Source organism: Pelodiscus sinensis, chromosome 5 (assembly GCF_052426305.1).
Source record: "Pelodiscus sinensis isolate ZL-2025 chromosome 5, ASM5242630v1, whole genome shotgun sequence".
NCBI lineage: Eukaryota > Metazoa > Chordata > Testudines > Trionychidae > Pelodiscus > Pelodiscus sinensis.
This window is the reverse complement of record NC_143056.1, coordinates 84,591,367-84,868,330: the sequence shown is the minus strand read 5'-3', so window position 1 is coordinate 84,868,330 and position 276,964 is coordinate 84,591,367.

Below are 276,964 nucleotides of genomic sequence, written 5' to 3'. Positions count from 1 at the left end.
AAAACCGCGGTAGGGGTTTAAATCCCTTCCAGGCTAAAAAAAAGAAACCGCACACAACTGGAGCCTTTAAGGCTCCGGAGCGGTTTCCAAGGGGCCTAGAAATAAGGCTGTTGATTGCAGAGTTTTGGTGTCAGAAGCCCTAAAAAGGGCTGGATCAGACCGGGTCCCAGGGAGCAAAGGATTCGATCCCAAGCGGTCGCTTAATCAGGCGATCTTCAAACAGGACCCCGGGCGGATACTACACTCGAGCTTACCTCACCTTACGGCGCACACAGACGTACTCTCCCCCTCCCAAGACATCCCCCAGCGCGGGGGAATAGAAATTTTCTAAATCCCGCCCGCTCGCTCACCGTCCGCCACCCTCTCCTCGCTCACGGCGACCGGAGCGAGACCGACCGACTCACCTACCCCGCGTGCCTCTTCCGGCCTACCCTCCCTCGCCCCAGGTGGTGGTGGGGCGCCGGGGTCCCTCTGGGCGGCGCCCAGCTCTCCTCCCTCCCTCCCTCCTGCCTTCCTCCCTTCCCGGCAGCCCCCGGGGCTCATCTGCAGACAGGCTCCGCCCCCTCTCCCCACAGTCTTTTTGTCTTTGCCTCTGCTCTTCCGAGCCCTCACTCCCGTTCCTGATTTAAAAAAAAAAAAAAAAAAAAGGAAAATGAAAATGAAAAAAAGCGGCGGCTTGCCAATGCTGCCTTTGGAAAAACCTCCCCCAGGAGACCAGGGAGAGGCAGAGCAATGCCGCAGCGAGAAAGTACGCTCCGCGTCTCCCTGGTCCGCTGGGGGTTCCCCCCAGCGGACCAGGGAGACGCGGAGTGGCTTTGCTCCCTGCAGCATTGCTCGGAGTCTCCCTGGTCTGCTGGGGGGGCAGCAGACGGGGGGGGGGGCGGCAGGGGGCCAGTAGACCAGGCAGACGCAGAGCAAATGTCCAGATCCAGATCCAGATCCAGATCCAACGGAGCAGATCCACAGCCGATAGCAGAGGATCCAGTGCAGCAAAAAGGAAAGAGCAGCTGTTGCTTTAAGGCAACAGAAGAGCCTCCGCCAATAGGCAGTCTCAAAGGACGTGCCTGGGCGGGGCCTGAACAGCTGATTGCAGATCAGCTGTAGAGCGGCGGGCAGAAAAACCGCGGTAGGGGTTTAAATCCCTTCCAGGCTAAAAAAAAGAAACCGCACACAACTGGAGCCTTTAAGGCTCCGGAGCGGTTTCCAAGGGGCCTAGAAATAAGGCTGTTGATTGCAGAGTTTTGGTGTCAGAAGCCCTAAAAAGGGCTGGATCAGACCGGGTCCCAGGGCGCAAAGGATTCGATCCCAAGCGGTCGCTTAATCAGGCGATCTTCAAACAGGACCCCGGGCGGATACTACACTCGAGCTTACCTCACCTTACGGCGCACACAGACGTACTCTCCCCCTCCCAAGACACCCCCCAGTGCGGGGGAATAGAAATTTTCTAAGTCCCGCCCGCTCGCTCACCGTCCGCCACCCTCTCCTGGCTCACGGCGACCGGAGCAAGACCGACCGACTCACCCACCCCGCGTGCCTCTTCCGGCCTACCCTCCCTCGCCCCAGGGAGGCCCAGGTGGTGGTGGGGCGCCGGGGTCCCTCGGGGCGGCGCCCAGCTCTCCTCCCTCCCTCCCTCCTGCCTTCCTCCCTTCCCGGCAGCCCCCGGGGCTCATCTGCAGACAGGCTCCGCCCCCTCTCCCCACAGTCTTTTTGTCTTTGCCTCTGCTCTTCCGAGCCCTCACTCCCGTTCCTGATTTAAAAAAAAAAAAAAAAAAAAGGAAAATGAAAATGAAAAAAAGCGGCGGCTTGCCAATGCTGCCTTTGGAAAAACCTCCCCCAGGAGACCAGGGAGAGGCAGAGCAATGCCGCAGCGAGAAAGTACGCTCCGCGTCTCCCTGGTCCGCTGGGGGTTCCCCCCAGCGGACCAGGGAGACGCGGAGTGGCTTTGCTCCCTGCAGCATTGCTCGGAGTCTCCCTGGTCTGCTGGGGGGGCAGCAGACGGGGGGGGGGCGGCAGGGGGCCAGTAGACCAGGCAGACGCAGAGCAAATGTCCAGATCCAGATCCAGATCCAGATCCAACGGAGCAGATCCACAGCCGATAGCAGAGGATCCAGTGCAGCAAAAAGGAAAGAGCAGCTGTTGCTTTAAGGCAACAGAAGAGCCTCCGCCAATAGGCAGTCTCAAAGGACGTGCCTGGGCGGGGCCTGAACAGCTGATTGCAGATCAGCTGTAGAGCGGCGGGCAGAAAAACCGCGGTAGGGGTTTAAATCCCTTCCAGGCTAAAAAAAAGAAACCGCACACAACTGGAGCCTTTAAGGCTCCGGAGCGGTTTCCAAGGGGCCTAGAAATAAGGCTGTTGATTGCAGAGTTTTGGTGTCAGAAGCCCTAAAAAGGGCTGGATCAGACCGGGTCCCAGGGAGCAAAGGATTCGATCCCAAGCGGTCGCTTAATCAGGCGATCTTCAAACAGGACCCCGGGCGGATACTACACTCGAGCTTACCTCACCTTACGGCGCACACAGACGTACTCTCCCCCTCCCAAGACATCCCCCAGCGCGGGGGAATAGAAATTTTCTAAATCCCGCCCGCTCGCTCACCGTCCGCCACCCTCTCCTCGCTCACGGCGACCGGAGCGAGACCGACCGACTCACCTACCCCGCGTGCCTCTTCCGGCCTACCCTCCCTCGCCCCAGGTGGTGGTGGGGCGCCGGGGTCCCTCTGGGCGGCGCCCAGCTCTCCTCCCTCCCTCCCTCCTGCCTTCCTCCCTTCCCGGCAGCCCCCGGGGCTCATCTGCAGACAGGCTCCGCCCCCTCTCCCCACAGTCTTTTTGTCTTTGCCTCTGCTCTTCCGAGCCCTCACTCCCGTTCCTGATTTAAAAAAAAAAAAAAAAAAAAGGAAAATGAAAATGAAAAAAAGCGGCGGCTTGCCAATGCTGCCTTTGGAAAAACCTCCCCCAGGAGACCAGGGAGAGGCAGAGCAATGCCGCAGCGAGAAAGTACGCTCCGCGTCTCCCTGGTCCGCTGGGGGTTCCCCCCAGCGGACCAGGGAGACGCGGAGTGGCTTTGCTCCCTGCAGCATTGCTCGGAGTCTCCCTGGTCTGCTGGGGGGGCAGCAGACGGGGGGGGGCGGCAGGGGGCCAGTAGACCAGGCAGACGCGGAGCAAATGTCCAGATCCAGATCCAGATCCAGATCCAACGGAGCAGATCCACAGCCGATAGCAGAGGATCCAGTGCAGCAAAAAGGAAAGAGCAGCTGTTGCTTTAAGGCAACAGAAGAGCCTCCGCCAATAGGCAGTCTCAAAGGACGTGCCTGGGCGGGGCCTGAACAGCTGATTGCAGATCAGCTGTAGAGCGGCGGGCAGAAAAACCGCGGTAGGGGTTTAAATCCCTTCCAGGCTAAAAAAAAGAAACCGCACACAACTGGAGCCTTTAAGGCTCCGGAGCGGTTTCCAAGGGGCCTAGAAATAAGGCTGTTGATTGCAGAGTTTTGGTGTCAGAAGCCCTAAAAAGGGCTGGATCAGACCGGGTCCCAGGGAGCAAAGGATTCGATCTCAAGCGGTCGCTTAATCAGGCGATCTTCAAACAGGACCCCGGGCGGATACTACACTCGAGCTTACCTCACCTTACGGCGCACACAGACGTACTCTCCCCCTCCCAAGACATCCCCCAGCGCGGGGGAATAGAAATTTTCTAAATCCCGCCCGCTCGCTCACCGTCCGCCACCCTCTCCTCGCTCACGGCGACCGGAGCGAGACCGACCGACTCACCTACCCCGCGTGCCTCTTCCGGCCTACCCTCCCTCGCCCCAGGGAGGCCCAGGTGGTGGTGGGGCGCCGGGGTCCCTCTGGGCGGCGCCCAGCTCTCCTCCCTCCCTCCCTCCTGCCTTCCTCCCTTCCCGGCAGCCCCCGGGGCTCATCTGCAGACAGGCTCCGCCCCCTCTCCCCACAGTCTTTTTGTCTTTGCCTCTGCTCTTCCGAGCCCTCACTCCCGTTCCTGATTTAAAAAAAAAAAAAAAAAAAGGAAAATGAAAATGAAAAAAAGCGGCGGCTTGCCAATGCTGCCTTTGGAAAAACCTCCCCCAGGAGACCAGGGAGAGGCAGAGCAATGCCGCAGCGAGAAAGTACGCTCCGCGTCTCCCTGGTCCGCTGGGGGTTCCCCCCAGCGGACCAGGGAGACGCGGAGTGGCTTTGCTCCCTGCAGCATTGCTCGGAGTCTCCCTGGTCTGCTGGGGGGGCAGCAGACGGGGGGGGGGGCGGCAGGGGGCCAGTAGACCAGGCAGACGCAGAGCAAATGTCCAGATCCAGATCCAGATCCAGATCCAACGGAGCAGATCCACAGCCGATAGCAGAGGATCCAGTGCAGCAAAAAGGAAAGAGCAGCTGTTGCTTTAAGGCAACAGAAGAGCCTCCTCCAATAGGCAGTCTCAAAGGACGTGCCTGGGCGGGCCTGAACAGCTGATTGCAGATCAGCTGTAGAGCGGCGGGCAGAAAAACCGCGGTAGGGGTTTAAATCCCTTCCAGGCTAAAAAAAAGAAACCGCACACAACTGGAGCCTTTAAGGCTCCGGAGCGGTTTCCAAGGGGCCTAGAAATAAGGCTGTTGATTGCAGAGTTTTGGTGTCAGAAGCCCTAAAAAGGGCTGGATCAGACCGGGTCCCAGGGAGCAAAGGATTCGATCCCAAGCGGTCGCTTAATCAGGCGATCTTCAAACAGGACCCCGGGCGGATACTACACTCGAGCTTACCTCACCTTACGGCGCACACAGACGTACTCTCCCCCTCCCAAGACATCCCCCAGCGCGGGGGAATAGAAATTTTCTAAATCCCGCCCGCTCGCTCACCGTCCGCCACCCTCTCCTCGCTCACGGCGACCGGAGCGAGACCGACCGACTCACCTACCCCGCGTGCCTCTTCCGGCCTACCCTCCCTCGCCCCAGGTGGTGGTGGGGCGCCGGGGTCCCTCTGGGCGGCGCCCAGCTCTCCTCCCTCCCTCCCTCCTGCCTTCCTCCCTTCCCGGCAGCCCCCGGGGCTCATCTGCAGACAGGCTCCGCCCCCTCTCCCCACAGTCTTTTTGTCTTTGCCTCTGCTCTTCCGAGCCCTCACTCCCGTTCCTGATTTAAAAAAAAAAAAAAAAAAAAAGGAAAATGAAAATGAAAAAAAGCGGCGGCTTGCCAATGCTGCCTTTGGAAAAACCTCCCCCAGGAGACCAGGGAGAGGCAGAGCAATGCCGCAGCGAGAAAGTACGCTCCGCGTCTCCCTGGTCCGCTGGGGGGAAGACGCGGAGTGGCTTTGCTCCCTGCAGCATTGCTCGGAGTCTCCCTGGTCTGCTGGGGGGGCAGCAGACGGGGGGGGGCGGCAGGGGGCCAGTAGACCAGGCAGACGCGGAGCAAATGTCCAGATCCAGATCCAGATCCAGATCCAACGGAGCAGATCCACAGCCGATAGCAGAGGATCCAGTGCAGCAAAAAGGAAAGAGCAGCTGTTGCTTTAAGGCAACAGAAGAGCCTCCGCCAATAGGCAGTCTCAAAGGACGTGCCTGGGCGGGGCCTGAACAGCTGATTGCAGATCAGCTGTAGAGCGGCGGGCAGAAAAACCGCGGTAGGGGTTTAAATCCCTTCCAGGCTAAAAAAAAAAAGAAACCGCACACAACTGGAGCCTTTAAGGCTCCGGAGCGGTTTCCAAGGGGCCTAGAAATAAGGCTGTTGATTGCAGAGTTTTGGTGTCAGAAGCCCTAAAAAGGGCTGGATCAGACCGGGTCCCAGGGAGCAAAGGATTCGATCTCAGGCGGTCGCTTAATCAGGCGATCTTCAAACAGGACCCCGGGCGGATACTACACTCGAGCTTACCTCACCTTACGGCGCACACAGACGTACTCTCCCCCTCCCAAGACACCCCCCAGTGCGGGGGAATAGAAATTTTCTAAGTCCCGCCCGCTCGCTCACCGTCCGCCACCCTCTCCTGGCTCACGGCGACCGGAGCAAGACCGACCGACTCACCCACCCCGCGTGCCTCTTCCGGCCTACCCTCCCTCGCCCCAGGGAGGCCCAGGTGGTGGTGGGGCGCCGGGGTCCCTCTGGGCGGCGCCCAGCTCTCCTCCCTCCCTCCCTCCTGCCTTCCTCCCTTCCCGGCAGCCCCCGGGGCTCATCTGCAGACAGGCTCCGCCCCCTCTCCCCACAGTCTTTTTGTCTTTGCCTCTGCTCTTCCGAGCCCTCACTCCCGTTCCTGATTTAAAAAAAAAAAAAAAAAAAGGAAAATGAAAATGAAAAAAAGCGGCGGCTTGCCAATGCTGCCTTTGGAAAAACCTCCCCCAGGAGACCAGGGAGAGGCAGAGCAATGCCGCAGCGAGAAAGTACGCTCCGCGTCTCCCTGGTCCGCTGGGGGTTCCCCCCAGCGGACCAGGGAGACGCGGAGTGGCTTTGCTCCCTGCAGCATTGCTCGGAGTCTCCCTGGTCTGCTGGGGGGGCAGCAGACGGGGGGGGGGCGGCAGGGGGCCAGTAGACCAGGCAGACGCAGAGCAAATGTCCAGATCCAGATCCAGATCCAGATCCAACGGAGCAGATCCACAGCCGATAGCAGAGGATCCAGTGCAGCAAAAAGGAAAGAGCAGCTGTTGCTTTAAGGCAACAGAAGAGCCTCCTCCAATAGGCAGTCTCAAAGGACGTGCCTGGGCGGGGCCTGAAGAGCTGATTGCAGATCAGCTGTAGAGCGGCGGGCAGAAAAACCGCGGTAGGGGTTTAAATCCCTTCCAGGCTAAAAAAAAGAAACCGCACACAACTGGAGCCTTTAAGGCTCCGGAGCGGTTTCCAAGGGGCCTAGAAATAAGGCTGTTGATTGCAGAGTTTTGGTGTCAGAAGCCCTAAAAAGGGCTGGATCAGACCGGGTCCCAGGGAGCAAAGGATTCGATCCCAAGCGGTCACTTAATCAGGCGATCTTCAAACAGGACCCCGGGCGGATACTACACTCGAGCTTACCTCACCTTACGGCGCACACAGACGTACTCTCCCCCTCCCAAGACATCCCCCAGCGCGGGGGAATAGAAATTTTCTAAATCCCGCCCGCTCGCTCACCGTCCGCCACCCTCTCCTCGCTCACGGCGACCGGAGCGAGACCGACCGACTCACCTACCCCGCGTGCCTCTTCCGGCCTACCCTCCCTCGCCCCAGGTGGTGGTGGGGCGCCGGGGTCCCTCTGGGCGGCGCCCAGCTCTCCTCCCTCCCTCCCTCCTGCCTTCCTCCCTTCCCGGCAGCCCCCGGGGCTCATCTGCAGACAGGCTCCGCCCCCTCTCCCCACAGTCTTTTTGTCTTTGCCTCTGCTCTTCCGAGCCCTCACTCCCGTTCCTGATTTAAAAAAAAAAAAAAAAAAAAAGGAAAATGAAAATGAAAAAAAGCGGCGGCTTGCCAATGCTGCCTTTGGAAAAACCTCCCCCAGGAGACCAGGGAGAGGCAGAGCAATGCCGCAGCGAGAAAATACGCTCCGCGTCTCCCTGGTCCGCTGGGGGTTCCCCCCAGCGGACCAGGGAGACGCGGAGTGGCTTTGCTCCCTGCAGCATTGCTCGGAGTCTCCCTGGTCTGCTGGGGGGGCAGCAGACGGGGGGGGGCGGCAGGGGGCCAGTAGACCAGGCAGACGCGGAGCAAATGTCCAGATCCAGATCCAGATCCAGATCCAACGGAGCAGATCCACAGCCGATAGCAGAGGATCCAGTGCAGCAAAAAGGAAAGAGCAGCTGTTGCTTTAAGGCAACAGAAGAGCCTCCGCCAATAGGCAGTCTCAAAGGACGTGCCTGGGCGGGGCCTGAACAGCTGATTGCAGATCAGCTGTAGAGCGGCCGGCAGAAAAACCGCGGTAGGGGTTTAAATCCCTTCCAGGCTAAAAAAAAGAAACCGCACACAACTGGAGCCTTTAAGGCTCCGGAGCGGTTTCCAAGGGGCCTAGAAATAAGGCTGTTGATTGCAGAGTTTTGGTGTCAGAAGCCCTAAAAAGGGCTGGATCAGACCGGGTCCCAGGGAGCAAAGGATTCGATCTCAGGCGGTCGCTTAATCAGGCGATCTTCAAACAGGACCCCGGGCGGATACTACACTCGAGCTTACCTCACCTTACGGCGCACACAGACGTACTCTCCCCCTCCCAAGACACCCCCCAGTGCGGGGGAATAGAAATTTTCTAAGTCCCGCCCGCTCGCTCACCGTCCGCCACCCTCTCCTGGCTCACGGCGACCGGAGCAAGACCGACCGACTCATCCACCCCGCGTGCCTCTTCCGGCCTACCCTCCCTCGCCCCAGGGAGGCCCAGGTGGTGGTGGGGCGCCGGGGTCCCTCTGGGCGGCGCCCAGCTCTCCTCCCTCCCTCCCTCCTGCCTTCCTCCCTTCCCGGCAGCCCCCGGGGCTCATCTGCAGACAGGCTCCGCCCCCTCTCCCCACAGTCTTTTTGTCTTTGCCTCTGCTCTTCCGAGCCCTCACTCCCGTTCCTGATTTAAAAAAAAAAAAAAAAAAAAGGAAAATGAAAATGAAAAAAAGCGGCGGCTTGCCAATGCTGCCTTTGGAAAAACCTCCCCCAGGAGACCAGGGAGAGGCAGAGCAATGCCGCAGCGAGAAAGTACGCTCCGCGTCTCCCTGGTCCGCTGGGGGTTCCCCCCAGCGGACCAGGGAGACGCGGAGTGGCTTTGCTCCCTGCAGCATTGCTCGGAGTCTCCCTGGTCTGCTGGGGGGGCAGCAGACGGGGGGGGGGGCGGCAGGGGGCCAGTAGACCAGGCAGACGCAGAGCAAATGTCCAGATCCAGATCCAGATCCAGATCCAACGGAGCAGATCCACAGCCGATAGCAGAGGATCCAGTGCAGCAAAAGGAAAGAGCAGCTGTTGCTTTAAGGCAACAGAAGAGCCTCCGCCAATAGGCAGTCTCAAAGGACGTGCCTGGGCGGGGCCTGAACAGCTGATTGCAGATCAGCTGTAGAGCAGCGGGCAGAAAAACCGCGGTAGGGGTTTAAATCCCTTCCAGGCTAAAAAAAAGAAACCGCACACAACTGGAGCCTTTAAGGCTCCGGAGCGGTTTCCAAGGGGCCTAGAAATAAGGCTGTTGATTGCAGAGTTTTGGTGTCAGAAGCCCTAAAAAGGGCTGGATCAGACCGGGTCCCAGGGCGCAAAGGATTCGATCCCAAGCGGTCGCTTAATCAGGCGATCTTCAAACAGGACCCCGGGCGGGCGGATACTACACTCGAGCTTACCTCACCTTACGGCGCACACAGACGTACTCTCCCCCTCCCAAGACACCCCCCAGTGCGGGGGAATAGAAATTTTCTAAGTCCCGCCCGCTCGCTCACCGTCCGCCACCCTCTCCTGGCTCACGGCGACCGGAGCAAGACCGACCGACTCACCCACCCCGCGTGCCTCTTCCGGCCTACCCTCCCTCGCCCCAGGGAGGCCCAGGTGGTGGTGGGGCGCCGGGGTCCCTCTGGGCGGCGCCCAGCTCTCCTCCCTCCCTCCCTCCTGCCTTCCTCCCTTCCCGGCAGCCCCCGGGGCTCATCTGCAGACAGGCTCCGCCCCCTCTCCCCACAGTCTTTTTGTCTTTGCCTCTGCTCTTCCGAGCCCTCACTCCCGTTCCTGATTTAAAAAAAAAAAAAAAAAAAAGGAAAATGAAAATGAAAAAAAGCGGCGGCTTGCCAATGCTGCCTTTGGAAAAACCTCCCCCAGGAGACCAGGGAGAGGCAGAGCAATGCCGCAGCGAGAAAGTACGCTCCGCGTCTCCCTGGTCCGCTGGGGGTTCCCCCCAGCGGACCAGGGAGACGCGGAGTGGCTTTGCTCCCTGCAGCATTGCTCGGAGTCTCCCTGGTCTGCTGGGGGGGCAGCAGACGGGGGGGGGGGGGGGCGGCAGGGGGCCAGTAGACCAGGCAGACGCAGAGCAAATGTCCAGATCCAGATCCAGATCCAGATCCAACGGAGCAGATCCACAGCCGATAGCAGAGGATCCAGTGCAGCAAAAAGGAAAGAGCAGCTGTTGCTTTAAGGCAACAGAAGAGCCTCCGCCAATAGGCAGTCTCAAAGGACGTGCCTGGGCGGGGCCTGAACAGCTGATTGCAGATCAGCTGTAGAGCGGCGGGCAGAAAAACCGCGGTAGGGGTTTAAATCCCTTCCAGGCTAAAAAAAAGAAACCGCACACAACTGGAGCCTTTAAGGCTCCGGAGCGGTTTCCAAGGGGCCTAGAAATAAGGCTGTTGATTGCAGAGTTTTGGTGTCAGAAGCCCTAAAAAGGGCTGGATCAGACCGGGTCCCAGGGAGCAAAGGATTCGATCCCAAGCGGTCGCTTAATCAGGCGATCTTCAAACAGGACCCCGGGCGGATACTACACTCGAGCTTACCTCACCTTACGGCGCACACAGACGTACTCTCCCCCTCCCAAGACATCCCCCAGCGCGGGGGAATAGAAATTTTCTAAATCCCGCCCACTCGCTCACCGTCCGCCACCCTCTCCTCGCTCACGGCGACCGGAGCGAGACCGACCGACTCACCTACCCCGCGTGCCTCTTCCGGCCTACCCTCCCTCGCCCCAGGTGGTGGTGGGGCGCCGGGGTCCCTCTGGGCGGCGCCCAGCTCTCCTCCCTCCCTCCCTCCTGCCTTCCTCCCTTCCCGGCAGCCCCCGGGGCTCATCTGCAGACAGGCTCCGCCCCCTCTCCCCACAGTCTTTTTGTCTTTGCCTCTGCTCTTCCGAGCCCTCACTCCCGTTCCTGATTTAAAAAAAAAAAAAAAAAAAAAGGAAAATGAAAATGAAAAAAAGCGGCGGCTTGCCAATGCTGCCTTTGGAAAAACCTCCCCCAGGAGACCAGGGAGAGGCAGAGCAATGCCGCAGCGAGAAGGTACGCTCCGCGTCTCCCTGGTCCGCTGGGGGGTTCCCCCCAGCGGACCAGGGAGACGCGGAGTGGCTTTGCTCCCTGCAGCATTGCTCGGAGTCTCCCTGGTCTGCTGGGGGGGCAGCAGACGGGGGGGGGGCGGCAGGGGGCCAGTAGACCAGGCAGACGCAGAGCAAATGTCCAGATCCAGATCCAGATCCAGATCCAACGGAGCAGATCCACAGCCGATAGCAGAGGATCCAGTGCAGCAAAAAGGAAAGAGCAGCTGTTGCTTTAAGGCAACAGAAGAGCCTCCGCCAATAGGCAGTCTCAAAGGACGTGCCTGGGCGGGCCTGAACAGCTGATTGCAGATCAGCTGTAGAGCAGCGGGCAGAAAAACCGCGGTAGGGGTTTAAATCCCTTCCAGGCTAAAAAAAAGAAACCGCACACAACTGGAGCCTTTAAGGCTCCGGAGCGGTTTCCAAGGGGCCTAGAAATAAGGCTGTTGATTGCAGAGTTTTGGTGTCAGAAGCCCTAAAAAGGGCTGGATCAGACCGGGTCCCAGGGCGCAAAGGATTCGATCCCAAGCGGTCGCTTAATCAGGCGATCTTCAAACAGGACCCCGGGCGGATACTACACTCGAGCTTACCTCACCTTACGGCGCACACAGACGTACTCTCCCCCTCCCAAGACACCCCCCAGTGCGGGGGAATAGAAATTTTCTAAGTCCCGCCCGCTCGCTCACCGTCCGCCACCCTCTCCTGGCTCACCGCGACCGGAGCAAGACCGACCGACTCACCCACCCCGCGTGCCTCTTCCGGCCTACCCTCCCTCGCCCCAGGGAGGCCCAGGTGGTGGTGGGGCGCCGGGGTCCCTCTGGGCGGCGCCCAGCTCTCCTCCCTCCCTCCCTCCTGCCTTCCTCCCTTCCCGGCAGCCCCCGGGGCTCATCTGCAGACAGGCTCCGCCCCCTCTCCCCACAGTCTTTTTGTCTTTGCCTCTGCTCTTCCGAGCCCTCACTCCCGTTCCTGATTTAAAAAAAAAAAAAAAAAAAAAGGAAAATGAAAATGAAAAAAAGCGGCGGCTTGCCAATGCTGCCTTTGGAAAAACCTCCCCCAGGAGACCAGGGAGAGGCAGAGCAATGCCGCAGCGAGAAAGTACGCTCCGCGTCTCCCTGGTCCGCTGGGGGTTCCCCCCAGCGGACCAGGGAGACGCGGAGTGGCTTTGCTCCCTGCAGCATTGCTCGGAGTCTCCCTGGTCTGCTGGGGGGGCAGCAGACGGGGGGGGGGGGGGCGGCAGGGGGCCAGTAGACCAGGCAGACGCAGAGCAAATGTCCAGATCCAGATCCAGATCCAGATCCAACGGAGCAGATCCACAGCCGATAGCAGAGGATCCAGTGCAGCAAAAAGGAAAGAGCAGCTGTTGCTTTAAGGCAACAGAAGAGCCTCCGCCAATAGGCAGTCTCAAAGGACGTGCCTGGGCGGGGCCTGAACAGCTGATTGCAGATCAGCTGTAGAGCGGCGGGCAGAAAAACCGCGGTAGGGGTTTAAATCCCTTCCAGGCTAAAAAAAAGAAACCGCACACAACTGGAGCCTTTAAGGCTCCGGAGCGGTTTCCAAGGGGCCTAGAAATAAGGCTGTTGATTGCAGAGTTTTGGTGTCAGAAGCCCTAAAAAGGGCTGGATCAGACCGGGTCCCAGGGCGCAAAGGATTCGATCCCAAGCGGTCGCTTAATCAGGCGATCTTCAAACAGGACCCCGGGCGGATACTACACTCGAGCTTACCTCACCTTACGGCGCACACAGACGTACTCTCCCCCTCCCAAGACACCCCCCAGTGCGGGGGAATAGAAATTTTCTAAGTCCCGCCCGCTCGCTCACCGTCCGCCACCCTCTCCTGGCTCACGGCGACCGGAGCAAGACCGACCGACTCACCCACCCCGCGTGCCTCTTCCGGCCTACCCTCCCTCGCCCCAGGGAGGCCCAGGTGGTGGTGGGGCGCCGGGGTCCCTCTGGGCGGCGCCCAGCTCTCCTCCCTCCCTCCCTCCTGCCTTCCTCCCTTCCCGGCAGCCCCCGGGGCTCATCTGCAGACAGGCTCCGCCCCCTCTCCCCACAGTCTTTTTGTCTTTGCCTCTGCTCTTCCGAGCCCTCACTCCCGTTCCTGATTTAAAAAAAAAAAAAAAAAAAAGGAAAATGAAAATGAAAAAAAGCGGCGGCTTGCCAATGCTGCCTTTGGAAAAACCTCCCCCAGGAGACCAGGGAGAGGCAGAGCAATGCCGCAGCGAGAAAGTACGCTCCGCGTCTCCCTGGTCCGCTGGGGGTTCCCCCCAGCGGACCAGGGAGACGCGGAGTGGCTTTGCTCCCTGCAGCATTGCTCGGAGTCTCCCTGGTCTGCTGGGGGGGCAGCAGACGGGGGGGGGGGGCGGCAGGGGGCCAGTAGACCAGGCAGACGCAGAGCAAATGTCCAGATCCAGATCCAGATCCAGATCCAACGGAGCAGATCCACAGCCGATAGCAGAGGATCCAGTGCAGCAAAAAGGAAAGAGCAGCTGTTGCTTTAAGGCAACAGAAGAGCCTCCGCCAATAGGCAGTCTCAAAGGACGTGCCTGGGCGGGGCCTGAACAGCTGATTGCAGATCAGCTGTAGAGCGGCCGGCAGAAAAACCGCGGTAGGGGTTTAAATCCCTTCCAGGCTAAAAAAAAGAAACCGCACACAACTGGAGCCTTTAAGGCTCCGGAGCGGTTTCCAAGGGGCCTAGAAATAAGGCTGTTGATTGCAGAGTTTTGGTGTCAGAAGCCCTAAAAAGGGCTGGATCAGACCGGGTCCCAGGGCGCAAAGGATTCGATCCCAAGCGGTCGCTTAATCAGGCGATCTTCAAACAGGACCCCGGGCGGATACTACACTCGAGCTTACCTCACCTTACGGCGCACACAGACGTACTCTCCCCCTCCCAAGACATCCCCCAGCGCGGGGGAATAGAAATTTTCTAAATCCCGCCCGCTCGCTCACCGTCCGCCACCCTCTCCTGGCTCACGGCGACCGGAGCGAGACCGACCGACTCACCTACCCCGCGTGCCTCTTCCGGCCTACCCTCCCTCGCCCCAGGTGGTGGTGGGGCGCCGGGGTCCCTCTGGGCGGCGCCCAGCTCTCCTCCCTCCCTCCCTCCTGCCTTCCTCCCTTCCCGGCAGCCCCCGGGGCTCATCTGCAGACAGGCTCCGCCCCCTCTCCCCACAGTCTTTTTGTCTTTGCCTCTGCTCTTCCGAGCCCTCACTCCCGTTCCTGATTTAAAAAAAAAAAAAGGAAAATGAAAATGAAAAAAAGCGGCGGCTTGCCAATGCTGCCTTTGGAAAAACCTCCCCCAGGAGACCAGGGAGAGGCAGAGCAATGCCGCAGCGAGAAAGTACGCTCCGCGTCTCCCTGGTCCGCTGGGGGTTCCCCCCAGCGGACCAGGGAGACGCGGAGTGGCTTTGCTCCCTGCAGCATTGCTCGGAGTCTCCCTGGTCTGCTGGGGGGGCAGCAGACGGGGGGGGGGGCGGCAGGGGGCCAGTAGACCAGGCAGACGCAGAGCAAATGTCCAGATCCAGATCCAACGGAGCAGATCCACAGCCGATAGCAGAGGATCCAGTGCAGCAAAAAGGAAAGAGCAGCTGTTGCTTTAAGGCAACAGAAGAGCCTCCGCCAATAGGCAGTCTCAAAGGACGTGCCTGGGCGGGGCCTGAACAGCTGATTGCAGATCAGCTGTAGAGCGGCGGGCAGAAAAACCGCGGTAGCGGTTTAAATCCCTTCCAGGCTAAAAAAAAGAAACCGCACACAACTGGAGCCTTTAAGGCTCCGGAGCGGTTTCCAAGGGGCCTAGAAATAAGGCTGTTGATTGCAGAGTTTTGGTGTCAGAAGCCCTAAAAAGGGCTGGATCAGACCGGGTCCCAGGGCGCAAAGGATTCGATCCCAAGCGGTCGCTTAATCAGGCGATCTTCAAACAGGACCCCGGGCGGATACTACACTCGAGCTTACCTCACCTTACGGCGCACACAGACGTACTCTCCCCCTCCCAAGACACCCCCCAGTGCGGGGGAATAGAAATTTTCTAAGTCCCGCCCGCTCGCTCACCGTCCGCCACCCTCTCCTGGCTCACGGCGACCGGAGCAAGACCGACCGACTCACCCACCCCGCGTGCCTCTTCCGGCCTACCCTCCCTCGCCCCAGGGAGGCCCAGGTGGTGGTGGGGCGCCGGGGTCCCTCTGGGCGGCGCCCAGCTCTCCTCCCTCCCTCCCTCCTGCCTTCCTCCCTTCCCGGCAGCCCCCGGGGCTCATCTGCAGACAGGCTCCGCCCCCTCTCCCCACAGTCTTTTTGTCTTTGCCTCTGCTCTTCCGAGCCCTCACTCCCGTTCCTGATTTAAAAAAAAAAAAAAAAAAAAGGAAAATGAAAATGAAAAAAAGCGGCGGCTTGCCAATGCTGCCTTTGGAAAAACCTCCCCCAGGAGACCAGGGAGAGGCAGAGCAATGCCGCAGCGAGAAAGTACGCTCCGCGTCTCCCTGGTCCGCTGGGGGTTCCCCCCAGCGGACCAGGGAGACGCGGAGTGGCTTTGCTCCCTGCAGCATTGCTCGGAGTCTCCCTGGTCTGCTGGGGGGGCAGCAGACGGGGGGGGGCGGCAGGGGGCCAGTAGACCAGGCAGACGCAGAGCAAATGTCCAGATCCAGATCCAACGGAGCAGATCCACAGCCGATAGCAGAGGATCCAGTGCAGCAAAAAGGAAAGAGCAGCTGTTGCTTTAAGGCAACAGAAGAGCCTCCGCCAATAGGCAGTCTCAAAGGACGTGCCTGGGCGGGGCCTGAACAGCTGATTGCAGATCAGCTGTAGAGCGGCGGGCAGAAAAACCGCGGTAGGGGTTTAAATCCCTTCCAGGCTAAAAAAAAGAAACCGCACACAACTGGAGCCTTTAAAGCTCCGGAGCGGTTTCCAAGGGGCCTAGAAATAAGGCTGTTGATTGCAGAGTTTTGGTGTCAGAAGCCCTAAAAAGGGCTGGATCAGACCGGGTCCCAGGGCGCAAAGGATTCGATCCCAAGCGGTCGCTTAATCAGGCGATCTTCAAACAGGACCCCGGGCGGATACTACACTCGAGCTTACCTCACCTTACGGCGCACACAGACGTACTCTCCCCCTCCCAAGACACCTCCCAGTGCGGGGGAATAGAAATTTTCTAAGTCCCGCCCGCTCGCTCACCGTCCGCCACCCTCTCCTGGCTCACGGCGACCGGAGCAAGACCGACCGACTCACCCACCCCGCGTGCCTCTTCCGGCCTACCCTCCCTCGCCCCAGGGAGGCCCAGGTGGTGGTGGGGCGCCGGGGTCCCTCTGGGCGGCGCCCAGCTCTCCTCCCTCCCTCCCTCCTGCCTTCCTCCCTTCCCGGCAGCCCCCGGGGCTCATCTGCAGACAGGCTCCGCCCCCTCTCCCCACAGTCTTTTTGTCTTTGCCTCTGCTCTTCCGAGCCCTCACTCCCGTTCCTGATTTAAAAAAAAAAAAAAAAAAAAAAGGGAAATGAAAATGAAAATGAAAAAAAGCGGCGGCTTGCCAATGCTGCCTTTGGAAAAACCTCCCCCAGGAGACCAGGGAGAGGCAGAGCAATGCCGCAGCGAGAAATACGCTCCGCGTCTCCCTGGTCCGCTGGGGGTTCCCCCCAGCGGACCAGGGAGACGCGGAGTGGCTTTGCTCCCTTCAGCATTGCTCGGAGTCTCCCTGGTCTGCTGGGGGGGCAGCAGACGGGGGGGGGGGGGGGCGGCAGGGGGCCAGTAGACCAGGCAGACGCAGAGCAAATGTCCAGATCCAGATCCAGATCCAGATCCAACGGAGCAGATCCACAGCCGATAGCAGAGGATCCAGTGCAGCAAAAAGGAAAGAGCAGCTGTTGCTTTAAGGCAACAGAAGAGCCTCCGCCAATAGGCAGTCTCAAAGGACGTGCCTGGGCGGGCCTGAACAGCTGATTGCAGATCAGCTGTAGAGCGGCGGGCAGAAAAACCGCGGTAGGGGTTTAAATCCCTTCCAGGCTAAAAAAAAGAAACCGCACACAACTGGAGCCTTTAAGGCTCCGGAGCGGTTTCCAAGGGGCCTAGAAATAAGGCTGTTGATTGCAGAGTTTTGGTGTCAGAAGCCCTAAAAAGGGCTGGATCAGACCGGGTCCCAGGGCGCAAAGGATTCGATCCCAAGCGGTCGCTTAATCAGGCGATCTTCAAACAGGACCCCGGGCGGATACTACACTCGAGCTTACCTCACCTTACGGCGCACACAGACGTACTCTCCCCCTCCCAAGACACCCCCCAGTGCGGGGGAATAGAAATTTTCTAAGTCCCGCCCGCTCGCTCACCGTCCGCCACCCTCTCCAGGCTCACGGCGACGGGAGCAAGACCGACCGACTCACCCACCCCGCGTGCCTCTTCCGGCCTACCCTCCCTCGCCCCAGGGAGGCCCAGATGGTGGTGGGGCGCCGGGGTCCCTCTGGGCTGCGCCCAGCTCTCCTCCCTCCCTCCCTCCTGCCTTCCTCCCTTCCCGGCAGCCCCCGGGGCTCATCTGCAGACAGGCTCCGCCCCCTCTCCCCACAGTCTTTTTGTCTTTGCCTCTGCTCTTCCGAGCCCTCACTCCCGTTCCTGATTTAAAAAAAAAAAAAGGAAAATGAAAATGAAAAAAAGCGGCGGCTTGCCAATGCTGCCTTTGGAAAAACCTCCCCCAGGAGACCAGGGAGAGGCAGAGCAATGCCGCAGCGAGAAAGTACGCTCCGCGTCTCCCTGGTCCGCTGGGGGTTCCCCCCAGCGGACCAGGGAGACGCGGAGTGGCTTTGCTCCCTGCAGCATTGCTCGGAGTCTCCCTGGTCTGCTGGGGGGGCAGCAGACGGGGGGGGGGGGGGGCGGCAGGGGGCCAGTAGACCAGGCAGACGCAGAGCAAATGTCCAGATCCAGATCCAACGGAGCAGATCCACAGCCGATAGCAGAGGATCCAGTGCAGCAAAAAGGAAAGAGCAGCTGTTGCTTTAAGGCAACAGAAGAGCCTCCGCCAATAGGCAGTCTCAAAGGACGTGCCTGGGCGGGGCCTGAACAGCTGATTGCAGATCAGCTGTAGAGCGGCGGGCAGAAAAACCGCGGTAGCGGTTTAAATCCCTTCCAGGCTAAAAAAAAGAAACCGCACACAACTGGAGCCTTTAAGGCTCCGGAGCGGTTTCCAAGGGGCCTAGAAATAAGGCTGTTGATTGCAGAGTTTTGGTGTCAGAAGCCCTAAAAAGGGCTGGATCAGACCGGGTCCCAGGGCGCAAAGGATTCGATCCCAAGCGGTCGCTTAATCAGGCGATCTTCAAACAGGACCCCGGGCGGATACTACACTCGAGCTTACCTCACCTTACGGCGCACACAGACGTACTCTCCCCCTCCCAAGACACCCCCCAGTGCGGGGGAATAGAAATTTTCTAAGTCCCGCCCGCTCGCTCACCGTCCGCCACCCTCTCCTGGCTCACGGCGACCGGAGCAAGACCGACCGACTCACCCACCCCGCGTGCCTCTTCCGGCCTACCCTCCCTCGCCCCAGGGAGGCCCAGGTGGTGGTGGGGCGCCGGGGTCCCTCTGGGCGGCGCCCAGCTCTCCTCCCTCCCTCCCTCCTGCCTTCCTCCCTTCCCGGCAGCCCCCGGGGCTCATCTGCAGACAGGCTCCGCCCCCTCTCCCCACAGTCTTTTTGTCTTTGCCTCTGCTCTTCCGAGCCCTCACTCCCGTTCCTGATTTAAAAAAAAAAAAAAAAAAAAGGAAAATGAAAATGAAAAAAAGCGGCGGCTTGCCAATGCTGCCTTTGGAAAAACCTCCCCCAGGAGACCAGGGAGAGGCAGAGCAATGCCGCAGCGAGAAAGTACGCTCCGCGTCTCCCTGGTCCGCTGGGGGTTCCCCCCAGCGGACCAGGGAGACGCGGAGTGGCTTTGCTCCCTGCAGCATTGCTCGGAGTCTCCCTGGTCTGCTGGGGGGGCAGCAGACGGGGGGGGGCGGCAGGGGGCCAGTAGACCAGGCAGACGCAGAGCAAATGTCCAGATCCAGATCCAACGGAGCAGATCCACAGCCGATAGCAGAGGATCCAGTGCAGCAAAAAGGAAAGAGCAGCTGTTGCTTTAAGGCAACAGAAGAGCCTCCGCCAATAGGCAGTCTCAAAGGACGTGCCTGGGCAGGGCCTGAACAGCTGATTGCAGATCAGCTGTAGAGCGGCGGGCAGAAAAACCGCGGTAGGGGTTTAAATCCCTTCCAGGCTAAAAAAAAGAAACCGCACACAACTGGAGCCTTTAAGGCTCCGGAGCGGTTTCCAAGGGGCCTAGAAATAAGGCTGTTGATTGCAGAGTTTTGGTGTCAGAAGCCCTAAAAAGGGCTGGATCAGACCGGGTCCCAGGGCGCAAAGGATTCGATCCCAAGCGGTCGCTTAATCAGGCGATCTTCAAACAGGACCCCGGGCGGATACTACACTCGAGCTTACCTCACCTTACGGCGCACACAGACGTACTCTCCCCCTCCCAAGACACCCCCCAGCGCGGGGGAATAGAAATTTTCTAAGTCCCGCCCGCTCGCTCACCGTCCGCCACCCTCTCCTGGCTCACGGCGACCGGAGCAAGACCGACCGACTCACCCACCCCGCGTGCCTCTTCCGGCCTACCCTCCCTCGCCCCAGGGAGGCCCAGGTGGTGGTGGGGCGCCGGGGTCCCTCTGGGCGGCGCCCAGCTCTCCTCCCTCCCTCCCTCCTGCCTTCCTCCCTTCCCGGCAGCCCCCGGGGCTCATCTGCAGACAGGCTCCGCCCCCTCTCCCCACAGTCTTTTTGTCTTTGCCTCTGCTCTTCCGAGCCCTCACTCCCGTTCCTGATTTAAAAAAAAAAAAAAAAAAAAGGAAAATGAAAATGAAAATGAAAAAAAGCGGCGGCTTGCCAATGCTGCCTTTGGAAAAACCTCCCCCAGGAGACCAGGGAGAGGCAGAGCAATGCCGCAGCGAGAAAGTACGCTCCGCGTCTCCCTGGTCCGCTGGGGGTTCCCCCCAGCGGACCAGGGAGACGCGGAGTGGCTTTGCTCCCTGCAGCATTGCTCGGAGTCTCCCTGGTCTGCTGGGGGGGCAGCAGACGGGGGGGGGGCGGCAGGGGGCCAGTAGACCAGGCAGACGCAGAGCAAATGTCCAGATCCAGATCCAGATCCAGATCCAACGGAGCAGATCCACAGCCGATAGCAGAGGATCCAGTGCAGCAAAAAGGAAAGAGCAGCTGTTGCTTTAAGGCAACAGAAGAGCCTCCGCCAATAGGCAGTCTCAAAGGACGTGCCTGGGCGGGGCCTGAACAGCTGATTGCAGATCAGCTGTAGAGCGGCGGGCAGAAAAACCGCGGTAGGGGTTTAAATCCCTTCCAGGCTAAAAAAAAGAAACCGCACACAACTGGAGCCTTTAAGGCTCCGGAGCGGTTTCCAAGGGGCCTAGAAATAAGGCTGTTGATTGCAGAGTTTTGGTGTCAGAAGCCCTAAAAAGGGCTGGATCAGACCGGGTCCCAGGGCGCAAAGGATTCGATCCCAAGCGGTCGCTTAATCAGGCGATCTTCAAACAGGACCCCGGGCGGATACTACACTCGAGCTTACCTCACCTTACGGCGCACACAGACGTACTCTCCCCCTCCCAAGACACCCCCCAGTGCGGGGGAATAGAAATTTTCTAAGTCCCGCCCGCTCGCTCACCGTCCGCCACCCTCTCCTGGCTCACGGCGACCGGAGCAAGACCGACCGACTCACCCACCCCGCGTGCCTCTTCCGGCCTACCCTCCCTCGCCCCAGGGAGGCCCAGGTGGTGGTGGGGCGCCGGGGTCCCTCTGGGCGGCGCCCAGCTCTCCTCCCTCCCTCCCTCCTGCCTTCCTCCCTTCCCGGCAGCCCCCGGGGCTCATCTGCAGACAGGCTCCGCCCCCTCTCCCCACAGTCTTTTTGTCTTTGCCTCTGCTCTTCCGAGCCCTCACTCCCGTTCCTGATTTAAAAAAAAAAAAAAAAAAGGAAAATGAAAATGAAAAAAAGCGGCGGCTTGCCAATGCTGCCTTTGGAAAAACCTCCCCCAGGAGACCAGGGAGAGGCAGAGCAATGCCGCAGCGAGAAAGTACGCTCCGCGTCTCCCTGGTCCGCTGGGGGTTCCCCCCCAGCGGACCAGGGAGACGCGGAGTGGCTTTGCTCCCTGCAGCATTGCTCGGAGTCTCCCTGGTCTGCTGGGGGGGCAGCAGACGGGGGGGGGGGGCGGCAGGGGGCCAGTAGACCAGGCAGACGCAGAGCAAATGTCCAGATCCAGATCCAGATCCAACGGAGCAGATCCACAGCCGATAGCAGAGGATCCAGTGCAGCAAAAAGGAAAGAGCAGCTGTTGCTTTAAGGCAACAGAAGAGCCTCCGCCAATAGGCAGTCTCAAAGGACGTGCCTGGGCGGGGCCTGAACAGCTGATTGCAGATCAGCTGTAGAGCGGCGGGCAGAAAAACCGCGGTAGGGGTTTAAATCCCTTCCAGGCTAAAAAAAAAGAAACCGCACACAACTGGAGCCTTTAAGGCTCCGGAGCGGTTTCCAAGGGGCCTAGAAATAAGGCTGTTGATTGCAGAGTTTTGGTGTCAGAAGCCCTAAAAAGGGCTGGATCAGACCGGGTCCCAGGGCGCAAAGGATTCGATCCCAAGCGGTCGCTTAATCAGGCGATCTTCAAACAGGACCCCGGGCGGATACTACACTCGAGCTTACCTCACCTTACGGCGCACACAGACGTACTCTCCCCCTCCCAAGACACCCCCCAGTGCGGGGGAATAGAAATTTTCTAAGTCCCGCCCGCTCGCTCACCGTCCGCCACCCTCTCCTGGCTCACGGCGACCGGAGCAAGACCGACCGACTCACCCACCCCGCGTGCCTCTTCCGGCCTACCCTCCCTCGCCCCAGGGAGGCCCAGGTGGTGGTGGGGCGCCGGGGTCCCTCTGGGCGGCGCCCAGCTCTCCTCCCTCCCTCCCTCCTGCCTTCCTCCCTTCCCGGCAGCCCCCGGGGCTCATCTGCAGACAGGCTCCGCCCCCTCTCCCCACAGTCTTTTTGTCTTTGCCTCTGCTCTTCCGAGCCCTCACTCCCGTTCCTGATTTAAAAAAAAAAAAAAAAAAAAGGAAAATGAAAATGAAAAAAAGCGGCGGCTTGCCAATGCTGCCTTTGGAAAAACCTCCCCCAGGAGACCAGGGAGAGGCAGAGCAATGCCGCAGCGAGAAAGTACGCTCCGCGTCTCCCTGGTCCGCTGGGGGTTCCCCCCAGCGGACCAGGGAGACGCGGAGTGGCTTTGCTCCCTGCAGCATTGCTCGGAGTCTCCCTGGTCTGCTGGGGGGGCAGCAGACGGGGGGGGGGGGGCGGCAGGGGGCCAGTAGACCAGGCAGACGCGGAGCAAATGTCCAGATCCAGATCCAGATCCAGATCCAACGGAGCAGATCCACAGCCGATAGCAGAGGATCCAGTGCAGCAAAAAGGAAAGAGCAGCTGTTGCTTTAAGGCAACAGAAGAGCCTCCGCCAATAGGCAGTCTCAAAGGACGTGCCTGGGCGGGGCCTGAACAGCTGATTGCAGATCAGCTGTAGAGCGGCGGGCAGAAAAACCGCGGTAGGGGTTTAAATCCCTTCCAGGCTAAAAAAAAGAAACCGCACACAACTGGAGCCTTTAAGGCTCCGGAGCGGTTTCCAAGGGGCCTAGAAATAAGGCTGTTGATTGCAGAGTTTTGGTGTCAGAAGCCCTAAAAAGGGCTGGATCAGACCGGGTCCCAGGGCGCAAAGGATTCGATCCCAAGCGGTCGCTTAATCAGGCGATCTTCAAACAGGACCCCGGGCGGATACTACACTCGAGCTTACCTCACCTTACGGCGCACACAGACGTACTCTCCCCCTCCCAAGACACCCCCCAGTGCGGGGGAATAGAAATTTTCTAAGTCCCGCCCGCTCGCTCACCGTCCGCCACCCTCTCCTGGCTCACGGCGACGGGAGCGAGACCGACCGACTCACCTACCCCGCGTGCCTCTTCCGGCCTACCCTCCCTCGCCCCAGGGAGGCCCAGGTGGTGGTGGGGCGCCGGGGTCCCTCTGGGCGGCACCCAGCTCTCCTCCCTCCCTCCCTCCTGCCTTCCTCCCTTCCCGGCAGCCCCCGGGGCTCATCTGCAGACAGGCTCCGCCCCCTCTCCCCACAGTCTTTTTGTCTTTGCCTCTGCTCTTCCGAGCCCTCACTCCCGTTCCTGATTTAAAAAAAAAAAAAAAAAAAGGAAAATGAAAATGAAAAAAAGCGGCGGCTTGCCAATGCTGCCTTTGGAAAAACCTCCCCCAGGAGACCAGGGAGAGGCAGAGCAATGCCGCAGCGAGAAAGTACGCTCCGCGTCTCCCTGGTCCGCTGGGGGTTCCCCCCAGCGGACCAGGGAGACGCGGAGTGGCTTTGCTCCCTGCAGCATTGCTCGGAGTCTCCCTGGTCTGCTGGGGGGGCAGCAGACGGGGGGGGGGCGGCAGGGGGCCAGTAGACCAGGCAGACGCAGAGCAAATGTCCAGATCCAGATCCAACGGAGCAGATCCACAGCCGATAGCAGAGGATCCAGTGCAGCAAAAGGAAAGAGCAGCTGTTGCTTTAAGGCAACAGAAGAGCCTCCGCCAATAGGCAGTCTCAAAGGACGTGCCTGGGCGGGGCCTGAACAGCTGATTGCAGATCAGCTGTAGAGCGGCGGGCAGAAAAACCGCGGTACGGGTTTAAATCCCTTCCAGGCTAAAAAAAAGAAACCGCACACAACTGGAGCCTTTAAGGCTCCGGAGCGGTTTCCAAGGGGCCTAGAAATAAGGCTGTTGATTGCAGAGTTTTGGTGTCAGAAGCCCTAAAAAGGGCTGGATCAGACCGGGTCCCAGGGCGCAAAGGATTCGATCCCAAGCGGTCGCTTAATCAGGCGATCTTCAAACAGGACCCCGGGCGGATACTACACTCGAGCTTACCTCACCTTACGGCGCACACAGACGTACTCTCCCCCTCCCAAGACATCCCCCAGCGCGGGGGAATAGAAATTTTCTAAATCCCGCCCGCTCGCTCACCGTCCGCCACCCTCTCCTCGCTCACGGCGACCGGAGCGAGACCGACCGACTCACCTACCCCGCGTGCCTCTTCCGGCCTACCCTCCCTCGCCCCAGGTGGTGGTGGGGCGCCGGGGTCCCTCTGGGCGGCGCCCAGCTCTCCTCCCTCCCTCCCTCCTGCCTTCCTCCCTTCCCGGCAGCCCCCGGGGCTCATCTGCAGACAGGCTCCGCCCCCTCTCCCCACAGTCTTTTTGTCTTTGCCTCTGCTCTTCCGAGCCCTCACTCCCGTTCCTGATTTTAAAAAAAAAAAAAAAAAAAAAAGGAAAATGAAAATGAAAAAAAGCGGCGGCTTGCCAATGCTGCCTTTGGAAAAACCTCCCCCAGGAGACCAGGGAGAGGCAGAGCAATGCCGCAGCGAGAAAGTACGCTCCGCGTCTCCCTGGTCCGCTGGGGGTTCCCCCCAGCGGACCAGGGAGACGCGGAGTGGCTTTGCTCCCTGCAGCATTGCTCGGAGTCTCCCTGGTCTGCTGGGGGGGCAGCAGACGGGGGGGGGGGCGGCAGGGGGCCAGTAGACCAGGCAGACGCGGAGCAAATGTCCAGATCCAGATCCAGATCCAGATCCAACGGAGCAGATCCACAGCCGATAGCAGAGGATCCAGTGCAGCAAAAAGGAAAGAGCAGCTGTTGCTTTAAGGCAACAGAAGAGCCTCCGCCAATAGGCAGTCTCAAAGGACGTGCCTGGGCGGGGCCTGAATAGCTGATTGCAGATCAGCTGTAGAGCGGCGGGCAGAAAAACCGCGGTAGGGGTTTAAATCTCTTCCAGGCTAAAAAAAAGAAACCGCACACAACTGGAGCCTTTAAGGCTCCGGAGCGGTTTCCAAGGGGCCTAGAAATAAGGCTGTTGATTGCAGAGTTTTGGTGTCAGAAGCCCTAAAAAGGGCTGGATCAGACCGGGTCCCAGGGCGCAAAGGATTCGATCCCAAGCGGTCGCTTAATCAGGCGATCTTCAAACAGGACCCCGGGCGGATACTACACTCGAGCTTACCTCACCTTACGGCGCACACAGACGTACTCTCCCCCTCCCAAGACACCCCCCAGTGCGGGGGAATAGAAATTTTCTAAGTCCCGCCCGCTCGCTCACCGTCCGCCACCCTCTCCTGGCTCACGGCGACCGGAGCAAGACCGACCGACTCACCCACCCCGCGTGCCTCTTCCGGCCTACCCTCCCTCGCCCCAGGGAGGCCCAGGTGGTGGTGGGGCGCCGGGGTCCCTCTGGGCGGCGCCCAGCTCTCCTCCCTCCCTCCCTCCTGCCTTCCTCCCTTCCCGGCAGCCCCCGGGGCTCATCTGCAGACAGGCTCCGCCCCCTCTCCCCACAGTCTTTTTGTCTTTGCCTCTGCTCTTCCGAGCCCTCACTCCCGTTCCTGATTTAAAAAAAAAAAAAAAAAAAAGGAAAATGAAAATGAAAATGAAAAAAAGCGGCGGCTTGCCAATGCTGCCTTTGGAAAAACCTCCCCCAGGAGACCAGGGAGAGGCAGAGCAATGCCGCAGCGAGAAAGTACGCTCCGCGTCTCCCTGGTCCGCTGGGGGTTCCCCCCAGCGGACCAGGGAGACGCGGAGTGGCTTTGCTCCCTGCAGCATTGCTCGAAGTCTCCCTGGTCTGCTGGGGGGGCAGCAGACGGGGGGGGGGCGGCAGGGGGCCAGTAGACCAGGCAGACGCGGAGCAAATGTCCAGATCCAGATCCAGATCCAACGGAGCAGATCCACAGCCGATAGCAGAGGATCCAGTGCAGCAAAAGGAAAGAGCAGCTGTTGCTTTAAGGCAACAGAAGAGCCTCCGCCAATAGGCAGTCTCAAAGGACGTGCCTGGGCGGGGCCTGAACAGCTGATTGCAGATCAGCTGTAGAGCGGCGGGCAGAAAAACCGCGGTAGGGGTTTAAATCCCTTCCAGGCTAAAAAAAAGAAACCGCACACAACTGGAGCCTTTAAGGCTCCGGAGCGGTTTCCAAGGGGCCTAGAAATAAGGCTGTTGATTGCAGAGTTTTGGTGTCAGAAGCCCTAAAAAGGGCTGGATCAGACCGGGTCCCAGGGCGCAAAGGATTCGATCCCAAGCGGTCGCTTAATCAGGCGATCTTCAAACAGGACCCCGGGCGGATACTACACTCGAGCTTACCTCACCTTACGGCGCACACAGACGTACTCTCCCCCTCCCAAGACACCCCCCAGTGCGGGGGAATAGAAATTTTCTAAGTCCCGCCCGCTCGCTCACCGTCCGCCACCCTCTCCTGGCTCACGGCGACCGGAGCAAGACCGACCGACTCACCCACCCCGCGTGCCTCTTCCGGCCTACCCTCCCTCGCCCCAGGGAGGCCCAGGTGGTGGTGGGGCGCCGGGGTCCCTCTGGGCGGCGCCCAGCTCTCCTCCCTCCCTCCCTCCTGCCTTCCTCCCTTCCCGGCAGCCCCCGGGGCTCATCTGCAGACAGGCTCCGCCCCCTCTCCCCACAGTCTTTTTGTCTTTGCCTCTGCTCTTCCGAGCCCTCACTCCCGTTCCTGATTTAAAAAAAAAAAAAAAAAAAAAGGAAAATGAAAATGAAAAAAAGCGGGGGCTTGCCAATGCTGCCTTTGGAAAAACCTCCCCCAGGAGACCAGGGAGAGGCAGAGCAATGCCGCAGCGAGAAAGTACGCTCCGCGTCTCCCTGGTCCGCTGGGGGTTCCCAGGGAGACGCGGAGTGGCTTTGCTCCCTGCAGCATTGCTCGGAGTCTCCCTGGTCTGCTGGGGGGGCAGCAGACGGGGGGGGGGCGGCAGGGGGCCAGTAGACCAGGCAGACGCAGAGCAAATGTCCAGATCCAGATCCAGATCCAGATCCAACGGAGCAGATCCACAGCCGATAGCAGAGGATCCAGTGCAGCAAAAAGGAAAGAGCAGCTGTTGCTTTAAGGCAACAGAAGAGCCTCCGCCAATAGGCAGTCTCAAAGGACGTGCCTGGGCGGGGCCTGAACAGCTGATTGCAGATCAGCTGTAGAGCGGCGGGCAGAAAAACCGCGGTAGGGGTTTAAATCCCTTCCAGGCTAAAAAAAAGAAACCGCACACAACTGGAGCCTTTAAGGCTCCGGAGCGGTTTCCAAGGGGCCTAGAAATAAGGCTGTTGATTGCAGAGTTTTGGTGTCAGAAGCCCTAAAAAGGGCTGGATCAGACCGGGTCCCAGGGCGCAAAGGATTCGATCCCAAGCGGTCGCTTAATCAGGCGATCTTCAAACAGGACCCCGGGCGGATACTACACTCGAGCTTACCTCACCTTACGGCGCACACAGACGTACTCTCCCCCTCCCAAGACACCCCCCAGTGCGGGGGAATAGAAATTTTCTAAGTCCCGCCCGCTCGCTCACCGTCCGCCACCCTCTCCTGGCTCACGGCGACCGGAGCAAGACCGACCGACTCACCCACCCCGCGTGCCTCTTCCGGCCTACCCTCCCTCGCCCCAGGGAGGCCCAGGTGGTGGTGGGGCGCCGGGGTCCCTCTGGGCGGCGCCCAGCTCTCCTCCCTCCCTCCCTCCTGCCTTCCTCCCTTCCCGGCAGCCCCCGGGGCTCATCTGCAGACAGGCTCCGCCCCCTCTCCCCACAGTCTTTTTGTCTTTGCCTCTGCTCTTCCGAGCCCTCACTCCCGTTCCTGATTTAAAAAAAAAAAAAAAAAAAAAGGAAAATGAAAATGAAAAAAAGCGGGGGCTTGCCAATGCTGCCTTTGGAAAAACCTCCCCCAGGAGACCAGGGAGAGGCAGAGCAATGCCGCAGCGAGAAAGTATGCTCCGCGTCTCCCTGGTCCGCTGGGGGTTCCCAGGGAGACGCGGAGTGGCTTTGCTCCCTGCAGCATTGCTCGGAGTCTCCCTGGTCTGCTGGGGGGGCAGCAGACGGGGGGGGGGGCGGCAGGGGGCCAGTAGACCAGGCAGACGCAGAGCAAATGTCCAGATCCAGATCCAGATCCAGATCCAACGGAGCAGATCCACAGCCGATAGCAGAGGATCCAGTGCAGCAAAAAGGAAAGAGCAGCTGTTGCTTTAAGGCAACAGAAGAGCCTCCGCCAATAGGCAGTCTCAAAGGACGTGCCTGGGCGGGGCCTGAACAGCTGATTGCAGATCAGCTGTAGAGCGGCGGGCAGAAAAACCGCGGTAGGGGTTTAAATCCCTTCCAGGCTAAAAAAAAGAAACCGCACACAACTGGAGCCTTTAAGGCTCCGGAGCGGTTTCCAAGGGGCCTAGAAATAAGGCTGTTGATTGCAGAGTTTTGGTGTCAGAAGCCCTAAAAAGGGCTGGATCAGACCGGGTCCCAGGGCGCAAAGGATTCGATCCCAAGCGGTCGCTTAATCAGGCGATCTTCAAACAGGACCCCGGGCGGATACTACACTCGAGCTTACCTCACCTTACGGCGCACACAGACGTACTCTCCCCCTCCCAAGACACCCCCCAGTGCGGGGGAATAGAAATTTTCTAAGTCCCGCCCGCTCGCTCACCGTCCGCCACCCTCTCCTGGCTCACGGCGACCGGAGCAAGACCGACCGACTCACCCACCCCGCGTGCCTCTTCCGGCCTACCCTCCCTCGCCCCAGGGAGGCCCAGGTGGTGGTGGGGCGCCGGGGTCCCTCTGGGCGGCGCCCAGCTCTCCTCCCTCCCTCCCTCCTGCCTTCCTCCCTTCCCGGCAGTCCCCGGGGCTCATCTGCAGACAGGCTCCGCCCCCTCTCCCCACAGTCTTTTTGTCTTTGCCTCTGCTCTTCCGAGCCCTCACTCCCGTTCCTGATTTTAAAAAAAAAAAGGAAAATGAAAATGAAAATGAAAAAAAGCGGCGGCTTGCCAATGCTGCCTTTGGAAAAACCTCCCCCAGGAGACCAGGGAGAGGCAGAGCAATGCCGCAGCGAGAAAGTACGCTCCGCGTCTCCCTGGTCCGCTGGGGGTTCCCCCCAGCGGACCAGGGAGACGCGGAGTGGCTTTGCTCCCTGCAGCATTGCTCGGAGTCTCCCTGGTCTGCTGGGGGGGCAGCAGACGGGGGGGGGGGGGCGGCAGGGGGCCAGTAGACCAGGCAGACGCAGAGCAAATGTCCAGATCCAGATCCAGATCCAGATCCAACGGAGCAGATCCACAGCCGATAGCAGAGGATCCAGTGCAGCAAAAAGGAAAGAGCAGCTGTTGCTTTAAGGCAACAGAAGAGCCTCCGCCAATAGGCAGTCTCAAAGGACGTGCCTGGGCGGGGCCTGAACAGCTGATTGCAGATCAGCTGTAGAGCGGCGGGCAGAAAAACCGCGGTAGGGGTTTAAATCCCTTCCAGGCTAAAAAAAAGAAACCGCACACAACTGGAGCCTTTAAGGCTCCGGAGCGGTTTCCAAGGGGCCTAGAAATAAGGCTGTTGATTGCAGAGTTTTGGTGTCAGAAGCCCTAAAAAGGGCTGGATCAGACCGGGTACCAGGGCGCAAAGGATTCGATCCCAAGCGGTCGCTTAATCAGGCGATCTTCAAACAGGACCCCGGGCGGATACTACACTCGAGCTTACCTCACCTTACGGCGCACAGAGACGTACTCTCCCCCTCCCAAGACACCCCCCAGCGCGGGGGAATAGAAATTTTCTAAGTCCCGCCCGCTCGCTCACCGTCCGCCACCCTCTCCTGGCTCACGGCGACCGGAGCAAGACCGACCGACTCACCCACCCCGCGTGCCTCTTCCGGCCTACCCTCCCTCGCCCCAGGGAGGCCCAGGTGGTGGTGGGGCGCCGGGGTCCCTCTGGGCGGCGCCCAGCTCTCCTCCCTCCCTCCCTCCTGCCTTCCTCCCTTCCCGGCAGCCCCCGGGGCTCATCTGCAGACAGGCTCCGCCCCCTCTCCCCACAGTCTTTTTGTCTTTGCCTCTGCTCTTCCGAGCCCTCACTCCCGTTCCTGATTTAAAAAAAAAAAAAAAAAAAAAAGGAAAATGAAAATGAAAATGAAAAAAAGCGGCGGCTTGCCAATGCTGCCTTTGGAAAAACCTCCCCCAGGAGACCAGGGAGAGGCAAAGCAATGCCGCAGCGAGAAAGTACGCTCCGCGTCTCCCTGGTCCGCTGGGGGTTCCCAGGGAGACGCGGAGTGGCTTTGCTCCCTGCAGCATTGCTCGGAGTCTCCCTGGTCTGCTGGGGGGGCAGCAGATGGGGGGGGGGGGCGGCAGGGGGCCAGTAGACCAGGCAGACGCAGAGCAAATGTCCAGATCCAGATCCAGATCCAGATCCAACGGAGCAGATCCACAGCCGATAGCAGAGGATCCAGTGCAGCAAAAAGGAAAGAGCAGCTGTTGCTTTAAGGCAACAGAAGAGCCTCCGCCAATAGGCAGTCTCAAAGGACGTGCCTGGGCGGGGCCTGAACAGCTGATTGCAGATCAGCTGTAGAGCGGCGGGCAGAAAAACCGCGGTAGGGGTTTAAATCCCTTCCAGGCTAAAAAAAAGAAACCGCACACAACTGGAGCCTTTAAGGCTCCGGAGCGGTTTCCAAGGGGCCTAGAAATAAGGCTGTTGATTGCAGAGTTTTGGTGTCAGAAGCCCTAAAAAGGGCTGGATCAGACCGGGTCCCAGGGCGCAAAGGATTCGAACTCAGGCGGTCGCTTAATCAGGCGATCTTCAAACAGGACCCCGGGCGGATACTACACTCGAGCTTACCTCACCTTACGGCGCACACAGACATACTCTCCCCCTCCCAAGACACCCCCCAGTGCGGGGGAATAGAAATTTTCTAAGTCCCGCCCGCTCGCTCACCGTCCGCCACCCTCTCCTGGCTCACGGCGACCGGAGCAAAACCGACCGACTCACCCACCCCGCGTGCCTCTTCCGGCCTACCCTCCCTCGCCCCAGGGAGGCCCAGGTGGTGGTGGGGCGCCGGGGTCCCTCTGGGCGGCGCCCAGCTCTCCTCCCTCCCTCCCTCCTGCCTTCCTCCCTTCCCGGCAGCCCCCGGGGCTCATCTGCAGACAGGCTCCGCCCCCTCTCCCCACAGTCTTTTTGTCTTTGCCTCTGCTCTTCCGAGCCCTCACTCCCGTTCCTGATTTAAAAAAAAAAAAAAAAAAAAAGGAAAATGAAAATGAAAAAAAGCGGCGGCTTGCCAATGCTGCCTTTGGAAAAACCTCCCCCAGGAGACCAGGGAGAGGCAGAGCAATGCCGCAGCGAGAAAGTACGCTCCGCGTCTCCCTGGTCCGCTGGGGGTTCCCCCCAGCGGACCAGGGAGACGCGGAGTGGCTTTGCTCCCTGCAGCATTGCTCGGAGTCTCCCTGGTCTGCTGGGGGGGCAGCAGACGGGGGGGGGGGCGGCAGGGGGCCAGTAGACCAGGCAGACGCAGAGCAAATGTCCAGATCCAGATCCAGATCCAGATCCAACGGAGCAGATCCACAGCCGATAGCAGAGGATCCAGTGCAGCAAAAAGGAAAGAGCAGCTGTTGCTTTAAGGCAACAGAAGAGCCTCCGCCAATAGGCAGTCTCAAAGGACGTGCCTGGGCGGGGCCTGAACAGCTGATTGCAGATCAGCTGTAGAGCGGCGGGCAGAAAAACCGCGGTAGGGGTTTAAATCCCTTCCAGGCTAAAAAAAAGAAACCGCACACAACTGGAGCCTTTAAGGCTCCGGAGCGGTTTCCAAGGGGCCTAGAAATAAGGCTGTTGATTGCAGAGTTTTGGTGTCAGAAGCCCTAAAAAGGGCTGGATCAGACCGGGTCCCAGGGCGCAAAGGATTCGATCCCAAGCGGTCGCTTAATCAGGCGATCTTCAAACAGGACCCCGGGCGGATACTACACTCGAGCTTACCTCACCTTACGGCGCACACAGACGTACTCTCCCCCTCCCAAGACACCCCCCAGTGCGGGGGAATAGAAATTTTCTAAGTCCCGCCCGCTCGCTCACCGTCCGCCACCCTCTCCTGGCTCACGGCGACCGGAGCAAGACCGACCGACTCACCCACCCCGCGTGCCTCTTCCGGCCTACCCTCCCTCGCCCCAGGGAGGCCCAGGTGGTGGTGGGGCGCCGGGGTCCCTCTGGGCGGCGCCCAGCTCTCCTCCCTCCCTCCCTCCTGCCTTCCTCCCTTCCCGGCAGCCCCCGGGGCTCATCTGCAGACAGGCTCCGCCCCCTCTCCCCACAGTCTTTTTGTCTTTGCCTCTGCTCTTCCGAGCCCTCACTCCCGTTCCTGATTTAAAAAAAAAAAAAAAAAAAAGGAAAATGAAAATGAAAAAAAGCGGCGGCTTGCCAATGCTGCCTTTGGAAAAACCTCCCCCAGGAGACCAGGGAGAGGCAGAGCAATGCCGCAGCGAGAAAGTACGCTGCGCGTCTCCCTAGTCCGCTGGGGGTTCCCCCCAGCGGACCAGGGAGACGCGGAGTGGCTTTGCTCCCTGCAGCATTGCTCGGAGTCTCCCTGGTCTGCTGGGGGGGCAGCAGACGGGGGAGGGGGGGCGGCAGGGGGCCAGTAGACCAGGCAGACGCAGAGCAAATGTCCAGATCCAGATCCAGATCCAGATCCAACGGAGCAGATCCACAGCCGATAGCAGAGGATCCAGTGCAGCAAAAAGGAAAGAGCAGCTGTTGCTTTAAGGCAACAGAAGAGCCTCCGCCAATAGGCAGTCTCAAAGGACGTGCCTGGGCGGGGCCTGAACAGCTGATTGCAGATCAGCTGTAGAGCGGCGGGCAGAAAAACCGCGGTAGGGGTTTAAATCCCTTCCAGGCTAAAAAAAAGAAACCGCACACAACTGGAGCCTTTAAGGCTCCGGAGCGGTTTCCAAGGGGCCTAGAAATAAGGCTGTTGATTGCAGAGTTTTGGTGTCAGAAGCCCTAAAAAGGGCTGGATCAGACCGGGTCCCAGGGCGCAAAGGATTCGATCCCAAGCGGTCGCTTAATCAGGCGATCTTCAAACAGGACCCCGGGCGGATACTACACTCGAGCTTACCTCACCTTACGGCGCACACAGACGTACTCTCCCCCTCCCAAGACATCCCCCAGCGCGGGGGAATAGAAATTTTCTAAATCCCGCCCGCTCGCTCACCGTCCGCCACCCTCTCCTCGCTCACGGCGACCGGAGCGAGACCGACCGACTCACCTACCCCGCGTGCCTCTTCCGGCCTACCCTCCCTCGCCCCAGGTGGTGGTGGGGCGCCGGGGTCCCTCTGGGCGGCGCCCAGCTCTCCTCCCTCCCTCCCTCCTGCCTTCCTCCCTTCCCGGCAGCCCCCGGGGCTCATCTGCAGACAGGCTCCGCCCCCTCTCCCCACAGTCTTTTTGTCTTTGCCTCTGCTCTTCCGAGCCCTCACTCCCGTTCCTGATTTAAAAAAAAAAAAAAAAAAGGAAAATGAAAATGAAAAAAAGCGGCGGCTTGCCAATGCTGCCTTTGGAAAAACCTCCCCCAGGAGACCAGGGAGAGGCAGAGCAATGCCGCAGCGAGAAAGTACGCTCCGCGTCTCCCTGGTCCGCTGGGGGTTCCCCCCAGCGGACCAGGGAGACGCGGAGTGGCTTTGCTCCCTGCAGCATTGCTCGGAGTCTCCCTGGTCTGCTGGGGGGGCAGCAGACGGGGGGGGGGGGGGCGGCAGGGGGCCAGTAGACCAGGCAGACGCAGAGCAAATGTCCAGATCCAGATCCAGATCCAGATCCAACGGAGCAGATCCACAGCCGATAGCAGAGGATCCAGTGCAGCAAAAAGGAAAGAGCAGCTGTTGCTTTAAGGCAACAGAAGAGCCTCCGCCAATAGGCAGTCTCAAAGGACGTGCCTGGGCAGGGCCTGAACAGCTGATTGCAGATCAGCTGTAGAGCGGCGGGCAGAAAAACCGCGGTAGGGGTTTAAATCCCTTCCAGGCTAAAAAAAAGAAACCGCACACAACTGGAGCCTTTAAGGCTCCGGAGCGGTTTCCAAGGGGCCTAGAAATAAGGCTGTTGATTGCAGAGTTTTGGTGTCAGAAGCCCTAAAAAGGGCTGGATCAGACCGGGTCCCAGGGCGCAAAGGATTCGATCCCAAGCGGTCGCTTAATCAGGCGATCTTCAAACAGGACCCCGGGCGGATACTACACTCGAGCTTACCTCACCTTACGGCGCACACAGACGTACTCTCCCCCTCCCAAGACACCCCCCAGTGCGGGGGAATAGAAATTTTCTAAGTCCCGCCCGCTCGCTCACCGTCCGCCACCCTCTCCTGGCTCACGGCGACCGGAGCAAGACCGACCGACTCACCCACCCCGCGTGCCTCTTCCGGCCTACCCTCCCTCGCCCCAGGGAGGCCCAGGTGGTGGTGGGGCGCCGGGGTCCCTCTGGGCGGCGCCCAGCTCTCCTCCCTCCCTCCCTCCTGCCTTCCTCCCTTCCCGGCAGCCCCCGGGGCTCATCTGCAGACAGGCTCCGCCCCCTCTCCCCACAGTCTTTTTGTCTTTGCCTCTGCTCTTCCGAGCCCTCACTCCCGTTCCTGATTTAAAAAAAAAAAAAAAAAAAAGGAAAATGAAAATGAAAATGAAAAAAAGCGGCGGCTTGCCAATGCTGCCTTTGGAAAAACCTCCCCCAGGAGACCAGGGAGAGGCAGAGCAATGCCGCAGCGAGAAAGTACGCTCCGCGTCTCCCTGGTCCGCTGGGGGTTCCCCCCAGCGGACCAGGGAGACGCGGAGTGGCTTTGCTCCCTGCAGCATTGCTCGGAGTCTCCCTGGTCTGCTGGGGGGGCAGCAGACGGGGGGGGGGGGGCGGCAGGGGGCCAGTAGACCAGGCAGACGCAGAGCAAATGTCCAGATCCAGATCCAGATCCAGATCCAACGGAGCAGATCCACAGCCGATAGCAGAGGATCCAGTGCAGCAAAAAGGAAAGAGCAGCTGTTGCTTTAAGGCAACAGAAGAGCCTCCGCCAATAGGCAGTCTCAAAGGACGTGCCTGGGCGGGGCCTGAACAGCTGATTGCAGATCAGCTGTAGAGCGGCGGGCAGAAAAACCGCGGTAGGGGTTTAAATCCCTTCCAGGCTAAAAAAAAGAAACCGCACACAACTGGAGCCTTTAAGGCTCCGGAGCGGTTTCCAAGGGGCCTAGAAATAAGGCTGTTGATTGCAGAGTTTTGGTGTCAGAAGCCCTAAAAAGGGCTGGATCAGACCGGGTCCCAGGGCGCAAAGGATTCGATCCCAAGCGGTCGCTTAATCAGGCGATCTTCAAACAGGACCCCGGGCGGATACTACACTCGAGCTTACCTCACCTTACGGCGCACACAGACGTACTCTCCCCCTCCCAAGACACCCCCCAGTGCGGGGGAATAGAAATTTTCTAAGTCCCGCCCGCTCGCTCACCGTCCGCCACCCTCTCCTGGCTCACGGCGACCGGAGCAAGACCGACCGACTCACCCACCCCGCGTGCCTCTTCCGGCCTACCCTCCCTCGCCCCAGGGAGGCCCAGGTGGTGGTGGGGCGCCGGGGTCCCTCTGGGCGGCGCCCAGCTCTCCTCCCTCCCTCCCTCCTGCCTTCCTCCCTTCCCGGCAGCCCCCGGGGCTCATCTGCAGACAGGCTCCGCCCCCTCTCCCCACAGTCTTTTTGTCTTTGCCTCTGCTCTTCCGAGCCCTCACTCCCGTTCCTGATTTAAAAAAAAAAAAAAAAAAAAAGGAAAATGAAAATGAAAAAAAGCGGCGGCTTGCCAATGCTGCCTTTGGAAAAACCTCCCCCAGGAGACCAGGGAGAGGCAGAGCAATGCCGCAGCGAGAAAGTACGCTCCGCGTCTCCCTGGTCCGCTGGGGGTTCCCCCCAGCGGACCAGGGAGACGCGGAGTGGCTTTGCTCCCTGCAGCATTGCTCGGAGTCTCCCTGGTCTGCTGGGGGGGCAGCAGACGGGGGGGGGGGGGCGGCAGGGAGCCAGTAGACCAGGCAGACGCGGAGCAAATGTCCAGATCCAGATCCAGATCCAGATCCAACGGAGCAGATCCACAGCCGATAGCAGAGGATCCAGTGCAGCAAAAAGGAAAGAGCAGCTGTTGCTTTAAGGCAACAGAAGAGCCTCCGCCAATAGGCAGTCTCAAAGGACGTGCCTGGGCGGGGCCTGAACAGCTGATTGCAGATCAGCTGTAGAGCGGCGGGCAGAAAAACCGCGGTAGGGGTTTAAATCCCTTCCAGGCTAAAAAAAAGAAACCGCACACAACTGGAGCCTTTAAGGCTCCGGAGCGGTTTCCAAGGGTCCTAGAAATAAGGCTGTTGATTGCAGAGTTTTGGTGTCAGAAGCCCTAAAAAGGGCTGGATCAGACCGGGTCCCAGGGCGCAAAGGATTCGATCCCAAGCGGTCGCTTAATCAGGCGATCTTCAAACAGGACCCCGGGCGGATACTACACTCGAGCTTACCTCACCTTACGGCGCACACAGACGTACTCTCCCCCTCCCAAGACATCCCCCAGCGCGGGGGAATAGAAATTTTCTAAATCCCGCCCGCTCGCTCACCGTCCGCCACCCTCTCCTCGCTCACGGCGACCGGAGCGAGACCGACCGACTCACCTACCCCGCGTGCCTCTTCCGGCCTACCCTCCCTCGCCCCAGGGAGGCCCAGGTGGTGGTGGGGCGCCGGGGTCCCTCTGGGCGGCGCCCAGCTCTCCTCCCTCCCTCCCTCCTGCCTTCCTCCCTTCCCGGCAGCCCCCGGGGCTCATCTGCAGACAGGCTCCGCCCCCTCTCCCCACAGTCTTTTTGTCTTTGCCTCTGCTCTTCCGAGCCCTCACTCCCGTTCCTGATTTAAAAAAAAAAAAAAAAAAAGGAAAATGAAAATGAAAAAAAGCGGCGGCTTGCCAATGCTGCCTTTGGAAAAAGCTCCCCCAGGAGACCAGGGAGAGGCAGAGCAATGCCGCAGCGAGAAAGTACGCTCCGTGTCTCCCTGGTCCGCTGGGGGTTCCCCCCAGCGGACCAGGGAGACGCGGAGTGGCTTTGCTCCCTGCAGCATTGCTCGGAGTCTCCCTGGTCTGCTGGGGGGGCAGCAGACGGGGGGGGGGGCGGCAGGGGGCCAGTAGACCAGGCAGACGCAGAGCAAATGTCCAGATCCAGATCCAGATCCAGATCCAACGGAGCAGATCCACAGCCGATAGCAGAGGATCCAGTGCAGCAAAAAGGAAAGAGCAGCTGTTGCTTTAAGGCAACAGAAGAGCCTCCGCCAATAGGCAGTCTCAAAGGACGTGCCTGGGCGGGGCCTGAACAGCTGATTGCAGATCAGCTGTAGAGCGGCGGGCAGAAAAACCGCGGTAGGGGTTTAAATCCCTTCCAGGCTAAAAAAAAGAAACCGCACACAACTGGAGCCTTTAAGGCTCCGGAGCGGTTTCCAAGGGGCCTAGAAATAAGGCTGTTGATTGCAGAGTTTTGGTGTCAGAAGCCCTAAAAAGGGCTGGATCAGACCGGGTCCCAGGGCGCAAAGGATTCGATCCCAAGCGGTCGCTTAATCAGGCGATCTTCAAACAGGACCCCGGGCGGATACTACACTCGAGCTTACCTCACCTTACGGCGCACACAGACGTACTCTCCCCCTCCCAAGACATCCCCCAGTGCGGGGGAATAGAAATTTTCTAAATCCCGCCCGCTCGCTCACCGTCCGCCACCCTCTCCTCGCTCACGGCGACCGGAGCAAGACCGACCGACTCACCCACCCCGCGTGCCTCTTCCGGCCTACCCTCCCTCGCCCCAGGGAGGCCCAGGTGGTGGTGGGGCGCCGGGGTCCCTCTGGGCGGCGCCCAGCTCTCCTCCCTCCCTCCCTCCTGCCTTCCTCCCTTCCCGGCAGCCCCCGGGGCTCATCTGCAGACAGGCTCCGCCCCCTCTCCCCACAGTCTTTTTGTCTTTGCCTCTGCTCTTCCGAGCCCTCACTCCCGTTCCTGATTTAAAAAAAAAAAAAAAAAAAGGAAAATGAAAATGAAAAAAAGCGGCGGCTTGCCAATGCTGCCTTTGGAAAAACCTCCCCCAGGAGACCAGGGAGAGGCAGAGCAATGCCGCAGCGAGAAAGTACGCTCCGCGTCTCCCTGGTCCGCTGGGGGTTCCCCCCAGCGGACCAGGGAGACGCGGAGTGGCTTTGCTCCCTGCAGCATTGCTCGGAGTCTCCCTGGTCTGCTGGGGGGGCAGCAGACGGGGGGGGGGCGGCAGGGAGCCAGTAGACCAGGCAGACGCGGAGCAAATGTCCAGATCCAGATCCAGATCCAGATCCAACGGAGCAGATCCACAGCCGATAGCAGAGGATCCAGTGCAGCAAAAGGAAAGAGCAGCTGTTGCTTTAAGGCAACAGAAGAGCCTCCGCCAATAGGCAGTCTCAAAGGACGTGCCTGGGCGGGGCCTGAACAGCTGATTGCAGATCAGCTGTAGAGCGGCGGGCAGAAAAACCGCGGTAGGGGTTTAAATCCCTTCCAGGCTAAAAAAAAGAAACCGCACACAACTGGAGCCTTTAAGGCTCCGGAGCGGTTTCCAAGGGGCCTAGAAATAAGGCTGTTGATTGCAGAGTTTTGGTGTCAGAAGCCCTAAAAAGGGCTGGATCAGACCGGGTCCCAGGGCGCAAAGGATTCGATCCCAAGCGGTCGCTTAATCAGGCGATCTTCAAACAGGACCCCGGGCGGATACTACACTCGAGCTTACCTCACCTTACGGCGCACACAGACGTACTCTCCCCCTCCCAAGACACCCCCCAGTGCGGGGGAATAGAAATTTTCTAAGTCCCGCCCGCTCGCTCACCGTCCGCCACCCTCTCCTGGCTCACGGCGACCGGAGCAAGACCGACCGACTCACCCACCCCGCGTGCCTCTTCCGGCCTACCCTCCCTCGCCCCAGGGAGGCCCAGGTGGTGGTGGGGCGCCGGGGTCCCTCTGGGCGGCGCCCAGCTCTCCTCCCCTCCCTCCCTCCTGCCTTCCTCCCTTCCCGGCAGCCCCCGGGGCTCATCTGCAGACAGGCTCCGCCCCCTCTCCCCACAGTCTTTTTGTCTTTGCCTCTGCTCTTCCGAGCCCTCACTCCCGTTCCTGATTTAAAAAAAAAAAAAAAAAGGAAAATGAAAATGAAAAAAAGCGGCGGCTTGCCAATGCTGCCTTTGGAAAAACCTCCCCCAGGAGACCAGGGAGAGGCAGAGCAATGCCGCAGCGAGAAAGTACGCTCCGCGTCTCCCTGGTCCGCTGGGGGTTCCCCCCAGCGGACCAGGGAGACGCGGAGTGGCTTTGCTCCCTGCAGCATTGCTCGGAGTCTCCCTGGTCTGCTGGGGGGGCAGCAGACGGGGGGGGGGGGCGGCAGGGGGCCAGTAGACCAGGCAGACGCAGAGCAAATGTCCAGATCCAGATCCAGATCCAGATCCAACGGAGCAGATCCACAGCCGATAGCAGAGGATCCAGTGCAGCAAAAAGGAAAGAGCAGCTGTTGCTTTAAGGCAACAGAAGAGCCTCCGCCAATAGGCAGTCTCAAAGGACGTGCCTGGGCAGGGCCTGAACAGCTGATTGCAGATCAGCTGTAGAGCGGCCGGCAGAAAAACCGCGGTAGGGGTTTAAATCCCTTCCAGGCTAAAAAAAAGAAACCGCACACAACTGGAGCCTTTAAGGCTCCGGAGCGGTTTCCAAGGGGCCTAGAAATAAGGCTGTTGATTGCAGAGTTTTGGTGTCAGAAGCCCTAAAAAGGGCTGGATCAGACCGGGTCCCAGGGAGCAAAGGATTCGATCCCAGGCGGTCGCTTAATCAGGCGATCTTCAAACAGGACCCCGGGCGGATACTACACTCGAGCTTACCTCACCTTACGGCGCACACAGACGTACTCTCCCCCTCCCAAGACATCCCCCAGCGCGGGGGAATAGAAATTTTCTAAATCCCGCCCGCTCGCTCACCGTCCGCCACCCTCTCCTCGCTCACGGCGACCGGAGCGAGACCGACCGACTCACCTACCCCGCGTGCCTCTTCCGGCCTACCCTCCCTCGCCCCAGGTGGTGGTGGGGCGCCGGGGTCCCTCTGGGCGGCGCCCAGCTCTCCTCCCTCCCTCCCTCCTGCCTTCCTCCCTTCCCGGCAGCCCCCGGGGCTCATCTGCAGACAGGCTCCGCCCCCTCTCCCCACAGTCTTTTTGTCTTTGCCTCTGCTCTTCCGAGCCCTCACTCCCGTTCCTGATTTAAAAAAAAAAAAAAAAGGAAAATGAAAATGAAAAAAAGCGGCGGCTTGCCAATGCTGCCTTTGGAAAAACCTCCCCCAGGAGACCAGGGAGAGGCAGAGCAATGCCGCAGCGAGAAAGTACGCTCCGCGTCTCCCTGGTCCGCTGGGGGTTCCCCGCAGCGGACCAGGGAGACGCGGAGTGGCTTTGCTCCCTGCAGCATTGCTCAGAGTCTCCCTGGTCTGCTGGGGGGGCAGCAGACGGGGGGGGGGGGCGGCAGGGGGCCAGTAGACCAGGCAGACGCAGAGCAAATGTCCAGATCCAGATCCAGATCCAACGGAGCAGATCCACAGCCGATAGCAGAGGATCCAGTGCAGCAAAAAGGAAAGAGCAGCTGTTGCTTTAAGGCAACAGAAGAGCCTCCGCCAATAGGCAGTCTCAAAGGACGTGCCTGGGCGGGGCCTGAACAGCTGATTGCAGATCAGCTGTAGAGCGGCCGGCAGAAAAACCGCGGTAGGGGTTTAAATCCCTTCCAGGCTAAAAAAAAGAAACCGCACACAACTGGAGCCTTTAAGGCTCCGGAGCGGTTTCCAAGGGGCCTAGAAATAAGGCTGTTGATTGCAGAGTTTTGGTGTCAGAAGCCCTAAAAAGGGCTGGATCAGACCGGGTCCCAGGGAGCAAAGGATTCGATCCCAGGCGGTCGCTTAATCAGGCGATCTTCAAACAGGACCCCGGGCGGATACTACACTCGAGCTTACCTCACCTTACGGCGCACACAGACGTACTCTCCCCCTCCCAAGACATCCCCCAGCGCGGGGGAATAGAAATTTTCTAAGTCCCGCCCGCTCGCTCACCGTCCGCCACCCTCTCCTGGCTCACGGCGACCGGAGCAAGACCGACCGACTCACCCACCCCGCGTGCCTCTTCCGGCCTACCCTCCCTCGCCCCAGGGAGGCCCAGGTGGTGGTGGGGCGCCGGGGTCCCTCTGGGCGGCGCCCAGCTCTCCTCCCTCCCTCCCTCCTGCCTTCCTCCCTTCCCGGCAGCCCCCGGGGCTCATCTGCAGACAGGCTCCGCCCCCTCTCCCCACAGTCTTTTTGTCTTTGCCTCTGCTCTTCCGAGCCCTCACTCCCGTTCCTGATTTAAAAAAAAAAAATGGAAAATGAAAAAAAACGGCGGCTTGCCAATGCTGCCTTTGGAAAAACCTCCCCCAGGAGACCAGGGAGAGGCAGAGCAATGCCGCAGCGAGAAAGTACGCTCCGCGTCTCCCTGGTCCGCTGGGGGTTCCCCCCAGCGGACCAGGGAGACGCGGAGTGGCTTTGCTCCCTGCAGCATTGCTCGGAGTCTCCCTGGTCTGCTGGGGGGGCAGCAGACGGGGGGGGGGGGCGGCAGGGGGCCAGTAGACCAGGCAGACGCAGAGCAAATGTCCAGATCCAGATCCAGATCCAGATCCAACGGAGCAGATCCACAGCCGATAGCAGAGGATCCAGTGCAGCAAAAAGGAAAGAGCAGCTGTTGCTTTAAGGCAACAGAAGAGCTTCCGCCAATAGGCAGTCTCAAAGGACGTGCCTGGGCGGGGCCTGAACAGCTGATTGCAGATCAGCTGTAGAGCGGCTGGCAGAAAAACCGCGGTAGGGGTTTAAATCCCTTCCAGGCTAAAAAAAAGAAACCGCACACAACTGGAGCCTTTAAGGCTCCGGAGCGGTTTCCAAGGGGCCTAGAAATAAGGCTGTTGATTGCAGAGTTTTGGTGTCAGAAGCCCTAAAAAGGGCTGGATCAGACCGGGTCCCAGGGAGCAAAGGATTCGATCCCAGGCGGTTGCTTAATCAGGCGATCTTCAAACAGGACCCCGGGCGGATACTACACTCGAGCTTACCTCACCTTACGGCGCACACAGACGTACTCTCCCCCTCCCAAGACACCCCCCAGCGCGGGGGAATAGAAATTTTCTAAGTCCCGCCCGCTCGCTCACCGTCCGCCACCCTCTCCTGGCTCACGGCGACCGGAGCAAGACCGACCGACTCACCCACCCCGCGTGCCTCTTCCGGCCTACCCTCCCTCGCCCCAGGGAGGCCCAGGTGGTGGTGGGGCGCCGGGGTCCCTCTGGGCGGCGCCCAGCTCTCCTCCCTCCCTCCCTCCCTCCTGCCTTCCTCCCTTCCCGGCAGCCCCCGGGGCTCATCTGCAGACAGGCTCCGCCCCCTCTCCCCACAGTCTTTTTGTCTTTGCCTCTGCTCTTCCGAGCCCTCACTCCCGTTCCTGATTTTAAAAAAAAAAAAAAAAAAGGAAAATGAAAAAAAGCGGCGGCTTGCCAATGCTGCCTTTGGAAAAACCTCCCCCAGGAGACCAGGGAGAGGCAGAGCAATGCCGCAGCGAGAAAGTACGCTCCGCGTCTCCCTGGTCCGCTGGGGGTTCCCCCCAGCGGACCAGGGAGACGCGGAGTGGCTTTGCTCCCTGCAGCATTGCTCGGAGTCTCCCTGGTCTGCTGGGGGGGCAGCAGACGGGGGGGGGGGGGCGGCAGGGGGCCAGTAGACCAGGCAGACGCAGAGCAAATGTCCAGATCCAGATCCAGATCCAGATCCAACGGAGCAGATCCACAGCCGATAGCAGAGGATCCAGTGCAGCAAAAAGGAAAGAGCAGCTGTTGCTTTAAGGCAACAGAAGAGCCTCCGCCAATAGGCAGTCTCAAAGGACGTGCCTGGGCGGGGCCTGAACAGCTGATTGCAGATCAGCTGTAGAGCGGCCGGCAGAAAAACCGCGGTAGGGGTTTAAATCCCTTCCAGGCTAAAAAAAAAGAAACCGCACACAACTGGAGCCTTTAAGGCTCCGGAGCGGTTTCCAAGGGGCCTAGAAATAAGGCTGTTGATTGCAGAGTTTTGGTGTCAGAAGCCCTAAAAAGGGCTGGATCAGACCGGGTCCCAGGGAGCAAAGGATTCGATCCCAGGCGGTCGCTTAATCAGGCGATCTTCAAACAGGACCCCGGGCGGATACTACACTCGAGCTTACCTCACCTTACGGCGCACACAGACGTACTCTCCCCCTCCCAAGACATCCCCCAGCGCGGGGGAATAGAAATTTTCTAAGTCCCGCCCGCTCGCTCACCGTCCGCCACCCTCTCCTGGCTCACGGCGACCGGAGCAAGACCGACCGACTCACCCACCCCGCGTGCCTCTTCCGGCCTACCCTCCCTCGCCCCAGGGAGGCCCAGGTGGTGGTGGGGCGCCGGGGTCCCTCTGGGCGGCGCCCAGCTCTCCTCCCTCCCTCCCTCCTGCCTTCCTCCCTTCCCGGCAGCCCCCGGGGCTCATCTGCAGACAGGCTCCGCCCCCTCTCCCCACAGTCTTTTTGTCTTTGCCTCTGCTCTTCCGAGCCCTCACTCCCGTTCCTGATTTAAAAAAAAAAAAAGGAAAATGAAAAAAAGCGGCGGCTTGCCAATGCTGCCTTTGGAAAAACCTCCCCCAGGAGACCAGGGAGAGGCAGAGCAATGCCGCAGCGAGAAAGTACGCTCCGCGTCTCCCTGGTCCGCTGGGGGTTCCCCCCAGCGGACCAGGGAGACGCGGAGTGGCTTTGCTCCCTGCAGCATTGCTCGGAGTCTCCCTGGTCTGCTGGGGGGGGCAGCAGACGGGGGGGGGGGGGGGCGGCAGGGGGCCAGTAGACCAGGCAGACGCAGAGCAAATGTCCAGATCCAGATCCAGATCCAGATCCAACGGAGCAGATCCACAGCCGATAGCAGAGGATCCAGTGCAGCAAAAAGGAAAGAGCAGCTGTTGCTTTAAGGCAACAGAAGAGCCTCCGCCAATAGGCAGTCTCAAAGGACGTGCCTGGGCGGGGCCTGAACAGCTGATTGCAGATCAGCTGTAGAGCGGCCGGCCGGCAGAAAAACCGCGGTAGGGGTTTAAATCCCTTCCAGGCTAAAAAAAAGAAACCGCACACAACTGGAGCCTTTAAGGCTCCGGAGCGGTTTCCAAGGGGCCTAGAAATAAGGCTGTTGATTGCAGAGTTTTGGTGTCAGAAGCCCTAAAAAGGGCTGGATCAGACCGGGTCCCAGGGAGCAAAGGATTCGATCCCAGGCGGTTGCTTAATCAGGCGATCTTCAAACAGGACCCCGGGCGGATACTACACTCGAGCTTACCTCACCTTACGGCGCACACAGACGTACTCTCCCCCTCCCAAGACACCCCCCAGCGCGGGCGAATAGAAATTTTCTAAGTCCCGCCCGCTCGCTCACCGTCCGCCACCCTCTCCTGGCTCACGGCGACCGGAGCAAGACCGACCGACTCACCCACCCCGCGTGCCTCTTCCGGCCTACCCTCCCTCGCCCCAGGGAGGCCCAGGTGGTGGTGGGGCGCCGGGGTCCCTCTGGGCGGCGCCCAGCTCTCCTCCCTCCCTCCCTCCTGCCTTCCTCCCTTCCCGGCAGCCCCCGGGGCTCATCTGCAGACAGGCTCCGCCCCCTCTCCCCACAGTCTTTTTGTCTTTGCCTCTGCTCTTCCGAGCCCTCACTCCCGTTCCTGATTTAAAAAAAAAAAAAAAAAAAAAAAAAAGGAAAATGAAAATGAAAATGAAAAAAAGCGGCGGCTTGCCAATGCTGCCTTTGGAAAAACCTCCCCCAGGAGACCAGGGAGAGGCAGAGCAATGCCGCAGCGAGAAAGTACGCTCCGCGTCTCCCTGGTCCGCTGGGGGTTCCCCCCAGCGGACCAGGGAGACGCGGAGTGGCTTTGCTCCCTGCAGCATTGCTCGGAGTCTCCCTGGTCTGCTGGGGGGGCAGCAGACGGGGGGGGGGGGGGCGGCAGGGGGCCAGTAGACCAGGCAGACGCAGAGCAAATGTCCAGATCCAGATCCAGATCCAGATCCAACGGAGCAGATCCACAGCCGATAGCAGAGGATCCAGTGCAGCAAAAAGGAAAGAGCAGCTGTTGCTTTAAGGCAACAGAAGAGCCTCCGCCAATAGGCAGTCTCAAAGGACGTGCCTGGGCGGGGCCTGAACAGCTGATTGCAGATCAGCTGTAGAGCGGCCGGCCGGCAGAAAAACCGCGGTAGGGGTTTAAATCCCTTCCAGGCTAAAAAAAAGAAACCGCACACAACTGGAGCCTTTAAGGCTCCGGAGCGGTTTCCAAGGGGCCTAGAAATAAGGCTGTTGATTGCAGAGTTTTGGTGTCAGAAGCCCTAAAAAGGGCTGGATCAGACCGGGTCCCAGGGAGCAAAGGATTCGATCCCAGGCGGTTGCTTAATCAGGCGATCTTCAAACAGGACCCCGGGCGGATACTACACTCGAGCTTACCTCACCTTACGGCGCACACAGACGTACTCTCCCCCTCCCAAGACACCCCCCAGCGCGGGCGAATAGAAATTTTCTAAGTCCCGCCCGCTCGCTCACCGTCCGCCACCCTCTCCTGGCTCACGGCGACCGGAGCAAGACCGACCGACTCACCCACCCCGCGTGCCTCTTCCGGCCTACCCTCCCTCGCCCCAGGGAGGCCCAGGTGGTGGTGGGGCGCCGGGGTCCCTCTGGGCGGCGCCCAGCTCTCCTCCCTCCCTCCCTCCTGCCTTCCTCCCTTCCCGGCAGCCCCCGGGGCTCATCTGCAGACAGGCTCCGCCCCCTCTCCCCACAGTCTTTTTGTCTTTGCCTCTGCTCTTCCGAGCCCTCACTCCCGTTCCTGATTTAAAAAAAAAAAAAAAAAAAAGGAAAATGAAAATGAAAAAGAGCGGCGGCTTGCCAATGCTGCCTTTGGAAAAACCTCCCCCAGGAGACCAGGGAGAGGCAGAGCAATGCCGCAGCGAGAAAGTACGCTCCGCGTCTCCCTGGTCCGCTGGGGGTTCCCCCCAGCGGACCAGGGAGACGCGGAGTGGCTTTGCTCCCTGCAGCATTGCTCGGAGTCTCCCTGGTCTGCTGGGGGGGCAGCAGACGGGGGGGGGGCGGCAGGGGGCCAGTAGACCAGGCAGACGCAGAGCAAATGTCCAGATCCAGATCCAGATCCAGATCCAACGGAGCAGATCCACAGCCGATAGCAGAGGATCCAGTGCAGCAAAAAGGAAAGAGCAGCTGTTGCTTTAAGGCAACAGAAGAGCCTCCGCCAATAGGCAGTCTCAAAGGACGTGCCTGGGCGGGGCCTGAACAGCTGATTGCAGATCAGCTGTAGAGCGGCCGGCCGGCAGAAAAACCGCGGTAGGGGTTTAAATCCCTTCCAGGCTAAAAAAAAGAAACCGCACACAACTGGAGCCTTTAAGGCTCCGGAGCGGTTTCCAAGGGGCCTAGAAATAAGGCTGTTGATTGCAGAGTTTTGGTGTCAGAAGCCCTAAAAAGGGCTGGATCAGACCGGGTCCCAGGGAGCAAAGGATTCGATCCCAGGCGGTTGCTTAATCAGGCGATCTTCAAACAGGACCCCGGGCGGATACTACACTCGAGCTTACCTCACCTTACGGCGCACACAGACGTACTCTCCCCCTCCCAAGACACCCCCCAGCGCGGGGGAATAGAAATTTTCTAAGTCCCGCCCGCTCGCTCACCGTCCGCCACCCTCTCCTGGCTCACGGCGACCGGAGCAAGACCGACCGACTCACCCACCCCGCGTGCCTCTTCCGGCCTACCCTCCCTCGCCCCAGGGAGGCCCAGGTGGTGGTGGGGCGCCGGGGTCCCTCTGGGCGGCGCCCAGCTCTCCTCCCTCCCTCCCTCCTGCCTTCCTCCCTTCCCGGCAGCCCCCAGGGCTCATCTGCAGACAGGCTCCGCCCCCTCTCCCCACAGTCTTTTTGTCTTTGCCTCTGCTCTTCCGAGCCCTCACTCCCGTTCCTGATTTAAAAAAAAAAAAAAAAAAAAAAAAAAGGAAAATGAAAATGAAAAAAAGCGGCGGCTTGCCAATGCTGCCTTTGGAAAAACCTCCCCCAGGAGACCAGGGAGAGGCAGAGCAATGCCGCAGCGAGAAAGTACGCTCCGCGTCTCCCTGGTCCGCTGGGGGTTCCCCCCAGCGGACCAGGGAGACGCGGAGTGGCTTTGCTCCCTGCAGCATTGCTCGGAGTCTCCCTGGTCTGCTGGGGGGGCAGCAGACGGGGGGGGGGGCGGCAGGGGGCCAGTAGACCAGGCAGACGCAGAGCAAATGTCCAGATCCAGATCCAGATCCAGATCCAACGGAGCAGATCCACAGCCGATAGCAGAGGATCCAGTGCAGCAAAAAGGAAAGAGCAGCTGTTGCTTTAAGGCAACAGAAGAGCCTCCGCCAATAGGCAGTCTCAAAGGACGTGCCTGGGCGGGGCCTGAACAGCTGATTGCAGATCAGCTGTAGAGCGGCCGGCAGAAAAACCGCGGTAGGGGTTTAAATCCCTTCCAGGCTAAAAAAAAGAAACCGCACACAACTGGAGCCTTTAAGGCTCCGGAGCGGTTTCCAAGGGGCCTAGAAATAAGGCTGTTGATTGCAGAGTTTTGGTGTCAGAAGCCCTAAAAAGGGCTGGATCAGACCGGGTCCCAGGGAGCAAAGGATTCGATCCCAGGCGGTTGCTTAATCAGGCGATCTTCAAACAGGACCCCGGGCGGATACTACACTCGAGCTTACCTCACCTTACGGCGCACACAGACGTACTCTCCCCCTCCCAAGACACCCCCCAGCGCGGGGGAATAGAAATTTTCTAAGTCCCGCCCGCTCGCTCACCGTCCGCCACCCTCTCCTGGCTCACGGCGACCGGAGCAAGACCGACCGACTCACCCACCCCGCGTGCCTCTTCCGGCCTACCCTCCCTCGCCCCAGGGAGGCCCAGGTGGTGGTGGGGCGCCGGGGTCCCTCTGGGCGGCGCCCAGCTCTCCTCCCTCCCTCCCTCCTGCCTTCCTCCCTTCCCGGCAGCCCCCGGGGCTCATCTGCAGACAGGCTCCGCCCCCTCTCCCCACAGTCTTTTTGTCTTTGCCTCTGCTCTTCCGAGCCCTCACTCCCGTTCCTGATTTTAAAAAAAAAAAAAAAAAAGGAAAATGAAAAAAAGCGGCGGCTTGCCAATGCTGCCTTTGGAAAAACCTCCCCCAGGAGACCAGGGAGAGGCAGAGCAATGCCGCAGCGAGAAAGTACGCTCCGCGTCTCCCTGGTCCGCTGGGGGTTCCCCCCAGCGGACCAGGGAGACGCGGAGTGGCTTTGCTCCCTGCAGCATTGCTCGGAGTCTCCCTGGTCTGCTGGGGGGGGCAGCAGACGGGGGGGGGGGGGGCGGCAGGGGGCCAGTAGACCAGGCAGACGCAGAGCAAATGTCCAGATCCAGATCCAGATCCAGATCCAACGGAGCAGATCCACAGCCGATAGCAGAGGATCCAGTGCAGCAAAAAGGAAAGAGCAGCTGTTGCTTTAAGGCAACAGAAGAGCCTCCGCCAATAGGCAGTCTCAAAGGACGTGCCTGGGCGGGGCCTGAACAGCTGATTGCAGATCAGCTGTAGAGCGGCCGGCCGGCAGAAAAACCGCGGTAGGGGTTTAAATCCCTTCCAGGCTAAAAAAAAGAAACCGCACACAACTGGAGCCTTTAAGGCTCCGGAGCGGTTTCCAAGGGGCCTAGAAATAAGGCTGTTGATTGCAGAGTTTTGGTGTCAGAAGCCCTAAAAAGGGCTGGATCAGACCGGGTCCCAGGGAGCAAAGGATTCGATCCCAGGCGGTTGCTTAATCAGGCGATCTTCAAACAGGACCCCGGGCGGATACTACACTCGAGCTTACCTCACCTTACGGCGCACACAGACGTACTCTCCCCCTCCCAAGACACCCCCCAGCGCGGGCGAATAGAAATTTTCTAAGTCCCGCCCGCTCGCTCACCGTCCGCCACCCTCTCCTGGCTCACGGCGACCGGAGCAAGACCGACCGACTCACCCACCCCGCGTGCCTCTTCCGGCCTACCCTCCCTCGCCCCAGGGAGGCCCAGGTGGTGGTGGGGCGCCGGGGTCCCTCTGGGCGGCGCCCAGCTCTCCTCCCTCCCTCCCTCCTGCCTTCCTCCCTTCCCGGCAGCCCCCGGGGCTCATCTGCAGACAGGCTCCGCCCCCTCTCCCCACAGTCTTTTTGTCTTTGCCTCTGCTCTTCCGAGCCCTCACTCCCGTTCCTGATTTAAAAAAAAAAAAAAAAAAAAAAAAAGGAAAATGAAAATGAAAATGAAAAAAAGCGGCGGCTTGCCAATGCTGCCTTTGGAAAAACCTCCCCCAGGAGACCAGGGAGAGGCAGAGCAATGCCGCAGCGAGAAAGTACGCTCCGCGTCTCCCTGGTCCGCTGGGGGTTCCCCCCAGCGGACCAGGGAGACGCGGAGTGGCTTTGCTCCCTGCAGCATTGCTCGGAGTCTCCCTGGTCTGCTGGGGGGGCAGCAGACGGGGGGGGGGGGGGCGGCAGGGGGCCAGTAGACCAGGCAGACGCAGAGCAAATGTCCAGATCCAGATCCAGATCCAGATCCAACGGAGCAGATCCACAGCCGATAGCAGAGGATCCAGTGCAGCAAAAGGAAAGAGCAGCTGTTGCTTTAAGGCAACAGAAGAGCCTCCGCCAATAGGCAGTCTCAAAGGACGTGCCTGGGCGGGGCCTGAACAGCTGATTGCAGATCAGCTGTAGAGCGGCCGGCCGGCAGAAAAACCGCGGTAGGGGTTTAAATCCCTTCCAGGCTAAAAAAAAGAAACCGCACACAACTGGAGCCTTTAAGGCTCCGGAGCGGTTTCCAAGGGGCCTAGAAATAAGGCTGTTGATTGCAGAGTTTTGGTGTCAGAAGCCCTAAAAAGGGCTGGATCAGACCGGGTCCCAGGGAGCAAAGGATTCGATCCCAGGCGGTTGCTTAATCAGGCGATCTTCAAACAGGACCCCGGGCGGATACTACACTCGAGCTTACCTCACCTTACGGCGCACACAGACGTACTCTCCCCCTCCCAAGACACCCCCCAGCGCGGGCGAATAGAAATTTTCTAAGTCCCGCCCGCTCGCTCACCGTCCGCCACCCTCTCCTGGCTCACGGCGACCGGAGCAAGACCGACCGACTCACCCACCCCGCGTGCCTCTTCCGGCCTACCCTCCCTCGCCCCAGGGAGGCCCAGGTGGTGGTGGGGCGCCGGGGTCCCTCTGGGCGGCGCCCAGCTCTCCTCCCTCCCTCCCTCCTGCCTTCCTCCCTTCCCGGCAGCCCCCGGGGCTCATCTGCAGACAGGCTCCGCCCCCTCTCCCCACAGTCTTTTTGTCTTTGCCTCTGCTCTTCCGAGCCCTCACTCCCGTTCCTGATTTAAAAAAAAAAAAAAAAAAAAAAAAAAGGAAAATGAAAATGAAAAAAAGCGGCGGCTTGCCAATGCTGCCTTTGGAAAAACCTCCCCCAGGAGACCAGGGAGAGGCAGAGCAATGCCGCAGCGAGAAAGTACGCTCCGCGTCTCCCTGGTCCGCTGGGGGTTCCCCCCAGCGGACCAGGGAGACGCGGAGTGGCTTTGCTCCCTGCAGCATTGCTCGGAGTCTCCCTGGTCTGCTGGGGGGGCAGCAGACGGGGGGGGGGGCGGCAGGGGGCCAGTAGACCAGGCAGACGCAGAGCAAATGTCCAGATCCAGATCCAGATCCAGATCCAACGGAGCAGATCCACAGCCGATAGCAGAGGATCCAGTGCAGCAAAAAGGAAAGAGCAGCTGTTGCTTTAAGGCAACAGAAGAGCCTCCGCCAATAGGCAGTCTCAAAGGACGTGCCTGGGCGGGGCCTGAACAGCTGATTGCAGATCAGCTGTAGAGCGGCCGGCAGAAAAACCGCGGTAGGGGTTTAAATCCCTTCCAGGCTAAAAAAAAGAAACCGCACACAACTGGAGCCTTTAAGGCTCCGGAGCGGTTTCCAAGGGGCCTAGAAATAAGGCTGTTGATTGCAGAGTTTTGGTGTCAGAAGCCCTAAAAAGGGCTGGATCAGACCGGGTCCCAGGGAGCAAAGGATTCGATCCCAGGCGGTTGCTTAATCAGGCGATCTTCAAACAGGACCCCGGGCGGATACTACACTCGAGCTTACCTCACCTTACGGCGCACACAGACGTACTCTCCCCCTCCCAAGACACCCCCCAGCGCGGGGGAATAGAAATTTTCTAAGTCCCGCCCGCTCGCTCACCGTCCGCCACCCTCTCCTGGCTCACGGCGACCGGAGCAAGACCGACCGACTCACCCACCCCGCGTGCCTCTTCCGGCCTACCCTCTCTCGCCCCAGGGAGGCCCAGGTGGTGGTGGGGCGCCGGGGTCCCTCTGGGCGGCGCCCAGCTCTCCTCCCTCCCTCCCTCCTGCCTTCCTCCCTTCCCGGCAGCCCCCGGGGCTCATCTGCAGACAGGCTCCGCCCCCTCTCCCCACAGTCTTTTTGTCTTTGCCTCTGCTCTTCCGAGCCCTCACTCCCGTTCCTGATTTTAAAAAAAAAAAAAAAAAAGGAAAATGAAAAAAAGCGGCGGCTTGCCAATGCTGCCTTTGGAAAAACCTCCCCCAGGAGACCAGGGAGAGGCAGAGCAATGCCGCAGCGAGAAAGTACGCTCCGCGTCTCCCTGGTCCGCTGGGGGTTCCCCCCAGCGGACCAGGGAGACGCGGAGTGGCTTTGCTCCCTGCAGCATTGCTCGGAGTCTCCCTGGTCTGCTGGGGGGGGCAGCAGACGGGGGGGGGGGGCGGCAGGGGGCCAGTAGACCAGGCAGACGCAGAGCAAATGTCCAGATCCAGATCCAGATCCAGATCCAACGGAGCAGATCCACAGCCGATAGCAGAGGATCCAGTGCAGCAAAAGGAAAGAGCAGCTGTTGCTTTAAGGCAACAGAAGAGCCTCCGCCAATAGGCAGTCTCAAAGGACGTGCCTGGGCGGGGCCTGAACAGCTGATTGCAGATCAGCTGTAGAGCGGCCGGCAGAAAAACCGCGGTAGGGGTTTAAATCCCTTCCAGGCAAAAAAAAAGAACCCGCACCCAACTGGAGCCTTTAAGGCTCCGGAGCGGTTTCCAAGGGGCCTAGAAATAAGGCTGTTGATTGCAGAGTTTTGGTGTCAGAAGCCCTAAAAAGGGCTGGATCAGACCGGGTCCCAGGGAGCAAAGGATTCGATCCCAGGCGGTCGCTTAATCAGGCGATCTTCAAACAGGACCCCGGGCGGATACTACACTCGAGCTTACCTCACCTTACGGTGCACACAGACGTACTCTCCCCCTCCCAAGACATCCCCCAGCGCTGGGGAATAGAAATTTTCTAAGTCCCGCCCGCTCGCTCACCGTCCGCCACCCTCTCCTGGCTCACGGCGACCGGAGCAAGACCGACCGACTCACCCACCCCGCGTGCCTCTTCCGGCCTACCCTCCCTCGCCCCAGGGAGGCCCAGGTGGTGGTGGGGCGCCGGGGTCCCTCTGGGCGGCGCCCAGCTCTCCTCCCTCCCTCCCTCCTGCCTTCCTCCCTTCCCGGCAGCCCCCGGGGCTCATCTGCAGACAGGCTCCGCCCCCTCTCCCCACAGTCTTTTTGTCTTTGCCTCTGCTCTTCCGAGCCCTCACTCCCGTTCCTGATTTAAAAAAAAAAAAAAAAAAGGAAAATGAAAAAAAGCGGCGGCTTGCCAATGCTGCCTTTGGAAAAACCTCCCCCAGGAGACCAGGGAGAGGCAGAGCAATGCCGCAGCGAGAAAGTACGCTCCGCGTCTCCCTGGTCCGCTGGGGGTTCCCCCCAGCGGACCAGGGAGACGCGGAGTGGCTTTGCTCCCTGCAGCATTGCTCGGAGTCTCCCTGGTCTGCTGGGGGGGCAGCAGACGGGGGGGGGGGGCGGCAGGGGGCCAGTAGACCGGGCAGACGCAGAGCAAATGTCCAGATCCAGATCCAGATCCAGATCCAACGGAGCAGATCCACAGCCGATAGCAGAGGATCCAGTGCAGCAAAAAGGAAAGAGCAGCTGTTGCTTTAAGGCAACAGAAGAGCCTCCGCCAATAGGCAGTCTCAAAGGACGTGCCTGGGCGGGGCCTGAACAGCTGATTGCAGATCAGCTGTAGAGCGGCCGGCAGAAAAACCGCGGTAGGGGTTTAAATCCCTTCCAGGCAAAAAAAAAGAAACCGCACCCAACTGGAGCCTTTAAGGCTCCGGAGCGGTTTCCAAGGGGCCTAGAAATAAGGCTGTTGATTGCAGAGTTTTGGTGTCAGAAGCCCTAAAAAGGGCTGGATCAGACCGGGTCCCAGGGAGCAAAGGATTCGATCCCAGGCGGTCGCTTAATCAGGCGATCTTCAAACAGGACCCCGGGCGGATACTACACTCGAGCTTACCTCACCTTACGGTGCACACAGACGTACTCTCCCCCTCCCAAGACAGCCCCCAGCGCTGGGGAATAGAAATTTTCTAAGTCCCGCCCGCTCGCTCACCGTCCGCCACCCTCTCCTGGCTCACGGCGACCGGAGCAAGACCGACCGACTCACCCACCCCGCGTGCCTCTTCCGGCCTACCCTCCCTCGCCCCAGGGAGGCCCAGGTGGTGGTGGGGCGCCGGGGTCCCTCTGGGCGGCGCCCAGCTCTCCTCCCTCCCTCCCTCCTGCCTTCCTCCCTTCCCGGCAGCCCCCGGGGCTCATCTGCAGACAGGCTCCGCCCCCTCTCCCCACAGTCTTTTTGTCTTTGCCTCTGCTCTTCCGAGCCCTCACTCTCGTTCCTGATTTAAAAAAAAAAAAAAAAAGGAAAATGAAAAAAAGCGGCGGCTTGCCAATGCTGCCTTTGGAAAAACCTCCCCCAGGAGACCAGGGAGAGGCAGAGCAATGCCGCAGCGAGAAAGTACGCTCCGCATCTCCCTGGCTTTGCTCCCTGCAGCATTGCTCGGAGTCTCCCTGGTCTGCTGGGGGGGGCAGCAGACGGGGGGGGGGGGGCGGCAGGGGGCCAGTAGACCAGGCAGACGCAGAGCAAATGTCCAGATCCAGATCCAGATCCAGATCCAACGGAGCAGATCCACAGCCGATAGCAGAGGATCCAGTGCAGCAAAAAGGAAAGAGCAGCTGTTGCTTTAAGGCAACAGAAGAGCCTCCGCCAATAGGCAGTCTCAAAGGACGTGCCTGGGCGGGGCCTGAACAGCTGATTGCAGATCAGCTGTAGAGCGGCCGGCCGGCAGAAAAACCGCGGTAGGGGTTTAAATCCCTTCCAGGCTAAAAAAAAGAAACCGCACACAACTGGAGCCTTTAAGGCTCCGGAGCGGTTTCCAAGGGGCCTAGAAATAAGGCTGTTGATTGCAGAGTTTTGGTGTCAGAAGCCCTAAAAAGGGCTGGATCAGACCGGGTCCCAGGGAGCAAAGGATTCGATCCCAGGCGGTTGCTTAATCAGGCGATCTTCAAACAGGACCCCGGGCGGATACTACACTCGAGCTTACCTCACCTTACGGCGCACACAGACGTACTCTCCCCCTCCCAAGACACCCCCCAGTGCGGGGGAATAGAAATTTTCTAAGTCCCGCCCGCTCGCTCACCGTCCGCCACCCTCTCCTGGCTCACGGCGACCGGAGCAAGACCGACCGACTCACCCACCCCGCGTGCCTCTTCCGGCCTACCCTCCCTCGCCCCAGGGAGGCCCAGGTGGTGGTGGGGCGCCGGGGTCCCTCTGGGCGGCGCCCAGCTCTCCTCCCTCCCTCCCTCCTGCCTTCCTCCCTTCCCGGCAGCCCCCGGGGCTCATCTGCAGACAGGCTCCGCCCCCTCTCCCCACAGTCTTTTTGTCTTTGCCTCTGCTCTTCCGAGCCCTCACTCCCGTTCCTGATTTAAAAAAAAAAAAAAAAATGGAAAATGAAAAAAAGCGGCGGCTTGCCAATGCTGCCTTTGGAAAAACCTCCCCCAGGAGACCAGGGAGAGGCAGAGCAATGCCGCAGCGAGAAAGTACGCTCCGCGTCTCCCTGGTCCGCTGGGGGTTCCCCCCAGCGGACCAGGGAGACGCGGAGTGGCTTTGCTCCCTGCAGCATTGCTCGGAGTCTCCCTGGTCTGCTGGGGGGGCAGCAGACGGGGGGGGGGCCGGCAGGGGGCCAGTAGACCAGGCAGACGCAGAGCAAATGTCCAGATCCAGATCCAGATCCAGATCCAACGGAGCAGATCCACAGCCGATAGCAGAGGATCCAGTGCAGCAAAAAGGAAAGAGCAGCTGTTGCTTTAAGGCAACAGAAGAGCCTCCGCCAATAGGCAGTCTCAAAGGACGTGCCTGGGCGGGGCCTGAACAGCTGATTGCAGATCAGCTGTAGAGCGGCCGGCCGGCAGAAAAACCGCGGTAGGGGTTTAAATCCCTTCCAGGCTAAAAAAAAGAAACCGCACACAACTGGAGCCTTTAAGGCTCCGGAGCGGTTTCCAAGGGGCCTAGAAATAAGGCTGTTGATTGCAGAGTTTTGGTGTCAGAAGCCCTAAAAAGGGCTGGATCAGACCGGGTCCCAGGGAGCAAAGGATTCGATCCCAGGCGGTTGCTTAATCAGGCGATCTTCAAACAGGACCCCGGGCGGATACTACACTCGAGCTTACCTCACCTTACGGCGCACACAGACGTACTCTCCCCCTCCCAAGACACCCCCCAGCGCGGGGGAATAGAAATTTTCTAAGTCCCGCCCGCTCGCTCACCGTCCGCCACCCTCTCCTGGCTCACGGCGACCGGAGCAAGACCGACCGACTCACCCACCCCGCGTGCCTCTTCCGGCCTACCCTCCCTCGCCCCAGGGAGGCCCAGGTGGTGGTGGGGCGCCGGGGTCCCTCTGGGCGGCGCCCAGCTCTCCTCCCTCCCTCCCTCCTGCCTTCCTCCCTTCCCGGCAGCCCCCGGGGCTCATCTGCAGACAGGCTCCGCCCCCTCTCCCCACAGTCTTTTTGTCTTTGCCTCTGCTCTTCCGAGCCCTCACTCCCGTTCCTGATTTAAAAAAAAAAAAAAAAATGGAAAATGAAAAAAAGCGGCGGCTTGCCAATGCTGCCTTTGGAAAAACCTCCCCCAGGAGACCAGGGAGAGGCAGAGCAATGCCGCAGCGAGAAAGTACGCTCCGCGTCTCCCTGGTCCGCTGGGGGTTCCCCCCAGCGGACCAGGGAGACGCGGAGTGGCTTTGCTCCCTGCAGCATTGCTCGGAGTCTCCCTGGTCTGCTGGGGGGGCAGCAGACGGGGGGGGGCGGCAGGGGGCCAGTAGACCAGGCAGACGCAGAGCAAATGTCCAGATCCAGATCCAGATCCAGATCCAACGGAGCAGATCCACAGCCGATAGCAGAGGATCCAGTGCAGCAAAAAGGAAAGAGCAGCTGTTGCTTTAAGGCAACAGAAGAGCCTCCGCCAATAGGCAGTCTCAAAGGACGTGCCTGGGCGGGGCCTGAACAGCTGATTGCAGATCAGCTGTAGAGCGGCCGGCAGAAAAACCGCGGTAGGGGTTTAAATCCCTTCCAGGCTAAAAAAAAGAAACCGCACACAACTGGAGCCTTTAAGGCTCCGGAGCGGTTTCCAAGGGGCCTAGAAATAAGGCTGTTGATTGCAGAGTTTTGGTGTCAGAAGCCCTAAAAAGGGCTGGATCAGACCGGGTCCCAGGGAGCAAAGGATTCGATCCCAGGCGGTTGCTTAATCAGGCGATCTTCAAACAGGACCCCGGGCGGATACTACACTCGAGCTTACCTCACCTTACGGCGCACACAGACGTACTCTCCCCCTCCCAAGACACCCTCCAGCGCGGGGGAATAGAAATTTTCTAAGTCCCGCCCGCTCGCTCACCGTCCGCCACCCTCTCCTGGCTCACGGCGACCGGAGCAAGACCGACCGACTCACCCACCCCGCGTGCCTCTTCCGGCCTACCCTCCCTCGCCCCAGGGAGGCCCAGGTGGTGGTGGGGCGCCGGGGTCCCTCAGGGCGGCGCCCAGCTCTCCTCCCTCCCTCCCTCCTGCCTTCCTCCCTTCCCGGCAGCCCCCGGGGCTCATCTGCAGACAGGCTCCGCCCCCTCTCCCCACAGTCTTTTTGTCTTTGCCTCTGCTCTTCCGAGCCCTCACTCCCGTTCCTGATTTAAAAAAAAAGGAAAATGAAAATGAAAAAAAGCGGCGGCTTGCCAATGCTGCCTTTGGAAAAACCTCCCCCAGGAGACCAGGGAGAGGCAGAGCAATGCCGCAGCGAGAAAGTACGCTCCGCGTCTCCCTGGTCCGCTGGGGGTTCCCCCCAGCGGACCAGGGAGACGCGGAGTGGCTTTGCTCCCTGCAGCATTGCTCGGAGTCTCCCTGGTCTGCTGGGGGGGCAGCAGACGGGGGGGGGGGGCGGCAGGGGGCCAGTAGACCAGGCAGACGCAGAGCAAATGTCCAGATCCAGATCCAGATCCAGATCCAACGGAGCAGATCCACAGCCGATAGCAGAGGATCCAGTGCAGCAAAAAGGAAAGAGCAGCTGTTGCTTTAAGGCAACAGAAGAGCCTCCGCCAATAGGCAGTCTCAAAGGACGTGCCTGGGCGGGGCCTGAACAGCTGATTGCAGATCAGCTGTAGAGCGGCCGGCAGAAAAACCGCGGTAGGGGTTTAAATCCCTTCCAGGCTAAAAAAAAGAAACCGCACACAACTGGAGCCTTTAAGGCTCCGGAGCGGTTTCCAAGGGGCCTAGAAATAAGGCTGTTGATTGCAGAGTTTTGGTGTCAGAAGCCCTAAAAAGGGCTGGATCAGACCGGGTCCCAGGGAGCAAAGGATTCGATCCCAGGCGGTTGCTTAATCAGGCGATCTTCAAACAGGACCCCGGGCGGATACTACACTCGAGCTTACCTCACCTTACGGCGCACACAGACGTACTCTCCCCCTCCCAAGACACCCCCCAGCGCGGGGGAATAGAAATTTTCTAAGTCCCGCCCGCTCGCTCACCGTCCGCCACCCTCTCCTGGCTCACGGCGACCGGAGCAAGACCGACCGACTCACCCACCCCGCGTGCCTCTTCCGGCCTACCCTCCCTCGCCCCAGGGAGGCCCAGGTGGTGGTGGGGCGCCGGGGTCCCTCTGGGCGGCGCCCAGCTCTCCTCCCTCCCTCCCTCCTGCCTTCCTCCCTTCCCGGCAGCCCCCGGGGCTCATCTGCAGACAGGCTCCGCCCCCTCTCCCCACAGTCTTTTTGTCTTTGCCTCTGCTCTTCCGAGCCCTCACTCCCGTTCCTGATTTAAAAAAAAAGGAAAATGAAAATGAAAAAAAGCGGCGGCTTGCCAATGCTGCCTTTGGAAAAACCTCCCCCAGGAGACCAGGGAGAGGCAGAGCAATGCCGCAGCGAGAAAGTACGCTCCGCGTCTCCCTGGTCCGCTGGGGGTTCCCCCCAGCGGACCAGGGAGACGCGGAGTGGCTTTGCTCCCTGCAGCATTGCTCGGAGTCTCCCTGGTCTGCTGGGGGGGCAGCAGACGGGGGGGGGAGGCGCCAGGGGGCCAGTAGACCAGGCAGACGCAGAGCAAATGTCCAGATCCAGATCCAGATCCAGATCCAACGGAGCAGATCCACAGCCGATAGCAGAGGATCCAGTGCAGCAAAAAGGAAAGAGCAGCTGTTGCTTTAAGGCAACAGAAGAGCCTCCGCCAATAGGCAGTCTCAAAGGACGTGCCTGGGCGGGGCCTGAACAGCTGATTGCAGATCAGCTGTAGAGCGGCCGGCAGAAAAACCGCGGTAGGGGTTTAAATCCCTTCCAGGCTAAAAAAAAGAAACCGCACCCAACTGGAGCCTTTAAGGCTCCGGAGCGGTTTCCAAGGGGCCTAGAAATAAGGCTGTTGATTGCAGAGTTTTGGTGTCAGAAGCCCTAAAAAGGGCTGGATCAGACCGGGTCCCAGGGAGCAAAGGATTCGATCCCAGGCGGTTGCTTAATCAGGCGATCTTCAAACAGGACCCCGGGCGGATACTACACTCGAGCTTACCTCACCTTACGGCGCACACAGACGTACTCTCCCCCTCCCAAGACACCCTCCAGCGCGGGGGAATAGAAATTTTCTAAGTCCCGCCCGCTCGCTCACCGTCCGCCACCCTCTCCTGGCTCACGGCGACCGGAGCAAGACCGACCGACTCACCCACCCCGCGTGCCTCTTCCGGCCTACCCTCCCTCGCCCCAGGGAGGCCCAGGTGGTGGTGGGGCGCCGGGGTCCCTCTGGGCGGCGCCCAGCTCTCCTCCCTCCCTCCCTCCTGCCTTCCTCCCTTCCCGGCAGCCCCCGGGGCTCATCTGCAGACAGGCTCCGCCCCCTCTCCCCACAGTCTTTTTGTCTTTGCCTCTGCTCTTCCGAGCCCTCACTCCCGTTCCTGATTTAAAAAAAAATGAAAATGAAAATGAAAAAAAGCGGCGGCTTGCCAATGCTGCCTTTGGAAAAACCTCCCCCAGGAGACCAGGGAGAGGCAGAGCAATGCCGCAGCGAGAAAGTACGCTCCGCGTCTCCCTGGTCCGCTGGGGGTTCCCCAGCGGACCAGGGAGACGCGGAGTGGCTTTGCTCCCTGCAGCATTGCTCGGAGTCTCCCTGGTCTGCTGGGGGGGCAGCAGACGGGGGGGGGGCGGCAGGGGGCCAGTAGACCAGGCAGACGCAGAGCAAATGTCCAGATCCAGATCCAGATCCAGATCCAACGGAGCAGATCCACAGCCGATAGCAGAGGATCCAGTGCAGCAAAAAGGAAAGAGCAGCTGTTGCTTTAAGGCAACAGAAGAGCCTCCGCCAATAGGCAGTCTCAAAGGACGTGCCTGGGCGGGGCCTGAACAGCTGATTGCAGATCAGCTGTAGAGCGGCCGGCAGAAAAACCGCGGTAGGGGTTTAAATCCCTTCCAGGCTAAAAAAAAGAAACCGCACACAACTGGAGCCTTTAAGGCTCCGGAGCGGTTTCCAAGGGGCCTAGAAATAAGGCTGTTGATTGCAGAGTTTTGGTGTCAGAAGCCCTAAAAAGGGCTGGATCAGACCGGGTCCCAGGGAGCAAAGGATTCGATCCCAGGCGGTTGCTTAATCAGGCGATCTTCAAACAGGACCCCGGGCGGATACTACACTCGAGCTTACCTCACCTTACGGCGCACACAGACGTACTCTCCCCCTCCCAAGACACCCCCCAGCGCGGGGGAATAGAAATTTTCTAAGTCCCGCCCGCTCGCTCACCGTCCGCCACCCTCTCCTGGCTCACGGCGACCGGAGCAAGACCGACCGACTCACCCACCCCGTGTGCCTCTTCCGGCCTACCCTCCCTCGCCCCAGGGAGGCCCAGGTGGTGGTGGGGCGCCGGGGTCCCTCTGGGCGGCGCCCAGCTCTCCTCCCTCCCTCCCTCCTGCCTTCCTCCCTTCCCGGCAGCCCCCGGGGCTCATCTGCAGACAGGCTCCGCCCCCTCTCCCCACAGTCTTTTTGTCTTTGCCTCTGCTCTTCCGAGCCCTCACTCCCGTTCCTGATTTTAAAAAAAAGGAAAATGAAAATGAAAAAAAGCGGCGGCTTGCCAATGCTGCCTTTGGAAAAACCTCCCCCAGGAGACCAGGGAGAGGCAGAGCAATGCCGCAGCGAGAAAGTACGCTCCGCGTCTCCCTGGTCCGCTGGGGGTTCCCCCCAGCGGACCAGGGAGACGCGGAGTGGCTTTGCTCCCTGCAGCATTGCTCGGAGTCTCCCTGGTCTGCTGGGGGGGCAGGAGACGGGGGGGGGCGGCAGGGGGCCAGTAGACCAGGCAGACGCAGAGCAAATGTCCAGATCCAGATCCAGATCCAGATCCAACGGAGCAGATCCACAGCCGATAGCAGAGGATCCAGTGCAGCAAAAAGGAAAGAGCAGCTGTTGCTTTAAGGCAACAGAAGAGCCTCCGCCAATAGGCAGTCTCAAAGGACGTGCCTGGGCGGGGCCTGAACAGCTGATTGCAGATCAGCTGTAGAGCGGCCGGCAGAAAAACCGCGGTAGGGGTTTAAATCCCTTCCAGGCTAAAAAAAAGAAACCGCACACAACTGGAGCCTTTAAGGCTCCGGAGCGGTTTCCAAGGGGCCTAGAAATAAGGCTGTTGATTGCAGAGTTTTGGTGTCAGAAGCCCTAAAAAGGGCTGGATCAGACCGGGTCCCAGGGAGCAAAGGATTCGATCCCAGGCGGTTGCTTAATCAGGCGATCTTCAAACAGGACCCCGGGCGGATACTACACTCGAGCTTACCTCACCTTACGGCGCACACAGACGTACTCTCCCCCTCCCAAGACACCCCCCAGTGCGGGGGAATAGAAATTTTCTAAGTCCCGCCCGCTCGCTCACCGTCCGCCACCCTCTCCTGGCTCACGGCGACCGGAGCAAGACCGACCGACTCACCCACCCCGCGTGCCTCTTCCGGCCTACCCTCCCTCGCCCCAGGGAGGCCCAGGTGGTGGTGGGGCGCCGGGGTCCCTCTGGGCGGCGCCCAGCTCTCCTCCCTCCCTCCCTCCTGCCTTCCTCCCTTCCCGGCAGCCCCCGGGGCTCATCTGCAGACAGGCTCCGCCCCCTCTCCCCACAGTCTTTTTGTCTTTGCCTCTGCTCTTCCGAGCCCTCACTCCCGTTCCTGATTTAAAAAAAAAGGAAAATGAAAATGAAAAAAAGCGGCGGCTTGCCAATGCTGCCTTTGGAAAAACCTCCCCCAGGAGACCAGGGAGAGGCAGAGCAATGCCGCAGCGAGAAAGTACGCTCCGCGTCTCCCTGGTCCGCTGGGGGTTCCCCCCAGCGGACCAGGGAGACGCGGAGTGGCTTTGCTCCCTGCAGCATTGCTCGGAGTCTCCCTGGTCTGCTGGGGGGGCAGCAGACGGGGGAGGGGGGGCGGCAGGGGGCCAGTAGACCAGGCAGACGCAGAGCAAATGTCCAGATCCAGATCCAGATCCAACGGAGCAGATCCACAGCCGATAGCAGAGGATCCAGTGCAGCAAAAAGGAAAGAGCAGCTGTTGCTTTAAGGCAACAGAAGAGCCTCCGCCAATAGGCAGTCTCAAAGGACGTGCCTGGGCGGGGCCTGAACAGCTGATTGCAGATCAGCTGTAGAGCGGCCGGCAGAAAAACCGCGGTAGGGGTTTAAATCCCTTCCAGGCTAAAAAAAAGAAACCGCACACAACTGGAGCCTTTAAGGCTCCGGAGCGGTTTCCAAGGGGCCTAGAAATAAGGCTGTTGATTGCAGAGTTTTGGTGTCAGAAGCCCTAAAAAGGGCTGGATCAGACCGGGTCCCAGGGAGCAAAGGATTCGATCCCAGGCGGTTGCTTAATCAGGCGATCTTCAAACAGGACCCCGGGCGGATACTACACTCGAGCTTACCTCACCTTACGGCGCACACAGACGTACTCTCCCCCTCCCAAGACACCCCCCAGCGCGGGGGAATAGAAATTTTCTAAGTCCCGGCCTCTCGCTCACCGTCCGCCACCCTCTCCTGGCTCACGGCGACCGGAGCAAGACCGACCGACTCACCCACCCCGCGTGCCTCTTCCGGCCTACCCTCCCTCGCCCCAGGGAGGCCCAGGTGGTGGTGGGGCGCCGGGGTCCCTCTGGGCGGCGCCCAGCTCTCCTCCCTCCCTCCCTCCTGCCTTCCTCCCTTCCCGGCAGCCCCCGGGGCTCATCTGCAGACAGGCTCCGCCCCCTCTCCCCACAGTCTTTTTGTCTTTGCCTCTGCTCTTCCGAGCCCTCACTCCCGTTCCTGATTTAAAAAAAAAGGAAAATGAAAATGAAAAAAAGCGGCGGCTTGCCAATGCTGCCTTTGGAAAAACCTCCCCCAGGAGACCAGGGAGAGGCAGAGCAATGCCGCAGCGAGAAAGTACGCTCCGCGTCTCCCTGGTCCGCTGGGGGTTCCCCCCAGCGGACCAGGGAGACGCGGAGTGGCTTTGCTCCCTGCAGCATTGCTCGGAGTCTCCCTGGTCTGCTGGGGGGGCAGCAGACGGGGGGGGGGGGGGCGGCAGGGGGCCAGTAGACCAGGCAGACGCAGAGCAAATGTCCAGATCCAGATCCAGATCCAGATCCAACGGAGCAGATCCACAGCCGATAGCAGAGGATCCAGTGCAGCAAAAGGAAAGAGCAGCTGTTGCTTTAAGGCAACAGAAGAGCCTCCGCCAATAGGCAGTCTCAAAGGACGTGCCTGGGCGGGGCCTGAACAGCTGATTGCAGATCAGCTGTAGAGCGGCCGGCAGAAAAACCGCGGTAGGGGTTTAAATCCCTTCCAGGCTAAAAAAAAGAAACCGCACACAACTGGAGCCTTTAAGGCTCCGGAGCGGTTTCCAAGGGGCCTAGAAATAAGGCTGTTGATTGCAGAGTTTTGGTGTCAGAAGCCCTAAAAAGGGCTGGATCAGACCGGGTCCCAGGGAGCAAAGGATTCGATCCCAGGCGGTTGCTTAATCAGGCGATCTTCAAACAGGACCCCGGGCGGATACTACACTCGAGCTTACCTCACCTTACGGCGCACACAGACGTACTCTCCCCCTCCCAAGACACCCCCCAGTGCGGGGGAATAGAAATTTTCTAAGTCCCGCCCGCTCGCTCACCGTCCGCCACCCTCTCCTGGCTCACGGCGACCGGAGCAAGACCGACCGACTCACCCACCCCGCGTGCCTCTTCCGGCCTACCCTCCCTCGCCCCAGGGAGGCCCAGGTGGTGGTGGGGCGCCGGGGTCCCTCTGGGCGGCGCCCAGCTCTCCTCCCTCCCTCCCTCCTGCCTTCCTCCCTTCCCGGCAGCCCCCGGGGCTCATCTGCAGACAGGCTCCGCCCCCTCTCCCCACAGTCTTTTTGTCTTTGCCTCTGCTCTTCCGAGCCCTCACTCCCGTTCCTGATTTTAAAAAAAAGGAAAATGAAAATGAAGAAAAGCGGCGGCTTGCCAATGCTGCCTTTGGAAAAACCTCCCCCAGGAGACCAGGGAGAGGCAGAGCAATGCCGCAGCGAGAAAGTACGCTCCGCGTCTCCCTGGTCCGCTGGGGGTTCCCCCCAGTGGACCAGGGAGACGCGGAGTGGCTTTGCTCCCTGCAGCATTGCTCGGAGTCTCCCTGGTCTGCTGGGGGGGCAGCAGACGGGGGGGGGGGGGGCGGCAGGGGGCCAGTAGACCAGGCAGATGCAGAGCAAATGTCCAGATCCAGATCCAGATCCAGATCCAACGGAGCAGATCCACAGCCGATAGCAGAGGATCCAGTGCAGCAAAAAGGAAAGAGCAGCTGTTGCTTTAAGGCAACAGAAGAGCCTCCGCCAATAGGCAGTCTCAAAGGACGTGCCTGGGCGGGGCCTGAACAGCTGATTGCAGATCAGCTGTAGAGCGGCCGGCAGAAAAACCGCGGTAGGGGTTTAAATCCCTTCCAGGCTAAAAAAAAGAAACCGCACACAACTGGAGCCTTTAAGGCTCCGGAGCGGTTTCCAAGGGGCCTAGAAATAAGGCTGTTGATTGCAGAGTTTTGGTGTCAGAAGCCCTAAAAAGGGCTGGATCAGACCGGGTCCCAGGGAGCAAAGGATTCGATCCCAGGCGGTTGCTTAATCAGGCGATCTTCAAACAGGACCCCGGGCGGATACTACACTCGAGCTTACCTCACCTTACGGCGCACACAGACGTACTCTCCCCCTCCCAAGACACCCCCCAGCGCGGGGGAATAGAAATTTTCTAAGTCCCGCCCGCTCGCTCACCGTCCGCCACCCTCTCCTGGCTCACGGCGACCGGAGCAAGACCGACCGACTCACCCACCCCGCGTGCCTCTTCCGGCCTACCCTCCCTCGCCCCAGGGAGGCCCAGGTGGTGGTGGGGCGCCGGGGTCCCTCTGGGCGGCGCCCAGCTCTCCTCCCTCCCTCCCTCCTGCCTTCCTCCCTTCCCGGCAGCCCCCGGGGCTCATCTGCAGACAGGCTCCGCCCCCTCTCCCCACAGTCTTTTTGTCTTTGCCTCTGCTCTTCCGAGCCCTCACTCCCGTTCCTGATTTAAAAAAAAAGGAAAATGAAAATGAAAAAAAGCGGCGGCTTGCCAATGCTGCCTTTGGAAAAACCTCCCCCAGGAGACCAGGGAGAGGCAGAGCAATGCCGCAGCGAGAAAGTACGCTCCGCGTCTCCCTGGTCCGCTGGGGGTTCCCCCCAGCGGACCAGGGAGACGCGGAGTGGCTTTGCTCCCTGCAGCATTGCTCGGAGTCTCCCTGGTCTGCTGGGGGGGCAGCAGACGGGGGGGGGGGGGCGGCAGGGGGCCAGTAGACCAGGCAGACGCAGAGCAAATGTCCAGATCCAGATCCAGATCCAGATCCAACGGAGCAGATCCACAGCCGATAGCAGAGGATCCAGTGCAGCAAAAAGGAAAGAGCAGCTGTTGCTTTAAGGCAACAGAAGAGCCTCCGCCAATAGGCAGTCTCAAAGGACGTGCCTGGGCGGGGCCTGAACAGCTGATTGCAGATCAGCTGTAGAGCGGCCGGCAGAAAAACCGCGGTAGGGGTTTAAATCCCTTCCAGGCTAAAAAAAAGAAACCGCACACAACTGGAGCCTTTAAGGCTCCGGAGCGGTTTCCAAGGGGCCTAGAAATAAGGCTGTTGATTGCAGAGTTTTGGTGTCAGAAGCCCTAAAAAGGGCTGGATCAGACCGGGTCCCAGGGAGCAAAGGATTCGATCCCAGGCGGTTGCTTAATCAGGCGATCTTCAAACAGGACCCCGGGCGGATACTACACTCGAGCTTACCTCACCTTACGGCGCACACAGACGTACTCTCCCCCTCCCAAGACACCCCCCAGTGCGGGGGAATAGAAATTTTCTAAGTCCCGCCCGCTCGCTCACCGTCCGCCACCCTCTCCTGGCTCACGGCGACCGGAGCAAGACCGACCGACTCACCCACCCCGCGTGCCTCTTCCGGCCTACCCTCCCTCGCCCCAGGGAGGCCCAGGTGGTGGTGGGGCGCCGGGGTCCCTCTGGGCGGCGCCCAGCTCTCCTCCCTCCCTCCCTCCTGCCTTCCTCCCTTCCCGGCAGCCCCCGGGGCTCATCTGCAGACAGGCTCCGCCCCCTCTCCCCACAGTCTTTTTGTCTTTGCCTCTGCTCTTCCGAGCCCTCACTCCCGTTCCTGATTTTAAAAAAAAGGAAAATGAAAATGAAGAAAAGCGGCGGCTTGCCAATGCTGCCTTTGGAAAAACCTCCCCCAGGAGACCAGGGAGAGGCAGAGCAATGCCGCAGCGAGAAAGTACGCTCCGCGTCTCCCTGGTCCGCTGGGGGTTCCCCCCAGCGGACCAGGGAGACGCGGAGTGGCTTTGCTCCCTGCAGCATTGCTCGGAGTCTCCCTGGTCTGCTGGGGGGGCAGGAGATGGGGGGGGCGGCAGGGGGCCAGTAGACCAGGCAGACGCAGAGCAAATGTCCAGATCCAGATCCAGATCCAACGGAGCAGATCCACAGCCGATAGCAGAGGATCCAGTGCAGCAAAAAGGAAAGAGCAGCTGTTGCTTTAAGGCAACAGAAGAGCCTCCGCCAATAGGCAGTCTCAAAGGACGTGCCTGGGCGGGGCCTGAACAGCTGATTGCAGATCAGCTGTAGAGCGGCCGGCAGAAAAACCGCGGTAGGGGTTTAAATCCCTTCCAGGCTAAAAAAAAGAAACCGCACACAACTGGAGCCTTTAAGGCTCCGGAGCGGTTTCCAAGGGGCCTAGAAATAAGGCTGTTGATTGCAGAGTTTTGGTGTCAGAAGCCCTAAAAAGGGCTGGATCAGACCGGGTCCCAGGGAGCAAAGGATTCGATCCCAGGCGGTTGCTTAATCAGGCGATCTTCAAACAGGACCCCGGGCGGATACTACACTCGAGCTTACCTCACCTTACGGCGCACACAGACGTACTCTCCCCCTCCCAAGACACCCCCCAGCGCGGGGGAATAGAAATTTTCTAAGTCCCGCCCGCTCGCTCACCGTCCGCCACCCTCTCCTGGCTCACGGCGACCGGAGCAAGACCGACCGACTCACCCACCCCGCGTGCCTCTTCCGGCCTACCCTCCCTCGCCCCAGGGAGGCCCAGGTGGTGGTGGGGCGCCGGGGTCCCTCTGGGCGGCGCCCAGCTCTCCTCCCTCCCTCCCTCCTGCCTTCCTCCCTTCCCGGCAGCCCCCGGGGCTCATCTGCAGACAGGCTCCGCCCCCTCTCCCCACAGTCTTTTTGTCTTTGCCTCTGCTCTTCCGAGCCCTCACTCCCGTTCCTGATTTAAAAAAAAAAAAAAAAAAAAAAAAGGAAAATGAAAATGAAAAAAAGCGGCGGCTTGCCAATGCTGCCTTTGGAAAAACCTCCCCCAGGAGACCAGGGAGAGGCAGAGCAATGCCGCAGCGAGAAAGTACGCTCCGCGTCTCCCTGGTCCGCTGGGGGTTCCCCCCAGTGGACCAGGGAGACGCGGAGTGGCTTTGCTCCCTGCAGCATTGCTCGGAGTCTCCCTGGTCTGCTGGGGGGGCAGCAGACGGGGGGGGGGGGGCGGCAGGGGGCCAGTAGACCAGGCAGACGCAGAGCAAATGTCCAGATCCAGATCCAGATCCAGATCCAACGGAGCAGATCCACAGCCGATAGCAGAGGATCCAGTGCAGCAAAAAGGAAAGAGCAGCTGTTGCTTTAAGGCAACAGAAGAGCCTCCGCCAATAGGCAGTCTCAAAGGACGTGCCTGGGCGGGGCCTGAACAGCTGATTGCAGATCAGCTGTAGAGCGGCCGGCAGAAAAACCGCGGTAGGGGTTTAAATCCCTTCCAGGCTAAAAAAAAGAAACCGCACACAACTGGAGCCTTTAAGGCTCCGGAGCGGTTTCCAAGGGGCCTAGAAATAAGGCTGTTGATTGCAGAGTTTTGGTGTCAGAAGCCCTAAAAAGGGCTGGATCAGACCGGGTCCCAGGGAGCAAAGGATTCGATCCCAGGCGGTCGCTTAATCAGGCGATCTTCAAACAGGACCCCGGGCGGATACTACACTCGAGCTTACCTCACCTTACGGCGCACACAGACGTACTCTCCCCCTCCCAAGACACCCCCCAGCGCGGGGGAATAGAAATTTTCTAAGTCCCGCCCGCTCGCTCACCGTCCGCCACCCTCTCCTGGCTCACGGCGACCGGAGCAAGACCGACCGACTCACCCACCCCGCGTGCCTCTTCCGGCCTACCCTCCCTCGCCCCAGGGAGGCCCAGGTGGTGGTGGGGCGCCGGGGTCCCTCTGGGCGGCGCCCAGCTCTCCTCCCTCCCTCCCTCCTGCCTTCCTCCCTTCCCGGCAGCCCCCGGGGCTCATCTGCAGACAGGCTCCGCCCCCTCTCCCCACAGTCTTTTTGTCTTTGCCTCTGCTCTTCCGAGCCCTCACTCCCGTTCCTGATTTAAAAAAAAAAAAAAAAAAAAAAGGAAAATGAAAATGAAAAAAAGCGGCGGCTTGCCAATGCTGCCTTTGGAAAAACCTCCCCCAGGAGACCAGGGAGAGGCAGAGCAATGCCGCAGCGAGAAAGTACGCTCCGCGTCTCCCTGGTCCGCTGGGGGTTCCCCCCAGCGGACCAGGGAGACGCGGAGTGGCTTTGCTCCCTGCAGCATTGCTCGGAGTCTCCCTGGTCTGCTGGGGGGGCAGGAGACGGGGGGGGCGGCAGGGGGCCAGTAGACCAGGCAGACGCAGAGCAAATGTCCAGATCCAGATCCAGATCCAACGGAGCAGATCCACAGCCGATAGCAGAGGATCCAGTGCAGCAAAAAGGAAAGAGCAGCTGTTGCTTTAAGGCAACAGAAGAGCCTCCGCCAATAGGCAGTCTCAAAGGACGTGCCTGGGCGGGGCCTGAACAGCTGATTGCAGATCAGCTGTAGAGCGGCCGGCAGAAAAACCGCGGTAGGGGTTTAAATCCCTTCCAGGCTAAAAAAAAGAAACCGCACACAACTGGAGCCTTTAAGGCTCCGGAGCGGTTTCCAAGGGGCCTAGAAATAAGGCTGTTGATTGCAGAGTTTTGGTGTCAGAAGCCCTAAAAAGGGCTGGATCAGACCGGGTCCCAGGGAGCAAAGGATTCGATCCCAGGCGGTTGCTTAATCAGGCGATCTTCAAACAGGACCCCGGGCGGATACTACACTCGAGCTTACCTCACCTTACGGCGCACACAGACGTACTCTCCCCCTCCCAAGACACCCCCCAGTGCGGGGGAATAGAAATTTTCTAAGTCCCGCCCGCTCGCTCACCGTCCGCCACCCTCTCCTGGCTCACGGCGACCGGAGCAAGACCGACCGACTCACCCACCCCGCGTGCCTCTTCCGGCCTACCCTCCCTCGCCCCAGGGAGGCCCAGGTGGTGGTGGGGCGCCGGGGTCCCTCTGGGCGGCGCCCAGCTCTCCTCCCTCCCTCCCTCCTGCCTTCCTCCCTTCCCGGCAGCCCCCGGGGCTCATCTGCAGACAGGCTCCGCCCCCTCTCCCCACAGTCTTTTTGTCTTTGCCTCTGCTCTTCCGAGCCCTCACTCCCGTTCCTGATTTAAAAAAAAAGGAAAATGAAAATGAAGAAAAGCGGCGGCTTGCCAATGCTGCCTTTGGAAAAACCTCCCCCAGGAGACCAGGGAGAGGCAGAGCAATGCCGCAGCGAGAAAGTACGCTCCGCGTCTCCCTGGTCCGCTGGGGGTTCCCCCCAGCGGACCAGGGAGACGCGGAGTGGCTTTGCTCCCTGCAGCATTGCTCGGAGTCTCCCTGGTCTGCTGGGGGGGCAGCAGACGGGGGGGGGGGGGGCGGCAGGGGGCCAGTAGACCAGGCAGACGCAGAGCAAATGTCCAGATCCAGATCCAGATCCAGATCCAACGGAGCAGATCCACAGCCGATAGCAGAGGATCCAGTGCAGCAAAAGGAAAGAGCAGCTGTTGCTTTAAGGCAACAGAAGAGCCTCCGCCAATAGGCAGTCTCAAAGGACGTGCCTGGGCGGGGCCTGAACAGCTGATTGCAGATCAGCTGTAGAGCGGCCGGCAGAAAAACCGCGGTAGGGGTTTAAATCCCTTCCAGGCTAAAAAAAAGAAACCGCACCCAACTGGAGCCTTTAAGGCTCCGGAGCGGTTTCCAAGGGGCCTAGAAATAAGGCTGTTGATTGCAGAGTTTTGGTGTCAGAAGCCCTAAAAAGGGCTGGATCAGACCGGGTCCCAGGGAGCAAAGGATTCGATCCCAGGCGGTCGCTTAATCAGGCGATCTTCAAACAGGACCCCGGGCGGATACTACACTCGAGCTTACCTCACCTTACGGCGCACACAGACGTACTCTCCCCCTCCCAAGACACCCCCCAGCGCGGGGGAATAGAAATTTTCTAAGTCCCGCCCGCTCGCTCACCGTCCGCCACCCTCTCCTGGCTCACGGCGACCGGAGCAAGACCGACCGACTCACCCACCCCGCGTGCCTCTTCCGGCCTACCCTCCCTCGCCCCAGGGAGGCCCAGGTGGTGGTGGGGCGCCGGGGTCCCTCTGGGCGGCGCCCAGCTCTCCTCCCTCCCTCCCTCCTGCCTTCCTCCCTTCCCGGCAGCCCCCGGGGCTCATCTGCAGACAGGCTCCGCCCCCTCTCCCCACAGTCTTTTTGTCTTTGCCTCTGCTCTTCCGAGCCCTCACTCCCGTTCCTGATTTAAAAAAAAAAAAAAAAAAAAAAAAGGAAAATGAAAATGAAAAAAAGCGGCGGCTTGCCAATGCTGCCTTTGGAAAATCCTCCCCCAGGAGACCAGGGAGAGGCAGAGCAATGCCGCAGCGAGAAAGTACGCTCCGCGTCTCCCTGGTCCGCTGGGGGTTCCCCCCAGTGGACCAGGGAGACGCGGAGTGGCTTTGCTCCCTGCAGCATTGCTCGGAGTCTCCCTGGTCTGCTGGGGGGGCAGCAGACGGGGGGGGGGGGGCGGCAGGGGGCCAGTAGACCAGGCAGACGCAGAGCAAATGTCCAGATCCAGATCCAGATCCAGATCCAACGGAGCAGATCCACAGCCGATAGCAGAGGATCCAGTGCAGCAAAAAGGAAAGAGCAGCTGTTGCTTTAAGGCAACAGAAGAGCCTCCGCCAATAGGCAGTCTCAAAGGACGTGCCTGGGCGGGGCCTGAACAGCTGATTGCAGATCAGCTGTAGAGCGGCCGGCAGAAAAACCGCGGTAGGGGTTTAAATCCCTTCCAGGCTAAAAAAAAGAAACCGCACACAACTGGAGCCTTTAAGGCTCCGGAGCGGTTTCCAAGGGGCCTAGAAATAAGGCTGTTGATTGCAGAGTTTTGGTGTCAGAAGCCCTAAAAAGGGCTGGATCAGACCGGGTCCCAGGGAGCAAAGGATTCGATCCCAGGCGGTCGCTTAATCAGGCGATCTTCAAACAGGACCCCGGGCGGATACTACACTCGAGCTTACCTCACCTTACGGCGCACACAGACGTACTCTCCCCCTCCCAAGACACCCCCCAGCGCGGGGGAATAGAAATTTTCTAAGTCCCGCCCGCTCGCTCACCGTCCGCCACCCTCTCCTGGCTCACGGCGACCGGAGCAAGACCGACCGACTCACCCACCCCGCGTGCCTCTTCCGGCCTACCCTCCCTCGCCCCAGGGAGGCCCAGGTGGTGGTGGGGCGCCGGGGTCCCTCTGGGCGGCGCCCAGCTCTCCTCCCTCCCTCCCTCCTGCCTTCCTCCCTTCCCGGCAGCCCCCGGGGCTCATCTGCAGACAGGCTCCGCCCCCTCTCCCCACAGTCTTTTTGTCTTTGCCTCTGCTCTTCCGAGCCCTCACTCCCGTTCCTGATTTAAAAAAAAAAAAAAAAAAAAAAAGGAAAATGAAAATGAAAAAAAGCGGCGGCTTGCCAATGCTGCCTTTGGAAAAACCTCCCCCAGGAGACCAGGGAGAGGCAGAGCAATGCCGCAGCGAGAAAGTACGCTCCGCGTCTCCCTGGTCCGCTGGGGGTTCCCCCCAGCGGACCAGGGAGACGCGGAGTGGCTTTGCTCCCTGCAGCATTGCTCGGAGTCTCCCTGGTCTGCTGGGGGGGCAGCAGACGGGGGGGGGGGCGGCAGGGGGCCAGTAGACCAGGCAGACGCAGAGCAAATGTCCAGATCCAGATCCAGATCCAGATCCAACGGAGCAGATCCACAGCCGATAGCAGAGGATCCAGTGCAGCAAAAGGAAAGAGCAGCTGTTGCTTTAAGGCAACAGAAGAGCCTCCGCCAATAGGCAGTCTCAAAGGACGTGCCTGGGCGGGGCCTGAACAGCTGATTGCAGATCAGCTGTAGAGCGGCCGGCAGAAAAACCGCGGTAGGGGTTTAAATCCCTTCCAGGCTAAAAAAAAGAAACCGCACACAACTGGAGCCTTTAAGGCTCCGGAGCGGTTTCCAAGGGGCCTAGAAATAAGGCTGTTGATTGCAGAGTTTTGGTGTCAGAAGCCCTAAAAAGGGCTGGATCAGACCGGGTCCCAGGGAGCAAAGGATTCGATCCCAGGCGGTTGCTTAATCAGGCGATCTTCAAACAGGACCCCGGGCGGATACTACACTCGAGCTTACCTCACCTTACGGCGCACACAGACGTACTCTCCCCCTCCCAAGACATCCCCCAGCGCGGGGGAATAGAAATTTTCTAAGTCCCGCCCGCTCGCTCACCGTCCGCCACCCTCTCCTGGCTCACGGCGACCGGAGCAAGACCGACCGACTCACCCACCCCGCGTGCCTCTTCCGGCCTACCCTCCCTCGCCCCAGGGAGGCCCAGGTGGTGGTGGGGCGCCGGGGTCCCTCTGGGCGGCGCCCAGCTCTCCTCCCTCCCTCCCTCCTGCCTTCCTCCCTTCCCGGCAGCCCCCGGGGCTCATCTGCAGACAGGCTCCGCCCCCTCTCCCCACAGTCTTTTTGTCTTTGCCTCTGCTCTTCCGAGCCTTCACTCCCGTTCCTGATTTAAAAAAAAAAAAAAAAAAAAAAGGAAAATGAAAATGAAAAAAAGCGGCGGCTTGCCAATGCTGCCTTTGGAAAAACCTCCCCCAGGAGACCAGGGAGAGGCAGAGCAATGCCGCAGCGAGAAAGTACGCTCCGCGTCTCCCTGGTCCGCTGGGGGTTCCCCCCAGCGGACCAGGGAGACGCGGAGTGGCTTTGCTCCCTGCAGCATTGCTCGGAGTCTCCCTGGTCTGCTGGGGGGGCAGCAGACGGGGGGGGGGGGGGCGGCAGGGGGCCAGTAGACCAGGCAGACGCAGAGCAAATGTCCAGATCCAGATCCAGATCCAGATCCAACGGAGCAGATCCACAGCCGATAGCAGAGGATCCAGTGCAGCAAAAAGGAAAGAGCAGCTGTTGCTTTAAGGCAACAGAAGAGCCTCCGCCAATAGGCAGTCTCAAAGGACGTGCCTGGGCGGGGCCTGAAGAGCTGATTGCAGATCAGCTGTAGAGCGGCCGGCAGAAAAACCGCGGTAGGGGTTTAAATCCCTTCCAGGCTAAAAAAAAGAAACCGCACACAACTGGAGCCTTTAAGGCTCCGGAGCGGTTTCCAAGGGGCCTAGAAATAAGGCTGTTGATTGCAGAGTTTTGGTGTCAGAAGCCCTAAAAAGGGCTGGATCAGACCGGGTCCCAGGGAGCAAAGGATTCGATCCCAGGCGGTTGCTTAATCAGGCGATCTTCAAACAGGACCCCGGGTGGATACTACACTCGAGCTTACCTCACCTTACGGCGCACACAGACGTACTCTCCCCCTCCCAAGACACCCCCCAGTGCGGGGGAATAGAAATTTTCTAAGTCCCGCCCGCTCGCTCACCGTCCGCCACCCTCTCCTGGCTCACGGCGACCGGAGCAAGACCGACCGACTCACCCACCCCGCGTGCCTCTTCCGGCCTACCCTCCCTCGCCCCAGGGAGGCCCAGGTGGTGGTGGGGCGCCGGGGTCCCTCTGGGCGGCGCCCAGCTCTCCTCCCTCCCTCCCTCCTGCCTTCCTCCCTTCCCGGCAGCCCCCGGGGCTCATCTGCAGACAGGCTCCGCCCCCTCTCCCCACAGTCTTTTTGTCTTTGCCTCTGCTCTTCCGAGCCCTCACTCCCGTTCCTGATTTAAAAAAAAAGGAAAATGAAAATGAAGAAAAGCGGCGGCTTGCCAATGCTGCCTTTGGAAAAACCTCCCCCAGGAGACCAGGGAGAGGCAGAGCAATGCCGCAGCGAGAAAGTACGCTCCGCGTCTCCCTGGTCCGCTGGGGGTTCCCCCCAGCGGACCAGGGAGACGCGGAGTGGCTTTGCTCCCTGCAGCATTGCTCGGAGTCTCCCTGGTCTGCTGGGGGGGCAGCAGACGGGGGGGGGGGGGGGCGGCAGGGGGCCAGTAGACCAGGCAGACGCAGAGCAAATGTCCAGATCCAGATCCAGATCCAGATCCAACGGAGCAGATCCACAGCCGATAGCAGAGGATCCAGTGCAGCAAAAAGGAAAGAGCAGCTGTTGCTTTAAGGCAACAGAAGAGCCTCCGCCAATAGGCAGTCTCAAAGGACGTGCCTGGGCGGGGCCTGAACAGCTGATTGCAGATCAGCTGTAGAGCGGCCGGCAGAAAAACCGCGGTAGGGGTTTAAATCCCTTCCAGGCTAAAAAAAAGAAACCGCACACAACTGGAGCCTTTAAGGCTCCGGAGCGGTTTCCAAGGGGCCTAGAAATAAGGCTGTTGATTGCAGAGTTTTGGTGTCAGAAGCCCTAAAAAGGGCTGGATCAGACCGGGTCCCAGGGAGCAAAGGATTCGATCCCAGGCGGTTGCTTAATCAGGCGATCTTCAAACAGGACCCCGGGCGGATACTACACTCGAGCTTACCTCACCTTACGGCGCACACAGACGTACTCTCCCCCTCCCAAGACACCCCCCAGCGCGGGGGAATAGAAATTTTCTAAGTCCCGCCCGCTCGCTCACCGTCCGCCACCCTCTCCTGGCTCACGGCGACCGGAGCAAGACCGACCGACTCACCCACCCCGCGTGCCTCTTCCGGCCTACCCTCCCTCGCCCCAGGGAGGCCCAGGTGGTGGTGGGGCGCCGGGGTCCCTCTGGGCGGCGCCCAGCTCTCCTCCCTCCCTCCCTCCTGCCTTCCTCCCTTCCCGGCAGCCCCCGGGGCTCATCTGCAGACAGGCTCCGCCCCCTCTCCCCACAGTCTTTTTGTCTTTGCCTCTGCTCTTCCGAGCCTTCACTCCCGTTCCTGATTTAAAAAAAAAAAAAAAAAAAAAAGGAAAATGAAAATGAAAAAAAGCGGCGGCTTGCCAATGCTGCCTTTGGAAAAACCTCCCCCAGGAGACCAGGGAGAGGCAGAGCAATGCCGCAGCGAGAAAGTACGCTCCGCGTCTCCCTGGTCCGCTGGGGGTTCCCCCCAGCGGACCAGGGAGACGCGGAGTGGCTTTGCTCCCTGCAGCATTGCTCGGAGTCTCCCTGGTCTGCTGGGGGGGCAGCAGACGGGGGGGGGGGGGCGGCAGGGGGCCAGTAGACCAGGCAGACGCAGAGCAAATGTCCAGATCCAGATCCAGATCCAGATCCAACGGAGCAGATCCACAGCCGATAGCAGAGGATCCAGTGCAGCAAAAAGGAAAGAGCAGCTGTTGCTTTAAGGCAACAGAAGAGCCTCCGCCAATAGGCAGTCTCAAAGGACGTGCCTGGGCGGGGCCTGAAGAGCTGATTGCAGATCAGCTGTAGAGCGGCCGGCAGAAAAACCGCGGTAGGGGTTTAAATCCCTTCCAGGCTAAAAAAAAGAAACCGCACACAACTGGAGCCTTTAAGGCTCCGGAGCGGTTTCCAAGGGGCCTAGAAATAAGGCTGTTGATTGCAGAGTTTTGGTGTCAGAAGCCCTAAAAAGGGCTGGATCAGACCGGGTCCCAGGGAGCAAAGGATTCGATCCCAGGCGGTTGCTTAATCAGGCGATCTTCAAACAGGACCCCGGGCGGATACTACACTCGAGCTTACCTCACCTTACGGCGCACACAGACGTACTCTCCCCCTCCCAAGACACCCCCCAGCGCGGGGGAATAGAAATTTTCTAAGTCCCGCCCGCTCGCTCACCGTCCGCCACCCTCTCCTGGCTCACGGCGACCGGAGCAAGACCGACCGACTCACCCACCCCGCGTGCCTCTTCCGGCCTACCCTCCCTCGCCCCAGGGAGGCCCAGGTGGTGGTGGGGCGCCGGGGTCCCTCTGGGCGGCGCCCAGCTCTCCTCCCTCCCTCCCTCCTGCCTTCCTCCCTTCCCGGCAGCCCCCGGGGCTCATCTGCAGACAGGCTCCGCCCCCTCTCCCCACAGTCTTTTTGTCTTTGCCTCTGCTCTTCCGAGCCCTCACTCCCGTTCCTGATTTAAAAAAAAAAAAAAAAAAAAAAAGGAAAATGAAAATGAAAAAAAGCGGCGGCTTGCCAATGCTGCCTTTGGAAAAACCTCCCCCAGGAGACCAGGGAGAGGCAGAGCAATGCCGCAGCGAGAAAGTACGCTCCGCGTCTCCCTGGTCCGCTGGGGGTTCCCCCCAGCGGACCAGGGAGACGCGGAGTGGCTTTGCTCCCTGCAGCATTGCTCGGAGTCTCCCTGGTCTGCTGGGGGGGCAGCAGACGGGGGGGGGGGGCGGCAGGGGGCCAGTAGACCAGGCAGATGCAGAGCAAATGTCCAGATCCAGATCCAGATCCAGATCCAACGGAGCAGATCCACAGCCGATAGCAGAGGATCCAGTGCAGCAAAAAGGAAAGAGCAGCTGTTGCTTTAAGGCAACAGAAGAGCCTCCGCCAATAGGCAGTCTCAAAGGACGTGCCTGGGCGGGGCCTGAACAGCTGATTGCAGATCAGCTGTAGAGCGGCCGGCAGAAAAACCGCGGTAGGGGTTTAAATCCCTTCCAGGCTAAAAAAAAGAAACCGCACACAACTGGAGCCTTTAAGGCTCCGGAGCGGTTTCCAAGGGGCCTAGAAATAAGGCTGTTGATTGCAGAGTTTTGGTGTCAGAAGCCCTAAAAAGGGCTGGATCAGACCGGGTCCCAGGGAGCAAAGGATTCGATCCCAGGCGGTTGCTTAATCAGGCGATCTTCAAACAGGACCCCGGGCGGATACTACACTCGAGCTTACCTCACCTTACGGCGCACACAGACGTACTCTCCCCCTCCCAAGACACCCCCCAGTGCGGGGGAATAGAAATTTTCTAAGTCCCGCCCGCTCGCTCACCGTCCGCCACCCTCTCCTGGCTCACGGCGACCGGAGCAAGACCGACCGACTCACCCACCCCGCGTGCCTCTTCCGGCCTACCCTCCCTCGCCCCAGGGAGGCCCAGGTGGTGGTGGGGCGCCGGGGTCCCTCTGGGCGGCGCCCAGCTCTCCTCCCTCCCTCCCTCCTGCCTTCCTCCCTTCCCGGCAGCCCCCGGGGCTCATCTGCAGACAGGCTCCGCCCCCTCTCCCCACAGTCTTTTTGTCTTTGCCTCTGCTCTTCCGAGCCCTCACTCCCGTTCCTGATTTAAAAAAAAGGAAAATGAAAATGAAGAAAAGCGGCGGCTTGCCAATGCTGCCTTTGGAAAAACCTCCCCCAGGAGACCAGGGAGAGGCAGAGCAATGCCGCAGCGAGAAAGTACGCTCCGCGTCTCCCTGGTCCGCTGGGGGTTCCCCCCAGCGGACCAGGGAGACGCGGAGTGGCTTTGCTCCCTGCAGCATTGCTCGGAGTCTCCCTGGTCTGCTGGGGGGGCAGCAGACGGGGGGGGGGGGGCGGCAGGGGGCCAGTAGACCAGGCAGACGCAGAGCAAATGTCCAGATCCAGATCCAGATCCAGATCCAACGGAGCAGATCCACAGCCGATAGCAGAGGATCCAGTGCAGCAAAAAGGAAAGAGCAGCTGTTGCTTTAAGGCAACAGAAGAGCCTCCGCCAATAGGCAGTCTCAAAGGACGTGCCTGGGCGGGGCCTGAACAGCTGATTGCAGATCAGCTGTAGAGCGGCCGGCAGAAAAACCGCGGTAGGGGTTTAAATCCCTTCCAGGCTAAAAAAAAGAAACCGCACACAACTGGAGCCTTTAAGGCTCCGGAGCGGTTTCCAAGGGGCCTAGAAATAAGGCTGTTGATTGCAGAGTTTTGGTGTCAGAAGCCCTAAAAAGGGCTGGATCAGACCGGGTCCCAGGGAGCAAAGGATTCGATCCCAGGCGGTTGCTTAATCAGGCGATCTTCAAACAGGACCCCGGGCGGATACTACACTCGAGCTTACCTCACCTTACGGCGCACACAGACGTACTCTCCCCCTCCCAAGACACCCCCCAGCGCGGGGGAATAGAAATTTTCTAAGTCCCGCCCGCTCGCTCACCGTCCGCCACCCTCTCCTGGCTCACGGCGACCGGAGCAAGACCGACCGACTCACCCACCCCGCGTGCCTCTTCCGGCCTACCCTCCCTCGCCCCAGGGAGGCCCAGGTGGTGGTGGGGCGCCGGGGTCCCTCTGGGCGGCGCCCAGCTCTCCTCCCTCCCTCCCTCCTGCCTTCCTCCCTTCCCGGCAGCCCCCGGGGCTCATCTGCAGACAGGCTCCGCCCCCTCTCCCCACAGTCTTTTTGTCTTTGCCTCTGCTCTTCCGAGCCTTCACTCCCGTTCCTGATTTAAAAAAAAAAAAAAAAAAAAAAGGAAAATGAAAATGAAAAAAAGCGGCGGCTTGCCAATGCTGCCTTTGGAAAAACCTCCCCCAGGAGACCAGGGAGAGGCAGAGCAATGCCGCAGCGAGAAAGTACGCTCCGCGTCTCCCTGGTCCGCTGGGGGTTCCCCCCAGCGGACCAGGGAGACGCGGAGTGGCTTTGCTCCCTGCAGCATTGCTCGGAGTCTCCCTGGTCTGCTGGGGGGGCAGCAGACGGGGGGGGGGGCGGCAGGGGGCCAGTAGACCAGGCAGACGCAGAGCAAATGTCCAGATCCAGATCCAGATCCAGATCCAACGGAGCAGATCCACAGCCGATAGCAGAGGATCCAGTGCAGCAAAAAGGAAAGAGCAGCTGTTGCTTTAAGGCAACAGAAGAGCCTCCGCCAATAGGCAGTCTCAAAGGACGTGCCTGGGCGGGGCCTGAAGAGCTGATTGCAGATCAGCTGTAGAGCGGCCGGCAGAAAAACCGCGGTAGGGGTTTAAATCCCTTCCAGGCTAAAAAAAAGAAACCGCACACAACTGGAGCCTTTAAGGCTCCGGAGCGGTTTCCAAGGGGCCTAGAAATAAGGCTGTTGATTGCAGAGTTTTGGTGTCAGAAGCCCTAAAAAGGGCTGGATCAGACCGGGTCCCAGGGAGCAAAGGATTCGATCCCAGGCGGTTGCTTAATCAGGCGATCTTCAAACAGGACCCCGGGCGGATACTACACTCGAGCTTACCTCACCTTACGGCGCACACAGACGTACTCTCCCCCTCCCAAGACACCCCCCAGCGCGGGGGAATAGAAATTTTCTAAGTCCCGCCCGCTCGCTCACCGTCCGCCACCCTCTCCTGGCTCACGGCGACCGGAGCAAGACCGACCGACTCACCCACCCCGCGTGCCTCTTCCGGCCTACCCTCCCTCGCCCCAGGGAGGCCCAGGTGGTGGTGGGGCGCCGGGGTCCCTCTGGGCGGCGCCCAGCTCTCCTCCCTCCCTCCCTCCTGCCTTCCTCCCTTCCCGGCAGCCCCCGGGGCTCATCTGCAGACAGGCTCCGCCCCCTCTCCCCACAGTCTTTTTGTCTTTGCCTCTGCTCTTCCGAGCCCTCACTCCCGTTCCTGATTTAAAAAAAAAAAAAAAAAAAAAAAGGAAAATGAAAATGAAAAAAAGCGGCGGCTTGCCAATGCTGCCTTTGGAAAAACCTCCCCCAGGAGACCAGGGAGAGGCAGAGCAATGCCGCAGCGAGAAAGTACGCTCCGCGTCTCCCTGGTCCGCTGGGGGTTCCCCCCAGCGGACCAGGGAGACGCGGAGTGGCTTTGCTCCCTGCAGCATTGCTCGGAGTCTCCCTGGTCTGCTGGGGGGGCAGCAGACGGGGGGGGGGGGCGGCAGGGGGCCAGTAGACCAGGCAGACGCAGAGCAAATGTCCAGATCCAGATCCAGATCCAGATCCAACGGAGCAGATCCACAGCCGATAGCAGAGGATCCAGTGCAGCAAAAAGGAAAGAGCAGCTGTTGCTTTAAGGCAACAGAAGAGCCTCCGCCAATAGGCAGTCTCAAAGGACGTGCCTGGGCGGGGCCTGAACAGCTGATTGCAGATCAGCTGTAGAGCGGCCGGCAGAAAAACCGCGGTAGGGGTTTAAATCCCTTCCAGGCTAAAAAAAAGAAACCGCACACAACTGGAGCCTTTAAGGCTCCGGAGCGGTTTCCAAGGGGCCTAGAAATAAGGCTGTTGATTGCAGAGTTTTGGTGTCAGAAGCCCTAAAAAGGGCTGGATCAGACCGGGTCCCAGGGAGCAAAGGATTCGATCCCAGGCGGTTGCTTAATCAGGCGATCTTCAAACAGGACCCCGGGCGGATACTACACTCGAGCTTACCTCACCTTACGGCGCACACAGACGTACTCTCCCCCTCCCAAGACACCCCCCAGTGCGGGGGAATAGAAATTTTCTAAGTCCCGCCCGCTCGCTCACCGTCCGCCACCCTCTCCTGGCTCACGGCGACCGGAGCAAGACCGACCGACTCACCCACCCCGCGTGCCTCTTCCGGCCTACCCTCCCTCGCCCCAGGGAGGCCCAGGTGGTGGTGGGGCGCCGGGGTCCCTCTGGGCGGCGCCCAGCTCTCCTCCCTCCCTCCCTTCCCGGCAGCCCCCGGGGCTCATCTGCAGACAGGCTCCGCCCCCTCTCCCCACAGTCTTTTTGTCTTTGCCTCTGCTCTTCCGAGCCCTCACTCCCGTTCCTGATTTAAAAAAAAAAAAAAAAAAAAAAAAAGGAAAATGAAAATGAAAATGAAAAAAAGCGGCGGCTTGCCAATGCTGCCTTTGGAAAAACCTCCCCCAGGAGACCAGGGAGAGGCAGAGCAATGCCGCAGCGAGAAAGTACGCTCCGCGTCTCCCTGGTCCGCTGGGGGTTCCCCCCAGCGGACCAGGGAGACGCGGAGTGGCTTTGCTCCCTGCAGCATTGCTCGGAGTCTCCCTGGTCTGCTGGGGGGGCAGCAGACGGGGGGGGGGGGGGGGGCGGCAGGGGGCCAGTAGACCAGGCAGACGCAGAGCAAATGTCCAGATCCAGATCCAGATCCAGATCCAACGGAGCAGATCCACAGCCGATAGCAGAGGATCCAGTGCAGCAAAAAGGAAAGAGCAGCTGTTGCTTTAAGGCAACAGAAGAGCCTCCGCCAATAGGCAGTCTCAAAGGACGTGCCTGGGCGGGGCCTGAACAGCTGATTGCAGATCAGCTGTAGAGCGGCCGGCAGAAAAACCGCGGTAGGGGTTTAAATCCCTTCCAGGCTAAAAAAAAGAAACCGCACACAACTGGAGCCTTTAAGGCTCCGGAGCGGTTTCCAAGGGGCCTAGAAATAAGGCTGTTGATTGCAGAGTTTTGGTGTCAGAAGCCCTAAAAAGGGCTGGATCAGACCGGGTCCCAGGGAGCAAAGGATTCGATCCCAGGCGGTTGCTTAATCAGGCGATCTTCAAACAGGACCCCGGGCGGATACTACACTCGAGCTTACCTCACCTTACGGCGCACACAGACGTACTCTCCCCCTCCCAAGACACCCCCCAGTGCGGGGGAATAGAAATTTTCTAAGTCCCGCCCGCTCGCTCACCGTCCGCCACCCTCTCCTGGCTCACGGCGACCGGAGCAAGACCGACCGACTCACCCACCCCGCGTGCCTCTTCCGGCCTACCCTCCCTCGCCCCAGGGAGGCCCAGGTGGTGGTGGGGCGCCGGGGTCCCTCTGGGCGGCGCCCAGCTCTCCTCCCTCCCTCCCTCCTGCCTTCCTCCCTTCCCGGCAGCCCCCGGGGCTCATCTGCAGACAGGCTCCGCCCCCTCTCCCCACAGTCTTTTTGTCTTTGCCTCTGCTCTTCCGAGCCCTCACTCCCGTTCCTGATTTAAAAAAAAAAAAAAAAAAAAAAAGGAAAATGAAAATGAAAATGAAAAAAAGCGGCGGCTTGCCAATGCTGCCTTTGGAAAAACCTCCCCCAGGAGACCAGGGAGAGGCAGAGCAATGCCGCAGCGAGAAAGTACGCTCCGCGTCTCCCTGGTCCGCTGGGGGTTCCCCCCAGCGGACCAGGGAGACGCGGAGTGGCTTTGCTCCCTGCAGCATTGCTCGGAGTCTCCCTGGTCTGCTGGGGGGGCAGCAGACGGGGGGGGGGGGCGGCAGGGGGCCAGTAGACCAGGCAGACGCAGAGCAAATGTCCAGATCCAGATCCAGATCCAGATCCAACGGAGCAGATCCACAGCCGATAGCAGAGGATCCAGTGCAGCAAAAAGGAAAGAGCAGCTGTTGCTTTAAGGCAACAGAAGAGCCTCCGCCAATAGGCAGTCTCAAAGGACGTGCCTGGGCGGGGCCTGAACAGCTGATTGCAGATCAGCTGTAGAGCGGCCGGCAGAAAAACCGCGGTAGGGGTTTAAATCCCTTCCAGGCTAAAAAAAAGAAACCGCACACAACTGGAGCCTTTAAGGCTCCGGAGCGGTTTCCAAGGGGCCTAGAAATAAGGCTGTTGATTGCAGAGTTTTGGTGTCAGAAGCCCTAAAAAGGGCTGGATCAGACCGGGTCCCAGGGAGCAAAGGATTCGATCCCAGGCGGTTGCTTAAAAAGGCGATCTTCAAACAGGACCCCGGGCGGATACTACACTCGAGCTTACCTCACCTTACGGCGCACACAGACGTACTCTCCCCCTCCCAAGACACCCCCCAGCGCGGGGGAATAGAAATTTTCTAAGTCCCGCCCGCTCGCTCACCGTCCGCCACCCTCTCCTGGCTCACGGCGACCGGAGCAAGACCGACCGACTCACCCACCCCGCGTGCCTCTTCCGGCCTACCCTCCCTCGCCCCAGGGAGGCCCAGGTGGTGGTGGGGCGCCGGGGTCCCTCTGGGCGGCGCCCAGCTCTCCTCCCTCCCTCCCTCCTGCCTTCCTCCCTTCCCGGCAGCCCCCGGGGCTCATCTGCAGACAGGCTCCGCCCCCTCTCCCCACAGTCTTTTTGTCTTTGCCTCTGCTCTTCCGAGCCTTCACTCCCGTTCCTGATTTAAAAAAAAAAAAAAAAAAAAAAAGGAAAATGAAAATGAAAAAAAGCGGCGGCTTGCCAATGCTGCCTTTGGAAAAACCTCCCCCAGGAGACCAGGGAGAGGCAGAGCAATGCCGCAGCGAGAAAGTACGCTCCGCGTCTCCCTGGTCCGCTGGGGGGGCAGCAGACGGGGGGGGGGGCGGCAGGGGGCCAGTAGACCAGGCAGACGCAGAGCAAATGTCCAGATCCAGATCCAGATCCAGATCCAACGGAGCAGATCCACAGCCGATAGCATAGGATCCAGTGCAGCAAAAAGGAAAGAGCAGCTGTTGCTTTAAGGCAACAGAAGAGCCTCCGCCAATAGGCAGTCTCAAAGGACGTGCCTGGGCGGGGCCTGAACAGCTGATTGCAGATCAGCTGTAGAGCAGCCGGCAGAAAAACCGCTGTAGGGGTTTAAATCCCTTCCAGGCTAAAAAAAAGAAACCGCACACAACTGGAGCCTTTAAGGCTCCGGAGCGGTTTCCAAGGGGCCTAGAAATAAGGCTGTTGATTGCAGAGTTTTGGTGTCAGAAGCCCTAAAAAGGGCTGGATCAGACCGGGTCCCAGGGAGCAAAGGATTCGATCCCAGGCGGTTGCTTAATCAGGCGATCTTCAAACAGGACCCCGGGCGGATACTACACTCGAGCTTACCTCACCTTACGGCGCACACAGACGTACTCTCCCCCTCCCAAGACACCCCCCAGCGCGGGGGAATAGAAATTTTCTAAGTCCCGCCCGCTCGCTCACCGTCCGCCACCCTCTCCTGGCTCACGGCGACCGGAGCAAGACCGACCGACTCACCCACCCCGCGTGCCTCTTCCGGCCTACCCTCCCTCGCCCCAGGGAGGCCCAGGTGGTGGTGGGGCGCCGGGGTCCCTCTGGGCGGCGCCCAGCTCTCCTCCCTCCCTCCCTCCTGCCTTCCTCCCTTCCCGGCAGCCCCCGGGGCTCATCTGCAGACAGGCTCCGCCCCCTCTCCCCACAGTCTTTTTGTCTTTGCCTCTGCTCTTCTGAGCCCTCACTCCCGTTCCTGATTTAAAAAAAAGGAAAATGAAAATGAAAAAAAGCGGCGGCTTGCCAATGCTGCCTTTGGAAAAACCTCCCCCAGGAGACCAGGGAGAGGCAGAGCAATGCCGCAGCGAGAAAGTACGCTCCGCGTCTCCCTGGTCCGCTGGGGGTTCCCCCCAGCGGACCAGGGAGACGCGGAGTGGCTTTGCTCCCTGCAGCATTGCTCGGAGTCTCCCTGGTCTGCTGGGGGGGCAGCAGACGGGGGGGGGGGGGCGGCAGGGGGCCAGTAGACCAGGCAGACGCAGAGCAAATGTCCAGATCCAGATCCAGATCCAGATCCAACGGAGCAGATCCACAGCCGATAGCAGAGGATCCAGTGCAGCAAAAAGGAAAGAGCAGCTGTTGCTTTAAGGCAACAGAAGAGCCTCCGCCAATAGGCAGTCTCAAAGGACGTGCCTGGGCGGGGCCTGAACAGCTGATTGCAGATCAGCTGTAGAGCGGCCGGCAGAAAAACCGCGGTAGGGGTTTAAATCCCTTCCAGGCTAAAAAAAAGAAACCGCACACAACTGGAGCCTTTAAGGCTCCGGAGCGGTTTCCAAGGGGCCTAGAAATAAGGCTGTTGATTGCAGAGTTTTGGTGTCAGAAGCCCTAAAAAGGGCTGGATCAGACCGGGTCCCAGGGAGCAAAGGATTCGATCCCAGGCGGTTGCTTAATCAGGCGATCTTCAAACAGGACCCCGGGCGGATACTACACTCGAGCTTACCTCACCTTACGGCGCACACAGACGTACTCTCCCCCTCCCAAGACACCCCCCAGCGCGGGGGAATAGAAATTTTCTAAGTCCCGCCCGCTCGCTCACCGTCCGCCACCCTCTCCTGGCTCACGGCGACCGGAGCAAGACCGACCGACTCACCCACCCCGCGTGCCTCTTCCGGCCTACCCTCCCTCGCCCCAGGGAGGCCCAGGTGGTGGTGGGGCGCCGGGGTCCCTCTGGGCGGCGCCCAGCTCTCCTCCCTCCCTCCCTCCTGCCTTCCTCCCTTCCCGGCAGCCCCCGGGGCTCATCTGCAGACAGGCTCCGCCCCCTCTCCCCACAGTCTTTTTGTCTTTGCCTCTGCTCTTCCGAGCCCTCACTCCCGTTCCTGATTTTAAAAAAAAGGAAAAGGAAAATGAAAAAAAGCGGCGGCTTGCCAATGCTGCCTTTGGAAAAACCTCCCCCAGGAGACCAGGGAGAGGCAGAGCAATGCCGCAGCGAGAAAGTACGCTCCGCGTCTCCCTGGTCCGCTGGGGGTTCCCCCCAGCGGACCAGGGAGACGCGGAGTGGCTTTGCTCCCTGCAGCATTGCTCGGAGTCTCCCTGGTCTGCTGGGGGGGCAGGAGACGGGGGGGGGGGGCGGCAGGGGGCCAGTAGACCAGGCAGACGCAGAGCAAATGTCCAGATCCAGATCCAGATCCAACGGAGCAGATCCACAGCCGATAGCAGAGGATCCAGTGCAGCAAAAAGGAAAGAGCAGCTGTTGCTTTAAGGCAACAGAAGAGCCTCCGCCAATAGGCAGTCTCAAAGGACGTGCCTGGGCGGGGCCTGAACAGCTGATTGCAGATCAGCTGTAGAGCGGCCGGCAGAAAAACCGCGGTAGGGGTTTAAATCCCTTCCAGGCTAAAAAAAAGAAACCGCACACAACTGGAGCCTTTAAGGCTCCGGAGCGGTTTCCAAGGGGCCTAGAAATAAGGCTGTTGATTGCAGAGTTTTGGTGTCAGAAGCCCTAAAAAGGGCTGGATCAGACCGGGTCCCAGGGAGCAAAGGATTCGATCCCAGGCGGTTGCTTAATCAGGCGATCTTCAAACAGGACCCCGGGCGGATACTACACTCGAGCTTACCTCACCTTACGGCGCACACAGACGTACTCTCCCCCTCCCAAGACACCCCCCAGCGCGGGGGAATAGAAATTTTCTAAGTCCCGCCCGCTCGCTCACCGTCCGCCACCCTCTCCTGGCTCACGGCGACCGGAGCAAGACCGACCGACTCACCCACCCCGCGTGCCTCTTCCGGCCTACCCTCCCTCGCCCCAGGGAGGCCCAGGTGGTGGTGGGGCGCCGGGGTCCCTCTGGGCGGCGCCCAGCTCTCCTCCCTCCCTCCCTCCTGCCTTCCTCCCTTCCCGGCAGCCCCCGGGGCTCATCTGCAGACAGGCTCCGCCCCCTCTCCCCACAGTCTTTTTGTCTTTGCCTCTGCTCTTCCGAGCCTTCACTCCCGTTCCTGATTTAAAAAAAAAAAAAAAAAAAAAAGGAAAATGAAAATGAAAAAAAGCGGCGGCTTGCCAATGCTGCCTTTGGAAAAACCTCCCCCAGGAGACCAGGGAGAGGCAGAGCAATGCCGCAGCGAGAAAGTACGCTCCGCGTCTCCCTGGTCCGCTGGGGGTTCCCCCCAGCGGACCAGGGAGACGCGGAGTGGCTTTGCTCCCTGCAGCATTGCTCGGAGTCTCCCTGGTCTGCTGGGGGGGCAGCAGACGGGGGGGGGGGGGCGGCAGGGGGCCAGTAGACCAGGCAGACGCAGAGCAAATGTCCAGATCCAGATCCAGATCCAGATCCAACGGAGCAGATCCACAGCCGATAGCAGAGGATCCAGTGCAGCAAAAAGGAAAGAGCAGCTGTTGCTTTAAGGCAACAGAAGAGCCTCCGCCAATAGGCAGTCTCAAAGGACGTGCCTGGGCGGGGCCTGAAGAGCTGATTGCAGATCAGCTGTAGAGCGGCCGGCAGAAAAACCGCGGTAGGGGTTTAAATCCCTTCCAGGCTAAAAAAAAGAAACCGCACACAACTGGAGCCTTTAAGGCTCCGGAGCGGTTTCCAAGGGGCCTAGAAATAAGGCTGTTGATTGCAGAGTTTTGGTGTCAGAAGCCCTAAAAAGGGCTGGATCAGACCGGGTCCCAGGGAGCAAAGGATTCGATCCCAGGCGGTTGCTTAATCAGGCGATCTTCAAACAGGACCCCGGGCGGATACTACACTCGAGCTTACCTCACCTTACGGCGCACACAGACGTACTCTCCCCCTCCCAAGACACCCCCCAGCGCGGGGGAATAGAAATTTTCTAAGTCCCGCCCGCTCGCTCACCGTCCGCCACCCTCTCCTGGCTCACGGCGACCGGAGCAAGACCGACCGACTCACCCACCCCGCGTGCCTCTTCCGGCCTACCCTCCCTCGCCCCAGGGAGGCCCAGGTGGTGGTGGGGCGCCGGGGTCCCTCTGGGCGGCGCCCAGCTCTCCTCCCTCCCTCCCTCCTGCCTTCCTCCCTTCCCGGCAGCCCCCGGGGCTCATCTGCAGACAGGCTCCGCCCCCTCTCCCCACAGTCTTTTTGTCTTTGCCTCTGCTCTTCCGAGCCCTCACTCCCGTTCCTGATTTAAAAAAAAAAAAAAAAAAAAAAAGGAAAATGAAAATGAAAAAAAGCGGCGGCTTGCCAATGCTGCCTTTGGAAAAACCTCCCCCAGGAGACCAGGGAGAGGCAGAGCAATGCCGCAGCGAGAAAGTACGCTCCGCGTCTCCCTGGTCCGCTGGGGGTTCCCCCCAGCGGACCAGGGAGACGCGGAGTGGCTTTGCTCCCTGCAGCATTGCTCGGAGTCTCCCTGGTCTGCTGGGGGGGCAGCAGACGGGGGGGGGGGGGGCGGCAGGGGGCCAGTAGACCAGGCAGATGCAGAGCAAATGTCCAGATCCAGATCCAGATCCAGATCCAACGGAGCAGATCCACAGCCGATAGCAGAGGATCCAGTGCAGCAAAAAGGAAAGAGCAGCTGTTGCTTTAAGGCAACAGAAGAGCCTCCGCCAATAGGCAGTCTCAAAGGACGTGCCTGGGCGGGGCCTGAACAGCTGATTGCAGATCAGCTGTAGAGCGGCCGGCAGAAAAACCGCGGTAGGGGTTTAAATCCCTTCCAGGCTAAAAAAAAGAAACCGCACACAACTGGAGCCTTTAAGGCTCCGGAGCGGTTTCCAAGGGGCCTAGAAATAAGGCTGTTGATTGCAGAGTTTTGGTGTCAGAAGCCCTAAAAAGGGCTGGATCAGACCGGGTCCCAGGGAGCAAAGGATTCGATCCCAGGCGGTTGCTTAATCAGGCGATCTTCAAACAGGACCCCGGGCGGATACTACACTCGAGCTTACCTCACCTTACGGCGCACACAGACGTACTCTCCCCCTCCCAAGACACCCCCCAGTGCGGGGGAATAGAAATTTTCTAAGTCCCGCCCGCTCGCTCACCGTCCGCCACCCTCTCCTGGCTCACGGCGACCGGAGCAAGACCGACCGACTCACCCACCCCGCGTGCCTCTTCCGGCCTACCCTCCCTCGCCCCAGGGAGGCCCAGGTGGTGGTGGGGCGCCGGGGTCCCTCTGGGCGGCGCCCAGCTCTCCTCCCTCCCTCCCTCCTGCCTTCCTCCCTTCCCGGCAGCCCCCGGGGCTCATCTGCAGACAGGCTCCGCCCCCTCTCCCCACAGTCTTTTTGTCTTTGCCTCTGCTCTTCCGAGCCCTCACTCCCGTTCCTGATTTAAAAAAAAAGGAAAATGAAAATGAAGAAAAGCGGCGGCTTGCCAATGCTGCCTTTGGAAAAACCTCCCCCAGGAGACCAGGGAGAGGCAGAGCAATGCCGCAGCGAGAAAGTACGCTCCGCGTCTCCCTGGTCCGCTGGGGGTTCCCCCCAGCGGACCAGGGAGACGCGGAGTGGCTTTGCTCCCTGCAGCATTGCTCGGAGTCTCCCTGGTCTGCTGGGGGGGCAGCAGACGGGGGGGGGGGGGCGGCAGGGGGCCAGTAGACCAGGCAGACGCAGAGCAAATGTCCAGATCCAGATCCAGATCCAGATCCAACGGAGCAGATCCACAGCCGATAGCAGAGGATCCAGTGCAGCAAAAAGGAAAGAGCAGCTGTTGCTTTAAGGCAACAGAAGAGCCTCCGCCAATAGGCAGTCTCAAAGGACGTGCCTGGGCGGGCCTGAACAGCTGATTGCAGATCAGCTGTAGAGCGGCCGGCAGAAAAACCGCGGTAGGGGTTTAAATCCCTTCCAGGCTAAAAAAAAGAAACCGCACACAACTGGAGCCTTTAAGGCTCCGGAGCGGTTTCCAAGGGGCCTAGAAATAAGGCTGTTGATTGCAGAGTTTTGGTGTCAGAAGCCCTAAAAAGGGCTGGATCAGACCGGGTCCCAGGGAGCAAAGGATTCGATCCCAGGCGGTTGCTTAATCAGGCGATCTTCAAACAGGACCCCGGGCGGATACTACACTCGAGCTTACCTCACCTTACGGCGCACACAGACGTACTCTCCCCCTCCCAAGACACCCCCCAGCGCGGGGGAATAGAAATTTTCTAAGTCCCGCCCGCTCGCTCACCGTCCGCCACCCTCTCCTGGCTCACGGCGACCGGAGCAAGACCGACCGACTCACCCACCCCGCGTGCCTCTTCCGGCCTACCCTCCCTCGCCCCAGGGAGGCCCAGGTGGTGGTGGGGCGCCGGGGTCCCTCTGGGCGGCGCCCAGCTCTCCTCCCTCCCTCCCTCCTGCCTTCCTCCCTTCCCGGCAGCCCCCGGGGCTCATCTGCAGACAGGCTCCGCCCCCTCTCCCCACAGTCTTTTTGTCTTTGCCTCTGCTCTTCCGAGCCTTCACTCCCGTTCCTGATTTAAAAAAAAAAAAAAAAAAAAAAAGGAAAATGAAAATGAAAAAAAGCGGCGGCTTGCCAATGCTGCCTTTGGAAAAACCTCCCCCAGGAGACCAGGGAGAGGCAGAGCAATGCCGCAGCGAGAAAGTACGCTCCGCGTCTCCCTGGTCCGCTGGGGGTTCCCCCCAGCGGACCAGGGAGACGCGGAGTGGCTTTGCTCCCTGCAGCATTGCTCGGAGTCTCCCTGGTCTGCTGGGGGGGCAGCAGACGGGGGGGGGGCGGCAGGGGGCCAGTAGACCAGGCAGACGCAGAGCAAATGTCCAGATCCAGATCCAGATCCAGATCCAACGGAGCAGATCCACAGCCGATAGCAGAGGATCCAGTGCAGCAAAAAGGAAAGAGCAGCTGTTGCTTTAAGGCAACAGAAGAGCCTCCGCCAATAGGCAGTCTCAAAGGACGTGCCTGGGCGGGGCCTGAAGAGCTGATTGCAGATCAGCTGTAGAGCGGCCGGCAGAAAAACCGCGGTAGGGGTTTAAATCCCTTCCAGGCTAAAAAAAAGAAACCGCACACAACTGGAGCCTTTAAGGCTCCGGAGCGGTTTCCAAGGGGCCTAGAAATAAGGCTGTTGATTGCAGAGTTTTGGTGTCAGAAGCCCTAAAAAGGGCTGGATCAGACCGGGTCCCAGGGAGCAAAGGATTCGATCCCAGGCGGTTGCTTAATCAGGCGATCTTCAAACAGGACCCCGGGCGGATACTACACTCGAGCTTACCTCACCTTACGGCGCACACAGACGTACTCTCCCCCTCCCAAGACACCCCCCAGCGCGGGGGAATAGAAATTTTCTAAGTCCCGCCCGCTCGCTCACCGTCCGCCACCCTCTCCTGGCTCACGGCGACCGGAGCAAGACCGACCGACTCACCCACCCCGCGTGCCTCTTCCGGCCTACCCTCCCTCGCCCCAGGGAGGCCCAGGTGGTGGTGGGGCGCCGGGGTCCCTCTGGGCGGCGCCCAGCTCTCCTCCCTCCCTCCCTCCTGCCTTCCTCCCTTCCCGGCAGCCCCCGGGGCTCATCTGCAGACAGGCTCCGCCCCCTCTCCCCACAGTCTTTTTGTCTTTGCCTCTGCTCTTCCGAGCCCTCACTCCCGTTCCTGATTTAAAAAAAAAAAAAAAAAAAAAAAAGGAAAATGAAAATGAAAAAAAGCGGCGGCTTGCCAATGCTGCCTTTGGAAAAACCTCCCCCAGGAGACCAGGGAGAGGCAGAGCAATGCCGCAGCGAGAAAGTACGCTCCGCGTCTCCCTGGTCCGCTGGGGGTTCCCCCCAGCGGACCAGGGAGACGCGGAGTGGCTTTGCTCCCTGCAGCATTGCTCGGAGTCTCCCTGGTCTGCTGGGGGGGCAGCAGACGGGGGGGGGGGGGCGGCAGGGGGCCAGTAGACCAGGCAGACGCAGAGCAAATGTCCAGATCCAGATCCAGATCCAGATCCAACGGAGCAGATCCACAGCCGATAGCAGAGGATCCAGTGCAGCAAAAGGAAAGAGCAGCTGTTGCTTTAAGGCAACAGAAGAGCCTCCGCCAATAGGCAGTCTCAAAGGACGTGCCTGGGCGGGGCCTGAACAGCTGATTGCAGATCAGCTGTAGAGCGGCCGGCAGAAAAACCGCGGTAGGGGTTTAAATCCCTTCCAGGCTAAAAAAAAGAAACCGCACACAACTGGAGCCTTTAAGGCTCCGGAGCGGTTTCCAAGGGGCCTAGAAATAAGGCTGTTGATTGCAGAGTTTTGGTGTCAGAAGCCCTAAAAAGGGCTGGATCAGACCGGGTCCCAGGGAGCAAAGGATTCGATCCCAGGCGGTTGCTTAATCAGGCGATCTTCAAACAGGACCCCGGGCGGATACTACACTCGAGCTTACCTCACCTTACGGCGCACACAGACGTACTCTCCCCCTCCCAAGACACCCCCCAGTGCGGGGGAATAGAAATTTTCTAAGTCCCGCCCGCTCGCTCACCGTCCGCCACCCTCTCCTGGCTCACGGCGACCGGAGCAAGACCGACCGACTCACCCACCCCGCGTGCCTCTTCCGGCCTACCCTCCCTCGCCCCAGGGAGGCCCAGGTGGTGGTGGGGCGCCGGGGTCCCTCTGGGCGGCGCCCAGCTCTCCTCCCTCCCTCCCTTCCCGGCAGCCCCCGGGGCTCATCTGCAGACAGGCTCCGCCCCCTCTCCCCACAGTCTTTTTGTCTTTGCCTCTGCTCTTCCGAGCCCTCACTCCCGTTCCTGATTTAAAAAAAAAAAAAAAAAAAAAAAAAAGGAAAATGAAAATGAAAATGAAAAAAAGCGGCGGCTTGCCAATGCTGCCTTTGGAAAAACCTCCCCCAGGAGACCAGGGAGAGGCAGAGCAATGCCGCAGCGAGAAAGTACGCTCCGCGTCTCCCTGGTCCGCTGGGGGTTCCCCCCAGCGGACCAGGGAGACGCGGAGTGGCTTTGCTCCCTGCAGCATTGCTCGGAGTCTCCCTGGTCTGCTGGGGGGGCAGCAGACGGGGGGGGGGGGGGGGCGGCAGGGGGCCAGTAGACCAGGCAGACGCAGAGCAAATGTCCAGATCCAGATCCAGATCCAGATCCAACGGAGCAGATCCACAGCCGATAGCAGAGGATCCAGTGCAGCAAAAAGGAAAGAGCAGCTGTTGCTTTAAGGCAACAGAAGAGCCTCCGCCAATAGGCAGTCTCAAAGGACGTGCCTGGGCGGGGCCTGAACAGCTGATTGCAGATCAGCTGTAGAGCGGCCGGCAGAAAAACCGCGGTAGGGGTTTAAATCCCTTCCAGGCTAAAAAAAAGAAACCGCACACAACTGGAGCCTTTAAGGCTCCGGAGCGGTTTCCAAGGGGCCTAGAAATAAGGCTGTTGATTGCAGAGTTTTGGTGTCAGAAGCCCTAAAAAGGGCTGGATCAGACCGGGTCCCAGGGAGCAAAGGATTCGATCCCAGGCGGTTGCTTAATCAGGCGATCTTCAAACAGGACCCCGGGCGGATACTACACTCGAGCTTACCTCACCTTACGGCGCACACAGACGTACTCTCCCCCTCCCAAGACACCCCCCAGTGCGGGGGAATAGAAATTTTCTAAGTCCCGCCCGCTCGCTCACCGTCCGCCACCCTCTCCTGGCTCACGGCGACCGGAGCAAGACCGACCGACTCACCCACCCCGCGTGCCTCTTCCGGCCTACCCTCCCTCGCCCCAGGGAGGCCCAGGTGGTGGTGGGGCGCCGGGGTCCCTCTGGGCGGCGCCCAGCTCTCCTCCCTCCCTCCCTCCTGCCTTCCTCCCTTCCCGGCAGCCCCCGGGGCTCATCTGCAGACAGGCTCCGCCCCCTCTCCCCACAGTCTTTTTGTCTTTGCCTCTGCTCTTCCGAGCCCTCACTCCCGTTCCTGATTTAAAAAAAAAAAAAAAAAAAAAAAGGAAAATGAAAATGAAAATGAAAAAAAGCGGCGGCTTGCCAATGCTGCCTTTGGAAAAACCTCCCCCAGGAGACCAGGGAGAGGCAGAGCAATGCCGCAGCGAGAAAGTACGCTCCGCGTCTCCCTGGTCCGCTGGGGGTTCCCCCCAGCGGACCAGGGAGACGCGGAGTGGCTTTGCTCCCTGCAGCATTGCTCGGAGTCTCCCTGGTCTGCTGGGGGGGCAGCAGACGGGGGGGGGGGGGCGGCAGGGGGCCAGTAGACCAGGCAGACGCAGAGCAAATGTCCAGATCCAGATCCAGATCCAGATCCAACGGAGCAGATCCACAGCCGATAGCAGAGGATCCAGTGCAGCAAAAAGGAAAGAGCAGCTGTTGCTTTAAGGCAACAGAAGAGCCTCCGCCAATAGGCAGTCTCAAAGGACGTGCCTGGGCGGGGCCTGAACAGCTGATTGCAGATCAGCTGTAGAGCGGCCGGCAGAAAAACCGCGGTAGGGGTTTAAATCCCTTCCAGGCTAAAAAAAAGAAACCGCACACAACTGGAGCCTTTAAGGCTCCGGAGCGGTTTCCAAGGGGCCTAGAAATAAGGCTGTTGATTGCAGAGTTTTGGTGTCAGAAGCCCTAAAAAGGGCTGGATCAGACCGGGTCCCAGGGAGCAAAGGATTCGATCCCAGGCGGTTGCTTAAAAAGGCGATCTTCAAACAGGACCCCGGGCGGATACTACACTCGAGCTTACCTCACCTTACGGCGCACACAGACGTACTCTCCCCCTCCCAAGACACCCCCCAGCGCGGGGGAATAGAAATTTTCTAAGTCCCGCCCGCTCGCTCACCGTCCGCCACCCTCTCCTGGCTCACGGCGACCGGAGCAAGACCGACCGACTCACCCACCCCGCGTGCCTCTTCCGGCCTACCCTCCCTCGCCCCAGGGAGGCCCAGGTGGTGGTGGGGCGCCGGGGTCCCTCTGGGCGGCGCCCAGCTCTCCTCCCTCCCTCCCTCCTGCCTTCCTCCCTTCCCGGCAGCCCCCGGGGCTCATCTGCAGACAGGCTCCGCCCCCTCTCCCCACAGTCTTTTTGTCTTTGCCTCTGCTCTTCCGAGCCTTCACTCCCGTTCCTGATTTAAAAAAAAAAAAAAAAAAAAAAGGAAAATGAAAATGAAAAAAAGCGGCGGCTTGCCAATGCTGCCTTTGGAAAAACCTCCCCCAGGAGACCAGGGAGAGGCAGAGCAATGCCGCAGCGAGAAAGTACGCTCCGCGTCTCCCTGGTCCGCTGGGGGGGCAGCAGACGGGGGGGGGGGGCGGCAGGGGGCCAGTAGACCAGGCAGACGCAGAGCAAATGTCCAGATCCAGATCCAGATCCAGATCCAACGGAGCAGATCCACAGCCGATAGCATAGGATCCAGTGCAGCAAAAAGGAAAGAGCAGCTGTTGCTTTAAGGCAACAGAAGAGCCTCCGCCAATAGGCAGTCTCAAAGGACGTGCCTGGGCGGGGCCTGAACAGCTGATTGCAGATCAGCTGTAGAGCAGCCGGCAGAAAAACCGCTGTAGGGGTTTAAATCCCTTCCAGGCTAAAAAAAAGAAACCGCACACAACTGGAGCCTTTAAGGCTCCGGAGCGGTTTCCAAGGGGCCTAGAAATAAGGCTGTTGATTGCAGAGTTTTGGTGTCAGAAGCCCTAAAAAGGGCTGGATCAGACCGGGTCCCAGGGAGCAAAGGATTCGATCCCAGGCGGTTGCTTAATCAGGCGATCTTCAAACAGGACCCCGGGCGGATACTACACTCGAGCTTACCTCACCTTACGGCGCACACAGACGTACTCTCCCCCTCCCAAGACACCCCCCAGCGCGGGGGAATAGAAATTTTCTAAGTCCCGCCCGCTCGCTCACCGTCCGCCACCCTCTCCTGGCTCACGGCGACCGGAGCAAGACCGACCGACTCACCCACCCCGCGTGCCTCTTCCGGCCTACCCTCCCTCGCCCCAGGGAGGCCCAGGTGGTGGTGGGGCGCCGGGGTCCCTCTGGGCGGCGCCCAGCTCTCCTCCCTCCCTCCCTCCTGCCTTCCTCCCTTCCCGGCAGCCCCCGGGGCTCATCTGCAGACAGGCTCCGCCCCCTCTCCCCACAGTCTTTTTGTCTTTGCCTCTGCTCTTCTGAGCCCTCACTCCCGTTCCTGATTTAAAAAAAAAGGAAAATGAAAATGAAAAAAAGCGGCGGCTTGCCAATGCTGCCTTTGGAAAAACCTCCCCCAGGAGACCAGGGAGAGGCAGAGCAATGCCGCAGCGAGAAAGTACGCTCCGCGTCTCCCTGGTCCGCTGGGGGTTCCCCCCAGCGGACCAGGGAGACGCGGAGTGGCTTTGCTCCCTGCAGCATTGCTCGGAGTCTCCCTGGTCTGCTGGGGGGGCAGCAGACGGGGGGGGGGGGGCGGCAGGGGGCCAGTAGACCAGGCAGACGCAGAGCAAATGTCCAGATCCAGATCCAGATCCAGATCCAACGGAGCAGATCCACAGCCGATAGCAGAGGATCCAGTGCAGCAAAAAGGAAAGAGCAGCTGTTGCTTTAAGGCAACAGAAGAGCCTCCGCCAATAGGCAGTCTCAAAGGACGTGCCTGGGCGGGGCCTGAACAGCTGATTGCAGATCAGCTGTAGAGCGGCCGGCAGAAAAACCGCGGTAGGGGTTTAAATCCCTTCCAGGCTAAAAAAAAGAAACCGCACACAACTGGAGCCTTTAAGGCTCCGGAGCGGTTTCCAAGGGGCCTAGAAATAAGGCTGTTGATTGCAGAGTTTTGGTGTCAGAAGCCCTAAAAAGGGCTGGATCAGACCGGGTCCCAGGGAGCAAAGGATTCGATCCCAGGCGGTTGCTTAATCAGGCGATCTTCAAACAGGACCCCGGGCGGATACTACACTCGAGCTTACCTCACCTTACGGCGCACACAGACGTACTCTCCCCCTCCCAAGACACCCCCCAGCGCGGGGGAATAGAAATTTTCTAAGTCCCGCCCGCTCGCTCACCGTCCGCCACCCTCTCCTGGCTCACGGCGACCGGAGCAAGACCGACCGACTCACCCACCCCGCGTGCCTCTTCCGGCCTACCCTCCCTCGCCCCAGGGAGGCCCAGGTGGTGGTGGGGCGCCGGGGTCCCTCTGGGCGGCGCCCAGCTCTCCTCCCTCCCTCCCTCCTGCCTTCCTCCCTTCCCGGCAGCCCCCGGGGCTCATCTGCAGACAGGCTCCGCCCCCTCTCCCCACAGTCTTTTTGTCTTTGCCTCTGCTCTTCCGAGCCCTCACTCCCGTTCCTGATTTTAAAAAAAAGGAAAAGGAAAATGAAAAAAAGCGGCGGCTTGCCAATGCTGCCTTTGGAAAAACCTCCCCCAGGAGACCAGGGAGAGGCAGAGCAATGCCGCAGCGAGAAAGTACGCTCCGCGTCTCCCTGGTCCGCTGGGGGTTCCCCCCAGCGGACCAGGGAGACGCGGAGTGGCTTTGCTCCCTGCAGCATTGCTCGGAGTCTCCCTGGTCTGCTGGGGGGGCAGGAGACGGGGGGGGGCGGCAGGGGGCCAGTAGACCAGGCAGACGCAGAGCAAATGTCCAGATCCAGATCCAGATCCAACGGAGCAGATCCACAGCCGATAGCAGAGGATCCAGTGCAGCAAAAAGGAAAGAGCAGCTGTTGCTTTAAGGCAACAGAAGAGCCTCCGCCAATAGGCAGTCTCAAAGGACGTGCCTGGGCGGGCCTGAACAGCTGATTGCAGATCAGCTGTAGAGCGGCCGGCAGAAAAACCGCGGTAGGGGTTTAAATCCCTTCCAGGCTAAAAAAAAGAAACCGCACACAACTGGAGCCTTTAAGGCTCCGGAGCGGTTTCCAAGGGGCCTAGAAATAAGGCTGTTGATTGCAGAGTTTTGGTGTCAGAAGCCCTAAAAAGGGCTGGATCAGACCGGGTCCCAGGGAGCAAAGGATTCGATCCCAGGCGGTTGCTTAATCAGGCGATCTTCAAACAGGACCCCGGGCGGATACTACACTCGAGCTTACCTCACCTTACGGCGCACACAGACGTACTCTCCCCCTCCCAAGACATCCCCCAGCGCGGGGGAATAGAAATTTTCTAAGTCCCGCCCGCTCGCTCACCGTCCGCCACCCTCTCCTGGCTCACGGCGACCGGAGCAAGACCGACCGACTCACCCACCCCGCGTGCCTCTTCCGGCCTACCCTCCCTCGCCCCAGGGAGGCCCAGGTGGTGGTGGGGCGCCGGGGTCCCTCTGGGCGGCGCCCAGCTCTCCTCCCTCCCTCCCTCCTGCCTTCCTCCCTTCCCGGCAGCCCCCGGGGCTCATCTGCAGACAGGCTCCGCCCCCTCTCCCCACAGTCTTTTTGTCTTTGCCTCTGCTCTTCCGAGCCTTCACTCCCGTTCCTGATTTAAAAAAAAAAAAAAAAAAAAAAGGAAAATGAAAATGAAAAAAAGCGGCGGCTTGCCAATGCTGCCTTTGGAAAAACCTCCCCCAGGAGACCAGGGAGAGGCAGAGCAATGCCGCAGCGAGAAAGTACGCTCCGCGTCTCCCTGGTCCGCTGGGGGTTCCCCCCAGCGGACCAGGGAGACGCGGAGTGGCTTTGCTCCCTGCAGCATTGCTCGGAGTCTCCCTGGTCTGCTGGGGGGGCAGCAGACGGGGGGGGGGGGCGGCAGGGGGCCAGTAGACCAGGCAGACGCAGAGCAAATGTCCAGATCCAGATCCAGATCCAGATCCAACGGAGCAGATCCACAGCCGATAGCAGAGGATCCAGTGCAGCAAAAGGAAAGAGCAGCTGTTGCTTTAAGGCAACAGAAGAGCCTCCGCCAATAGGCAGTCTCAAAGGACGTGCCTGGGCGGGGCCTGAAGAGCTGATTGCAGATCAGCTGTAGAGCGGCCGGCAGAAAAACCGCGGTAGGGGTTTAAATCCCTTCCAGGCTAAAAAAAAGAAACCGCACACAACTGGAGCCTTTAAGGCTCCGGAGCGGTTTCCAAGGGGCCTAGAAATAAGGCTGTTGATTGCAGAGTTTTGGTGTCAGAAGCCCTAAAAAGGGCTGGATCAGACCGGGTCCCAGGGAGCAAAGGATTCGATCCCAGGCGGTTGCTTAATCAGGCGATCTTCAAACAGGACCCCGGGCGGATACTACACTCGAGCTTACCTCACCTTACGGCGCACACAGACGTACTCTCCCCCTCCCAAGACACCCCCCAGCGCGGGGGAATAGAAATTTTCTAAGTCCCGCCCGCTCGCTCACCGTCCGCCACCCTCTCCTGGCTCACGGCGACCGGAGCAAGACCGACCGACTCACCCACCCCGCGTGCCTCTTCCGGCCTACCCTCCCTCGCCCCAGGGAGGCCCAGGTGGTGGTGGGGCGCCGGGGTCCCTCTGGGCGGCGCCCAGCTCTCCTCCCTCCCTCCCTCCTGCCTTCCTCCCTTCCCGGCAGCCCCCGGGGCTCATCTGCAGACAGGCTCCGCCCCCTCTCCCCACAGTCTTTTTGTCTTTGCCTCTGCTCTTCCGAGCCCTCACTCCCGTTCCTGATTTTAAAAAAAAGGAAAATGAAAATGAAAAAAAGCGGCGGCTTGCCAATGCTGCCTTTGGAAAAACCTCCCCCAGGAGACCAGGGAGAGGCAGAGCAATGCCGCAGCGAGAAAGTACGCTCCGCGTCTCCCTGGTCCGCTGGGGGTTCCCCCCAGCGGACCAGGGAGACGCGGAGTGGCTTTGCTCCCTGCAGCATTGCTCGGAGTCTCCCTGGTCTGCTGGGGGGGCAGCAGACGGGGGGGGGGGGCGGCAGGGGCCCAGTAGACCAGGCAGATGCAGAGCAAATGTCCAGATCCAGATCCAGATCCAACGGAGCAGATCCACAGCCGATAGCAGAGGATCCAGTGCAGCAAAAAGGAAAGAGCAGCTGTTGCTTTAAGGCAACAGAAGAGCCTCCGCCAATAGGCAGTCTCAAAGGACGTGCCTGGGCGGGGCCTGAACAGCTGATTGCAGATCAGCTGTAGAGCGGCCGGCAGAAAAACCGCGGTAGGGGTTTAAATCCCTTCCAGGCTAAAAAAAAGAAACCGCACACAACTGGAGCCTTTAAGGCTCCGGAGCGGTTTCCAAGGGGCCTAGAAATAAGGCTGTTGATTGCAGAGTTTTGGTGTCAGAAGCCCTAAAAAGGGCTGGATCAGACCGGGTCCCAGGGAGCAAAGGATTCGATCCCAGGCGGTTGCTTAATCAGGCGATCTTCAAACAGGACCCCGGGCGGATACTACACTCGAGCTTACCTCACCTTACGGTGCACACAGACGTACTCTCCCCCTCCCAAGACACCCCCCAGCGCGGGGGAATAGAAATTTTCTAAGTCCCGCCCGCTCGCTCACCGTCCGCCACCCTCTCCTGGCTCACGGCGACCGGAGCAAGACCGACCGACTCACCCACCCCGCGTGCCTCTTCCGGCCTACCCTCCCTCGCCCCAGGGAGGCCCAGGTGGTGGTGGGGCGCCGGGGTCCCTCTGGGCGGTGCCCAGCTCTCCTCCCTCCCTCCCTCCTGCCTTCCTCCCTTCCCGGCAGCCCCCGGGGCTCATCTGCAGACAGGCTCCGCCCCCTCTCCCCACAGTCTTTTTGTCTTTGCCTCTGCTCTTCCGAGCCCTCACTCCCGTTCCTGATTTAAAAAAAAAAAAAAAAAAAAAAAAAAAAAAAAGGAAAATGAAAATGAAAATGAAAAAAAGCGGCGGCTTGCCAATGCTGCCTTTGGAAAAACCTCCCCCAGGAGACCAGGGAGAGGCAGAGCAATGCCGCAGCGAGAAAGTACGCTCCGCGTCTCCCTGGTCCGCTGGGGGTTCCCCCCAGAGGACTAGGGAGACGCGGAGTGGCTTTGCTCCCTGCAGCATTGCTCGGAGTCTCCCTGGTCTGCTGGGGGGGCAGCAGACGGGGGGGGGGGGGGGCGGCAGGGGGCCAGTAGACCAGGCAGACGCAGAGCAAATGTCCAGATCCAGATCCAGATCCAGATCCAACGGAGCAGATCCACAGCCGATAGCAGAGGATCCAGTGCAGCAAAAAGGAAAGAGCAGCTGTTGCTTTAAGGCAACAGAAGAGCCTCCGCCAATAGGCAGTCTCAAAGGACGTGCCTGGGCGGGGCCTGAACAGCTGATTGCAGATCAGCTGTAGAGCGGCCGGCAGAAAAACCGCGGTAGGGGTTTAAATCCCTTCCAGGCTAAAAAAAAGAAACCGCACACAACTGGAGCCTTTAAGGCTCCGGAGCGGTTTCCAAGGGGCCTAGAAATAAGGCTGTTGATTGCAGAGTTTTGGTGTCAGAAGCCCTAAAAAGGGCTGGATCAGACCGGGTCCCAGGGAGCAAAGGATTCGATCCCAGGCGGTCGCTTAATCAGGCGATCTTCAAACAGGACCACGGGCGGATACTACACTCGAGCTTACCTCACCTTACGGCACACACAGACGTACTCTCCCCCTCCCAAGACACCCCCCAGCGCGGGGGAATAGAAATTTTCTAAGTCCCGCCCGCTCGCTCACCGTCCGCCACCCTCTCCTGGCTCACGGCGACCGGAGCAAGACCGACCGACTCACCCACCCCGCGTGCCTCTTCCGGCCTACCCTCCCTCGCCCCAGGGAGGCCCAGGTGGTGGTGGGGCGCCGGGGTCCCTCTGGGCGGCGCCCAGCTCTCCTCCCTCCCTCCCTCCTGCCTTCCTCCCTTCCCGGCAGCCCCCGGGGCTCATCTGCAGACAGGCTCCGCCCCCTCTCCCCACAGTCTTTTTGTCTTTGCCTCTGCTCTTCCGAGCCCTCACTCCCGTTCCTGATTTAAAAAAAAAAAAAAAAAAAAAAAAGGAAAATGAAAATGAAAATGAAAAAAAGCGGCGGCTTGCCAATGCTGCCTTTGGAAAAACCTCCCCCAGGAGACCAGGGAGAGGCAGAGCAATGCCGCAGCGAGAAAGTACGCTCCGCGTCTCCCTGGTCCGCTGGGGGTTCCCCCCAGCGGACCAGGGAGACGCGGAGTGGCTTTGCTCCCTGCAGCATTGCTCGGAGTCTCCCTGGTCTGCTGGGGGGGCAGCAGACGGGGGGGGGGGGCGGCAGGGGGCCAGTAGACCAGGCAGACGCAGAGCAAATGTCCAGATCCAGATCCAGATCCAGATCCAACGGAGCAGATCCACAGCCGATAGCAGAGGATCCAGTGCAGCAAAAAGGAAAGAGCAGCTGTTGCTTTAAGGCAACAGAAGAGCCTCCGCCAATAGGCAGTCTCAAAGGACGTGCCTGGGCGGGGCCTGAACAGCTGATTGCAGATCAGCTGTAGAGCGGCCGGCAGAAAAACCGCGGTAGGGGTTTAAATCCCTTCCAGGCTAAAAAAAAGAAACCGCACACAACTGGAGCCTTTAAGGCTCCGGAGCGGTTTCCAAGGGGCCTAGAAATAAGGCTGTTGATTGCAGAGTTTTGGTGTCAGAAGCCCTAAAAAGGGCTGGATCAGACCGGGTCCCAGGGAGCAAAGGATTCGATCCCAGGCGGTTGCTTAATCAGGCGATCTTCAAACAGGACCCCGGGCGGATACTACACTCGAGCTTACCTCACCTTACGGCGCACACAGACGTACTCTCCCCCTCCCAAGACACCCCCCAGCGCGGGGGAATAGAAATTTTCTAAGTCCCGCCCGCTCGCTCACCGTCCGCCACCCTCTCCTGGCTCACGGCGACCGGAGCAAGACCGACCGACTCACCCACCCCGCGTGCCTCTTCCGGCCTACCCTCCCTCGCCCCAGGGAGGCCCAGGTGGTGGTGGGGCGCCGGGGTCCCTCTGGGCGGCGCCCAGCTCTCCTCCCTCCCTCCCTCCTGCCTTCCTCCCTTCCCGGCAGCCCCCGGGGCTCATCTGCAGACAGGCTCCGCCCCCTCTCCCCACAGTCTTTTTGTCTTTGCCTCTGCTCTTCCGAGCCCTCACTCCCGTTCCTGATTTAAAAAAAAAAAAAAAAAAAAAAAAAAGGAAAATGAAAATGAAAAAAAGCGGCGGCTTGCCAATGCTGCCTTTGGAAAAACCTCCCCCAGGAGACCAGGGAGAGGCAGAGCAATGCCGCAGCGAGAAAGTACGCTCCGCGTCTCCCTGGTCCGCTGGGGGTTCCCCCCAGCGGACCAGGGAGACGCGGAGTGGCTTTGCTCCCTGCAGCATTGCTCGGAGTCTCCCTGGTCTGCTGGGGGGGCAGCAGACGGGGGGGGGAGGCGGCAGGGGGCCAGTAGACCAGGCAGACGCAGAGCAAATGTCCAGATCCAGATCCAGATCCAGATCCAACGGAGCAGATCCACAGCCGATAGCAGAGGATCCAGTGCAGCAAAAAGGAAAGAGCAGCTGTTGCTTTAAGGCAACAGAAGAGCCTCCGCCAATAGGCAGTCTCAAAGGACGTGCCTGGGCGGGGCCTGAACAGCTGATTGCAGATCAGCTGTAGAGCGGCCGGCAGAAAAACCGCAGTAGGGGTTTAAATCCCTTCCAGGCTAAAAAAAAGAAACCGCACACAACTGGAGCCTTTAAGGCTCCGGAGCGGTTTCCAAGGGGCCTAGAAATAAGGCTGTTGATTGCAGAGTTTTGGTGTCAGAAGCCCTAAAAAGGGCTGGATCAGACCGGGTCCCAGGGAGCAAAGGATTCGATCCCAGGCGGTTGCTTAATCAGGCGATCTTCAAACAGGACCCCGGGCGGATACTACACTCGAGCTTACCTCACCTTACGGCGCACACAGACGTACTCTCCCCCTCCCAAGACACCCCCCAGCGCGGGGGAATAGAAATTTTCTAAGTCCCGCCCGCTCGCTCACCGTCCGCCACCCTCTCCTGGCTCACGGCGACCGGAGCAAGACCGACCGACTCACCCACCCCGCGTGCCTCTTCCGGCCTACCCTCCCTCGCCCCAGGGAGGCCCAGGTGGTGGTGGGGCGCCGGGGTCCCTCTGGGCGGCGCCCAGCTCTCCTCCCTCCCTCCCTCCTGCCTTCCTCCCTTCCCGGCAGCCCCCGGGGCTCATCTGCAGACAGGCTCCGCCCCCTCTCCCCACAGTCTTTTTGTCTTTGCCTCTGCTCTTCCGAGCCCTCACTCCCGTTCCTGATTTAAAAAAAAAAAAAAAAAAAAAAAGGAAAATGAAAATGAAAATGAAAAAAAGCGGCGGCTTGCCAATGCTGCCTTTGGAAAAACCTCCCCCAGGAGACCAGGGAGAGGCAGAGCAATGCCGCAGCGAGAAAGTACGCTCCGCGTCTCCCTGGTCCGCTGGGGGTTCCCCCCAGCGGACCAGGGAGACGCGGAGTGGCTTTGCTCCCTGCAGCATTGCTCGGAGTCTCCCTGGTCTGCTGGGGGGGCAGCAGACGGGGGGGGGGGGGCGGCAGGGGGCCAGTAGACCAGGCAGACGCAGAGCAAATGTCCAGATCCAGATCCAGATCCAGATCCAACGGAGCAGATCCACAGCCGATAGCAGAGGATCCAGTGCAGCAAAAAGGAAAGAGCAGCTGTTGCTTTAAGGCAACAGAAGAGCCTCCGCCAATAGGCAGTCTCAAAGGACGTGCCTGGGCGGGGCCTGAACAGCTGATTGCAGATCAGCTGTAGAGCGGCCGGCAGAAAAACCGCGGTAGGGGTTTAAATCCCTTCCAGGCTAAAAAAAAGAAACCGCACACAACTGGAGCCTTTAAGGCTCCGGAGCGGTTTCCAAGGGGCCTAGAAATAAGGCTGTTGATTGCAGAGTTTTGGTGTCAGAAGCCCTAAAAAGGGCTGGATCAGACCGGGTCCCAGGGAGCAAAGGATTCGATCCCAGGAGGTCGCTTAATCAGGCGATCTTCAAACAGGACCCCGGGCGGATACTACACTCGAGCTTACCTCACCTTACGGCGCACACAGACGTACTCTCCCCCTTCCAAGACACCCCCCAGCGCGGGGGAATAGAAATTTTCTAAGTCCCGCCCGCTCGCTCACCGTCCGCCACCCTCTCCTGGCTCACGGCGACCGGAGCAAGACCGACCGACTCACCCACCCCGCGTGCCTCTTCCGGCCTACCCTCCCTCGCCCCAGGGAGGCCCAGGTGGTGGTGGGGCGCCGGGGTCCCTCTGGGCGGCGCCCAGCTCTCCTCCCTCCCTCCCTCCTGCCTTCCTCCCTTCCCGGCAGCCCCCGGGGCTCATCTGCAGACAGGCTCCGCCCCCTCTCCCCACAGTCTTTTTGTCTTTGCCTCTGCTCTTCCGAGCCCTCACTCCCGTTCCTGATTTAAAAAAAAAAAAAAAAAAAAAAGGAAAATGAAAATGAAAATGAAAAAAAGCGGCGGCTTGCCAATGCTGCCTTTGGAAAAACCTCCCCCAGGAGACCAGGGAGAGGCAGAGCAATGCCGCAGCGAGAAAGTACGCTCCGCGTCTCCCTGGTCCGCTGGGGGTTCCCCCCAGCGGACCAGGGAGACGCGGAGTGGCTTTGCTCCCTGCAGCATTGCTCGGAGTCTCCCTGCTCTGCTGGGGGGGCAGCAGACGGGGGGGGGGGCGGCAGGGGGCCAGTAGACCAGGCAGACGCAGAGCAAATGTCCAGATCCAGATCCAGATCCAGATCCAACGGAGCAGATCCACAGCCGATAGCAGAGGATCCAGTGCAGCAAAAAGGAAAGAGCAGCTGTTGCTTTAAGGCAACAGAAGAGCCTCCGCCAATAGGCAGTCTCAAAGGACGTGCCTGGGCGGGGCCTGAACAGCTGATTGCAGATCAGCTGTAGAGCGGCCGGCAGAAAAACCGCGGTAGGGGTTTAAATCCCTTCCAGGCTAAAAAAAAGAAACCGCACACAACTGGAGCCTTTAAGGCTCCGGAGCGGTTTCCAAGGGGCCTAGAAATAAGGCTGTTGATTGCAGAGTTTTGGTGTCAGAAGCCCTAAAAAGGGCTGGATCAGACCGGGTCCCAGGGAGCAAAGGATTCGATCCCAGGCGGTCGCTTAATCAGGCGATCTTCAAACAGGACCCCGGGCGGATACTACACTCGAGCTTACCTCACCTTACGGCGCACACAGACGTACTCTCCCCCTCCCAAGACACCCCCCAGTGCGGGGGAATAGAAATTTTCTAAGTCCCGCCCGCTCGCTCACCGTCCGCCACCCTCTCCTGGCTCACGGCGACCGGAGCAAGACCGACCGACTCACCCACCCCGCGTGCCTCTTCCGGCCTACCCTCCCTCGCCCCAGGGAGGCCCAGGTGGTGGTGGGGCGCCGGGGTCCCTCTGGGCGGCGCCCAGCTCTCCTCCCTCCCTCCCTCCTGCCTTCCTCCCTTCCCGGCAGCCCCCGGGGCTCATCTGCAGACAGGCTCCGCCCCCTCTCCCCACAGTCTTTTTGTCTTTGCCTCTGCTCTTCCGAGCCCTCACTCCCGTTCCTGATTTAAAAAAAAAAAAAAAAAAAAAAAGGAAAATGAAAATGAAAAAAAGCGGCGGCTTGCCAATGCTGCCTTTGGAAAAACCTCCCCCAGGAGACCAGGGAGAGGCAGAGCAATGCCGCAGCGAGAAAGTACGCTCCGCGTCTCCCTGGTCCGCTGGGGGTTCCCCCCAGCGGACCAGGGAGACGCGGAGTGGCTTTGCTCCCTGCAGCATTGCTCGGAGTCTCCCTGGTCTGCTGGGGGGGCAGCAGACGGGGGGGGGGGGGCGGCAGGGGGCCAGTAGACCAGGCAGACGCAGAGCAAATGTCCAGATCCAGATCCAGATCCAGATCCAACGGAGCAGATCCACAGCCGATAGCAGAGGATCCAGTGCAGCAAAAAGGAAAGAGCAGCTGTTGCTTTAAGGCAACAGAAGAGCCTCCGCCAATAGGCAGTCTCAAAGGACGTGCCTGGGCGGGGCCTGAACAGCTGATTGCAGATCAGCTGTAGAGCGGCCGGCAGAAAAACCGCGGTAGGGGTTTAAATCCCTTCCAGGCTAAAAAAAAGAAACCGCACACAACTGGAGCCTTTAAGGCTCCGGAGCGGTTTCCAAGGGGCCTAGAAATAAGGCTGTTGATTGCAGAGTTTTGGTGTCAGAAGCCCTAAAAAGGGCTGGATCAGACCGGGTCCCAGGGAGCAAAGGATTCGATCCCAGGCGGTTGCTTAATCAGGCGATCTTCAAACAGGACCCCGGGCGGATACTACACTCGAGCTTACCTCACCTTACGGCGCACACAGACGTACTCTCCCCCTCCCAAGACACCCCCCAGCGCGGGGGAATAGAAATTTTCTAAGTCCCGCCCGCTCGCTCACCGTCCGCCACCCTCTCCTGGCTCACGGCGACCGGAGCAAGACCGACCGACTCACCTACCCCGCGTGCCTCTTCCGGCCTACCCTCCCTCGCCCCAGGGAGGCCCAGGTGGTGGTGGGGCGCCGGGGTCCCTCTGGGCGGCGCCCAGCTCTCCTCCCTCCCTCCCTCCTGCCTTCCTCCCTTCCCGGCAGCCCCCGGGGCTCATCTGCAGACAGGCTCCGCCCCCTCTCCCCACAGTCTTTTTGTCTTTGCCTCTGCTCTTCCGAGCCCTCACTCCCGTTCCTGATTTAAAAAAAAAAAAAAAAAAGGAAAATGAAAATGAAAAAAAGCGGCGGCTTGCCAATGCTGCCTTTGGAAAAACCTCCCCCAGGAGACCAGGGAGAGGCAGAGCAATGCCGCAGCGAGAAAGTACGCTCCGCGTCTCCCTGGTCCGCTGGGGGTTCCCCCCAGCGGACCAGGGAGACGCGGAGTGGCTTTGCTCCCTGCAGCATTGCTCGGAGTCTCCCTGGTCTGCTGGGGGGGCAGCAGACGGGGGGGGGGGGCGGCAGGGGGCCAGTAGACCAGGCAGACGCAGAGCAAATGTCCAGATCCAGATCCAGATCCAGATCCAACGGAGCAGATCCACAGCCGATAGCAGAGGATCCAGTGCAGCAAAAAGGAAAGAGCAGCTGTTGCTTTAAGGCAACAGAAGAGCCTCCGCCAATAGGCAGTCTCAAAGGACGTGCCTGGGCGGGGCCTGAACAGCTGATTGCAGATCAGCTGTAGAGCGGCCGGCAGAAAAACCGCGGTAGGGGTTTAAATCCCTTCCAGGCTAAAAAAAAGAAACCGCACACAACTGGAGCCTTTAAGGCTCCGGAGCGGTTTCCAAGGGGCCTAGAAATAAGGCTGTTGATTGCAGAGTTTTGGTGTCAGAAGCCCTAAAAAGGGCTGGATCAGACCGGGTCCCAGGGAGCAAAGGATTCGATCCCAGGCGGTCGCTTAATCAGGCGATCTTCAAACAGGACCCCGGGCGGATACTACACTCGAGCTTACCTCACCTTACGGCGCACACAGACGTACTCTCCCCCTCCCAAGACACCCCCCAGCGCGGGGGAATAGAAATTTTCTAAGTCCCGCCCGCTCGCTCACCGTCCGCCACCCTCTCCTGGCTCACGGCGACCGGAGCAAGACCGACCGACTCACCCACCCCGCGTGCCTCTTCCGGCCTACCCTCCCTCGCCCCAGGGAGGCCCAGGTGGTGGTGGGGCGCCGGGGTCCCTCTGGGCGGCGCCCAGCTCTCCTCCCTCCCTCCCTCCTGCCTTCCTCCCTTCCCGGCAGCCCCCGGGGCTCATCTGCAGACAGGCTCCGCCCCCTCTCCCCACAGTCTTTTTGTCTTTGCCTCTGCTCTTCCGAGCCCTCACTCCCGTTCCTGATTTAAAAAAAAAAAAAAAAAAAAAAGGAAAATGAAAATGAAAAAAAGCGGCGGCTTGCCAATGCTGCCTTTGGAAAAACCTCCCCCAGGAGACCAGGGAGAGGCAGAGCAATGCCGCAGCGAGAAAGTACGCTCCGCGTCTCCCTGGTCCGCTGGGGGTTCCCCCCAGCGGACCAGGGAGACGCGGAGTGGCTTTGCTCCCTGCAGCATTGCTCGGAGTCTCCCTGGTCTGCTGGGGGGGCAGCAGACGGGGGGGGGGGGGGCGGCAGGGGGCCAGTAGACCAGGCAGACGCAGAGCAAATGTCCAGATCCAGATCCAGATCCAGATCCAACGGAGCAGATCCACAGCCGATAGCAGAGGATCCAGTGCAGCAAAAAGGAAAGAGCAGCTGTTGCTTTAAGGCAACAGAAGAGCCTCCGCCAATAGGCAGTCTCAAAGGACGTGCCTGGGCGGGCCTGAACAGCTGATTGCAGATCAGCTGTAGAGCGGCCGGCAGAAAAACCGCGGTAGGGGTTTAAATCCCTTCCAGGCTAAAAAAAAGAAACCGCACACAACTGGAGCCTTTAAGGCTCCGGAGCGGTTTCCAAGGGGCCTAGAAATAAGGCTGTTGATTGCAGAGTTTTGGTGTCAGAAGCCCTAAAAAGGGCTGGATCAGACCGGGTCCCAGGGAGCAAAGGATTCGATCCCAGGCGGTTGCTTAATCAGGCGATCTTCAAACAGGACCCCGGGCGGATACTACACTCGAGCTTACCTCACCTTACGGCGCACACAGACGTACTCTCCCCCTCCCAAGACACCCCCCAGCGCGGGGGAATAGAAATTTTCTAAGTCCCGCCCGCTCGCTCACCGTCCGCCACCCTCTCCTGGCTCACGGCGACCGGAGCAAGACCGACCGACTCACCTACCCCGCGTGCCTCTTCCGGCCTACCCTCCCTCGCCCCAGGGAGGCCCAGGTGGTGGTGGGGCGCCGGGGTCCCTCTGGGCGGCGCCCAGCTCTCCTCCCTCCCTCCCTCCTGCCTTCCTCCCTTCCCGGCAGCCCCCGGGGCTCATCTGCAGACAGGCTCCGCCCCCTCTCCCCACAGTCTTTTTGTCTTTGCCTCTGCTCTTCCGAGCCCTCACTCCCGTTCCTGATTTAAAAAAAAAAAAAAAAAAGGAAAATGAAAATGAAAAAAAGCGGCGGCTTGCCAATGCTGCCTTTGGAAAAACCTCCCCCAGGAGACCAGGGAGAGGCAGAGCAATGCCGCAGCGAGAAAGTACGCTCCGCGTCTCCCTGGTCCGCTGGGGGTTCCCCCCAGCGGACCAGGGAGACGCGGAGTGGCTTTGCTCCCTGCAGCATTGCTCGGAGTCTCCCTGGTCTGCTGGGGGGGCAGCAGACGGGGGGGGGGGGCGGCAGGGGGCCAGTAGACCAGGCAGACGCAGAGCAAATGTCCAGATCCAGATCCAGATCCAGATCCAACGGAGCAGATCCACAGCCGATAGCAGAGGATCCAGTGCAGCAAAAAGGAAAGAGCAGCTGTTGCTTTAAGGCAACAGAAGAGCCTCCGCCAATAGGCAGTCTCAAAGGACGTGCCTGGGCGGGGCCTGAACAGCTGATTGCAGATCAGCTGTAGAGCGGCCGGCAGAAAAACCGCGGTAGGGGTTTAAATCCCTTCCAGGCTAAAAAAAAGAAACCGCACACAACTGGAGCCTTTAAGGCTCCGGAGCGGTTTCCAAGGGGCCTAGAAATAAGGCTGTTGATTGCAGAGTTTTGGTGTCAGAAGCCCTAAAAAGGGCTGGATCAGACCGGGTCCCAGGGAGCAAAGGATTCGATCCCAGGCGGTCGCTTAATCAGGCGATCTTCAAACAGGACCCCGGGCGGATACTACACTCGAGCTTACCTCACCTTACGGCGCACACAGACGTACTCTCCCCCTCCCAAGACACCCCCCAGCGCGGGGGAATAGAAATTTTCTAAGTCCCGCCCGCTCGCTCACCGTCCGCCACCCTCTCCTGGCTCACGGCGACCGGAGCAAGACCGACCGACTCACCCACCCCGCGTGCCTCTTCCGGCCTACCCTCCCTCGCCCCAGGGAGGCCCAGGTGGTGGTGGGGCGCCGGGGTCCCTCTGGGCGGCGCCCAGCTCTCCTCCCTCCCTCCCTCCTGCCTTCCTCCCTTCCCGGCAGCCCCCGGGGCTCATCTGCAGACAGGCTCCGCCCCCTCTCCCCACAGTCTTTTTGTCTTTGCCTCTGCTCTTCCGAGCCCTCACTCCCGTTCCTGATTTAAAAAAAAAAAAATGGAAAATGAAAAAAAGCGGCGGCTTGCCAATGCTGCCTTTGGAAAAACCTCCCCCAGGAGACCAGGGAGAGGCAGAGCAATGCCGCAGCGAGAAAGTACGCTCCGCGTCTCCCTGGTCCGCTGGGGGTTCCCCCCAGCGGACCAGGGAGACGCGGAGTGGCTTTGCTCCCTGCAGCATTGCTCGGAGTCTCCCTGGTCTGCTGGGGGGGCAGCAGACGGGGGGGGGGGGCGGCAGGGGGCCAGTAGACCAGGCAGACGCAGAGCAAATGTCCAGATCCAGATCCAGATCCAGATCCAACGGAGCAGATCCACAGCCGATAGCAGAGGATCCAGTGCAGCAAAAAGGAAAGAGCAGCTGTTGCTTTAAGGCAACAGAAGAGCCTCCGCCAATAGGCAGTCTCAAAGGACGTGCCTGGGCGGGGCCTGAACAGCTGATTGCAGATCAGCTGTAGAGCGGCCGGCAGAAAAACCGCGGTAGGGGTTTAAATCCCTTCCAGGCTAAAAAAAAGAAACCGCACACAACTGGAGCCTTTAAGGCTCCGGAGCGGTTTCCAAGGGGCCTAGAAATAAGGCTGTTGATTGCAGAGTTTTGGTGTCAGAAGCCCTAAAAAGGGCTGGATCAGACCGGGTCCCAGGGAGCAAAGGATTCGATCCCAGGCGGTCGCTTAATCAGGCGATCTTCAAACAGGACCCCGGGCGGATACTACACTCGAGCTTACCTCACCTTACGGCGCACACAGACGTACTCTCCCCCTCCCAAGACACCCCCCAGTGCGGGGGAATAGAAATTTTCTAAGTCCCGCCCGCTCGCTCACCGTCCGCCACCCTCTCCTGGCTCACGGCGACCGGAGCAAGACCGACCGACTCACCCACCCCGCGTGCCTCTTCCGGCCTACCCTCCCTCGCCCCAGGGAGAACCAGGTGGTGGTGGGGCGCCGGGGTCCCTCTGGGCGGCGCCCAGCTCTCCTCCCTCCCTCCCTCCTGCCTTCCTCCCTTCCCGGCAGCCCCCGGGGCTCATCTGCAGACAGGCTCCGCCCCCTCTCCCCACAGTCTTTTTGTCTTTGCCTCTGCTCTTCCGAGCCCTCACTCCCGTTCCTGATTTAAAAAAAAAAAAAAAAAAAAAGGAAAATGAAAATGAAAAAAAGCGGCGGCTTGCCAATGCTGCCTTTGGAAAAACCTCCCCCAGGAGACCAGGGAGAGGCAGAGCAATGCCGCAGCGAGAAAGTACGCTCCGCGTCTCCCTGGTCCGCTGGGGGTTCCCCCCAGCGGACCAGGGAGACGCGGAGTGGCTTTGCTCCCTGCAGCATTGCTCGGAGTCTCCCTGGTCTGCTGGGGGGGCAGCAGACGGGGGGGGGGCGGCAGGGGGCCAGTAGACCAGGCAGACGCAGAGCAAATGTCCAGATCCAGATCCAGATCCAACGGAGCAGATCCACAGCCGATAGCAGAGGATCCAGTGCAGCAAAAAGGAAAGAGCAGCTGTTGCTTTAAGGCAACAGAAGAGCCTCCGCCAATAGGCAGTCTCAAAGGACGTGCCTGGGCGGGGCCTGAACAGCTGATTGCAGATCAGCTGTAGAGCGGCCGGCAGAAAAACCGCGGTAGGGGTTTAAATCCCTTCCAGGCTAAAAAAAAGAAACCGCACACAACTGGAGCCTTTAAGGCTCCGGAGCGGTTTCCAAGGGGCCTAGAAATAAGGCTGTTGATTGCAGAGTTTTGGTGTCAGAAGCCCTAAAAAGGGCTGGATCAGACCGGGTCCCAGGGAGCAAAGGATTCGATCCCAGGCGGTTGCTTAATCAGGCGATCTTCAAACAGGACCCCGGGCGGATACTACACTCGAGCTTACCTCACCTTACGGCGCACACAGACGTACTCTCCCCCTCCCAAGACACCCCCCAGCGCGGGGGAATAGAAATTTTCTAAGTCCCGCCCGCTCGCTCACCGTCCGCCACCCTCTCCTGGCTCACGGCGACCGGAGCAAGACCGACCGACTCACCCACCCCGCGTGCCTCTTCCGGCCTACCCTCCCTCGCCCCAGGGAGGCCCAGGTGGTGGTGGGGCGCCGGGGTCCCTCTGGGCGGCGCCCAGCTCTCCTCCCTCCCTCCCTCCTGCCTTCCTCCCTTCCCGGCAGCCCCCGGGGCTCATCTGCAGACAGGCTCCGCCCCCTCTCCCCACAGTCTTTTTGTCTTTGCCTCTGCTCTTCCGAGCCCTCACTCCCGTTCCTGATTTAAAAAAAAAAAAAAAAAAAAGGAAAATGAAAATGAAAAAAAGCGGCGGCTTGCCAATGCTGCCTTTGGAAAAACCTCCCCCAGGAGACCAGGGAGAGGCAGAGCAATGCCACAGCGAGAAAGTACGCTCCGCGTCTCCCTGGTCCGCTGGGGGTTCCCCCCAGCGGACCAGGGAGACGCGGAGTGGCTTTGCTCCCTGCAGCATTGCTCGGAGTCTCCCTGGTCTGCTGGGGGGGCAGCAGACGGGGGGGGGGGCGGCAGGGGGCCAGTAGACCAGGCAGACGCAGAGCAAATGTCCAGATCCAGATCCAGATCCAGATCCAACGGAGCAGATCCACAGCCGATAGCAGAGGATCCAGTGCAGCAAAAAGGAAAGAGCAGCTGTTGCTTTAAGGCAACAGAAGAGCCTCCGCCAATAGGCAGTCTCAAAGGACGTGCCTGGGCGGGGCCTGAACAGCTGATTGCAGATCAGCTGTAGAGCGGCCGGCAGAAAAACCGCGGTAGGGGTTTAAATCCCTTCCAGGCTAAAAAAAAGAAACCGCACACAACTGGAGCCTTTAAGGCTCCGGAGCGGTTTCCAAGGGGCCTAGAAATAAGGCTGTTGATTGCAGAGTTTTGGTGTCAGAAGCCCTAAAAAGGGCTGGATCAGACCGGGTCCCAGGGAGCAAAGGATTCGATCCCAGGCGGTCGCTTAATCAGGCGATCTTCAAACAGGACCCCGGGCGGATACTACACTCGAGCTTACCTCACCTTACGGCGCACACAGACGTACTCTCCCCCTCCCAAGACACCCCCCAGTGCGGGGGAATAGAAATTTTCTAAGTCCCGCCCGCTCGCTCACCGTCCGCCACCCTCTCCTGGCTCACGGCGACCGGAGCAAGACCGACCGACTCACCCACCCCGCGTGCCTCTTCCGGCCTACCCTCCCTCGCCCCAGGGAGAACCAGGTGGTGGTGGGGCGCCGGGGTCCCTCTGGGCGGCGCCCAGCTCTCCTCCCTCCCTCCCTCCTGCCTTCCTCCCTTCCCGGCAGCCCCCGGGGCTCATCTGCAGACAGGCTCCGCCCCCTCTCCCCACAGTCTTTTTGTCTTTGCCTCTGCTCTTCCGAGCCCTCACTCCCGTTCCTGATTTAAAAAAAAAAAAAAAAAAAAAAGGAAAATGAAAATGAAAAAAAGCGGCGGCTTGCCAATGCTGCCTTTGGAAAAACCTCCCCCAGGAGACCAGGGAGAGGCAGAGCAATGCCGCAGCGAGAAAGTACGCTCCGCGTCTCCCTGGTCCGCTGGGGGTTCCCCCCAGCGGACCAGGGAGACGCGGAGTGGCTTTGCTCCCTGCAGCATTGCTCGGAGTCTCCCTGGTCTGCTGGGGGGGCAGCAGACGGGGGGGGGGGGCGGCAGGGGGCCAGTAGACCAGGCAGACGCAGAGCAAATGTCCAGATCCAGATCCAGATCCAACGGAGCAGATCCACAGCCGATAGCAGAGGATCCAGTGCAGCAAAAAGGAAAGAGCAGCTGTTGCTTTAAGGCAACAGAAGAGCCTCCGCCAATAGGCAGTCTCAAAGGACGTGCCTGGGCGGGGCCTGAACAGCTGATTGCAGATCAGCTGTAGAGCGGCCGGCAGAAAAACCGCGGTAGGGGTTTAAATCCCTTCCAGGCTAAAAAAAAGAAACCGCACACAACTGGAGCCTTTAAGGCTCCGGAGCGGTTTCCAAGGGGCCTAGAAATAAGGCTGTTGATTGCAGAGTTTTGGTGTCAGAAGCCCTAAAAAGGGCTGGATCAGACCGGGTCCCAGGGAGCAAAGGATTCGATCCCAGGCGGTTGCTTAATCAGGCGATCTTCAAACAGGACCCCGGGCGGATACTACACTCGAGCTTACCTCACCTTACGGCGCACACAGACGTACTCTCCCCCTCCCAAGACACCCCCCAGCGCGGGGGAATAGAAATTTTCTAAGTCCCGCCCGCTCGCTCACCGTCCGCCACCCTCTCCTGGCTCACGGCGACCGGAGCAAGACCGACCGACTCACCCACCCCGCGTGCCTCTTCCGGCCTACCCTCCCTCGCCCCAGGGAGGCCCAGGTGGTGGTGGGGCGCCGGGGTCCCTCTGGGCGGCGCCCAGCTCTCCTCCCTCCCTCCCTCCTGCCTTCCTCCCTTCCCGGCAGCCCCCGGGGCTCATCTGCAGACAGGCTCCGCCCCCTCTCCCCACAGTCTTTTTGTCTTTGCCTCTGCTCTTCCGAGCCCTCACTCCCGTTCCTGATTTAAAAAAAAAAAAAAAAAAAGGAAAATGAAAATGAAAAAAAGCGGCGGCTTGCCAATGCTGCCTTTGGAAAAACCTCCCCCAGGAGACCAGGGAGAGGCAGAGCAATGCCGCAGCGAGAAAGTACGCTCCGCGTCTCCCTGGTCCGCTGGGGGTTCCCCCCAGCGGACCAGGGAGACGCGGAGTGGCTTTGCTCCCTGCAGCATTGCTCGGAGTCTCCCTGGTCTGCTGGGGGGGCAGCAGACGGGGGGGGGGAGGCGGCAGGGGGCCAGTAGACCAGGCAGACGCAGAGCAAATGTCCAGATCCAGATCCAGATCCAGATCCAACGGAGCAGATCCACAGCCGATAGCAGAGGATCCAGTGCAGCAAAAAGGAAAGAGCAGCTGTTGCTTTAAGGCAACAGAAGAGCCTCCGCCAATAGGCAGTCTCAAAGGACGTGCCTGGGCGGGGCCTGAACAGCTGATTGCAGATCAGCTGTAGAGCGGCCGGCAGAAAAACCGCAGTAGGGGTTTAAATCCCTTCCAGGCTAAAAAAAAGAAACCGCACACAACTGGAGCCTTTAAGGCTCCGGAGCGGTTTCCAAGGGGCCTAGAAATAAGGCTGTTGATTGCAGAGTTTTGGTGTCAGAAGCCCTAAAAAGGGCTGGATCAGACCGGGTCCCAGGGAGCAAAGGATTCGATCCCAGGCGGTTGCTTAATCAGGCGATCTTCAAACAGGACCCCGGGCGGATACTACACTCGAGCTTACCTCACCTTACGGCGCACACAGACGTACTCTCCCCCTCCCAAGACACCCCCCAGTGCGGGGGAATAGAAATTTTCTAAGTCCCGCCCGCTCGCTCACCGTCCGCCACCCTCTCCTGGCTCACGGCGACCGGAGCAAGACCGACCGACTCACCCACCCCGCGTGCCTCTTCCGGCCTACCCTCCCTCGCCCCAGGGAGGCCCAGGTGGTGGTGGGGCGCCGGGGTCCCTCTGGGCGGCGCCCAGCTCTCCTCCCTCCCTCCCTCCTGCCTTCCTCCCTTCCCGGCAGCCCCCGGGGCTCATCTGCAGACAGGCTCCGCCCCCTCTCCCCACAGTCTTTTTGTCTTTGCCTCTGCTCTTCCGAGCCCTCACTCCCGTTCCTGATTTAAAAAAAAAAAAAAAAAAGGAAAATGAAAATGAAAAAAAGCGGCGGCTTGCCAATGCTGCCTTTGGAAAAACCTCCCCCAGGAGACCAGGGAGAGGCAGAGCAATGCCGCAGCGAGAAAGTACGCTCCGCGTCTCCCTGGTCCGCTGGGGGTTCCCCCCAGCGGACCAGGGAGACGCGGAGTGGCTTTGCTCCCTGCAGCATTGCTCGGAGTCTCCCTGGTCTGCTGGGGGGGCAGCAGACGGGGGGGGGGGCGGCAGGGGGCCAGTAGACCAGGCAGACGCAGAGCAAATGTCCAGATCCAGATCCAGATCCAGATCCAACGGAGCAGATCCACAGCCGATAGCAGAGGATCCAGTGCAGCAAAAAGGAAAGAGCAGCTGTTGCTTTAAGGCAACAGAAGAGCCTCCGCCAATAGGCAGTCTCAAAGGACGTGCCTGGGCGGGGCCTGAACAGCTGATTGCAGATCAGCTGTAGAGCGGCCGGCAGAAAAACCGCGGTAGGGGTTTAAATCCCTTCCAGGCTAAAAAAAAGAAACCGCACACAACTGGAGCCTTTAAGGCTCCGGAGCGGTTTCCAAGGGGCCTAGAAATAAGGCTGTTGATTGCAGAGTTTTGGTGTCAGAAGCCCTAAAAAGGGCTGGATCAGACCGGGTCCCAGGGAGCAAAGGATTCGATCCCAGGCGGTTGCTTAATCAGGCGATCTTCAAACAGGACCCCGGGCGGATACTACACTCGAGCTTACCTCACCTTACGGCGCACACAGACGTACTCTCCCCCTCCCAAGACACCCCCCAGCGCGGGGGAATAGAAATTTTCTAAGTCCCGCCCGCTCGCTCACCGTCCGCCACCCTCTCCTGGCTCACGGCGACCGGAGCAAGACCGACCGACTCACCCACCCCGCGTGCCTCTTCCGGCCTACCCTCCCTCGCCCCAGGGAGGCCCAGGTGGTGGTGGGGCGCCGGGGTCCCTCTGGGCGGCGCCCAGCTCTCCTCCCTCCCTCCCTCCTGCCTTCCTCCCTTCCCGGCAGCCCCCGGGGCTCATCTGCAGACAGGCTCCGCCCCCTCTCCCCACAGTCTTTTTGTCTTTGCCTCTGCTCTTCCGAGCCCTCACTCCCGTTCCTGATTTTAAAAAAAAAAAAAAGGAAAATGAAAATGAAAAAAAGCGGCGGCTTGCCAATGCTGCCTTTGGAAAAACCTCCCCCAGGAGACCAGGGAGAGGCAGAGCAATGCCGCAGCGAGAAAGTACGCTCCGCGTCTCCCTGGTCCGCTGGGGGTTCCCCCCAGCGGACCAGGGAGACGCGGAGTGGCTTTGCTCCCTGCAGCATTGCTCGGAGTCTCCCTGGTCTGCTGGGGGGGCAGCAGACGGGGGAAGGGGGGGGCGGCAGGGGGCCAGTAGACCAGGCAGACGCAGAGCAAATGTCCAGATCCAGATCCAGATCCAGATCCAACGGAGCAGATCCACAGCCGATAGCAGAGGATCCAGTGCAGCAAAAAGGAAAGAGCAGCTGTTGCTTTAAGGCAACAGAAGAGCCTCCGCCAATAGGCAGTCTCAAAGGACGTGCCTGGGCGGGGCCTGAACAGCTGATTGCAGATCAGCTGTAGAGCGGCCGGCAGAAAAACCGCGGTAGGGGTTTAAATCCCTTCCAGGCTAAAAAAAAGAAACCGCACACAACTGGAGCCTTTAAGGCTCCGGAGCGGTTTCCAAGGGGCCTAGAAATAAGGCTGTTGATTGCAGAGTTTTGGTGTCAGAAGCCCTAAAAAGGGCTGGATCAGACCGGGTCCCAGGGAGCAAAGGATTCGATCCCAGGCGGTTGCTTAATCAGGCGATCTTCAAACAGGACCCCGGGCGGATACTACACTCGAGCTTACCTCACCTTACGGCGCACACAGACGTACTCTCCCCCTCCCAAGACACCCCCCAGCGCGGGGGAATAGAAATTTTCTAAGTCCCGCCCGCTCGCTCACCGTCCGCCACCCTCTCCTGGCTCACGGCGACCGGAGCAAGACCGACCGACTCACCCACCCCGCGTGCCTCTTCCGGCCTACCCTCCCTCGCCCCAGGGAGGCCCAGGTGGTGGTGGGGCGCCGGGGTCCCTCTGGGCGGCGCCCAGCTCTCCTCCCTCCCTCCCTCCTGCCTTCCTCCCTTCCCGGCAGCCCCCGGGGCTCATCTGCAGACAGGCTCCGCCCCCTCTCCCCACAGTCTTTTTGTCTTTGCCTCTGCTCTTCCGAGCCCTCACTCCCGTTCCTGATTTAAAAAAAAAAAAAAAAAAAGGAAAATGAAAAAAAGCGGCGGCTTGCCAATGCTGCCTTTGGAAAAACCTCCCCCAGGAGACCAGGGAGAGGCAGAGCAATGCCGCAGCGAGAAAGTACGCTCCGCGTCTCCCTGGTCCGCTGGGGGTTCCCCCCAGCGGACCAGGGAGACGCGGAGTGGCTTTGCTCCCTGCAGCATTGCTCGGAGTCTCCCTGGTCTGCTGGGGGGGCAGCAGACGGGGGGGGGGGCGGCAGGGGGCCAGTAGACCAGGCAGACGCAGAGCAAATGTCCAGATCCAGATCCAGATCCAGATCCAACGGAGCAGATCCACAGCCGATAGCAGAGGATCCAGTGCAGCAAAAGGAAAGAGCAGCTGTTGCTTTAAGGCAACAGAAGAGCCTCCGCCAATAGGCAGTCTCAAAGGACGTGCCTGGGCGGGGCCTGAACAGCTGATTGCAGATCAGCTGTAGAGCGGCCGGCAGAAAAACCGCGGTAGGGGTTTAAATCCCTTCCAGGCTAAAAAAAAGAAACCGCACACAACTGGAGCCTTTAAGGCTCCGGAGCGGTTTCCAAGGGGCCTAGAAATAAGGCTGTTGATTGCAGAGTTTTGGTGTCAGAAGCCCTAAAAAGGGCTGGATCAGACCGGGTCCCAGGGAGCAAAGGATTCGATCCCAGGCGGTTGCTTAATCAGGCGATCTTCAAACAGGACCCCGGGCGGATACTACACTCGAGCTTACCTCACCTTACGGCGCACACAGACGTACTCTCCCCCTCCCAAGACACCCCCCAGCGCGGGGGAATAGAAATTTTCTAAGTCCCGCCCGCTCGCTCACCGTCCGCCACCCTCTCCTGGCTCACGGCGACCGGAGCAAGACCGACCGACTCACCCACCCCGCGTGCCTCTTCTGGCCTACCCTCCCTCGCCCCAGGGAGGCCCAGGTGGTGGTGGGGCGCCGGGGTCCCTCTGGGCGGCGCCCAGCTCTCCTCCCTCCCTCCCTCCTGCCTTCCTCCCTTCCCGGCAGCCCCCGGGGCTCATCTGCAGACAGGCTCCGCCCCCTCTCCCCACAGTCTTTTTGTCTTTGCCTCTGCTCTTCCGAGCCCTCACTCCCGTTCCTGATTTAAAAAAAAAAAAAAAAAAAAAATGAAAATGAAAAAAAGCGGCGGCTTGCCAATGCTGCCTTTGGAAAAACCTCCCCCAGGAGACCAGGGAGAGGCAGAGCAATGCCGCAGCGAGAAAGTACGCTCCGCGTCTCCCTGGTCCGCTGGGGGTTCCCCCCAGCGGACCAGGGAGACGCGGAGTGGCTTTGCTCCCTGCAGCATTGCTCGGAGTCTCCCTGGTCTTCTGGGGGGGCAGCAGACGGGGGGGGGGGGCGGCAGGGGGCCAGTAGACCAGGCAGACGCAGAGCAAATGTCCAGATCCAGATCCAGATCCAGATCCAACGGAGCAGATCCACAGCCGATAGCAGAGGATCCAGTGCAGCAAAAAGGAAAGAGCAGCTGTTGCTTTAAGGCAACAGAAGAGCCTCCGCCAATAGGCAGTCTCAAAGGACGTGCCTGGGCGGGCCTGAACAGCTGATTGCAGATCAGCTGTAGAGCGGCCGGCAGAAAAACCGCGGTAGGGGTTTAAATCCCTTCCAGGCTAAAAAAAAGAAACCGCACACAACTGGAGCCTTTAAGGCTCCGGAGCGGTTTCCAAGGGGCCTAGAAATAAGGCTGTTGATTGCAGAGTTTTGGTGTCAGAAGCCCTAAAAAGGGCTGGATCAGACCGGGTCCCAGGGAGCAAAGGATTCGATCCCAGGCGGTTGCTTAATCAGGCGATCTTCAAACAGGACCCCGGGCGGATACTACACTCGAGCTTACCTCACCTTACGGCGCACACAGACGTACTCTCCCCCTCCCAAGACACCCCCCAGCGCGGGGGAATAGAAATTTTCTAAGTCCCGCCCGCTCGCTCACCGTCCGCCACCCTCTCCTGGCTCACGGCGACCGGAGCAAGACCGACCGACTCACCCACCCCGCGTGCCTCTTCCGGCCTACCCTCCCTCGCCCCAGGGAGGCCCAGGTGGTGGTGGGGCGCCGGGGTCCCTCTGGGCGGCGCCCAGCTCTCCTCCCTCCCTCCCTCCTGCCTTCCTCCCTTCCCGGCAGCCCCCGGGGCTCATCTGCAGACAGGCTCCGCCCCCTCTCCCCACAGTCTTTTTGTCTTTGCCTCTGCTCTTCCGAGCCCTCACTCCCGTTCCTGATTTAAAAAAAAAAAAAAAAAAAGGAAAATGAAAAAAAGCGGCGGCTTGCCAATGCTGCCTTTGGAAAAACCTCCCCCAGGAGACCAGGGAGAGGCAGAGCAATGCCGCAGCGAGAAAGTACGCTCCGCGTCTCCCTGGTCCGCTGGGGGGAACCCCCAGCGGACCAGGGAGACGCGGAGTGGCTTTGCTCCCTGCAGCATTGCTCGGAGTCTCCCTGGTCTGCTGGGGGGGCAGCAGACGGGGGGGGGGGCGGCAGGGGGCCAGTAGACCAGGCAGACGCAGAGCAAATGTCCAGATCCAGATCCAGATCCAGATCCAACGGAGCAGATCCACAGCCGATAGCAGAGGATCCAGTGCAGCAAAAAGGAAAGAGCAGCTGTTGCTTTAAGGCAACAGAAGAGCCTCCGCCAATAGGCAGTCTCAAAGGACGTGCCTGGGCGGGGCCTGAACAGCTGATTGCAGATCAGCTGTAGAGCGGCCGGCAGAAAAACCGCGGTAGGGGTTTAAATCCCTTCCAGGCTAAAAAAAAGAAACCGCACACAACTGGAGCCTTTAAGGCTCCGGAGCGGTTTCCAAGGGGCCTAGAAATAAGGCTGTTGATTGCAGAGTTTTGGTGTCAGAAGCCCTAAAAAGGGCTGGATCAGACCGGGTCCCAGGGAGCAAAGGATTCGATCCCAGGCGGTTGCTTAATCAGGCGATCTTCAAACAGGACCCCGGGCGGATACTACACTCGAGCTTACCTCACCTTACGGCGCACACAGACGTACTCTCCCCCTCCCAAGACACCCCCCAGCGCGGGGGAATAGAAATTTTCTAAGTCCCGCCCGCTCGCTCACCGTCCGCCACCCTCTCCTGGCTCACGGCGACCGGAGCAAGACCGACCGACTCACCCACCCCGCGTGCCTCTTCCGGCCTACCCTCCCTCGCCCCAGGGAGGCCCAGGTGGTGGTGGGGCGCCGGGGTCCCTCTGGGCGGTGCCCAGCTCTCCTCCCTCCCTCCCTCCTGCCTTCCTCCCTTCCCGGCAGCCCCCGGGGCTCATCTGCAGACAGGCTCCGCCCCCTCTCCCCACAGTCTTTTTGTCTTTGCCTCTGCTCTTCCGAGCCCTCACTCCCGTTCCTGATTTAAAAAAAAAAAAAAAAAAAAAAAGGAAAATGAAAATGAAAATGAAAAAAAGCGGCGGCTTGCCAATGCTGCCTTTGGAAAAACCTCCCCCAGGAGACCAGGGAGAGGCAGAGCAATGCCGCAGCGAGAAAGTACGCTCCGCGTCTCCCTGGTCCGCTGGGGGTTCCCCCCAGCGGACCAGGGAGACGCGGAGTGGCTTTGCTCCCTGCAGCATTGCTCGGAGTCTCCCTGGTCTGCTGGGGGGGCAGCAGACGGGGGGGGGGCGGCAGGGGGCCAGTAGACCAGGCAGACGCAGAGCAAATGTCCAGATCCAGATCCAGATCCAGATCCAACGGAGCAGATCCACAGCCGATAGCAGAGGATCCAGTGCAGCAAAAAGGAAAGAGCAGCTGTTGCTTTAAGGCAACAGAAGAGCCTCCGCCAATAGGCAGTCTCAAAGGACGTGCCTGGGTGGGGCCTGAACAGCTGATTGCAGATCAGCTGTAGAGCGGCCGGCAGAAAAACCGCGGTAGGGGTTTAAATCCCTTCCAGGCTAAAAAAAAGAAACCGCACACAACTGGAGCCTTTAAGGCTCCGGAGCGGTTTCCAAGGGGCCTAGAAATAAGGCTGTTGATTGCAGAGTTTTGGTGTCAGAAGCCCTAAAAAGGGCTGGATCAGACCGGGTCCCAGGGAGCAAAGGATTCGATCCCAGGCGGTTGCTTAATCAGGCGATCTTCAAACAGGACCCCGGGCGGATACTACACTCGAGCTTACCTCACCTTACGGCGCACACAGACGTACTCTCCCCCTCCCAAGACACCCCCCAGCGCGGGGGAATAGAAATTTTCTAAGTCCCGCCCGCTCGCTCACCGTCCGCCACCCTCTCCTGGCTCACGGCGACCGGAGCAAGACCGACCGACTCACCCACCCCGCGTGCCTCTTCCGGCCTACCCTCCCTCGCCCCAGGGAGGCCCAGGTGGTGGTGGGGCGCCGGGGTCCCTCTGGGCGGCGCCCAGCTCTCCTCCCTCCCTCCCTCCTGCCTTCCTCCCTTCCCGGCAGCCCCCGGGGCTCATCTGCAGACAGGCTCCGCCCCCTCTCCCCACAGTCTTTTTGTCTTTGCCTCTGCTCTTCCGAGCCCTCACTCCCGTTCCTGATTTAAAAAAAAAAAAAATAAAATAAAGGAAAATGAAAATGAAAAAAAGCGGCGGCTTGCCAATGCTGCCTTTGGAAAAACCTCCCCCAGGAGACCAGGGAGAGGCAGAGCAATGCCGCAGCGAGAAAGTACGCTCCGCGTCTCCCTGGTCCGCTGGGGGTTCCCCCCAGCGGACCAGGGAGACGCGGAGTGGCTTTGCTCCCTGCAGCATTGCTCGGAGTCTCCCTGGTCTGCTGGGGGGGCAGCAGACGGGGGGGGGGGGGCGGCAGGGGGCCAGTAGACCAGGCAGACGCAGAGCAAATGTCCAGATCCAGATCCAGATCCAGATCCAACGGAGCAGATCCACAGCCGATAGCAGAGGATCCAGTGCAGCAAAAAGGAAAGAGCAGCTGTTGCTTTAAGGCAACAGAAGAGCCTCCGCCAATAGGCAGTCTCAAAGGACGTGCCTGGGCGGGCCTGAACAGCTGATTGCAGATCAGCTGTAGAGCGGCCGGCAGAAAAACCGCGGTAGGGGTTTAAATCCCTTCCAGGCTAAAAAAAAGAAACCGCACACAACTGGAGCCTTTAAGGCTCCGGAGCGGTTTCCAAGGGGCCTAGAAATAAGGCTGTTGATTGCAGAGTTTTGGTGTCAGAAGCCCTAAAAAGGGCTGGATCAGACCGGGTCCCAGGGAGCAAAGGATTCGATCCCAGGCGGTTGCTTAATCAGGCGATCTTCAAACAGGACCCCGGGCGGATACTACACTCGAGCTTACCTCACCTTACGGCGCACACAGACGTACTCTCCCCCTCCCAAGACACCCCCCAGCGCGGGGGAATAGAAATTTTCTAAGTCCCGCCCGCTCGCTCACCGTCCGCCACCCTCTCCTGGCTCACGGCGACCGGAGCAAGACCGACCGACTCACCCACCCCGCGTGCCTCTTCCGGCCTACCCTCCCTCGCCCCAGGGAGGCCCAGGTGGTGGTGGGGCGCCGGGGTCCCTCTGGGCGGCGCCCAGCTCTCCTCCCTCCCTCCCTCCTGCCTTCCTCCCTTCCCGGCAGCCCCCGGGGCTCATCTGCAGACAGGCTCCGCCCCCTCTCCCCACAGTCTTTTTGTCTTTGCCTCTGCTCTTCCGAGCCCTCACTCCCGTTCCTGATTTAAAAAAAAAAAAAAAAAATAAAGGAAAATGAAAATGAAAAAAAGCGGCGGCTTGCCAATGCTGCCTTTGGAAAAACCTCCCCCAGGAGACCAGGGAGAGGCAGAGCAATGCCGCAGCGAGAAAGTACGCTCCGCGTCTCCCTGGTCCGCTGGGGGGAACCCCAGCAGACCAGGGAGACGCGGAGTGGCTTTGCTCCCTGCAGCATTGCTCGGAGTCTCCCTGGTCTGCTGGGGGGGCAGCAGACGGGGGGGGGGGGCAGCAGGGGGCCAGTAGACCAGGCAGACGCAGAGCAAATGTCCAGATCCAGATCCAGATCCAGATCCAACGGAGCAGATCCACAGCCGATAGCAGAGGATCCAGTGCAGCAAAAAGGAAAGAGCAGCTGTTGCTTTAAGGCAACAGAAGAGCCTCCGCCAATAGGCAGTCTCAAAGGACGTGCCTGGGCGGGGCCTGAACAGCTGATTGCAGATCAGCTGTAGAGCGGCCGGCAGAAAAACCGCGGTAGGGGTTTAAATCCCTTCCAGGCTAAAAAAAAGAAACCGCACACAACTGGAGCCTTTAAGGCTCCGGAGCGGTTTCCAAGGGGCCTAGAAATAAGGCTGTTGATTGCAGAGTTTTGGTGTCAGAAGCCCTAAAAAGGGCTGGATCAGACCGGGTCCCAGGGAGCAAAGGATTCGATCCCAGGCGGTTGCTTAATCAGGCGATCTTCAAACAGGACCCCGGGCGGATACTACACTCGAGCTTACCTCACCTTACGGCGCACACAGACGTACTCTCCCCCTCCCAAGACACCCCCCAGCGCGGGGGAATAGAAATTTTCTAAGTCCCGCCCGCTCGCTCACCGTCCGCCACCCTCTCCTGGCTCACGGCGACCGGAGCAAGACCGACCGACTCACCCACCCCGCGTGCCTCTTCCGGCCTACCCTCCCTCGCCCCAGGGAGGCCCAGGTGGTGGTGGGGCGCCGGGGTCCCTCTGGGCGGCGCCCAGCTCTCCTCCCTCCCTCCCTCCTGCCTTCCTCCCTTCCCGGCAGCCCCCGGGGCTCATCTGCAGACAGGCTCCGCCCCCTCTCCCCACAGTCTTTTTGTCTTTGCCTCTGCTCTTCCGAGCCCTCACTCCCGTTCCTGATTTTAAAAAAAAAAAAAAGGAAAATGAAAATGAAAAAAAGCGGCGGCTTGCCAATGCTGCCTTTGGAAAAACCTCCCCCAGGAGACCAGGGAGAGGCAGAGCAATGCCGCAGCGAGAAAGTACGCTCCGCGTCTCCCTGGTCCGCTGGGGGTTCCCCCCAGCGGACCAGGGAGACGCGGAGTGGCTTTGCTCCCTGCAGCATTGCTCGGAGTCTCCCTGGTCTGCTGGGGGGGCAGCAGACGGGGGAAGGGGGGGGCGGCAGGGGGCCAGTAGACCAGGCAGACGCAGAGCAAATGTCCAGATCCAGATCCAGATCCAGATCCAACGGAGCAGATCCACAGCCGATAGCAGAGGATCCAGTGCAGCAAAAAGGAAAGAGCAGCTGTTGCTTTAAGGCAACAGAAGAGCCTCCGCCAATAGGCAGTCTCAAAGGACGTGCCTGGGCGGGGCCTGAACAGCTGATTGCAGATCAGCTGTAGAGCGGCCGGCAGAAAAACCGCGGTAGGGGTTTAAATCCCTTCCAGGCTAAAAAAAAGAAACCGCACACAACTGGAGCCTTTAAGGCTCCGGAGCGGTTTCCAAGGGGCCTAGAAATAAGGCTGTTGATTGCAGAGTTTTGGTGTCAGAAGCCCTAAAAAGGGCTGGATCAGACCGGGTCCCAGGGAGCAAAGGATTCGATCCCAGGCGGTTGCTTAATCAGGCGATCTTCAAACAGGACCCCGGGCGGATACTACACTCGAGCTTACCTCACCTTACGGCGCACACAGACGTACTCTCCCCCTCCCAAGACACCCCCCAGCGCGGGGGAATAGAAATTTTCTAAGTCCCGCCCGCTCGCTCACCGTCCGCCACCCTCTCCTGGCTCACGGCGACCGGAGCAAGACCGACCGACTCACCCACCCCGCGTGCCTCTTCCGGCCTACCCTCCCTCGCCCCAGGGAGGCCCAGGTGGTGGTGGGGCGCCGGGGTCCCTCTGGGCGGCGCCCAGCTCTCCTCCCTCCCTCCCTCCTGCCTTCCTCCCTTCCCGGCAGCCCCCGGGGCTCATCTGCAGACAGGCTCCGCCCCCTCTCCCCACAGTCTTTTTGTCTTTGCCTCTGCTCTTCCGAGCCCTCACTCCCGTTCCTGATTTAAAAAAAAAAAAAAAAAAAGGAAAATGAAAAAAAGCGGCGGCTTGCCAATGCTGCCTTTGGAAAAACCTCCCCCAGGAGACCAGGGAGAGGCAGAGCAATGCCGCAGCGAGAAAGTACGCTCCGCGTCTCCCTGGTCCGCTGGGGGTTCCCCCCAGCGGACCAGGGAGACGCGGAGTGGCTTTGCTCCCTGCAGCATTGCTCGGAGTCTCCCTGGTCTGCTGGGGGGGCAGCAGACGGGGGGGGGGGCGGCAGGGGGCCAGTAGACCAGGCAGACGCAGAGCAAATGTCCAGATCCAGATCCAGATCCAGATCCAACGGAGCAGATCCACAGCCGATAGCAGAGGATCCAGTGCAGCAAAAAGGAAAGAGCAGCTGTTGCTTTAAGGCAACAGAAGAGCCTCCGCCAATAGGCAGTCTCAAAGGACGTGCCTGGGCGGGGCCTGAACAGCTGATTGCAGATCAGCTGTAGAGCGGCCGGCAGAAAAACCGCGGTAGGGGTTTAAATCCCTTCCAGGCTAAAAAAAAGAAACCGCACACAACTGGAGCCTTTAAGGCTCCGGAGCGGTTTCCAAGGGGCCTAGAAATAAGGCTGTTGATTGCAGAGTTTTGGTGTCAGAAGCCCTAAAAAGGGCTGGATCAGACCGGGTCCCAGGGAGCAAAGGATTCGATCCCAGGCGGTTGCTTAATCAGGCGATCTTCAAACAGGACCCCGGGCGGATACTACACTCGAGCTTACCTCACCTTACGGCGCACACAGACGTACTCTCCCCCTCCCAAGACACCCCCCAGCGCGGGGGAATAGAAATTTTCTAAGTCCCGCCCGCTCGCTCACCGTCCGCCACCCTCTCCTGGCTCACGGCGACCGGAGCAAGACCGACCGACTCACCCACCCCGCGTGCCTCTTCTGGCCTACCCTCCCTCGCCCCAGGGAGGCCCAGGTGGTGGTGGGGCGCCGGGGTCCCTCTGGGCGGCGCCCAGCTCTCCTCCCTCCCTCCCTCCTGCCTTCCTCCCTTCCCGGCAGCCCCCGGGGCTCATCTGCAGACAGGCTCCGCCCCCTCTCCCCACAGTCTTTTTGTCTTTGCCTCTGCTCTTCCGAGCCCTCACTCCCGTTCCTGATTTAAAAAAAAAAAAAAAAAAAAAATGAAAATGAAAAAAAGCGGCGGCTTGCCAATGCTGCCTTTGGAAAAACCTCCCCCAGGAGACCAGGGAGAGGCAGAGCAATGCCGCAGCGAGAAAGTACGCTCCGCGTCTCCCTGGTCCGCTGGGGGTTCCCCCCAGCGGACCAGGGAGACGCGGAGTGGCTTTGCTCCCTGCAGCATTGCTCGGAGTCTCCCTGGTCTTCTGGGGGGGCAGCAGACGGGGGGGGGGGGCGGCAGGGGGCCAGTAGACCAGGCAGACGCAGAGCAAATGTCCAGATCCAGATCCAGATCCAGATCCAACGGAGCAGATCCACAGCCGATAGCAGAGGATCCAGTGCAGCAAAAAGGAAAGAGCAGCTGTTGCTTTAAGGCAACAGAAGAGCCTCCGCCAATAGGCAGTCTCAAAGGACGTGCCTGGGCGGGGCCTGAACAGCTGATTGCAGATCAGCTGTAGAGCGGCCGGCAGAAAAACCGCGGTAGGGGTTTAAATCCCTTCCAGGCTAAAAAAAAGAAACCGCACACAACTGGAGCCTTTAAGGCTCCGGAGCGGTTTCCAAGGGGCCTAGAAATAAGGCTGTTGATTGCAGAGTTTTGGTGTCAGAAGCCCTAAAAAGGGCTGGATCAGACCGGGTCCCAGGGAGCAAAGGATTCGATCCCAGGCGGTTGCTTAATCAGGCGATCTTCAAACAGGACCCCGGGCGGATACTACACTCGAGCTTACCTCACCTTACGGCGCACACAGACGTACTCTCCCCCTCCCAAGACACCCCCCAGCGCGGGGGAATAGAAATTTTCTAAGTCCCGCCCGCTCGCTCACCGTCCGCCACCCTCTCCTGGCTCACGGCGACCGGAGCAAGACCGACCGACTCACCCACCCCGCGTGCCTCTTCCGGCCTACCCTCCCTCGCCCCAGGGAGGCCCAGGTGGTGGTGGGGCGCCGGGGTCCCTCTGGGCGGCGCCCAGCTCTCCTCCCTCCCTCCCTCCTGCCTTCCTCCCTTCCCGGCAGCCCCCGGGGCTCATCTGCAGACAGGCTCCGCCCCCTCTCCCCACAGTCTTTTTGTCTTTGCCTCTGCTCTTCCGAGCCCTCACTCCCGTTCCTGATTTAAAAAAAAAAAAAAAAAAAGGAAAATGAAAAAAAGCGGCGGCTTGCCAATGCTGCCTTTGGAAAAACCTCCCCCAGGAGACCAGGGAGAGGCAGAGCAATGCCGCAGCGAGAAAGTACGCTCCGCGTCTCCCTGGTCCGCTGGGGGGAACCCCCAGCGGACCAGGGAGACGCGGAGTGGCTTTGCTCCCTGCAGCATTGCTCGGAGTCTCCCTGGTCTGCTGGGGGGGCAGCAGACGGGGGGGGGGGCGGCAGGGGGCCAGTAGACCAGGCAGACGCAGAGCAAATGTCCAGATCCAGATCCAGATCCAGATCCAACGGAGCAGATCCACAGCCGATAGCAGAGGATCCAGTGCAGCAAAAAGGAAAGAGCAGCTGTTGCTTTAAGGCAACAGAAGAGCCTCCGCCAATAGGCAGTCTCAAAGGACGTGCCTGGGCGGGGCCTGAACAGCTGATTGCAGATCAGCTGTAGAGCGGCCGGCAGAAAAACCGCGGTAGGGGTTTAAATCCCTTCCAGGCTAAAAAAAAGAAACCGCACACAACTGGAGCCTTTAAGGCTCCGGAGCGGTTTCCAAGGGGCCTAGAAATAAGGCTGTTGATTGCAGAGTTTTGGTGTCAGAAGCCCTAAAAAGGGCTGGATCAGACCGGGTCCCAGGGAGCAAAGGATTCGATCCCAGGCGGTTGCTTAATCAGGCGATCTTCAAACAGGACCCCGGGCGGATACTACACTCGAGCTTACCTCACCTTACGGCGCACACAGACGTACTCTCCCCCTCCCAAGACACCCCCCAGCGCGGGGGAATAGAAATTTTCTAAGTCCCGCCCGCTCGCTCACCGTCCGCCACCCTCTCCTGGCTCACGGCGACCGGAGCAAGACCGACCGACTCACCCACCCCGCGTGCCTCTTCCGGCCTACCCTCCCTCGCCCCAGGGAGGCCCAGGTGGTGGTGGGGCGCCGGGGTCCCTCTGGGCGGTGCCCAGCTCTCCTCCCTCCCTCCCTCCTGCCTTCCTCCCTTCCCGGCAGCCCCCGGGGCTCATCTGCAGACAGGCTCCGCCCCCTCTCCCCACAGTCTTTTTGTCTTTGCCTCTGCTCTTCCGAGCCCTCACTCCCGTTCCTGATTTAAAAAAAAAAAAAAAAAAAAAAGGAAAATGAAAATGAAAATGAAAAAAAGCGGCGGCTTGCCAATGCTGCCTTTGGAAAAACCTCCCCCAGGAGACCAGGGAGAGGCAGAGCAATGCCGCAGCGAGAAAGTACGCTCCGCGTCTCCCTGGTCCGCTGGGGGTTCCCCCCAGCGGACCAGGGAGACGCGGAGTGGCTTTGCTCCCTGCAGCATTGCTCGGAGTCTCCCTGGTCTGCTGGGGGGGCAGCAGACGGGGGGGGGGCGGCAGGGGGCCAGTAGACCAGGCAGACGCAGAGCAAATGTCCAGATCCAGATCCAGATCCAGATCCAACGGAGCAGATCCACAGCCGATAGCAGAGGATCCAGTGCAGCAAAAAGGAAAGAGCAGCTGTTGCTTTAAGGCAACAGAAGAGCCTCCGCCAATAGGCAGTCTCAAAGGACGTGCCTGGGTGGGGCCTGAACAGCTGATTGCAGATCAGCTGTAGAGCGGCCGGCAGAAAAACCGCGGTAGGGGTTTAAATCCCTTCCAGGCTAAAAAAAAGAAACCGCACACAACTGGAGCCTTTAAGGCTCCGGAGCGGTTTCCAAGGGGCCTAGAAATAAGGCTGTTGATTGCAGAGTTTTGGTGTCAGAAGCCCTAAAAAGGGCTGGATCAGACCGGGTCCCAGGGAGCAAAGGATTCGATCCCAGGCGGTTGCTTAATCAGGCGATCTTCAAACAGGACCCCGGGCGGATACTACACTCGAGCTTACCTCACCTTACGGCGCACACAGACGTACTCTCCCCCTCCCAAGACACCCCCCAGCGCGGGGGAATAGAAATTTTCTAAGTCCCGCCCGCTCGCTCACCGTCCGCCACCCTCTCCTGGCTCACGGCGACCGGAGCAAGACCGACCGACTCACCCACCCCGCGTGCCTCTTCCGGCCTACCCTCCCTCGCCCCAGGGAGGCCCAGGTGGTGGTGGGGCGCCGGGGTCCCTCTGGGCGGCGCCCAGCTCTCCTCCCTCCCTCCCTCCTGCCTTCCTCCCTTCCCGGCAGCCCCCGGGGCTCATCTGCAGACAGGCTCCGCCCCCTCTCCCCACAGTCTTTTTGTCTTTGCCTCTGCTCTTCCGAGCCCTCACTCCCGTTCCTGATTTAAAAAAAAAAAAAATAAAATAAAGGAAAATGAAAATGAAAAAAAGCGGCGGCTTGCCAATGCTGCCTTTGGAAAAACCTCCCCCAGGAGACCAGGGAGAGGCAGAGCAATGCCGCAGCGAGAAAGTACGCTCCGCGTCTCCCTGGTCCGCTGGGGGTTCCCCCCAGCGGACCAGGGAGACGCGGAGTGGCTTTGCTCCCTGCAGCATTGCTCGGAGTCTCCCTGGTCTGCTGGGGGGGCAGCAGACGGGGGGGGGGGGGCGGCAGGGGGCCAGTAGACCAGGCAGACGCAGAGCAAATGTCCAGATCCAGATCCAGATCCAGATCCAACGGAGCAGATCCACAGCCGATAGCAGAGGATCCAGTGCAGCAAAAAGGAAAGAGCAGCTGTTGCTTTAAGGCAACAGAAGAGCCTCCGCCAATAGGCAGTCTCAAAGGACGTGCCTGGGCGGGGCCTGAACAGCTGATTGCAGATCAGCTGTAGAGCGGCCGGCAGAAAAACCGCGGTAGGGGTTTAAATCCCTTCCAGGCTAAAAAAAAGAAACCGCACACAACTGGAGCCTTTAAGGCTCCGGAGCGGTTTCCAAGGGGCCTAGAAATAAGGCTGTTGATTGCAGAGTTTTGGTGTCAGAAGCCCTAAAAAGGGCTGGATCAGACCGGGTCCCAGGGAGCAAAGGATTCGATCCCAGGCGGTTGCTTAATCAGGCGATCTTCAAACAGGACCCCGGGCGGATACTACACTCGAGCTTACCTCACCTTACGGCGCACACAGACGTACTCTCCCCCTCCCAAGACACCCCCCAGCGCGGGGGAATAGAAATTTTCTAAGTCCCGCCCGCTCGCTCACCGTCCGCCACCCTCTCCTGGCTCACGGCGACCGGAGCAAGACCGACCGACTCACCCACCCCGCGTGCCTCTTCCGGCCTACCCTCCCTCGCCCCAGGGAGGCCCAGGTGGTGGTGGGGCGCCGGGGTCCCTCTGGGCGGCGCCCAGCTCTCCTCCCTCCCTCCCTCCTGCCTTCCTCCCTTCCCGGCAGCCCCCGGGGCTCATCTGCAGACAGGCTCCGCCCCCTCTCCCCACAGTCTTTTTGTCTTTGCCTCTGCTCTTCCGAGCCCTCACTCCCGTTCCTGATTTAAAAAAAAAAAAAAAAAATAAAGGAAAATGAAAATGAAAAAAAGCGGCGGCTTGCCAATGCTGCCTTTGGAAAAACCTCCCCCAGGAGACCAGGGAGAGGCAGAGCAATGCCGCAGCGAGAAAGTACGCTCCGCGTCTCCCTGGTCCGCTGGGGGGAACCCCAGCAGACCAGGGAGACGCGGAGTGGCTTTGCTCCCTGCAGCATTGCTCGGAGTCTCCCTGGTCTGCTGGGGGGGCAGCAGACGGGGGGGGGGGGCGGCAGGGGGCCAGTAGACCAGGCAGACGCAGAGCAAATGTCCAGATCCAGATCCAGATCCAGATCCAACGGAGCAGATCCACAGCCGATAGCAGAGGATCCAGTGCAGCAAAAAGGAAAGAGCAGCTGTTGCTTTAAGGCAACAGAAGAGCCTCCGCCAATAGGCAGTCTCAAAGGACGTGCCTGGGCGGGGCCTGAACAGCTGATTGCAGATCAGCTGTAGAGCGGCCGGCAGAAAAACCGCGGTAGGGGTTTAAATCCCTTCCAGGCTAAAAAAAAGAAACCGCACACAACTGGAGCCTTTAAGGCTCCGGAGCGGTTTCCAAGGGGCCTAGAAATAAGGCTGTTGATTGCAGAGTTTTGGTGTCAGAAGCCCTAAAAAGGGCTGGATCAGACCGGGTCCCAGGGAGCAAAGGATTCGATCCCAGGCGGTTGCTTAATCAGGCGATCTTCAAACAGGACCCCGGGCGGATACTACACTCGAGCTTACCTCACCTTACGGCGCACACAGACGTACTCTCCCCCTCCCAAGACACCCCCCAGCGCGGGGGAATAGAAATTTTCTAAGTCCCGCCCGCTCGCTCACCGTCCGCCACCCTCTCCTGGCTCACGGCGACCGGAGCAAGACCGACCGACTCACCCACCCCGCGTGCCTCTTCCGGCCTACCCTCCCTCGCCCCAGGGAGGCCCAGGTGGTGGTGGGGCGCCGGGGTCCCTCTGGGCGGCGCCCAGCTCTCCTCCCTCCCTCCCTCCTGCCTTCCTCCCTTCCCGGCAGCCCCCGGGGCTCATCTGCAGACAGGCTCCGCCCCCTCTCCCCACAGTCTTTTTGTCTTTGCCTCTGCTCTTCCGAGCCCTCACTCCCGTTCCTGATTTAAAAAAAAAAAAAAAAAAAAAAAAAAAGGAAAATGAAAATGAAAAAAAGCGGCGGCTTGCCAATGCTGCCTTTGGAAAAACCTCCCCCAGGAGACCAGGGAGAGGCAGAGCAATGCCGCAGCGAGAAAGTACGCTCCGCGTCTCCCTGGTCCGCTGGGGGTTCCCAGCGGACCAGGGAGACGCGGAGTGGCTTTGCTCCCTGCAGCATTGCTCGGAGTCTCCCTGGTCTGCTGGGGGGGCAGCAGACGGGGGGGGGGGGGCGGCAGGGGGCCAGTAGACCAGGCAGACGCAGAGCAAATGTCCAGATCCAGATCCAGATCCAGATCCAACGGAGCAGATCCACAGCCGATAGCAGAGGATCCAGTGCAGCAAAAAGGAAAGAGCAGCTGTTGCTTTAAGGCAACAGAAGAGCCTCCGCCAATAGGCAGTCTCAAAGGACGTGCCTGGGCGGGGCCTGAACAGCTGATTGCAGATCAGCTGTAGAGCGGCCGGCAGAAAAACCGCGGTAGGGGTTTAAATCCCTTCCAGGCTAAAAAAAAGAAACCGCACACAACTGGAGCCTTTAAGGCTCCGGAGCGGTTTCCAAGGGGCCTAGAAATAAGGCTGTTGATTGCAGAGTTTTGGTGTCAGAAGCCCTAAAAAGGGCTGGATCAGACCGGGTCCCAGGGAGCAAAGGATTCGATCCCAGGCGGTTGCTTAATCAGGCGATCTTCAAACAGGACCCCGGGCGGATACTACACTCGAGCTTACCTCACCTTACGGCGCACACAGACGTACTCTCCCCCTCCCAAGACACCCCCCAGCGCGGGGGAATAGAAATTTTCTAAGTCCCGCCCGCTCGCTCACCGTCCGCCACCCTCTCCTGGCTCACGGCGACCGGAGCAAGACCGACCGACTCACCCACCCCGCGTGCCTCTTCCGGCCTACCCTCCCTCGCCCCAGGGAGGCCCAGGTGGTGGTGGGGCGCCGGGGTCCCTCTGGGCGGCGCCCAGCTCTCCTCCCTCCCTCCCTCCTGCCTTCCTCCCTTCCCGGCAGCCCCCGGGGCTCATCTGCAGACAGGCTCCGCCCCCTCTCCCCACAGTCTTTTTGTCTTTGCCTCTGCTCTTCCGAGCCCTCACTCCCGTTCCTGATTTAAAAAAAAAAAAAAAAAAAAAAAAAAAGGAAAATGAAAATGAAAAAAAGCGGCGGCTTGCCAATGCTGCCTTTGGAAAAACCTCCCCCAGGAGACCAGGGAGAGGCAGAGCAATGCCGCAGCGAGAAAGTACGCTCCGCGTCTCCCTGGTCCGCTGGGGGTTCCCAGCGGACCAGGGAGACGCGGAGTGGCTTTGCTCCCTGCAGCATTGCTCGGAGTCTCCCTGGTCTGCTGGGGGGGCAGCAGACGGGGGGGGGGGGCGGCAGGGGGCCAGTAGACCAGGCAGACGCAGAGCAAATGTCCAGATCCAGATCCAGATCCAGATCCAACGGAGCAGATCCACAGCCGATAGCAGAGGATCCAGTGCAGCAAAAAGGAAAGAGCAGCTGTTGCTTTAAGGCAACAGAAGAGCCTCCGCCAATAGGCAGTCTCAAAGGACGTGCCTGGGCGGGGCCTGAACAGCTGATTGCAGATCAGCTGTAGAGCGGCCGGCAGAAAAACCGCGGTAGGGGTTTAAATCCCTTCCAGGCTAAAAAAAAGAAACCGCACACAACTGGAGCCTTTAAGGCTCCGGAGCGGTTTCCAAGGGGCCTAGAAATAAGGCTGTTGATTGCAGAGTTTTGGTGTCAGAAGCCCTAAAAAGGGCTGGATCAGACCGGGTCCCAGGGAGCAAAGGATTCGATCCCAGGCGGTTGCTTAATCAGGCGATCTTCAAACAGGACCCCGGGCGGATACTACACTCGAGCTTACCTCACCTTACGGCGCACACAGACGTACTCTCCCCCTCCCAAGACACCCCCCAGCGTGGGGGAATAGAAATTTTCTAAGTCCCGCCCGCTCGCTCACCGTCCGCCACCCTCTCCTGGCTCACGGCGACCGGAGCAAGACCGACCGACTCACCCACCCCGCGTGCCTCTTCCGGCCTACCCTCCCTCGCCCCAGGGAGGCCCAGGTGGTGGTGGGGCGCCGGGGTCCCTCTGGGCGGCGCCCAGCTCTCCCCCTCCCTCCCTCCTGCCTTCCTCCCTTCCCGGCAGCCCCCGGGGCTCATCTGCAGACAGGCTCCGCCCCCTCTCCCCACAGTCTTTTTGTCTTTGCCTCTGCTCTTCCGAGCCCTCACTCCCGTTCCTGATTTAAAAAAAAAAAAAAAAAAAAAAAAAAGGAAAATGAAAATGAAAAAAAGCGGCGGCTTGCCAATGCTGCCTTTGGAAAAACCTCCCCCAGGAGACCAGGGAGAGGCAGAGCAATGCCGCAGCGAGAAAGTACGCTCCGCGTCTCCCTGGTCCGCTGGGGGTTCCCCCCAGCGGACCAGGGAGACGCGGAGTGGCTTTGCTCCCTGCAGCATTGCTCGGAGTCTCCCTGGTCTGCTGGGGGGGCAGCAGACGGGGGGGGGGGGCGGCAGGGGGCCAGTAGACCAGGCAGACGCAGAGCAAATGTCCAGATCCAGATCCAGATCCAGATCCAACGGAGCAGATCCACAGCCGATAGCAGAGGATCCAGTGCAGCAAAAAGGAAAGAGCAGCTGTTGCTTTAAGGCAACAGAAGAGCCTCCGCCAATAGGCAGTCTCAAAGGACGTGCCTGGGCGGGGCCTGAACAGCTGATTGCAGATCAGCTGTAGAGCGGCCGGCAGAAAAACCGCGGTAGGGGTTTAAATCCCTTCCAGGCTAAAAAAAAGAAACCGCACACAACTGGAGCCTTTAAGGCTCCGGAGCGGTTTCCAAGGGGCCTAGAAATAAGGCTGTTGATTGCAGAGTTTTGGTGTCAGAAGCCCTAAAAAGGGCTGGATCAGACCGGGTCCCAGGGAGCAAAGGATTCGATCCCAGGCGGTTGCTTAATCAGGCGATCTTCAAACAGGACCCCGGGCGGATACTACACTCGAGCTTACCTCACCTTACGGCGCACACAGACGTACTCTCCCCCTCCCAAGACACCCCCCAGCGCGGGGGAATAGAAATTTTCTAAGTCCCGCCCGCTCGCTCACCGTCCGCCACCCTCTCCTGGCTCACGGCGACCGGAGCAAGACCGACCGACTCACCCACCCCGCGTGCCTCTTCCGGCCTACCCTCCCTCGCCCCAGGGAGGCCCAGGTGGTGGTGGGGCGCCGGGGTCCCTCTGGGTGGCGCCCAGCTCTCCTCCCTCCCTCCCTCCTGCCTTCCTCCCTTCCCGGCAGCCCCCGGGGCTCATCTGCAGACAGGCTCCGCCCCCTCTCCCCACAGTCTTTTTGTCTTTGCCTCTGCTCTTCCGAGCCCTCACTCCCGTTCCTGATTTAAAAAAAAAAAAAAAAAAAGGAAAATGAAAATGAAAATGAAAAAAAGCGGCGGCTTGCCAATGCTGCCTTTGGAAAAACCTCCCCCAGGAGACCAGGGAGAGGCAGAGCAATGCCGCAGCGAGAAAGTACGCTCCGCGTCTCCCTGGTCCGCTGGGGGTTCCCCCCAGCGGACCAGGGAGACGCGGAGTGGCTTTGCTCCCTGCAGCATTGCTCGGAGTCTCCCTGGTCTGCTGGGGGGGCAGCAGACGGGGGGGGGGGGCAGGGGGCCAGTAGACCAGGCAGACGCAGAGCAAATGTCCAGATCCAGATCCAGATCCAGATCCAACGGAGCAGATCCACAGCCGATAGCAGAGGATCCAGTGCAGCAAAAAGGAAAGAGCAGCTGTTGCTTTAAGGCAACAGAAGAGCCTCCGCCAATAGGCAGTCTCAAAGGACGTGCCTGGGCGGGGCCTGAACAGCTGATTGCAGATCAGCTGTAGAGCGGCCGGCAGAAAAACCGCGGTAGGGGTTTAAATCCCTTCCAGGCTAAAAAAAAGAAACCGCACACAACTGGAGCCTTTAAGGCTCCGGAGCGGTTTCCAAGGGGCCTAGAAATAAGGCTGTTGATTGCAGAGTTTTGGTGTCAGAAGCCCTAAAAAGGGCTGGATCAGACCGGGTCCCAGGGAGCAAAGGATTCGATCCCAGGCGGTTGCTTAATCAGGCGATCTTCAAACAGGACCCCGGGCGGATACTACACTCGAGCTTACCTCACCTTACGGCGCACACAGACGTACTCTCCCCCTCCCAAGACACCCCCCAGCGCGGGGGAATAGAAATTTTCTAAGTCCCGCCCGCTCGCTCACCGTCCGCCACCCTCTCCTGGCTCACGGCGACCGGAGCAAGACCGACCGACTCACCCACCCCGCGTGCCTCTTCCGGCCTACCCTCCCTCGCCCCAGGGAGGCCCAGGTGGTGGTGGGGCGCCGGGGTCCCTCTGGGCGGCGCCCAGCTCTCCTCCCTCCCTCCCTCCTGCCTTCCTCCCTTCCCGGCAGCCCCCGGGGCTCATCTGCAGACAGGCTCCGCCCCCTCTCCCCACAGTCTTTTTGTCTTTGCCTCTGCTCTTCCGAGCCCTCACTCCCGTTCCTGATTTAAAAAAAAAAAAAAAAAAAAAAAAAAAAAAGGAAAATGAAAATGAAAAAAAGCGGCGGCTTGCCAATGCTGCCTTTGGAAAAACCTCCCCCAGGAGACCAGGGAGAGGCAGAGCAATGCCGCAGCGAGAAAGTACGCTCCGCGTCTCCCTGGTCCGCTGGGGGTTCCCAGCGGACCAGGGAGACGCGGAGTGGCTTTGCTCCCTGCAGCATTGCTCGGAGTCTCCCTGGTCTGCTGGGGGGGCAGCAGACGGGGGGGGGGGGGCGGCAGGGGGCCAGTAGACCAGGCAGACGCAGAGCAAATGTCCAGATCCAGATCCAGATCCAGATCCAACGGAGCAGATCCACAGCCGATAGCAGAGGATCCAGTGCAGCAAAAAGGAAAGAGCAGCTGTTGCTTTAAGGCAACAGAAGAGCCTCCGCCAATAGGCAGTCTCAAAGGACGTGCCTGGGCGGGGCCTGAACAGCTGATTGCAGATCAGCTGTAGAGCGGCCGGCAGAAAAACCGCGGTAGGGGTTTAAATCCCTTCCAGGCTAAAAAAAAGAAACCGCACACAACTGGAGCCTTTAAGGCTCCGGAGCGGTTTCCAAGGGGCCTAGAAATAAGGCTGTTGATTGCAGAGTTTTGGTGTCAGAAGCCCTAAAAAGGGCTGGATCAGACCGGGTCCCAGGGAGCAAAGGATTCGATCCCAGGCGGTCGCTTAATCAGGCGATCTTCAAACAGGACCCCGGGCGGATACTACACTCGAGCTTACCTCACCTTACGGCGCACACAGACGTACTCTCCCCCTCCCAAGACACCCCCCAGCGCGGGGGAATAGAAATTTTCTAAGTCCCGCCCGCTCGCTCACCGTCCGCCACCCTCTCCTGGCTCACGGCGACCGGAGCAAGACCGACCGACTCACCCACCCCGCGTGCCTCTTCCGGCCTACCCTCCCTCGCCCCAGGGAGGCCCAGGTGGTGGTGGGGCGCCGGGGTCCCTCTGGGCGGCGCCCAGCTCTCCTCCCTCCCTCCCTCCTGCCTTCCTCCCTTCCCGGCAGCCCCCGGGGCTCATCTGCAGACAGGCTCCGCCCCCTCTCCCCACAGTCTTTTTGTCTTTGCCTCTGCTCTTCCGAGCCCTCACTCCCGTTCCTGATTTAAAAAAAAAAAAAAAAAAAAAAAAAGGAAAATGAAAATGAAAAAAAGCGGCGGCTTGCCAATGCTGCCTTTGGAAAAACCTCCCCCAGGAGACCAGGGAGAGGCAGAGCAATGCCGCAGCGAGAAAGTACGCTCCGCGTCTCCCTGGTCCGCTGGGGGTTCCCCCCAGCGGACCAGGGAGACGCGGAGTGGCTTTGCTCCCTGCAGCATTGCTCGGAGTCTCCCTGGTCTGCTGGGGGGGCAGCAGACGGGGGGGGGGGGGGGCGGCAGGGGGCCAGTAGACCAGGCAGACGCAGAGCAAATGTCCAGATCCAGATCCAGATCCAGATCCAACGGAGCAGATCCACAGCCGATAGCAGAGGATCCAGTGCAGCAAAAAGGAAAGAGCAGCTGTTGCTTTAAGGCAACAGAAGAGCCTCCGCCAATAGGCAGTCTCAAAGGACGTGCCTGGGCGGGGCCTGAACAGCTGATTGCAGATCAGCTGTAGAGCGGCCGGCAGAAAAACCGCGGTAGGGGTTTAAATCCCTTCCAGGCTAAAAAAAAGAAACCGCACACAACTGGAGCCTTTAAGGCTCCGGAGCGGTTTCCAAGGGGCCTAGAAATAAGGCTGTTGATTGCAGAGTTTTGGTGTCAGAAGCCCTAAAAAGGGCTGGATCAGACCGGGTCCCAGGGAGCAAAGGATTCGATCCCAGGCGGTTGCTTAATCAGGCGATCTTCAAACAGGACCCCGGGCGGATACTACACTCGAGCTTACCTCACCTTACGGCGCACACAGACGTACTCTCCCCCTCCCAAGACACCCCCCAGCACGGGGGAATAGAAATTTTCTAAGTCCCGCCCGCTCGCTCACCGTCCGCCACCCTCTCCTGGGTCACGGCGACCGGAGCAAGACCGACCGACTCACCCACCCCGCGTGCCTCTTCCGGCCTACCCTCCCTCGCCCCAGGGAGGCCCAGGTGGTGGTGGGGCGCCGGGGTCCCTCTGGGCGGCGCCCAGCTCTCCTCCCTCCCTCCCTCCTGCCTTCCTCCCTTCCCGGCAGCCCCCGGGGCTCATCTGCAGACAGGCTCCGCCCCCTCTCCCCACAATCTTTTTGTCTTTGCCTCTGCTCTTCCGAGCCCTCACTCCCGTTCCAGATTTAAAAAAAAAAAAAAAAAAGGAAAATGAAAATGAAAATGAAAAAAAGCGGCGGCTTGCCAATGCTGCCTTTGGAAAAACCTCCCCCAGGAGACCAGGGAGAGGCAGAGCAATGCCGCAGCGAGAAAGTACGCTCCGCGTCTCCCTGGTCCGCTGGGGGTTCCCCCCAGCGGACCAGGGAGACGCGGAGTGGCTTTGCTCCCTGCAGCATTGCTCGGAGTCTCCCTGGTCTGCTGGGGGGGCAGCAGACGGGGGGGGGGGGGGCGGCAGGGGGCCAGTAGACCAGGCAGACGCAGAGCAAATGTCCAGATCCAGATCCAGATCCAGATCCAACGGAGCAGATCCACAGCCGATAGCAGAGGATCCAGTGCAGCAAAAAGGAAAGAGCAGCTGTTGCTTTAAGGCAACAGAAGAGCCTCCGCCAATAGGCAGTCTCAAAGGACGTGCCTGGGCGGGGCCTGAACAGCTGATTGCAGATCAGCTGTAGAGCGGCCGGCAGAAAAACCGCGGTAGGGGTTTAAATCCCTTCCAGGCTAAAAAAAAGAAACCGCACACAACTGGAGCCTTTAAGGCTCCGGAGCGGTTTCCAAGGGGCCTAGAAATAAGGCTGTTGATTGCAGAGTTTTGGTGTCAGAAGCCCTAAAAAGGGCTGGATCAGACCGGGTCCCAGGGAGCAAAGGATTCGATCCCAGGCGGTCGCTTAATCAGGCGATCTTCAAACAGGACCCCGGGCGGATACTACACTCGAGCTTACCTCACCTTACGGCGCACACAGACGTACTCTCCCCCTCCCAAGACACCCCCCAGCGCGGGGGAATAGAAATTTTCTAAGTCCCGCCCGCTCGCTCACCGTCCGCCACCCTCTCCTGGCTCACGGCGACCGGAGCAAGACCGACCGACTCACCCACCCCGCGTGCCTCTTCCGGCCTACCCTCCCTCGCCCCAGGGAGGCCCAGGTGGTGGTGGGGCGCCGGGGTCCCTCTGGGCGGCGCCCAGCTCTCCTCCCTCCCTCCCTCCTGCCTTCCTCCCTTCCCGGCAGCCCCCGGGGCTCATCTGCAGACAGGCTCCGCCCCCTCTCCCCACAGTCTTTTTGTCTTTGCCTCTGCTCTTCCGAGCCCTCACTCCCGTTCCTGATTTAAAAAAAAAAAAAAAAAAAAAAAGGAAAATGAAAATGAAAATGAAAAAAAGCGGCGGCTTGCCAATGCTGCCTTTGGAAAAACCTCCCCCAGGAGACCAGGGAGAGGCAGAGCAATGCCGCAGCGAGAAAGTACGCTCCGCGTCTCCCTGGTCCGCTGGGGGTTCCCCCCAGCGGACCAGGGAGACGCGGAGTGGCTTTGCTCCCTGCAGCATTGCTCGGAGTCTCCCTGGTCTGCTGGGGGGGCAGCAGACGGGGGGGGGGGGGCGGCAGGGGGCCAGTAGACCAGGCAGACGCAGAGCAAATGTCCAGATCCAGATCCAGATCCAGATCCAACGGAGCAGATCCACAGCCGATAGCAGAGGATCCAGTGCAGCAAAAAGGAAAGAGCAGCTGTTGCTTTAAGGCAACAGAAGAGCCTCCGCCAATAGGCAGTCTCAAAGGACGTGCCTGGGCGGGGCCTGAACAGCTGATTGCAGATCAGCTGTAGAGCGGCCGGCAGAAAAACCGCGGTAGGGGTTTAAATCCCTTCCAGGCTAAAAAAAAGAAACCGCACACAACTGGAGCCTTTAAGGCTCCGGAGCGGTTTCCAAGGGGCCTAGAAATAAGGCTGTTGATTGCAGAGTTTTGGTGTCAGAAGCCCTAAAAAGGGCTGGATCAGACCGGGTCCCAGGGAGCAAAGGATTCGATCCCAGGCGGTTGCTTAATCAGGCGATCTTCAAACAGGACCCCGGGCGGATACTACACTCGAGCTTACCTCACCTTACGGCGCACACAGACGTACTCTCCCCCTCCCAAGACACCCCCCAGCACGGGGGAATAGAAATTTTCTAAGTCCCGCCCGCTCGCTCACCGTCCGCCACCCTCTCCTGGCTCACGGCGACCGGAGCAAGACCGACCGACTCACCCACCCCGCGTGCCTCTTCCGGCCTACCCTCCCTCGCCCCAGGGAGGCCCAGGTGGTGGTGGGGCGCCGGGGTCCCTCTGGGCGGCGCCCAGCTCTCCTCCCTCCCTCCCTCCTGCCTTCCTCCCTTCCCGGCAGCCCCCGGGGCTCATCTGCAGACAGGCTCCGCCCCCTCTCCCCACAGTCTTTTTGTCTTTGCCTCTGCTCTTCCGAGCCCTCACTCCCGTTCCTGATTTAAAAAAAAAAAAAAAAAAAAAAGGAAAATGAAAATGAAAATGAAAAAAAGCGGCGGCTTGCCAATGCTGCCTTTGGAAAAACCTCCCCCAGGAGACCAGGGAGAGGCAGAGCAATGCCGCAGCGAGAAAGTCCGCTCCGCGTCTCCCTGGTCCGCTGGGGGTTCCCCCCAGCGGACCAGGGAGACGCGGAGTGGCTTTGCTCCCTGCAGCATTGCTCGGAGTCTCCCTGGTCTGCTGGGGGGGCAGCAGACGGGGGGGGGGGCGGCAGGGGGCCAGTAGACCAGGCAGACGCAGAGCAAATGTCCAGATCCAGATCCAGATCCAGATCCAACGGAGCAGATCCACAGCCGATAGCAGAGGATCCAGTGCAGCAAAAAGGAAAGAGCAGCTGTTGCTTTAAGGCAACAGAAGAGCCTCCGCCAATAGGCAGTCTCAAAGGACGTGCCTGGGCGGGGCCTGAACAGCTGATTGCAGATCAGCTGTAGAGCGGCCGGCAGAAAAACCGCGGTAGGGGTTTAAATCCCTTCCAGGCTAAAAAAAAGAAACCGCACACAACTGGAGCCTTTAAGGCTCCGGAGCGGTTTCCAAGGGGCCTAGAAATAAGGCTGTTGATTGCAGAGTTTTGGTGTCAGAAGCCCTAAAAAGGGCTGGATCAGACCGGGTCCCAGGGAGCAAAGGATTCGATCCCAGGCGGTTGCTTAATCAGGCGATCTTCAAACAGGACCCCGGGCGGATACTACACTCGAGCTTACCTCACCTTACGGCGCACACAGACGTACTCTCCCCCTCCCAAGACACCCCCCAGCGCGGGGGAATAGAAATTTTCTAAGTCCCGCCCGCTCGCTCACCGTCCGCCACCCTCTCCTGGCTCACGGCGACCGGAGCAAGACCGACCGACTCACCCACCCCGCGTGCCTCTTCCGGCCTACCCTCCCTCGCCCCAGGGAGGCCCAGGTGGTGGTGGGGCGCCGGGGTCCCTCTGGGCGGCGCCCAGCTCTCCTCCCTCCCTCCCTCCTGCCTTCCTCCCTTCCCGGCAGCCCCCGGGGCTCATCTGCAGACAGGCTCCGCCCCCTCTCCCCACAGTCTTTTTGTCTTTGCCTCTGCTCTTCCGAGCCCTCACTCCCGTTCCTGATTTAAAAAAAAAAAAAAAAAAAAAAGGAAAATGAAAATGAAAATGAAAAAAAGCGGCGGCTTGCCAATGCTGCCTTTGGAAAAACCTCCCCCAGGAGACCAGGGAGAGGCAGAGCAATGCCGCAGCGAGAAAGTACGCTCCGCGTCTCCCTGGTCCGCTGGGGGTTCCCCCCAGCGGACCAGGGAGACGCGGAGTGGCTTTGCTCCCTGCAGCATTGCTCGGAGTCTCCCTGGTCTGCTGGGGGGGCAGCAGACGGGGGGGGGGGCGGCAGGGGGCCAGTAGACCAGGCAGACGCAGAGCAAATGTCCAGATCCAGATCCAGATCCAGATCCAACGGAGCAGATCCACAGCCGATAGCAGAGGATCCAGTGCAGCAAAAAGGAAAGAGCAGCTGTTGCTTTAAGGCAACAGAAGAGCCTCCGCCAATAGGCAGTCTCAAAGGACGTGCCTGGGCGGGGCCTGAACAGCTGATTGCAGATCAGCTGTAGAGCGGCCGGCAGAAAAACCGCGGTAGGGGTTTAAATCCCTTCCAGGCTAAAAAAAAGAAACCGCACACAACTGGAGCCTTTAAGGCTCCGGAGCGGTTTCCAAGGGGCCTAGAAATAAGGCTGTTGATTGCAGAGTTTTGGTGTCAGAAGCCCTAAAAAGGGCTGGATCAGACCGGGTCCCAGGGAGCAAAGGATTCGATCCCAGGCGGTCGCTTAATCAGGCGATCTTCAAACAGGACCCCGGGCGGATACTACACTCGAGCTTACCTCACCTTACGGCGCACACAGACGTACTCTCCCCCTCCCAAGACACCCCCCAGCGCGGGGGAATAGAAATTTTCTAAGTCCCGCCCGCTCGCTCACCGTCCGCCACCCTCTCCTGGCTCACGGCGACCGGAGCAAGACCGACCGACTCACCCACCCCGCGTGCCTCTTCCGGCCTACCCTCCCTCGCCCCAGGGAGGCCCAGGTGGTGGTGGGGCGCCGGGGTCCCTCTGGGCGGCGCCCAGCTCTCCTCCCTCCCTCCCTCCTGCCTTCCTCCCTTCCCGGCAGCCCCCGGGGCTCATCTGCAGACAGGCTCCGCCCCCTCTCCCCACAGTCTTTTTGTCTTTGCCTCTGCTCTTCCGAGCCCTCACTCCCGTTCCTGATTTAAAAAAAAAAAAAAAAAAAAAAAAAGGAAAATGAAAATGAAAAAAAGCGGCGGCTTGCCAATGCTGCCTTTGGAAAAACCTCCCCCAGGAGACCAGGGAGAGGCAGAGCAATGCCGCAGCGAGAAAGTACGCTCCGCGTCTCCCTGGTCCGCTGGGGGTTCCCCCCAGCGGACCAGGGAGACGCGGAGTGGCTTTGCTCCCTGCAGCATTGCTCGGAGTCTCCCTGGTCTGCTGGGGGGGCAGCAGACGGGGGGGGGGGGGGGGGGCGGCAGGGGGCCAGTAGACCAGGCAGACGCAGAGCAAATGTCCAGATCCAGATCCAGATCCAGATCCAACGGAGCAGATCCACAGCCGATAGCAGAGGATCCAGTGCAGCAAAAGGAAAGAGCAGCTGTTGCTTTAAGGCAACAGAAGAGCCTCCGCCAATAGGCAGTCTCAAAGGACGTGCCTGGGCGGGGCCTGAACAGCTGATTGCAGATCAGCTGTAGAGCGGCCGGCAGAAAAACCGCGGTAGGGGTTTAAATCCCTTCCAGGCTAAAAAAAAGAAACCGCACACAACTGGAGCCTTTAAGGCTCCGGAGCGGTTTCCAAGGGGCCTAGAAATAAGGCTGTTGATTGCAGAGTTTTGGTGTCAGAAGCCCTAAAAAGGGCTGGATCAGACCGGGTCCCAGGGAGCAAAGGATTCGATCCCAGGCGGTCGCTTAATCAGGCGATCTTCAAACAGGACCCCGGGCGGATACTACACTCGAGCTTACCTCACCTTACGGCGCACACAGACGTACTCTCCCCCTCCCAAGACACCCCCCAGCGCGGGGGAATAGAAATTTTCTAAGTCCCGCCCACTCGCTCACCGTCCGCCACCCTCTCCTGGCTCACGGCGACCGGAGCAAGACCGACCGACTCACCCACCCCGCGTGCCTCTTCCGGCCTACCCTCCCTCGCCCCAGGGAGGCCCAGGTGGTGGTGGGGCGCCGGGGTCCCTCTGGGCGGCGCCCAGCTCTCCTCCCTCCCTCCCTCCTGCCTTCCTCCCTTCCCGGCAGCCCCCGGGGCTCATCTGCAGACAGGCTCCGCCCCCTCTCCCCACAGTCTTTTTGTCTTTGCCTCTGCTCTTCCGAGCCCTCACTCCCGTTCCTGATTTAAAAAAAAAAAAAAAAAAAAAAGGAAAATGAAAATGAAAATGAAAAAAAGCGGCGGCTTGCCAATGCTGCCTTTGGAAAAACCTCCCCCAGGAGACCAGGGAGAGGCAGAGCAATGCCGCAGCGAGAAAGTACGCTCCGCGTCTCCCTGGTCCGCTGGGGGTTCCCCCCAGCGGACCAGGGAGACGCGGAGTGGCTTTGCTCCCTGCAGCATTGCTCGGAGTCTCCCTGGTCTGCTGGGGGGGCAGCAGACGGGGGGGGGGCGGCAGGGGGCCAGTAGACCAGGCAGACGCAGAGCAAATGTCCAGATCCAGATCCAGATCCAGATCCAACGGAGCAGATCCACAGCCGATAGCAGAGGATCCAGTGCAGCAAAAAGGAAAGAGCAGCTGTTGCTTTAAGGCAACAGAAGAGCCTCCGCCAATAGGCAGTCTCAAAGGACGTGCCTGGGCGGGGCCTGAACAGCTGATTGCAGATCAGCTGTAGAGCGGCCGGCAGAAAAACCGCGGTAGGGGTTTAAATCCCTTCCAGGCTAAAAAAAAGAAACCGCACACAACTGGAGCCTTTAAGGCTCCGGAGCGGTTTCCAAGGGGCCTAGAAATAAGGCTGTTGATTGCAGAGTTTTGGTGTCAGAAGCCCTAAAAAGGGCTGGATCAGACCGGGTCCCAGGGAGCAAAGGATTCGATCCCAGGCGGTTGCTTAATCAGGCGATCTTCAAACAGGACCCCGGGCGGATACTACACTCGAGCTTACCTCACCTTACGGCGCACACAGACGTACTCTCCCCCTCCCAAGACACCCCCCAGCGCGGGGGAATAGAAATTTTCTAAGTCCCGCCCGCTCGCTCACCGTCCGCCACCCTCTCCTGGCTCACGGCGACCGGAGCAAGACCGACCGACTCACCCACCCCGCGTGCCTCTTCCGGCCTACCCTCCCTCGCCCCAGGGAGGCCCAGGTGGTGGTGGGGCGCCGGGGTCCCTCTGGGCGGCGCCCAGCTCTCCTCCCTCCCTCCCTCCTGCCTTCCTCCCTTCCCGGCAGCCCCCGGGGCTCATCTGCAGACAGGCTCCGCCCCCTCTCCCCACAGTCTTTTTGTCTTTGCCTCTGCTCTTCCGAGCCCTCACTCCCGTTCCTGATTTAAAAAAAAAAAAAAAAAAAAAAGGAAAATGAAAATGAAAATGAAAAAAAGCGGCGGCTTGCCAATGCTGCCTTTGGAAAAACCTCCCCCAGGAGACCAGGGAGAGGCAGAGCAATGCCGCAGCGAGAAAGTACGCTCCGCGTCTCCCTGGTCCGCTGGGGGTTCCCCCCAGCGGACCAGGGAGACGCGGAGTGGCTTTGCTCCCTGCAGCATTGCTCGGAGTCTCCCTGGTCTGCTGGGGGGGCAGCAGACGGGGGGGGGGCGGCAGGGGGCCAGTAGACCAGGCAGACGCAGAGCAAATGTCCAGATCCAGATCCAGATCCAGATCCAACGGAGCAGATCCACAGCCGATAGCAGAGGATCCAGTGCAGCAAAAAGGAAAGAGCAGCTGTTGCTTTAAGGCAACAGAAGAGCCTCCGCCAATAGGCAGTCTCAAAGGACGTGCCTGGGCGGGGCCTGAACAGCTGATTGCAGATCAGCTGTAGAGCGGCCGGCAGAAAAACCGCGGTAGGGGTTTAAATCCCTTCCAGGCTAAAAAAAAGAAACCGCACACAACTGGAGCCTTTAAGGCTCCGGAGCGGTTTCCAAGGGGCCTAGAAATAAGGCTGTTGATTGCAGAGTTTTGGTGTCAGAAGCCCTAAAAAGGGCTGGATCAGACCGGGTCCCAGGGAGCAAAGGATTCGATCCCAGGCGGTTGCTTAATCAGGCGATCTTCAAACAGGACCCCGGGCGGATACTACACTCGAGCTTACCTCACCTTACGGCGCACACAGACGTACTCTCCCCCTCCCAAGACACCCCCCAGCGCGGGGGAATAGAAATTTTCTAAGTCCCGCCCGCTCGCTCACCGTCCGCCACCCTCTCCTGGCTCACGGCGACCGGAGCAAGACCGACCGACTCACCCACCCCGCGTGCCTCTTCCGGCCTACCCTCCCTCGCCCCAGGGAGGCCCAGGTGGTGGTGGGGCGCCGGGGTCCCTCTGGGCGGCGCCCAGCTCTCCTCCCTCCCTCCCTCCTGCCTTCCTCCCTTCCCGGCAGCCCCCGGGGCTCATCTGCAGACAGGCTCCGCCCCCTCTCCCCACAGTCTTTTTGTCTTTGCCTCTGCTCTTCCGAGCCCTCACTCCCGTTCCTGATTTAAAAAAAAAAAAAAAAAAAAAAAAGGAAAATGAAAATGAAAAAAAGCGGCGGCTTGCCAATGCTGCCTTTGGAAAAACCTCCCCCAGGAGACCAGGGAGAGGCAGAGCAATGCCGCAGCGAGAAAGTACGCTCCGCGTCTCCCTGGTCCGCTGGGGGTTCCCCCCAGCGGACCAGGGAGACGCGGAGTGGCTTTGCTCCCTGCAGCATTGCTCGGAGTCTCCCTGGTCTGCTGGGGGGGCAGCAGACGGGGGGGGGGCGGCAGGGGGCCAGTAGACCAGGCAGACGCAGAGCAAATGTCCAGATCCAGATCCAGATCCAGATCCAACGGAGCAGATCCACAGCCGATAGCAGAGGATCCAGTGCAGCAAAAAGGAAAGAGCAGCTGTTGCTTTAAGGCAACAGAAGAGCCTCCGCCAATAGGCAGTCTCAAAGGACGTGCCTGGGCGGGGCCTGAACAGCTGATTGCAGATCAGCTGTAGAGCGGCCGGCAGAAAAACCGCGGTAGGGGTTTAAATCCCTTCCAGGCTAAAAAAAAGAAACCGCACACAACTGGAGCCTTTAAGGCTCCGGAGCGGTTTCCAAGGGGCCTAGAAATAAGGCTGTTGATTGCAGAGTTTTGGTGTCAGAAGCCCTAAAAAGGGCTGGATCAGACCGGGTCCCAGGGAGCAAAGGATTCGATCCCAGGCGGTCGCTTAATCAGGCGATCTTCAAACAGGACCCCGGGCGGATACTACACTCGAGCTTACCTCACCTTACGGCGCACACAGACGTACTCTCCCCCTCCCAAGACACCCCCCAGCGCGGGGGAATAGAAATTTTCTAAGTCCCGCCCGCTCGCTCACCGTCCGCCACCCTCTCCTGGCTCACGGCGACCGGAGCAAGACCGACCGACTCACCCACCCCGCGTGCCTCTTCCGGCCTACCCTCCCTCGCCCCAGGGAGGCCCAGGTGGTGGTGGGGCGCCGGGGTCCCTCTGGGCGGCGCCCAGCTCTCCTCCCTCCCTCCCTCCTGCCTTCCTCCCTTCCCGGCAGCCCCCGGGGCTCATCTGCAGACAGGCTCCGCCCCCTCTCCCCACAGTCTTTTTGTCTTTGCCTCTGCTCTTCCGAGCCCTCACTCCCGTTCCTGATTTAAAAAAAAAAAAAAAAAAAAAAAAAGGAAAATGAAAATGAAAAAAAGCGGCGGCTTGCCAATGCTGCCTTTGGAAAAACCTCCCCCAGGAGACCAGGGAGAGGCAGAGCAATGCCGCAGCGAGAAAGTACGCTCCGCGTCTCCCTGGTCCGCTGGGGGTTCCCCCCAGCGGACCAGGGAGACGCGGAGTGGCTTTGCTCCCTGCAGCATTGCTCGGAGTCTCCCTGGTCTGCTGGGGGGGCAGCAGACGGGGGGGGGGGGGGCGGCAGGGGGCCAGTAGACCAGGCAGACGCAGAGCAAATGTCCAGATCCAGATCCAGATCCAGATCCAACGGAGCAGATCCACAGCCGATAGCAGAGGATCCAGTGCAGCAAAAGGAAAGAGCAGCTGTTGCTTTAAGGCAACAGAAGAGCCTCCGCCAATAGGCAGTCTCAAAGGACGTGCCTGGGCGGGGCCTGAACAGCTGATTGCAGATCAGCTGTAGAGCGGCCGGCAGAAAAACCGCGGTAGGGGTTTAAATCCCTTCCAGGCTAAAAAAAAGAAACCGCACACAACTGGAGCCTTTAAGGCTCCGGAGCGGTTTCCAAGGGGCCTAGAAATAAGGCTGTTGATTGCAGAGTTTTGGTGTCAGAAGCCCTAAAAAGGGCTGGATCAGACCGGGTCCCAGGGAGCAAAGGATTCGATCCCAGGCGGTTGCTTAATCAGGCGATCTTCAAACAGGACCCCGGGCGGATACTACACTCGAGCTTACCTCACCTTACGGCGCACACAGACGTACTCTCCCCCTCCCAAGACACCCCCCAGCGCGGGGGAATAGAAATTTTCTAAGTCCCGCCCGCTCGCTCACCGTCCGCCACCCTCTCCTGGCTCACGGCGACCGGAGCAAGACCGACCGACTCACCCACCCCGCGTGCCTCTTCCGGCCTACCCTCCCTCGCCCCAGGGAGGCCCAGGTGGTGGTGGGGCGCCGGGGTCCCTCTGGGCGGCGCCCAGCTCTCCTCCCTCCCTCCCTTCTGCCTTCCTCCCTTCCCGGCAGCCCCCGGGGCTTATCTGCAGACAGGCTCCGCCCGCTCTCCCCACAGTCTTTTTGTCTTTGCCTCTGCTCTTCCGAGCCCTCACTCCCGTTCCTGATTTAAAAAAAAAAAAAAAAAAAAAAAAGGAAAATGAAAATGAAAAAGAGCGGCGGCTTGCCAATGCTGCCTTTGGAAAAACCTCCCCCAGGAGACCAGGGAGAGGCAGAGCAATGCCGCAGCGAGAAAGTACGCTCCGCGTCTCCCTGGTCCGCTGGGGGTTCCCCCCAGCGGACCAGGGAGACGCGGAGTGGCTTTGCTCCCTGCAGCATTGCTCGGAGTCTCCCTGGTCTGCTGGGGGGGCAGCAGACGGGGGGGGGGGGCGGCAGGGGGCCAGTAGACCAGGCAGACGCAGAGCAAATGTCCAGATCCAGATCCAGATCCAGATCCAACGGAGCAGATCCACAGCCGATAGCAGAGGATCCAGTGCAGCAAAAAGGAAAGAGCAGCTGTTGCTTTAAGGCAACAGAAGAGCCTCCGCCAATAGGCAGTCTCAAAGGACGTGCCTGGGCGGGGCCTGAACAGCTGATTGCAGATCAGCTGTAGAGCGGCCGGCAGAAAAACCGCGGTAGGGGTTTAAATCCCTTCCAGGCTAAAAAAAAGAAACCGCACACAACTGGAGCCTTTAAGGCTCCGGAGCGGTTTCCAAGGGGCCTAGAAATAAGGCTGTTGATTGCAGAGTTTTGGTGTCAGAAGCCCTAAAAAGGGCTGGATCAGACCGGGTCCCAGGGAGCAAAGGATTCGATCCCAGGCGGTCGCTTAATCAGGCGATCTTCAAACAGGACCCCGGGCGGATACTACACTCGAGCTTACCTCACCTTACGGCGCACACAGATGTACTCTCCCCCTCCCAAGACACCCCCCAGCGCGGGGGAATAGAAATTTTCTAAGTCCCGCCCGCTCGCTCACCGTCCGCCACCCTCTCCTGGCTCACGGCGACCGGAGCAAGACCGACCGACTCACCCACCCCGCGTGCCTCTTCCGGCCTACCCTCCCTCGCCCCAGGGAGGCCCAGGTGGTGGTGGGGCGCCGGGGTCCCTCTGGGCGGCGCCCAGCTCTCCTCCCTCCCTCCCTCCTGCCTTCCTCCCTTCCCGGCAGCCCCCGGGGCTCATCTGCAGACAGGCTCCGCCCCCTCTCCCCACAGTCTTTTTGTCTTTGCCTCTGCTCTTCCGAGCCCTCACTCCCGTTCCTGATTTAAAAAAAAAAAAAAAAAAAAAAAAAAGGAAAATGAAAATGAAAAAAAGCGGCGGCTTGCCAATGCTGCCTTTGGAAAAACCTCCCCCAGGAGACCAGGGAGAGGCAGAGCAATGCCGCAGCGAGAAAGTACGCTCCGCGTCTCCCTGGTCCGCTGGGGGTTCCCCCCAGCGGACCAGGGAGACGCGGAGTGGCTTTGCTCCCTGCAGCATTGCTCGGAGTCTCCCTGGTCTGCTGGGGGGGCAGCAGACGGGGGGGGGGGGGGCGGCAGGGGGCCAGTAGACCAGGCAGACGCAGAGCAAATGTCCAGATCCAGATCCAGATCCAGATCCAACGGAGCAGATCCACAGCCGATAGCAGAGGATCCAGTGCAGCAAAAAGGAAAGAGCAGCTGTTGCTTTAAGGCAACAGAAGAGCCTCCGCCAATAGGCAGTCTCAAAGGACGTGCCTGGGCGGGGCCTGCAGAAAAACCGCGGTAGGGGTTTAAATCCCTTCCAGGCTAAAAAAAAGAAACCGCACACAACTGGAGCCTTTAAGGCTCCGGAGCGGTTTCCAAGGGGCCTAGAAATAAGGCTGTTGATTGCAGAGTTTTGGTGTCAGAAGCCCTAAAAAGGGCTGGATCAGACCGGGTCCCAGGGAGCAAAGGATTCGATCCCAGGCGGTTGCTTAATCAGGCGATCTTCAAACAGGACCCCGGGCGGATACTACACTCGAGCTTACCTCACCTTACGGCGCACACAGACGTACTCTCCCCCTCCCAAGACACCCCCCAGCGCGGGGGAATAGAAATTTTCTAAGTCCCGCCCGCTCGCTCACCGTCCGCCACCCTCTCCTGGCTCACGGCGACCGGAGCAAGACCGACCGACTCACCCACCCCGCGTGCCTCTTCCGGCCTACCCTCCCTCGCCCCAGGGAGGCCCAGGTAGTGGTGGGGCGCCGGGGTCCCTCTGGGCGGCGCCCAGCTCTCCTCCCTCCCTCCCTCCTGCCTTCCTCCCTTCCCGGCAGCCCCCGGGGCTCATCTGCAGACAGGCTCCGCCCCCTCTCCCCACAGTCTTTTTGTCTTTGCCTCTGCTCTTCCGAGCCCTCACTCCCGTTCCTGATTTTAAAAAAAAAAAAAAAAAAGGAAAATGAAAATGAAAAAAAGCGGCGGCTTGCCAATGCTGCCTTTGGAAAAACCTCCCCCAGGAGACCAGGGAGAGGCAGAGCAATGCCGCAGCGAGAAAGTACGCTCCGCGTCTCCCTGGTCCGCTGGGGGTTCCCCCCAGCGGACCAGGGAGACGCGGAGTGGCTTTGCTCCCTGCAGCATTGCTCGGAGTCTCCCTGGTCTGCTGGGGGGGCAGCAGACGGGGGGGGGGGGGGCGGCAGGGGGCCAGTAGACCAGGCAGACGCAGAGCAAATGTCCAGATCCAGATCCAGATCCAGATCCAACGGAGCAGATCCACAGCCGATAGCAGAGGATCCAGTGCAGCAAAAAGGAAAGAGCAGCTGTTGCTTTAAGGCAACAGAAGAGCCTCCGCCAATAGGCAGTCTCAAAGGACGTGCCTGGGCGGGGCCTGAACAGCTGATTGCAGATCAGCTGTAGAGCGGCCGGCAGAAAAACCGCGGTAGGGGTTTAAATCCCTTCCAGGCTAAAAAAAAGAAACCGCACACAACTGGAGCCTTTAAGGCTCCGGAGCGGTTTCCAAGGGGCCTAGAAATAAGGCTGTTGATTGCAGAGTTTTGGTGTCAGAAGCCCTAAAAAGGGCTGGATCAGACCGGGTCCCAGGGAGCAAAGGATTCGATCCCAGGCGGTTGCTTAATCAGGCGATCTTCAAACAGGACCCCGGGCGGATACTACACTCGAGCTTACCTCACCTTACGGCGCACACAGACGTACTCTCCCCCTCCCAAGACACCCCCCAGCGCGGGGGAATAGAAATTTTCTAAGTCCCGCCCGCTCGCTCACCGTCCGCCACCCTCTCCTGGCTCACGGCGACCGGAGCAAGACCGACCGACTCACCCACCCCGCGTGCCTCTTCCGGCCTACCCTCCCTCGCCCCAGGGAGGCCCAGGTGGTGGTGGGGCGCCGGGGTCCCTCTGGGCGGCGCCCAGCTCTCCTCCCTCCCTCCCTCCTGCCTTCCTCCCTTCCCGGCAGCCCCCGGGGCTCATCTGCAGACAGGCTCCGCCCCCTCTCCCCACAGTCTTTTTGTCTTTGCCTCTGCTCTTCCGAGCCCTCACTCCCGTTCCTGATTTAAAAAAAAAAAAAAAAAAAGGAAAATGAAAATGAAAAAAAGCGGCGGCTTGCCAATGCTGCCTTTGGAAAAACCTCCCCCAGGAGACCAGGGAGAGGCAGAGCAATGCCGCAGCGAGAAAGTACGCTCCGCGTCTCCCTGGTCCGCTGGGGGTTCCCCCCAGCGGACCAGGGAGACGCGGAGTGGCTTTGCTCCCTGCAGCATTGCTCGGAGTCTCCCTGGTCTGCTGGGGGGGCAGCAGACGGGGGGGGGGGGGCGGCAGGGGGCAAGTAGACCAGGCAGACGCAGAGCAAATGTCCAGATCCAGATCCAGATCCAGATCCAGATCCAACGGAGCAGATCCACAGCCGATAGCAGAGGATCCAGTGCAGCAAAAAGGAAAGAGCAGCTGTTGCTTTAAGGCAACAGAAGAGCCTCCGCCAATAGGCAGTCTCAAAGGACGTGCCTGGGCGGGGCCTGCAGAAAAACCGCGGTAGGGGTTTAAATCCCTTCCAGGCTAAAAAAAAGAAACCGCACACAACTGGAGCCTTTAAGGCTCCGGAGCGGTTTCCAAGGGGCCTAGAAATAAGGCTGTTGATTGCAGAGTTTTGGTGTCAGAAGCCCTAAAAAGGGCTGGATCAGACCGGGTCCCAGGGAGCAAAGGATTCGATCCCAGGCGGTTGCTTAATCAGGCGATCTTCAAACAGGACCCCGGGCGGATACTACACTCGAGCTTACCTCACCTTACGGCGCACACAGACGTACTCTCCCCCTCCCAAGACACCCCCCAGCGCGGGGGAATAGAAATTTTCTAAGTCCCGCCCGCTCGCTCACCGTCCGCCACCCTCTCCTGGCTCACGGCGACCGGAGCAAGACCGACCGACTCACCCACCCCGCGTGCCTCTTCCGGCCTACCCTCCCTCGCCCCAGGGAGGCCCAGGTAGTGGTGGGGCGCCGGGGTCCCTCTGGGCGGCGCCCAGCTCTCCTCCCTCCCTCCCTCCTGCCTTCCTCCCTTCCCGGCAGCCCCCGGGGCTCATCTGCAGACAGGCTCCGCCCCCTCTCCCCACAGTCTTTTTGTCTTTGCCTCTGCTCTTCCGAGCCCTCACTCCCGTTCCTGATTTTAAAAAAAAAAAAAAAAAGGAAAATGAAAATGAAAAAAAGCGGCGGCTTGCCAATGCTGCCTTTGGAAAAACCTCCCCCAGGAGACCAGGGAGAGGCAGAGCAATGCCGCAGCGAGAAAGTACGCTCCGCGTCTCCCTGGTCCACTGGGGGTTCCCCCCAGCGGACCAGGGAGACGCGGAGTGGCTTTGCTCCCTGCAGCATTGCTCGGAGTCTCCCTGGTCTGCTGGGGGGGCAGCAGACGGGGGGGGGGGGGGCGGCAGGGGGCCAGTAGACCAGGCAGACGCAGAGCAAATGTCCAGATCCAGATCCAGATCCAGATCCAACGGAGCAGATCCACAGCCGATAGCAGAGGATCCAGTGCAGCAAAAAGGAAAGAGCAGCTGTTGCTTTAAGGCAACAGAAGAGCCTCCGCCAATAGGCAGTCTCAAAGGACGTGCCTGGGCGGGGCCTGAACAGCTGATTGCAGATCAGCTGTAGAGCGGCCGGCAGAAAAACCGCGGTAGGGGTTTAAATCCCTTCCAGGCTAAAAAAAAGAAACCGCACACAACTGGAGCCTTTAAGGCTCCGGAGCGGTTTCCAAGGGGCCTAGAAATAAGGCTGTTGATTGCAGAGTTTTGGTGTCAGAAGCCCTAAAAAGGGCTGGATCAGACCGGGTCCCAGGGAGCAAAGGATTCGATCCCAGGCGGTCGCTTAATCAGGCGATCTTCAAACAGGACCCCGGGCGGATACTACACTCGAGCTTACCTCACCTTACGGCGCACACAGACGTACTCTCCCCCTCCCAAGACACCCCCCAGCGCGGGGGAATAGAAATTTTCTAAGTCCCGCCCGCTCGCTCACCGTCCGCCACCCTCTCCTGGCTCACGGCGACCGGAGCAAGACCGACCGACTCACCCACCCCGCGTGCCTCTTCCGGCCTACCCTCCCTCGCCCCAGGGAGGCCCAGGTGGTGGTGGGGCGCCGGGGTCCCTCTGGGCGGCGCCCAGCTCTCCTCCCTCCCTCCCTCCTGCCTTCCTCCCTTCCCGGCAGCCCCCGGGGCTCATCTGCAGACAGGCTCCGCCCCCTCTCCCCACAGTCTTTTTGTCTTTGCCTCTGCTCTTCCGAGCCCTCACTCCCGTTCCTGATTTAAAAAAAAAAAAAAAAAAAAAAAAAGGAAAATGAAAATGAAAATGAAAAAAAGCGGCGGCTTGCCAATGCTGCCTTTGGAAAAACCTCCCCCAGGAGACCAGGGAGAGGCAGAGCAATGCCGCAGCGAGAAAGTACGCTCCGCGTCTCCCTGGTCCGCTGGGGGTTCCCCCCAGCGGACCAGGGAGACGCGGAGTGGCTTTGCTCCCTGCAGCATTGCTCGGAGTCTCCCTGGTCTGCTGGGGGGGCAGCAGACGGGGGGGGGGGGCGGCAGGGGGCCAGTAGACCAGGCAGACGCAGAGCAAATGTCCAGATCCAGATCCAGATCCAGATCCAACGGAGCAGATCCACAGCCGATAGCAGAGGATCCAGTGCAGCAAAAAGGAAAGAGCAGCTGTTGCTTTAAGGCAACAGAAGAGCCTCCGCCAATAGGCAGTCTCAAAGGACGTGCCTGGGCGGGGCCTGAACAGCTGATTGCAGATCAGCTGTAGAGCGGCCGGCAGAAAAACCGCGGTAGGGGTTTAAATCCCTTCCAGGCTAAAAAAAAGAAACCGCACACAACTGGAGCCTTTAAGGCTCCGGAGCGGTTTCCAAGGGGCCTAGAAATAAGGCTGTTGATTGCAGAGTTTTGGTGTCAGAAGCCCTAAAAAGGGCTGGATCAGACCGGGTCCCAGGGAGCAAAGGATTCGATCCCAGGCGGTTGCTTAATCAGGCGATCTTCAAACAGGACCCCGGGCGGATACTACACTCGAGCTTACCTCACCTTACGGCGCACACAGACGTACTCTCCCCCTCCCAAGACACCCCCCAGCGCGGGGGAATAGAAATTTTCTAAGTCCCGCCCGCTCGCTCACCGTCCGCCACCCTCTCCTGGCTCACGGCGACCGGAGCAAGACCGACCGACTCACCCACCCCGCGTGCCTCTTCCGGCCTACCCTCCCTCGCCCCAGGGAGGCCCAGGTGGTGGTGGGGCGCCGGGGTCCCTCTGGGCGGCGCCCAGCTCTCCTCCCTCCCTCCCTCCTGCCTTCCTCCCTTCCCGGCAGCCCCCGGGGCTCATCTGCAGACAGGCTCCGCCCCCTCTCCCCACAGTCTTTTTGTCTTTGCCTCTGCTCTTCCGAGCCCTCACTCCCGTTCCTGATTTAAAAAAAAAAAAAAAAAAGGAAAATGAAAATGAAAAAAAGCGGCGGCTTGCCAATGCTGCCTTTGGAAAAACCTCCCCCAGGAGACCAGGGAGAGGCAGAGCAATGCCGCAGCGAGAAAGTACGCTCCGCGTCTCCCTGGTCCGCTGGGGGTTCCCCCCAGCGGACCAGGGAGACGCGGAGTGGCTTTGCTCCCTGCAGCATTGCTCGGAGTCTCCCTGGTCTGCTGGGGGGGCAGCAGACGGGGGGGGGGGGGCGGCAGGGGGCCAGTAGACCAGGCAGACGCAGAGCAAATGTCCAGATCCAGATCCAGATCCAGATCCAACGGAGCAGATCCACAGCCGATAGCAGAGGATCCAGTGCAGCAAAAAGGAAAGAGCAGCTGTTGCTTTAAGGCAACAGAAGAGCCTCCGCCAATAGGCAGTCTCAAAGGACGTGCCTGGGCGGGGCCTGCAGAAAAACCGCGGTAGGGGTTTAAATCCCTTCCAGGCTAAAAAAAAGAAACCGCACACAACTGGAGCCTTTAAGGCTCCGGAGCGGTTTCCAAGGGGCCTAGAAATAAGGCTGTTGATTGCAGAGTTTTGGTGTCAGAAGCCCTAAAAAGGGCTGGATCAGACCGGGTCCCAGGGAGCAAAGGATTCGATCCCAGGCGGTTGCTTAATCAGGCGATCTTCAAACAGGACCCCGGGCGGATACTACACTCGAGCTTACCTCACCTTACGGCGCACACAGACGTACTCTCCCCCTCCCAAGACACCCCCCAGCGCGGGGGAATAGAAATTTTCTAAGTCCCGCCCGCTCGCTCACCGTCCGCCACCCTCTCCTGGCTCACGGCGACCGGAGCAAGACCGACCGACTCACCCACCCCGCGTGCCTCTTCCGGCCTACCCTCCCTCGCCCCAGGGAGGCCCAGGTAGTGGTGGGGCGCCGGGGTCCCTCTGGGCGGCGCCCAGCTCTCCTCCCTCCCTCCCTCCTGCCTTCCTCCCTTCCCGGCAGCCCCCGGGGCTCATCTGCAGACAGGCTCCGCCCCCTCTCCCCACAGTCTTTTTGTCTTTGCCTCTGCTCTTCCGAGCCCTCACTCCCGTTCCTGATTTAAAAAAAAAAAAAAAAAAGGAAAATGAAAATGAAAAAAAGCGGCGGCTTGCCAATGCTGCCTTTGGAAAAACCTCCCCCAGGAGACCAGGGAGAGGCAGAGCAATGCCGCAGCGAGAAAGTACGCTCCGCGTCTCCCTGGTCCGCTGGGGGTTCCCCCCAGCGGACCAGGGAGACGCGGAGTGGCTTTGCTCCCTGCAGCATTGCTCGGAGTCTCCCTGGTCTGCTGGGGGGGCAGCAGACGGGGGGGGGGCGGCTGGGGGGGCAGCAGACGGGGGGGGGCGGCAGGGGGCCAGTAGACCAGGCAGACGCAGAGCAAATGTCCAGATCCAGATCCAGATCCAGATCCAACGGAGCAGATCCACAGCCGATAGCAGAGGATCCAGTGCAGCAAAAAGGAAAGAGCAGCTGTTGCTTTAAGGCAACAGAAGAGCCTCCGCCAATAGGCAGTCTCAAAGGACGTGCCTGGGCGGGGCCTGAACAGCTGATTGCAGATCAGCTGTAGAGCGGCCAGCAGAAAAACCGCGGTAGGGGTTTAAATCCCTTCCAGGCTAAAAAAAAGAAACCGCACACAACTGGAGCCTTTAAGGCTCCGGAGCGGTTTCCAAGGGGCCTAGAAATAAGGCTGTTGATTGCAGAGTTTTGGTGTCAGAAGCCCTAAAAAGGGCTGGATCAGACCGGGTCCCAGGGAGCAAAGGATTCGATCCCAGGCGGTTGCTTAATCAGGCGATCTTCAAACAGGACCCCGGGCGGATACTACACTCGAGCTTACCTCACCTTACGGCACACACAGACGTACTCTCCCCCTCCCAAGACACCCCCCAGCGCGGGGGAATAGAAATTTTCTAAGTCCCGCCCGCTCGCTCACCGTCCGCCACCCTCTCCTGGCTCACGGCGACCGGAGCAAGACCGACCGACTCACCCACCCCGCGTGCCTCTTCCGGCCTACCCTCCCTCGCCCCAGGGAGGCCCAGGTGGTGGTGGGGCGCCGGGGTCCCTCTGGGCGGCGCCCAGCTCTCCTCCCTCCCTCCCTTCTGCCTTCCTCCCTTCCCGGCAGCCCCCGGGGCTTATCTGCAGACAGGCTCCGCCCCCTCTCCCCACAGTCTTTTTGTCTTTGCCTCTGCTCTTCCGAGCCCTCACTCCCGTTCTTGATTTAAAAAAAAAAAAAAAAAAAAAAAGGAAAATGAAAATGAAAAAGAGCGGCGGCTTGCCAATGCTGCCTTTGGAAAAACCTCCCCCAGGAGACCAGGGAGAGGCAGAGCAATGCCGCAGCGAGAAAGTGCGCTCCGCGTCTCCCTGGTCCGCTGGGGGTTCCCCCCAGCGGACCAGGGAGACGCGGAGTGGCTTTGCTCCCTGCAGCATTGCTCGGAGTCTCCCTGGTCTGCTGGGGGGGCAGCAGACGGGGGGGGGGGGGCGGCAGGGGGCCAGTAGACCAGGCAGACGCAGAGCAAATGTCCAGATCCAGATCCAGATCCAGATCCAACGGAGCAGATCCACAGCCGATAGCAGAGGATCCAGTGCAGCAAAAAGGAAAGAGCAGCTGTTGCTTTAAGGCAACAGAAGAGCCTCCGCCAATAGGCAGTCTCAAAGGACGTGCCTGGGCGGGGCCTGAACAGCTGATTGCAGATCAGCTGTAGAGCGGCCGGCAGAAAAACCGCGGTAGGGGTTTAAATCCCTTCCAGGCTAAAAAAAAGAAACCGCACACAACTGGAGCCTTTAAGGCTCCGGAGCGGTTTCCAAGGGGCCTAGAAATAAGGCTGTTGATTGCAGAGTTTTGGTGTCAGAAGCCCTAAAAAGGGCTGGATCAGACCGGGTCCCAGGGAGCAAAGGATTCGATCCCAGGCGGTTGCTTAATCAGGCGATCTTCAAACAGGACCCCGGGCGGATACTACACTCGAGCTTACCTCACCTTACGGCGCACACAGACGTACTCTCCCCCTCCCAAGACACCCCCCAGCGCGGGGGAATAGAAATTTTCTAAGTCCCGCCCGCTCGCTCACCGTCCGCCACCCTCTCCTGGCTCACGGCGACCGGAGCAAGACCGACCGACTCACCCACCCCGCGTGCCTCTTCCGGCCTACCCTCCCTCGCCCCAGGGAGGCCCAGGTGGTGGTGGGGCGCCGGGGTCCCTCTGGGCGGCGCCCAGCTCTCCTCCCTCCCTCCCTCCTGCCTTCCTCCCTTCCCGGCAGCCCCCGGGGCTCATCTGCAGACAGGCTCCGCCCCCTCTCCCCACAGTCTTTTTGTCTTTGCCTCTGCTCTTCCGAGCCCTCACTCCCGTTCCTGATTTAAAAAAAAAAAAAAAAAAAAAAGGAAAATGAAAATGAAAAAAAGCGGCGGCTTGCCAATGCTGCCTTTGGAAAAACCTCCCCCAGGAGACCAGGGAGAGGCAGAGCAATGCCGCAGCGAGAAAGTACGCTCCGCGTCTCCCTGGTCCGCTGGGGGTTCCCCCCAGCGGACCAGGGAGACGCGGAGTGGCTTTGCTCCCTGCAGCATTGCTCGGAGTCTCCCTGGTCTGCTGGGGGGGCAGCAGACGGGGGGGGGGGGGCGGCAGGGGGCCAGTAGACCAGGCAGACGCAGAGCAAATGTCCAGATCCAGATCCAGATCCAGATCCAACGGAGCAGATCCACAGCCGATAGCAGAGGATCCAGTGCAGCAAAAAGGAAAGAGCAGCTGTTGCTTTAAGGCAACAGAAGAGCCTCCGCCAATAGGCAGTCTCAAAGGACGTGCCTGGGCGGGCCTGAACAGCTGATTGCAGATCAGCTGTAGAGCGGCCGGCAGAAAAACCGCGGTAGGGGTTTAAATCCCTTCCAGGCTAAAAAAAAGAAACCGCACACAACTGGAGCCTTTAAGGCTCCGGAGCGGTTTCCAAGGGGCCTAGAAATAAGGCTGTTGATTGCAGAGTTTTGGTGTCAGAAGCCCTAAAAAGGGCTGGATCAGACCGGGTCCCAGGGAGCAAAGGATTCGATCCCAGGCGGTTGCTTAATCAGGCGATCTTCAAACAGGACCCCGGGCGGATACTACACTCGAGCTTACCTCACCTTACGGCGCACACAGACGTACTCTCCCCCTCCCAAGACACCCCCCAGCGCGGGGGAATAGAAATTTTCTAAGTCCCGCCCGCTCGCTCACCGTCCGCCACCCTCTCCTGGCTCACGGCGACCGGAGCAAGACCGACCGACTCACCCACCCCGCGTGCCTCTTCCGGCCTACCCTCCCTCGCCCCAGGGAGGCCCAGGTGGTGGTGGGGCGCCGGGGTCCCTCTGGGCGGCGCCCAGCTCTCCTCCCTCCCTCCCTCCTGCCTTCCTCCCTTCCCGGCAGCCCCCGGGGCTCATCTGCAGACAGGCTCCGCCCCCTCTCCCCACAGTCTTTTTGTCTTTGCCTCTGCTCTTCCGAGCCCTCACTCCCGTTCCTGATTTAAAAAAAAAAAAAAAAAAAAAAAGGAAAATGAAAATGAAAAAAAGCGGCGGCTTGCCAATGCTGCCTTTGGAAAAACCTCCCCCAGGAGACCAGGGAGAGGCAAAGCAATGCCGCAGCGAGAAAGTACGCTCCGCGTCTCCCTGGTCCGCTGGGGGTTCCCCCCAGCGGACCAGGGAGACGCGGAGTGGCTTTGCTCCCTGCAGCATTGCTCGGAGTCTCCCTGGTCTGCTGGGGGGGCAGCAGACGGGGGGGGGGGGGCGGCAGGGGGCCAGTAGACCAGGCAGACGCAGAGCAAATGTCCAGATCCAGATCCAGATCCAGATCCAACGGAGCAGATCCACAGCCGATAGCAGAGGATCCAGTGCAGCAAAAAGGAAAGAGCAGCTGTTGCTTTAAGGCAACAGAAGAGCCTCCGCCAATAGGCAGTCTCAAAGGACGTGCCTGGGCGGGGCCTGAACAGCTGATTGCAGATCAGCTGTAGAGCGGCCGGCAGAAAAACCGCGGTAGGGGTTTAAATCCCTTCCAGGCTAAAAAAAAGAAACCGCACACAACTGGAGCCTTTAAGGCTCCGGAGCGGTTTCCAAGGGGCCTAGAAATAAGGCTGTTGATTGCAGAGTTTTGGTGTCAGAAGCCCTAAAAAGGGCTGGATCAGACCGGGTCCCAGGGAGCAAAGGATTCGATCCCAGGCGGTTGCTTAATCAGGCGATCTTCAAACAGGACCCCGGGCGGATACTACACTCGAGCTTACCTCACCTTACGGCGCACACAGACGTACTCTCCCCCTCCCAAGACACCCCCCAGCGCGGGGGAATAGAAATTTTCTAAGTCCCGCCCGCTCGCTCACCGTCCGCCACCCTCTCCTGGCTCACGGCGACCGGAGCAAGACCGACCGACTCACCCACCCCGCGTGCCTCTTCCGGCCTACCCTCCCTCGCCCCAGGGAGGCCCAGGTGGTGGTGGGACGCCGGGGTCCCTCTGGGCGGCGCCCAGCTCTCCTCCCTCCCTCCCTCCTGCCTTCCTCCCTTCCCGGCAGCCCCCGGGGCTCATCTGCAGACAGGCTCCGCCCCCTCTCCCCACAGTCTTTTTGTCTTTGCCTCTGCTCTTCCGAGCCCTCACTCCCGTTCCTGATTTAAAAAAAAAAAAAAAAAAAAAAAGGAAAATGAAAATGAAAAAAAGCGGCGGCTTGCCAATGCTGCCTTTGGAAAAACCTCCCCCAGGAGACCAGGGAGAGGCAGAGCAATGCCGCAGCGAGAAAGTACGCTCCGCGTCTCCCTGGTCCGCTGGGGGTTCCCCCCAGCGGACCAGGGAGACGCGGAGTGGCTTTGCTCCCTGCAGCATTGCTCGGAGTCTCCCTGGTCTGCTGGGGGGGCAGCAGACGGGGGGGGGGGGGGGCGGCAGGGGGCCAGTAGACCAGGCAGACGCAGAGCAAATGTCCAGATCCAGATCCAGATCCAGATCCAACGGAGCAGATCCACAGCCGATAGCAGAGGATCCAGTGCAGCAAAAGGAAAGAGCAGCTGTTGCTTTAAGGCAACAGAAGAGCCTCCGCCAATAGGCAGTCTCAAAGGACGTGCCTGGGCGGGGCCTGAACAGCTGATTGCAGATCAGCTGTAGAGCGGCCGGCAGAAAAACCGCGGTAGGGGTTTAAATCCCTTCCAGGCTAAAAAAAAGAAACCGCACACAACTGGAGCCTTTAAGGCTCCGGAGCGGTTTCCAAGGGGCCTAGAAATAAGGCTGTTGATTGCAGAGTTTTGGTGTCAGAAGCCCTAAAAAGGGCTGGATCAGACCGGGTCCCAGGGAGCAAAGGATTCGATCCCAGGCGGTTGCTTAATCAGGCGATCTTCAAACAGGACCCCGGGCGGATACTACACTCGAGCTTACCTCACCTTACGGCGCACACAGACGTACTCTCCCCCTCCCAAGACACCCCCCAGCGCGGGGGAATAGAAATTTTCTAAGTCCCGCCCGCTCGCTCACCGTCCGCCACCCTCTCCTGGCTCACGGCGACCGGAGCAAGACCGACCGACTCACCCACCCCGCGTGCCTCTTCCGGCCTACCCTCCCTCGCCCCAGGGAGGCCCAGGTGGTGGTGGGGCGCCGGGGTCCCTCTGGGCGGCGCCCAGCTCTCCTCCCTCCCTCCCTCCTGCCTTCCTCCCTTCCCGGCAGCCCCCGGGGCTCATCTGCAGACAGGCTCCGCCCCCTCTCCCCACAGTCTTTTTGTCTTTGCCTCTGCTCTTCCGAGCCCTCACTCCCGTTCCTGATTTAAAAAAAAAAAAAAAAAAAAAAGGAAAATGAAAATGAAAAAAAGCGGCGGCTTGCCAATGCTGCCTTTGGAAAAACCTCCCCCAGGAGACCAGGGAGAGGCAGAGCAATGCCGCAGCGAGAAAGTACGCTCCGCGTCTCCCTGGTCCGCTGGGGGTTCCCCCCAGCGGACCAGGGAGACGCGGAGTGGCTTTGCTCCCTGCAGCATTGCTCGGAGTCTCCCTGGTCTGCTGGGGGGGCAGCAGACGGGGGGGGGGGCGGCAGGGGGCCAGTAGACCAGGCAGACGCAGAGCAAATGTCCAGATCCAGATCCAGATCCAGATCCAGATCCAACGGAGCAGATCCACAGCCGATAGCAGAGGATCCAGTGCAGCAAAAAGGAAAGAGCAGCTGTTGCTTTAAGGCAACAGAAGAGCCTCCGCCAATAGGCAGTCTCAAAGGACGTGCCTGGGCGGGGCCTGAACAGCTGATTGCAGATCAGCTGTAGAGCGGCCGGCAGAAAAACCGCGGTAGGGGTTTAAATCCCTTCCAGGCTAAAAAAAAGAAACCGCACACAACTGGAGCCTTTAAGGCTCCGGAGCGGTTTCCAAGGGGCCTAGAAATAAGGCTGTTGATTGCAGAGTTTTGGTGTCAGAAGCCCTAAAAAGGGCTGGATCAGACCGGGTCCCAGGGAGCAAAGGATTCGATCCCAGGCGGTTGCTTAATCAGGCGATCTTCAAACAGGACCCCGGGCGGATACTACACTCGAGCTTACCTCACCTTACGGCGCACACAGACGTACTCTCCCCCTCCCAAGACACCCCCCAGCGCGGGGGAATAGAAATTTTCTAAGTCCCGCCCGCTCGCTCACCGTCCGCCACCCTCTCCTGGCTCACGGCGACCGGAGCAAGACCGACCGACTCACCCACCCCGCGTGCCTCTTCCGGCCTACCCTCCCTCGCCCCAGGGAGGCCCAGGTGGTGGTGGGGCGCCGGGGTCCCTCTGGGCGGCGCCCAGCTCTCCTCCCTCCCTCCCTCCTGCCTTCCTCCCTTCCCGGCAGCCCCCGGGGCTCATCTGCAGACAGGCTCCGCCCCCTCTCCCCACAGTCTTTTTGTCTTTGCCTCTGCTCTTCCGAGCCCTCACTCCCGTTCCTGATTTAAAAAAAAAAAAAAAAAAAAAAGGAAAATGAAAATGAAAAAAAGCGGCGGCTTGCCAATGCTGCCTTTGGAAAAACCTCCCCCAGGAGACCAGGGAGAGGCAGAGCAATGCCGCAGCGAGAAAGTACGCTCCGCGTCTCCCTGGTCCGCTGGGGGTTCCCCCCAGCGGACCAGGGAGACGCGGAGTGGCTTTGCTCCCTGCAGCATTGCTCGGAGTCTCCCTGGTCTGCTGGGGGGGCAGCAGACGGGGGGGGGGCGGCAGGGGGCCAGTAGACCAGGCAGACGCAGAGCAAATGTCCAGATCCAGATCCAGATCCAGATCCAGATCCAACGGAGCAGATCCACAGCCGATAGCAGAGGATCCAGTGCAGCAAAAAGGAAAGAGCAGCTGTTGCTTTAAGGCAACAGAAGAGCCTCCGCCAATAGGCAGTCTCAAAGGACGTGCCTGGGCGGGGCCTGAACAGCTGATTGCAGATCAGCTGTAGAGCGGCCGGCAGAAAAACCGCGGTAGGGGTTTAAATCCCTTCCAGGCTAAAAAAAAGAAACCGCACACAACTGGAGCCTTTAAGGCTCCGGAGCGGTTTCCAAGGGGCCTAGAAATAAGGCTGTTGATTGCAGAGTTTTGGTGTCAGAAGCCCTAAAAAGGGCTGGATCAGACCGGGTCCCAGGGAGCAAAGGATTCGATCCCAGGCGGTTGCTTAATCAGGCGATCTTCAAACAGGACCCCGGGCGGATACTACACTCGAGCTTACCTCACCTTACGGCGTACACAGACGTACTCTCCCCCTCCCAAGACACCCCCCAGCGCGGGGGAATAGAAATTTTCTAAGTCCCGCCCGCTCGCTCACCGTCCGCCACCCTCTCCTGGCTCACGGCGACCGGAGCAAGACCGACCGACTCACCCACCCCGCGTGCCTCTTCCGGCCTACCCTCCCTCGCCCCAGGGAGGCCCAGGTGGTGGTGGGGCGCCGGGGTCCCTCTGGGCGGCGCCCAGCTCTCCTCCCTCCCTCCCTCCTGCCTTCCTCCCTTCCCGGCAGCCCCCGGGGCTCATCTGCAGACAGGCTCCGCCCCCTCTCCCCACAGTCTTTTTGTCTTTGCCTCTGCTCTTCCGAGCCCTCACTCCCGTTCCTGATTTAAAAAAAAAAAAAAAAAAAAAAAAAAGGAAAATGAAAATGAAAAAAAGCGGCGGCTTGCCAATGCTGCCTTTGGAAAAACCTCCCCCAGGAGACCAGGGAGAGGCAGAGCAATGCCGCAGCGAGAAAGTACGCTCCGCGTCTCCCTGGTCCGCTGGGGGTTCCCCCCAGCGGACCAGGGAGACGCGGAGTGGCTTTGCTCCCTGCAGCATTGCTCGGAGTCTCCCTGGTCTGCTGGGGGGGCAGCAGACGGGGGGGGGGGGGCGGCAGGGGGCCAGTAGACCAGGCAGACGCAGAGCAAATGTCCAGATCCAGATCCAGATCCAGATCCAACGGAGCAGATCCACAGCCGATAGCAGAGGATCCAGTGCAGCAAAAAGGAAAGAGCAGCTGTTGCTTTAAGGCAACAGAAGAGCCTCCGCCAATAGGCAGTCTCAAAGGACGTGCCTGGGCGGGCCTGAACAGCTGATTGCAGATCAGCTGTAGAGCGGCCGGCAGAAAAACCGCGGTAGGGGTTTAAATCCCTTCCAGGCTAAAAAAAAGAAACCGCACACAACTGGAGCCTTTAAGGCTCCGGAGCGGTTTCCAAGGGGCCTAGAAATAAGGCTGTTGATTGCAGAGTTTTGGTGTCAGAAGCCCTAAAAAGGGCTGGATCAGACCGGGTCCCAGGGAGCAAAGGATTCGATCCCAGGCGGTTGCTTAATCAGGCGATCTTCAAACAGGACCCCGGGCGGATACTACACTCGAGCTTACCTCACCTTACGGCGCACACAGACGTACTCTCCCCCTCCCAAGACACCCCCCAGCGCGGGGGAATAGAAATTTTCTAAGTCCCGCCCGCTCGCTCACCGTCCGCCACCCTCTCCTGGCTCACGGCGACCGGAGCAAGACCGACCGACTCACCCACCCCGCGTGCCTCTTCCGGCCTACCCTCCCTCGCCCCAGGGAGGCCCAGGTGGTGGTGGGGCGCCGGGGTCCCTCTGGGCGGCGCCCAGCTCTCCTCCCTCCCTCCCTCCTGCCTTCCTCGCTTCCCGGCAGCCCCCGGGGCTCATCTGCAGACAGGCTCCGCCCCCTCTCCCCACAGTCTTTTTGTCTTTGCCTCTGCTCTTCTGAGCCCTCACTCCCGTTCCTGATTTTAAAAAAAAAAAAAAAAGGAAAATGAAAATGAAAAAAAGCGGCGGCTTGCCAATGCTGCCTTTGGAAAAACCTCCCCCAGGAGACCAGGGAGAGGCAGAGCAATGCCGCAGCGAGAAAGTACGCTCCGCGTCTCCCTGGTCCGCTGGGGGTTCCCCCCAGCGGACCAGGGAGACGCGGAGTGGCTTTGCTCCCTGCAGCATTGCTCGGAGTCTCCCTGGTCTGCTGGGGGGGCAGCAGACGGGGGGGGGGCGGCAGGGGGCCAGTAGACCAGGCAGACGCAGAGCAAATGTCCAGATCCAGATCCAGATCCAGATCCAACGGAGCAGATCCACAGCCGATAGCAGAGGATCCAGTGCAGCAAAAAGGAAAGAGCAGCTGTTGCTTTAAGGCAACAGAAGAGCCTCCGCCAATAGGCAGTCTCAAAGGACGTGCCTGGGCGGGGCCTGAACAGCTGATTGCAGATCAGCTGTAGAGCGGCCGGCAGAAAAACCGCGGTAGGGGTTTAAATCCCTTCCAGGCTAAAAAAAAGAAACCGCACACAACTGGAGCCTTTAAGGCTCCGGAGCGGTTTCCAAGGGGCCTAGAAATAAGGCTGTTGATTGCAGAGTTTTGGTGTCAGAAGCCCTAAAAAGGGCTGGATCAGACCGGGTCCCAGGGAGCAAAGGATTCGATCCCAGGCGGTTGCTTAATCAGGCGATCTTCAAACAGGACCCCGGGCGGATACTACACTCGAGCTTACCTCACCTTACGGCGCACACAGACGTACTCTCCCCCTCCCAAGACACCCCCCAGCGCGGGGGAATAGAAATTTTCTAAGTCCCGCCCGCTCGCTCACCGTCCGCCACCCTCTCCTGGCTCACGGCGACCGGAGCAAGACCGACCGACTCACCCACCCCGCGTGCCTCTTCCGGCCTACCCTCCCTCGCCCCAGGGAGGCCCAGGTGGTGGTGGGGCGCCGGGGTCCCTCTGGGCGGCGCCCAGCTCTCCTCCCTCCCTCCCTCCTGCCTTCCTCCCTTCCCGGCAGCCCCCGGGGCTCATCTGCAGACAGGCTCCGCCCCCTCTCCCCACAGTCTTTTTGTCTTTGCCTCTGCTCTTCCGAGCCCTCACTCCCGTTCCTGATTTAAAAAAAAAAAAAAAAAAAAAGGAAAATGAAAATGAAAAAAAGCGGTGGCTTGCCAATGCTGCCTTTGGAAAAACCTCCCCCAGGAGACCAGGGAGAGGCAGAGCAATGCCGCAGCGAGAAAGTACGCTCCGCGTCTCCCTGGTCCGCTGGGGGTTCCCCCCAGCGGACCAGGGAGACGCGGAGTGGCTTTGCTCCCTGCAGCATTGCTCGGAGTCTCCCTGGTCTGCTGGGGGGGCAGCAGACGGGGGGGGGGGGCGGCAGGGGGCCAGTAGACCAGGCAGACGCAGAGCAAATGTCCAGATCCAGATCCAGATCCAGATCCAACGGAGCAGATCCACAGCCGATAGCAGAGGATCCAGTGCAGCAAAAAGGAAAGAGCAGCTGTTGCTTTAAGGCAACAGAAGAGCCTCCGCCAATAGGCAGTCTCAAAGGACGTGCCTGGGCGGGGCCTGAACAGCTGATTGCAGATCAGCTGTAGAGCGGCCGGCAGAAAAACCGCGGTAGGGGTTTAAATCCCTTCCAGGCTAAAAAAAAGAAACCGCACACAACTGGAGCCTTTAAGGCTCCGGAGCGGTTTCCAAGGGGCCTAGAAATAAGGCTGTTGATTGCAGAGTTTTGGTGTCAGAAGCCCTAAAAAGGGCTGGATCAGACCGGGTCCCAGGGAGCAAAGGATTCGATCCCAGGCGGTTGCTTAATCAGGCGATCTTCAAACAGGACCCCGGGCGGATACTACACTCGAGCTTACCTCACCTTACGGCGCACACAGACGTACTCTCCCCCTCCCAAGACACCCCCCAGCGCGGGGGGAATAGAAATTTTCTAAGTCCCGCCCGCTCGCTCACCGTCCGCCACCCTCTCCTGGCTCACGGCGACCGGAGCAAGACCGACCGACTCACCCACCCCGCGTGCCTCTTCCGGCCTACCCTCCCTCGCCCCAGGGAGGCCCAGGTGGTGGTGGGGCGCCGGGGTCCCTCTGGGCGGCGCCCAGCTCTCCTCCCTCCCTCCCTCCTGCCTTCCTCCCTTCCCGGCAGCCCCCGGGGCTCATCTGCAGACAGGCTCCGCCCCCTCTCCCCACAGTCTTTTTGTCTTTGCCTCTGCTCTTCCGAGCCCTCACTCCCGTTCCTGATTTAAAAAAAAAGGAAAATGAAAATGAAGAAAAGCGGCGGCTTGCCAATGCTGCCTTTGGAAAAACCTCCCCCAGGAGACCAGGGAGAGGCAGAGCAATGCCGCAGCGAGAAAGTACGCTCCGCGTCTCCCTGGTCCGCTGGGGGTTCCCCCCAGCGGACCAGGGAGACGCGGAGTGGCTTTGCTCCCTGCAGCATTGCTCGGAGTCTCCCTGGTCTGCTGGGGGGGCAGCAGACGGGGGGGGGGCGGCAGGGGGCCAGTAGACCAGGCAGACGCAGAGCAAATGTCCAGATCCAGATCCAGATCCAGATCCAACGGAGCAGATCCACAGCCGATAGCAGAGGATCCAGTGCAGCAAAAAGGAAAGAGCAGCTGTTGCTTTAAGGCAACAGAAGAGCCTCCGCCAATAGGCAGTCTCAAAGGACGTGCCTGGGCGGGGCCTGAACAGCTGATTGCAGATCAGCTGTAGAGCGGCCGGCAGAAAAACCGCGGTAGGGGTTTAAATCCCTTCCAGGCTAAAAAAAAGAAACCGCACACAACTGGAGCCTTTAAGGCTCCGGAGCGGTTTCCAAGGGGCCTAGAAATAAGGCTGTTGATTGCAGAGTTTTGGTGTCAGAAGCCCTAAAAAGGGCTGGATCAGACCGGGTCCCAGGGAGCAAAGGATTCGATCCCAGGCGGTTGCTTAATCAGGCGATCTTCAAACAGGACCCCGGGCGGATACTACACTCGAGCTTACCTCACCTTACGGCGCACACAGACGTACTCTCCCCCTCCCAAGACACCCCCCAGCGCGGGGGAATAGAAATTTTCTAAGTCCCGCCCGCTCGCTCACCGTCCGCCACCCTCTCCTGGCTCACGGCGACCGGAGCAAGACCGACCGACTCACCCACCCCGCGTGCCTCTTCCGGCCTACCCTCCCTCGCCCCAGGGAGGCCCAGGTGGTGGTGGGGCGCCGGGGTCCCTCTGGGCGGCGCCCAGCTCTCCTCCCTCCCTCCCTCCTGCCTTCCTCCCTTCCCGGCAGCCCCCGGGGCTCATCTGCAGACAGGCTCCGCCCCCTCTCCCCACAGTCTTTTTGTCTTTGCCTCTGCTCTTCCGAGCCCTCACTCCCGTTCCTGATTTAAAAAAAAAAAAAAAAAAAAAAAGGAAAATGAAAATGAAAAAAAAGCGGCGGCTTGCCAATGCTGCCTTTGGAAAAACCTCCCCCAGGAGACCAGGGAGAGGCAGAGCAATGCCGCAGCGAGAAAGTACGCTCCGCGTCTCCCTGGTCCGCTGGGGGTTCCCCCCAGCGGACCAGGGAGACGCGGAGTGGCTTTGCTCCCTGCAGCATTGCTCGGAGTCTCCCTGGTCTGCTGGGGGGGCAGCAGACGGGGGGGGGGCGGCAGGGGGCCAGTAGACCAGGCAGACGCAGAGCAAATGTCCAGATCCAGATCCAGATCCAGATCCAGATCCAACGGAGCAGATCCACAGCCGATAGCAGAGGATCCAGTGCAGCAAAAAGGAAAGAGCAGCTGTTGCTTTAAGGCAACAGAAGAGCCTCCGCCAATAGGCAGTCTCAAAGGACGTGCCTGGGCGGGGCCTGAACAGCTGATTGCAGATCAGCTGTAGAGCGGCCGGCAGAAAAACCGCGGTAGGGGTTTAAATCCCTTCCAGGCTAAAAAAAAGAAACCGCACACAACTGGAGCCTTTAAGGCTCCGGAGCGGTTTCCAAGGGGCCTAGAAATAAGGCTGTTGATTGCAGAGTTTTGGTGTCAGAAGCCCTAAAAAGGGCTGGATCAGACCGGGTCCCAGGGAGCAAAGGATTCGATCCCAGGCGGTTGCTTAATCAGGCGATCTTCAAACAGGACCCCGGGCGGATACTACACTCGAGCTTACCTCACCTTACGGCGCACACAGACGTACTCTCCCCCTCCCAAGACACCCCCCAGCGCGGGGGAATAGAAATTTTCTAAGTCCCGCCCGCTCGCTCACCGTCCGCCACCCTCTCCTGGCTCACGGCGACCGGAGCAAGACCGACCGACTCACCCACCCCGCGTGCCTCTTCCGGCCTACCCTCCCTCGCCCCAGGGAGGCCCAGGTGGTGGTGGGGCGCCGGGGTCCCTCTGGGCGGCGCCCAGCTCTCCTCCCTCCCTCCCTCCTGCCTTCCTCCCTTCCCGGCAGCCCCCAGGGCTCATCTGCAGACAGGCTCCGCCCCCTCTCCCCACAGTCTTTTTGTCTTTGCCTCTGCTCTTCCGAGCCCTCACTCCCGTTCCTGATTTAAAAAAAAAAAAAAAAAAAAAGGAAAATGAAAATGAAAATGAAAAAAAGCGGCGGCTTGCCAATGCTGCCTTTGGAAAAACCTCCCCCAGGAGACCAGGGAGAGGCAGAGCAATGCCGCAGCGAGAAAGTACGCTCCGCGTCTCCCTGGTCCGCTGGGGGTTCCCCCCAGCGGACCAGGGAGACGCGGAGTGGCTTTGCTCCCTGCAGCATTGCTCGGAGTCTCCCTGGTCTGCTGGGGGGGCAGCAGACGGGGGGGGGGCGGCAGGGGGCCAGTAGACCAGGCAGACGCAGAGCAAATGTCCAGATCCAGATCCAGATCCAACGGAGCAGATCCACAGCCGATAGCAGAGGATCCAGTGCAGCAAAAAGGAAAGAGCAGCTGTTGCTTTAAGGCAACAGAAGAGCCTCCGCCAATAGGCAGTCTCAAAGGACGTGCCTGGGCGGGGCCTGAACAGCTGATTGCAGATCAGCTGTAGAGCGGCCGGCAGAAAAACCGCGGTAGGGGTTTAAATCCCTTCCAGGCTAAAAAAAAGAAACCGCACACAACTGGAGCCTTTAAGGCTCCGGAGCGGTTTCCAAGGGGCCTAGAAATAAGGCTGTTGATTGCAGAGTTTTGGTGTCAGAAGCCCTAAAAAGGGCTGGATCAGACCGGGTCCCAGGGAGCAAAGGATTCGATCCCAGGCGGTTGCTTAATCAGGCGATCTTCAAACAGGACCCCGGGCGGATACTACACTCGAGCTTACCTCACCTTACGGTGCACACAGACGTACTCTCCCCCTCCCAAGACACCCCCCAGCGCGGGGGAATAGAAATTTTCTAAGTCCCGCCCGCTCGCTCACCGTCCGCCACCCTCTCCTGGCTCACGGCGACCGGAGCAAGACCGACCGACTCACCCACCCCGCGTGCCTCTTCCGGCCTACCCTCCCTCGCCCCAGGGAGGCCCAGGTGGTGGTGGGGCGCCGGGGTCCCTCTGGGCGGCGCCCAGCTCTCCTCCCTCCCTCCCTCCTGCCTTCCTCCCTTCCCGGCAGCCCCCGGGGCTCATCTGCAGACAGGCTCCGCCCCCTCTCCCCACAGTCTTTTTGTCTTTGCCTCTGCTCTTCCGAGCCCTCACTCCCGTTCCTGATTTAAAAAAAAAAAAAAAAAAAAAAAGGAAAATGAAAATGAAAAAAAGCGGCGGCTTGCCAATGCTGCCTTTGGAAAAACCTCCCCCAGGAGACCAGGGAGAGGCAGAGCAATGCCGCAGCGAGAAAGTACGCTCCGCGTCTCCCTGGTCCGCTGGGGGTTCCCCCCAGCGGACCAGGGAGACGCGGAGTGGCTTTGCTCCCTGCAGCATTGCTCGGAGTCTCCCTGGTCTGCTGGGGGGGCAGCAGACGGGGGGGGGGGGGCGGCAGGGGGCCAGTAGACCAGGCAGACGCAGAGCAAATGTCCAGATCCAGATCCAGATCCAGATCCAACGGAGCAGATCCACAGCCGATAGCAGAGGATCCAGTGCAGCAAAAAGGAAAGAGCAGCTGTTGCTTTAAGGCAACAGAAGAGCCTCCGCCAATAGGCAGTCTCAAAGGACGTGCCTGGGCGGGGCCTGAACAGCTGATTGCAGATCAGCTGTAGAGCGGCCGGCAGAAAAACCGCGGTAGGGGTTTAAATCCCTTCCAGGCTAAAAAAAAGAAACCGCACACAACTGGAGCCTTTAAGGCTCCGGAGCGGTTTCCAAGGGGCCTAGAAATAAGGCTGTTGATTGCAGAGTTTTGGTGTCAGAAGCCCTAAAAAGGGCTGGATCAGACCGGGTCCCAGGGAGCAAAGGATTCGATCCCAGGCGGTTGCTTAATCAGGCGATCTTCAAACAGGACCCCGGGCGGATACTACACTCGAGCTTACCTCACCTTACGGCGCACACAGACGTACTCTCCCCCTCCCAAGACACCCCCCAGCGCGGGGGAATAGAAATTTTCTAAGTCCCGCCCGCTCGCTCACCGTCCGCCACCCTCTCCTGGCTCACGGCGACCGGAGCAAGACCGACCGACTCACCCACCCCGCGTGCCTCTTCCGGCCTACCCTCCCTCGCCCCAGGGAGGCCCAGGTGGTGGTGGGGCGCCGGGGTCCCTCTGGGCGGCGCCCAGCTCTCCTCCCTCCCTCCCTCCTGCCTTCCTCCCTTCCCGGCAGCCCCCGGGGCTCATCTGCAGACAGGCTCCGCCCCCTCTCCCCACAGTCTTTTTGTCTTTGCCTCTGCTCTTCCGAGCCCTCACTCCCGTTCCTGATTTAAAAAAAAAAAAAAAAAAAAAAAAAGGAAAATGAAAATGAAAAAAAGCGGCGGCTTGCCAATGCTGCCTTTGGAAAAACCTCCCCCAGGAGACCAGGGAGAGGCAGAGCAATGCCGCAGCGAGAAAGTACGCTCCGCGTCTCCCTGGTCCGCTGGGGGTTCCCCCCAGCGGACCAGGGAGACGCGGAGTGGCTTTGCTCCCTGCAGCATTGCTCGGAGTCTCCCTGGTCTGCTGGGGGGGCAGCAGACGGGCGGGGGGCGGCAGGGGGCCAGTAGACCAGGCAGACGCAGAGCAAATGTCCAGATCCAGATCCAGATCCAGATCCAACGGAGCAGATCCACAGCCGATAGCAGAGGATCCAGTGCAGCAAAAAGGAAAGAGCAGCTGTTGCTTTAAGGCAACAGAAGAGCCTCCGCCAATAGGCAGTCTCAAAGGACGTGCCTGGGCGGGGCCTGAACAGCTGATTGCAGATCAGCTGTAGAGCGGCCGGCAGAAAAACCGCGGTAGGGGTTTAAATCCCTTCCAGGCTAAAAAAAAGAAACCGCACACAACTGGAGCCTTTAAGGCTCCGGAGCGGTTTCCAAGGGGCCTAGAAATAAGGCTGTTGATTGCAGAGTTTTGGTGTCAGAAGCCCTAAAAAGGGCTGGATCAGACCGGGTCCCAGGGAGCAAAGGATTCGATCCCAGGCGGTTGCTTAATCAGGCGATCTTCAAACAGGACCCCGGGCGGATACTACACTCGAGCTTACCTCACCTTACGGCGCACACAGACGTACTCTCCCCCTCCCAAGACACCCCCCAGCGCGGGGGAATAGAAATTTTCTAAGTCCCGCCCGCTCGCTCACCGTCCGCCACCCTCTCCTGGCTCACGGCGACCGGAGCAAGACCGACCGACTCACCCACCCCGCGTGCCTCTTCCGGCCTACCCTCCCTCGCCCCAGGGAGGCCCAGGTGGTGGTGGGGCGCCGGGGTCCCTCTGGGCGGCGCCCAGCTCTCCTCCCTCCCTCCCTCCTGCCTTCCTCCCTTCCCGGCAGCCCCCGGGGCTCATCTGCAGACAGGCTCCGCCCCCTCTCCCCACAGTCTTTTTGTCTTTGCCTCTGCTCTTCCGAGCCCTCACTCCCGTTCCTGATTTTAAAAAAAAAAAAAAAAAAAAAAAAAAAAAGGAAAATGAAAATGAAAAAAAGCGGCGGCTTGCCAATGCTGCCTTTGGAAAAACCTCCCCCAGGAGACCAGGGAGAGGCAGAGCAATGCCGCAGCGAGAAAGTACGCTCCGCGTCTCCCTGGTCCGCTGGGGGTTCCCCCCAGCGGACCAGGGAGACGCGGAGTGGCTTTGCTCCCTGCAGCATTGCTCGGAGTCTCCCTGGTCTGCTGGGGGGGCAGCAGACGGGGGGGGGGGCGGCAGGGGGCCAGTAGACCAGGCAGACGCAGAGCAAATGTCCAGATCCAGATCCAGATCCAGATCCAACGGAGCAGATCCACAGCCGATAGCAGAGGATCCAGTGCAGCAAAAAGGAAAGAGCAGCTGTTGCTTTAAGGCAACAGAAGAGCCTCCGCCAATAGGCAGTCTCAAAGGACGTGCCTGGGCGGGGCCTGAACAGCTGATTGCAGATCAGCTGTAGAGCGGCCGGCAGAAAAACCGCGGTAGGGGTTTAAATCCCTTCCAGGCTAAAAAAAAGAAACCGCACACAACTGGAGCCTTTAAGGCTCCGGAGCGGTTTCCAAGGGGCCTAGAAATAAGGCTGTTGATTGCAGAGTTTTGGTGTCAGAAGCCCTAAAAAGGGCTGGATCAGACCGGGTCCCAGGGAGCAAAGGATTCGATCCCAGGCGGTTGCTTAATCAGGCGATCTTCAAACAGGACCCCGGGCGGATACTACACTCGAGCTTACCTCACCTTACGGCGCACACAGACGTACTCTCCCCCTCCCAAGACACCCCCCAGCGCGGGGGAATAGAAATTTTCTAAGTCCCGCCCGCTCGCTCACCGTCCGCCACCCTCTCCTGGCTCACGGCGACCGGAGCAAGACCGACCGACTCACCCACCCCGCGTGCCTCTTCCGGCCTACCCTCCCTCGCCCCAGGGAGGCCCAGGTGGTGGTGGGGCGCCGGGGTCCCTCTGGGCGGCGCCCAGCTCTCCTCCCTCCCTCCCTCCTGCCTTCCTCCCTTCCCGGCAGCCCCCGGGGCTCATCTGCAGACAGGCTCCGCCCCCTCTCCCCACAGTCTTTTTGTCTTTGCCTCTGCTCTTCCGAGCCCTCACTCCCGTTCCTGATTTAAAAAAAAAAAAAAAAAAAAAAAAAGGAAAATGAAAATGAAAAAAAGCGGCGGCTTGCCAATGCTGCCTTTGGAAAAACCTCCCCCAGGAGACCAGGGAGAGGCAGAGCAATGCCGCAGCGAGAAAGTACGCTCCGCGTCTCCCTGGTCCGCTGGGGGTTCCCCCCAGCGGACCAGGGAGACGCGGAGTGGCTTTGCTCCCTGCAGCATTGCTCGGAGTCTCCCTGGTCTGCTGGGGGGGCAGCAGACGGGGGGGGGGGGCGGCAGGGGGCCAGTAGACCAGGCAGACGCAGAGCAAATGTCCAGATCCAGATCCAGATCCAGATCCAACGGAGCAGATCCACAGCCGATAGCAGAGGATCCAGTGCAGCAAAAAGGAAAGAGCAGCTGTTGCTTTAAGGCAACAGAAGAGCCTCCGCCAATAGGCAGTCTCAAAGGACGTGCCTGGGCGGGGCCTGAACAGCTGATTGCAGATCAGCTGTAGAGCGGCCGGCAGAAAAACCGCGGTAGGGGTTTAAATCCCTTCCAGGCTAAAAAAAAGAAACCGCACACAACTGGAGCCTTTAAGGCTCCGGAGCGGTTTCCAAGGGGCCTAGAAATAAGGCTGTTGATTGCAGAGTTTTGGTGTCAGAAGCCCTAAAAAGGGCTGGATCAGACCGGGTCCCAGGGAGCAAAGGATTCGATCCCAGGCGGTTGCTTAATCAGGCGATCTTCAAACAGGACCCCGGGCGGATACTACACTCGAGCTTACCTCACCTTACGGCGCACACAGACGTACTCTCCCCCTCCCAAGACACCCCCCAGCGCGGGGGAATAGAAATTTTCTAAGTCCCGCCCGCTCGCTCACCGTCCGCCACCCTCTCCTGGCTCACGGCGACCGGAGCAAGACCGACCGACTCACCCACCCCGCGTGCCTCTTCCGGCCTACCCTCCCTCGCCCCAGGGAGGCCCAGGTGGTGGTGGGGCGCCGGGGTCCCTCTGGGCGGCGCCCAGCTCTCCTCCCTCCCTCCCTCCTGCCTTCCTCCCTTCCCGGCAGCCCCCGGGGCTCATCTGCAGACAGGCTCCGCCCCCTCTCCCCACAGTCTTTTTGTCTTTGCCTCTGCTCTTCCGAGCCCTCACTCCCGTTCCTGATTTAAAAAAAAAAAAAAAAAAAAAAAGGAAAATGAAAATGAAAAAAAGCGGCGGCTTGCCAATGCTGCCTTTGGAAAAACCTCCCCCAGGAGACCAGGGAGAGGCAGAGCAATGCCGCAGCGAGAAAGTACGCTCCGCGTCTCCCTGGTCCGCTGGGGGTTCCCCCCAGCGGACCAGGGAGACGCGGAGTGGCTTTGCTCCCTGCAGCATTGCTCGGAGTCTCCCTGGTCTGCTGGGGGGGCAGCAGACGGGGGGGGGGGCGGCAGGGGGCCAGTAGACCAGGCAGACGCAGAGCAAATGTCCAGATCCAGATCCAGATCCAGATCCAACGGAGCAGATCCACAGCCGATAGCAGAGGATCCAGTGCAGCAAAAGGAAAGAGCAGCTGTTGCTTTAAGGCAACAGAAGAGCCTCCGCCAATAGGCAGTCTCAAAGGACGTGCCTGGGCGGGGCCTGAACAGCTGATTGCAGATCAGCTGTAGAGCGGCCGGCAGAAAAACCGCGGTAGGGGTTTAAATCCCTTCCAGGCTAAAAAAAAGAAACCGCACACAACTGGAGCCTTTAAGGCTCCGGAGCGGTTTCCAAGGGGCCTAGAAATAAGGCTGTTGATTGCAGAGTTTTGGTGTCAGAAGCCCTAAAAAGGGCTGGATCAGACCGGGTCCCAGGGAGCAAAGGATTCGATCCCAGGCGGTTGCTTAATCAGGCGATCTTCAAACAGGACCCCGGGCGGATACTACACTCGAGCTTACCTCACCTTACGGCGCACACAGACGTACTCTCCCCCTCCCAAGACACCCCCCAGCGCGGGGGAATAGAAATTTTCTAAGTCCCGCCCGCTCGCTCACCGTCCGCCACCCTCTCCTGGCTCACGGCGACCGGAGCAAGACCGACCGACTCACCCACCCCGCGTGCCTCTTCCGGCCTACCCTCCCTCGCCCCAGGGAGGCCCAGGTGGTGGTGGGGCGCCGGGGTCCCTCTGGGCGGCGCCCAGCTCTCCTCCCTCCCTCCCTCCTGCCTTCCTCCCTTCCCGGCAGCCCCCGGGGCTCATCTGCAGACAGGCTCCGCCCCCTCTCCCCACAGTCTTTTTGTCTTTGCCTCTGCTCTTCCGAGCCCTCACTCCCGTTCCTGATTTAAAAAAAAAAAAAAAAAAAAAAAAAAAGGAAAATGAAAATGAAAAAAAGCGGCGGCTTGCCAATGCTGCCTTTGGAAAAACCTCCCCCAGGAGACCAGGGAGAGGCAGAGCAATGCCGCAGCGAGAAAGTACGCTCCGCGTCTCCCTGGTCCGCTGGGGGTTCCCCCCAGCGGACCAGGGAGACGCGGAGTGGCTTTGCTCCCTGCAGCATTGCTCGGAGTCTCCCTGGTCTGCTGGGGGGGCAGCAGACGGGGGGGGGGGGGCGGCAGGAGGCCAGTAGACCAGGCAGACGCAGAGCAAATGTCCAGATCCAGATCCAGATCCAACGGAGCAGATCCACAGCCGATAGCAGAGGATCCAGTGCAGCAAAAAGGAAAGAGCAGCTGTTGCTTTAAGGCAACAGAAGAGCCTCCGCCAATAGGCAGTCTCAAAGGACGTGCCTGGGCGGGGCCTGAACAGCTGATTGCAGATCAGCTGTAGAGCGGCCGGCAGAAAAACCGCGGTAGGGGTTTAAATCCCTTCCAGGCTAAAAAAAAGAAACCGCACACAACTGGAGCCTTTAAGGCTCCGGAGCGGTTTCCAAGGGGCCTAGAAATAAGGCTGTTGATTGCAGAGTTTTGGTGTCAGAAGCCCTAAAAAGGGCTGGATCAGACCGGGTCCCAGGGAGCAAAGGATTCGATCCCAGGCGGTTGCTTAATCAGGCGATCTTCAAACAGGACCCCGGGCGGATACTACACTCGAGCTTACCTCACCTTACGGCGCACACAGACGTACTCTCCCCCTCCCAAGACACCCCCCAGCGCGGGGGAATAGAAATTTTCTAAGTCCCGCCCGCTCGCTCACCGTCCGCCACCCTCTCCTGGCTCACGGCGACCGGAGCAAGACCGACCGACTCACCCACCCCGCGTGCCTCTTCCGGCCTACCCTCCCTCGCCCCAGGGAGGCCCAGGTGGTGGTGGGGCGCCGGGGTCCCTCTGGGCGGCGCCCAGCTCTCCTCCCTCCCTCCCTCCTGCCTTCCTCCCTTCCCGGCAGCCCCCGGGGCTCATCTGCAGACAGGCTCCGCCCCCTCTCCCCACAGTCTTTTTGTCTTTGCCTCTGCTCTTCCGAGCCCTCACTCCCGTTCCTGATTTAAAAAAAAAAAAAAAAAAAAAAAGGAAAATGAAAATGAAAATGAAAAAAAGCGGCGGCTTGCCAATGCTGCCTTTGGAAAAACCTCCCCCAGGAGACCAGGGAGAGGCAGAGCAATGCCGCAGCGAGAAAGTACGCTCCGCGTCTCCCTGGTCCGCTGGGGGTTCCCCCCAGCGGACCAGGGAGACGCGGAGTGGCTTTGCTCCCTGCAGCATTGCTCGGAGTCTCCCTGGTCTGCTGGGGGGGCAGCAGACGGGGGGGGGGGGGCGGCAGGGGGCCAGTAGACCAGGCAGACGCAGAGCAAATGTCCAGATCCAGATCCAGATCCAGATCCAACGGAGCAGATCCACAGCCGATAGCAGAGGATCCAGTGCAGCAAAAAGGAAAGAGCAGCTGTTGCTTTAAGGCAACAGAAGAGCCTCCGCCAATAGGCAGTCTCAAAGGACGTGCCTGGGCGGGGCCTGAACAGCTGATTGCAGATCAGCTGTAGAGCGGCCGGCAGAAAAACCGCGGTAGGGGTTTAAATCCCTTCCAGGCTAAAAAAAAGAAACCGCACACAACTGGAGCCTTTAAGGCTCCGGAGCGGTTTCCAAGGGGCCTAGAAATAAGGCTGTTGATTGCAGAGTTTTGGTGTCAGAAGCCCTAAAAAGGGCTGGATCAGACCGGGTCCCAGGGAGCAAAGGATTCGATCCCAGGCGGTTGCTTAATCAGGCGATCTTCAAACAGGACCCCGGGCGGATACTACACTCGAGCTTACCTCACCTTACGGCGCACACAGACGTACTCTCCCCCTCCCAAGACACCCCCCAGCGCGGGGGAATAGAAATTTTCTAAGTCCCGCCCGCTCGCTCACCGTCCGCCACCCTCTCCTGGCTCACGGCGACCGGAGCAAGACCGACCGACTCACCCACCCCGCGTGCCTCTTCCGGCCTACCCTCCCTCGCCCCAGGGAGGCCCAGGTGGTGGTGGGGCGCCGGGATCCCTCTGGGCGGCGCCCAGCTCTCCTCCCTCCCTCCCTCCTGCCTTCCTCCCTTCCCGGCAGCCCCCGGGGCTCATCTGCAGACAGGCTCCGCCCCCTCTCCCCACAGTCTTTTTGTCTTTGCCTCTGCTCTTCCGAGCCCTCACTCCCGTTCCTGATTTAAAAAAAAAAAAAAAAAAAAAAAGGAAAATGAAAATGAAAAAAAGCGGCGGCTTGCCAATGCTGCCTTTGGAAAAACCTCCCCCAGGAGACCAGGGAGAGGCAGAGCAATGCCGCAGCGAGAAAGTACGCTCCGCGTCTCCCTGGTCCGCTGGGGGTTCCCCCCAGCGGACCAGGGAGACGCGGAGTGGCTTTGCTCCCTGCAGCATTGCTCGGAGTCTCCCTGGTCTGCTGGTGGGGCAGCAGACGGGGGGGGGGGGGGCGGCAGGGGGCCAGTAGACCAGGCAGACGCAGAGCAAATGTCCAGATCCAGATCCAGATCCAGATCCAACGGAGCAGATCCACAGCCGATAGCAGAGGATCCAGTGCAGCAAAAAGGAAAGAGCAGCTGTTGCTTTAAGGCAACAGAAGAGCCTCCGCCAATAGGCAGTCTCAAAGGACGTGCCTGGGCGGGGCCTGAACAGCTGATTGCAGATCAGCTGTAGAGCGGCCGGCAGAAAAACCGCGGTAGGGGTTTAAATCCCTTCCAGGCTAAAAAAAAGAAACCGCACACAACTGGAGCCTTTAAGGCTCCGGAGCGGTTTCCAAGGGGCCTAGAAATAAGGCTGTTGATTGCAGAGTTTTGGTGTCAGAAGCCCTAAAAAGGGCTGGATCAGACCGGGTCCCAGGGAGCAAAGGATTCGATCCCAGGCGGTTGCTTAATCAGGCGATCTTCAAACAGGACCCCGGGCGGATACTACACTCGAGCTTACCTCACCTTACGGCGCACACAGACGTACTCTCCCCCTCCCAAGACACCCCCCAGCGCGGGGGAATAGAAATTTTCTAAGTCCCGCCCGCTCGCTCACCGTCCGCCACCCTCTCCTGGCTCACGGCGACCGGAGCAAGACCGACCGACTCACCCACCCCGCGTGCCTCTTCCGGCCTACCCTCCCTCGCCCCAGGGAGGCCCAGGTGGTGGTGGGGCGCCGGGGTCCCTCTGGGCGGCGCCCAGCTCTCCTCCCTCCCTCCCTCCTGCCTTCCTCCCTTCCCGGCAGCCCCCGGGGCTCATCTGCAGACAGGCTCCGCCCCCTCTCCCCACAGTCTTTTTGTCTTTGCCTCTGCTCTTCCGAGCCCTCACTCCCGTTCCTGATTTAAAAAAAAAAAAAAAAGGAAAATGAAAATGAAAAAAAGCGGCGGCTTGCCAATGCTGCCTTTGGAAAAACCTCCCCCAGGAGACCAGGGAGAGGCAGAGCAATGCCGCAGCGAGAAAGTACGCTCCGCGTCTCCCTGGTCCGCTGGGGGTTCCCCCCAGCGGACCAGGGAGACGCGGAGTGGCTTTGCTCCCTGCAGCATTGCTCGGAGTCTCCCTGGTCTGCTGGGGGGGCAGCAGACGGGGGGGGGGGCGGCAGGGGGCCAGTAGACCAGGCAGACGCAGAGCAAATGTCCAGATCCAGATCCAGATCCAGATCCAACGGAGCAGATCCACAGCCGATAGCAGAGGATCCAGTGCAGCAAAAAGGAAAGAGCAGCTGTTGCTTTAAGGCAACAGAAGAGCCTCCGCCAATAGGCAGTCTCAAAGGACGTGCCTGGGCGGGGCCTGAACAGCTGATTGCAGATCAGCTGTAGAGCGGCCGGCAGAAAAACCGCGGTAGGGGTTTAAATCCCTTCCAGGCTAAAAAAAAGAAACCGCACCCAACTGGAGCCTTTAAGGCTCCGGAGCGGTTTCCAAGGGGCCTAGAAATAAGGCTGTTGATTGCAGAGTTTTGGTGTCAGAAGCCCTAAAAAGGGCTGGATCAGACCGGGTCCCAGGGAGCAAAGGATTCGATCCCAGGCGGTTGCTTAATCAGGCGATCTTCAAACAGGACCCCGGGCGGATACTACACTCGAGCTTACCTCACCTTACGGCGCACACAGACGTACTCTCCCCCTCCCAAGACACCCCCCAGCGCGGGGGAATAGAAATTTTCTAAGTCCCGCCCGCTCGCTCACCGTCCGCCACCCTCTCCTGGCTCACGGCGACCGGAGCAAGACCGACCGACTCACCCACCCCGCGTGCCTCTTCCGGCCTACCCTCCCTCGCCCCAGGGAGGCCCAGGTGGTGGTGGGGCGCCGGGATCCCTCTGGGCGGCGCCCAGCTCTCCTCCCTCCCTCCCTCCTGCCTTCCTCCCTTCCCGGCAGCCCCCGGGGCTCATCTGCAGACAGGCTCCGCCCCCTCTCCCCACAGTCTTTTTGTCTTTGCCTCTGCTCTTCCGAGCCCTCACTCCCGTTCCTGATTTAAAAAAAAAAAAAAAAAAGGAAAATGAAAATGAAAAAAAGCGGCGGCTTGCCAATGCTGCCTTTGGAAAAACCTCCCCCAGGAGACCAGGGAGAGGCAGAGCAATGCCGCAGCGAGAAAGTACGCTCCGCGTCTCCCTGGTCCGCTGGGGGGAACCCCCAGCGGACCAGGGAGACGCGGAGTGGCTTTGCTCCCTGCAGCATTGCTCGGAGTCTCCCTGGTCTGCTGGGGGGGCAGCAGACGGGGGGGGGGGCGGCAGGGGGCCAGTAGACCAGGCAGACGCAGAGCAAATGTCCAGATCCAGATCCAGATCCAGATCCAACGGAGCAGATCCACAGCCGATAGCAGAGGATCCAGTGCAGCAAAAAGGAAAGAGCAGCTGTTGCTTTAAGGCAACAGAAGAGCCTCCGCCAATAGGCAGTCTCAAAGGACGTGCCTGGGCAGGGCCTGAACAGCTGATTGCAGATCAGCTGTAGAGCGGCCGGCAGAAAAACTGCGGTAGGGGTTTAAATCCCTTCCAGGCTAAAAAAAAGAAACCGCACACAACTGGAGCCTTTAAGGCTCCGGAGCGGTTTCCAAGGGGCCTAGAAATAAGGCTGTTGATTGCAGAGTTTTGGTGTCAGAAGCCCTAAAAAGGGCTGGATCAGACCGGGTCCCAGGGAGCAAAGGATTCGATCCCAGGCAGTTGCTTAATCAGGCGATCTTCAAACAGGACCCCGGGCGGATACTACACTCGAGCTTACCTCACCTTACGGCGCACACAGACGTACTCTCCCCCTCCCAAGACACCCCCCAGCGCGGGGGAATAGAAATTTTCTAAGTCCCGCCCGCTCGCTCACCGTCCGCCACCCTCTCCTGGCTCACGGCGACCAGAGCAAGACCGACCGACTCACCCACCCCGCGTGCCTCTTCCGGCCTACCCTCCCTCGCCCCAGGGAGGCCCAGGTGGTGGTGGGGCGCCGGGGTCCCTCTGGGCGGCGCCCAGCTCTCCTCCCTCCCTCCCTCCTGCCTTCCTCCCTTCCCGGCAGCCCCCGGGGCTCATCTGCAGACAGGCTCCGCCCCCTCTCCCCACAGTCTTTTTGTCTTTGCCTCTGCTCTTCCGAGCCCTCACTCCCGTTCCTGATTTTTTAAAAAAAAAAAAAAAAGGAAAATGAAAATGAAAATGAAAAAAAGCGGCGGCTTGCCAATGCTGCCTTTGGAAAAACCTCCCCCAGGAGACCAGGGAGAGGCAGAGCAATGCCGCAGCGAGAAAGTACGCTCCGCGTCTCCCTGGTCCGCTGGGGGTTCCCCCCAGCGGACCAGGGAGACGCGGAGTGGCTTTGCTCCCTGCAGCATTGCTCGGAGTCTCCCTGGTCTGCTGGGGGGGCAGCAGACGGGGGGGGGGGGGCGGCAGGGGGCCAGTAGACCAGGCAGACGCAGAGCAAATGTCCAGATCCAGATCCAGATCCAGATCCAACGGAGCAGATCCACAGCCGATAGCAGAGGATCCAGTGCAGCAAAAAGGAAAGAGCAGCTGTTGCTTTAAGGCAACAGAAGAGCCTCCGCCAATAGGCAGTCTCAAAGGACGTGCCTGGGCAGGGCCTGAACAGCTGATTGCAGATCAGCTGTAGAGCGGCCGGCAGAAAAACCGCGGTAGGGGTTTAAATCCCTTCCAGGCTAAAAAAAAGAAACCGCACACAACTGGAGCCTTTAAGGCTCCGGAGCGGTTTCCAAGGGGCCTAGAAATAAGGCTGTTGATTGCAGAGTTTTGGTGTCAGAAGCCCTAAAAAGGGCTGGATCAGACCGGGTCCCAGGGAGCAAAGGATTCGATCCCAGGCGGTTGCTTAATCAGGCGATCTTCAAACAGGACCCCGGGCGGATACTACACTCGAGCTTACCTCACCTTACGGCGCACACAGACGTACTCTCCCCCTCCCAAGACACCCCCCAGCGCGGGGGAATAGAAATTTTCTAAGTCCCGCCCGCTCGCTCACCGTCCGCCACCCTCTCCTGGCTCACGGCGACCGGAGCAAGACCGACCGACTCACCCACCCCGCGTGCCTCTTCCGGCCTACCCTCCCTCGCCCCAGGGAGGCCCAGGTGGTGGTGGGGCGCCGGGGTCCCTCTGGGCGGCGCCCAGCTCTCCTCCCTCCCTCCCTCCTGCCTTCCTCCCTTCCCGGCAGCCCCCGGGGCTCATCTGCAGACAGGCTCCGCCCCCTCTCCCCACAGTCTTTTTGTCTTTGCCTCTGCTCTTCCGAGCCCTCACTCCCGTTCCTGATTTAAAAAAAAAAAAAAAAAAAAAAAAAAAGGAAAATGAAAATGAAAAAAAGTGGCGGCTTGCCAATGCTGCCTTTGGAAAAACCTCCCCCAGGAGACCAGGGAGAGGCAGAGCAATGCCGCAGCGAGAAAGTACGCTCCGCGTCTCCCTGGTCCGCTGGGGGGAACCCCCAGCGGACCAGGGAGACGCGGAGTGGCTTTGCTCCCTGCAGCATTGCTCGGAGTCTCCCTGGTCTGCTGGGGGGGCAGCAGACGGGGGGGGGGGCGGCAGGGGGCCAGTAGACCAGGCAGACGCAGAGCAAATGTCCAGATCCAGATCCAGATCCAGATCCAACGGAGCAGATCCACAGCCGATAGCAGAGGATCCAGTGCAGCAAAAGGAAAGAGCAGCTGTTGCTTTAAGGCAACAGAAGAGCCTCCGCCAATAGGCAGTCTCAAAGGACGTGCCTGGGCGGGGCCTGAACAGCTGATTGCAGATCAGCTGTAGAGCGGCCGGCAGAAAAACCGCGGTAGGGGTTTAAATCCCTTCCAGGCTAAAAAAAAGAAACCGCACACAACTGGAGCCTTTAAGGCTCCGGAGCGGTTTCCAAGGGGCCTAGAAATAAGGCTGTTGATTGCAGAGTTTTGGTGTCAGAAGCCCTAAAAAGGGCTGGATCAGACCGGGTCCCAGGGAGCAAAGGATTCGATCCCAGGCGGTTGCTTAATCAGGCGATCTTCAAACAGGACCCCGGGCGGATACTACACTCGAGCTTACCTCACCTTACGGCGCACACAGACGTACTCTCCCCCTCCCAAGACACCCCCCAGCGCGGGGGAATAGAAATTTCTAAGTCCCGCCCGCTCGCTCACCGTCCGCCACCCTCTCCTGGCTCACGGCGACCGGAGCAAGACCGACCGACTCACCCACCCCGCGTGCCTCTTCCGGCCTACCCTCCCTCGCCCCAGGGAGGCCCAGGTGGTGGTGGGGCGCCGGGGTCCCTCTGGGCGGCGCCCAGCTCTCCTCCCTCCCTCCCTCCTGCCTTCCTCCCTTCCCGGCAGCCCCCGGGGCTCATCTGCAGACAGGCTCCGCCCCCTCTCCCCACAGTCTTTTTGTCTTTGCCTCTGCTCTTCCGAGCCCTCACTCCCGTTCCTGATTTAAAAAAAAAAAAAAAAAAAAAAAAAAAGGAAAATGAAAATGAAAAAAAGCGGCGGCTTGCCAATGCTGCCTTTGGAAAAACCTCCCCCAGGAGACCAGGGAGAGGCAGAGCAATGCCGCAGCGAGAAAGTACGCTCCGCGTCTCCCTGGTCCGCTGGGGGTTCCCCCCAGCGGACCAGGGAGACGCGGAGTGGCTTTGCTCCCTGCAGCATTGCTCGGAGTCTCCCTGGTCTGCTGGGGGGGCAGCAGACGGGGGGGGGGGCGGCAGGGGGCCAGTAGACCAGGCAGACGCAGAGCAAATGTCCAGATCCAGATCCAGATCCAGATCCAGATCCAACGGAGCAGATCCACAGCCGATAGCAGAGGATCCAGTGCAGCAAAAAGGAAAGAGCAGCTGTTGCTTTAAGGCAACAGAAGAGCCTCCGCCAATAGGCAGTCTCAAAGGACGTGCCTGGGCAGGGCCTGAACAGCTGATTGCAGATCAGCTGTAGAGCGGCCGGCAGAAAAACCGCGGTAGGGGTTTAAATCCCTTCCAGGCTAAAAAAAAGAAACCGCACACAACTGGAGCCTTTAAGGCTCCGGAGCGGTTTCCAAGGGGCCTAGAAATAAGGCTGTTGATTGCAGAGTTTTGGTGTCAGAAGCCCTAAAAAGGGCTGGATCAGACCGGGTCCCAGGGAGCAAAGGATTCGATCCCAGGCGGTTGCTTAATCAGGCGATCTTCAAACAGGACCCCGGGCGGATACTACACTCGAGCTTACCTCACCTTACGGCGCACACAGACGTACTCTCCCCCTCCCAAGACACCCCCCAGCGCGGGGGAATAGAAATTTTCTAAGTCCCGCCCGCTCGCTCACCGTCCGCCACCCTCTCCTGGCTCACGGCGACCGGAGCAAGACCGACCGACTCACCCACCCCGCGTGCCTCTTCCGGCCTACCCTCCCTCGCCCCAGGGAGGCCCAGGTGGTGGTGGGGCGCCGGGGTCCCTCTGGGCGGCGCCCAGCTCTCCTCCCTCCCTCCCTCCTGCCTTCCTCCCTTCCCGGCAGCCCCCGGGGCTCATCTGCAGACAGGCTCCGCCCCCTCTCCCCACAGTCTTTTTGTCTTTGCCTCTGCTCTTCCGAGCCCTCACTCCCGTTCCTGATTTAAAAAAAAAAAAAAAAAAAAAAAAAAGGAAAATGAAAATGAAAAAAAGCGGCGGCTTGCCAATGCTGCCTTTGGAAAAACCTCCCCCAGGAGACCAGGGAGAGGCAGAGCAATGCCGCAGCGAGAAAGTACGCTCCGCGTCTCCCTGGTCCGCTGGGGGTTCCCCCCAGCGGACCAGGGAGACGCGGAGTGGCTTTGCTCCCTGCAGCATTGCTCGGAGTCTCCCTGGTCTGCTGGGGGGGCAGCAGACGGGGGGGGGGGGCGGCAGGGGGCCAGTAGACCAGGCAGACGCAGAGCAAATGTCCAGATCCAGATCCAGATCCAGATCCAAGGGAGCAGATCCACAGCCGATAGCAGAGGATCCAGTGCAGCAAAAAGGAAAGAGCAGCTGTTGCTTTAAGGCAACAGAAGAGCCTCCGCCAATAGGCAGTCTCAAAGGACGTGCCTGGGCGGGGCCTGAACAGCTGATTGCAGATCAGCTGTAGAGCGGCCGGCAGAAAAACCGCGGTAGGGGTTTAAATCCCTTCCAGGCTAAAAAAAAGAAACCGCACACAACTGGAGCCTTTAAGGCTCCGGAGCGGTTTCCAAGGGGCCTAGAAATAAGGCTGTTGATTGCAGAGTTTTGGTGTCAGAAGCCCTAAAAAGGGCTGGATCAGACCGGGTCCCAGGGAGCAAAGGATTCGATCCCAGGCGGTTGCTTAATCAGGCGATCTTCAAACAGGACCCCGGGCGGATACTACACTCGAGCTTACCTCACCTTACGGCGCACACAGACGTACTCTCCCCCTCCCAAGACACCCCCCAGCGCGGGGGAATAGAAATTTTCTAAGTCCCGCCCGCTCGCTCACCGTCCGCCACCCTCTCCTGGCTCACGGCGACCGGAGCAAGACCGACCGACTCACCCACCCCGCGTGCCTCTTCCGGCCTACCCTCCCTCGCCCCAGGGAGGCCCAGGTGGTGGTGGGGCGCCGGGGTCCCTCTGGGCGGCGCCTAGCTCTCCTCCCTCCCTCCCTCCTGCCTTCCTCCCTTCCCGGCAGCCCCCGGGGCTCATCTGCAGACAGGCTCCGCCCCCTCTCCCCACAGTCTTTTTGTCTTTGCCTCTGCTCTTCCGAGCCCTCACTCCCGTTCCTGATTTTAAAAAAAAAAAAAAAAAAGGAAAATGAAAATGAAAAAAAGCGGCGGCTTGCCAATGCTGCCTTTGGAAAAACCTCCCCCAGGAGACCAGGGAGAGGCAGAGCAATGCCGCAGCGAGAAAGTACGCTCCGCGTCTCCCTGGTCCGCTGGGGGTTCCCCCCAGCGGACCAGGGAGACGCGGAGTGGCTTTGCTCCCTGCAGCATTGCTCGGAGTCTCCCTGGTCTGCTGGGGGGGCAGCAGACGGGGGGGGGGGCGGCAGGGGGCCAGTAGACCAGGCAGACGCAGAGCAAATGTCCAGATCCAGATCCAGATCCAACGGAGCAGATCCACAGCCGATAGCAGAGGATCCAGTGCAGCAAAAAGGAAAGAGCAGCTGTTGCTTTAAGGCAACAGAAGAGCCTCCGCCAATAGGCAGTCTCAAAGGACGTGCCTGGGCGGGGCCTGAACAGCTGATTGCAGATCAGCTGTAGAGCGGCCGGCAGAAAAACCGCGGTAGGGGTTTAAATCCCTTCCAGGCTAAAAAAAAGAAACCGCACACAACTGGAGCCTTTAAGGCTCCGGAGCGGTTTCCAAGGGGCCTAGAAATAAGGCTGTTGATTGCAGAGTTTTGGTGTCAGAAGCCCTAAAAAGGGCTGGATCAGACCGGGTCCCAGGGAGCAAAGGATTCGATCCCAGGCGGTTGCTTAATCAGGCGATCTTCAAACAGGACCCCGGGCGGATACTACACTCGAGCTTACCTCACCTTACGGCGCACACAGACGTACTCTCCCCCTCCCAAGACACCCCCCAGCGCGGGGGAATAGAAATTTTCTAAGTCCCGCCCGCTCGCTCACCGTCCGCCACCCTCTCCTGGCTCACGGCGACCGGAGCAAGACCGACCGACTCACCCACCCCGCGTGCCTCTTCCGGCCTACCCTCCCTCGCCCCAGGGAGGCCCAGGTGGTGGTGGGGCGCCGGGGTCCCTCTGGGCGGCGCCCAGCTCTCCTCCCTCCCTCCCTCCTGCCTTCCTCCCTTCCCGGCAGCCCCCGGGGCTCATCTGCAGACAGGCTCCGCCCCCTCTCCCCACAGTCTTTTTGTCTTTGCCTCTGCTCTTCCGAGCCCTCACTCCCGTTCCTGATTTAAAAAAAAAAAAAAAAAAAAAAAAGGAAAATGAAAATGAAAAAAAGCGGCGGCTTGCCAATGCTGCCTTTGGAAAAACCTCCCCCAGGAGACCAGGGAGAGGCAGAGCAATGCCGCAGCGAGAAAGTACGCTCCGCGTCTCCCTGGTCCGCTGGGGGTTCCCCCCAGCGGACCAGGGAGACGCGGAGTGGCTTTGCTCCCTGCAGCATTGCTCGGAGTCTCCCTGGTCTGCTGGGGGGGCAGCAGACGGGGGGGGGGGGCGGCAGGGGGCCAGTAGACCAGGCAGACGCAGAGCAAATGTCCAGATCCAGATCCAGATCCAGATCCAGATCCAGATCCAACGGAGCAGATCCACAGCCGATAGCAGAGGATCCAGTGCAGCAAAAAGGAAAGAGCAGCTGTTGCTTTAAGGCAACAGAAGAGCCTCCGCCAATAGGCAGTCTCAAAGGACGTGCCTGGGCGGGGCCTGAACAGCTGATTGCAGATCAGCTGTAGAGCGGCCGGCAGAAAAACCGCGGTAGGGGTTTAAATCCCTTCCAGGCTAAAAAAAAGAAACCGCACACAACTGGAGCCTTTAAGGCTCCGGAGCGGTTTCCAAGGGGCCTAGAAATAAGGCTGTTGATTGCAGAGTTTTGGTGTCAGAAGCCCTAAAAAGGGCTGGATCAGACCGGGTCCCAGGGAGCAAAGGATTCGATCCCAGGCGGTTGCTTAATCAGGCGATCTTCAAACAGGACCCCGGGCGGATACTACACTCGAGCTTACCTCACCTTACGGCGCACACAGACGTACTCTCCCCCTCCCAAGACACCCCCCAGCGCGGGGGAATAGAAATTTTCTAAGTCCCGCCCGCTCGCTCACCGTCCGCCACCCTCTCCTGGCTCACGGCGACCGGAGCAAGACCGACCGACTCACCCACCCCGCGTGCCTCTTCCGGCCTACCCTCCCTCGCCCCAGGGAGGCCCAGGTGGTGGTGGGGCGCCGGGGTCCCTCTGGGCGGCGCCCAGCTCTCCTCCCTCCCTCCCTCCTGCCTTCCTCCCTTCCCGGCAGCCCCCGGGGCTCATCTGCAGACAGGCTCCGCCCCCTCTCCCCACAGTCTTTTTGTCTTTGCCTCTGCTCTTCCGAGCCCTCACTCCCGTTCCTGATTTAAAAAAAAAAAAAAAAAAAAAAAAGGAAAATGAAAATGAAAATGAAAAAAAGCGGCGGCTTGCCAATGCTGCCTTTGGAAAAACCTCCCCCAGGAGACCAGGGAGAGGCAGAGCAATGCCGCAGCGAGAAAGTACGCTCCGCGTCTCCCTGGTCCGCTGGGGGTTCCCCCCAGCGGACCAGGGAGACGCGGAGTGGCTTTGCTCCCTGCAGCATTGCTCGGAGTCTCCCTGGTCTGCTGGGGGGGCAGCAGACGGGGGGGGGGCGGCAGGGGGCCAGTAGACCAGGCAGACGCAGAGCAAATGTCCAGATCCAGATCCAGATCCAGATCCAACGGAGCAGATCCACAGCCGATAGCAGAGGATCCAGTGCAGCAAAAAAGGAAAGAGCAGCTGTTGCTTTAAGGCAACAGAAGAGCCTCCGCCAATAGGCAGTCTCAAAGGACGTGCCTGGGCGGGGCCTGAACAGCTGATTGCAGATCAGCTGTAGAGCGGCCGGCAGAAAAACCGCGGTAGGGGTTTAAATCCCTTCCAGGCTAAAAAAAAGAAACCGCACACAACTGGAGCCTTTAAGGCTCCGGAGCGGTTTCCAAGGGGCCTAGAAATAAGGCTGTTGATTGCAGAGTTTTGGTGTCAGAAGCCCTAAAAAGGGCTGGATCAGACCGGGTCCCAGGGAGCAAAGGATTCGATCCCAGGCGGTTGCTTAATCAGGCGATCTTCAAACAGGACCCCGGGCGGATACTACACTCGAGCTTACCTCACCTTACGGCGCACACAGACGTACTCTCCCCCTCCCAAGACACCCCCCAGCGCGGGGGAATAGAAATTTTCTAAGTCCCGCCCGCTCGCTCACCGTCCGCCACCCTCTCCTGGCTCACGGCGACCGGAGCAAGACCGACCGACTCACCCACCCCGCGTGCCTCTTCCGGCCTACCCTCCCTCGCCCCAGGGAGGCCCAGGTGGTGGTGGGGCGCCGGGGTCCCTCTGGGCGGCGCCCAGCTCTCCTCCCTCCCTCCCTCCTGCCTTCCTCCCTTCCCGGCAGCCCCCGGGGCTCATCTGCAGACAGGCTCCGCCCCCTCTCCCCACAGTCTTTTTGTCTTTGCCTCTGCTCTTCCGAGCCCTCACTCCCGTTCCTGATTTAAAAAAAAAAAAAAAAAAAAAAAGGAAAATGAAAATGAAAATGAAAAAAAGCGGCGGCTTGCCAATGCTGCCTTTGGAAAAACCTCCCCCAGGAGACCAGGGAGAGGCAGAGCAATGCCGCAGCGAGAAAGTACGCTCCGCGTCTCCCTGGTCCGCTGGGGGTTCCCCCCAGCGGACCAGGGAGACGCGGAGTGGCTTTGCTCCCTGCAGCATTGCTCGGAGTCTCCCTGGTCTGCTGGGGGGGCAGCAGACGGGGGGGGGGGGGGCGGCAGGGGGCCAGTAGACCAGGCAGACGCAGAGCAAATGTCCAGATCCAGATCCAGATCCAGATCCAACGGAGCAGATCCACAGCCGATAGCAGAGGATCCAGTGCAGCAAAAGGAAAGAGCAGCTGTTGCTTTAAGGCAACAGAAGAGCCTCCGCCAATAGGCAGTCTCAAAGGACGTGCCTGGGCAGGGCCTGAACAGCTGATTGCAGATCAGCTGTAGAGCGGCCGGCAGAAAAACCGCGGTAGGGGTTTAAATCCCTTCCAGGCTAAAAAAAAGAAACCGCACACAACTGGAGCCTTTAAGGCTCCGGAGCGGTTTCCAAGGGGCCTAGAAATAAGGCTGTTGATTGCAGAGTTTTGGTGTCAGAAGCCCTAAAAAGGGCTGGATCAGACCGGGTCCCAGGGAGCAAAGGATTCGATCCCAGGCGGTTGCTTAATCAGGCGATCTTCAAACAGGACCCCGGGCGGATACTACACTCGAGCTTACCTCACCTTACGGCGCACACAGACGTACTCTCCCCCTCCCAAGACACCCCCCAGCGCGGGGGGAATAGAAATTTTCTAAGTCCCGCCCGCTCGCTCACCGTCCGCCACCCTCTCCTGGCTCACGGCGACCGGAGCAAGACCGACCGACTCACCCACCCCGCGTGCCTCTTCCGGCCTACCCTCCCTCGCCCCAGGGAGGCCCAGGTGGTGGTGGGGCGCCGGGGTCCCTCTGGGCGGCGCCCAGCTCTCCTCCCTCCCTCCCTCCTGCCTTCCTCCCTTCCCGGCAGCCCCCGGGGCTCATCTGCAGACAGGCTCCGCCCCCTCTCCCCACAGTCTTTTTGTCTTTGCCTCTGCTCTTCCGAGCCCTCACTCCCGTTCCTTATTTAAAAAAAAAAAAAAAATGAAAATGAAAAAAAGCGGCGGCTTGCCAATGCTGCCTTTGGAAAAACCTCCCCCAGGAGACCAGGGAGAGGCAGAGCAATGCCGCAGCGAGAAAGTACGCTCCGCGTCTCCCTGGTCCGCTGGGTTCCCCCCAGCGGACCAGGGAGACGCGGAGTGGCTTTGCTCCCTGCAGCATTGCTCGGAGTCTCCCTGGTCTGCTGGGGGGGCAGCAGACGGGGGGGGGGGGCGGCAGGGGGCCAGTAGACCAGGCAGACGCAGAGCAAATGTCCAGATCCAGATCCAGATCCAGATCCAACGGAGCAGATCCACAGCCGATAGCAGAGGATCCAGTGCAGCAAAAAGGAAAGAGCAGCTGTTGCTTTAAGGCAACAGAAGAGCCTCCGCCAATAGGCAGTCTCAAAGGACGTGCCTGGGCGGGGCCTGAACAGCTGATTGCAGATCAGCTGTAGAGCGGCCGGCAGAAAAACCGTGGTAGGGGTTTAAATCCCTTCCAGGCTAAAAAAAAGAAACCGCACACAACTGGAGCCTTTAAGGCTCCGGAGCGGTTTCCAAGGGGCCTAGAAATAAGGCTGTTGATTGCAGAGTTTTGGTGTCAGAAGCCCTAAAAAGGGCTGGATCAGACCGGGTCCCAGGGAGCAAAGGATTCGATCCCAGGCGGTTGCTTAATCAGGCGATCTTCAAACAGGACCCCGGGCGGATACTACACTCGAGCTTACCTCACCTTACGGCGCACACAGACGTACTCTCCCCCTCCCAAGACACCCCCCAGCGCGGGGGAATAGAAATTTTCTAAGTCCCGCCCGCTCGCTCACCGTCCGCCACCCTCTCCTGGCTCACGGCGACCGGAGCAAGACCGACCGACTCACCCACCCCGCGTGCCTCTTCCGGCCTACCCTCCCTCGCCCCAGGGAGGCCCAGGTGGTGGTGGGGCGCCGGGGTCCCTCTGGGCGGCGCCCAGCTCTCCTCCCTCCCTCCCTCCTGCCTTCCTCCCTTCCCGGCAGCCCCCGGGGCTCATCTGCAGACAGGCTCCGCCCCCTCTCCCCACAGTCTTTTTGTCTTTGCCTCTGCTCTTCCGAGCCCTCACTCCCGTTCCTGATTTAAAAAAAAAAAAAAAAAAAAAAAAAAGGAAAATGAAAATGAAAATGAAAAAAAGCGGCGGCTTGCCAATGCTGCCTTTGGAAAAACCTCCCCCAGGAGACCAGGGAGAGGCAGAGCAATGCCGCAGCGAGAAAGTACGCTCCGCGTCTCCCTGGTCCGCTGGGGGTTCCCCCCAGCGGACCAGGGAGACGCGGAGTGGCTTTGCTCCCTGCAGCATTGCTCGGAGTCTCCCTGGTCTGCTGGGGGGGCAGCAGACGGGGGGGGGGCGGCAGGGGGCCAGTAGACCAGGCAGACGCAGAGCAAATGTCCAGATCCAGATCCAGATCCAGATCCAACGGAGCAGATCCACAGCCGATAGCAGAGGATCCAGTGCAGCAAAAAGGAAAGAGCAGCTGTTGCTTTAAGGCAACAGAAGAGCCTCCGCCAATAGGCAGTCTCAAAGGACGTGCCTGGGCAGGGCCTGAACAGCTGATTGCAGATCAGCTGTAGAGCGGACGGCAGAAAAACCGCGGTAGGGGTTTAAATCCCTTCCAGGCTAAAAAAAAGAAACCGCACACAACTGGAGCCTTTAAGGCTCCGGAGCGGTTTCCAAGGGGCCTAGAAATAAGGCTGTTGATTGCAGAGTTTTGGTGTCAGAAGCCCTAAAAAGGGCTGGATCAGACCGGGTCCCAGGGAGCAAAGGATTCGATCCCAGGCGGTTGCTTAATCAGGCGATCTTCAAACAGGACCCCGGGCGGATACTACACTCGAGCTTACCTCACCTTACGGCGCACACAGACGTACTCTCCCCCTCCCAAGACACCCCCCAGCGCGGGGGGAATAGAAATTTTCTAAGTCCCGCCCGCTCGCTCACCGTCCGCCACCCTCTCCTGGCTCACGGCGACCGGAGCAAGACCGACCGACTCACCCACCCCGCGTGCCTCTTCCGGCCTACCCTCCCTCGCCCCAGGGAGGCCCAGGTGGTGGTGGGGCGCCGGGGTCCCTCTGGGCGGCGCCCAGCTCTCCTCCCTCCCTCCCTCCTGCCTTCCTCCCTTCCCGGCAGCCCCCGGGGCTCATCTGCAGACAGGCTCCGCCCCCTCTCCCCACAGTCTTTTTGTCTTTGCCTCTGCTCTTGCGAGCCCTCACTCCCGTTCCTGATTTAAAAAAAAAAAAAAAAAAAAAAAAAGGAAAATGAAAATGAAAAAAAGCGGCGGCTTGCCAATGCTGCCTTTGGAAAAACCTCCCCCAGGAGACCAGGGAGAGGCAGAGCAATGCCGCAGCGAGAAAGTACGCTCCGCGTCTCCCTGGTCCGCTGGGGGTTCCCCCCAGCGGACCAGGGAGACGCGGAGTGGCTTTGCTCCCTGCAGCATTGCTCGGAGTCTCCCTGGTCTGCTGGGGGGGCAGCAGACGGGGGGGGGGCGGCAGGGGGCCAGTAGACCAGGCAGACGCAGAGCAAATGTCCAGATCCAGATCCAGATCCAGATCCAACGGAGCAGATCCACAGCCGATAGTAGAGGATCCAGTGCAGCAAAAAGGAAAGAGCAGCTGTTGCTTTAAGGCAACAGAAGAGCCTCCGCCAATAGGCAGTCTCAAAGGACGTGCCTGGGCGGGGCCTGAACAGCTGATTGCAGATCAGCTGTAGAGCGGACGGCAGAAAAACCGCGGTAGGGGTTTAAATCCCTTCCAGGCTAAAAAAAAGAAACCGCACACAACTGGAGCCTTTAAGGCTCCGGAGCGGTTTCCAAGGGGCCTAGAAATAAGGCTGTTGATTGCAGAGTTTTGGTGTCAGAAGCCCTAAAAAGGGCTGGATCAGACCGGGTCCCAGGGAGCAAAGGATTCGATCCCAGGCGGTTGCTTAATCAGGCGATCTTCAAACAGGACCCCGGGCGGATACTACACTCGAGCTTACCTCACCTTACGGCGCACACAGACGTACTCTCCCCCTCCCAAGACACCCCCCAGCGCGGGGGAATAGAAATTTTCTAAGTCCCGCCCGCTCGCTCACCGTCCGCCACCCTCTCCTGGCTCACGGCGACCGGAGCAAGACCGACCGACTCACCCACCCCGCGTGCCTCTTCCGGCCTACCCTCCCTCGCCCCAGGGAGGCCCAGGTGGTGGTGGGGCGCCGGGGTCCCTCTGGGCGGCGCCCAGCTCTCCTCCCTCCCTCCCTCCTGCCTTCCTCCCTTCCCGGCAGCCCCCGGGGCTCATCTGCAGACAGGCTCCGCCCCCTCTCCCCACAGTCTTTTTGTCTTTGCCTCTGCTCTTGCGAGCCCTCACTCCCGTTCCTGATTTAAAAAAAAAAAAAAAAAAAAAAAAGGAAAATGAAAATGAAAAAAAGCGGCGGCTTGCCAATGCTGCCTTTGGAAAAACCTCCCCCAGGAGACCAGGGAGAGGCAGAGCAATGCCGCAGCGAGAAAGTACGCTCCGCGTCTCCCTGGTCCGCTGGGGGTTCCCCCCAGCGGACCAGGGAGACGCGGAGTGGCTTTGCTCCCTGCAGCATTGCTCGGAGTCTCCCTGGTCTGCTGGGGGGGCAGCAGACGGGGGGGGGGGCGGCAGGGGGCCAGTAGACCAGGCAGACGCAGAGCAAATGTCCAGATCCAGATCCAGATCCAGATCCAACGGAGCAGATCCACAGCCGATAGCAGAGGATCCAGTGCAGCAAAAGGAAAGAGCAGCTGTTGCTTTAAGGCAACAGAAGAGCCTCCGCCAATAGGCAGTCTCAAAGGACGTGCCTGGGCGGGGCCTGAACAGCTGATTGCAGATCAGCTGTAGAGCGGCCGGCAGAAAAACCGCGGTAGGGGTTTAAATCCCTTCCAGGCTAAAAAAAAGAAACCGCACACAACTGGAGCCTTTAAGGCTCCGGAGCGGTTTCCAAGGGGCCTAGAAATAAGGCTGTTGATTGCAGAGTTTTGGTGTCAGAAGCCCTAAAAAGGGCTGGATCAGACCGGGTCCCAGGGAGCAAAGGATTCGATCCCAGGCGGTTGCTTAATCAGGCGATCTTCAAACAGGACCCCGGGCGGATACTACACTCGAGCTTACCTCACCTTACGGCGCACACAGACGTACTCTCCCCCTCCCAAGACACCCCCCAGCGCGGGGGAATAGAAATTTTCTAAGTCCCGCCCGCTCGCTCACCGTCCGCCACCCTCTCCTGGCTCACGGCGACCGGAGCAAGACCGACCGACTCACCCACCCCGCGTGCCTCTTCCGGCCTACCCTCCCTCGCCCCAGGGAGGCCCAGGTGGTGGTGGGGCGCCGGGGTCCCTCTGGGCGGCGCCCAGCTCTCCTCCCTCCCTCCCGCCCTCCTGCCTTCCTCCCTTCCAGGCAGCCCCCGGGGCTCATCTGCAGACAGGCTCCGCCCCCTCTCCCCACAGTCTTTTTGTCTTTGCCTCTGCTCTTGCGAGCCCTCACTCCCGTTCCTGATTTAAAAAAAAAAAAAAAAAAAAAAAAAGGAAAATGAAAATGAAAAAAAGCGGCGGCTTGCCAATGCTGCCTTTGGAAAAACCTCCCCCAGGAGACCAGGGAGAGGCAGAGCAATGCCGCAGCGAGAAAGTACGCTCCGCGTCTCCCTGGTCCGCTGGGGGTTCCCCCCAGCGGACCAGGGAGACGCGGAGTGGCTTTGCTCCCTGCAGCATTGCTCGGAGTCTCCCTGGTCTGCTGGGGGGGCAGCAGACGGGGGGGGGGGGGGCGGCAGGGGGCCAGTAGACCAGGCAGACGCAGAGCAAATGTCCAGATCCAGATCCAGATCCAGATCCAACGGATCCACAGCCGATAGCAGAGGATCCAGTGCAGCAAAAAGGAAAGAGCAGCTGTTGCTTTAAGGCAACAGAAGAGCCTCCGCCAATAGGCAGTCTCAAAGGACGTGCCTGGGCGGGGCCTGAACAGCTGATTGCAGATCAGCTGTAGAGCGGCCGGCAGAAAAACCGCGGTAGGGGTTTAAATCCCTTCCAGGCTAAAAAAAAGAAACCGCACACAACTGGAGCCTTTAAGGCTCCGGAGCGGTTTCCAAGGGGCCTAGAAATAAGGCTGTTGATTGCAGAGTTTTGGTGTCAGAAGCCCTAAAAAGGGCTGGATCAGACCGGGTCCCAGGGAGCAAAGGATTCGATCCCAGGCGGTTGCTTAATCAGGCGATCTTCAAACAGGACCCCGGGCGGATACTACACTCGAGCTTACCTCACCTTACGGCGCACACAGACGTACTCTCCCCCTCCCAAGACACCCCCCAGCGCGGGGGAATAGAAATTTTCTAAGTCCCGCCCGCTCGCTCACCGTCCGCCACCCTCTCCTGGCTCACGGCGACCGGAGCAAGACCGACCGACTCACCCACCCCGCGTGCCTCTTCCGGCCTACCCTCCCTCGCCCCAGGGAGGCCCAGGTGGTGGTGGGGCGCCGGGGTCCCTCTGGGCGGCGCCCAGCTCTCCTCCCTCCCTCCCTCCTGCCTTCCTCCCTTCCCGGCAGCCCCCGGGGCTCATCTGCAGACAGGCTCCGCCCCCTCTCCCCACAGTCTTTTTGTCTTTGCCTCTGCTCTTCCGAGCCCTCACTCCCGTTCCTGATTTTAAAAAAAAAAAAAAAAAAAAAAAAGGAAAATGAAAATGAAAAAAAGCGGCGGCTTGCCAATGCTGCCTTTGGAAAAACCTCCCCCAGGAGACCAGGGAGAGGCAGAGCAATGCCGCAGCGAGAAAGTACGCTCCGCGTCTCCCTGGTCCGCTGGGGGTTCCCCCCAGCGGACCAGGGAGACGCGGAGTGGCTTTGCTCCCTGCAGCATTGCTCGGAGTCTCCCTGGTCTGCTGGGGGGGGCAGCAGACGGGGGGGGGGGGGGGCGGCAGGGGGCCAGTAGACCAGGCAGACGCAGAGCAAATGTCCAGATCCAGATCCAGATCCAGATCCAACGGAGCAGATCCACAGCCGATAGCAGAGGATCCAGTGCAGCAAAAAGGAAAGAGCAGCTGTTGCTTTAAGGCAACAGAAGAGCCTCCGCCAATAGGCAGTCTCAAAGGACGTGCCTGGGCAGGGCCTGAACAGCTGATTGCAGATCAGCTGTAGAGCGGACGGCAGAAAAACCGCGGTAGGGGTTTAAATCCCTTCCAGGCTAAAAAAAAGAAACCGCACACAACTGGAGCCTTTAAGGCTCCGGAGCGGTTTCCAAGGGGCCTAGAAATAAGGCTGTTGATTGCAGAGTTTTGGTGTCAGAAGCCCTAAAAAGGGCTGGATCAGACCGGGTCCCAGGGAGCAAAGGATTCGATCCCAGGCGGTTGCTTAATCAGGCGATCTTCAAACAGGACCCCGGGCGGATACTACACTCGAGCTTACCTCACCTTACGGCGCACACAGACGTACTCTCCCCCTCCCAAGACACCCCCCAGCGCGGGGGAATAGAAATTTTCTAAGTCCCGCCCGCTCGCTCACCGTCCGCCACCCTCTCCTGGCTCACGGCGACCGGAGCAAGACCGACCGACTCACCCACCCCGCGTGCCTCTTCCGGCCTACCCTCCCTCGCCCCAGGGAGGCCCAGGTGGTGGTGGGGCGCCGGGGTCCCTCTGGGCGGCGCCCAGCTCTCCTCCCTCCCTCCCTCCTGCCTTCCTCCCTTCCCGGCAGCCCCCGGGGCTCATCTGCAGACAGGCTCCGCCCCCTCTCCCCACAGTCTTTTTGTCTTTGCCTCTGCTCTTCCGAGCCCTCACTCCCGTTCCTGATTTTAAAAAAAAAAAAAAAAAAAAAAAAAGGAAAATGAAAATGAAAAAAAGCGGCGGCTTGCCAATGCTGCCTTTGGAAAAACCTCCCCCAGGAGACCAGGGAGAGGCAGAGCAATGCCGCAGCGAGAAAGTACGCTCCGCGTCTCCCTGGTCCGCTGGGGGTTCCCCCCAGCGGACCAGGGAGACGCGGAGTGGCTTTGCTCCCTGCAGCATTGCTCGGAGTCTCCCTGGTCTGCTGGGGGGGGCAGCAGACGGGGGGGGGGGGCGGCAGGGGGCCAGTAGACCAGGCAGACGCAGAGCAAATGTCCAGATCCAGATCCAGATCCAGATCCAACGGAGCAGATCCACAGCCGATAGCAGAGGATCCAGTGCAGCAAAAGGAAAGAGCAGCTGTTGCTTTAAGGCAACAGAAGAGCCTCCGCCAATAGGCAGTCTCAAAGGACGTGCCTGGGCGGGGCCTGAACAGCTGATTGCAGATCAGCTGTAGAGCGGCCGGCAGAAAAACCGCGGTAGGGGTTTAAATCCCTTCCAGGCTAAAAAAAAGAAACCGCACACAACTGGAGCCTTTAAGGCTCCGGAGCGGTTTCCAAGGGGCCTAGAAATAAGGCTGTTGATTGCAGAGTTTTGGTGTCAGAAGCCCTAAAAAGGGCTGGATCAGACCGGGTCCCAGGGAGCAAAGGATTCGATCCCAGGCGGTTGCTTAATCAGGCGATCTTCAAACAGGACCCCGGGCGGATACTACACTCGAGCTTACCTCACCTTACGGCGCACACAGACGTACTCTCCCCCTCCCAAGACACCCCCCAGCGCGGGGGAATAGAAATTTTCTAAGTCCCGCCCGCTCGCTCACCGTCCGCCACCCTCTCCTGGCTCACGGCGACCGGAGCAAGACCGACCGACTCACCCACCCCGCGTGCCTCTTCCGGCCTACCCTCCCTCGCCCCAGGGAGGCCCAGGTGGTGGGGCGCCGGGGTCCCTCTGGGCGGCGCCCAGCTCTCCTCCCTCCCTCCCTCCTGCCTTCCTCCCTTCCCGGCAGCCCCCGGGGCTCATCTGCAGACAGGCTCCGCCCCCTCTCCCCACAGTCTTTTTGTCTTTGCCTCTGCTCTTCCGAGCCCTCACTCCCGTTCCTGATTTAAAAAAAAAAAAAAAAAAAAAAAAAAGGAAAATGAAAATGAAAAAAAGCGGCGGCTTGCCAATGCTGCCTTTGGAAAAACCTCCCCCAGGAGACCAGGGAGAGGCAGAGCAATGCCGCAGCGAGAAAGTACGCTCCGCGTCTCCCTGGTCCGCTGGGGGTTCCCCCCAGCGGACCAGGGAGACGCGGAGTGGCTTTGCTCCCTGCAGCATTGCTCGGAGTCTCCCTGGTCTGCTGGGGGGGCAGCAGACGGGGGGGGGGCGGCAGGGGGCCAGTAGACCAGGCAGACGCAGAGCAAATGTCCAGATCCAGATCCAGATCCAGATCCAACGGAGCAGATCCACAGCCGATAGCAGAGGATCCAGTGCAGCAAAAAGGAAAGAGCAGCTGTTGCTTTAAGGCAACAGAAGAGCCTCCGCCAATAGGCAGTCTCAAAGGACGTGCCTGGGCGGGGCCTGAACAGCTGATTGCAGATCAGCTGTAGAGCGACCGGCAGAAAAACCGCGGTAGGGGTTTAAATCCCTTCCAGGCTAAAAAAAAGAAACCGCACACAACTGGAGCCTTTAAGGCTCCGGAGCGGTTTCCAAGGGGCCTAGAAATAAGGCTGTTGATTGCAGAGTTTTGGTGTCAGAAGCCCTAAAAAGGGCTGGATCAGACCGGGTCCCAGGGAGCAAAGGATTCGATCCCAGGCGGTTGCTTAATCAGGCGATCTTCAAACAGGACCCCGGGCGGATACTACACTCGAGCTTACCTCACCTTACGGCGCACACAGACGTACTCTCCCCCTCCCAAGACACCCCCCAGCGCGGGGGAATAGAAATTTTCTAAGTCCCGCCCGCTCGCTCACCGTCCGCCACCCTCTCCTGGCTCACGGCGACCGGAGCAAGACCGACCGACTCACCCACCCCGCGTGCCTCTTCCGGCCTACCCTCCCTCGCCCCAGGGAGGCCCAGGTGGTGGTGGGGCGCCGGGGTCCCTCTGGGCGGCGCCCAGCTCTCCTCCCTCCCTCCCGCCCTCCTGCCTTCCTCCCTTCCCGGCAGCCCCCGGGGCTCATCTGCAGACAGGCTCCGCCCCCTCTCCCCACAGTCTTTTTGTCTTTGCCTCTGCTCTTCCGAGCCCTCACTCCCGTTCCTGATTTAAAAAAAAAAAAAAAAAAAAAAAAAAAAAAAATGAAAATGAAAAAAAGCGGCGGCTTGCCAATGCTGCCTTTGGAAAAACCTCCCCCAGGAGACCAGGGAGAGGCAGAGCAATGCCGCAGCGAGAAAGTACGCTCCGCGTCTCCCTGGTCCGCTGGGGGTTCCCCCCAGCGGACCAGGGAGACGCGGAGTGGCTTTGCTCCCTGCAGCATTGCTCGGAGTCTCCCTGGTCTGCTGGGGGGGCAGCAGACGGGGGGGGGGGCGGCAGGGGGCCAGTAGACCAGGCAGACGCAGAGCAAATGTCCAGATCCAGATCCAGATCCAGATCCAACGGAGCAGATCCACAGCCGATAGCAGAGGATCCAGTGCAGCAAAAAGGAAAGAGCAGCTGTTGCTTTAAGGCAACAGAAGAGCCTCCGCCAATAGGCAGTCTCAAAGGACGTGCCTGGGCGGGGCCTGAACAGCTGATTGCAGATCAGCTGTAGAGCGGCCGGCCGGCAGAAAAACCGCGGTAGGGGTTTAAATCCCTTCCAGGCTAAAAAAAAGAAACCGCACACAACTGGAGCCTTTAAGGCTCCGGAGCGGTTTCCAAGGGGCCTAGAAATAAGGCTGTTGATTGCAGAGTTTTGGTGTCAGAAGCCCTAAAAAGGGCTGGATCAGACCGGGTCCCAGGGAGCAAAGGATTCGATCCCAGGCGGTTGCTTAATCAGGCGATCTTCAAACAGGACCCCGGGCGGATACTACACTCGAGCTTACCTCACCTTACGGCGCACACAGACGTACTCTCCCCCTCCCAAGACACCCCCCAGCGCGGGCGAATAGAAATTTTCTAAGTCCCGCCCGCTCGCTCACCGTCCGCCACCCTCTCCTGGCTCACGGCGACCGGAGCAAGACCGACCGACTCACCCACCCCGCGTGCCTCTTCCGGCCTACCCTCCCTCGCCCCAGGGAGGCCCAGGTGGTGGTGGGGCGCCGGGGTCCCTCTGGGCGGCGCCCAGCTCTCCTCCCTCCCTCCCTCCTGCCTTCCTCCCTTCCCGGCAGCCCCCGGGGCTCATCTGCAGACAGGCTCCGCCCCCTCTCCCCACAGTCTTTTTGTCTTTGCCTCTGCTCTTCCGAGCCCTCACTCCCGTTCCTGATTTAAAAAAAAAAAAAAAAAAAAAAAAAAGGAAAATGAAAATGAAAAAAAGCGGCGGCTTGCCAATGCTGCCTTTGGAAAAACCTCCCCCAGGAGACCAGGGAGAGGCAGAGCAATGCCGCAGCGAGAAAGTACGCTCCGCGTCTCCCTGGTCCGCTGGGGGTTCCCCCCAGCGGACCAGGGAGACGCGGAGTGGCTTTGCTCCCTGCAGCATTGCTCGGAGTCTCCCTGGTCTGCTGGGGGGGCAGCAGACGGGGGGGGGGGGGGCGGCAGGGGGCCAGTAGACCAGGCAGACGCAGAGCAAATGTCCAGATCCAGATCCAGATCCAGATCCAACGGAGCAGATCCACAGCCGATAGCAGAGGATCCAGTGCAGCAAAAAGGAAAGAGCAGCTGTTGCTTTAAGGCAACAGAAGAGCCTCCGCCAATAGGCAGTCTCAAAGGACGTGCCTGGGCGGGGCCTGAACAGCTGATTGCAGATCAGCTGTAGAGCGGCCGGCAGAAAAACCGCGGTAGGGGTTTAAATCCCTTCCAGGCTAAAAAAAAGAAACCGCACACAACTGGAGCCTTTAAGGCTCCGGAGCGGTTTCCAAGGGGCCTAGAAATAAGGCTGTTGATTGCAGAGTTTTGGTGTCAGAAGCCCTAAAAAGGGCTGGATCAGACCGGGTCCCAGGGAGCAAAGGATTCGATCCCAGGCGGTTGCTTAATCAGGCGATCTTCAAACAGGACCCCGGGCGGATACTACACTCGAGCTTACCTCACCTTACGGCGCACACAGACGTACTCTCCCCCTCCCAAGACACCCCCCAGCGCGGGGGAATAGAAATTTTCTAAGTCCCGCCCGCTCGCTCACCGTCCGCCACCCTCTCCTGGCTCACGGCGACCGGAGCAAGACCGACCGACTCACCCACCCCGCGTGCCTCTTCCGGCCTACCCTCCCTCGCCCCAGGGAGGCCCAGGTGGTGGTGGGGCGCCGGGGTCCCTCTGGGCGGCGCCCAGCTCTCCTCCCTCCCTCCCTCCTGCCTTCCTCCCTTCCCGGCAGCCCCCGGGGCTCATCTGCAGACAGGCTCCGCCCCCTCTCCCCACAGTCTTTTTGTCTTTGCCTCTGCTCTTCCGAGCCCTCACTCCCGTTCCTGATTTTAAAAAAAAAAAAAAAAAAGGAAAATGAAAAAAAGCGGCGGCTTGCCAATGCTGCCTTTGGAAAAACCTCCCCCAGGAGACCAGGGAGAGGCAGAGCAATGCCGCAGCGAGAAAGTACGCTCCGCGTCTCCCTGGTCCGCTGGGGGTTCCCCCCAGCGGACCAGGGAGACGCGGAGTGGCTTTGCTCCCTGCAGCATTGCTCGGAGTCTCCCTGGTCTGCTGGGGGGGGCAGCAGACGGGGGGGGGGGGCGGCAGGGGGCCAGTAGACCAGGCAGACGCAGAGCAAATGTCCAGATCCAGATCCAGATCCAACGGAGCAGATCCACAGCCGATAGCAGAGGATCCAGTGCAGCAAAAAGGAAAGAGCAGCTGTTGCTTTAAGGCAACAGAAGAGCCTCCGCCAATAGGCAGTCTCAAAGGACGTGCCTGGGCGGGGCCTGAACAGCTGATTGCAGATCAGCTGTAGAGCGGCCGGCAGAAAAACCGCGGTAGGGGTTTAAATCCCTTCCAGGCTAAAAAAAAGAAACCGCACACAACTGGAGCCTTTAAGGGTCCGGAGCGGTTTCCAAGGGGCCTAGAAATAAGGCTGTTGATTGCAGAGTTTTGGTGTCAGAAGCCCTAAAAAGGGCTGGATCAGACCGGGTCCCAGGGAGCAAAGGATTCGATCCCAGGCGGTTGCTTAATCAGGCGATCTTCAAACAGGACCCCGGGCGGATACTACACTCGAGCTTACCTCACCTTACGGCGCACACAGACGTACTCTCCCCCTCCCAAGACACCCCCCAGCGCGGGGGAATAGAAATTTTCTAAGTCCCGCCCGCTCGCTCACCGTCCGCCACCCTCTCCTGGCTCACGGCGACCGGAGCAAGACCGACCGACTCACCCACCCCGCGTGCCTCTTCCGGCCTACCCTCCCTCGCCCCAGGGAGGCCCAGGTGGTGGTGGGGCGCCGGGGTCCCTCTGGGCGGCGCCCAGCTCTCCTCCCTCCCTCCCTCCTGCCTTCCTCCCTTCCCGGCAGCCCCCGGGGCTCATCTGCAGACAGGCTCCGCCCCCTCTCCCCACAGTCTTTTTGTCTTTGCCTCTGCTCTTCCGAGCCCTCACTCCCGTTCCTGATTTAAAAAAAAAAAAAAAAAAAAAAAAAAGGAAAATGAAAATGAAAAAAAGCGGCGGCTTGCCAATGCTGCCTTTGGAAAAACCTCCCCCAGGAGACCAGGGAGAGGCAGAGCAATGCCGCAGCGAGAAAGTACGCTCCGCGTCTCCCTGGTCCGCTGGGGGTTCCCCCCAGCGGACCAGGGAGACGCGGAGTGGCTTTGCTCCCTGCAGCATTGCTCGGAGTCTCCCTGGTCTGCTGGGGGGGGCAGCAGACGGGGGGGGGGGGCGGCAGGGGGCCAGTAGACCAGGCAGACGCAGAGCAAATGTCCAGATCCAGATCCAGATCCAGATCCAACGGAGCAGATCCACAGCCGATAGCAGAGGATCCAGTGCAGCAAAAAGGAAAGAGCAGCTGTTGCTTTAAGGCAACAGAAGAGCCTCCGCCAATAGGCAGTCTCAAAGGACGTGCCTGGGCAGGGCCTGAACAGCTGATTGCAGATCAGCTGTAGAGCGGCCGGCAGAAAAACCGCGGTAGGGGTTTAAATCCCTTCCAGGCAAAAAAAAAGAAACCGCACCCAACTGGAGCCTTTAAGGCTCCGGAGCGGTTTCCAAGGGGCCTAGAAATAAGGCTGTTGATTGCAGAGTTTTGGTGTCAGAAGCCCTAAAAAGGGCTGGATCAGACCGGGTCCCAGGGAGCAAAGGATTCGATCCCAGGCGGTCGCTTAATCAGGCGATCTTCAAACAGGACCCCGGGCGGATACTACACTCGAGCTTACCTCACCTTACGGTGCACACAGACGTACTCTCCCCCTCCCAAGACATCCCCCAGCGCTGGGGAATAGAAATTTTCTAAGTCCCGCCCGCTCGCTCACCGTCCGCCACCCTCTCCTGGCTCACGGCGACCGGAGCAAGACCGACCGACTCACCCACCCCGCGTGCCTCTTCCGGCCTACCCTCCCTCGCCCCAGGGAGGCCCAGGTGGTGGTGGGGCGCCGGGGTCCCTCTGGGCGGCGCCCAGCTCTCCTCCCTCCCTCCCTCCTGCCTTCCTCCCTTCCCGGCAGCCCCCGGGGCTCATCTGCAGACAGGCTCCGCCCCCTCTCCCCACAGTCTTTTTGTCTTTGCCTCTGCTCTTCCGAGCCCTCACTCCCGTTCCTGATTTAAAAAAAAAAAAAAAAAAAAAAAAAAGGAAAAGGAAAATGAAAAAAAGCGGCGGCTTGCCAATGCTGCCTTTGGAAAAACCTCCCCCAGGAGACCAGGGAGAGGCAGAGCAATGCCGCAGCGAGAAAGTACGCTCCGCGTCTCCCTGGTCCGCTGGGGGTTCCCCCCAGCGGACCAGGGAGACGCGGAGTGGCTTTGCTCCCTGCAGCATTGCTCGGAGTCTCCCTGGTCTGCTGGGGGGGGCAGCAGACGGGGGGGGGGGGCGGCAGGGGGCCAGTAGACCAGGCAGACGCAGAGCAAATGTCCAGATCCAGATCCAGATCCAGATCCAACGGAGCAGATCCACAGCCGATAGCAGAGGATCCAGTGCAGCAAAAAGGAAAGAGCAGCTGTTGCTTTAAGGCAACAGAAGAGCCTCCGCCAATAGGCAGTCTCAAAGGACGTGCCTGGGCGGGGCCTGAACAGCTGATTGCAGATCAGCTGTAGAGCGGCCGGCAGAAAAACCGCGGTAGGGGTTTAAATCCCTTCCAGGCAAAAAAAAAGAAACCGCACCCAACTGGAGCCTTTAAGGCTCCGGAGCGGTTTCCAAGGGGCCTAGAAATAAGGCTGTTGATTGCAGAGTTTTGGTGTCAGAAGCCCTAAAAAGGGCTGGATCAGACCGGGTCCCAGGGAGCAAAGGATTCGATCCCAGGCGGTCGCTTAATCAGGCGATCTTCAAACAGGACCCCGGGCGGATACTACACTCGAGCTTACCTCACCTTACGGTGCACACAGACGTACTCTCCCCCTCCCAAGACATCCCCCAGCGCTGGGGAATAGAAATTTTCTAAGTCCCGCCCGCTCGCTCACCGTCCGCCACCCTCTCCTGGCTCACGGCGACCGGAGCAAGACCGACCGACTCACCCACCCCGCGTGCCTCTTCCGGCCTACCCTCCCTCGCCCCAGGGAGGCCCAGGTGGTGGTGGGGCGCCGGGGTCCCTCTGGGCGGCGCCCAGCTCTCCTCCCTCCCTCCCTCCTGCCTTCCTCCCTTCCCGGCAGCCCCCGGGGCTCATCTGCAGACAGGCTCCGCCCCCTCTCCCCACAGTCTTTTTGTCTTTGCCTCTGCTCTTCCGAGCCCTCACTCTCGTTCCTGATTTAAAAAAAAAAAAAAAAAGGAAAATGAAAAAAAGCGGCGGCTTGCCAATGCTGCCTTTGGAAAAACCTCCCCCAGGAGACCAGGGAGAGGCAGAGCAATGCCGCAGCGAGAAAGTACGCTCCGCGTCTCCCTGGTCCGCTGGGGGTTCCCCCCAGCGGACCAGGGAGACGCGGAGTGGCTTTGCTCCCTGCAGCATTGCTCGGAGTGTCCCTGGTCTGCTGGGGGGGGCAGCAGACGGGGGGGGGGGGGGGCGGCAGGGGGCCAGTAGACCAGGCAGACGCAGAGCAAATGTCCAGATCCAGATCCAGATCCAGATCCAACGGAGCAGATCCACAGCCGATAGCAGAGGATCCAGTGCAGCAAAAAGGAAAGAGCAGCTGTTGCTTTAAGGCAACAGAAGAGCCTCCGCCAATAGGCAGTCTCAAAGGACGTGCCTGGGCGGGGCCTGAACAGCTGATTGCAGATCAGCTGTAGAGCGGCCGGCAGAAAAACCGCGGTAGGGGTTTAAATCCCTTCCAGGCTAAAAAAAAGAAACCGCACACAACTGGAGCCTTTAAGGCTCCGGAGCGGTTTCCAAGGGGCCTAGAAATAAGGCTGTTGATTGCAGAGTTTTGGTGTCAGAAGCCCTAAAAAGGGCTGGATCAGACCGGGTCCCAGGGAGCAAAGGATTCGATCCCAGGCGGTCGCTTAATCAGGCGATCTTCAAACAGGACCCCGGGCGGATACTACACTCGAGCTTACCTCACCTTACGGCGCACACAGACGTACTCTCCCCCTCCCAAGACACCCCCCAGCGCGGGGGAATAGAAATTTTCTAAGTCCCGCCCGCTCGCTCACCGTCCGCCACCCTCTCCTGGCTCACGGCGACCGGAGCAAGACCGACCGACTCACCCACCCCGCGTGCCTCTTCCGGCCTACCCTCCCTCGCCCCAGGGAGGCCCAGGTGGTGGTGGGGCGCCGGGGTCCCTCTGGGCGGCGCCCAGCTCTCCTCCCTCCCTCCCTCCTGCCTTCCTCCCTTCCCGGCAGCCCCCGGGGCTCATCTGCAGACAGGCTCCGCCCCCTCTCCCCACAGTCTTTTTGTCTTTGCCTCTGCTCTTCCGAGCCCTCACTCCCGTTCCTGATTTAAAAAAAAAAAAAAAAAAAGGAAAATGAAAAAAAGCGGCGGCTTGCCAATGCTGCCTTTGGAAAAACCTCCCCCAGGAGACCAGGGAGAGGCAGAGCAATGCCGCAGCGAGAAAGTACGCTCCGCGTCTCCCTGGTCCGCTGGGGGTTCCCCCCAGCGGACCAGGGAGACGCGGAGTGGCTTTGCTCCCTGCAGCATTGCTCGGAGTCTCCCTGGTCTGCTGGGGGGGGCAGCAGACGGGGGGGGGGGGGCGGCAGGGGGCCAGTAGACCAGGAAGACGCAGAGCAAATGTCCAGATCCAGATCCAGATCCAGATCCAACGGAGCAGATCCACAGCCGATAGCAGAGGATCCAGTGCAGCAAAAAGGAAAGAGCAGCTGTTGCTTTAAGGCAACAGAAGAGCCTCCGCCAATAGGCAGTCTCAAAGGACGTGCCTGGGCGGGGCCTGAACAGCTGATTGCAGATCAGCTGTAGAGCGGCCGGCAGAAAAACCGCGGTAGGGGTTTAAATCCCTTCCAGGCTAAAAAAAAGAAACCGCACACAACTGGAGCCTTTAAGGCTCCGGAGCGGTTTCCAAGGGGCCTAGAAATAAGGCTGTTGATTGCAGAGTTTTGGTGTCAGAAGCCCTAAAAAGGGCTGGATCAGACCGGGTCCCGGGGAGCAAAGGATTCGATCCCAGGCGGTCGCTTAATCAGGCGATCTTCAAACAGGACCCCGGGCGGATACTACACTCGAGCTTACCTCACCTTACGGCGCACACAGACGTACTCTCCCCCTCCCAAGACACCCCCCAGCGCGGGGGAATAGAAATTTTCTAAGTCCCGCCCGCTCGCTCACCGTCCGCCACCCTCTCCTGGCTCACGGCGACCGGAGCAAGACCGACCGACTCACCCACCCCGCGTGCCTCTTCCGGCCTACCCTCCCTCGCCCCAGGGAGGCCCAGGTGGTGGTGGGGCGCCGGGGTCCCTCTGGGCGGCGCCCAGCTCTCCTCCCTCCCTCCCTCCTGCCTTCCTCCCTTCCCGGCAGCCCCCGGGGCTCATCTGCAGACAGGCTCCGCCCCCTCTCCCCACAGTCTTTTTGTCTTTGCCTCTGCTCTTCCGAGCCCTCACTCCCGTTCCTGATTTAAAAAAAAAAAAAAAAAAGGAAAATGAAAAAAAGCGGCGGCTTGCCAATGCTGCCTTTGGAAAAACCTCCCCCAGGAGACCAGGGAGAGGCAGAGCAATGCCGCAGCGAGAAAGTACGCTCCGCGTCTCCCTGGTCCGCTGGGGGTTCCCCCCAGCGGACCAGGGAGACGCGGAGTGGCTTTGCTCCCTGCAGCATTGCTCAGAGTCTCCCTGGTCTGCTGGGGGGGGCAGCAGACGGGGGGGGGGGCCGGCAGGGGGCCAGTAGACCAGGAAGACGCAGAGCAAATGTCCAGATCCAGATCCAGATCCAGATCCAACGGAGCAGATCCACAGCCGATAGCAGAGGATCCAGTGCAGCAAAAAGGAAAGAGCAGCTGTTGCTTTAAGGCAACAGAAGAGCCTCCGCCAATAGGCAGTCTCAAAGGACGTGCCTGGGCGGGCCTGAACAGCTGATTGCAGATCAGCTGTAGAGCGGCCGGCAGAAAAACCCCGGTAGGGGTTTAAATCCCTTCCAGGCTAAAAAAAAAGAAACCGCACCCAACTGGAGCCTTTAAGGCTCCGGAGCGGTTTCCAAGGGGCCTAGAAATAAGGCTGTTGATTGCAGAGTTTTGGTGTCAGAAGCCCTAAAAAGGGCTGGATCAGACCGGGTCCCAGGGAGCAAAGGATTCGATCCCAGGCGGTCGCTTAATCAGGCGATCTTCAAACAGGACCCCGGGCGGATACTACACTCGAGCTTACCTCACCTTACGGCGCACACAGACGTACTCTCCCCCTCCCAAGACACCCTCCAGCGCGGGGGAATAGAAATTTTCTAAGTCCCGCCCGCTCGCTCACCGTCCGCCACCCTCTCCTGGCTCACGGCGACCGGAGCAAGACCGACCGACTCACCCACCCCGCGTGCCTCTTCCGGCCTACCCTCCCTCGCCCCAGGGAGGCCCAGGTGGTGGTGGGGCGCCGGGGTCCCTCTGGGCGGCGCCCACCTCTCCTCCCTCCCTCCCTCCTGCCTTCCTCCCTTCCCGGCAGCCCCCGGGGCTCATCTGCAGACAGGCTCCGCCCCCTCTCCCCACAGTCTTTTTGTCTTTGCCTCTGCTCTTCCGAGCCCTCACTCCCGTTCCTGATTTAAAAAAAAAATGGAAAATGAAAAAAAGCGGCGGCTTGCCAATGCTGCCTTTGGAAAAACCTCCCCCAGGAGACCAGGGAGAGGCAGAGCAATGCCGCAGCGAGAAACTACGCTCCGCGTCTCCCTGGTCCGCTGGGAACCCCCAGCGGACCAGGGAGACGCGGAGTGGCTTTGCTCCCTGCAGCATTGCTCGGAGTCTCCCTGGTCTGCTGGGGGGGGGCAGGAGGCGGCAGGGGGCCAGTAGACCAGGCAGACGCAGAGCAAATGTCCAGATCCAGATCCAGATCCAGATCCAACGGAGCAGATCCACAGCCGATAGCAGAGGATCCAGTGCAGCAAAAAGGAAAGAGCAGCTGTTGCTTTAAGGCAACAGAAGAGCCTCCGCCAATAGGCAGTCTCAAAGGACGTGCCTGGGCGGGGCCTGAACAGCTGATTGCAGATCAGCTGTAGAGCGGCCGGCAGAAAAACCGCGGTAGGGGTTTAAATCCCTTCCAGGCTAAAAAAAAGAAACCGCACACAACTGGAGCCTTTAAGGCTCCGGAGCGGTTTCCAAGGGGCCTAGAAATAAGGCTGTTGATTGCAGAGTTTTGGTGTCAGAAGCCCTAAAAAGGGCTGGATCAGACCGGGTCCCAGGGAGCAAAGGATTCGATCCCAGGCGGTCGCTTAATCAGGCGATCTTCAAACAGGACCCCGGGCGGATACTACACTCGAGCTTACCTCACCTTACGGTGCACACAGACGTACTCTCCCCCTCCCAAGACATCCCCCAGCGCGGGGGAATAGAAATTTTCTAAGTCCCGCCCGCTCGCTCACCGTCCGCCACCCTCTCCTGGCTCACGGCGACCGGAGCAAGACCGACCGACTCACCCACCCCGCGTGCCTCTTCCGGCCTACCCTCCCTCGCCCCAGGGAGGCCCAGGTGGTGGTGGGGCGCCGGGGTCCCTCTGGGCGGCGCCCAGCTCTCCTCCCTCCCTCCCTCCTGCCTTCCTCCCTTCCCGGCAGCCCCCGGGGCTCATCTGCAGACAGGCTCCGCCCCCTCTCCCCACAGTCTTTTTGTCTTTGCCTCTGCTCTTCCGAGCCCTCACTCCCGTTCCTGATTTAAAAAAAAAATGGAAAATGAAAAAAAGCGGCGGCTTGCCAATGCTGCCTTTGGAAAAACCTCCCCCAGGAGACCAGGGAGAGGCAGAGCAATGCCGCAGCGAGAAAGTATGCTCCGCGTCTCCCTGGTCCGCTGGGAACCCCCAGCGGACCAGGGAGACGCGGAGTGGCTTTGCTCCCTGCAGCATTGCTCGGAGTCTCCCTGGTCTGCTGGGGGGGGCAGCAGACGGGGGGGGGGCGGCAGGGGGCCAGTAGACCAGGCAGACGCAGAGCAAATGTCCAGATCCAGATCCAGATCCAGATCCAACGGAGCAGATCCACAGCCGATAGCAGAGGATCCAGTGCAGCAAAAAGGAAAGAGCAGCTGTTGCTTTAAGGCAACAGAAGAGCCTCCGCCAATAGGCAGTCTCAAAGGACGTGCCTGGGCGGGGCCTGAACAGCTGATTGCAGATCAGCTGTAGAGCGGCCGGCAGAAAAACCGCGGTAGGGGTTTAAATCCCTTCCAGGCTAAAAAAAAGAAACCGCACACAACTGGAGCCTTTAAGGCTCCGGAGCGGTTTCCAAGGGGCCTAGAAATAAGGCTGTTGATTGCAGAGTTTTGGTGTCAGAAGCCCTAAAAAGGGCTGGATCAGACCGGGTCCCAGGGAGCAAAGGATTCGATCCCAGGCGGTCGCTTAATCAGGCGATCTTCAAACAGGACCCCGGGCGGATACTACACTCGAGCTTACCTCACCTTACGGCGCACACAGACGTACTCTCCCTCTCCCAAGACACCCCCCAGCGCGGGGGAATAGAAATTTTCTAAGTCCCGCCCGCTCGCTCACCGTCCGCCACCCTCTCCTGGCTCACGGCGACCGGAGCAAGACCGACCGACTCACCCACCCCGCGTGCCTCTTCCGGCCTACCCTCCCTCGCCCCAGGGAGGCCCAGGTGGTGGTGGGGCGCCGGGGTCCCTCTGGGCGGCGCCCAGCTCTCCTCCCTCCCTCCCTCCTGCCTTCCTCCCTTCCCGGCAGCCCCCGGGGCTCATCTGCAGACAGGCTCCGCCCCCTCTCCCCACAGTCTTTTTGTCTTTGCCTCTGCTCTTCCGAGCCCTCACTCCCGTTCCTGATTTAAAAAAAAAGGAAAATGAAAATGAAAAAAAGCGGCGGCTTGCCAATGCTGCCTTTGGAAAAACCTCCCCCAGGAGACCAGGGAGAGGCAGAGCAATGCCGCAGCGAGAAAGTACGCTCCGCGTCTCCCTGGTCCGCTGGGGGTTCCCCCCAGCGGACCAGGGAGACGCGGAGTGGCTTTGCTCCCTGCAGCATTGCTCGGAGTCTCCCTGGTCTGCTGGGGGGGGGGCAGCAGACGGGGGGGTGGGGCGGCAGGGGGCCAGTAGACCAGGCAGACGCGGAGCAAATGTCCAGATCCAGATCCAGATCCAGATCCAACGGAGCAGATCCACAGCCGATAGCAGAGGATCCAGTGCAGCAAAAAGGAAAGAGCAGCTGTTGCTTTAAGGCAACAGAAGAGCCTCCGCCAATAGGCAGTCTCAAAGGACGTGCCTGGGCGGGGCCTGAACAGCTGATTGCAGATCAGCTGTAGAGCGGCCGGCAGAAAAACCGCGGTAGGGGTTTAAATCCCTTCCAGGCTAAAAAAAAGAAACCGCACACAACTGGAGCCTTTAAGGCTCCGGAGCGGTTTCCAAGGGGCCTAGAAATAAGGCTGTTGATTGCAGAGTTTTGGTGTCAGAAGCCCTAAAAAGGGCTGGATCAGACCGGGTCCCAGGGAGCAAAGGATTCGATCCCAGGCGGTTGCTTAATCAGGCGATCTTCAAACAGGACCCCGGGCGGATACTACACTCGAGCTTACCTCACCTTACGGCGCACACAGACGTACTCTCCCCCTCCCAAGACACCCCCCAGTGCGGGGGAATAGAAATTTTCTAAGTCCCGCCCGCTCGCTCACCGTCCGCCACCCTCTCCTGGCTCACGGCGACCGGAGCAAGACCGACCGACTCACCCACCCCGCGTGCCTCTTCCGGCCTACCCTCCCTCGCCCCAGGGAGGCCCAGGTGGTGGTGGGGCGCCGGGGTCCCTCTGGGCGGCGCCCAGCTCTCCTCCCTCCCTCCCTCCTGCCTTCCTCCCTTCCCGGCAGCCCCCGGGGCTCATCTGCAGACAGGCTCCGCCCCCTCTCCCCACAGTCTTTTTGTCTTTGCCTCTGCTCTTCCGAGCCCTCACTCCCGTTCCTGATTTTAAAAAAAAAAAAAAGGAAAATGAAAATGAAAAAAAGCGGCGGCTTGCCAATGCTGCCTTTGGAAAAACCTCCCCCAGGAGACCAGGGAGAGGCAGAGCAATGCCGCAGCGAGAAAGTACGCTCCGCGTCTCCCTGGTCCGCTGGGGGTTCCCCCCAGCGGACCAGGGAGACGCGGAGTGGCTTTGCTCCCTGCAGCATTGCTCGGAGTCTCCCTGGTCTGCTGGGGGGGCAGCAGACGGGGGAGGGGGGGCGGCAGGGGGCCAGTAGACCAGGCAGACGCAGAGCAAATGTCCAGATCCAGATCCAGATCCAGATCCAATGGAGCAGATCCACAGCCGATAGCAGAGGATCCAGTGCAGCAAAAAGGAAAGAGCAGCTGTTGCTTTAAGGCAACAGAAGAGCCTCCGCCAATAGGCAGTCTCAAAGGACGTGCCTGGGCGGGGCCTGAACAGCTGATTGCAGATCAGCTGTAGAGCGGCCGGCAGAAAAACCGCGGTAGGGGTTTAAATCCCTTCCAGGCTAAAAAAAAGAAACCGCACACAACTGGAGCCTTTAAGGCTCCGGAGCGGTTTCCAAGGGGCCTAGAAATAAGGCTGTTGATTGCAGAGTTTTGGTGTCAGAAGCCCTAAAAAGGGCTGGATCAGACCGGGTCCCAGAGAGCAAAGGATTCGATCCCAGGCGGTCGCTTAATCAGGCGATCTTCAAACAGGACCCCGGGCGGATACTACACTCGAGCTTACCTCACCTTACGGCGCACACAGACGTACTCTCCCCCTCCCAAGACACCCCCCAGTGCGGGGGAATAGAAATTTTCTAAGTCCCGCCCGCTCGCTCACCGTCCGCCACCCTCTCCTGGCTCACGGCGACCGGAGCAAGACCGACCGACTCACCCACCCCGCGTGCCTCTTCCGGCCTACCCTCCCTCGCCCCAGGGAGGCCCAGGTGGTGGTGGGGCGCCGGGGTCCCTCTGGGCGGCGCCCAGCTCTCCTCCCTCCCTCCCTCCTGCCTTCCTCCCTTCCCGGCAGCCCCCGAGGCTCATCTGCAGACAGGCTCCGCCCCCTCTCCCCACAGTCTTTTTGTCTTTGCCTCTGCTCTTCCGAGCCCTCACTCCCGTTCCTGATTTTAAAAAAAAGGAAAATGAAAATGAAAAAAAGCGGGGGCTTGCCAATGCTGCCTTTGGAAAAACCTCCCCCAGGAGACCAGGGAGAGGCAGAGCAATGCCGCAGCGAGAAAGTACGCTCCGCGTCTCCCTGGTCCGCTGGGGGTTCCCCCCAGCGGACCAGGGAGACGCGGAGTGGCTTTGCTCCCTGCAGCATTGCTCGGAGTCTCCCTGGTCTGCTGGGGGGGCAGCAGACGGGGGGGGGGCGGCAGGGGGCCAGTAGACCAGGCAGACGCAGAGCAAATGTCCAGATCCAGATCCAGATCCAGATCCAACGGAGCAGATCCACAGCCGATAGCAGAGGATCCAGTGCAGCAAAAAGGAAAGAGCAGCTGTTGCTTTAAGGCAACAGAAGAGCCTCCGCCAATAGGCAGTCTCAAAGGACGTGCCTGGGCGGGGCCTGAACAGCTGATTGCAGATCAGCTGTAGAGCGGCCGGCAGAAAAACCGCGGTAGGGGTTTAAATCCCTTCCAGGCTAAAAAAAAGAAACCGCACACAACTGGAGCCTTTAAGGCTCCGGAGCGGTTTCCAAGGGGCCTAGAAATAAGGCTGTTGATTGCAGAGTTTTGGTGTCAGAAGCCCTAAAAAGGGCTGGATCAGACCGGGTCCCAGGGAGCAAAGGATTCGATCCCAGGCGGGTGCTTAATCAGGCGATCTTCAAACAGGACCCCGGGCGCATACTACACTCGAGCTTACCTCACCTTACGGCGCACACAGACGTACTCTCCCCCTCCCAAGACACCCTCCAGCGCGGGGGAATAGAAATTTTCTAAGTCCCGCCCGCTCGCTCACCGTCCGCCACCCTCTCCTGGCTCACGGCGACCGGAGCAAGACCGACCGACTCACCCACCCCGCGTGCCTCTTCCGGCCTACCCTCCCTCGCCCCAGGGAGGCCCAGGTGGTGGTGGGGCGCCGGGTCCCTCAGGGCGGCGCCCAGCTCTCCTCCCTCCCTCCCTCCTGCCTTCCTCCCTTCCCGGCAGCCCCCGGGGCTCATCTGCAGACAGGCTCCGCCCCCTCTCCCCACAGTCTTTTTGTCTTTGCCTCTGCTCTTCCGAGCCCTCACTCCCGTTCCTGATTTAAAAAAAAAGGAAAATGAAAATGAAAAAAAGCGGCGGCTTGCCAATGCTGCCTTTGGAAAAACCTCCCCCAGGAGACCAGGGAGAGGCAGAGCAATGCCGCAGCGAGAAAGTACGCTCCGCGTCTCCCTGGTCCGCTGGGGGTTCCCCCCAGCGGACCAGGGAGACGCGGAGTGGCTTTGCTCCCTGCAGCATTGCTCGGAGTCTCCCTGGTCTGCTGGGGGGGCAGCAGACGGGGGAGGGGGGGCGGCAGGGGGCCAGTAGACCAGGCAGACGCAGAGCAAATGTCCAGATCCAGATCCAGATCCAGATCCAACGGAGCAGATCCACAGCCGATAGCAGAGGATCCAGTGCAGCAAAAAGGAAAGAGCAGCTGTTGCTTTAAGGCAACAGAAGAGCCTCCGCCAATAGGCAGTCTCAAAGGACGTGCCTGGGCGGGGCCTGAACAGCTGATTGCAGATCAGCTGTAGAGCGGCCGGCAGAAAAACAGCGGTAGGGGTTTAAATCCCTTCCAGGCTAAAAAAAAGAAACCGCACACAACTGGAGCCTTTAAGGCTCCGGAGCGGTTTCCAAGGGGCCTAGAAATAAGGCTGTTGATTGCAGAGTTTTGGTGTCAGAAGCCCTAAAAAGGGCTGGATCAGACCGGGTCCCAGGGAGCAAAGGATTCGATCCCAGGCGGTTGCTTAATCAGGCGATCTTCAAACAGGACCCCGGGCGGATACTACACTCGAGCTTACCTCACCTTACGGCGCACACAGACGTACTCTCCCCCTCCCAAGACACCCTCCAGCGCGGGGGAATAGAAATTTTCTAAGTCCCGCCCGCTCGCTCACCGTCCGCCACCCTCTCCTGGCTCACGGCGACCGGAGCAAGACCGACCGACTCACCCACCCCGCGTGCCTCTTCCGGCCTACCCTCCCTCGCCCCAGGGAGGCCCAGGTGGTGGTGGGGCGCCGGGGTCCCTCTGGGCGGCGCCCAGCTCTCCTCCCTCCCTCCCTCCTGCCTTCCTCCCTTCCCGGCAGCCCCCGGGGCTCATCTGCAGACAGGCTCCGCCCCCTCTCCCCACAGTCTTTTTGTCTTTGCCTCTGCTCTTCCGAGCCCTCACTCCCGTTCCTGATTTAAAAAAAAAGGAAAATGAAAATGAAAAAAAGCGGCGGCTTGCCAATGCTGCCTTTGGAAAAACCTCCCCCAGGAGACCAGGGAGAGGCAGAGCAATGCCGCAGCGAGAAAGTACGCTCCGCGTCTCCCTGGTCCGCTGGGGGTTCCCCCCAGCGGACCAGGGAGACGCGGAGTGGCTTTGCTCCCTGCAGCATTGCTCGGAGTCTCCCTGGTCTGCTGGGGGGGCAGCAGACGGGGGAGGGGGGGCGGCAGGGGGCCAGTAGACCAGGCAGACGCAGAGCAAATGTCCAGATCCAGATCCAGATCCAGATCCAACGGAGCAGATCCACAGCCGATAGCAGAGGATCCAGTGCAGCAAAAAGGAAAGAGCAGCTGTTGCTTTAAGGCAACAGAAGAGCCTCCGCCAATAGGCAGTCTCAAAGGACGTGCCTGGGCGGGGCCTGAACAGCTGATTGCAGATCAGCTGTAGAGCGGCCGGCAGAAAAACCGCGGTAGGGGTTTAAATCCCTTCCAGGCTAAAAAAAAGAAACCGCACACAACTGGAGCCTTTAAGGCTCCGGAGCGGTTTCCAAGGGGCCTAGAAATAAGGCTGTTGATTGCAGAGTTTTGGTGTCAGAAGCCCTAAAAAGGGCTGGATCAGACCGGGTCCCAGGGAGCAAAGGATTCGATCCCAGGCGGTTGCTTAATCAGGCGATCTTCAAACAGGACCCCGGGCGGATACTACACTCGAGCTTACCTCACCTTACGGTGCACACAGACGTACTCTCCCCCTCCCAAGACACCCTCCAGCGCGGGGGAATAGAAATTTTCTAAGTCCCGCCCGCTCGCTCACCGTCCGCCACCCTCTCCTGGCTCACGGCGACCGGAGCAAGACCGACCGACTCACCCACCCCGCGTGCCTCTTCCGGCCTACCCTCCCTCGCCCCAGGGAGGCCCAGGTGGTGGTGGGGCACCGGGGTCCCTCTGGGCGGCGCCCAGCTCTCCTCCCTCCCTCCCTCCTGCCTTCCTCCCTTCCCGGCAGCCCCCGGGGCTCATCTGCAGACAGGCTCCGCCCCCTCTCCCCACAGTCTTTTTGTCTTTGCCTCTGCTCTTCCGAGCCCTCACTCCCGTTCCTGATTTAAAAAAAAAGGAAAATGAAAATGAAAAAAAGCGGCGGCTTGCCAATGCTGCCTTTGGAAAAACCTCCCCCAGGAGACCAGGGAGAGGCAGAGCAATGCCGCAGCGAGAAAGTACGCTCCGCGTCTCCCTGGTCCGCTGGGGGTTCCCCAGCGGACCAGGGAGACGCGGAGTGGCTTTGCTCCCTGCAGCATTGCTCGGAGTCTCCCTGGTCTGCTGGGGGGGCAGCAGACGGGGGGGGGGGGGGCGGCAGGGGGCCAGTAGACCAGGCAGACGCAGAGCAAATGTCCAGATCCAGATCCAGATCCAGATCCAACGGAGCAGATCCACAGCCGATAGCAGAGGATCCAGTGCAGCAAAAAGGAAAGAGCAGCTGTTGCTTTAAGGCAACAGAAGAGCCTCCGCCAATAGGCAGTCTCAAAGGACGTGCCTGGGCGGGGCCTGAACAGCTGATTGCAGATCAGCTGTAGAGCGGCCGGCAGAAAAACCGCGGTAGGGGTTTAAATCCCTTCCAGGCTAAAAAAAAGAAACCGCACCCAACTGGAGCCTTTAAGGCTCCGGAGCGGTTTCCAAGGGGCCTAGAAATAAGGCTGTTGATTGCAGAGTTTTGGTGTCAGAAGCCCTAAAAAGGGCTGGATCAGACCGGGTCCCAGGGAGCAAAGGATTCGATCCCAGGCGGTTGCTTAATCAGGCGATCTTCAAACAGGACCCCGGGCGGATACTACACTCGAGCTTACCTCACCTTACGGCGCACACAGACGTACTCTCCCCCTCCCAAGACACCCCCCAGCGCGGGGGAATAGAAATTTTCTAAGTCCCGCCCGCTCGCTCACCGTCCGCCACCCTCTCCTGGCTCACGGCGACCGGAGCAAGACCGACCGACTCACCCACCCCGCGTGCCTCTTCCGGCCTACCCTCCCTCGCCCCAGGGAGGCCCAGGTGGTGGTGGGGCGCCGGGGTCCCTCTGGGCGGCGCCCAGCTCTCCTCCCTCCCTCCCTCCTGCCTTCCTCCCTTCCCGGCAGCCCCCGGGGCTCATCTGCAGACAGGCTCCGCCCCCTCTCCCCACAGTCTTTTTGTCTTTGCCTCTGCTCTTCCGAGCCCTCACTCCCGTTCCTGATTTAAAAAAAAAGGAAAATGAAAATGAAAAAAAGCGGCGGCTTGCCAATGCTGTCTTTGGAAAAACCTCCCCCAGGAGACCAGGGAGAGGCAGAGCAATGCCGCAGCGAGAAAGTACGCTCCGCGTCTCCCTGGTCCGCTGGGGGTTCCCCCCAGCGGACCAGGGAGACGCGGAGTGGCTTTGCTCCCTGCAGCATTGCTCGGAGTCTCCCTGGTCTGCTGGGGGGGCAGCAGACGGGGGGGGGGGCGGCAGGGGGCCAGTAGACCAGGCAGACGCAGAGCAAATGTCCAGATCCAGATCCAGATCCAACGGAGCAGATCCACAGCCGATAGCAGAGGATCCAGTGCAGCAAAAAGGAAAGAGCAGCTGTTGCTTTAAGGCAACAGAAGAGCCTCCGCCAATAGGCAGTCTCAAAGGACGTGCCTGGGCAGGGCCTGAACAGCTGATTGCAGATCAGCTGTAGAGCGGCCGGCAGAAAAACCGCGGTAGGGGTTTAAATCCCTTCCAGGCTAAAAAAAAGAAACCGCACACAACTGGAGCCTTTAAGGCTCCGGAGCGGTTTCCAAGGGGCCTAGAAATAAGGCTGTTGATTGCAGAGTTTTGGTGTCAGAAGCCCTAAAAAGGGCTGGATCAGACCGGGTCCCAGGGAGCAAAGGATTCGATCCCAGGCGGTTGCTTAATCAGGCGATCTTCAAACAGGACCCCGGGCGGATACTACACTCGAGCTTACCTCACCTTACGGCGCACACAGACGTACTCTCCCCCTCCCAAGACACCCCCCAGCGCGGGGGAATAGAAATTTTCTAAGTCCCGCCCGCTCGCTCACCGTCCGCCACCCTCTCCTGGCTCACGGCGACCGGAGCAAGACCGACCGACTCACCCACCCCGCGTGCCTCTTCCGGCCTACCCTCCCTCGCCCCAGGGAGGCCCAGGTGGTGGTGGGGCGCCGGGGTCCCTCTGGGCGGCGCCCAGCTCTCCTCCCTCCCTCCCTCCTGCCTTCCTCCCTTCCCGGCAGCCCCCGGGGCTCATCTGCAGACAGGCTCCGCCCCCTCTCCCCACAGTCTTTTTGTCTTTGCCTCTGCTCTTCCGAGCCCTCACTCCCGTTCCTGATTTAAAAAAAAAGGAAAATGAAAATGAAAAAAAGCGGCGGCTTGCCAATGCTGCCTTTGGAAAAACCTCCCCCAGGAGACCAGGGAGAGGCAGAGCAATGCCGCAGCGAGAAAGTACGCTCCGCGTCTCCCTGGTCCGCTGGGGGTTCCCCCCAGCGGACCAGGGAGACGCGGAGTGGCTTTGCTCCCTGCAGCATTGCTCGGAGTCTCCCTGGTCTGCTGGGGGGGCAGCAGACGGGGGAGGGGGGGCGGCAGGGGGCCAGTAGACCAGGCAGACGCAGAGCAAATGTCCAGATCCAGATCCAGATCCAGATCCAACGGAGCAGATCCACAGCCGATAGCAGAGGATCCAGTGCAGCAAAAAGGAAAGAGCAGCTGTTGCTTTAAGGCAACAGAAGAGCCTCCGCCAATAGGCAGTCTCAAAGGACGTGCCTGGGCGGGGCCTGAACAGCTGATTGCAGATCAGCTGTAGAGCGGCCGGCAGAAAAACCGCGGTAGGGGTTTAAATCCCTTCCAGGCTAAAAAAAAGAAACCGCACACAACTGGAGCCTTTAAGGCTCCGGAGCGGTTTCCAAGGGGCCTAGAAATAAGGCTGTTGATTGCAGAGTTTTGGTGTCAGAAGCCCTAAAAAGGGCTGGATCAGACCGGGTCCCAGGGAGCAAAGGATTCGATCCCAGGCGGTTGCTTAATCAGGCGATCTTCAAACAGGACCCCGGGCGGATACTACACTCGAGCTTACCTCACCTTACGGCGCACACAGACGTACTCTCCCCCTCCCAAGACACCCTCCAGCGCGGGGGAATAGAAATTTTCTAAGTCCCGCCCGCTCGCTCACCGTCCGCCACCCTCTCCTGGCTCACGGCGACCGGAGCAAGACCGACCGACTCACCCACCCCGCGTGCCTCTTCCGGCCTACCCTCCCTCGCCCCAGGGAGGCCCAGGTGGTGGTGGGGCACCGGGGTCCCTCTGGGCGGCGCCCAGCTCTCCTCCCTCCCTCCCTCCTGCCTTCCTCCCTTCCCGGCAGCCCCCGGGGCTCATCTGCAGACAGGCTCCGCCCCCTCTCCCCACAGTCTTTTTGTCTTTGCCTCTGCTCTTCCGAGCCCTCACTCCCGTTCCTGATTTAAAAAAAAAGGAAAATGAAAATGAAAAAAAGCGGCGGCTTGCCAATGCTGCCTTTGGAAAAACCTCCCCCAGGAGACCAGGGAGAGGCAGAGCAATGCCGCAGCGAGAAAGTACGCTCCGCGTCTCCCTGGTCCGCTGGGGGTTCCCCAGCGGACCAGGGAGACGCGGAGTGGCTTTGCTCCCTGCAGCATTGCTCGGAGTCTCCCTGGTCTGCTGGGGGGGCAGCAGACGGGGGGGGGGGGGGCGGCAGGGGGCCAGTAGACCAGGCAGACGCAGAGCAAATGTCCAGATCCAGATCCAGATCCAGATCCAACGGAGCAGATCCACAGCCGATAGCAGAGGATCCAGTGCAGCAAAAAGGAAAGAGCAGCTGTTGCTTTAAGGCAACAGAAGAGCCTCCGCCAATAGGCAGTCTCAAAGGACGTGCCTGGGCGGGGCCTGAACAGCTGATTGCAGATCAGCTGTAGAGCGGCCGGCAGAAAAACCGCGGTAGGGGTTTAAATCCCTTCCAGGCTAAAAAAAAGAAACCGCACCCAACTGGAGCCTTTAAGGCTCCGGAGCGGTTTCCAAGGGGCCTAGAAATAAGGCTGTTGATTGCAGAGTTTTGGTGTCAGAAGCCCTAAAAAGGGCTGGATCAGACCGGGTCCCAGGGAGCAAAGGATTCGATCCCAGGCGGTTGCTTAATCAGGCGATCTTCAAACAGGACCCCGGGCGGATACTACACTCGAGCTTACCTCACCTTACGGCGCACACAGACGTACTCTCCCCCTCCCAAGACACCCCCCAGCGCGGGGGAATAGAAATTTTCTAAGTCCCGCCCGCTCGCTCACCGTCCGCCACCCTCTCCTGGCTCACGGCGACCGGAGCAAGACCGACCGACTCACCCACCCCGCGTGCCTCTTCCGGCCTACCCTCCCTCGCCCCAGGGAGGCCCAGGTGGTGGTGGGGCGCCGGGGTCCCTCTGGGCGGCGCCCAGCTCTCCTCCCTCCCTCCCTCCTGCCTTCCTCCCTTCCCGGCAGCCCCCGGGGCTCATCTGCAGACAGGCTCCGCCCCCTCTCCCCACAGTCTTTTTGTCTTTGCCTCTGCTCTTCCGAGCCCTCACTCCCGTTCCTGATTTAAAAAAAAAGGAAAATGAAAATGAAAAAAAGCGGCGGCTTGCCAATGCTGTCTTTGGAAAAACCTCCCCCAGGAGACCAGGGAGAGGCAGAGCAATGCCGCAGCGAGAAAGTACGCTCCGCGTCTCCCTGGTCCGCTGGGGGTTCCCCCCAGCGGACCAGGGAGACGCGGAGTGGCTTTGCTCCCTGCAGCATTGCTCGGAGTCTCCCTGGTCTGCTGGGGGGGCAGCAGACGGGGGGGGGGGGCGCCAGGGGGCCAGTAGACCAGGCAGACGCAGAGCAAATGTCCAGATCCAGATCCAGATCCAACGGAGCAGATCCACAGCCGATAGCAGAGGATCCAGTGCAGCAAAAAGGAAAGAGCAGCTGTTGCTTTAAGGCAACAGAAGAGCCTCCGCCAATAGGCAGTCTCAAAGGACGTGCCTGGGCGGGCCTGAACAGCTGATTGCAGATCAGCTGTAGAGCGGCCGGCAGAAAAACCGCGGTAGGGGTTTAAATCCCTTCCAGGCTAAAAAAAAGAAACCGCACCCAACTGGAGCCTTTAAGGCTCCGGAGCGGTTTCCAAGGGGCCTAGAAATAAGGCTGTTGATTGCAGAGTTTTGGTGTCAGAAGCCCTAAAAAGGGCTGGATCAGACCGGGTCCCAGGGAGCAAAGGATTCGATCCCAGGCGGTTGCTTAATCAGGCGATCTTCAAACAGGACCCCGGGCGGATACTACACTCGAGCTTACCTCACCTTACGGCGCACACAGACGTACTCTCCCCCTCCCAAGACACCCTCCAGCGCGGGGGAATAGAAATTTTCTAAGTCCCGCCCGCTCGCTCACCGTCCGCCACCCTCTCCTGGCTCACGGCGACCGGAGCAAGACCGACCGACTCACCCACCCCGCGTGCCTCTTCCGGCCTACCCTCCCTCGCCCCAGGGAGGCCCAGGTGGTGGTGGGGCGCCGGGGTCCCTCTGGGCGGCGCCCAGCTCTCCTCCCTCCCTCCCTCCTGCCTTCCTCCCTTCCCGGCAGCCCCCGGGGCTCATCTGCAGACAGGCTCCGCCCCCTCTCCCCACAGTCTTTTTGTCTTTGCCTCTGCTCTTCCGAGCCCTCACTCCCGTTCCTGATTTAAAAAAAAAGGAAAATGAAAATGAAAAAAAGCGGCGGCTTGCCAATGCTGCCTTTGGAAAAACCTCCCCCAGGAGACCAGGGAGAGGCAGAGCAATGCCGCAGCGAGAAAGTACGCTCCGCGTCTCCCTGGTCCGCTGGGGGTTCCCCCCAGCGGACCAGGGAGACGCGGAGTGGCTTTGCTCCCTGCAGCATTGCTCGGAGTCTCCCTGGTCTGCTGGGGGGGCAGCAGACGGGGGAGGGGGGGCGGCAGGGGGCCAGTAGACCAGGCAGACGCAGAGCAAATGTCCAGATCCAGATCCAGATCCAGATCCAACGGAGCAGATCCACAGCCGATAGCAGAGGATCCAGTGCAGCAAAAAGGAAAGAGCAGCTGTTGCTTTAAGGCAACAGAAGAGCCTCCGCCAATAGGCAGTCTCAAAGGACGTGCCTGGGCGGGGCCTGAACAGCTGATTGCAGATCAGCTGTAGAGCGGCCGGCAGAAAAACCGCAGTAGGGGTTTAAATCCCTTCCAGGCTAAAAAAAAGAAACCGCACCCAACTGGAGCCTTTAAGGCTCCGGAGCGGTTTCCAAGGGGCCTAGAAATAAGGCTGTTGATTGCAGAGTTTTGGTGTCAGAAGCCCTAAAAAGGGCTGGATCAGACCGGGTCCCAGGGAGCAAAGGATTCGATCCCAGGCGGTTGCTTAATCAGGCGATCTTCAAACAGGACCCCGGGCGGATACTACACTCGAGCTTACCTCACCTTACGGCGCACACAGACGTACTCTCCCCCTCCCAAGACACCCCCCAGCGCGGGGGAATAGAAATTTTCTAAGTCCCGCCCGCTCGCTCACCGTCCGCCACCCTCTCCTGGCTCACGGCGACCGGAGCAAGACCGACCGACTCACCCACCCCGCGTGCCTCTTCCGGCCTACCCTCCCTCGCCCCAGGGAGGCCCAGGTGGTGGTGGGGCGCCGGGGTCCCTCTGGGCGGCGCCCAGCTCTCCTCCCTCCCTCCCTCCTGCCTTCCTCCCTTCCCGGCAGCCCCCGGGGCTCATCTGCAGACAGGCTCCGCCCCCTCTCCCCACAGTCTTTTTGTCTTTGCCTCTGCTCTTCCGAGCCCTCACTCCCGTTCCTGATTTAAAAAAAAAGGAAAATGAAAATGAAAAAAAGCGGCGGCTTGCCAATGCTGTCTTTGGAAAAACCTCCCCCAGGAGACCAGGGAGAGGCAGAGCAATGCCGCAGCGAGAAAGTACGCTCCGCGTCTCCCTGGTCCGCTGGGGGTTCCCCCCAGCGGACCAGGGAGACGCGGAGTGGCTTTGCTCCCTGCAGCATTGCTCGGAGTCTCCCTGGTCTGCTGGGGGGGCAGCAGACGGGGGGGGGGGGGGCGCCAGGGGGCCAGTAGACCAGGCAGACGCAGAGCAAATGTCCAGATCCAGATCCAGATCCAACGGAGCAGATCCACAGCCGATAGCAGAGGATCCAGTGCAGCAAAAAGGAAAGAGCAGCTGTTGCTTTAAGGCAACAGAAGAGCCTCCGCCAATAGGCAGTCTCAAAGGACGTGCCTGGGCGGGGCCTGAACAGCTGATTGCAGATCAGCTGTAGAGCGGCCGGCAGAAAAACCGCGGTAGGGGTTTAAATCCCTTCCAGGCTAAAAAAAAGAAACCGCACCCAACTGGAGCCTTTAAGGCTCCGGAGCGGTTTCCAAGGGGCCTAGAAATAAGGCTGTTGATTGCAGAGTTTTGGTGTCAGAAGCCCTAAAAAGGGCTGGATCAGACCGGGTCCCAGGGAGCAAAGGATTCGATCCCAGGCGGTTGCTTAATCAGGCGATCTTCAAACAGGACCCCGGGCGGATACTACACTCGAGCTTACCTCACCTTACGGCGCACACAGACGTACTCTCCCCCTCCCAAGACACCCTCCAGCGCGGGGGAATAGAAATTTTCTAAGTCCCGCCCGCTCGCTCACCGTCCGCCACCCTCTCCTGGCTCACGGCGACCGGAGCAAGACCGACCGACTCACCCACCCCGCGTGCCTCTTCCGGCCTACCCTCCCTCGCCCCAGGGAGGCCCAGGTGGTGGTGGGGCGCCGGGGTCCCTCTGGGCGGCGCCCAGCTCTCCTCCCTCCCTCCCTCCTGCCTTCCTCCCTTCCCGGCAGCCCCCGGGGCTCATCTGCAGACAGGCTCCGCCCCCTCTCCCCACAGTCTTTTTGTCTTTGCCTCTGCTCTTCCGAGCCCTCACTCCCGTTCCTGATTTAAAAAAAAAGGAAAATGAAAATGAAAAAAAGCGGCGGCTTGCCAATGCTGCCTTTGGAAAAACCTCCCCCAGGAGACCAGGGAGAGGCAGAGCAATGCCGCAGCGAGAAAGTACGCTCCGCGTCTCCCTGGTCCGCTGGGGGTTCCCCCCAGCGGACCAGGGAGACGCGGAGTGGCTTTGCTCCCTGCAGCATTGCTCGGAGTCTCCCTGGTCTGCTGGGGGGGCAGCAGACGGGGGAGGGGGGGCGGCAGGGGGCCAGTAGACCAGGCAGACGCAGAGCAAATGTCCAGATCCAGATCCAGATCCAGATCCAACGGAGCAGATCCACAGCCGATAGCAGAGGATCCAGTGCAGCAAAAAGGAAAGAGCAGCTGTTGCTTTAAGGCAACAGAAGAGCCTCCGCCAATAGGCAGTCTCAAAGGACGTGCCTGGGCGGGGCCTGAACAGCTGATTGCAGATCAGCTGTAGAGCGGCCGGCAGAAAAACCGCGGTAGGGGTTTAAATCCCTTCCAGGCTAAAAAAAAGAAACCGCACACAACTGGAGCCTTTAAGGCTCCGGAGCGGTTTCCAAGGGGCCTAGAAATAAGGCTGTTGATTGCAGAGTTTTGGTGTCAGAAGCCCTAAAAAGGGCTGGATCAGACCGGGTCCCAGGGAGCAAAGGATTCGATCCCAGGCGGTTGCTTAATCAGGCGATCTTCAAACAGGACCCCGGGCGGATACTACACTCGAGCTTACCTCACCTTACGGCGCACACAGACGTACTCTCCCCCTCCCAAGACACCCCCCAGCGCGGGGGGAATAGAAATTTTCTAAGTCCCGCCCGCTCGCTCACCGTCCGCCACCCTCTCCTGGCTCACGGCGACCGGAGCAAGACCGACCGACTCACCCACCCCGCGTGCCTCTTCCGGCCTACCCTCCCTCGCCCCAGGGAGGCCCAGGTGGTGGTGGGGCGCCGGGGTCCCTCTGGGCGGCGCCCAGCTCTCCTCCCTCCCTCCCTCCTGCCTTCCTCCCTTCCCGGCAGCCCCCGGGGCTCATCTGCAGACAGGCTCCGCCCCCTCTCCCCACAGTCTTTTTGTCTTTGCCTCTGCTCTTCCGAGCCCTCACTCCCGTTCCTGATTTAAAAAAAAAGGAAAATGAAAATGAAAAAAAGCGGCGGCTTGCCAATGCTGCCTTTGGAAAAACCTCCCCCAGGAGACCAGGGAGAGGCAGAGCAATGCCGCAGCGAGAAAGTACGCTCCGCGTCTCCCTGGTCCGCTGGGGGTTCCCCCCAGCGGACCAGGGAGACGCGGAGTGGCTTTGCTCCCTGCAGCATTGCTCGGAGTCTCCCTGGTCTGCTGGGGGGGCAGCAGACGGGGGGGGGGGTGGCAGGGGGCCAGTAGACCAGGCAGACGCAGAGCAAATGTCCAGATCCAGATCCAGATCCAACGGAGCAGATCCACAGCCGATAGCAGAGGATCCAGTGCAGCAAAAAGGAAAGAGCAGCTGTTGCTTTAAGGCAACAGAAGAGCCTCCGCCAATAGGCAGTCTCAAAGGACGTGCCTGGGCGGGGCCTGAACAGCTGATTGCAGATCAGCTGTAGAGCGGCCGGCAGAAAAACCGCGGTAGGGGTTTAAATCCCTTCCAGGCTAAAAAAAAGAAACCGCACCCAACTGGAGCCTTTAAGGCTCCGGAGCGGTTTCCAAGGGGCCTAGAAATAAGGCTGTTGATTGCAGAGTTTTGGTGTCAGAAGCCCTAAAAAGGGCTGGATCAGACCGGGTCCCAGGGAGCAAAGGATTCGATCCCAGGCGGTTGCTTAATCAGGCGATCTTCAAACAGGACCCCGGGCGGATACTACACTCGAGCTTACCTCACCTTACGGCGCACACAGACGTACTCTCCCCCTCCCAAGACACCCCCCAGTGCGGGGGAATAGAAATTTTCTAAGTCCCGCCCGCTCGCTCACCGTCCGCCACCCTCTCCTGGCTCACGGCGACCGGAGCAAGACCGACCGACTCACCCACCCCGCGTGCCTCTTCCGGCCTACCCTCCCTCGCCCCAGGGAGGCCCAGGTGGTGGTGGGGCGCCGGGGTCCCTCTGGGCGGCGCCCAGCTCTCCTCCCTCCCTCCCTCCTGCCTTCCTCCCTTCCCGGCAGCCCCCGGGGCTCATCTGCAGACAGGCTCCGCCCCCTCTCCCCACAGTCTTTTTGTCTTTGCCTCTGCTCTTCCGAGCCCTCACTCCCGTTCCTGATTTAAAAAAAAAGGAAAATGAAAATGAAAAAAAGCGGCGGCTTGCCAATGCTGCCTTTGGAAAAACCTCCCCCAGGAGACCAGGGAGAGGCAGAGCAATGCCGCAGCGAGAAAGTACGCTCCGCGTCTCCCTGGTCCGCTGGGGGTTCCCCCCAGCGGACCAGGGAGACGCGGAGTGGCTTTGCTCCCTGCAGCATTGCTCGGAGTCTCCCTGGTCTGCTGGGGGGGCAGCAGACGGGGGGGGGGCGGCAGGGGGCCAGTAGACCAGGCAGACGCAGAGCAAATGTCCAGATCCAGATCCAGATCCAGATCCAACGGAGCAGATCCACAGCCGATAGCAGAGGATCCAGTGCAGCAAAAGGAAAGAGCAGCTGTTGCTTTAAGGCAACAGAAGAGCCTCCGCCAATAGGCAGTCTCAAAGGACGTGCCTGGGCGGGGCCTGAACAGCTGATTGCAGATCAGCTGTAGAGCGGCCGGCAGAAAAACCGCGGTAGGGGTTTAAATCCCTTCCAGGCTAAAAAAAAGAAACCGCACACAACTGGAGCCTTTAAGGCTCCGGAGCGGTTTCCAAGGGGCCTAGAAATAAGGCTGTTGATTGCAGAGTTTTGGTGTCAGAAGCCCTAAAAAGGGCTGGATCAGACCGGGTCCCAGGGAGCAAAGGATTCGATCCCAGGCGGTTGCTTAATCAGGCGATCTTCAAACAGGACCCCGGGCGGATACTACACTCGAGCTTACCTCACCTTACGGCGCACACAGACGTACTCTCCCCCTCCCAAGACACCCCCCAGTGCGGGGGAATAGAAATTTTCTAAGTCCCGCCCGCTCGCTCACCGTCCGCCACCCTCTCCTGGCTCACGGCGACCGGAGCAAGACCGACCGACTCACCCACCCCGCGTGCCTCTTCCGGCCTACCCTCCCTCGCCCCAGGGAGGCCCAGGTGGTGGTGGGGCGCCGGGGTCCCTCTGGGCGGCGCCCAGCTCTCCTCCCTCCCTCCCTCCTGCCTTCCTCCCTTCCCGGCAGCCCCCGGGGCTCATCTGCAGACAGGCTCCGCCCCCTCTCCCCACAGTCTTTTTGTCTTTGCCTCTGCTCTTCCGAGCCCTCACTCCCGTTCCTGATTTTAAAAAAAAGGAAAATGAAAATGAAAAAAAGCGGCGGCTTGCCAATGCTGCCTTTGGAAAAACCTCCCCCAGGAGACCAGGGAGAGGCAGAGCAATGCCGCAGCGAGAAAGTACGCTCCGCGTCTCCCTGGTCCGCTGGGGGTTCCCCCCAGCGGACCAGGGAGACGCGGAGTGGCTTTGCTCCCTGCAGCATTGCTCGGAGTCTCCCTGGTCTGCTGGGGGGGCAGCAGACGGGGGGGGGGCGGCAGGGGGCCAGTAGACCAGGCAGACGCAGAGCAAATGTCCAGATCCAGATCCAGATCCAGATCCAACGGAGCAGATCCACAGCCGATAGCAGAGGATCCAGTGCAGCAAAAAGGAAAGAGCAGCTGTTGCTTTAAGGCAACAGAAGAGCCTCCGCCAATAGGCAGTCTCAAAGGACGTGCCTGGGCGGGGCCTGAACAGCTGATTGCAGATCAGCTGTAGAGCGGCCGGCAGAAAAACCGCGGTAGGGGTTTAAATCCCTTCCAGGCTAAAAAAAAGAAACCGCACACAACTGGAGCCTTTAAGGCTCCGGAGCGGTTTCCAAGGGGCCTAGAAATAAGGCTGTTGATTGCAGAGTTTTGGTGTCAGAAGCCCTAAAAAGGGCTGGATCAGACCGGGTCCCAGGGAGCAAAGGATTCGATCCCAGGCGGTTGCTTAATCAGGCGATCTTCAAACAGGACCCCGGGCGGATACTACACTCGAGCTTACCTCACCTTACGGCGCACACAGACGTACTCTCCCCCTCCCAAGACACCCCCCAGCGCGGGGGAATAGAAATTTTCTAAGTCCCGCCCGCTCGCTCACCGTCCGCCACCCTCTCCTGGCTCACGGCGACCGGAGCAAGACCGACCGACTCACCCACCCCGCGTGCCTCTTCCGGCCTACCCTCCCTCGCCCCAGGGAGGCCCAGGTGGTGGTGGGGCGCCGGGGTCCCTCTGGGCGGCGCCCAGCTCTCCTCCCTCCCTCCCTCCTGCCTTCCTCCCTTCCCGGCAGCCCCCGGGGCTCATCTGCAGACAGGCTCCGCCCCCTCTCCCCACAGTCTTTTTGTCTTTGCCTCTGCTCTTCCGAGCCCTCACTCCCGTTCCTGATTTAAAAAAAAAAAAAAAAAAAAAAAAAAGGAAAATGAAAATGAAAAAAAGCGGCGGCTTGCCAATGCTGCCTTTGGAAAAACCTCCCCCAGGAGACCAGGGAGAGGCAGAGCAATGCCGCAGCGAGAAAGTACGCTCCGCGTCTCCCTGGTCCGCTGGGGGTTCCCCCCAGTGGACCAGGGAGACGCGGAGTGGCTTTGCTCCCTGCAGCATTGCTCGGAGTCTCCCTGGTCTGCTGGGGGGGCAGCAGACGGGGGGGGGGGGGGGCGGCAGGGGGCCAGTAGACCAGGCAGACGCAGAGCAAATGTCCAGATCCAGATCCAGATCCAGATCCAGATCCAACGGAGCAGATCCACAGCCGATAGCAGAGGATCCAGTGCAGCAAAAAGGAAAGAGCAGCTGTTGCTTTAAGGCAACAGAAGAGCCTCCGCCAATAGGCAGTCTCAAAGGACGTGCCTGGGCGGGGCCTGAACAGCTGATTGCAGATCAGCTGTAGAGCGGCCGGCAGAAAAACCGCGGTAGGGGTTTAAATCCCTTCCAGGCTAAAAAAAAGAAACCGCACCCAACTGGAGCCTTTAAGGCTCCGGAGCGGTTTCCAAGGGGCCTAGAAATAAGGCTGTTGATTGCAGAGTTTTGGTGTCAGAAGCCCTAAAAAGGGCTGGATCAGACCGGGTCCCAGGGAGCAAAGGATTCGATCCCAGGCGGTTGCTTAATCAGGCGATCTTCAAACAGGACCCCGGGCGGATACTACACTCGAGCTTACCTCACCTTACGGCGCACACAGACGTACTCTCCCCCTCCCAAGACACCCCCCAGCGCGGGGGAATAGAAATTTTCTAAGTCCCGCCCGCTCGCTCACCGTCCGCCACCCTCTCCTGGCTCACGGCGACCGGAGCAAGACCGACCGACTCACCCACCCCGCGTGCCTCTTCCGGCCTACCCTCCCTCGCCCCAGGGAGGCCCAGGTGGTGGTGGGGCGCCGGGGTCCCTCTGGGCGGCGCCCAGCTCTCCTCCCTCCCTCCCTCCTGCCTTCCTCCCTTCCCGGCAGCCCCCGGGGCTCATCTGCAGACAGGCTCCGCCCCCTCTCCCCACAGTCTTTTTGTCTTTGCCTCTGCTCTTCCGAGCCCTCACTCCCGTTCCTGATTTAAAAAAAAAAAAAAAAAAAAAAAAAGGAAAATGAAAATGAAAAAAAGCGGCGGCTTGCCAATGCTGCCTTTGGAAAAACCTCCCCCAGGAGACCAGGGAGAGGCAGAGCAATGCCGCAGCGAGAAAGTACGCTCCGCGTCTCCCTGGTCCGCTGGGGGTTCCCCCCAGTGGACCAGGGAGACGCGGAGTGGCTTTGCTCCCTGCAGCATTGCTCGGAGTCTCCCTGGTCTGCTGGGGGGGCAGCAGACGGGGGGGGGGGGCGGCAGGGGGCCAGTAGACCAGGCAGACGCAGAGCAAATGTCCAGATCCAGATCCAGATCCAGATCCAACGGAGCAGATCCACAGCCGATAGCAGAGGATCCAGTGCAGCAAAAAGGAAAGAGCAGCTGTTGCTTTAAGGCAACAGAAGAGCCTCCGCCAATAGGCAGTCTCAAAGGACGTGCCTGGGCAGGGCCTGAACAGCTGATTGCAGATCAGCTGTAGAGCGGCCGGCAGAAAAACCGCGGTAGGGGTTTAAATCCCTTCCAGGCTAAAAAAAAGAAACCGCACCCAACTGGAGCCTTTAAGGCTCCGGAGCGGTTTCCAAGGGGCCTAGAAATAAGGCTGTTGATTGCAGAGTTTTGGTGTCAGAAGCCCTAAAAAGGGCTGGATCAGACCGGGTCCCAGGGAGCAAAGGATTCGATCCCAGGCGGTTGCTTAATCAGGCGATCTTCAAACAGGACCCCGGGCGGATACTACACTCGAGCTTACCTCACCTTACGGCGCACACAGACGTACTCTCCCCCTCCCAAGACACCCCCCAGCGCGGGGGAATAGAAATTTTCTAAGTCCCGCCCGCTCGCTCACCGTCCGCCACCCTCTCCTGGCTCACGGCGACCGGAGCAAGACCGACCGACTCACCCACCCCGCGTGCCTCTTCCGGCCTACCCTCCCTCGCCCCAGGGAGGCCCAGGTGGTGGTGGGGCGCCGGGGTCCCTCTGGGCGGCGCCCAGCTCTCCTCCCTCCCTCCCTCCTGCCTTCCTCCCTTCCCGGCAGCCCCCGGGGCTCATCTGCAGACAGGCTCCGCCCCCTCTCCCCACAGTCTTTTTGTCTTTGCCTCTGCTCTTCCGAGCCCTCACTCCCGTTCCTGATTTAAAAAAAAAAAAAAAAAAAAAAAGGAAAATGAAAATGAAAAAAAGCGGCGGCTTGCCAATGCTGCCTTTGGAAAAACCTCCCCCAGGAGACCAGGGAGAGGCAGAGCAATGCCGCAGCGAGAAAGTACGCTCCGCGTCTCCCTGGTCCGCTGGGGGTTCCCCCCAGCGGACCAGGGAGACGCGGAGTGGCTTTGCTCCCTGCAGCATTGCTCGGAGTCTCCCTGGTCTGCTGGGGGGGCAGCAGACGGGGGGGGGGGGCGGCAGGGGGCCAGTAGACCAGGCAGACGCAGAGCAAATGTCCAGATCCAGATCCAGATCCAGATCCAACGGAGCAGATCCACAGCCGATAGCAGAGGATCCAGTGCAGCAAAAAGGAAAAAGCAGCTGTTGCTTTAAGGCAACAGAAGAGCCTCCGCCAATAGGCAGTCTCAAAGGACGTGCCTGGGCGGGGCCTGAACAGCTGATTGCAGATCAGCTGTAGAGCGGCCGGCAGAAAAACCGCGGTAGGGGTTTAAATCCCTTCCAGGCTAAAAAAAAGAAACCGCACACAACTGGAGCCTTTAAGGCTCCGGAGCGGTTTCCAAGGGGCCTAGAAATAAGGCTGTTGATTGCAGAGTTTTGGTGTCAGAAGCCCTAAAAAGGGCTGGATCAGACCGGGTCCCAGGGAGCAAAGGATTCGATCCCAGGCGGTTGCTTAATCAGGCGATCTTCAAACAGGACCCCGGGAGGATACTACACTCGAGCTTACCTCACCTTACGGCGCACACAGACGTACTCTCCCCCTCCCAAGACATCCCCCAGCGCGGGGGAATAGAAATTTTCTAAGTCCCGCCCGCTCGCTCACCGTCCGCCACCCTCTCCTGGCTCACGGCGACCGGAGCAAGACCGACCGACTCACCCACCCCGCGTGCCTCTTCCGGCCTACCCTCCCTCGCCCCAGGGAGGCCCAGGTGGTGGTGGGGCGCCGGGGTCCCTCTGGGCGGCGCCCAGCTCTCCTCCCTCCCTCCCTCCTGCCTTCCTCCCTTCCCGGCAGCCCCCGGGGCTCATCTGCAGACAGGCTCCGCCCCCTCTCCCCACAGTCTTTTTGTCTTTGCCTCTGCTCTTCCGAGCCCTCACTCCCGTTCCTGATTTAAAAAAAAAAAAAAAAAAAAAAAGGAAAATGAAAATGAAAAAAAGCGGCGGCTTGCCAATGCTGCCTTTGGAAAAACCTCCCCCAGGAGACCAGGGAGAGGCAGAGCAATGCCGCAGCGAGAAAGTACGCTCCGCGTCTCCCTGGTCCGCTGGGGGTTCCCCCCAGCGGACCAGGGAGACGCGGAGTGGCTTTGCTCCCTGCAGCATTGCTCGGAGTCTCCCTGGTCTGCTGGGGGGGCAGCAGACGGGGGGGGGGGGGCGGCAGGGGGCCAGTAGACCAGGCAGACGCAGAGCAAATGTCCAGATCCAGATCCAGATCCAGATCCAACGGAGCAGATCCACAGCCGATAGCAGAGGATCCAGTGCAGCAAAAAGGAAAGAGCAGCTGTTGCTTTAAGGCAACAGAAGAGCCTCCGCCAATAGGCAGTCTCAAAGGACGTGCCTGGGCGGGGCCTGAACAGCTGATTGCAGATCAGCTGTAGAGCGGCCGGCAGAAAAACCGCGGTAGGGGTTTAAATCCCTTCCAGGCTAAAAAAAAGAAACCGCACCCAACTGGAGCCTTTAAGGCTCCGGAGCGGTTTCCAAGGGGCCTAGAAATAAGGCTGTTGATTGCAGAGTTTTGGTGTCAGAAGCCCTAAAAAGGGCTGGATCAGACCGGGTCCCAGGGAGCAAAGGATTCGATCCCAGGCGGTTGCTTAATCAGGCGATCTTCAAACAGGACCCCGGGCGGATACTACACTCGAGCTTACCTCACCTTACGGCGCACACAGACGTACTCTCCCCCTCCCAAGACACCCCCCAGCGCGGGGGAATAGAAATTTTCTAAGTCCCGCCCGCTCGCTCACCGTCCGCCACCCTCTCCTGGCTCACGGCGACCGGAGCAAGACCGACCGACTCACCCACCCCGCGTGCCTCTTCCGGCCTACCCTCCCTCGCCCCAGGGAGGCCCAGGTGGTGGTGGGGCGCCGGGGTCCCTCTGGGCGGCGCCCAGCTCTCCTCCCTCCCTCCCTCCTGCCTTCCTCCCTTCCCGGCAGCCCCCGGGGCTCATCTGCAGACAGGCTCCGCCCCCTCTCCCCACAGTCTTTTTGTCTTTGCCTCTGCTCTTCCGAGCCCTCACTCCCGTTCCTGATTTAAAAAAAAAAAAAAAAAAAAAAAGGAAAATGAAAAGGAAAAAAAGCGGCGGCTTGCCAATGCTGCCTTTGGAAAAACCTCCCCCAGGAGACCAGGGAGAGGCAGAGCAATGCCGCAGCGAAAAAGTACGCTCCGCGTCTCCCTGGTCCGCTGGGGGTTCCCCCCAGCGGACCAGGGAGACGCGGAGTGGCTTTGCTCCCTGCAGCATTGCTCGGAGTCTCCCTGGTCTGCTGGGGGGGCAGCAGACGGGGGGGGGGGGGGGGCGGCAGGGGGCCAGTAGACCAGGCAGACGCAGAGCAAATGTCCAGATCCAGATCCAGATCCAGATCCAACGGAGCAGATCCACAGCCGATAGCAGAGGATCCAGTGCAGCAAAAAGGAAAGAGCAGCTGTTGCTTTAAGGCAACAGAAGAGCCTCCGCCAATAGGCAGTCTCAAAGGACGTGCCTGGGCGGGGCCTGAACAGCTGATTGCAGATCAGCTGTAGAGCGGCCGGCAGAAAAACCGCGGTAGGGGTTTAAATCCCTTCCAGGCTAAAAAAAAGAAACCGCACACAACTGGAGCCTTTAAGGCTCCGGAGCGGTTTCCAAGGGGCCTAGAAATAAGGCTGTTGATTGCAGAGTTTTGGTGTCAGAAGCCCTAAAAAGGGCTGGATCAGACCGGGTCCCAGGGAGCAAAGGATTCGATCCCAGGCGGTTGCTTAATCAGGCGATCTTCAAACAGGACCCCGGGCGGACACTACACTCGAGCTTACCTCACCTTACGGCGCACACAGACGTACTCTCCCCCTCCCAAGACACCCCCCAGCGCGGGGGAATAGAAATTTTCTAAGTCCCGCCCGCTCGCTCACCGTCCGCCACCCTCTCCTGGCTCACGGCGACCGGAGCAAGACCGACCGACTCACCCACCCCGCGTGCCTCTTCCGGCCTACCCTCCCTCGCCCCAGGGAGGCCCAGGTGGTGGTGGGGCGCCGGGGTCCCTCTGGGCGGCGCCCAGCTCTCCTCCCTCCCTCCCTTCCCGGCAGCCCCCGGGGCTCATCTGCAGACAGGCTCCGCCCCCTCTCCCCACAGTCTTTTTGTCTTTGCCTCTGCTCTTCCGAGCCCTCACTCCCGTTCCTGATTTAAAAAAAAAAAAAAAAAAAAAAAAGGAAAATGAAAATGAAAAAAAGCGGCGGCTTGCCAATGCTGCCTTTGGAAAAACCTCCCCCAGGAGACCAGGGAGAGGCAGAGCAATGCCGCAGCGAGAAAGTACGCTCCGCGTCTCCCTGGTCCGCTGGGGGTTCCCCCCAGCGGACCAGGGAGACGCGGAGTGGCTTTGCTCCCTGCAGCATTGCTCGGAGTCTCCCTGGTCTGCTGGGGGGGCAGCAGACGGGGGGGGGGGGCGGCAGGGGGCCAGTAGACCAGGCAGACGCAGAGCAAATGTCCAGATCCAGATCCAGATCCAGATCCAACGGAGCAGATCCACAGCCGATAGCAGAGGATCCAGTGCAGCAAAAAGGAAAGAGCAGCTGTTGCTTTAAGGCAACAGAAGAGCCTCCGCCAATAGGCAGTCTCAAAGGACGTGCCTGGGCGGGGCCTGAACAGCTGATTGCAGATCAGCTGTAGAGCGGCCGGCAGAAAAACCGCGGTAGGGGTTTAAATCCCTTCCAGGCTAAAAAAAAGAAACCGCACACAACTGGAGCCTTTAAGGCTCCGGAGCGGTTTCCAAGGGGCCTAGAAATAAGGCTGTTGATTGCAGAGTTTTGGTGTCAGAAGCCCTAAAAAGGGCTGGATCAGACCGGGTCCCAGGGAGCAAAGGATTCGATCCCAGGCGGTTGCTTAATCAGGCGATCTTCAAACAGGACCCCGGGCGGATACTACACTCGAGCTTACCTCACCTTACGGCGCACACAGACGTACTCTCCCCCTCCCAAGACACCCCCCAGCGCGGGGGAATAGAAATTTCCTAAGTCCCGCCCGCTCGCTCACCGTCCGCCACCCTCTCCTGGCTCACGGCGACCGGAGCAAGACCGACCGACTCACCCACCCCGCGTGCCTCTTCCGGCCTACCCTCCCTCGCCCCAGGGAGGCCCAGGTGGTGGTGGGGCGCCGGGGTCCCTCTGGGCGGCGCCCAGCTCTCCTCCCTCCCTCCCTCCTGCCTTCCTCCCTTCCCGGCAGCCCCCGGGGCTCATCTGCAGACAGGCTCCGCCCCCTCTCCCCACAGTCTTTTTGTCTTTGCCTCTGCTCTTCCGAGCCCTCACTCCCGTTCCTGATTTAAAAAAAAAAAAAAAAAAAAAAAGGAAAATGAAAAGGAAAAAAAGCGGCGGCTTGCCAATGCTGCCTTTGGAAAAACCTCCCCCAGGAGACCAGGGAGAGGCAGAGCAATGCCGCAGCGAAAAAGTACGCTCCGCGTCTCCCTGGTCCGCTGGGGGTTCCCCCCAGCGGACCAGGGAGACGCGGAGTGGCTTTGCTCCCTGCAGCATTGCTCGGAGTCTCCCTGGTCTGCTGGGGGGGCAGCAGACGGGGGGGGGGGGCGCCAGGGGGCCAGTAGACCAGGCAGACGCAGAGCAAATGTCCAGATCCAGATCCAGATCCAGATCCAACGGAGCAGATCCACAGCCGATAGCAGAGGATCCAGTGCAGCAAAAAGGAAAGAGCAGCTGTTGCTTTAAGGCAACAGAAGAGCCTCCGCCAATAGGCAGTCTCAAAGGACGTGCCTGGGCGGGGCCTGAACAGCTGATTGCAGATCAGCTGTAGAGCGGCCGGCAGAAAAACCGCGGTAGGGGTTTAAATCCCTTCCAGGCTAAAAAAAAGAAACCGCACACAACTGGAGCCTTTAAGGCTCCGGAGCGGTTTCCAAGGGGCCTAGAAATAAGGCTGTTGATTGCAGAGTTTTGGTGTCAGAAGCCCTAAAAAGGGCTGGATCAGACCGGGTCCCAGGGAGCAAAGGATTCGATCCCAGGCGGTTGCTTAATCAGGCGATCTTCAAACAGGACCCCGGGCGGACACTACACTCGAGCTTACCTCACCTTACGGCGCACACAGACGTACTCTCCCCCTCCCAAGACACCCCCCAGCGCGGGGGAATAGAAATTTTCTAAGTCCCGCCCGCTCGCTCACCGTCCGCCACCCTCTCCTGGCTCACGGCGACCGGAGCAAGACCGACCGACTCACCCACCCCGCGTGCCTCTTCCGGCCTACCCTCCCTCGCCCCAGGGAGGCCCAGGTGGTGGTGGGGCGCCGGGGTCCCTCTGGGCGGCGCCCAGCTCTCCTCCCTCCCTCCCTTCCCGGCAGCCCCCGGGGCTCATCTGCAGACAGGCTCCGCCCCCTCTCCCCACAGTCTTTTTGTCTTTGCCTCTGCTCTTCCGAGCCCTCACTCCCGTTCCTGATTTAAAAAAAAAAAAAAAAAAAAAAAAGGAAAATGAAAATGAAAATGAAAAAAAGCGGCGGCTTGCCAATGCTGCCTTTGGAAAAACCTCCCCCAGGAGACCAGGGAGAGGCAGAGCAATGCCGCAGCGAGAAAGTACGCTCCGCGTCTCCCTGGTCCGCTGGGGGTTCCCCCCAGCGGACCAGGGAGACGCGGAGTGGCTTTGCTCCCTGCAGCATTGCTCGGAGTCTCCCTGGTCTGCTGGGGGGGCAGCAGACGGGGGGGGGCGGCAGGGGGCCAGTAGACCAGGCAGACGCAGAGCAAATGTCCAGATCCAGATCCAGATCCAGATCCCACGGAGCAGATCCACAGCCGATAGCAGAGGATCCAGTGCAGCAAAAAGGAAAGAGCAGCTGTTGCTTTAAGGCAACAGAAGAGCCTCCGCCAATAGGCAGTCTCAAAGGACGTGCCTGGGCGGGGCCTGAACAGCTGATTGCAGCTGTAGAGCGGCCGGCAGAAAAACCGCGGTAGGGGTTTAAATCCCTTCCAGGCTAAAAAAAAGAAACCGCACACAACTGGAGCCTTTAAGGCTCCGGAGCGGTTTCCAAGGGGCCTAGAAATAAGGCTGTTGATTGCAGAGTTTTGGTGTCAGAAGCCCTAAAAAGGGCTGGATCAGACCGGGTCCCAGGGAGCAAAGGATTCGATCCCAGGCGGTTGCTTAATCAGGCGATCTTCAAACAGGACCCCGGGCGGATACTACACTCGAGCTTACCTCACCTTACGGCGCACACAGACGTACTCTCCCCCTCCCAAGACACCCCCCAGCGCGGGGGAATAGAAATTTTCTAAGTCCCGCCCGCTCGCTCACCGTCCGCCACCCTCTCCTGGCTCACGGCGACCGGAGCAAGACCGACCGACTCACCCACCCCGCGTGCCTCTTCCGGCCTACCCTCCCTCGCCCCAGGGAGGCCCAGGTGGTGGTGGGGCGCCGGGGTCCCTCTGGGCGGCGCCCAGCTCTCCTCCCTCCCTCCCTCCTGCCTTCCTCCCTTCCCGGCAGCCCCCGGGGCTCATCTGCAGACAGGCTCCGCCCCCTCTCCCCACAGTCTTTTTGTCTTTGCCTCTGCTCTTCCGAGCCCTCACTCCCGTTCCTGATTTAAAAAAAAAAAAAAAAAAAAAAAAGGAAAATGAAAATGAAAAAAGCGGCGGCTTGCCAATGCTGCCTTTGGAAAAACCTCCCCCAGGAGACCAGGGAGAGGCAGAGCAATGCCGCAGCGAGAAAGTACGCTCCGCGTCTCCCTGGTCCGCTGGGGGTTCCCCCCAGCGGACCAGGGAGACGCGGAGTGGCTTTGCTCCCTGCAGCATTGCTCGGAGTCTCCCTGGTCTGCTGGGGGGGCAGCAGACGGGGGGGGGGCGGCAGGGGGCCAGTAGACCAGGCAGACGCAGAGCAAATGTCCAGATCCAGATCCAGATCCAGATCCCACGGAGCAGATCCACAGCCGATAGCAGAGGATCCAGTGCAGCAAAAAGGAAAGAGCAGCTGTTGCTTTAAGGCAACAGAAGAGCCTCCGCCAATAGGCAGTCTCAAAGGACGTGCCTGGGCGGGGCCTGAACAGCTGATTGCAGCTGTAGAGCGGCCGGCAGAAAAACCGCGGTAGGGGTTTAAATCCCTTCCAGGCTAAAAAAAAGAAACCGCACACAACTGGAGCCTTTAAGGCTCCGGAGCGGTTTCCAAGGGGCCTAGAAATAAGGCTGTTGATTGCAGAGTTTTGGTGTCAGAAGCCCTAAAAAGGGCTGGATCAGACCGGGTCCCAGGGAGCAAAGGATTCGATCCCAGGCGGTTGCTTAATCAGGCGATCTTCAAACAGGACCCCGGGCGGATACTACACTCGAGCTTACCTCACCTTACGGCGCACACAGACGTACTCTCCCCCTCCCAAGACACCCCCCAGCGCGGGGGAATAGAAATTTTCTAAGTCCCGCCCGCTCGCTCACCGTCCGCCACCCTCTCCTGGCTCACGGCGACCGGAGCAAGACCGACCGACTCACCCACCCTGCGTGCCTCTTCCGGCCTACCCTCCCTCGCCCCAGGGAGGCCCAGGTGGTGGTGGGGCGCCGGGGTCCCTCTGGGCGGCGCCCAGCTCTCCTCCCTCCCTCCCTCCTGCCTTCCTCCCTTCCCGGCAGCCCCCGGGGCTCATCTGCAGACAGGCTCCGCCCCCTCTCCCCACAGTCTTTTTGTCTTTGCCTCTGCTCTTCCGAGCCCTCACTCCCGTTCCTGATTTAAAAAAAAAGGAAAATGAAAATGAAAAAAAGCGGCGGCTTGCCAATGCTGCCTTTGGAAAAACCTCCCCCAGGAGACCAGGGAGAGGCAGAGCAATGCCGCAGCGAGAAAGTACGCTCCGCGTCTCCCTGGTCCGCTGGGGGTTCCCCCCAGCGGACCAGGGAGACGCGGAGTGGCTTTGCTCCCTGCAGCATTGCTCGGAGTCTCCCTGGTCTGCTGGGGGGGCAGCAGACGGGGGGGGGGGGGGCGGCAGGGGGCCAGTAGACCAGGCAGACGCAGAGCAAATGTCCAGATCCAGATCCAGATCCAGATCCAACGGAGCAGATCCACAGCCGATAGCAGAGGATCCAGTGCAGCAAAAAGGAAAGAGCAGCTGTTGCTTTAAGGCAACAGAAGAGCCTCCGCCAATAGGCAGTCTCAAAGGACGTGCCTGGGCGGGGCCTGAACAGCTGATTGCAGATCAGCTGTAGAGCGGCCGGCAGAAAAACCGCGGTAGGGGTTTAAATCCCTTCCAGGCTAAAAAAAAGAAACCGCACACAACTGGAGCCTTTAAGGCTCCGGAGCGGTTTCCAAGGGGCCTAGAAATAAGGCTGTTGATTGCAGAGTTTTGGTGTCAGAAGCCCTAAAAAGGGCTGGATCAGACCGGGTCCCAGGGAGCAAAGGATTCGATCCCAGGCGGTTGCTTAATCAGGCGATCTTCAAACAGGACCCCGGGCGGATACTACACTCGAGCTTACCTCACCTTACGGCGCACACAGACGTACTCTCCCCCTCCCAAGACACCCCCCAGTGCGGGGGAATAGAAATTTTCTAAGTCCCGCCCGCTCGCTCACCGTCCGCCACCCTCTCCTGGCTCACGGCGACCGGAGCAAGACCGACCGACTCACCCACCCCGCGTGCCTCTTCCGGCCTACCCTCCCTCGCCCCAGGGAGGCCCAGGTGGTGGTGGGGCGCCGGGGTCCCTCTGGGCGGCGCCCAGCTCTCCTCCCTCCCTCCCTCCTGCCTTCCTCCCTTCCCGGCAGCCCCCGGGGCTCATCTGCAGACAGGCTCCGCCCCCTCTCCCCACAGTCTTTTTGTCTTTGCCTCTGCTCTTCCGAGCCCTCACTCCCGTTCCTGATTTAAAAAAAAAAAAAAAAAAAAAAAGGAAAAGGAAAATGAAAAAAAGCGGCGGCTTGCCAATGCTGCCTTTGGAAAAACCTCCCCCAGGAGACCAGGGAGAGGCAGAGCAATGCCGCAGCGAGAAAGTACGCTCCGCGTCTCCCTGGTCCGCTGGGGGTTCCCCCCAGCGGACCAGGGAGACGCGGAGTGGCTTTGCTCCCTGCAGCATTGCTCGGAGTCTCCCTGGTCTGCTGGGGGGGCAGCAGACGGGGGGGGGGGGGGCGGCAGGGGGCCAGTAGACCAGGCAGACGCAGAGCAAATGTCCAGATCCAGATCCAGATCCAGATCCAACGGAGCAGATCCACAGCCGATAGCAGAGGATCCAGTGCAGCAAAAGGAAAGAGCAGCTGTTGCTTTAAGGCAACAGAAGAGCCTCCGCCAATAGGCAGTCTCAAAGGACGTGCCTGGGCGGGGCCTGAACAGCTGATTGCAGATCAGCTGTAGAGCGGCCGGCAGAAAAACCGCGGTAGGGGTTTAAATCCCTTCCAGGCTAAAAAAAAGAAACCGCACACAACTGGAGCCTTTAAGGCTCCGGAGCGGTTTCCAAGGGGCCTAGAAATAAGGCTGTTGATTGCAGAGTTTTGGTGTCAGAAGCCCTAAAAAGGGCTGGATCAGACCGGGTCCCAGGGAGCAAAGGATTCGATCCCAGGCGGTTGCTTAATCAGGCGATCTTCAAACAGGACCCCGGGCGGATACTACACTCGAGCTTACCTCACCTTACGGCGCACACAGACGTACTCTCCCCCTCCCAAGACACCCCCCAGCGCGGGGGAATAGAAATTTTCTAAGTCCCGCCCGCTCGCTCACCGTCCGCCACCCTCTCCTGGCTCACGGCGACCGGAGCAAGACCGACCGACTCACCCACCCCGCGTGCCTCTTCCGGCCTACCCTCCCTCGCCCCAGGGAGGCCCAGGTGGTGGTGGGGCGCCGGGGTCCCTCTGGGCGGCGCCCAGCTCTCCTCCCTCCCTCCCTCCTGCCTTCCTCCCTTCCCGGCAGCCCCCGGGGCTCATCTGAAGACAGGCTCCGCCCCCTCTCCCCACAGTCTTTTTGTCTTTGCCTCTGCTCTTCCGAGCCCTCACTCCCGTTCCTGATTTAAAAAAAAAAAAAAAAAAAAAAGGAAAATGAAAATGAAAAAAAGCGGCGGCTTGCCAATGCTGCCTTTGGAAAAACCTCCCCCAGGAGACCAGGGAGAGGCAGAGCAATGCCGCAGCGAGAAAGTACGCTCCGCGTCTCCCTGGTCCGCTGGGGGTTCCCCCCAGCGGACCAGGGAGACGCGGAGTGGCTTTGCTCCCTGCAGCATTGCTCGGAGTCTCCCTGGTCTGCTGGGGGGGCAGCAGACGGGGGGGGGGGGCGGCAGGGGGCCAGTAGACCAGGCAGACGCAGAGCAAATGTCCAGATCCAGATCCAGATCCAGATCCAACGGAGCAGATCCACAGCCGATAGCAGAGGATCCAGTGCAGCAAAAAGGAAAGAGCAGCTGTTGCTTTAAGGCAACAGAAGAGCCTCCGCCAATAGGCAGTCTCAAAGGACGTGCCTGGGCGGGGCCTGAACAGCTGATTGCAGATCAGCTGTAGAGCGGCCGGCAGAAAAACCGCGGTAGGGGTTTAAATCCCTTCCAGGCTAAAAAAAAGAAACCGCACACAACTGGAGCCTTTAAGGCTCCGGAGCGGTTTCCAAGGGGCCTAGAAATAAGGCTGTTGATTGCAGAGTTTTGGTGTCAGAAGCCCTAAAAAGGGCTGGATCAGACCGGGTCCCAGGGAGCAAAGGATTCGATCCCAGGCGGTTGCTTAATCAGGCGATCTTCAAACAGGACCCCGGGCGGATACTACACTCGAGCTTACCTCACCTTACGGCGCACACAGACGTACTCTCCCCCTCCCAAGACACCCCCCAGCGCGGGGGAATAGAAATTTTCTAAGTCCCGCCCGCTCGCTCACCGTCCGCCACCCTCTCCTGGCTCACGGCGACCGGAGCAAGACCGACCGACTCACCCACCCCGCGTGCCTCTTCCGGCCTACCCTCCCTCGCCCCAGGGAGGCCCAGGTGGTGGTGGGGCGCCGGGGTCCCTCTGGGCGGCGCCCAGCTCTCCTCCCTCCCTCCCTCCTGCCTTCCTCCCTTCCCGGCAGCCCCCGGGGCTCATCTGCAGACAGGCTCCGCCCCCTCTCCCCACAGTCTTTTTGTCTTTGCCTCTGCTCTTCCGAGCCCTCACTCCCGTTCCTGATTTTAAAAAAAAGGAAAAGGAAAATGAAAAAAAGCGGCGGCTTGCCAATGCTGCCTTTGGAAAAACCTCCCCCAGGAGACCAGGGAGAGGCAGAGCAATGCCGCAGCGAGAAAGTACGCTCCGCGTCTCCCTGGTCCGCTGGGGGTTCCCCCCAGCGGACCAGGGAGACGCGGAGTGGCTTTGCTCCCTGCAGCATTGCTCGGAGTCTCCCTGGTCTGCTGGGGGGGCAGCAGACGGGGGGGGGGGGGGGCGGCAGGGGGCCAGTAGACCAGGCAGACGCAGAGCAAATGTCCAGATCCAGATCCAGATCCAGATCCAGATCCAGATCCAACGGAGCAGATCCACAGCCGATAGCAGAGGATCCAGTGCAGCAAAAAGGAAAGAGCAGCTGTTGCTTTAAGGCAACAGAAGAGCCTCCGCCAATAGGCAGTCTCAAAGGACGTGCCTGGGCGGGGCCTGAACAGCTGATTGCAGATCAGCTGTAGAGCGGCCCAGAAAAACCGCGGTAGGGGTTTAAATCCCTTCCAGGCTAAAAAAAAGAAACCGCACACAACTGGAGCCTTTAAGGCTCCGGAGCGGTTTCCAAGGGGCCTAGAAATAAGGCTGTTGATTGCAGAGTTTTGGTGTCAGAAGCCCTAAAAAGGGCTGGATCAGACCGGGTCCCAGGGAGCAAAGGATTCGATCCCAGGCGGTTGCTTAATCAGGCGATCTTCAAACAGGACCCCGGGCGGATACTACACTCGAGCTTACCTCACCTTACGGCGCACACAGACGTACTCTCCCCCTCCCAAGACACCCCCCAGCGCGGGGGAATAGAAATTTTCTAAGTCCCGCCCGCTCGCTCACCGTCCGCCACCCTCTCCTGGCTCACGGCGACCGGAGCAAGACCGACCGACTCACCCACCCCGCGTGCCTCTTCCGGCCTACCCTCCCTCGCCCCAGGGAGGCCCAGGTGGTGGTGGGGCGCCGGGGTCCCTCTGGGCGGCGCCCAGCTCTCCTCCCTCCCTCCCTCCTGCCTTCCTCCCTTCCCGGCAGCCCCCGGGGCTCATCTGCAGACAGGCTCCGCCCCCTCTCCCCACAGTCTTTTTGTCTTTGCCTCTGCTCTTCCGAGCCCTCACTCCCGTTCCTGATTTAAAAAAAAAGGAAAATGAAAATGAAAAAAAGCGGCGGCTTGCCAATGCTGCCTTTGGAAAAACCTCCCCCAGGAGACCAGGGAGAGGCAGAGCAATGCCGCAGCGAGAAAGTACGCTCCGCGTCTCCCTGGTCCGCTGGGGGTTCCCCCCAGCGGACCAGGGAGACGCGGAGTGGCTTTGCTCCCTGCAGCATTGCTCGGAGTCTCCCTGGTCTGCTGGGGGGGCAGCAGACGGGGGGGGGGGGCGGCAGGGGGCCAGTAGACCAGGCAGACGCAGAGCAAATGTCCAGATCCAGATCCAGATCCAGATCCAACGGAGCAGATCCACAGCCGATAGCAGAGGATCCAGTGCAGCAAAAAGGAAAGAGCAGCTGTTGCTTTAAGGCAACAGAAGAGCCTCCGCCAATAGGCAGTCTCAAAGGACGTGCCTGGGCGGGGCCTGAACAGCTGATTGCAGATCAGCTGTAGAGCGGCCGGCAGAAAAACCGCGGTAGGGGTTTAAATCCCTTCCAGGCTAAAAAAAAGAAACCGCACACAACTGGAGCCTTTAAGGCTCCGGAGCGGTTTCCAAGGGGCCTAGAAATAAGGCTGTTGATTGCAGAGTTTTGGTGTCAGAAGCCCTAAAAAGGGCTGGATCAGACCGGGTCCCAGGGAGCAAAGGATTCGATCCCAGGCGGTTGCTTAATCAGGCGATCTTCAAACAGGACCCCGGGCGGATACTACACTCGAGCTTACCTCACCTTACGGCGCACACAGACGTACTCTCCCCCTCCCAAGACACCCCCCAGTGCGGGGGAATAGAAATTTTCTAAGTCCCGCCCGCTCGCTCACCGTCCGCCACCCTCTCCTGGCTCACGGCGACCGGAGCAAGACCGACCGACTCACCCACCCCGCGTGCCTCTTCCGGCCTACCCTCCCTCGCCCCAGGGAGGCCCAGGTGGTGGTGGGGCGCCGGGGTCCCTCTGGGCGGCGCCCAGCTCTCCTCCCTCCCTCCCTCCTGCCTTCCTCCCTTCCCGGCAGCCCCCGGGGCTCATCTGCAGACAGGCTCCGCCCCCTCTCCCCACAGTCTTTTTGTCTTTGCCTCTGCTCTTCCGAGCCCTCACTCCCGTTCCTGATTTAAAAAAAAAGGAAAATGAAAATGAAAAAAAGCGGCGGCTTGCCAATGCTGCCTTTGGAAAAACCTCCCCCAGGAGACCAGGGAGAGGCAGAGCAATGCCGCAGCGAGAAAGTACGCTCCGCGTCTCCCTGGTCCGCTGGGGGTTCCCCCCAGCGGACCAGGGAGACGCGGAGTGGCTTTGCTCCCTGCAGCATTGCTCGGAGTCTCCCTGGTCTGCTGGGGGGGCAGCAGACGGGGGGGGGGGCGGCAGGGGGCCAGTAGACCAGGCAGACGCAGAGCAAATGTCCAGATCCAGATCCAGATCCAGATCCAACGGAGCAGATCCACAGCCGATAGCAGAGGATCCAGTGCAGCAAAAAGGAAAGAGCAGCTGTTGCTTTAAGGCAACAGAAGAGCCTCCGCCAATAGGCAGTCTCAAAGGACGTGCCTGGGCGGGGCCTGAACAGCTGATTGCAGATCAGCTGTAGAGCGGCCGGCAGAAAAACCGCGGTAGGGGTTTAAATCCCTTCCAGGCTAAAAAAAAGAAACCGCACACAACTGGAGCCTTTAAGGCTCCGGAGCGGTTTCCAAGGGGCCTAGAAATAAGGCTGTTGATTGCAGAGTTTTGGTGTCAGAAGCCCTAAAAAGGGCTGGATCAGACCGGGTCCCAGGGAGCAAAGGATTCGATCCCAGGCGGTTGCTTAATCAGGCGATCTTCAAACAGAACCCCGGGCGGATACTACACTCGAGCTTACCTCACCTTACGGCGCACACAGACGTACTCTCCCCCTCCCAAGACACCCCCCAGCGCGGGGGAATAGAAATTTTCTAAGTCCCGCCCGCTCGCTCACCGTCCGCCACCCTCTCCTGGCTCACGGCGACCGGAGCAAGACCGACCGACTCACCCACCCCGCGTGCCTCTTCCGGCCTACCCTCCCTCGCCCCAGGGAGGCCCAGGTGGTGGTGGGGCGCCGGGGTCCCTCTGGGCGGCGCCCAGCTCTCCTCCCTCCCTCCCTCCTGCCTTCCTCCCTTCCCGGCAGCCCCCGGGGCTCATCTGCAGACAGGCTCCGCCCCCTCTCCCCACAGTCTTTTTGTCTTTGCCTCTGCTCTTCCGAGCCCTCACTCCCGTTCCTGATTTAAAAAAAAAAAAAAAAAAAAAAAGGAAAAGGAAAATGAAAAAAAGCGGCGGCTTGCCAATGCTGCCTTTGGAAAAACCTCCCCCAGGAGACCAGGGAGAGGCAGAGCAATGCCGCAGCGAGAAAGTACGCTCCGCGTCTCCCTGGTCCGCTGGGGGTTCCCCCCAGCGGACCAGGGAGACGCGGAGTGGCTTTGCTCCCTGCAGCATTGCTCGGAGTCTCCCTGGTCTGCTGGGGGGGCAGCAGACGGGGGGGGGGGGGCGGCAGGGGGCCAGTAGACCAGGCAGACGCAGAGCAAATGTCCAGATCCAGATCCAGATCCAGATCCAACGGAGCAGATCCACAGCCGATAGCAGAGGATCCAGTGCAGCAAAAAGGAAAGAGCAGCTGTTGCTTTAAGGCAACAGAAGAGCCTCCGCCAATAGGCAGTCTCAAAGGACGTGCCTGGGCGGGGCCTGAACAGCTGATTGCAGATCAGCTGTAGAGCGGCCGGCAGAAAAACCGCGGTAGGGGTTTAAATCCCTTCCAGGCTAAAAAAAAGAAACCGCACACAACTGGAGCCTTTAAGGCTCCGGAGCGGTTTCCAAGGGGCCTAGAAATAAGGCTGTTGATTGCAGAGTTTTGGTGTCAGAAGCCCTAAAAAGGGCTGGATCAGACCGGGTCCCAGGGAGCAAAGGATTCGATCCCAGGCGGTTGCTTAATCAGGCGATCTTCAAACAGGACCCCGGGCGGATACTACACTCGAGCTTACCTCACCTTACGGCGCACACAGACGTACTCTCCCCCTCCCAAGACACCCCCCAGCGCGGGGGAATAGAAATTTTCTAAGTCCCGCCCGCTCGCTCACCGTCCGCCACCCTCTCCTGGCTCACGGCGACCGGAGCAAGACCGACCGACTCACCCACCCCGCGTGCCTCTTCCGGCCTACCCTCCCTCGCCCCAGGGAGGCCCAGGTGGTGGTGGGGCGCCGGGGTCCCTCTGGGCGGCGCCCAGCTCTCCTCCCTCCCTCCCTCCTGCCTTCCTCCCTTCCCGGCAGCCCCCGGGGCTCATCTGAAGACAGGCTCCGCCCCCTCTCCCCACAGTCTTTTTGTCTTTGCCTCTGCTCTTCCGAGCCCTCACTCCCGTTCCTGATTTAAAAAAAAAAAAAAAAAAAAAAGGAAAATGAAAATGAAAAAAAGCGGCGGCTTGCCAATGCTGCCTTTGGAAAAACCTCCCCCAGGAGACCAGGGAGAGGCAGAGCAATGCCGCAGCGAGAAAGTACGCTCCGCGTCTCCCTGGTCCGCTGGGGGTTCCCCCCAGCGGACCAGGGAGACGCGGAGTGGCTTTGCTCCCTGCAGCATTGCTCGGAGTCTCCCTGGTCTGCTGGGGGGGCAGCAGACGGGGGGGGGGGCGGCAGGGGGCCAGTAGACCAGGCAGACGCAGAGCAAATGTCCAGATCCAGATCCAGATCCAGATCCAACGGAGCAGATCCACAGCCGATAGCAGAGGATCCAGTGCAGCAAAAAGGAAAGAGCAGCTGTTGCTTTAAGGCAACAGAAGAGCCTCCGCCAATAGGCAGTCTCAAAGGACGTGCCTGGGCGGGGCCTGAACAGCTGATTGCAGATCAGCTGTAGAGCGGCCGGCAGAAAAACCGCGGTAGGGGTTTAAATCCCTTCCAGGCTAAAAAAAAGAAACCGCACACAACTGGAGCCTTTAAGGCTCCGGAGCGGTTTCCAAGGGGCCTAGAAATAAGGCTGTTGATTGCAGAGTTTTGGTGTCAGAAGCCCTAAAAAGGGCTGGATCAGACCGGGTCCCAGGGAGCAAAGGATTCGATCCCAGGCGGTTGCTTAATCAGGCGATCTTCAAACAGGACCCCGGGCGGATACTACACTCGAGCTTACCTCACCTTACGGCGCACACAGACGTACTCTCCCCCTCCCAAGACACCCCCCAGCGCGGGGGAATAGAAATTTTCTAAGTCCCGCCCGCTCGCTCACCGTCCGCCACCCTCTCCTGGCTCACGGCGACCGGAGCAAGACCGACCGACTCACCCACCCCGCGTGCCTCTTCCGGCCTACCCTCCCTCGCCCCAGGGAGGCCCAGGTGGTGGTGGGGCGCCGGGGTCCCTCTGGGCGGCGCCCAGCTCTCCTCCCTCCCTCCCTCCTGCCTTCCTCCCTTCCCGGCAGCCCCCGGGGCTCATCTGCAGACAGGCTCCGCCCCCTCTCCCCACAGTCTTTTTGTCTTTGCCTCTGCTCTTCCGAGCCCTCACTCCCGTTCCTGATTTTAAAAAAAAGGAAAAGGAAAATGAAAAAAAGCGGCGGCTTGCCAATGCTGCCTTTGGAAAAACCTCCCCCAGGAGACCAGGGAGAGGCAGAGCAATGCCGCAGCGAGAAAGTACGCTCCGCGTCTCCCTGGTCCGCTGGGGGTTCCCCCCAGAGGACTAGGGAGACGCGGAGTGGCTTTGCTCCCTGCAGCATTGCTCGGAGTCTCCCTGGTCTGCTGGGGGGGCAGCAGACGGGGGGGGGGCGGCAGGGGGCCAGTAGACCAGGCAGACGCAGAGCAAATGTCCAGATCCAGATCCAGATCCAGATCCAACGGAGCAGATCCACAGCCGATAGCAGAGGATCCAGTGCAGCAAAAAGGAAAGAGCAGCTGTTGCTTTAAGGCAACAGAAGAGCCTCCGCCAATAGGCAGTCTCAAAGGACGTGCCTGGGCGGGGCCTGAACAGCTGATTGCAGATCAGCTGTAGAGCGGCCGGCAGAAAAACCGCGGTAGGGGTTTAAATCCCTTCCAGGCTAAAAAAAAGAAACCGCACACAACTGGAGCCTTTAAGGCTCCGGAGCGGTTTCCAAGGGGCCTAGAAATAAGGCTGTTGATTGCAGAGTTTTGGTGTCAGAAGCCCTAAAAAGGGCTGGATCAGACCGGGTCCCAGGGAGCAAAGGATTCGATCCCAGGCGGTTGCTTAATCAGGCGATCTTCAAACAGGACCCCGGGCGGATACTACACTCGAGCTTACCTCACCTTACGGCGCACACAGACGTACTCTCCCCCTCCCAAGACACCCCCCAGCGCGGGGGAATAGAAATTTTCTAAGTCCCGCCCGCTCGCTCACCGTCCGCCACCCTCTCCTGGCTCACGGCGACCGGAGCAAGACCGACCGACTCACCCACCCCGCGTGCCTCTTCCGGCCTACCCTCCCTCGCCCCAGGGAGGCCCAGGTGGTGGTGGGGCGCCGGGGTCCCTCTGGGCGGCGCCCAGCTCTCCTCCCTCCCTCCCTCCTGCCTTCCTCCCTTCCCGGCAGCCCCCGGGGCTCATCTGCAGACAGGCTCCGCCCCCTCTCCCCACAGTCTTTTTGTCTTTGCCTCTGCTCTTCCGAGCCCTCACTCCCGTTCCTGATTTAAAAAAAAAAAAAAAAAAAAAAAAGGAAAATGAAAATGAAAAAAAGCGGCGGCTTGCCAATGCTGCCTTTGGAAAAACCTCCCCCAGGAGACCAGGGAGAGGCAGAGCAATGCCGCAGCGAGAAAGTACGCTCCGCGTCTCCCTGGTCCGCTGGGGGTTCCCCCCAGCGGACCAGGGAGACGCGGAGTGGCTTTGCTCCCTGCAGCATTGCTCGGAGTCTCCCTGGTCTGCTGGGGGGGCAGCAGACGGGGGGGGGGGGGGCAGGGGGCCAGTAGACCAGGCAGACGCAGAGCAAATGTCCAGATCCAGATCCAGATCCAGATCCAACGGAGCAGATCCACAGCCGATAGCAGAGGATCCAGTGCAGCAAAAAGGAAAGAGCAGCTGTTGCTTTAAGGCAACAGAAGAGCCTCCACCAATAGGCAGTCTCAAAGGACGTGCCTGGGCGGGGCCTGAACAGCTGATTGCAGATCAGCTGTAGAGCGGCCGGCAGAAAAACCGCGGTAGGGGTTTAAATCCCTTCCAGGCTAAAAAAAAGAAACCGCACACAACTGGAGCCTTTAAGGCTCCGGAGCGGTTTCCAAGGGGCCTAGAAATAAGGCTGTTGATTGCAGAGTTTTGGTGTCAGAAGCCCTAAAAAGGGCTGGATCAGACCGGGTCCCAGGGAGCAAAGGATTCGATCCCAGGCGGTTGCTTAATCAGGCGATCTTCAAACAGGACCCCGGGCGGATACTACACTCGAGCTTACCTCACCTTACGGCGCACACAGACGTACTCTCCCCCTCCCAAGACACCCCCCAGCGCGGGGGAATAGAAATTTTCTAAGTCCCGCCCGCTCGCTCACCGTCCGCCACCCTCTCCTGGCTCACGGCGACCGGAGCAAGACCGACCGACTCACCCACCCCGCGTGCCTCTTCCGGCCTACCCTCCCTCGCCCCAGGGAGGCCCAGGTGGTGCTGGGGCGCCGGGGTCCCTCTGGGCGGCGCCCAGCTCTCCTCCCTCCCTCCCTCCTGCCTTCCTCCCTTCCCGGCAGCCCCCGGGGCTCATCTGCAGACAGGCTCCGCCCCCTCTCCCCACAGTCTTTTTGTCTTTGCCTCTGCTCTTCCGAGCCCTCACTCCCGTTCCTGATTTAAAAAAAAAAAAAAAAAAAAAGGAAAATGAAAATGAAAAAAAGCGGTGGCTTGCCAATGCTGCCTTTGGAAAAACCTCCCCCAGGAGACCAGGGAGAGGCAGAGCAATGCCGCAGCGAGAAAGTACGCTCCGCGTCTCCCTGGTCCGCTGGGGGTTCCCCCCAGCGGACCAGGGAGACGCGGAGTGGCTTTGCTCCCTGCAGCATTGCTCGGAGTCTCCCTGGTCTGCTGGGGGGGCAGCAGACGGGGGGGGGGGGCGGCAGGGGGCCAGTAGACCAGGCAGACGCAGAGCAAATGTCCAGATCCAGATCCAGATCCAGATCCAACGGAGCAGATCCACAGCCGATAGCAGAGGATCCAGTGCAGCAAAAAGGAAAGAGCAGCTGTTGCTTTAAGGCAACAGAAGAGCCTCCGCCAATAGGCAGTCTCAAAGGACGTGCCTGGGCGGGGCCTGAACAGCTGATTGCAGATCAGCTGTAGAGCGGCCGGCAGAAAAACCGCGGTAGGGGTTTAAATCCCTTCCAGGCTAAAAAAAAGAAACCGCACACAACTGGAGCCTTTAAGGCTCCGGAGCGGTTTCCAAGGGGCCTAGAAATAAGGCTGTTGATTGCAGAGTTTTGGTGTCAGAAGCCCTAAAAAGGGCTGGATCAGACCGGGTCCCAGGGAGCAAAGGATTCGATCCCAGGCGGTTGCTTAATCAGGCGATCTTCAAACAGGACCCCGGGCGGATACTACACTCGAGCTTACCTCACCTTACGGCGCACACAGACGTACTCTCCCCCTCCCAAGACACCCCCCAGCGCGGGGGAATAGAAATTTTCTAAGTCCCGCCCGCTCGCTCACCGTCCGCCACCCTCTCCTGGCTCACGGCGACCGGAGCAAGACCGACCGACTCACCCACCCCGCGTGCCTCTTCCGGCCTACCCTCCCTCGCCCCAGGGAGGCCCAGGTGGTGGTGGGGCGCCGGGGTCCCTCTGGGCGGCGCCCAGCTCTCCTCCCTCCCTCCCTCCTGCCTTCCTCCCTTCCCGGCAGCCCCCGGGGCTCATCTGCAGACAGGCTCCGCCCCCTCTCCCCACAGTCTTTTTGTCTTTGCCTCTGCTCTTCCGAGCCCTCACTCCCGTTCCTGATTTAAAAAAAAAAAAAAAAAAAAAAAGGAAAATGAAAAGGAAAAAAAGCGGCGGCTTGCCAATGCTGCCTTTGGAAAAACCTCCCCCAGGAGACCAGGGAGAGGCAGAGCAATGCCGCAGCGAGAAAGTACGCTCCGCGTCTCCCTGGTCCGCTGGGGGGAACCCCCAGCGGACCAGGGAGACGCGGAGTGGCTTTGCTCCCTGCAGCATTGCTCGGAGTCTCCCTGGTCTGCTGGGGGGGCAGCAGACGGGGGGGGGGGGGCGGCAGGGGGCCAGTAGACCAGGCAGACGCAGAGCAAATGTCCAGATCCAGATCCAGATCCAGATCCAGATCCAACGGAGCAGATCCACAGCCGATAGCAGAGGATCCAGTGCAGCAAAAAGGAAAGAGCAGCTGTTGCTTTAAGGCAACAGAAGAGCCTCCGCCAATAGGCAGTCTCAAAGGACGTGCCTGGGCGGGGCCTGAACAGCTGATTGCAGATCAGCTGTAGAGCGGCCGGCAGAAAAACCGCGGTAGGGGTTTAAATCCCTTCCAGGCTAAAAAAAAGAAACCGCACACAACTGGAGCCTTTAAGGCTCCGGAGCGGTTTCCAAGGGGCCTAGAAATAAGGCTGTTGATTGCAGAGTTTTGGTGTCAGAAGCCCTAAAAAGGGCTGGATCAGACCGGGTCCCAGGGAGCAAAGGATTCGATCCCAGGCGGTTGCTTAATCAGGCGATCTTCAAACAGGACCCCGGGCGGATACTACACTCGAGCTTACCTCACCTTACGGCGCACACAGACGTACTCTCCCCCTCCCAAGACACCCCCCAGCGCGGGGGAATAGAAATTTTCTAAGTCCCGCCCGCTCGCTCACCGTCCGCCACCCTCTCCTGGCTCACGGCGACCGGAGCAAGACCGACCGACTCACCCACCCCGCGTGCCTCTTCCGGCCTACCCTCCCTCGCCCCAGGGAGGCCCAGGTGGTGGTGGGGCGCCGGGGTCCCTCTGGGCGGCGCCCAGCTCTCCTCCCTCCCTCCCTCCTGCCTTCCTCCCTTCCCGGCAGCCCCCGGGGCTCATCTGCAGACAGGCTCCGCCCCCTCTCCCCACAGTCTTTTTGTCTTTGCCTCTGCTCTTCCGAGCCCTCACTCCCGTTACTGATTTAAAAAAAAAAAAAAAAAAAAAAAAAAGGAAAATGAAAAGGAAAAAAAGCGGCGGCTTGCCAATGCTGCCTTTGGAAAAACCTCCCCCAGGAGACCAGGGAGAGGCAGAGCAATGCCGCAGCGAGAAAGTACGCTCCGCGTCTCCCTGGTCCGCTGGGGGGAACCCCCAGCGGACCAGGGAGACGCGGAGTGGCTTTGCTCCCTGCAGCATTGCTCGGAGTCTCCCTGGTCTGCTGGGGGGGCAGCAGACGGGGGGGGGGGGGCGGCAGGGGGCCAGTAGACCAGGCAGACGCAGAGCAAATGTCCAGATCCAGATCCAGATCCAGATCCAACGGAGCAGATCCACAGCCGATAGCAGAGGATCCAGTGCAGCAAAAAGGAAAGAGCAGCTGTTGCTTTAAGGCAACAGAAGAGCCTCCGCCAATAGGCAGTCTCAAAGGACGTGCCTGGGCGGGGCCTGAACAGCTGATTGCAGATCAGCTGTAGAGCGGCCGGCAGAAAAACCGCGGTAGGGGTTTAAATCCCTTCCAGGCTAAAAAAAAGAAACCGCACACAACTGGAGCCTTTAAGGCTCCGGAGCGGTTTCCAAGGGGCCTAGAAATAAGGCTGTTGATTGCAGAGTTTTGGTGTCAGAAGCCCTAAAAAGGGCTGGATCAGACCGGGTCCCAGGGAGCAAAGGATTCGATCCCAGGCGGTTGCTTAATCAGGCGATCTTCAAACAGGACCCCGGGCGGATACTACACTCGAGCTTACCTCACCTTACGGCGCACACAGACGTACTCTCCCCCTCCCAAGACACCCCCCAGCGCGGGGGAATAGAAATTTTCTAAGTCCCGCCCGCTCGCTCACCGTCCGCCACCCTCTCCTGGCTCACGGCGACCGGAGCAAGACCGACCGACTCACCCACCCCGCGTGCCTCTTCCGGCCTACCCTCCCTCGCCCCAGGGAGGCCCAGGTGGTGGTGGGGCGCCGGGGTCCCTCTGGGCGGCGCCCAGCTCTCCTCCCTCCCTCCCTCCTGCCTTCCTCCCTTCCCGGCAGCCCCCGGGGCTCATCTGCAGACAGGCTCCGCCCCCTCTCCCCACAGTCTTTTTGTCTTTGCCTCTGCTCTTCCGAGCCCTCACTCCCGTTACTGATTTAAAAAAAAAAAAAAAAAAAAAAAAAGGAAAATGAAAAGGAAAAAAAGCGGCGGCTTGCCAATGCTGCCTTTGGAAAAACCTCCCCCAGGAGACCAGGGAGAGGCAGAGCAATGCCGCAGCGAGAAAGTACGCTCCGCGTCTCCCTGGTCCGCTGGGGGTTCCCCCCAGCGGACCAGGGAGACGCGGAGTGGCTTTGCTCCCTGCAGCATTGCTCGGAGTCTCCCTGGTCTGCTGGGGGGGGCAGCAGACGGGGGGGGGGGGCGGCAGGGAGCCAGTAGACCAGGCAGACGCAGAGCAAATGTCCAGATCCAGATCCAGATCCAGATCCAAGGGAGCAGATCCACAGCCGATAGCAGAGGATCCAGTGCAGCAAAAAGGAAAGAGCAGCTGTTGCTTTAAGGCAACAGAAGAGCCTCCGCCAATAGGCAGTCTCAAAGGACGTGCCTGGGCGGGGCCTGAACAGCTGATTGCAGATCAGCTGTAGAGCGGCCGGCAGAAAAACCGCGGTAGGGGTTTAAATCCCTTCCAGGCTAAAAAAAAGAAACCGCACACAACTGGAGCCTTTAAGGCTCCGGAGCGGTTTCCAAGGGGCCTAGAAATAAGGCTGTTGATTGCAGAGTTTTGGTGTCAGAAGCCCTAAAAAGGGCTGGATCAGACCGGGTCCCAGGGAGCAAAGGATTCGATCCCAGGCGGTTGCTTAATCAGGCGATCTTCAAACAGGACCCCGGGCGGATACTACACTCGAGCTTACCTCACCTTACGGCGCACACAGACGTACTCTCCCCCTCCCAAGACACCCCCCAGCGCGGGGGAATAGAAATTTTCTAAGTCCCGCCCGCTCGCTCACCGTCCGCCACCCTCTCCTGGCTCACGGCGACCGGAGCAAGACCGACCGACTCACCCACCCCGCGTGCCTCTTCCGGCCTACCCTCCCTCGCCCCAGGGAGGCCCAGGTGGTGGTGGGGCGCCGGGGTCCCTCTGGGCGGCGCCCAGCTCTCCTCCCTCCCTCCCTCCTGCCTTCCTCCCTTCCCGGCAGCCCCCGGGGCTCATCTGCAGACAGGCTCCGCCCCCTCTCCCCACAGTCTTTTTGTCTTTGCCTCTGCTCTTCCGAGCCCTCACTCCCGTTCCTGATTTAAAAAAAAAAAAAAAAAAAAAAAAAGGAAAATGAAAATGAAAAAAAGCGGCGGCTTGCCAATGCTGCCTTTGGAAAAACCTCCCCCAGGAGACCAGGGAGAGGCAGAGCAATGCCGCAGCGAGAAAGTACGCTCCGCGTCTCCCTGGTCCGCTGGGGGTTCCCCCCAGCGGACCAGGGAGACGCGGAGTGGCTTTGCTCCCTGCAGCATTGCTCGGAGTCTCCCTGGTCTGCTGGGGGGGCAGCAGACGGGGGGGGGGGCGGCAGGGGGCCAGTAGACCAGGCAGACGCAGAGCAAATGTCCAGATCCAGATCCAGATCCAGATCCAACGGAGCAGATCCACAGCCGATAGCAGAGGATCCAGTGCAGCAAAAAGGAAAGAGCAGCTGTTGCTTTAAGGCAACAGAAGAGCCTCCGCCAATAGGCAGTCTCAAAGGACGTGCCTGGGCGGGCCTGAACAGCTGATTGCAGATCAGCTGTAGAGCGGCCGGCAGAAAAACCGCGGTAGGGGTTTAAATCCCTTCCAGGCTAAAAAAAAGAAACCGCACACAACTGGAGCCTTTAAGGCTCCGGAGCGGTTTCCAAGGGGCCTAGAAATAAGGCTGTTGATTGCAGAGTTTTGGTGTCAGAAGCCCTAAAAAGGGCTGGATCAGACCGGGTCCCAGGGAGCAAAGGATTCGATCCCAGGCGGTTGCTTAATCAGGCGATCTTCAAACAGGACCCCGGGCGGATACTACACTCGAGCTTACCTCACCTTACGGCGCACACAGACGTACTCTCCCCCTCCCAAGACACCCCCCAGCGCGGGGGAATAGAAATTTTCTAAGTCCCGCCCGCTCGCTCACCGTCCGCCACCCTCTCCTGGCTCACGGCGACCGGAGCAAGACCGACCGACTCACCCACCCCGCGTGCCTCTTCCGGCCTACCCTCCCTCGCCCCAGGGAGGCCCAGGTGGTGGTGGGGCGCCGGGGTCCCTCTGGGCGGCGCCCAGCTCTCCTCCCTCCCTCCCTCCTGCCTTCCTCCCTTCCCGGCAGCCCCCGGGGCTCATCTGCAGACAGGCTCCGCCCCCTCTCCCCACAGTCTTTTTGTCTTTGCCTCTGCTCTTCCGAGCCCTCACTCCCGTTCCTGATTTAAAAAAAAAAAAAAAAAAAAAAAAAAGGAAAATGAAAATGAAAAAAAGCGGCGGCTTGCCAATGCTGCCTTTGGAAAAACCTCCCCCAGGAGACCAGGGAGAGGCAGAGCAATGCCGCAGCGAGAAAGTACGCTCCGCGTCTCCCTGGTCCGCTGGGGGTTCCCCCCAGCGGACCAGGGAGACGCGGAGTGGCTTTGCTCCCTGCAGCATTGCTCGGAGTCTCCCTGGTCTGCTGGGGGGGCAGCAGACGGGGGGGGGGCGGCAGGGGGCCAGTAGACCAGGCAGACGCAGAGCAAATGTCCAGATCCAGATCCAGATCCAGATCCAACGGAGCAGATCCACAGCCGATAGCAGAGGATCCAGTGCAGCAAAAAGGAAAGAGCAGCTGTTGCTTTAAGGCAACAGAAGAGCCTCCGCCAATAGGCAGTCTCAAAGGACGTGCCTGGGCGGGCCTGAACAGCTGATTGCAGATCAGCTGTAGAGCGGCCGGCAGAAAAACCGCGGTAGGGGTTTAAATCCCTTCCAGGCTAAAAAAAAGAAACCGCACACAACTGGAGCCTTTAAGGCTCCGGAGCGGTTTCCAAGGGGCCTAGAAATAAGGCTGTTGATTGCAGAGTTTTGGTGTCAGAAGCCCTAAAAAGGGCTGGATCAGACCGGGTCCCAGGGAGCAAAGGATTCGATCCCAGGCGGTTGCTTAATCAGGCGATCTTCAAACAGGACCCCGGGCGGATACTACACTCGAGCTTACCTCACCTTACGGCGCACACAGACGTACTCTCCCCCTCCCAAGACACCCCCCAGCGCGGGGGAATAGAAATTTTCTAAGTCCCGCCCGCTCGCTCACCGTCCGCCACCCTCTCCTGGCTCACGGCGACCGGAGCAAGACCGACCGACTCACCCACCCCGCGTGCCTCTTCCGGCCTACCCTCCCTCGCCCCAGGGAGGCCCAGGTGGTGGTGGGGCGCCGGGGTCCCTCTGGGCGGCGCCCAGCTCTCCTCCCTCCCTCCCTCCTGCCTTCCTCCCTTCCCGGCAGCCCCCGGGGCTCATCTGCAGACAGGCTCCGCCCCCTCTCCCCACAGTCTTTTTGTCTTTGCCTCTGCTCTTCCGAGCCCTCACTCCCGTTCCTGATTTAAAAAAAAAAAAAAAAAAAAAAAAAAAAAAAGGAAAATGAAAATGAAAAAAAGCGGCGGCTTGCCAATGCTGCCTTTGGAAAAACCTCCCCCAGGAGACCAGGGAGAGGCAGAGCAATGCCGCAGCGAGAAAGTACGCTCCGCGTCTCCCTGGTCCGCTGGGGGTTCCCCCCAGCGGACCAGGGAGACGCGGAGTGGCTTTGCTCCCTGCAGCATTGCTCGGAGTCTCCCTGGTCTGCTGGGGGGGCAGCAGACGGGGGGGGGGCGGCAGGGGGCCAGTAGACCAGGCAGACGCAGAGCAAATGTCCAGATCCAGATCCAGATCCAGATCCAACGGAGCAGATCCACAGCCGATAGCAGAGGATCCAGTGCAGCAAAAAGGAAAGAGCAGCTGTTGCTTTAAGGCAACAGAAGAGCCTCCGCCAATAGGCAGTCTCAAAGGACGTGCCTGGGCGGGGCCTGAACAGCTGATTGCAGATCAGCTGTAGAGCGGCCGGCAGAAAAACCGCGGTAGGGGTTTAAATCCCTTCCAGGCTAAAAAAAAGAAACCGCACACAACTGGAGCCTTTAAGGCTCCGGAGCGGTTTCCAAGGGGCCTAGAAATAAGGCTGTTGATTGCAGAGTTTTGGTGTCAGAAGCCCTAAAAAGGGCTGGATCAGACCGGGTCCCAGGGAGCAAAGGATTCGATCCCAGGCGGTCGCTTAATCAGGCGATCTTCAAACAGGACCCCGGGCGGATACTACACTCGAGCTTACCTCACCTTACGGCGCACACAGACGTACTCTCCCCCTCCCAAGACACCCTCCAGCGCGGGGGAATAGAAATTTTCTAAGTCCCGCCCGCTCGCTCACCGTCCGCCACCCTCTCCTGGCTCACGGCGACCGGAGCAAGACCGACCGACTCACCCACCCCGCGTGCCTCTTCCGGCCTACCCTCCCTCGCCCCAGGGAGGCCCAGGTGGTGGTGGGGCGCCGGGGTCCCTCTGGGCGGCGCCCAGCTCTCCTCCCTCCCTCCCTCCTGCCTTCCTCCCTTCCCGGCAGCCCCCGGGGCTCATCTGCAGACAGGCTCCGCCCCCTCTCCCCACAGTCTTTTTGTCTTTGCCTCTGCTCTTCCGAGCCCTCACTCCCGTTCCTGATTTAAAAAAAAAAAAAAAAAAAAAAAAAAAGGAAAATGAAAATGAAAAAAAGCGGCGGCTTGCCAATGCTGCCTTTGGAAAAACCTCCCCCAGGAGACCAGGGAGAGGCAGAGCAATGCCGCAGCGAGAAAGTACGCTCCGCGTCTCCCTGGTCCGCTGGGGGGAACCCCCAGCGGACCAGGGAGACGCGGAGTGGCTTTGCTCCCTGCAGCATTGCTCGGAGTCTCCCTGGTCTGCTGGGGGGGCAGCAGAAGGGGGAGGGGGGGCGGCAGGGGGCCAGTAGACCAGGCAGACGCAGAGCAAATGTCCAGATCCAGATCCAGATCCAGATCCAACGGAGCAGATCCACAGCCGATAGCAGAGGATCCAGTGCAGCAAAAAGGAAAGAGCAGCTGTTGCTTTAAGGCAACAGAAGAGCCTCCGCCAATAGGCAGTCTCAAAGGACGTGCCTGGGCGGGGCCTGAACAGCTGATTGCAGATCAGCTGTAGAGCGGCCGGCAGAAAAACCGCGGTAGGGGTTTAAATCCCTTCCAGGCTAAAAAAAAGAAACCGCACACAACTGGAGCCTTTAAGGCTCCGGAGCGGTTTCCAAGGGGCCTAGAAATAAGGCTGTTGATTGCAGAGTTTTGGTGTCAGAAGCCCTAAAAAGGGCTGGATCAGACCGGGTCCCAGGGAGCAAAGGATTCGATCCCAGGCGGTCGCTTAATCAGGCGATCTTCAAACAGGACTCCGGGCGGATACTACACTCGAGCTTACCTCACCTTACGGCGCACACAGACCTACTCTCCCCCTCCCAAGACATCCCCCAGCGCGGGGGAATAGAAATTTTCTAAATCCCGCCCGCTCGCTCACCGTCCGCCACCCTCTCCTGGCTCACGGCGACCGGAGCAAGACCGACCGACTCACCCACCCCGCGTGCCTCTTCCGGCCTACCCTCCCTCGCCCCAGGGAGGCCCAGGTGGTGGTGGGGCGCCGGGGTCCCTCTGGGCGGCGCCCAGCTCTCCTCCCTCCCTCCCTCCTGCCTTCCTCCCTTCCCGGCAGCCCCCGGGGCTCATCTGCAGACAGGCTCCGCCCCCTCTCCCCACAGTCTTTTTGTCTTTGCCTCTGCTCTTCCGAGCCCTCACTCCCGTTCCTGATTTAAAAAAAAAAAAAAAAAAAAAAAAGGAAAATGAAAATGAAAAAAAGCGGCGGCTTGCCAATGCTGCCTTTGGAAAAACCTCCCCCAGGAGACCAGGGAGAGGCAGAGCAATGCCGCAACGAGAAAGTACGCTCCGCGTCTCCCTGGTCCGCTGGGGGTTCCCCCCAGCGGACCAGGGAGACGCGGAGTGGCTTTGCTCCCTGCAGCATTGCTCGGAGTCTCCCTGGTCTGCTGGGGGGGCAGCAGACGGGGGGGGGGGGGGGCGGCAGGGGGCCAGTAGACCAGGCAGACGCGGAGCAAATGTCCAGATCCAGATCCAGATCCAGATCCAACGGAGCAGATCCACAGCCGATAGCAGAGGATCCAGTGCAGCAAAAAGGAAAGAGCAGCTGTTGCTTTAAGGCAACAGAAGAGCCTCCGCCAATAGGCAGTCTCAAAGGACGTGCCTGGGCGGGGCCTGAACAGCTGATTGCAGATCAGCTGTAGAGCGGCCGGCAGAAAAACCGCGGTAGGGGTTTAAATCCCTTCCAGGCTAAAAAAAAGAAACCGCACACAACTGGAGCCTTTAAGGCTCCGGAGCGGTTTCCAAGGGGCCTAGAAATAAGGCTGTTGATTGCAGAGTTTTGGTGTCAGAAGCCCTAAAAAGGGCTGGATCAGACCGGGTCCCAGGGAGCAAAGTATTCGATCCCAGGCGGCTTAATCAGGCGATCTTCAAACAGGACCCCGGGCGGATACTACACTCGAGCTTACCTCACCTTACGGCGCACACAGACGTACTCTCCCCCTCCCAAGACATCCCCCAGCGCGGGGGAATAGAAATTTTCTAAATCCCACCCGCTCGCTCACCGTCCGCCACCCTCTCCTCGCTCACGGCGACCGGAGCGAGACCGACCGACTAACCTACCCCGCGTCCCTCTGGGCGGCGCCCAGCTCTCCTCCCTCCCTCCCTCCTGCCTTCCTCCCTTCCCGGCAGCCCCCGGGGCTCATCTGCAGACAGGCTCCGCCCCTCTCCCCACAGTCTTTTTGTCTTTGCCTCTGCTCTTCCGAGCCCTCACTCCCGTTCCTGATTTAAAAAAAAAAAAAAAAAAAGGAAAATGAAAATGAAAAAAAGCGGCGGCTTGCCAATGCTGCCTTTGGAAAAACCTCCCCCAGGAGACCAGGGAGAGGCAGAGCAATGCCGCAGCGAGAAAGTACGCTCCGCGTCTCCCTGGTCCGCTGGGGGTTCCCCCCAGCGGACCAGGGAGACGCGGAGTGGCTTTGCTCCCTGCAGCATTGCTCGGAGTCTCCCTGGTCTGCTGGGGGGGCAGCAGACGGGGGGGGGGGGGCGGCAGGGGGCCAGTAGACCAGGCAGACGCGGAGCAAATGTCCAGATCCAGATCCAGATCCAGATCCAACGGAGCAGATCCACAGCCGATAGCAGAGGATCCAGTGCAGCAAAAAGGAAAGAGCAGCTGTTGCTTTAAGGCAACGGAAGAGCCTCCGCCAATAGGCAGTCTCAAAGGACGTGCCTGGGCGGGGCCTGAACAGCTGATTGCAGATCAGCTGTAGAGCGGCCGGCAGAAAAACCGCGGTAGGGGTTTAAATCCCTTCCAGGCTAAAAAAAAGAAACCGCACACAACTGGAGCCTTTAAGGCTCCGGAGCGGTTTCCAAGGGGCCTAGAAATAAGGCTGTTGATTGCAGAGTTTTGGTGTCAGAAGCCCTAAAAAGGGCTGGATCAGACCGGGTCCCAGGGAGCAAAGGATTCGATCCCAGGCGGTCGCTTAATCAGGCGATCTTCAAACAGGACCCCGGGCGGATACTACACTCGAGCTTACCTCACCTTACGGCGCACACAGACGTACTCTCCCCCTCCCAAGACATCCCCCAGCGCGGGGGAATAGAAATTTTCTAAATCCCGCCCGCTCGCTCACCGTCCGCCACCCTCTCCTGGCTCACGGCGACCGGAGCAAGACCGACCGACTCACCCACCCCGCGTGCCTCTTCCGGCCTACCCTCCCTCGCCCCAGGGAGGCCCAGGTGGTGGTGGGGCGCCGGGGTCCCTCTGGGCGGCGCCCAGCTCTCCTCCCTCCCTCCCTCCTGCCTTCCTCCCTTCCCGGCAGCCCCCGGGGCTCATCTGCAGACAGGCTCCGCCCCCTCTCCCCACAGTCTTTTTGTCTTTGCCTCTGCTCTTCCGAGCCCTCTCTCCCGTTCCTGATTTAAAAAAAAAAAAAATAAATAAAAAAGGAAAATGAAAATGAAAAAAGCGGCGGCTTGCCAATGCTGCCTTTGGAAAAACCTCCCCCAGGAGACCAGGGAGAGGCAGAGCAATGCCGCAGCGAGAAAGTACGCTCCGCGTCTCCCTGGTCCGCTGGGGGTTCCCCCCAGCGGACCAGGGAGACGCGGAGTGGCTTTGCTCCCTGCAGCATTGCTCGGAGTCTCCCTGGTCTGCTGGGGGGGCAGCAGACGGGGGGGGGGGCGGCAGGGGGCCAGTAGACCAGGCAGACGCAGAGCAAATGTCCAGATCCAGATCCAGATCCAGATCCAACGGAGCAGATCCACAGCCGATAGCAGAGGATCCAGTGCAGCAAAAAGGAAAGAGCAGCTGTTGCTTTAAGGCAACAGAAGAGCCTCCGCCAATAGGCAGTCTCAAAGGACGTGCCTGGGCGGGGCCTGAACAGCTGATTGCAGATCAGCTGTAGAGCGGCCGGCAGAAAAACCGCGGTAGGGGTTTAAATCCCTTCCAGGCTAAAAAAAAGAAACCGCACACAACTGGAGCCTTTAAGGCTCCGGAGCGGTTTCCAAGGGGCCTAGAAATAAGGCTGTTGATTGCAGAGTTTTGGTGTCAGAAGCCCTAAAAAGGGCTGGATCAGACCGGGTCCCAGGGAGCAAAGGATTCGATCCCAGGCGGTCGCTTAATCAGGCGATCTTCAAACAGGACCCCGGGAGGATACTACACTCGAGCTTACCTCACCTTACGGCGCACACAGACGTACTCTCCCCCTCCCAAGACATCCCCCAGCGCGGGGGAATAGAAATTTTCTAAATTCCGACCGCTCGCTCACCGTCCGCCACCCTCTCCTCGCTCACGGCGACCGGAGCGAGACCGACCGACTCACCTACCCCGCGTGCCTCTTCCGGCCTACCCTCCCTCGCCCCAGGTGGTGGTGGGGCGCCGGGGTCCCTCTGGGCGGCGCCCAGCTCTCCTCCCTCCCTCCCTCCTGCCTTCCTCCCTTCCCGGCAGCCCCCGGGGCTCATCTGCAGACAGGCTCCGCCCCCTTTCCCCACAGTCTTTTTGTCTTTGCCTCTGCTCTTCCGAGCCCTCACTCCCGTTCCTGATTTAAAAAAAAAAAAAAAAAAAGGAAAATGAAAATGAAAAAAAGCGGCGGCTTGCCAATGCTGCCTTTGGAAAAACCTCCCCCAGGAGACCAGGGAGAGGCAGAGCAATGCCGCAGCGAGAAAGTACGCTCCGCGTCTCCCTGGTCCGCTGGGGGTTCCCCCCAGCGGACCAGGGAGACGCGGAGTGGCTTTGCTCCCTGCAGCATTGCTCGGAGTCTCCCTGGTCTGCTGGGGGGGCAGCAGACGGGGGGGGGGGCGGCAGGGGGCCAGTAGACCAGGCAGACGCAGAGCAAATGTCCAGATCCAGATCCAGATCCAGATCCAACGGAGCAGATCCACAGCCGATAGCAGAGGATCCAGTGCAGCAAAAAGGAAAGAGCAGCTGTTGCTTTAAGGCAACAGAAGAGCCTCCGCCAATAGGCAGTCTCAAAGGACGTGCCTGGGCGGGGCCTGAACAGCTGATTGCAGATCAGCTGTAGAGCGGCCGGCAGAAAAACCGCGGTAGGGGTTTAAATCCCTTCCAGGCTAAAAAAAAGAAACCGCACACAACTGGAGCCTTTAAGGCTCCGGAGCGGTTTCCAAGGGGCCTAGAAATAAGGCTGTTGATTGCAGAGTTTTGGTGTCAGAAGCCCTAAAAAGGGCTGGATCAGACCGGGTCCCAGGGAGCAAAGGATTCGATCCCAAGCGGTTGCTTAATCAGGCGATCTTCAAACAGGACCCCGGGCAGATACTACACTCGAGCTTACCTCACCTTACGGCGCACACAGACGTACTCTCCCCCTCCCAAGACACCCCCCAGCGCGGGGGAATAGAAATTTTCTAAGTCCCGCCCGCTCGCTCACCGTCCGCCACCCTCTCCTGGCTCACGGCGACCGGAGCGAGACCGACCGACTCACCCACCCCGCGTGCCTCTTCCGGCCTACCCTCCCTCGCCCCAGGGAGGCCCAGGTGGTGGTGGGGCGCCGGGGTCCCTCTGGGCGGCGCCCAGCTCTCCTCCCTCCCTCCCTCCTGCCTTCCTCCCTTCCCGGCAGCCCCCGGGGCTCATCTGCAGACAGGCTCCGCCCCCTCTCCCCACAGTCTTTTTGTCTTTGCCTCTGCTCTTCCGAGCCCTCACTCCCGTTCCTGATTTTAAAAAAAAAAAAAAAAAAGGAAAATGAAAATGAAAAAAAGCGGCGGCTTGCCAATGCTGCCTTTGGAAAAACCTCCCCCAGGAGACCAGGGAGAGGCAGAGCAATGCCGCAGCGAGAAAGTACGCTCCGCGTCTCCTTGGTCCGCTGGGGGTTCCCCCCAGCGGACCAGGGAGACGCGGAGTGGCTTTGCTCCCTGCAGCATTGCTCGGAGTCTCCCTGCTCTGCTGGGGGGGCAGCAGACGGGGGGGGGCGGCAGGGGGCCAGTAGACCAGGCAGACGCAGAGCAAATGTCCAGATCCAGATCCAGATCCAGATCCAACGGAGCAGATCCACAGCCGATAGCAGAGGATCCAGTGCAGCAAAAAGGAAAGAGCAGCTGTTGCTTTAAGGCAACAGAAGAGCCTCCGCCAATAGGCAGTCTCAAAGGACGTGCCTGGGCGGGGCCTGAACAGCTGATTGCAGATCAGCTGTAGAGCGGCCGGCAGAAAAACCGCGGTAGGGGTTTAAATCCCTTCCAGGCTAAAAAAAAGAAACCGCACACAACTGGAGCCTTTAAGGCTCCGGAGCGGTTTCCAAGGGGCCTAGAAATAAGGCTGTTGATTGCAGAGTTTTGGTGTCAGAAGCCCTAAAAAGGGCTGGATCAGACCGGGTCCCAGGGAGCAAAGGATTCGATCCCAGGCGGTCGCTTAATCAGGCGATCTTCAAACAGGACCCCGGGCGGATACTACACTCGAGCTTACCTCACCTTACGGCGCACACAGACGTACTCTCCCCCTCCCAAGACACCCCCCAGCGCGGGGGAATAGAAATTTTCTAAGTCCCGCCCGCTCGCTCACCGTCCGCCACCCTCTCCTGGCTCACGGCGACCGGAGCAAGACCGACCGACTCACCCACCCCGCGTGCCTCTTCCGGCCTACCCTCCCTCGCCCCAGGGAGGCCCAGGAGGTGGTGGGGCGCCGGGGTCCCTCTGGGCGGCGCCCAGCTCTCCTCCCTCCCTCCCTCCTGCCTTCCTCCCTTCCCGGCAGCCCCCGGGGCTCATCTGCAGACAGGCTCCGCCCCCTCTCCCCACAGTCTTTTTGTCTTTGCCTCTGCTCTTCCGAGCCCTCACTCCCGTTCCTGATTTAAAAAAAAAAAAAAAAAAGGAAAATGAAAATGAAAAAAAGCGGCGGCTTGCCAATGCTGCCTTTGGAAAAACCTCCCCCAGGAGACCAGGGAGAGGCAGAGCAATGCCGCAGCGAGAAAGTACGCTCCGCGTCTCCCTGGTCCGCTGGGGGTTCCCCCCAGCGGACCAGGGAGACGCGGAGTGGCTTTGCTCCCTGCAGCATTGCTCGGAGTCTCCCTGGTCTGCTGGGGGGGCAGCAGACAGGGGGGGGCGGCAGGGGGCCAGTAGACCAGGCAGACGCAGAGCAAATGTCCAGATCCAGATCCAGATCCAGATCCAACGGAGCAGATCCACAGCCGATAGCAGAGGATCCAGTGCAGCAAAAAGGAAAGAGCAGCTGTTGCTTTAAGGCAACAGAAGAGCCTCCGCCAATAGGCAGTCTCAAAGGACGTGCCTGGGCGGGGCCTGAACAGCTGATTGCAGATCAGCTGTAGAGCGGCCGGCAGAAAAACCGCGGTAGGGGTTTAAATCCCTTCCAGGCTAAAAAAAAGAAACCGCACACAACTGGAGCCTTTAAGGCTCCGGAGCGGTTTCCAAGGGGCCTAGAAATAAGGCTGTTGATTGCAGAGTTTTGGTGTCAGAAGCCCTAAAAAGGGCTGGATCAGACCGGGTCCCAGGGAGCAAAGGATTCGATCCCAGGCGGTTGCTTAATCAGGCGATCTTCAAACAGGACCCCGGGCGGATACTACACTCGAGCTTACCTCACCTTACGGCGCACACAGACGTACTCTCCCCCTCCCAAGACACCCCCCAGCGCGGGGGAATAGAAATTTTCTAAGTCCCGCCCGCTCGCTCACCGTCCGCCACCCTCTCCTGGCTCACGGCGACCGGAGCAAGACCGACCGACTCACCCACCCCGCGTGCCTCTTCCGGCCTACCCTCCCTCGCCCCAGGGAGGCCCAGGAGGTGGTGGGGCGCCGGGGTCCCTCTGGGCGGCGCCCAGCTCTCCTCCCTCCCTCCCTCCTGCCTTCCTCCCTTCCCGGCAGCCCCCGGGGCTCATCTGCAGACAGGCTCCGCCCCCTCTCCCCACAGTCTTTTTGTCTTTGCCTCTGCTCTTCCGAGCCCTCACTCCCGTTCCTGATTTAAAAAAAAAAAAAAAAAAAGGAAAATGAAAATGAAAAAAAGCGGCGGCTTGCCAATGCTGCCTTTGGAAAAACCTCCCCCAGGAGACCAGGGAGAGGCAGAGCAATGCCGCAGCGAGAAAGTACGCTCCGCGTCTCCCTGGTCCGCTGGGGGTTCCCCCCAGCGGACCAGGGAGACGCGGAGTGGCTTTGCTCCCTGCAGCATTGCTCGGAGTCTCCCTGGTCTGCTGGGGGGGCAGCAGGCGGGGGGGGGGCGGCAGGGGGCCAGTAGACCAGGCAGACGCAGAGCAAATGTCCAGATCCAGATCCAGATCCAGATCCAACGGAGCAGATCCACAGCCGATAGCAGAGGATCCAGTGCAGCAAAAAGGAAAGAGCAGCTGTTGCTTTAAGGCAACAGAAGAGCCTCCGCCAATAGGCAGTCTCAAAGGACGTGCCTGGGCGGGGCCTGAACAGCTGATTGCAGATCAGCTGTAGAGCGGCCGGCAGAAAAACCGCGGTAGGGGTTTAAATCCCTTCCAGGCTAAAAAAAAGAAACCGCACACAACTGGAGCCTTTAAGGCTCCGGAGCGGTTTCCAAGGGGCCTAGAAATAAGGCTGTTGATTGCAGAGTTTTGGTGTCAGAAGCCCTAAAAAGGGCTGGATCAGACCGGGTCCCAGGGAGCAAAGGATTCGATCCCAGGCGGTTGCTTAATCAGGCGATCTTCAAACAGGACCCCGGGCGGATACTACACTCGAGCTTACCTCACCTTACGGCGCACACAGACGTACTCTCCCCCTCCCAAGACACCCCCCAGTGCGGGGGAATAGAAATTTTCTAAGTCCCGCCCGCTCGCTCACCGTCCGCCACCCTCTCCTGGCTCACGGCGACCGGAGCAAGACCGACCGACTCACCCACCCCGCGTGCCTCTTCCGGCCTACCCTCCCTCGCCCCAGGGAGGCCCAGGTGGTGGTGGGGCGCCGGGGTCCCTCTGGGCGGCGCCCAGCTCTCCTCCCTCCCTCCCTCCTGCCTTCCTCCCTTCCCGGCAGCCCCCGGGGCTCATCTGCAGACAGGCTCCGCCCCCTCTCCCCACAGTCTTTTTGTCTTTGCCTCTGCTCTTCCGAGCCCTCACTCCCGTTCCTGATTTAAAAAAAAAAAAAAAAAAAGGAAAATGAAAATGAAAAAAAGCGGCGGCTTGCCAATGCTGCCTTTGGAAAAACCTCCCCCAGGAGACCAGGGAGAGGCAGAGCAATGCCGCAGCGAGAAAGTACGCTCCGCGTCTCCCTGGTCCGCTGGGGGTTCCCCCCAGCGGACCAGGGAGACGCGGAGTGGCTTTGCTCCCTGCAGCATTGCTCGGAGTCTCCCTGGTCTGCTGGGGGGGCAGCAGACGGGCGGGGGGGGCGGCAGGGGGCCAGTAGACCAGGCAGACGCAGAGCAAATGTCCAGATCTAGATCCAGATCCAGATCCAACGGAGCAGATCCACAGCCGATAGCAGAGGATCCAGTGCAGCAAAAAGGAAAGAGCAGCTGTTGCTTTAAGGCAACAGAAGAGCCTCCGCCAATAGGCAGTCTCAAAGGACGTGCCTGGGCGGGGCCTGAACAGCTGATTGCAGATCAGCTGTAGAGCGGCCGGCAGAAAAACCGCGGTAGGGGTTTAAATCCCTTCCAGGCTAAAAAAAAAAGAAACCGCACACAACTGGAGCCTTTAAGGCTCCGGAGCGGTTTCCAAGGGGCCTAGAAATAAGGCTGTTGATTGCAGAGTTTTGGTGTCAGAAGCCCTAAAAAGGGCTGGATCAGACCGGGTCCCAGGGAGCAAAGGATTCGATCCCAGGCGGTTGCTTAATCAGGCGATCTTCAAACAGGACCCCGGGCGGATACTACACTCGAGCTTACCTCACCTTACGGCGCACACAGACGTACTCTCCCCCTCCCAAGACACCCCCCAGCGCGGGGGAATAGAAATTTTCTAAGTCCCGCCCGCTCGCTCACCGTCCGCCACCCTCTCCTGGCTCACGGCGACCGGAGCAAGACCGACCGACTCACCCACCCCGCGTGCCTCTTCCGGCCTACCCTCCCTCGCCCCAGGGAGGCCCAGGAGGTGGTGGGGCGCCGGGGTCCCTCTGGGCGGCGCCCAGCTCTCCTCCCTCCCTCCCTCCTGCCTTCCTCCCTTCCCGGCAGCCCCCGGGGCTCATCTGCAGACAGGCTCCGCCCCCTCTCCCCACAGTCTTTTTGTCTTTGCCTCTGCTCTTCCGAGCCCTCACTCCCGTTCCTGATTTAAAAAAAAAAAAAAAAAAAGGAAAATGAAAATGAAAAAAAGCGGCGGCTTGCCAATGCTGCCTTTGGAAAAACCTCCCCCAGGAGACCAGGGAGAGGCAGAGCAATGCCGCAGCGAGAAAGTACGCTCCGCGTCTCCCTGGTCCGCTGGGGGTTCCCCCCAGCGGACCAGGGAGACGCGGAGTGGCTTTGCTCCCTGCAGCATTGCTCGGAGTCTCCCTGGTCTGCTGGGGGGGCAGCAGACGGGGGGGGGGGGGCGGCAGGGGGCCAGTAGACCAGGCAGACGCAGAGCAAATGTCCAGATCTAGATCCAGATCCAGATCCAACGGAGCAGATCCACAGCCGATAGCAGAGGATCCAGTGCAGCAAAAAGGAAAGAGCAGCTGTTGCTTTAAGGCAACAGAAGAGCCTCCGCCAATAGGCAGTCTCAAAGGACGTGCCTGGGCGGGGCCTGAACAGCTGATTGCAGATCAGCTGTAGAGCGGCCGGCAGAAAAACCACGGTAGGGGTTTAAATCCCTTCCAGGCTAAAAAAAAAAGAAACCGCACACAACTGGAGCCTTTAAGGCTCCGGAGCGGTTTCCAAGGGGCCTAGAAATAAGGCTGTTGATTGCAGAGTTTTGGTGTCAGAAGCCCTAAAAAGGGCTGGATCAGACCGGGTCCCAGGGAGCAAAGGATTCGATCCCAGGCGGTTGCTTAATCAGGCGATCTTCAAACAGGACCCCGGGCGGATACTACACTCGAGCTTACCTCACCTTACGGCGCACACAGACGTACTCTCCCCCTCCCAAGACACCCCCCAGTGCGGGGGAATAGAAATTTTCTAAGTCCCGCCCGCTCGCTCACCGTCCGCCACCCTCTCCTGGCTCACGGCGACCGGAGCAAGACCGACCGACTCACCCACCCCGCGTGCCTCTTCCGGCCTACCCTCCCTCGCCCCAGGGAGGCCCAGGTGGTGGTGGGGCGCCGGGGTCCCTCTGGGCGGCGCCCAGCTCTCCTCCCTCCCTCCCTCCTGCCTTCCTCCCTTCCCGGCAGCCCCCGGGGCTCATCTGCAGACAGGCTCCGCCCCCTCTCCCCACAGTCTTTTTGTCTTTGCCTCTGCTCTTCCGAGCCCTCACTCCCGTTCCTGATTTTAAAAAAAAAAAAAAAAAGGAAAATGAAAATGAAAAAAAGCGGCGGCTTGCCAATGCTGCCTTTGGAAAAACCTCCCCCAGGAGACCAGGGAGAGGCAGAGCAATGCCGCAGCGAGAAAGTACGCTCCGCGTCTCCCTGGTCCGCTGGGGGGAACCCCCAGCGGACCAGGGAGACGCGGAGTGGCTTTGCTCCCTGCAGCATTGCTCGGAGTCTCCCTGGTCTGCTGGGGGGGCAGCAGACGGGGGGGGGGGGGCGGCAGGGGGCCAGTAGACCAGGCAGACGCAGAGCAAATGTCCAGATCCAGATCCAGATCCAGATCCAACGGAGCAGATCCACAGCCGATAGCAGAGGATCCAGTGCAGCAAAAAGGAAAGAGCAGCTGTTGCTTTAAGGCAACAGAAGAGCCTCCGCCAATAGGCAGTCTCAAAGGACGTGCCTGGGCGGGGCCTGAACAGCTGATTGCAGATCAGCTGTAGAGCGGCCGGCAGAAAAACCGCGGTAGGGGTTTAAATCCCTTCCAGGCTAAAAAAAAGAAACCGCACACAACTGGAGCCTTTAAGGCTCCGGAGCGGTTTCCAAGGGGCCTAGAAATAAGGCTGTTGATTGCAGAGTTTTGGTGTCAGAAGCCCTAAAAAGGGCTGGATCAGACCGGGTCCCAGGGAGCAAAGGATTCGATCCCAGGCGGTCGCTTAATCAGGCGATCTTCAAACAGGACCCCGGGCGGATACTACACTCGAGCTTACCTCACCTTACGGCGCACACAGACGTACTCTCCCCCTCCCAAGACACCCCCCAGCGCGGGGGAATAGAAATTTTCTAAGTCCCGCCCGCTCGCTCACCGTCCGCCACCCTCTCCTGGCTCACGGCCACCGGAGCAAGACCTACCGACTCACCCACCCTGCGTGCCTCTTCCGGCCTACCCTCCCTTGCCCCAGGGAGGCCCAGGTGGTGGTGGGGCGCCGGGGTCCCTCTGGGCGGCGCCCAGCTCTCCTCCCTCCCTCCCTCCTGCCTTCCTCCCTTCCCGGCAGCCCCCGGGGCTCATCTGCAGACAGGCTCCGCCCCCTCTCCCCACAGTCTTTTTGTCTTTGCCTCTGCTCTTCCGAGCCCTCACTCCCGTTCCTGATTTAAAAAAAAAAAAAAAAAAAAAAAAGGAAAATGAAAATGAAAATGAAAAAAAGCGGCGGCTTGCCAATGCTGCCTTTGGAAAAACCTCCCCCAGGAGACCAGGGAGAGGCAGAGCAATGCCGCAGCGAGAAAGTACGCTCCGCGTCTCCCTGGTCCGCTGGGGGTTCCCCCCAGCGGACCAGGGAGACGCGGAGTGGCTTTGCTCCCTGCAGCATTGCTCGGAGTCTCCCTGGTCTGCTGGGGGGGCAGCAGACGGGGGGAGGGGGGGCGGCAGGGGGCCAGTAGACCAGGCAGACGCAGAGCAAATGTCCAGATCCAGATCCAGATCCAGATCCAACGGAGCAGATCCACAGCCGATAGCAGAGGATCCAGTGCAGCAAAAGGAAAGAGCAGCTGTTGCTTTAAGGCAACAGAAGAGCCTCCGCCAATAGGCAGTCTCAAAGGACGTGCCTGGGCGGGGCCTGAACAGCTGATTGCAGATCAGCTGTAGAGCGGCCGGCAGAAAAACCGCGGTAGGGGTTTAAATCCCTTCCAGGCTAAAAAAAAGAAACCGCACACAACTGGAGCCTTTAAGGCTCCGGAGCGGTTTCCAAGGGGCCTAGAAATAAGGCTGTTGATTGCAGAGTTTTGGTGTCAGAAGCCCTAAAAAGGGCTGGATCAGACCGGGTCCCAGGGAGCAAAGGATTCGATCCCAGGCGGTCGCTTAATCAGGCGATCTTCAAACAGGACCCCGGGCGGATACTACACTCGAGCTTACCTCACCTTACGGCGCACACAGACGTACTCTCCCCCTCCCAAGACACCCCCCAGCGCGGGGGAATAGAAATTTTCTAAGTCCCGCCCGCTCGCTCACCGTCCGCCACCCTCTCCTGGCTCACGGCCACCGGAGCAAGACCTACCGACTCACCCACCCTGCGTGCCTCTTCCGGCCTACCCTCCCTTGCCCCAGGGAGGCCCAGGTGGTGGTGGGGCGCCGGGGTCCCTCTGGGCGGCGCCCAGCTCTCCTCCCTCCCTCCCTCCTGCCTTCCTCCCTTCCCGGCAGCCCCCGGGGCTCATCTGCAGACAGGCTCCGCCCCCTCTCCCCACAGTCTTTTTGTCTTTGCCTCTGCTCTTCCGAGCCCTCACTCCCGTTCCCGATTTAAAAAAAAAAAAAAAAAAAAAAAAGGAAAATGAAAATGAAAAAAAGCGGCGGCTTGCCAATGCTGCCTTTGGAAAAACCTCCCCCAGGAGACCAGGGAGAGGCAGAGCAATGCCGCAGCGAGAAAGTACACTCCGCGTCTCCCTGGTCTGCTGGGGGTTCCCCCCAGCGGACCAGGGAGACGCGGAGTGGCTTTGCTCCCTGCAGCATTGCTCGGAGTCTCCCTGGTCTGCTGGGGGGGCAGCAGACGGGGGGGGGGCGGCAGGGGGCCAGTAGACCAGGCAGACGCAGAGCAAATGTCCAGATCCAGATCCAGATCCAGATCCAACGGAGCAGATCCACAGCCGATAGCAGAGGATCCAGTGCAGCAAAAAGGAAAGAGCAGCTGTTGCTTTAAGGCAACAGAAGAGCCTCCGCCAATAGGCAGTCTCAAAGGACGTGCCTGGGCGGGGCCTGAACAGCTGATTGCAGATCAGCTATAGAGCGGCCGGCAGAAAAACCGCGGTAGGGGTTTAAATCCCTTCCAGGCTAAAAAAAAGAAACCGCACACAACTGGAGCCTTTAAGGCTCCGGAGCGGTTTCCAAGGGGCCTAGAAATAAGGCTGTTGATTGCAGAGTTTTGGTGTCAGAAGCCCTAAAAAGGGCTGGATCAGACCGGGTCCCAGGGAGCAAAGGATTCGATCCCAGGCGGTTGCTTAATCAGGCGATCTTCAAACAGGACCCCGGGCGGATACTACACTCGAGCTTCCCTCACCTTACCGCGCACACAGACGTACTCTCCCCCTCCCAAGACACCCCCCAGCGCGGGGGAAGAGAAATTTTCTAAGTCCCGCCCGCTCGCTCACCGTCCGCCACCCTCTCCTGGCTCACGGCGACCGGAGCAAGACCGACCGACTCACCAACCCCGCGTGCCTCTTCCGGCCTACCCTCCCTCGCCCCAGGGAGGCCCAGGTGGTGGTGGGGCGCCGGGGTCCCTCTGGGCGGCGCCCAGCTCTCCTCCCTCCCTCCCTCCCTCCTACCTTCCTCCCTTCCCGGCAGCCCCCGGGGCTCATCTGCAGACAGGCTCCGCCCCCTCTCCCCACAGTCTTTTTGTCTTTGCCTCTGCTCTTCCGAGCCCTCACTCCCGTTCCTGATTTAAAAAAAAAAAAAAAAGGAAAATGAAAATGAAAAAAAGCGGCGGCTTGCCAATGCTGCCTTTGGAAAAACCTCCCCCAGGAGACCAGGGAGAGGCAGAGCAATGCCGCAGCGAGAAAGTACGCTCCGCGTCTCCCTGGTCCGCTGGGGGTTCCCCCCAGCGGACCAGGGAGACGCGGAGTGGCTTTGCTCCCTGCAGCATTGCTCGGAGTCTCCCTGGTCTGCTGGGGGGGCAGCAGACGGGGGGGGGGCGGCAGGGGGCCAGTAGACCAGGCAGACGCAGAGCAAATGTCCAGATCCAGATCCAGATCCAGATCCAACGGAGCAGATCCACAGCCGATAGCAGAGGATCCAGTGCAGCAAAAAGGAAAGAGCAGCTGTTGCTTTAAGGCAACAGAAGAGCCTCCGCCAATAGGCAGTCTCAAAGGACGTGCCTGGGCGGGGCCTGAACAGCTGATTGCAGATCAGCTGTAGAGCGGCCGGCAGAAAAACCGCGGTAGGGGTTTAAATCCCTTCCAGGCTAAAAAAAAGAAACCGCACACAACTGGAGCCTTTAAGGCTCCGGAGCGGTTTCCAAGGGGCCTAGAAATAAGGCTGTTGATTGCAGAGTTTTGGTGTCAGAAGCCCTAAAAAGGGCTGGATCAGACCGGGTCCCAGGGAGCAAAGGATTCGATCCCAGGCGGTTGCTTAATCAGGCGATCTTCAAACAGGACCCCGGGCGGATACTACACTCGAGCTTACCTCACCTTACGGCGCACACAGACGTACTCTCCCCCTCCCAAGACACCCCCCAGCGCGGGGGAATAGAAATTTTCTAAGTCCCGCCCGCTCGCTCACCGTCCGCCACCCTCTCCTGGCTCACGGCGACCGGAGCAAGACCGACCGACTCACCCACCCCGCGTGCCTCTTCCGGCCTACCCTCCCTCGCCCCAGGGAGGCCCAGGTGGTGATGGGGCGCCGGGGTCCCTCTGGGCGGCGCCCAGCTCTCCTCCCTCCCTCCCTCCTGCCTTCCTCCCTTCCCGGCAGCCCCCGGGGCTCATCTGCAGACAGGCTCCGCCCCCTCTCCCCACAGTCTTTTTGTCTTTGCCTCTGCTCTTCCGAGCCCTCACTCCCGTTCCTGATTTAAAAAAAAAAAAAAAAAAAAAAGGAAAATGAAAATGAAAAAAAGCGGCGGCTTGCCAATGCTGCCTTTGGAAAAACCTCCCCCAGGAGACCAGGGAGAGGCAGAGCAATGCCGCAGCGAGAAAGTACACTCCGCGTCTCCCTGGTCCGCTGGGGGTTCCCCCCAGCGGACCAGGGAGACGCGGAGTGGCTTTGCTCCCTGCAGCATTGCTCGGAGTCTCCCTGGTCTGCTGGGGGGGCAGCAGACGGGGGGGGGGGCGGCAGGGGGCCAGTAGACCAGGCAGACGCAGAGCAAATGTCCAGATCCAGATCCAGATCCAGATCCAACGGAGCAGATCCACAGCCGATAGCAGAGGATCCAGTGCAGCAAAAAGGAAAGAGCAGCTGTTGCTTTAAGGCAACAGAAGAGCCTCCGCCAATAGGCAGTCTCAAAGGACGTGCCTGGGCGGGGCCTGAACAGCTGATTGCAGATCAGCTGTAGAGCGGCCGGCAGAAAAACCGCGGTAGGGGTTTAAATCCCTTCCAGGCTAAAAAAAAGAAACCGCACACAACTGGAGCCTTTAAGGCTCCGGAGCGGTTTCCAAGGGGCCTAGAAATAAGGCTGTTGATTGCAGAGTTTTGGTGTCAGAAGCCCTAAAAAGGGCTGGATCAGACCGGGTCCCAGGGAGCAAAGGATTCGATCCCAGGCGGTTGCTTAATCAGGCGATCTTCAAACAGGACCCCGGGCGGATACTACACTCGAGCTTACCTCACCTTACGGCGCACACAGACGTACTCTCCCCCTCCCAAGACACCCCCCAGCGCGGGGGAATAGAAATTTTCTAAGTCCCGCCCGCTCGCTCACCGTCCGCCACCCTCTCCTGGCTCACGGCGACCGGAGCAAGACCGACCGACTCACCCACCCCGCGTGCCTCTTCCGGCCTACCCTCCCTCGCCCCAGGGAGGCCCAGGTGGTGGTGGGGCGCCGGGGTCCCTCTGGGCGGCGCCCAGCTCTCCTCCCTCCCTCCCTCCTGCCTTCCTCCCTTCCCGGCAGCCCCCAGGGCTCATCTGCAGACAGGCTCCGCCCCCTCTCCCCACAGTCTTTTTGTCTTTGCCTCTGCTCTTCCGAGCCCTCACTCCCGTTCCTGATTTAAAAAAAAAAAAAAAAAAAAAAAGGAAAATGAAAATGAAAATGAAAAAAAGCGGCGGCTTGCCAATGCTGCCTTTGGAAAAACCTCCCCCAGGAGACCAGGGAGAGGCAGAGCAATGCCGCAGCGAGAAAGTACGCTCCGCGTCTCCCTGGTCCGCTGGGGGTTCCCCCCAGCGGACCAGGGAGACGCGGAGTGGCTTTGCTCCCTGCAGCATTGCTCGGAGTCTCCCTGGTCTGCTGGGGGGGCAGCAGACGGGGGGGGGGGGGGGGCGGCAGGGGGCCAGTAGACCAGGCAGACGCAGAGCAAATGTCCAGATCCAGATCCAGATCCAGATCCAACGGAGCAGATCCACAGCCGATAGCAGAGGATCCAGTGCAGCAAAAAGGAAAGAGCAGCTGTTGCTTTAAGGCAACAGAAGAGCCTCCGCCAATAGGCAGTCTCAAAGGACGTGCCTGGGCGGGGCCTGAACAGCTGATTGCAGATCAGCTGTAGAGCGGCCGGCAGAAAAACCGCGGTAGGGGTTTAAATCCCTTCCAGGCTAAAAAAAAGAAACCGCACACAACTGGAGCCTTTAAGGCTCCGGAGCGGTTTCCAAGGGGCCTAGAAATAAGGCTGTTGATTGCAGAGTTTTGGTGTCAGAAGCCCTAAAAAGGGCTGGATCAGACCGGG